The sequence below is a fragment of the Agelaius phoeniceus genome, chromosome 1 (genome assembly GCF_051311805.1).
Source record: "Agelaius phoeniceus isolate bAgePho1 chromosome 1, bAgePho1.hap1, whole genome shotgun sequence".
NCBI classification, from domain to species: domain Eukaryota; kingdom Metazoa; phylum Chordata; class Aves; order Passeriformes; family Icteridae; genus Agelaius; species Agelaius phoeniceus.
Window position 1 is genome coordinate 4,924,378 of NC_135265.1, and position 284,008 is coordinate 5,208,385.

Consider the following 284,008-nt stretch of genomic DNA (forward strand, 5'->3'; position numbering starts at 1 on the left):
GCATGAAATGTTTTTCACATAAAGCCTCCTGTCCACAAAAAATCAACCTTGTGGTTGAGAGCTTGGGTTTAACTTTTGGGATGAGGAGGAAATCCTCAAATCCCAGACTCAATATATGGAATATTTCTAGGATCCACTCCAGCACAAAAGGTAGGTGGCAGCAGCAGGCACTGTATTTTAAAAGGAAAGGGTGAGTCCTGCACTTGAAGACAAAATACTCAATGCCCATCCTGGAGGAGAGGGTTCAGGGCATGAAAACCCAAGAGCAGGGAGCCACTCTCCATGCACTGCCACCCCTCAAACACTTGGAAATTCTGCAACACCCCTTCTTGAGGGCTTGGGAAGTTGCTCCATGGAGGGGTCAGAGCAAATAGATGCCCCCCAGTCCTCTCTGAGCAGCATTTGTGTCCATCCACCTGCTTGGACACAGCTGCCTGGAGAGGGATTTCAGATCTTCCAAAGCAAAGGCTGAAGGCTGCGTGTGACACACAGAGGAAGCAGCTTGCAGCAGCCAGCAGTGTCAATCAAGCAAAAAGAACAGGTTTAAACTCATATTTCTTCAAAGGCTGGGTGTGACTTACACTGAGATTGAGTTGTGTGGATGATTTTTTTTTTTCATGGTAGTCATAACATGCACTTTCATAGCTGAATGTAAATTTCCACAGCGCCTCTGTTCCATGACTCACCTTCTCTGCCCAAACAGAGGGAAAAACATCTCCAAAACTGACAGAGTGAAAGTGAAGAGGGTCTGATTTCTGGGTAGGTTGTTCAGGAAATGTCATTGGAGGGCATTTTTCTGTGAAGCTTTTTCACATGTGGGTCGTGCTTGGAACTTATGTCAACCCAACCAAACTGAGCTGTGTTTGCAAGGTGACTCTGTCACACTGCTGAAAAGTGTGAAGCTGGAAGCCCTGGAGAATCACCCTGCTTATCTGCAGGCAGGCTCAGTTTAAACTTTCTCAGGTGAGGTCAGAACTATTCCAGAATATTTATGGGTTCATCTGGCACCTGAATATCGTGGAAAATGGCACAAGAAATAATATCCTTGTGGCATTTGCAGCTGAGAGTGCAGGAAAGCAAAAAATCGCAATGGACATCCTGTGTTTCCATCTCACCTCCCCAGGAACTTCAGAAAAAACCTTGAGACTTTCCTTGGAAAGAACCAAGATTGTCCACCCTGCAAGTGGTTTTTCTTGAGTAGAGAGTAAGGGACAAAAGCAGGAATGAGAGAGCATGGCCCAGACATGGATATAGGTATGTGTCTCCAGAGTGTCCTGCTCTTTGTCCCCACTGATAATAGGATTTTGTTCCTTGAGAATATGACTCTATTTCTCTAATCTGTCTCTTGATTTGAAAGATAACCAATCTACAGGGGTGTAGCCCACTATAATCACTGGATTTTGGCTGCCTTTTTGATTGGTATTTTGTACTATTTACTGTACTCTTGCCAGGAGCTTTTCAGGAATATTTGTGCTCCTGCAGCTGAAAGGGGGATCATGTATGAGCAGCCATCAGGCCCCAGTTTCTCTGTATTTCTCCCCACATGGAGCTGGATTTTAGGTGCCAGAAATCAAAGGAAGGATTGAGTGATTTACTGCAAGTGGGATCTCTCCCATTTGCCACGCAGTTATCTGCACGCACCAAGTGGAAACCTCCAGTTTTTCCTTTACATCTGTCACGAGGGGGAAGAAATCACTGAAACAATCAAAACCTGGCTGTTTACACATGTTTTGTTTTACAAATGGACTTGTATAGAAAGTTGCAGGGCTTCTGCACAGACAGCTCCCATAAATCTCTTATCACAAAAGCCATATGTCCTCATTTCCTCATCGGCGGTGAAACACAAGCGGTGGCGCTCTGATAATTAGGAAGCGGGAGGTAAAGCACTCAGCATCCAGCAGGACTAAAGTGGATGTGGGTGAAGGTTGCAAAACACAAAGCAGAGCAGTTTGGGTTCAAGTTGTGCCACTCATCTGCACAACTTTCCATTGCGCGCCCGTCGCTCGCCTGTTTACAAACCAGTTCCTCCACGGAGGGGACACTGGGAGCACTGGGATGTGGGAATCCATGAAATCAAAGAGCTTTGAGAAAGCTGCAAAAGGCAAACCTCAAAACCAGCAAAACTGTAATTAGAGCTATGCAGCTGCCATAAAATAAGTCAGCAAAAAAATGATGTAAAAAATAAAAAAGTAAAGACAAATAGAACGATGGTCTGTGTATTAGTGCTTGTCTAAAATAACTCCTTAAGCTGCAAAAAAGTATATCTAATGAAATATTAAGAAGTTTTAAGCTTAATAACAGAGCTCTGTGCATTGTGTTTTAAGGCTTACAAACAAGTATTGTATTCAAAATAAGCAAACATTGTTTTAACCAAAAGTACGTGTGCTTATAGTGATTAAATAGAACTACTGTCAATATGCTTTTGCTTTGTGTGATTAGTCAAAAAAGTTTTAAAATAAGTTGTTACATTAAGTTCTTAGTCTACTACCTAGAATGTGAACTAATAGCATCTTCCCATCATCATAACCATGTAATGAAACTGATGCTAAAAAAAAAAACCTCAAAAGCTCAAAGCACGTTCCTAGCAATCCTGTCGTGTTGACAATTTGTACACAGCCCCCAGCCAGCAATTCTGGGGGGCTCTGAGGGTCACTGGTCCTCCCCACTCGGTTTGCTCTGAGCTGGCAGCCTGCTTGCTGGCCTTTGCTGGGCAGAAATCCTTCCCTTGTAAAGGACTCCAGGTCAGAGCTCAAAAGGCAATGAAATGACCTGGTTCCATTTCAGTCCCTTTGGTGGGACCTCCAGACAGGTAGAGGGGAAGAAAAGCACTCACTGATGGCCCTGGAAAAATCTTTCTTAGATGGGGGATGCCCTGTTCCTTGCATGGACCAAATACCATTTCATCTGGGAAGAAGGAGCAGAAAGTTCCCAGAGGACCACTCAGATTTTTTTGGCTTCTCCCTGACCAAAAACTCAAGATGACTGTGATGTACCTGTGGCCCTTGTTAGCACTGGTAAAACAAGCCAGTGTCCCTCACTTGCTTTTAACTTCACCCACAAATTTCCATAAAGCCACTCTGAGATGGATAAAAATTAACTGAGAGTGTAGAATTAGCACAGCTGCTGTTATGGCATGTCTGGGTCCTTCCAAACTTTTTTTTTCCCCCTCAAAAAAGAGACATTTCATAAATTTCAGATCAGCCAGCAATGCCCTTTTGCCCAGCTTGGTGTGCTTTGTGTAAGGGGTATTTATTTAATCCATCTGAAACTACATGAGAAAGGAGAGAAATATCCCGGTGGCGAGATAAGATGATTATCTTCCTGGCAAACAATAGGAACGTGGTCAAAATTAAAAATAATTTGATTGCAAATAGGAAGCCTAGTAAAGCAGCAGGACTAGAGGAAACATGACTAATTTTTTTTTTAGCTCGTCTGAACTCACAGAGCAGAGCTTTGCAAGAGCCATAACTTTGAAATATAGATCTGTAGAAAACCCATGGGGGGAGGATGGCAACAGTCCAGCTGCAGTAGTACAATAGGCAAGTTCATGCAGCTGGTAGATCCAACCCAAATGGCTAAATAGCAACAGACAAAAGCTATTTTAGGTGTAGTTTGGTGGGGACTACAGTAAATATGAGCTGGGGAGGAGTGGAGAAAGTGAAGGCTTTTTTTTCAAGTCATTTTTATTTGTTTCCATTCCTTTGCCATTCTCCTTGGCCAAACCATAATGCCAGTGTCACCTGCAGGAGCTAAGCTCTCCATAGTGACCCTGCAGGCCAGTGCTTCACATCCCTGGTGATGTTGGTTCTTCCCATCTCCAGCAAAGAGCTTCATGTTCTGCAGGGCAAGGAGAATATGGCTGCATCCCCTGATCCCCTTGGGGTTTGTCTCCAAGAGAAAATTCCAATAGATGTGACACCTTAAAATGGCATTTCCTTCTAATAAAGATTACGCTGCAAAAGTGTTTATGTGATTCCCAGAATTATTGTCTGCTGAGCTACTGCCTCCTTTAAACAAAACTCAACATGGACCCTCTGTCCAGGGGGGTGTGAAGAAGGAAAGGGTGTGTAGGACAGCTGATCCTCAGCACCCATGGCAGGACTGTAACCTCTCCCTCTGTCCCTGGCAGTGCCCATGTCTGCTGTAGACATCCCACTGAGCTGGGCAGACACAGCTGCAGTCCTTGTCCTTGTGTCACAGCCTGTGTGTCTGAAATTGCCTGGTGACTCTTGATTTTTAGCCCAGTGGACAGGAAGTTTTGGATGTTTTTAAATATCTAAGATGATTTGACTGTAACACTCTCTCTATATATATTATTTCTTAGAATTTTCTGTGCTTTTAATAGCACCATTAGGGCTGGGTGTCTGATCTGAAGGCAGTCACCACTCAAACTGCCCCATGCAATGGGGAAGTGATGTTATGTCCATTTTACAGCAGAAGAAATTCTGCTGTAGGCAGAGGGTTGAAATGATCCCTTCCAAGAACACAGGGAGAAGCACAGAGCAGAACACAACACAGACATCATGTTCCTAGGTCTAGTTGTGACCACAAAACCACAGCTGCTTTTCTTTTTTTTTCCACTTTAAAAGCCTCTTGAACAGAGATTTTTTTGGTTTTTTTTTTTTTTTGTCAGCTGAGGGTTGAAGTAAATCCTTGGTTAGCTCTGTTGAATTCCATCAGCCAAGGATGTGAGTACAGTCCACTGATACTAAGCTACTTCAGCTGCAGTGGTGCATGTCTGATCCTTTGCCTGGGTGGTTATTTTTTTTTCTAGTATTTTGAGGATATAATAAAAGCCAGGTGAGAGTGTGTTGCAAACCCGTGTGCCAGCCATAAGCAGCAGCTGACACCAGAGACTAAACAGTGTTGAAGCCACTTGGCAAAGCTTCCACAGGTCCAGTAATTGTAGGTGGATGAGAGCTTGCAGAGGGTCATTGGGTTCCTGATGGAGGAAACACTGCTGAAAGGCAGAAGAGGAAATGACAGATTTAATGAGTAGTGGTCACAAGCTGAACTACAAAGAGAAGTCAGTGTCTATGTTTTCCTACAAGGACGTTCACAGCAGAACCAAGGCCAGACAGTCCCTGCACTGTCTCTGATGGCAAGACCCCTCCAAACCAGAATGACAAATGGCATCAGGGAAAAGCCTCTGACCTGTAGAAAGAGAGGCTGCATTTCTGCAGGCAGAGAACTGAACCCTTGGAGCAGGGCAATGTCCTTCTGCTTCCACCAGGGAAGAGAGTGCCAAGCCTTTTGCAATCAAAACATCAAAGCATTGTCTCTGGAAGGAAATTGGCATTGAAAGCAGGTTGTCACTGTTACTAATGGTTCAAAAAGCTGAAAGATAGATCTAGGTGCAGTATCAGACATGCATGAAAAGAGAGAAGTGTTTGGTGGATAGGATTTATCATGCTACTCAAAGTGTGCTTGTCAAAGTTAAAGAGCCGTTAGAGCACATGCTTGGATGCAACAGGGCTGGTAACAGAATCTCTGGTCTGTCCCTGAGCAGAGCTGCACTCTGTGTTGATCCTAGAGTTTTTATGCTTTTATGAAAACAGCTAATGATGACATGATTCAAGATTCTGTGAAGGGCTCAGAGGGAGAATCAGTAAAACATCAAATAACGATGTCAGACTTTTCATGCGTGACCAGCTAAATGCAAAAGCGTCGTTCTCACAGAGACTTGAAAGGATCAACAGTTGGGATTTGCTTACAAAATGAAAAAGGAAAATTTTCGGGCCAATTTGTGCTTTTGACAGGTGAAACACCATCTGAATTAAGATGGTGGATGCACATTGTGAATGAAATTGGCACAGGTGCTTGTGAACATGGGAGGGGAGGGAAGGAGAGGAAAGGAAAAGAGAAATGTCACAAACCTGGTTATATTTCTGAGATATTTCTGTATTTGTTCAGCAAAAGCCATAAAAGGTGACCTTACTGCAGGGGTGATGAGGTTCAATGCTCTGACTGTGTTATCCAGGACGGGTATGACAGGAGGTTCTGACTGTCACACTCAACACCAGGAATAAACAAGAGACCATAAATGGCTTTAATGAGTGATAAAGGACACCCAAAGAAGCCAGAGGAAAAGGATTGCTGGATGATTATTAACTTGGAAGTTGGGGTCTGTCCATTACCTGTTATCCCAGGGGGTTTTCTCTGAGAAACAAAGAGCTCACATGCAGCTGTTCACATTGATATCCAATTCTTCTATTACAGGTCCCCTGTGTAACTTTGTTAAAGCTCAGAGACTTTCTCCCAAGTCCCATGAATTGCCTAACCTCAGGACTCCAGGAAAGGAGCTGGTTCTTGGAGATTGCTCAGAAGAGCAAAAATGGCAGTGGACAGCTTGTTCCCTCCATATTGGCATAGAGATTGCTGGTATTGCAAGCAAGCAATGCCTCCCTGCTTCCCAGAGGGAGAATGGAAAGCTGGAACACCATCCTGGAGTAAAGAGACAGGTGTCAGTGGGGGGAAAAAAAAAAGCCTTTGTTCTCATTGACTGTGTTCATCTGAATGGAAAATCCAGGCAAGGAGACTGGCAGGCCTGCAGCTCACAATGCCAGGTCTCCTGGTTTCTAATTTTAGAGCAAAGTACTCCTGCCCACATTGCCTTTTTCCCAAACACCCCTGTTACACTTATTTTCAGAGGATGATTTCATAAGGTCTCACAGAAGCAGGGACTAGGCAGATGTACTTGCAGAATCTGAAGAGAAGAAAGTGTGTAAGTAAAAAAAAAAACCTATCCTTTTTCTCAGGGTAGAATCCAGAGTGGATGTGATCAGCACTGTTTAAGGAAGCACTGGCTTGAGTGTGCAGCAAGATTTGTACTCTTCTACAAGACTGCAAAAGAAATAAAACAAAAGAAAAGAAAGAAAAGAAAAAGAAATAAAAGAAATAAAACAAATCTCCACCCTTGTGACAGAAAGGGTATGCTGTTGAGCATAAATCTGGGTTCTGGGCCTGAGCAAACTGCCCATCCCTTATGGACATCTGTTTTTCCTGCCCACTCTTGCTGCCTGGATCACCCCATCCAACAGCTGTGTGGGTGCAGAGTCTGTTGTGCTGCTCTTGCTGCCAGTGTTGAGCACCTCACACCTTTTCTATCTAACACAAACAGAAAGCTGGCAGAGAGCTAAACCCACTTTTCTTTCCCCACTGTCACATCAAGAGTTTCAAATCTTCTCTCAGTGTTATGTTGCAGAGGTGTGTGTTTAGTGGAAACCAGCCTTCCTTGCCAATGGGAAATACCCCCTTTGCAGGCAGCAGGGCATCCCTGTTTTTTGCACACCCTTTTGATGAGGCTCCTGGCCTTGCAGAGCACGTGGGTGGCTGTCTCACAGCTCTGAGTAAGCTGCAAGAGGATGTCAGCACTGCCAGACTTGGCCCAGCTTAATGTCAACCAAGACACTGTGGGGGAAGCCTGACTGCAAACAAAAGCAAAGCCAACTGCACTGTTTGTCCTCGTCCAAATGAAGGCAAAGGCAAACAGGGAAGATTTATAAACTGTGTTTTTTTCATTATTTCTAATATGATAAAGAGACATGTTGTCTTCTAAGCATTGCAGCCCGACAGCAGTGTTTTCCTTGGGCATGAGCCAAAGTTTTGGCTCCTCTTTTCTTTTACCAACCATGAGCCCTCTGGGATGAGTCACTGGTTCTCAATGGGCTGCAGCTGCTGAGCCAGGAAAAGGAGCCCTCGGTGCAAGAGCAGGGATCAGGAGATGATGTGTCATGTGGGTTACACAGGGAACCACATCACTTCCCACAGCCAGGCTGCATGCAGAGCACCACCAGGCCTGGAGGAGATGGACATGGAGCCAGGACTCCCCAGGACCCACTGGGGTTTGGGTACCACATTTAATCTCTGGTCAGCTGGTCAGAGTCTGTGTGGCTTCACCAAAAACTCCACTTCAGCAATTCAGGTACTTAAATGAGCTGCAGCAACTCATTGCTGTAAACCTGGATCCTGAATCATCACCAGCTCCTTGCTGTTAACCCCTTCTCCATTTCTCTCCCATCCCAGGACTATCAGGGGAGCTACACAAGGGAAACAGGTGATTGGAGACCTCATAAACCAAGCATTTCATAGAATCATAGAATCATTGAAGCTGGAAAAGACCTCAAGTCCAGCCATTAACCAGCACTGCCACAAAGCTGTGTCCCTAAGGACGGTGACTCCACTGCTTCCTTGGGCAGGCAGTTCCTGTGCTTGGTTTCCTCTTATGAGAGTAGCTGAATGAAAAAATAAAAAACTATCCTGAGGGACAATTCAGTGAGTAAGGGATATGTGACCACTGGTGCCCAATGTCAGCTGAGGGAAGCCATAGGATGAGGCAAAACCTTTTCACTCCAGCCACTTTTGTCAGTGCTGAGAACCAAGTACAATAAATATTGCTAACCTACAGCTCGCCTTTTGTCTGGTGGCAAGCTCACTCCTGTGGCCATCACATCACAGAGGTGGCATTTAAAGGATCAACACTGTCAGAGCAGGCTGAGGCTCAGTGTCACCGACCTTGGCTCAGGGTCACTGTCACCGTGGCTGAGCCTCAGCACGGCGGGGTCGAGTGGTTCCCTGATGCTGTTGTGTGAAAGATAATGTGAGAAATGCCAATCACTTGTTTTTAAAATTATAAAAGTTTAATAGTAATCAAATGGTTATAAAAATAGTAATATAATTAGCGTAATAATAATTTGGACAATTTGAATTAGGACAATATGGGACAACAGAAACAAAGAGTTACAGATGTCTGGGTACCTTTTTCTGGGCAGCATAAGGGTCCAAAAAAGGACCCAGGTTAACAGAGGGTTTTTAAGGGTTGCATATTCATACACCTCGTACATGATGCATAAATTCCATTCAAACACAGGATTCTGTCTGGTCATTTTCAACTTCTTCCTCTCAATCTTAACAGCACCTTCGAGGCAAGAAGTTCATTTCTTCTGATAAGAGGGCAATAAACGCTTTTTCTCTGAAAAATTCAGGTGTCCTGTGGCTGCTATCTCGCTGCGAGTTTTTTCTTTAAAAAAAAGCATCCTACATAGCATAGCTTCTATTTTAACATTTTTTTTATAACCTAAAAAAATAGGTTATTTTTTTGTAATAAGTAATAATGTATTAATTCTCTTAAGTAGTGTGTTAAATATTAACACACTACTTAAGAGAATTACCACACTACTTAGGACAATTAATACATTATTACTTTCTAACTCAACACATATAATATTCGTTTTAATATTTGCGAAAAGCCAGTCATAAGATGGCTTTTTCACAGATAAAGAGATTCAAAAAGAAAAAAGAGGTTAAAACCCCCCCCCCCCCACCCAGCAATAAGAGCGACCAGCCGGGGCAGGCATATATATATATATAAAAAATACCTATATTTTTTATATATATATATATATATATATATATATCATATAGCTATGATTTTTATATATATATATCATAGCTATATGATATATATAATATATATAATATATTATATATAACATATATTATATATATCATATATATCATATATATTACGATATATACATATATATATGAATATATATATATATGTGAATATATATGGAAATATGTATTCACATACATATTTTCATATATATGTGAAAATACATGTGCTGAGCACAGGGACCGAGGGAAGCGAGCTCGCCGCGGCCGCGCTGCCCTGCAGGGATGCGGGACGGGACGCGCCCGTTCCTCGGGATGCGCTGGGGGCGGACACGGGGATGCGGAGCAGGACGGCTCCTCCCCGGCGGGGCGGGATGAGGGGCCGGGCGGAGGGGCACGGAGCCGGCCCGGGTGAGGAGGGAGAGGCCGCACGGAGGGACCATGTCGGGGACAGCGGGCACGGCCATCTGCCTGCTGCGCTGCGACCTGCGCGCCCACGACAACCAGGTAGGGAGCGCCGGGGTTTCTGTAGCGCCAGTCCCGGTGTTTCGGGCAGGATGGGCAGGGATTGTCCCGCATCCCGCCCCGGCAGCTCTCACGGCCCGCTCTGTGTTTGCAGGTGCTGCACTGGGCTCAGCAGAACGCAGATTTTGTGCTTCCGCTCTACTGCTTCGACCCGCGGCACTACCTGGGCACCCACTGCTACAGCTGGCCCAAGACGGGGCCCCACAGGCTCAGGTTTTTGCTGGAAAGTGTGAAGGATCTGAGGGAAACTCTAAAGAAAAAAGGAAGGTAGTTGAGAAAGCACCGTGCAAATACCACGTACATTTCTCTTCTCCTATTCTAATTCAACACATACATACCTGTGCTGTGACTCGGATCATGTGCTCTGGGCTCGGGTGGTGGCTGATTTCAGAGCTATTTCAGAGAGCCACAGCCCTTCTGTTAGGTACAGCAGGGTCCCGTGTGTAGCCCCTGCTGTGGTCACCTGCAGGGGGACAAAGAGCCATCCGGGCTCTGTGCCACGTGGGTTTGGCTTTCTCAGGTACCCCTGAGGTGATGAGTGTCAGCCCTGAGTGCTTTGCCCAGAGTGCTGAGAGTGGGAAACACAAACAGCAGAATTTTGAGATGAGGGCAGTTACAGTAGCCACTGTGGCCAGGAGCCTTTCCTTGTCCCTGGGGAGCTTTCCCTGGGAGTTGGCTTGAGACAGACCAGCATGGAGCCTGGCTTCTGAGAATGGGGAGTTACATTTTCTTATGCCCTATCCTGCTAAACTCAGGCTCTAGACTCGGATATCCTTGTTTATGATGCCTTTAGAACCATAGTTGGGGTAGACCAGGGCCTGAAGAATCCACTACCAGATAATATCTGGCTTTGCAGAGCAAAATATCATGGAGTCATAGAATAGTTTGGGTTGGAAGGGAACTTTAAGGGCTGTCCAGTCCAATCCCCCTGCACTGAGCAGGGGACATCTTCAACCAGATCAGGTTCAGAGCCCTGTTCAGTCTTACCTTGAATATTTCCAAGGATGGGACAACTTCTCTGAGAAACTTGGACAAGGTGGATCAGCCAGCCCTTGAATCTCTTTAGTGTGTGAGGATAAACAGATTCACTTTTAGGTAACAGCCTGGCTTTGTGCCCAGTCATCCTTTCTGAGGCATCCAGAGTGGCAGAAATGTGTTTGACACAAACAAAGCCCCAGAGGCTTACAAACTCTGTTCAGGGGCTCCTAAAAAATGCAGGCTGGTCAAATCCTGTCTGTCTGCCCCCACACACTGTTTGTGCTCCATAGAAAACTGGGACACGAGTGCCTGCCTGGGCTGGGATGATGGCCTCTTGTGCACATAAATAACAATAACATCAAACCTACTTCAGGCCAGTATTTTGTATTTTAGTACCCTGGTTGTGAGGAAGGGGAAGCCGGAAGATGTGGTCTGTGATCTGATTACTCAGCTGGGCTCTGTCACTGCTGTGGTTTTCCATGAAGAGGTAAGGGAAATACTCCAGTGACACAGTTAAAAGATAAAATCATGCTCTGAAGGTTTCTTCCACGACCAAGTGGTGATGCAGATCCTGTGTGTTTCTTGGCTGTGGTGTTGTTAACCTTGGGTAGTTCCTGGGATGGGGATTCCCTGAGTGGGAGTCCTCGATGGGGCAGAGGGAGGAAGGTAACGTGGAGAAGCATGAGGAGGGCGAGACCAGGGACCAGGGTCTTTGTGCACGTGGGAGCTGCATTAGTGCAGCCCTGGCCTCACTCTTTTGTTCTCCCTAGGCCACTCAGGAGGAGCTGGATGTGGAGAAGGGGCTGTGCCAGGTGTGTGGGCAGCATGGGGTGAAGGTTCAGACGTTTTGGGGCTCCACGCTGTATCACCGGGATGACCTTCCCTTCAGGCCTATTGACAGGTGGGCTGCTCTGTGCTATCACCCCTCACTGTCCCTTGTGTTTCTCACTCTGGAGGGCTCCCAGTCCTCTGGTCCCCCAGGGAAAGGATCTATTAGTCCATCTATTTCTGTTTTTATGGAGCAGTGCTGTTGTGCTCAGGCACACAAAGGGGAAGCAGCACATTCAGCCCTCTGCACCTGTAGGATGTATGCTTCTGTATGCATGAAAGGTGTGTGACCATTCATTAAGGGGCTGGAAAAGACCTCTAAGATCATCAGATCAAACCATTAACTAAGCCAACCCCACCAGTAAACCATATCCTTCAATGCCACATTTGCACATCTTTTAAATCCTCCAGGGACAGTGACTTCACCACTTCCCTGGACAGCTTGTTCCAGCCTCACCACCCTTTCTGTGGTCAGGAAAACTTTAGGAAAAGTTTCTGTGAAGAAACTTTTCCTAATATCCAATCTAAACTTCACCTGAAGCAACTTTATAGAACCAATAAATGGTTTGGGTTGGAAGGAACCTAAGAGATGATTGACTTCCAGCCCCTCCTCGATGTGTGTGTACTCTTCACTGCTCCCTCAGTAGTCACCTGAAGTGTGGTTGATGGAGTTGAGTGATTCATGGTATTCTGTAGAAAATACATGTAATAAGGGCAGGCAAGTCAGGCCATGAAAATGCCTGTTTTTCTCCTTTGAGGCACCAGGAGGATGTAGATTTTTACACTGACATCAGCTGTGTTAATCAGAAGTTAGGTGAGATATATCTGGCTCTCATGGATTTCCCCCCCAGGGCACACCTTAAATTGAAAAGGCACAATTTGCATCAGAAGCAGAAAGAAATGGGTGACTGTTATCCCCGGGGGCCTCTGCCCCTGTTGTGCCTGGCAGTGTTCAAGGGGGGCATCACAAAGGTGAGAGGACAGCCTGGAATGCTGCTCCTGCTCCCGAGGAGGGGCTGTGTGGTGTGGGGAGGGGCCGGGGCAGTGACCTGGCTGCTCCCATCTCTGCAGGTTGCCTGATGTCTACACCCACTTCAGAAAAGCGCTGGAATCCGGGGCCAGGGTCCGGCCAACCCTGCGGATGCCGGATCTGCTGAAGCCCCTGGCTCCAGGGCTGCAAGAAGGGAGCATCCCTACAATGGAGGATTTCGGGCAGAAGGGTGAGGAAACTTAATTTGGAAGTTGTTCTATTGAAATCCTGATTAGATTCTGTTCTTTAAAATATCCTGCTTCGGTCTGTTTTGAAAAATGTGGTTTATAAAGTGAATAATTTCCTGCTGCTGCAGATTCCCAGATGTTCAGCCAGGCTGAATCAGGTACCTAAACCAAACATCTTGCAGTGCATATTATACCCTGTCACAGAAAAAATATCTTTTTGTAAAAATGCAGAGGCAACTAGTCCCTGAGAGATACATGAAATGTAGTCCCTAAGGATGATTGGATTATCATGGCCCTTTCAGCCTGGGAGGTGCTGTAGAAGCATCTGTCTTTAGTTGCAGGAATGGGCAGATATTTGTCTTCAAATTAAAAGAGAGTAGGTTTAGATTAGATGTGAGGAAGAAATTCTTCCTTCTGAGGGTGGTGAGGCCCTGGCACAGGTTCCCAGAGAATCTGTGGAAGTGCCATCCCTGGAAGGGTTCAAGGCCAGGCTGAACAGGGCTTGGAGCACCCTGGGATAGTGGAAGGTGTCCCTGTCCATGGCAGGAGGCTGGATCTGATCTTCAATGACCCTTCCAACCCAAACCATTCTGTGATTCTGTGATATGTCTCTTGCTGAGAACCAAAACACAGAGGCAGTGGTTGCCCTTCAAACTGTCTCAGTTCACCCACTCTGCAAACACAGGTGAAATCCCTGTGTGGGAATTTCCTACCCTGCACATGGGTAGAAAACATCCTTAGTGATTTTTAATATGTTTGATATGACCTTATTTTAAAGGAAAACCACACAATCTTTTATGCCCTCAAAGCAGACATCCCCACTGCTGAGCATCCCTAGATTTTAAGCTCCCTGCCTTTGAGATGCTTTCCCAGAGGGTAACAAGGTGTTGGTGTTTTCTGTGGCAGATCCTGTGACTGATCCCAGAACAGCCTTCCCCTGCAGTGGAGGAGAGACCCAGGCTTTAATGAGGCTGCAATATTATTTTTGGGACACGGTAACTCTTACATTTCCTTGCCTACATCCTCCCCCTTGTACACATGGCTGTGCAAGTGGGTGAGGCTGCAATTTCACTTCCTAATAATATTTCCTTAGCTCCCATATAAAACTTGACAAAGGAGGGAATTAGCATTATTTCAGTTTTTCAGAGAGACAAACAAGACCAAAAAGGAGTCATCTGAGAGTGGGGAATGTAACCAAAAACTTAGGAACCTAGTTTACTGGCCATCTCTCTGAAGTATTTTTTTCCATTCACTTCTGGGACTTGGGACAAAATCTTTTAGCTGCTTTACCTTGATTTACTCCTTCTATGCTCATGTTCCACATCATCAGCAATGTAGTTCCTCTGTTTTGGAGGAGTGAAAAGTGGCCTGAAGGGCTGGAATTGCAACTGGGGTGAGGAACAGCTGACCCAAGTTCTGCCTGCAGTTATAAATAGTAGGAGGTTTCTGGTTTGAAATCTTGCAGCCAATCATGACAGCTACTATTTGTTTCCTTGCTTTGGTGGAGTGGAGCTCCTGCTGACTGCATTTTGTCAGACAGTTTTTGAACTTCTTTCTGGTCTAGTTTGAGGAACTGTCTTGAATTTGCCATGTCTGAATTCAAAGGTAGACATGTTGATTTCCAGCAGCATCAGACCCAAGCAGTTTTCTGGATAAAGGTGGGAGAACCTCTCTAGCTGAGATGGGTTGAAAGTGTGGTGTGGGACAGCCCCCAGGACATCCTTTCAGCTGTGTTTCCCAAATTCCTGCATTCCTTTGCTTTTGGGGAGCATTGTCCTGGTTTGACCCCATAAAGCATCTCAGCCCCACAGCAGCTGCTCCCTCAGTTCCTGCCAGTGAGATGGAGGAGAGATTCAGAAGGATTAAAGTGAGAAAAGTCACGTGTTGAGTTAAAGACCGTTTAATAGGGAAAGCAAAAGCTGTGTGCACAGGCAAAACAAGGTAAGGGTTCATTTCATTCTTCCCACCACTGGGCAGGTGTTCAGCCATCCCCAGGAAAGCAGGGCTCCATCACAGTTACTTGGGAAGACAAATGGCATCACTCCAAACATCCTAACTTCCAGCTTTATATGCTGAGCATGACATCATATGGTCTAGAATAGCCCTTGGGTCAGCTGGGGTTGGCTGTCCCAGCTGTGTCCTCTTCCAAATCCTTGTGCACCCCCAGCCTACTCAGGGTGGGGTGGTGAGAGAAGCAGAAAAGGCCTTGAGGCTGTGGGAGCTCTGCTCAGCAGAAAGGAAAACATTGGTGTGCTCTCTGCACTGTTTTCAGCACAAATCCAAAACAACCCCAGATTAGCTGCAATGGAGAAAATTAACTCCATCCCAACCAAAATGAGTACAAGTGTGGGTAGCTTTTACTCTTGGTCAAGCATTAATGTAATCAGAGCTGGAAAACCTGTTCCTTCTTTTTTTTGTAATGCAAATATTGAGCTACAACAGCCCTTTAGCAATTATAACCTGTGCAGTGAAGGTGATCAAGGAGAGGTTAGTCTTCCCTGTGTCCTCTGCATTGTCCATGGAATGCTCAGAACATGGAAGATCTGCCTCCTGCTGTAAATGTGAAACACAGAAACAACAGTGGTCAGGGTTCCTGCAGCTGAGTGCTGGGGGCTGTCACATATGGAGGGGTTTCATAGTTGGTTTGTAAGTAAAGTTGAGTTAATAGAAGAAATAACAATTGATGATTTTTGAGTGTATCTATAGCAAAGAAGAAGACAAGGTTGTTAGCATGAGACTAGACTAGAAAAGATACATAAAAATTTTTGTAAGCTAGAGTACATGTATAAGTAGATGTGTATACGTGGTTTATTAAATTTTTGTAAAACTTTTACTAATTATATTAACACTAATTGTTTTGCACCAGTAAATATAATAAATTATTGCAATGTAGTTAATGACTTAAAATTACACTTTATTAAGAGTATATAAGGTAGAAAACACAAAAAATAAAAACTTTATTTTAACACTAACAGTCACACTGGTTCTAGAACCCCCAAACAAGCAGCCACAAGGCTCCCAGTTCTACTGGTGCTTTTCAGTGGGTTTCTGATCCAGAATCACATGGGGATGGGCAGGGAGCAGCACAGCCAGGTGCCCAGTGCTGGTGGATAGAAAGGTGCTGTAGGCTGAAGCAGGGAGCACGGCTTGTGGCACACCCCCAGAGCTGTAATGAAGATTGCTGGCCTGATTCCTGCCTGTGTGCTGGGGGCAGGATTTGGCAGCTGTGCAATCCTTGCAGGCAGCCATGAGAGGGAGCCCAGCCCTGCCAGATTGCTCTGGCTGCAGAAGGAAAGAACATTTACAAGCAGGTTGCTTGTAAAGTATTGAAATCTTTTGTTCTTTTGCTCTCACAGAATCTGGTTGCTTCTTACAAGGAGACTCGGAATGGGCTGGTGGGAATGGATTACTCCACAAAATTCGCACCGTGGTAAAGATTTTTGTTGAGACTGGGAAAGCCTTTTCTGTTTCCATCCCAAACAGATGTTACCTGTCTGCTGAGCGCTGCTGGGCATGGGTAGGGGTCTAGGTGTGGTTCCTTTGGTCCTTTTTATGGTGCTAGAGCAGCTCTGAGGCTGCAGTTCCCTGGAGCTGCTGCAGTGAGGCAGAACTGTGCTGGGAGCACAGCGTGGACAGGGAGCAGGAGGGACTCACCATTTGCCTTTGGCTTGGTGCTGCTTTGTGTGGGAAAGGAAAGGCAGGGAGGCAGCACAGCTTCAGCCTAATTCTGGTTTCCTGAATAGTTTGGGGCAGGTCACCCCACCTCTCTGCCATTCTGCAGGGTGAAGAGACACTTCTGGTTATTCCTGTAGGAAAGGATCTTTTGTGTGGGTAAATATTTGATTTTTAATTAGGGACTTTAGTCCCTGGTGCTGGAAGAGGCAGAGTTAATTCCAGACTGGAATTGAAGCAGCAGCAGAGCCCAGTTCAGCCTAAACTGAGAGCATCTGGATTCTCCCAACAGAATTGCAATGAGAACCAAATTTCAGAGGCTGTTACAGGTTGGGATTTTGTTTCCAGCGAGCTTTGTGCTGTGATGGTTGCAGTGGATGGCTCCATCTGGTGGCACTTTGGGATCCCAGGACTGCTGGCTCTGTGGAATTTTGTTATTTGTGGCCTCCACTTGAGTTTTTCCAAGCTGGCCATTTGCTCAGAGCAAACAGTTCTGATCTGCCTGCCCCAAAATGTTCCTCTGTCACATAATCAAAATCAGAACAGTTCAGGTTGCAGCCAGTCATTCCCATCTCATGCTGGCCTTTAGAGCTGGTCAGCAATTAAGGGAAAACTCTTCAAAGTCTTTCTTTCTGTTTTCCACAATTGATTAGAACATCCAGTGTTTCCACAAGCTGTAGTGGAAATGGCAGTAAAATGCATTTCTAGGAAAAGCAAGGTAAAAGCTGTTCTTGATCACCCTGTATGATGGGGTTGGAGTGTGCAAGTTCTTTCCTGCCTTGCAACAGCTCTGATTTGGAACAAATGGAAGAAGCCCAGTGGGTTGAAATGCCAGAGGAGGGTTTGATTCCCTAGTTTTCCTGCCAGGGCTCAGGTTTGCAGCAGTCACTTAACCTTCTGTGGTTGCTCAAATGAGCCACTGAGGTTCTGCAGGAAAAGGAGCCCTGGGCATAGGGAAGTTTGTGGTAAAAGGGCAGGTAGAACATGTGATGCAGGGTTGAAATTTGAGATTCTTTTCTGGGTGTGTCATTGGGTTTGTTAAATCATTAGACAAAACTTGTCAAACTTGAGTAAAATGATTTATCTCCATAGCTTGAAATGATTTATCTCCATAGCTTGGAGACTCCTGTAACAGTCATACTCCAGGAAGGAGAGGATCTTTGTGACCGCGGTCACAAGGGTTTTCAGGATGAAGAAGAGATGAGAATGTTGACTCCATGATCAGAAGGCTTGATTTATTATTTTATGATATATGTTACATTAAGACTATAATAAAAAGAAATAGAAAGGAAAAGGTTTCTTCAGAAGCTAGCTAAGCTAAGAATAGACAAGAATGAATAACAAAGATCTGTGTCTCAGACAGAGCAAGAGCCAGCTCTGCCATGAGTGGTCAGGAAATCCCAACATCCACAGGAGACCAATCACAGGTCTACCTGTTGCATTCCACAGCAGCAGATAACCATTGTTTACTTTTGGTTGCTGAAACTGCAGCTTCTCACAAAGAAAAATCCTAAGAAAGGATTTTTCATGAAAGATGTCTGCGACAGATCTTGATTCTTGGAAGGGAATTCTCTCTCTTGAAGAGTTGCAGGAAGTTACAACTTGACTAAAGCCATTTAGGAAATCGGGGCAGCACTGCAAGCTGAAGAAAATTTTTAGACAACAACTTTAGACACAAAACTGCCCCTCTCCTCCCTCTGAGCTGACATCAAGCTGTCAGTCCTGTGTGGCATTCAGACATCATTCCTCTGCTTTCAGGCTGGCACTGGGCTGCATCTCACCTCGATACATCTATGAGCAGATCCAGAAGTATGAGAGAGAGAGAACAGCAAATCAGAGCACATACTGGTATGTCTTTGCACCATCAGCAAGCCTCATTTTCTCTGAAAAGGAACCTGGTATTTCATGCACAGGAGAGTGATTTGTTAACTCTCTTTGTAATGAATGTTTGTTTTTCCTCTGCCTGCTGGCTGGTTCCTCTGGGTTGCACTGCAGTTCTCTTTCAGTACAGATTTATTAGTCTATCTTCAACACCCAGGGGCTTTAGGCACTTTGTAAGTAAAGATTATGAATGCCAGTTGTCATTATTATTGCTGGGAAATCTTGGCTCATGATTTTTGAAAACAATCTCAGCAAATCAGCACCATCCATCTCTGTGTTCTTATGGGCTAAATGAGAAGGAGGAATAGTTTACAAATAAAAGCCAAAGGGTTTCTCAGACTGAGGATATGAGCCCAGAGGTCTCAGTGACTGTGTGACTCATTCAAATCTCATGGTGTTTGAAGGTCCCATGGCCACAAGTCCAGCAAGTGGCCCTGTGTTTGCTCAGCTACCTGGCCATGACCACCAAATCAGAGCAGGGGGAAGAGGGCACTGGGAACTGGGTTTAATGCACCCCATCCTATAGTAGAGGAAATGTATTTAAATATCTGTCTAGAGGCTTTGCCCCAGAGGTCCTGGTTGCCCTTGATGGGCTGCAGCTGTGACCAATGGAGATAACTGGGATAAAAGAGGGCGGGTTGGCTAGTCAGGGAGAGCCTTGGAGGAGCCCTGACTTGAGAGAGAACAGCATGCAGAAGGAGTCAGTGAAGATCTGCAGCCATGAGAATGCACCAAAGAGGTATGGACTTTAGAAGTCTGAGAATATCATTATAGGACTCTAGAGAAATAGAACAACAACACCATCCTGTCACCCATGCTCTTCCTCACCTCTCTGTTTATCCATCCCTGTGCTGGCCTTGAACTTGTTCAGCTCTGCCCAGACACTGTGAATCAGAACCTGGAGCTCTGGTAGAGAAACAGGGTCATGGTAGAGCCTGGCCTAACACTAGACCTGGATGGGAAAAATCCCAAACCATAATATCTGTGCAAACTCTAGAACTAAATATTCATTTTGGTTTGTTACATTTGCAACATGTCAAACAGCACAGTGGTTGGTGAAGAACAGGCAGAACACTGCCAACCTTTCTGGCCACAATGCTCAGTTTCATTAAAATTCAAATTGACAGATAAAATATCAACACCCATGACGTGTGTATTTTTTGGTTTTTTTTTACTTCAAAGGCAGTTCAGAGAGGAAAGATTTCAATAGATGAACATACTCCTGTTTTCCATCTTACAGTCAGCCTGCCTGCTTGCAGCTGGCATGCCATGGTGATTTTAGCATTTTAAAGTGTTCAGTAATTACAAAAATGAAGCTGTCAAGCTCCCAGGAAGTCATTTGTATAATGAAGTCATAGTGGCTGCACGTTGAACCTCAGTGTTATGACACTGTTTTTTAGGATTTGGACAGTGTCCTGTTCAGGTTGGACATTAGGAGGAATTTCTTGTCTGAAAGGATGATTAGATTTGGGAGTGGATTTCCCAGGGAGGTGGTGGAGTCACTGTCCCTGAAGGTATTTAAGGAAAGACTGGACTTGGTGCCATGGTCTGGTTGACACCATGGTGTTTGGTCAGAGATGGGCCTGGATGGTCTCAGAGGTCTTTTCCACCCTAACTGATTCCCTAATTCTGTGATTCTGTTCTGTAACCAGATTATCCAGAAGGATCTTGTCAGCCTAAAAATCAGCTGAGCAGAGAGCTTCCCATATGGCATAGGGCTGAAGCAGGTTTCTGAGGCTGATGTGCCATCATTTTATAAGAAGCTCTTTTTATATAAAAGATGTTATATAAAACTGTCCTTTTTTTCCATGGGCCTAGCACCTGATCTAATGGGCTTGAGCACTGTAAACCAGTTTTGAAAGGTGTCCTAGAGTCCCTTGCCAAGGTAATTGCTTAAATCAACACAAAAAGATCAACACAAAGCTCTCAGGAATGTGCTGATGTGCTCGTTCCTGTGGAAGTGTGAAGCTCAATCAGGCCCTCGCCCTGCTCTGGGGAGAATTACACCCCAGCAGGGATGGAGGAGGAACATGTTTCCTGAAACTCTGCTCCTGCACCTGAGCTAAGGAAAGCTTCCCAAGTGATTCATGCAGAGTTTGTTTTCCCTGTAAGCCAGGCAAGCAGGCTTGGATAAAGATCTGGTGTCACCGGGAAGATCCCTGAAATCCCTCGTGTTGCCACATTTCTCTTCACAGAGAAAAGTAAGGCACAATTCTTCCAAGAATATTTCTGGGTTTCACATTCTCTGAACCTCAGAGAAAAGAAAAACACAATTCTTATCTCATTTGCTGTGCCTGTGTTGTGCCAAAACAGAATGCAATATGGAGATTGTTTACCCACACTGATGGTGTTTTGTTCCTTGGCCTATCAGGGCCAGGTGTGTGTGTGTGGGTCGGGACTGTCGGTGACAGTCACGAGATTCTGTGCAGTGTGAGCAGAGTTGAGTGCTTGGCAGGTTCAGTTTAGATGTAATATAGTGTAATATAATATAGAACAATATAGTACAATAAAGTAATTAATTAGCCTTCTGATAAGATGGAGTCCTCCTCATCGTTTCTCCCTACCACAGGGGTCGTCCTGTTACGATACCCTCATTGTGAACAAACCTCACAGTGTTAATGGTGGGTTGTATGGAAGCAAAATCCTTGTTCAGTTATCATATCTGAGCCACAGTGAAATAATGAGATGGCTTTGTGTTTCAGGGTCCTGTTTGAACTGCTGTGGAGGGATTACTTTCGGTTTGTGGCCCTGAAGTATGGCAGAAGGATTTTCTCATTAAGAGGTGTGTATGCATCACCACATTTAGGGGGGAAAGGTACTCTCTTAACCACAGGGAAAGTAAGAGAAGAGGCTGTTTGTAGCATTCACATTCTCTGAAAAAATCCCTTTGCCCAGGATTTTTCTCCTGGGAAGCTGAGAAGCCTCAGAGAAAAGGAAAACAATTCTTATCTCATTTGCTTCTCCTGTGTTGTGCTCATGTGGAATGTGTTTGGAGGTTGTTCACCCACAGGTGATTGTTCCATTGGATTCTGGTGGGAGTTGTTTTGACTCTCTGGCCAATTTGGGCTAAACTGTGTTGAGACTCTGGAAAGAGTCAGGAGTTTTCATTATTATCTTTTAACCTTCTGTAAGTATCTTTTCTGTATCCTTTAGTATAGTTAGTATAGCATTCTTTAATATAATATAGTATTATAGAATAATAAATTAGCCTTCTGAGAACATGGAGTCAGATTCATCATTCCTGCCTTCGTTGGGGCATTCCCAACAAATACAGTAACTGTTGGCATTAAGTTGTACAAATGTTCTTCTCATGGTGCTTGTGTCACCACCCTGGGATGCTGCTGGGAGCTCTCTGTTAGCACAGAAATGCCTCAGCACCACGGTGCTGGACACTGATCCCCAAATCTGATTAGGTGCAGGGAGTATTATTGACAGTATTATTTTCTGTGGGAAACAGCAGCACAAGGAGAGTGAAGATGCTGTTTCCAGAGACATTCCACCTTTCAGCAGAATCCAGGCTTCAGGCTTGCCTGAGTCCTCCAGAGGACCTGGGACAGAGCAGGAACTGACCCAGAAGAGTGAATCCCAAGAAACCAGATACTGCACCACATAGAAATCAGAATAAGATCTGGCTCCAGCCCCAGTGACAGGAGTGTGCATGTGAAATGGGATCTGAGCACTCAGTGCAACAACAATACCCAGTCCATGTGTCAGGAGACCCTGCAGGTGATGCCTGTGCTGGGTGAGCTGCTCTGCAGGGGATGCAGCACTGGCTTAGGTGCTCCAGGGCAGCCTGCCTGGCATCCAGCTGTGGCTGCAGAGGGACACGTCTCCCTCAGGGTCTGTGTCACATCTGCCAGGCCTGTGTGGCTGTTCTGATGGCATTGGGTGCCAGTGGTGGGCCTGATCAGGAATGTCTGTAGCTAGAGCTGTGTTGTCCCTGCTGCCTCTGCTCCATTGCACAGAAGGCTGTAATTGCCACTGCATCCTGCAAACATGAAATTTCCCCCCTCATCTGTTCCTATCCCATTTGCAGGGGCAAAGTGTTACCTGAGGCTTCTGCCAGGTAATTCTAGGTTTAGTACCTACTGCAGAAACAGATTTCACATTAACTTTGTCCTGGAGTAAAGCTGAAAAAGAAAATACCAGCATAAGCCAGAGCACATCTCTACTTGTGAGGTCTGAGTCATTTTTAATTAAAAAGGGGAAAAAAAAGCAAACATCAGCAAAACAAATAAACAGTGTCCATTAGGGCTTGAGCACCCTCTGTGTGCAAAAGACACCCCTTTGCAACACTTAAGGGGAGGAATGGATCATCTCTAAACCTGTGCAGGTTTGTTTGTGATGGCACAGACAGGCTGTGCTTCACCCTCACTCCTTGTGTCAGCCAAGCTCCCCTGGCTGTGTTGTGGTCTGAGTAACTGCCTGTGTCAGTATTTCTTCATCAGCAGGTCATTATTTTCCTCCACAGGGCTTCAAAGTAAAGAGATCCCCTGGAAAAAGGACCTTCAGCTCTTCAGCTGTTGGAAAGGTCAGTAGGAGCCACAGGTTTGGCTGGCTGTGTTTTGTTCTCCAGCTGTCTGTTGGGGCTCACGGTGCCCTAACCCTGACTCAGGTCTCTGTAGGGGAGCTGCCAGCATGGTCAGGGCTGGCATTTAAACTGGCATCACCAGGGTATGAATGTGTGTGGCCTCCCTTCCCAGACTGAGCAGCCCACAGGGTTACCCTGCTTTGTGAGGTGCACTGCAGGTAGATTTTCCTGCCCAGGAGGGAGTGTTTGTGACCTGCTGGCCCCTTGTGTTTAGTCACACAGAGGCTGACCAGCCCTTCTTATCAATATTAGATTGCCATGCCTTCTATGTTTGGTTCTGTTTGCTTTTGGTTACAAGGTTAAAACAGATTTAGACTTAAATCTAAATCATCTTTTTAAATCCCACAGCCTTTTCTTGAGCTGGTACAACTTTGTTGTTGTAACATGAATAGCAAGCATAATATCTCAAAACTTGGAGGGACAAACAGATGAAAGTATTAGAATCAGTGCAGGATACACCTCTGGATCTTTTCTCGTGTTAATGCCACGTGTACCCATTTACACACAGGATCAAATAAATCATTCAGGCACAGTAAACCTTTTCCTTAACAACAGACAAACTCTGCTTTTCAGTACTAACCCTGGGGGATTTGTCCACTACATCCCTCTGTTAGTCAAGAATCTTTCTGTTCTTGGCCCATCTCATTATTGTCTGCGTATTTATTTTACTCTGCAAAATTTCCTGCAACTCACCTGATTGTTTTTCCAGCCTGAGATTTTTCTGTACTTTCTTTTTTTCTTCTTGCCAAAACTTCTCCCCAGCTTCATTTTCAGTATGATATCCAATTTAATTTCCAGTGGATCTTAGTGGCTTCACTCCAGCTAAACCACACTGAAATCTCTCCCTGCTGCTGTGCGCTGGCACTGTCTTGGAAATGGCTGTGAATACATGAGCACAGGCTGGTTTATGAGTGCCCAAAAGCATCATGGTACCCCAGTGCTGTGTTTTGTCTCTGCAGAGGGCAAAACTGGGGTTCCTTTTGTGGATGCCAACATGAGGGAGCTGAGTGCCACGGGCTTCATGTCGAACAGAGGGCGGCAGAACGTCGCCAGCTTCCTCACCAAGGACCTGGGGCTGGACTGGAGGATGGGGGCAGAATGGTTTGAATACCTGCTGGTAAGACTGAGCCCTTGCTGTGCCTGGAGTTTAATGACAGGCAGGAGGACAACCCTGACTTGTAAGAAAGGGTACAGGTGATGATCAGTAATTTTCAAGCTGATACAAGACTCTGTTGATACTTTTTGCAGGGTGTGAGCTTCCCAAAACTTTCAAACATGAATTATGCTAACAATGCTCTGATTTGCTCACCCCAGAGGCTGATGAAGAGGAGGGCAGCCCAGAAATAGAACACAAAAAGAAGTGTGTGCTGGCACAGTGTCTGTGCATTGGTGGCTGTGGACTGGAAGCCAGCTAGACAAGCACAGGCAAGCAGGGACAATGGCTGGATCAGCTTCCACAGAGCTCCACCCTGGCTGGAGGCATCCTTCTTCATTCTGGGCTGTTACAGGTCTCCCTGCCAACTGGAGCACCAGCTCCTCTCATATATCAATCAGCAGCTGTGTGAGCTCAGTTAAATAGCTGGGTCACTTTTCTGCCCTCAGTCCCCATGGATTCTCATGGTACTGACTGAAAAAGGCCAAATATTCACATCAGCCTCACATTAAAGGTCTTATCTGTGGGATACAGGAGGCAACTGGCAATCAGAAAACTTTCCACTCACTCAGAGTGCTGGATGGGCAGAGAAAGCCCAGTTGCCTTGCCAACATCTGCAGTTAAAAGAGATTTTTTTGTGAATGTAATTTTTTTTAAACTTCCTTGGAGCTGGGCTCTGACATGGCTTTGGCTGCAGGAGGAAAATCTGGGTGCTCTCCCATGCCAATGCTGTGAGCAGCAGTGGGCTTGGACAACAACACAGTGCAGGACTTCAGGATCCTCCAGAAAGGGGTTTGGGAGCTCCATGCTGTGATGTTTTTCCAGATAAAAGCAAGAGCCTTCCACAAGTATGTCCTATTGCACAGATGAGGAAGACCTGGAAGGTCTCACACTAGAAAGATGCTGCTCTATTATTACATTTATTCCTAAGGACATGAATTCCAGCCTTGCTGAAGCAGAATTTATCCCACTGCACTGACCCTTTCACCAAGGGAAACCCCAGGTGCTGGTGGCCACTGTAGGTTGGTGTGGCACAGGCTGATCCTTGTGCCCTTTGGTCCCATCTTGTGTCACACAACTCTGGTGGCATCCCCAGAGCAGCACACAGGAGACATCAGCTTGCTGGGGAACACATGGCTGTAGAAGGGTAGAGGCCAGTACAGAACTAAAACTGGTCTCACTTGCCTCTAAAAAAAAAGGAAAGCAATGCCTGTTTTATCTCCAATACTGCCAGCAAAGGCCCACCAAATGTTTGTGTGTGCCATCCACACCAGACAGGTAGGGAAACTGAGGCACAAGGTCTCTGCAACCTGCTGGAGCCAGGGGAAAGGCCAGAGACCACTGGTGTCCTGAACTGAGAATATCTCAGCTCTGACTTCAGTGATTTCATTCCCAGGGTCAGGCCCCAAGGAAAGGCAGAGAAACAAACAGAAGAGAATGCCAGGAAGGGGCAAGGCTGAGGGGGAAATGAGCCTGCCTCCTCCAGGCCCCCTTGGATTTGCCCTCACCTCCCACACATGCTTTCCTGCATGTTAAACACAATCAGGCCTCCAATGGCATCTTTCTTCCCTCCTTATCTCACCAGCTGGAGGAAGTGAGCTGGGAAGGGGAAGCCTGGTGTATAGGGAGCAGATCTGGCTGCTGCTCACCCTGACCCCAGCACTCGCTGGTTCTGCAGAGAAAGGGCAGCTTGACAGAGCCCATTCCCCGGGCCTTCTGTCATCCTGGAGCATTGAGCTCCTCTCTCCAAGGAGTGGCTGAGATCTTGGAAACATCTCGCTGTGGCCTGGTTACTGCTGTGGCTGCAGTAAAGGGATAAGAGAACAGCACTGAACCAGCTCTGTGTCACAGCTGCTGCTTTTGCAGCACAGACACCCCTGGTAATGCTCAGAGATCCCAAACCCTCCTTGCTATCACTTCCACTCCCCTCCTGAGCAGGGTTTGAATTGTCCTACAACTGGAAAACTTCTGGTGTTGGATTTAAGCCACCCTGCCCAGCTGAAGAGCACTCAGATGGGATCATCTTCTGCTCTCAATTGTGCTTGTTTCAAAAGCCCTGCTCCATTTTATATAAGCATCCTTGAGAGTTTTTATTGTTTAGAGAAGGAATAACTTGACAATGGGAAAAAACTGCAGCGTTTGTATTGTTTGCATCCTCATATAAACTGTGTAGTTTGTCTGCACAGTCTGAGTTAGACTTCTCTCCAAACTGCCTAGTAGGATCAGCAGAGATGATTTGGCAATGTGTGGTGTCTGGGTAACTGGTCAGAAAAAATTTTTTCTCATATTTGAATACTTTATTTTGGAATATGAGCAGTCAAATGCTATGGCTGCTTTGAAGTCTGCCAAATTGTGGCAGAAAGAGAAGGATTTTCCTTTAAAAGGAAGTATACTGGGAAAGACTTTGATTGGACTTTTATCTGTTTTCTGACCTAAGGATCATGATCTGAAGTAGTCTGGGAAGCTGATCCCAGGCTAAAAAGCAGCCATGCAGGTCCTTTCCTGAGCCAGATGCCTGTACCAGCATGGGGGAGCTCTGACCAACCCAGTCTGGCTGGAGTGAATCCCATTCAAGGAAATGTCCCCCTGAGCTAAAGAATGGATGGGAAGATTGACCAAGGGCTAGCCCAGCTCTTCTGACAGTTTTCTCCCTCTGTTCTCAAGGTGGATTATGATGTTTGCAGCAATTATGGCAACTGGTTATACAGCGCTGGCATTGGCAACGACCCACGGGAGAACAGGAAGTTTAACATGATTAAACAAGGCCTGGATTACGATGGGAATGTAAGTCTTGTGTGGCTGCTTTACAGGGGTGAGTGCAGGCAAGGACATGTGGTGTTTTAGGGAGCAGAGGAGATCAATGTGCTGGGTGGATACAAAACCAGTTCTTGTGTCTCCTGGCCAGCAGTCAGGCAGATTCCTCGGTGTGTTCAGGGCAATGTAATTTAACAACCTGCTGCTGTCCCCAGGGATGTCCCCACACCCTCCCTGGTCACTGTGTTAAGTGTTTCATCACTATTTCTTCTGAGTCACAGCCTTATCCTATCAGAACATCACACAGATGCTTCCCTGAGCAGGGAGCAGCTTCTTGGAGAACTCAGGAGTTACCTGAGAGACAGAACCATTCCTTGAGAGGTGCTGAAGAGTAGATTAAACCTGTGACTCCTCAAACTATCCTCTCTGAAATTGCAGATAAATTGCCCTTTTCTATGGTATTCACATGTCCTCTGAACGGAGAGAGATTTAGCTTTCTCAGGATTTTCCTGAGAGAAGCAGAGAAAAGAATGTTAAAAATAATTCTTATCTCATTTGCTACTCCTGTGTTTGTGCCCATGGAGTGGGCACAAACTGGCAGGATTTAACAAGAATGGAGATTGTTTACCTGAGGTGATTGCTTGATTGGATTCTGGTGATGGTTGTTTGGATTCATTGACCAATTGAATCCGTGTGTGTGTTGGGACTCTTGGGCAGAGAGTCACAGGTTTTCCATTTAGTTAGTGATAGTTCTTGTTAGTGGGATACAGTGTAATATAGTTTTAGTATAATAAAGTAATTAATTAGCCTTTTGTCTTGGTTTGGAAAGACAGGAGTCTGTTCAGGAAGGCAGGAACCTCCCCTGAAATGGAGAATGTAAACCCTCCCCACCCCTCTGAATTGTAATGAATTTTAAATTAAGGGGCTCTCAGGCAAAAAATATGGGAGCAGGAAATAACCGTTCTTTAATAGGGAAGAAAAATAAAAGGATAAAATAAACAATGCTGTAAACTAGAACAACACTGACAGAGTCAGAACCCAACCTGACACCCTGTGGGTCAGGCTGTTGGCAGCAGTCCCATTGGAATTGTGGCTCAGCCCTCCTGCAGTGTCAGGGGTGGCTCTGCTGGAGCAGGGATCCTGTAGAAAGGTGCAGTCTCTTCCTCTGAAGATCCAGGGGAAGAAGAGGCAGCTGCTGTTCCTCTGGGAAATCCAGTGGAGAAGCTGTGCTGGTGTTCCAGAATCTCCAGATTATATCCAGGTAGGAATGCTTGGCTTCTCCCTCTGGGCTCACATCTCCCAATGGGATGCTGTAGTTCTTATCAGCCATGCAGGGACATTCAATGGCTGTTATCAGCAGGTGTCCCCTCCTGAGGAAGGAGTGATTGTGATCACTCAGAAATAGATAAGGCAAACTGCCCACCTGACAAAAGACAGCTGCCATACAGATGGTGATAGAATACATCTTGCCTTGCAACCTGGAACACCTTCTAATATCATGAAGTTCTACATCTCATTCTTCCTGCCCATTGGGTATTGTAGCACTGATACTTTCCATGTGCTTAGCCAGTATTCACAAACTGCATTCCCTGTTTCCACACTGTTCCTTAGCTTCGTGTCAGGCTATGCCGTTGCCTTTTGGCACTGTAGCTGGCAGGATTTAACAAGAAATCAGAAATTGGTCCTAGTAGAGTTAATAGGAGGGATTCAGGAGCACAAGAGTGTGCAGCTGAGCTAGCCATCCTATTTTCCTTCAGTCACAGGAAACTTCTTGGGGGTGACTTCATTTCAGGATGTCCTAAACAGGACAGATGAAGAGTGCTGAAAATGCACCTCTGCCTCCCTCCTGTGCCTGCAGTGTGAGCATGGGAGAAGAGCTCCAGCATCCAGGTCTCTCTTTAGGCACTAATTCTGGGTGGAGGATTTAGTAAATGGGGCTAACCCTGGAAATCTGGCTCCTCTCTTTCCCATTGAGAAAGAGCCTTGCTGGGAAGCACTTAGAGATTGTCACTGAATGGATCCTGTCCTGTTGGTTCTGTTTGCAGGGGGATTATGTCAGGCTGTGGGTGCCAGAACTGCAGGGCATAAAGGGAGCAGACATCCACACCCCCTGGGCACTGAGCAGTGCTGCTCTCTCCCAGGCAGGAGTAACTCTGGGTGAGACCTACCCACAGCCAGTGGTGACAGCCCCAGAGTGGAGCCGACACATCCACCAGAGGCCTGTGAGTACTGGGAGGGCTGGGATGGGGTGGGAGGGCCAGGGGCTGCTCTGCATCAGTCTCTGTGAGTTCTGCTCTTCTTTCTCAGGTGTAAAGGGAAAAAAGTTCTTTTAATGCCAGCTCACATTACATCGCAGCAGGGACCATGCAGCCAGGATTATTTAGCTCTCTGTCCTACCCACTGTGGTGAAGTTTTTCTTAATATCCAACATGTACCTTCCCAGTCTCAGGCTATGTCAGGGAAGGTATAGGTTGGATATTAGGAAGAAATTTTTCACCAAAAGAATAATAAAGTACTGGAATGCTCTTCCCAGGGAGGTGGTAGAGTCACCATCTCTGGATGTGTTTAAAAAAAGACTGGACATGGCACTTGGTGCTATAGTCTAGCTGAGGTGTTAGGGCATAGGTTGGACTCGATCTTAGATGTCTCTTCCAACCTCGTTATTCTGTGATTCTGTGATGTAAATTTTTGCTGCTTCCCTGTCCCTTGTATAGTCAGCAGGGCTTAGCCACAGCATGTCCTTCTGAGCATCCTTCCATGCCCTGGCAGCCCCTCCAGAGGGATGGGGTTTCTCCAGGACCTCCACTGGTGTGACCACCCCCCCAATACAGGTGGACAGAAGAGAAACAACCCAGTTTCTCTGGGTTGTTCTGTCCTTTCTGTTCTCTGTCCTTTCTGCTCAGGAGGTGGAAGTACAAACAACCAACTTCCTGCTTGAGTGCATCCAAACTGGAGTCAGCAAGACCTGTAAATATAGGGACTGTTCCTTGCACTTTGATTTTTGAGTGTATCTTCCCTTTAAAATGGGGGCAGAATGAGTTCTTGATCCTGCAGCATGTCAAGGCTTTCATCTGCTGGCTGGGATGCTGTTCTTGGAGGAGGTGGGCATGGAAGGAAATGGATGTAACCAATGGTTGTGTATCATAAGAGTGTTCAGCATTTTGCCTTTCCCCCATGCATCTACCCTGCCTCCTCCTGAGTGAGGATACTTTGTGGAGGCTCAGAGTTAGGTACTGCACCAAGTCAGTGAAGAATGAAGCATGCCCCCATTTCAGGTTTTAATCCCAAGGTGCAGTACCAAATTTTTAGGCCAGATTCCTTTGCCATGAGCGGAAAGTTTTGTGGAAGCAAAGCCTTCTGCTTCACCCATGCTGTTGAAGAGCCTGGATTAGTAACCTCCTGGGACGAGAGAAAGGATTCTGCAGGAGCACTTGGTGAGACACCAGTTTGAGGCAGTGATGAAACTTGAAGCCAAAGAGCTTCTCCATCAGGCAAAAGTTCAATTTTGATGAACTTTCCCAGCTCCCCGTACCAGAAACCGTGGTTTCATAAATCCCAGCCTAGAGCAATACCTGTCAGGCCTTCCTGCCTTTTTGAGTGAACTTGGGAGGCAGAAGTTCCATGTGCACGTTCTCCTGGATGTCAGCACTGCTTTGTGACCAAATCCACTCTGCAGCATCAGTAAATCTCTCGCTGTTCCTTGTCATTTGCCACAGGGAGGAAGTCCCCATCCCAGGGGCAAGAGGGGACCAGCACAGCACAAGGACAGAGGGATAGATTTTTACTTCTCTCGCAAGAAGGATGCTTGCTGAAGGCTGAAGGAGTGCTCAGCAGGAGGTTTTGCTGCTGAGGGTGCCTGGATAATGGTTAATCACCTTGAACAAGCCAAAGATACAGGTTTGGCATGGTAAAATAACATGGGATCTGCCTGTCTGGTGTTCCCAGGGACACTCACTGGATGTGGGTATTTGGAGGTTGTGTATTAGCACCTCTCCTTACTATCTGGAGCCAGTGGTTTATGTGGCAGGTGTTTTCAGTCAGAACTGAAACTTCTTATGCTTATTTTTCATTTCTTAAAGTTTTAAACCCACCAATCATTGTGCAATTAAAAGTTTTGCTACTGGAATATTTTATCTTCCTCATTTCCACAGAGCTCCACAGATAGAGACTGCAGAGGATGTTCTTTTACTGTGTCTCCTGCAGTATTTTGGAGAAGCACTGTGTTCATCCTGAAAATTTCCTTACCTGTTGGTTTGGTACCATCCTGGAAGCTGAAAAATGTTTAGTTCATAGCCAAGAGTTGTGTTTTGTACTCAGCATCAAAAACAGTTTAAAATGGACTCCTAACCAGTTTTAGGATTTTATTTTTATGCAGAATGTTGTACTTGCTGGAAGAGTTTGGGAATTTGGAGATGGCCATATTTGTGCTGTCATGGAGCATTGTTATCTGAGGGGAGCCCAGATCTGAACATTTTGACAACCAAAGATGGGACGTGGTTTTGGATTTATTGCTACTAGAGATCCACTGGGCCTGTTCTGTAAAGAATAACTGCAATACTGTAAAATCTCTAAATGTTCTGGGTTGATAGATTCAGGTCTGGGTGAGAAATAAACAGACATTTAATACATGAGCAAGTTGTTGTGCCAAAAGCAGAAAAACCAAGTGATTTTGAACATAAGCCCTGTCAGGGCCACATTAAGAATTCTACCATTTGTTGTATTGGGGGCCTGGGCAGGAGGGCAGGAATGTAGCCAGGGTGGTTTGGGGTGGAATAGTGTGAAACAGCTTTAGTGACAGCATTGTTCTCTCTGGCATAAGTGTCTCCTGACACACAGCACAGATCCCTGTCCAGGCCACTCCAGAGGGCAGGGCACTATGTTTGGACAAAGCCCAGCAGGAGAACCACATGATCAGTTTTCTGGAAAAGTCCTCTGAGATCATCGAGCCCAACTTGTGACCCAACATCACCATCTCAACTGAGTGCCACATCCAGTCTTTCCTTTAACAGCTCCGGGGATGGTGATTCCACCACGTCTCTGGGGAAGCCCATTCCAATGTAATCATCCTTTCTGTGAAAAAATTCTTCCTCATGTCCAACCTAAACTTACCCAGCACAGTTTAAGACTCTGTCATCCTGCCCTATCATTTATTGCCCGGCAGAAGAGGCTGGTCCACACCTGCCTACAACCTCCTGTCCGGAGGAAGTTTTAGAGGGTGATAATGTATCCCCTGTATCCCCTGGCTTCCTTTTCTCCGGATTAAACACCCCCAGCTCCCTCGGCCAGTCCGTATAGGATGTGTGTGTGCTTCAGACCATTCCCCAGGTCCATTCCCTTCTCTTGACCCGCTCCACTCCCTGAATGCCCTTCCTGACTTGAGCCCAGAGCCGGGCACAGCACTCGAGGTGCGGAGCACAGAGGAACCATCACTGCCCTGCTCCTGCTCCCACACCGTCCCGAGGCCGACCCGTCCGGCCCAGCACCGTGAGGGCGGCCGGGCAGAGAGGGCCCCGCACCGTGAGGGAGGGAGGGATGGAGGGCGGGCAGAGAGAGAGAGCCCCGCACCGTGAGGGAGGGAGGGATGGAGGGCGGGCAGAGAGAGCCCCGCACCGTGAGGGAGGGATGGAGGGCGGGCAGAGAGAGAGAGCCCCGCACCGGGAGGGAGGGAGGGATGGAGGGCGGGCAGAGAGAGCCCCGCACCGTGAGGGAGGGATGGAGGGCGGGCAGAGAGAGAGAGCCCCGCACCGGGAGGGAGGGAGGGATGGAGGGCGGGCAGAGAGAGCCCCGCACCGGGAGGGAGACCGGGAGGGCGGGCAGAGGGAGAGAGGGCCCCGCACCGTGAGGGAGGGAGGGAGGGCGGGCAGAGAGAGAGAGAGAGCCCGCGGGGGCGGTGGAGAGGCGGGGCGAGCCGGGAAGCGAAAGTGCCGGGAAGGGGAAGTTGGGAGCGCGGCACGGCCATGGCCACGTCCCCGTCGGACCCCGCTGCCAGCCCCAGCCCCGTTGCCAGTCCCGTCCCGCCGCTGGACCCGCACGCCGTGCCCATGGTAGCGCTGAACTACGGCGTGCGCCGCCGCCTCGGCCTCTACCTCAACCCGCGGGCGGCCGCGGCCGCGGACTGGACGGCGCTGGCGGAGGCGCTGGGCTGCAGCTTCCTGGAGATCCGGCGGCTCGAGGGGCTGCCCGACCCCACGGCCACGCTGCTGGAGGAATGGCCGGGACGCTGCCCCGGCGGGGCCACCGTGGGGCAGCTCCTCGATGTGCTGCGCCGCTTGGGTCGCGACGATGTCCTGACGGACCTGGCCGGCAGCGTGGGTGAGGAGCTGGGAACGGGGGCATAGCCCGGGGAATCCCGGAGAGCCCGGGGAATCCCGGAGCCCGCCCTCCTTGATGCCTCGGGAGGGAGGGGATGCTGTTCGTGTTGGTCTTTCTGTTCGTATTGGTCCTTGCTCTTTGCGTTGGTCTTTCCTGTTTGTGTCGCTCTTTGCTGCTCTGGCCGCGGAGGTGAGGTTAAGAAAAGCAAAAGAGAAGAAAAGCCCTTTCCAGATTATGGAGTGACATCCTGTTTGCTGTCGGATGCTCCGGAGGCCGGAGCACCTGTGCCATGGAGACAGGCTGAGAGAGCCGGGGATGTTCAGCCTGAGCCAGAGGAGGCCCCGGGGAGACCTGAGCGCCCCTTCCAGCACCTAAAGGGGGCTTATAAAAGCGGAGAGAGGGACTTGTTGCATGGATGGTGATAGGATAAGGGAGAATGGTTTTAAACTAAAAGAAGAGAGATTTAAATTAGGTATTAGATTAGCTGTTGAAAGAATTTCTTTCCTGTGAGGGTGGTGAGGCCCTGGCACAGGGTGCCCAGAGCAGCTGTGGCTGCCCCTGGGTCCCTGGAAGTGCCCAAGGCCAGGTTGGACAGGGCTTGGAGCAGCCTGGGACAGTGGGAGGTGTCCCTGCCCATGGCAGGGTTGGGATGAGATGACCTGTGAGGTCCTGTGCAACCCAAACCATTCTGTGATTCACAGAAGTCTCCCCTGTCTTCCAGGAGAGATGTGTGCTGTGTTTCTGCTAACCATGAGCCCTACAAAGTAACCTGGAGCCCTGGCTTATCCCAAACCTTCAATTCAAAAGTTTCTGTGTGTCAAAAGATGCTCTTAGCCAGGTTAGCCAGGAGACAGTGTGAAAATTAGGATGTGTGGATATAGTGTGATAGGAAGGTGTTTCTTGAGGGAGGTGAGGGATGTGTGGAACTGGACAATGTCAGGGAAAAAAATTCCATGCAAACTGAAAAAAATTGAGGCAGGTCAATGAGAAGAATGAAGGCCCTTGTGCTGTTTTGATAACTTCTTCTTTTTGGGATCTTTGTATTCTTTGTGGTCAGAGAAATTCAGAGGGAACCCAGCTGTCACCAGAAGGGGAAATTTTTTGCCACAGGATTTCCAAAGCCAGAGAATTCCCTGAAGGGCCTGTGTTGTATAATAGAGCTTACTGAGTTAGCAAGGAGGAAGTAATAAATCTCACTTCCTGTTACTCATGGAGGTAAAGGAAGATGTAGAAATCCATCTCTGTAGAGAGCCTGACCGAGAAGTGATGGAGGGCTTCCCTTTGGTCCTGTTGTTCTTCCTACTTTAGATCACAGTCTGAAGGCCAGGTTTTGGGAAAGACAAAAGAATCAGTGTAGTTTTTGATCTGCTTATCAGAGAATTCCTGAAATCTGGGGGAGCTCCCAGCTGTGCAGAAGATCTGGGGCTTCACAAAAACCTTGGGATCACCCAGGCTGGTTCTGGCTGGTAAGAGACAGATGAATTCTTGGAAGAGGGGCCCACTAAGGGCTGTTCAACAAAAATACTCTCTGTGGCTCAGGAAATTCCTTAACTGTGAATAGTCCAAAAGAGAGATTATAGAAATAGATTTGTAGATTATACCTAAAAGATAGATTTTAGGGAAATACATACATATATATATTAGGGAAATATCTCTGTAAGCTTATTTTATTCTTATGTTCCCCCCTGGACACCTGGTTTAGTGCAGTGCTTGAGACAGGATGAGGCTTGGGGCTGGTGAACCATCAGCCTGAGCAGTGTGACTGTTCCTCTTTTATGATTTTTGGCTGAGAACTGCACTGAGAGCCTGTGACCTGTTGCTGGTGATGAGAGCTCTTGCAGAAGGAAAGGAAAGGAAAGGAAAGGAAAGGAAAGGAAAGGAAAGGAAAGGAAAGGAAAGGAAAGGAAAGGAAAGGAAAGGAAAGGAAAGGAAAGGAAAGGAAAGGAAAGGAAAAGGAAAAAGGAAAAGGTTTCATGTACTCTTGTGCACAGTATTTCCTGATGCCAGGGACATCTTTGTGTACCACTGGAACTTCTTCAGTGGGATCCAGCTCAGGATCAGAAAATACCACTGTTGATGTCCCAGCAGCTCTGCCCTAACTCTGATCTTCCTCAGCTGTTTATTTCTCTGTAGAATCATCTTCGGGGAGGTGAAGCTTTTTACTTCGATACATTTTTGCTCTTTCCTGTTGAAACTCAATGATTTTTGTTTCTTCCCTAACCTGTTACAAAAGTGCTACTTTCCTGCCTGGCAGTTACTGGGTCTATTTTCTCTGTGTTCTCATCATGCTACTGATTTTGTGCTTTAGATTTCATGTTTCTATTGTTTTTGTTTTTTTTCCCCAATTCCTCAGGAATTTGTTTGACTGCCAGAGGAATGTAAAGCCTTGTTAGGTGCTTGGTGGAGTTTCACTTTATGGTCCCAAAGTCATCCCTGATCCTTGTTCACTCTCATTAACCTGTACAATCAGCTGCTCTTTCCAGCTGGGGACTGATCCATGCCAAATCAGAGGCAAGGAGAGAAGACTTGGAGCAAATCCACTGAAAATGAACATTTCTTTACTGAGCACTATGCAATGCTGTTAAATAATTGTCTCTTCTTGCCTATTCAGCAGTATTTTGGATTGTGAAACTGGCTCCCAAGGGAATCAAGGCACACTTAAGGTGGTGACTGTGTGCCAGTCCTTCTTCTGAGACTGCTGAACCTGTTGGCAACTTCCAAGTGACTTTAATCATGATTTCAAAGATACTGATTTAGCTGACACACCTCACCAACAGGCAGCTGGCAGAGAGGTGGGATCTGAGTGATGGCTTTAGTGAGGAAAGATGTGAAATCTGAACCTTGTGGCTGGTAAAGGGTGTGGCTGATTCTTCCCTCTGCAGGACTGGGGAGGCTGAGGGGAGGAGAAAGGCAGATTGGGCATGCCTCAGCCTCAGGGAAAGCTTTGATCAGATGTGAGCCTTATTAGATTGGAGATAATCCAGTAGCAAGATGCAAAGCTGAGATAGAAGCAGGGGGTGGGGGCTCAGGCTGGGGCTCCTGCAGATCTGCTTGTGCCAGGAGGACTCACTGGGCTCCCACCAGCATCCTGCACTTCCAAGGGATCCTTTACTCTGCTCCTGCACCAGTCACCTGTGCCAGCTGATCAGTACTGATTATCACTTGTTGGGGTTTTTTTTAAATCTTAAGTAAAGGCAAAGTCTCTAGGGAGTTTCATCTTTTTCATAATACCTGTTTTCAAATCTCCTTTTACTTTCAGTTCTGTAATTTTACAGAGTAGCAGGGGCTGCAGAGTTTCTTGTTGGTTCTCCAAAGGCTTCACATTTAGATGTATGATTTATTTTTAAACCAAGTCTGTTTATAATAGATCTGTGCCCACCACTGTCCTGACTGGGAAGTTCACAGCAGTGACTGTGACAGGTCTTTGCCCTTCAGGGTGGGTTTCATGTCTACTCTGCTTGGAATAAGAGCATCCCTGTTGCTGTTGCACAACATAAAAGCTGCTTCAGGGGCTCCTTAAAGTTTTACCTGGTCCTGCTGTATGTGGTGAGTGTGGATAGTCATTGTCACCTGCAGGTGTCCTGGCTGGCAAAGGCTGGGGTGTGAATCTGCTCTTGTGTGTCTGCAGAGAGTTGCTAAGGTCAGAAAAGGCCTACAGGGTCATTAACCCAGCACTGCCAAGGCCACCTCTAAGCCCTGTCCCCAAGGGCCACATCTACACATCTCTTAGAGCCCTCCAGGGATGCTGGCTCCACCATTGCCCTGGGCAGCCTGTTCCAGTGCCTGACCACCTTCCAGTGAAGAATTGTTCCCTAATATCCAATCTAAACCTCCCCTGGTGCAACTTGAGGCCATTTTGTCTTGGCTTATGGTTTTTTATGTGGGCAGAAAGACTGACACCATGAAAACATCCCCAGCTATTTTGTGATTTCAAATAGTCCAAAATACAGAACAATGAGAGCAGATAGCAGAGTTGGGACCTGCTCTGCACCTTAGTCCTGATATTAAAGGTGTACTGGGACATAGTAGAGCTAAGAGGAGGAGGAAGAATAAAACAACTAAAAGAAAGTACTTCTTAAAATATCAGGAGTGATTTTCAGGAATTAATTGCCAGAGGAGGTGGTGGAGGCAGCATCAAGACATTGAGAAAGAGGTGAGAGAAATCCTGCATACTGAAAAAGCCAGACAGGGGATTTCCCTCTAGCATCCCTGATCCATGAAATAGCTATTCCTGTTTTAATGAACTCCAGCAGTGTAAACCCATGTCACAGGAGCCTCTTGCCCTGGCTGTGTGTTTTTGCAGAGGAGGACTGTAAGAAGTACTTGCAGAGGAAGCAGGAAGAGGCCAACCAGCCCGTCCAAGTGCCAGCAGTGGACAGCAGTGTGCCAAAGACATCAGAACTGATGGGCATCACCACCAGGGATGATCCATATGGTAAGAGCCCCTGCTTCCACTGCTGCCTCACACCTCCTTTTGCAATCACCTTCCCCATGGGAAGTGCAGAAAACCTGCTTGCTTTCATAGTTCCCACAGGTTTTCATACCCCTGGCCAGAATGGTTTCTTCACTTTTCTTGTTTCTTAGAGCAGAGAGGGGAAGCTTCAGAAACACTTCACACAGGAGCAGGCTGGCACAGAGCCACTGGACACACATGGGAGGGGGTTTCACAGAAATATGTCCCTTAGCCCAGCCTGGCCCAGAGCAGCAGCTGCTGAAAGATCAAGGGGTTGGAGCCTGGGGGAAGGGTGTCAGAGGTGATTTCCCTGCCCTGTCTTTGGCAGGTGGAACCACCTTGAATGAAAAGGAAATGGGTTTGAAGTAGGTGTGCAGTGGGTGGAGAGAGGAAATGGGTTCTTTGTGTGTGCATTGTTGTGTGTGCAGCCCTGCATGTGCAGCCAGGTGTGTGCACATGTGTATGCTGGCCACCTTTGCTGCATGTGTGGACATCAGTAACCATCCCCAGACTGATATTCTGGTGGATGTACATGGGCACAAATCAATATTCTGGTGTTTGTACATGGCAGCTTTGCCTGATGTGACCCCCAAGTCAGTGCTGTGCCCCTGCAGCAGTACCCTCAGTTTGACTGACCTGGCAGACATTCCCCTTCTGCTTCACTGGTTGCTTCTTGGGCTGAACATGCCTGCTGGGTTGATACTTTCCTCAGCAGCTTTTAGAGCCTGACCTATTTTTTCACTGTGGTAGGCTTTAACTGGCATAAAAAAATTGAATATATCTGTAGTGACATTGATATGGAAAAAAATAACACAGTTGGAAACTGTCCAGCAGTATTAAGGCACTTAATTATGAGAAACATTGCCCTTAAAATGCAGCACTTTAATATTTGGATTACTGCTAAATAAACAAGAGCTGCCAGCCATTAATGTAATTGGAAAACAGGCCCATTAGGATATGATTGCAGGTACCCAGGTTTGACATCTTAGCCATAAAAATGACAGGTTCCAAATTTCAAGGCTCACCCTGCAGCTCCATGGACAGCAGATGGCAGGACATTGCTGAATGCTGTTTTGGTTGGGAAGTTTGAATCTTTGTGACCTGAACTAAGAAAAAAGGACCCAGAGGCACAAGGATATTACAGATGTGAACCTCTCAGTGAAATCCCAGAGTGTCAGAGTGAAATCCCAGAGTGTCAGGGCTCTGAGTTGCATCCCCTGGGTACTCTGCTCCCTCCAGCTCCACCCAGACTCCCTGTAGCTGGATGTTACTGCCTCCTCAGATTTTGCCTGTCTGCCCCTCAGCTCCTTTCCCTGACCCTTGCCAGGCAATCTGGGTGTGTGTGAACAGCCTGGCCAGTGAAAGCAGCCAGGGCACTGATGAGTGTTACCTCCTGCCAGCCCTGGTAAGGGCAGGAGTCTGGGCTGAAGGGCAGCTCATCTAATAAAAGGCTAAATTACCTTTGCAAGTTTGGCCAGAGCTTTTCTGTCAGACTCCTGATTCTCTGAGTTAAAGTCTGTGGGAGCTCTTCAAAGTTCACTACAGGAGTGAACTTCATTTATAGTAGAAGATGACAGCTACATTTTTTAATGGTTTCAGGGAGTGGAACAGAGATATTTGATGCCTTCATCTGCTACTGTCAGAAAGACCTCCAGTTTGTCCAGGAGATGATCAGGGAGCTGGAGCAAACAGAGTTCAAACTGAAGCTCTGTGTATTTGATCGGGATGTCTTGCCAGGAGCCTGTGTGTATTCCATCAGTGGAGAACTTATAGAGAGGAGGTAAGTGAACCATGGCTGTTGGGGCCAGCTGTGAGTGTAGTGGAACATCACATTCATTTTACAGTGATGTCTGCAGCGTGGTGCCAGTGAAACAGCAAAAATCCACAAGAACATCTTAATGGGCTTTGCTTTATGCTCTTGGCTCAGGAAGGAGGACTCAGGCTTTCCCCAGTGTGTCCCTTCATTCATGAGGGAGGTGCCACTGTGGTGATGCTACTTTTGTTCAATTGCTTTTCTTTGCCTTGTGTATCATATATAGATACAGGATCACATAAAGGTTGCACAGACAGTCTGGACTTCACTGTTTCCTCATTTTTTGGTACGTGAGTGTGTATCTGTAATCAGGTTTTTCTGTGTAGTATCACTGTGTGTGTCTGTCAGTGGTTCCTGCTCTGCAGTTAATTCCTGCTGGAACACAGCCAGGTCCTTCTCTACTGGAGCAATTCAGAGCAGTGGTTTCTGCTCTGTTGGTGGGAATGCTTCTGTTTGTGGGAATGAAAACCATCTCATTTGACATTTTATTTGTTTTCTCCCCTGCTTAATCTCCAGGTGTCGGAGGATGGTGGTTGTAGTTTCAGATGATTACCTGGAAAGCGAGGAATGTGATTTCCAGACCAAATTTGCTCTCAGTCTTTCCCCAGGTAAGATCACAGAAATATCCCATTTACAATTGCATATTATCCTTTTTATTACAGTGACATCTAAACCTTCAGCTGAGGTCGGTGGGCACTGTTCCACTGGAACTAACAGGGGCTTCATAATTTGGTTGTGCAGGGAGGGGTTTGGGCTGGGTCCCTTGCCCTGCTCTTGACCTTCCTCACGTGGCTGCAGGCAAAAAGCTGCCTGTGCTGCACTGCTCCAGCTGTCAGTGGGATAATGCTGCTTGCTCCAGAAATGTCAGAGCTGCATGTCAGGCTTGGGAAGGGCTTCCAGATCCACAGGAAAATTTGCTGCTCAGGAGACAAGTAGTATAATAAATCCAGGATGTGAGTAAAGCTGGGAATTAGGTGATAGGTAATGAACACGCAGATTTCAAGCCCTGGGTGGGGCTCTGAGTAACCTGGTCTAGAAGGTGTCCCTGCCCATAGCAGGGGGGTTAGAACTGGATGATCTTCAGGGTCTCGTCTAACCCAACTCATTCCATTTTATGATTCTTGCAGGGGTCCTTGAGTATTGTGGATAGGTAAACAAAATATGGAATGAATGTTCAACTTAGGTTGGGAAATCTTTTACATATTTTGTTCTGAATTGAAAAGCCACCAATTTACTTCTGCCAAGTCTGTTGTGATTGCTCTTTTCTAGCCAGTAGTTGTTCTCCAGTTGTTGTGTTGCTGGGGAGTAAGTGCAGCCCAGTCTAATAGTATGGAGGATATGTAGAAAATATCCTAATAGTGTGAAGGATATGTAAAAAATATCCTAATAGTATAGAGGATATGTAGAAAATATCCTAACAGTATGGAGGATATGTGGAAGAGTATCTGGATATAAAGTCTCTTTTCTAGATGAGGCATCTGACATGATATTATAAAGGACACGCCAGAGGTTAGACTGGAAGCTGGTGGCAGAGACAGGAATTCACTTCATCTTCCTTGACACACTAATTTCACATGATATTAGTTAATCCATTGAACACTCCCAGGACTTTGCATCAGCCCCCAGTCATCAAGATATGCAGAAAAGTCCTTTTAGTTCTTCACCAGTTTTTTGTGGGCCTCACACCTTCCATTAGAGCAAGAAAAGAAGTTCCATCTGTATGGAATGACCTGAGCTCTGCCAGTGAGAACATGGGTGGAAGTACAGCCTTAGAGAAGTCACAGCATTACCTGCTTGTGTGGGATGTTAGTGATGCACAGAAGGGTTTGGTGGCAGGCACTGGGAGCTCCATGAATTACTCCAGCATCTGCTGCAGTTATAAAATCTTGGTTATTTGCCTCATCCCTGTCTCAGTGTCATCACTTGTGGTGGGCACAGTGCAGGTGGCACGTGTCCCTGGGGAGAGCTACAAGGGGAGAAACTCCTCTGTAGAAGAGCTGCTCCTTCAAGCAGCAGCAGTCACAGGGAGGGTGCTCTCACCTAGTGGTGTATCAAAACCAGCAGTCCATGTTAGCAGGGGGATTCCTTGGGAAACATCTGCAGCCTGAGTAAATCAGGGCTCAGAGTCTTGCTCTCCAGAGTGAGAGCTGGTTGCAGTATAATCACATGATGCCCAGGCAGGTAAAAATGTGGGTGTTAGAATGGTGGGTGCTTCTGCCTATTTCTTGTCCCCAACAAACCTCTTCTGGTAAAAAGCAAGCTGAGTTAACATTCAGGCAATGCAGTCAAACCCCCACTCAACACTCACCACACATGGCTCAGCAATAGAGGCAAGAAAGGCTCTTTTGCAAGGTTTTATTTCAGCAGAGTCTCATGCAGCTGAAGGGGAACCCAGCAAGAAAGAGGAAGAACCAGGTGGAGCAGGCAGCTTAAGAAGGGGAAGGGGTGGGAGGCAGAGCTAAGGGCTGGGCAGAGGGGACTGGCCTCCAGGGGAAGGGAGGTGGCCACCAGGGCTGCTAAGCCAGGGAGGGGACAGGGGAGGGAGAAGCCAGGGGAAGTTGTGACATGGAAGTCCATGGGGGATTCTGTTTTCCCCCCAGGAGGGCTAACTCTATGGTAAATAGTTACTGATGTTTCCAGGGCCAGGGACTGGGGGATTGACCAAGAGGAGAGGGTTCATGGGACACTGCATTCAGGAGCAAAGCTGGATTTTGTGATGTGCCTGCTGTGGTGGGGAGGGAATGGATGTGGGCTCTGCCTGTGGCTCTCTCTGTGTGACCCTCTCTGTGTCACCTCCCTTTCAGGTGCTCGTCACAAACGGCTGATTCCAGTCAAGTACAAATCCATGAAGAACGAGTTTCCGAGTATCTTACGGTTCATTACCATTTGTGACTACACCAATCCTTGCACCAAAAAATGGTTCTGGACCAGACTGGCAAAATCCCTCATGCTGCCCTGATGCAAAGTCCTGAGACCTGGGTGCTCTTGTAACCTGTCCTGGTTATGCATTTGGACCAGAGGTGTGCTTGACACGGGATCTTCCACCACTTCAGAACCTGGATCCTTGCTTGGAGCCTGTGGCTGGGAACAAAGAACTCTCTCCAGCACTTCTTCACAACTCTGAAGGGAAATAAAACAACTGTGTGCCTGTTCCAGGCTAAGTCAGTGAGCAGCAGCATCCAGCATTTGTGGAGTAAGCACTTTCACTAAAAATACTGAAAATACACATCTAAAGAGTGTCTGATACAGGAAGACTCTGTTGTAAGAATTAGCAAGACCTCAGAGCCTCAAACTGCAGGTTTTGTCAATGTTTTAAAACTACAGTAACATCGAGGCTTATGGGAGTTCTACCATGTTGGACAGGGCTGTCTCTATTCAGGTCACATTTGATTCTGTGACCTTATACCAGCATTTCATATTCCCAGATATTACTAAATTTTTATTTTCTCCTTCAGGAGAAATTCAGTCTTAAAATACATCTTTTCAGTGACAGTCTTACTACACAAAGCAGGGGCTGCTGTTGCTCATTGACTTGACCAAGGTCTGCACCTCAGTGGGTCCAGACCTCAAATTCTTTCACGTTTAAAGGCCTTCAAAAACACAGCAGCTTTTGGGATGCCTCAAAGGCATGGGGCTGAACACTGAATAAGGAGTGTATTAAATTGACATTTGGGCTGTTTAAAATATGGAAGTGAATGTTACATTACTAGGAAAGAGCCTAATTTGATTAACTGCCACAATAATTACTGTATTTCTGTGACTAAGGCTCAGAGCAATGTCGAGACTGCTCTGCTTGTTAGACTTGGCCTTGAATCCTGCCTGTGGCTAGTGGATCTCATCAGTGCTCCAGGGTGGAGGTCAGGAGTTCTGCCCAAAGGAGTGTTTAAAGCAATCCATTGGTGTATTAAACAGGTTTACAGTAAATATTGACTTTTTAAATTGGGGAAGAGGGGAATCTTCCTTATGTGTCTGCAGTTGCTTGAACTCTGCCCCTTTGTTCTTTACCTCAGCCACTGACTAATGTTGATTTTACAGCTTAATGTTTTACTAGTTTACATTTTTAAGGTTGCATTTGGATGTGATTTTATTTTTTCAATTTTAACTTTGTTTTAAAGCATTACCAGGGCTGAGACAGAAATGGGCTCCTGCCCCCTCCCTCACACTCCCTGTCAGTCAGTGAATGATCCCTTAGCAGGGATGCTGCCAAATCCTGTCCAGGTGCTGCTGCTGGTTCCTCCCAGCTGACAGCAGCAGCCCTTGAGCATGGTGAAGCTCATTCATGCACATCATGTTGGCAGCAGGAACCATTTTTGGATAGACCCAGGAGCTGGGTGTTTCTTCTACAAAAGTAACTGCTGCCATCGTGCCAAGGTGACATTTGCACCTTCCTGTCTTGCTAGAACAGGTGAGAAGTCTGTGGGCACGGAAGGAGGAAAGTTAAGCTGATGAGGGGTTTCTGAGTGAATGCTGTTGCCCTGGGGCCTCTCCTGCAGAAGTGGAGACAGCTGCTTGCCTCTGGCTTTCTGCATAATCGTTAAATGTTAATTACAGAAGAGGTTCAGGAGGCTGCTTGATCCCCGGGGGCTCAGTGAATTCTCATACTCTGGAGAGCCTATAAACATCAATTATGGGTCATTACTCGCAGGACCGAACCAGATTCCTCCTGCCTGGAGAGCTGGAAGGGCTCGGGTGGCTCGTTCAGGGGGAGCCGAGGCACAGGAGCCCGTGCTGGACGCTAGAGGGAGGCCATGGCCCACGCTGCTCCCTGCGAGGGAATGCGGGGGTGTGGTGTTTGTGAGGTGCCCAGGACCAGGGGAGAGATGAGGAATCTGCCCCCATGTTCTCAGAAGGCTGATTGATTATTTTATGATATTATATTATATTAAAGAATGCTATACTAAAACTATACTAAAGAAATAGAGAAAGGATACATCAGAAGGTTTCACAAGAACAATAATAAAAACCTGTGACTGACTCAGAGAGTCCAAAACAGCTGGTGGTGATTGGTCACTAAGTTAAAACAATTCACATGGAACCAATCAATGATGCACCTGTTGGTAAACGATTTCCAGACCATATTCCAAAGCAATCAGGTAATTCTTGTTTTCATTCTTTTCTGAGGCTTCTCAGCTTCTCAAGAGAAAAATCCTGGGCAAAGAGGATTTTTCAGAAAATATGGTGGTTGACATGGCTGGGATGGGGAGACATGGCTGGGATGGGCCAGCAGGACACTGATATGGAAAAACCACAAGTGGGTTCTCCTCCCCTTCCCCTTGCTCCCCCTTCTGAGCAAGATATACCAAAACCAGTGAGAATTTTGGCAGCTTGAACCTCATGCGGTGTCTTCAGAGTCCTGATGGTTTGGGACTTGGTGTGCTGCATGTGAGGGGAAAATAACAGCAGGAAAAGTGATGATGTTTGTAATAAATGGTTTGGTGATCACCCAGCAAGGAAAGTGCTGGTTCTGGAAGGGAAAGCAAACAGAGGAGCTGAATTTCTAAATTTTTTGAGTTCAAATAGATAAATGCCATATTCCAGTTAGTGGTGAAAGATTTTGGGATCTTGTCAGCACCCTGCTTGTGGTGCCCTGGCTTTTCTCCCTGCTTGGCTTGGATGCTGGGAAGGTCTTACTGTTATGGGGCTGTTGCTTTATTACAAGTTACTATTTATGTTACAGGCTAAAATAATTATTTTGGGGCAAAGTGAGGTAACAGCCCTAAAACATAAAATATGCTTTAAATATGTATCCTCTTCTATGTAAACCCCAGAGTTTATGCACTTCTGACACTTTCATATCTGCATTGTCACAATAACTTCAAGTGTGACATTGTGAATGATACAAAATGTAGTTGTTGTGAACCTTTTGCCCATTTCAGTGGCATTTGGGGTGTTCCTCCCCTCTTTCATGTTCAGTGGAAGGTCAAAATTTTTGAACACCTTTAAAAAAGGGATTTTTAAAATTGTGATGTTACAGGGTTTATTTTATTTTGTCTTTGTCCCTCACTGAAATTGTTCTTAGTTGAATCTTTTAGAGCCAAATCATTTATTTTTATATACAGACATATATATATATATTTATAATCATTTTGTGTCTTGATACAAAGGGGGAAAGCATCTGTCTCTATAGGCATTCTGAAAATAGACAATATTTCTGTTTTTCTCCTCAAAAATCCAAACTTTTGCTACTTGTGAAAACATTTTAAAATAAAGAATGAAAACCCAGCAGGCTGAATCTGCTTTGTGAGCATCAAAGAACAAAACTGTGTCTGAAAATGAAGTTTAAGTGAGGAATATATGAGTTCTTGATTTTCTTTTCATATTTTGGCTAAGTAACTTCATCAGAGGGGGTGATTGGCTGTACCTGGGAGAGAGACAAATAGAGTTATGTCATGCCAGGAGGAAAATGTATCAAGGAATTGTATTTCAGACATGTGGTTCCTCTCCAGGTCTCATTTTTTGTTTTGTGAGCTGTGTTGCCATCCTGGATTTTTTCCTCCCTCGTGCCCCTCAGGCTGGAGGGGATGGAGCCAGGGCTCTGTTGGGATGCTGCTCCTGCTCACACCCAAGGGATTCTGCCAGTTTTATTTCCTTTGGCTTGCAGTCAGTCCAAGGCAGGGAAGTAACTCAGACCCCCAGCAGCTGTCAGGCCAAGGCCCTGCCACAGGAAAAGAAGGATCACTGCATCGTGGAAGTGTTGGTTGGAAGGAATTCCTGGAGGTCGAGGCCGAGCTGCTTTTCCCCGTGGGAGGGGCCACACCCTAAGCCACTTGCAGGGCCATGTTCCCTACAGAGCATCTGAAGCTGTGTCTCTGCTATGGCTGCTATGAACACATGGACAGCGGTATGGAAAACATCCCTGCATGGATTATTCTAGATGGAAGCTGCTGGCAAGAGCAGCCTGCCAGGAGGGTCCCATTCCCTGGAAGTGCTGGTATCCCATCCCTCCCAGTGCAGCTTCACACACTGCCCTGTTCTGGCCTTTGGAGCAGTTAATGGTTCCTGCCTGTATTTGAGCCTGAGCTCTGATTCAGGGGGGTTTGAAGGGTCCAGCAGTAGCTCTTTCCCAGCTGTCATTCCCCTTGTGCTGAAGAAATATTCCCAGTCCTCTGTTTTACTTTGGTGGAAGAATGTTGGTGCCATTTCCTCATTTACTGGAGGACAGCATTTACCTGGTGAAACTGCTGCAGAATGTTCTCAGCTTCAGGAAGAAAGGCTGAGAGGTCAAATATTGACCTCGATGGATCAAATTGCATCCTTCATTTTCACCAATGTGGCAGCAGTTGTGTTACTGTGGGGGAGGCACTGCTTGGCCCAGAGGGCACATTTACAGGAATAAAATTAGCATAGGGAAGAAAGAGTAATTATGCATAAAAAATAGCTGGGAAAATGTTGCTTGAGCATCCTGGAAACAGATTTTAATAAGGCAATAAAAAACAAACCCCACAAGGTTCACACTGCTGGGAAACATTCTCATAGAATGTATTAAAAAGAGCACCTCTCTCACACCATTTGGGGCTTTACAACATGTGCTGTGTACAAATATTTCGTTCAAGGTAATTTTCTCTAGGTGTTACAACCATTTTCGTATCCCCACTAGGACTTTGAGATGACTTTGAACCCAACCCAACCTCTTGATCAGCACTATCAAGCCCAGCCCTGGAAAAACTTGTTTATTTTGCAACAAAATCTGCAGTCAGGGGACTGAATAGTGTTGTATTCACTCTGGGGCTATGCTATGCTGTGAAAGGTTAATTAATTGAAGCTGTGTTTAAATCTTAAGCAGTTCCAAAGTCTGATTTACTAACAATGCATTTTCTGTTCTGCAGCAGAACCCAGCTGAGCAGTGCCTTTTCCTCACCCTGCTCCCACTGATACAGCTGCTCATGCCATGGCAGAGGCTGGGGCTGTGCTTGCCCATTCTGATCCTTCTATCTCAGCTGGGTAGATGGTTTCCACAAAGGCAGGGGATGCATCCCTGCAGTTCAGAGCATGAAGGCTGTATCAGCTGCTCATGGAGTTTCTCACAGCCAGTGGAGGGGTTTTGATTCCCATTTCCCCAATTCCTAGTCTTGCTGAGGGTGGGTTTTGGTGGGGCTGGACTGGACGGGCAGAATGAACTGTACTGTCCATGAAACACTTCACTGTGGCTCCCTACAAAAGGTTGCTTGGAACTTTTTCCTCCTCCTGTTTCCACACACTTTCCCAGTGCCTTGGAGAGCAGGACAACGTGCAGTGTGTCCAGCTGAGCCCAAGGACAGCACAGCTGTTCCATCCTGTGATTCCAAGCCTCCCCTTCCCAGGAAACAGGGAGAACCCCCAGTGAGGAGGCAGGTGGCAGATGGCTGGGAGCACAGAGGCACTGGGAGGAACATGCCAGCATTTCCTTAACATCCAAACCATCCCTGAGCAGCCAGATTTTGCACAGCTCTCAGTCCTTCCATGCCTTCCCACAAGGAAAGAGTGCAGCAGTGTCTGGCTGGCTGCCAGCCTCCAGGGAAAGATGCACTGGGTCCTGCTGGCTCCTCAGGGGAGTGGCTGCTTATCCACCTGTGCCCAGAAAGCAGCAGGACTCTGCAGAGGAGGCAGTAAGGGACATGATGCAGGGCCACGAGGAGAACCCTTGCTTCAAGCCCAGTAAGAACATGGAGGCTCCATGTTACCAATCTTCTGTGGTTTCTTAATGAAATCAAAGTCATGAGGTGATAAAATAGGTTTTTATCCACTGTTTAGGGTGCTAGTCAGGAATTCATGGGGAATGTGTTCCGGCAAATGTGGGGTTACCATGAAGTGAACTTTGACAAAGTTTTTGCAGCATTTTTCTGGCTCTGATCTTCAGCTGTGTCAGCAGAATGAGATGTATGAGCTGCAAGACCTGAGGTGTTTAACTGTTCATGTGCCATTTCTGAGGCTGTTGCCTCAGAAACAAATACCACTCAGAGGGGAAAAACTGGGAAAGCAAACCTAGAGTTCCACATGCTTTTCCCTGTCCTACTGGGGCCATGGCAGACCCTGCAGTCAGCTTTACAGCAACATTTTCAAAAGTATTTAGAAATCTGGGTGACAGATTTAAAACTACTGAATCATGGAAGATTTAGTGTTTGATTTTTGGTAGCACTTAACAGAGACCCACCCAGTGAAATATACAGGGAAAGAGATTTCAAGTGCTTTGAACCAAGGAATAAATTGGACATTGGCCTTAAAATATCAGTCTCAGTATCTCTAAGACCTTGCACAGGTATGTAAAGACCATAATTTTTCAATATCATTAAAGGCCTTTTGAGATCTTTAGAAAGGCAAATAAGAGAAGCATCACATTTTTTACTTTAAATCTATTAAGTCTTAAAATTATTATTCCCTGCTTTTCCTTACAGTTATTCTCTAGACTCCTTGGTGCCTTCACCTCTGCTAGCACTGCACCTGGCATCTGCTCAGCTGTGTTGTGTTTTTGAGCATCAGGAGTGGAAGCTTTTCAGCTTCCCTCTCAGAATCTCGCCTCATCAGCATGCTGCTCTTGGCAGACGGGCTTGTCTTCAGCTCCAAGACATGCATATTGATCAGTCATTTCCTTTTGTTACCTTGCATCCTGCCATCGATTTGAATTGTTCCCTACTGAAGAGGAAGCATTCAGTACACGTACAATTACCAAGGACAACATTTTTGCTTTCCACACCTTTTGCTGAGAGCTCCTCCAGAGCTGTGGATCTCTCTCCCTCTCAGCAAGCAACAATCTGCACAAATCATGCAGCAGTCAATTTGTGTCTATTAAATAAATTTCTGACTCTCTGTGACAGCTTTCCCTGCTGCATGATTTCACACTTCAGCAGTTTGTTTCTGAGGTGCCACGTGGGTTTTTTTCTTTTTTGAAGGGGTGGTGGTGATAATCCATTTTGTTTGCAGATACCTTCTTCATGTCTTCCTAGATCCTATTTCCTGCTTCTGTCCTTAAGGGACTTGTACAACTTCAAATGACTCCCAGTGAGTCTCCTCTCGTGGCTCCTCCTCAGCATACAGGGCTGTTCCTGGGCTGTTCCCTGGAGTTTCCTGCTGCTGAAGTGGAACAGCTTCTCCAAGACAAAGCTGCAGCTTGGTCCTGTACCTCCCACTGCTGTGGTGCAAAATACCAAAGCTGGGAACTGCTGTGATTCATTAATTCCTCTCCTTCTTCTTTCTAAGATGCCTTCTTAGATTGTTCCCATCTTTTAAAAACATTCCTGCACTCTCAGAGGATTTTCATTACAAATATTTCCTGAAGGCCCTGTGTGGAAGGACCTTGGTGCCCTCCCACTGTCTCTCTAATTCTAGGTTTTCCTTTAGATACACAAAAAGGATCCTATTTTTAGCAGCTAGCAGTCAATGGCACAGGAATTCATGAGTAGGGAGGAAAGGATGTGAACTATCCAAATATATTTTTTTTCAAATGAGATCTCTTTACATTCCTATCACCACAGTAATAAGCCATGAGTCACTGTTACACTGAACTATTAGACCATTATTGTAAACTCATGTCACTAGAATCTGCTAATGTGAATCATAAACCTTGCCTGCCCTCTGCTTTGCTGGGTTCCAGAAGATATTGGCCATTTATAAGGATAAGAACAGTATTCCCTCACAAATTTTATTCCCAGATGGCAAGAAATGAATGAAATCTTATTCAATCCTATCTTTCTCTTCCTAGTGTTTCTCTTCTCATTGCCTTTTAAGAGAACTCCTCTTACTTCACTGTAACATCACAAAAGAAGTTTTATTTGATTTCTTCAAAGTTTGCCAGCTGTAAATTGAGTCCAAACACTCCCAGCTGAGAGAATATTCATGCTGTACCACCTGGGAGCACCTCCAAAAATTGCTTTCTGTGCTCAGTCCTGCCATGGCCAGCCCTCCCTGCCACTTGCTGTTGCAGCAGACAAGTCCCATGTGTCCCTGGGTACTTCAATCTCCTTCTGAGGGTCTGTCAGGGGTTATGAGCAGACTGAGTTTGTTCTAGAAGAGTTTTGTTGAACAATAAAATGTCAAAATGGTCTTAAATACACACAGTGTATTGAAGTCCTTGGCCACCCTTCATCAGCTAGCTGCAGAAGAGTCAGGCCAGATGTATCCACTTGTCCATCAGGGTCTGGCTGCTTCCACCAGGCTCATTTTACACTTTCAAGAACCAGGGAAAAAGCTCTGAAACACATTCTCATCCCTGTCCTGGTCAGCTGCTTAGAAAATGCTTTATGATGGAGATTTACCCTCCACAGAAGAGGCTGGTGGGAAAACCTTTCTGTCCTCAGAAGCTGTGACTTTCCCAGGGTGAAAAGAGGTACAGGCATGTGAAGTGTCTTTCATTGGCTCCTGTAAAGACAAAGAGGTATTAAGACAGCATTATTGTAAACCAGAGCAGAGCAAGGGCTGATTATTAAATGGTGGTTCAGGTATGTGCTAATCAAGATCTTGTTATAATTATTTCTCAAGCCCAGCATTGATTTTTATATTAGATTGGAAGGAGGCAGCAAAGCTTTTATTTGTTACAGAGAGGGTTAAATGGCTTTCAATTTATATACTAAAAAAATCATAAACTTAGAAGAAACGTGTAAGAAGAGAAATCTTGGAGATTTTTGGAGATAAACTCTTTTCTTGTTTCCTGAAGCTTAAAATCTGGGGGTTATTTTCAGTGAAGGAAGTTAGAGAGCAGCACAGAGTTTCTGTTGAGAGGCAGGCTGCTGGGATGAGAAGTGTGTTTGCAGAGTGAAAGCTGGTTTCAGTAAACACCCTGTGAGAACCAGAATTCACCTGTTAAAACTGGGCCTTCAGCTACTTGACTTCAAAGTGACCTCAGAGCTGAATTTCAAATGGCTCAGTGATGGGGTGGAGATACAGGGTAGCACACGGGATCACTTAGGAAAACCTGCTGGTGTGGTTTAGACTGGAATTTAGCTTGTGGTTTGAAAACAACTGTTATTAAAAGCTTGCTCCAGTTGGAGGGTTTGAAATCATTGCTCCTTCCTCCACTGCAGGGTCTTCACATCATTTCTCCAAAGCAAAGCTGCCAGGAGAAAGCCCTGGAGATCAAGTGCAGTGCCTACCTTTGTTTGTTGGAGAGGAAACTGCCTTGTATTTAGTTAAGTAATCAGCTGCAGTTTGATAGAGTGAGGTCCCTTCAATAAACCTGGAAGTGTTTCCATGAAGAGAGAACAGCAGGCAAATTCTGCAGTGGAACAAGGTCAGGAATTCTGCTCGAGGACATGGGCTTGCCCAGCTCTGAAGGCAATAAAACAGGCATTGATGGGCTTCCCTCAGCCCAGGCCTGTACCAGGCAGCTCCACAGGCACATTTAGTGCCATTGTTTGCACCAGCCCTGGGAGCCACTGCACTTACACACAGAGGTTTATGGTGCCTTAAAGAGCCTTAAACCATAAACATGGCAACAAATGCCACGGCCCTGAACACAGCTGAACTGTGGCAGCAAATGTCTCTGCATGGCTGTGGTGAAAGAGCAACTCTGGCTTCAACTCTAACAAAGGAGAAAATTATATATCTGAGGCTACATGACCAGACAGATGAAATCTGCAGGGCATCGATACACAAACTGGAGTTTAAATTAGTTTTCTGTGACCCAACTGTAAACGAAGTTAGTTTATGTTCCCAGTTGTGATGATGATCACAGAATTATAAAATAGTTTGGGTTGGAAGGGACCTTTAAAGGCCATCCAGCCCAACCCCTCTGCAATGACCAGGGACCCATCCAACCTGACCTTTAATATTTGCAAGAATGGGGCATCACCACCTCTCTGGGCAACCTGTGCCAGTGCCTCACCATCTTTATGATAAAAAACTCTTCTGATATCTCATCTAAACTGACAGTCCTTCAGTTTGAAGTCATTGCCCCTTGTCCTACTGCAACAGGCCCTGCTAAAAAGTTTGTTCCTTTTTTCTTACAGCAGAAGTGCTCCAGCCCCTTTGTGGTCTCCTCTGGATTTGCTCCAACAGCTCCACATCTTCCCTGTGCTGGGACCCTGGAGCTGGATGCAGCTCTGCAGGTGGGCTCTCACCAGACGGGAGTAGAGGGGCAGAATCACCTCCCTTGCCCTGCTGAGAAAACCCATCAAGGACCCTTCCAGGTATTGAAGGTAGCAATGTCTGTGTGCTGAGCATCAAAAACCAACCTGGGCATTAAACATCATTTTTTCAATATTACATGGATGGAAAAACCAAGCTAGGAGCTGGACAGTGCCAGTAAGTTTCACTGAAACAATCAGTAATTGGCCCAGAAAGGCAGGAAACCATGTGCCTGATGAGAAGGGGAGCATTTTGTGTGAGCATGCATTGTGTGCCTGGTGTGCCAAGGCTTTGGCAGTGCAACACCAGCCCCAGGATATCAGTGAAATGCAGGAGCCAGGAGAAAGCCTCCATTCTGCTGCAGAATCGATGGAGGAGGAGCGCCCTGCCTGCCCTGATCTGTGGTGTTTTACTGGAAGTCAAAAAATGCAGGAAACCCAGCTCTGGAATTTTTTTTTTTTTCTCAGGGATTTTTTTTTTTTTCCTCAGGCTGCAGCCTTCCCACCTGAACGACATCTGAAGTTTTTCCACTTCTCAGTCTCCCCTAAAGCCTGGTCCAGAGCGGAAGTGGATACACCAGGAAGCTGCTTTTCCACTTCATATTTCCACTAAAATTTCTTGTTATTACAAAAGAGCACTTGATTCAGCAGCACCACTTCACAGCTCTTTTATAAATAGAGGCATTGCCTCTGCCCTGAGGAGCTCACAGCCTACACGAGACAGGCAAAATTCAGAAAATCAGGAAAAAGGGGATGAGCAGAAGGGATGAAAGAGGAGAAGGTGCTGCTTGGAAGTCTGAAGCTGGCTAAGGAATAAAAGCTTTGTGGAATGCAGCTCCATGTTTTCATCCCTCAGCAGACTCAGTTTGGAACAACCCACTAAATGAATGAGTGCAACAGCAACCCCTGACTTTTGAGAGACTCAAAATGCTGAGTTCATTAAAAAAAAAAAAAAAAATTGCAAAATTTATGAGACCTGGAGTCTATGACTGAATGAGAGATCTGGGTTTAAAAATATGAAAATGCATTTTTCATGGCAGAGCTGGAAAACTAAAATGTAGCACTCATCTCTCTATGCTCACGTGGCCACTAGTGGTCTTGCCAGTGAACATTTTAAATTTTAATTTTGATCAAAGCCTGTGGTTATTCTTAAAGAACAAGGCACATTGTGGACCTAATCCTACCCCAGTGGTCTAAAGCAGTAAGAGTTTTAGCATTGCTTTCAGGGAGAGGATTTTCAGCCCAGAATAAGAGAATCCAAAAGATGGTTCTGAATTTAAAAGCATGTGGTAAAATTAAGTGTATAAGCCTCTTTTTGTAGTTGGTGCCTGGCTCAGATCCATTTTTAACATGCTGTTAGCTATCAGAAATACGACACTGGCTACCCGGGTGCCTGCTCTGGGGTAAAACCTGTTTTTAATTGCTATATAAACTCATTTTATAACACGGTTAAAAGATCACAGAGACGGTTCCGAGCAGTAATTAAGGCATATTTAGCAAATATTAAAAATGGCTCAGCAGGGGAATGTTTAACACAGACAAGCAGGAAAACAAACAGCTTTTCAGTTGGAGGTTCTGCCTTATGACAGAGCTGTGGAGTGCCTGTACAGCAGTGAGCGAGATGGGGCTGTGGGGCTTTTGTAGAACACAAAAAAAGAGTAAAGGAATGAGCTGGTGTCCTGCATTAGAGCACGAGTGAAAGCACTGTGGTCAGACCATGCCTTTGGCAGTGGCCCTCCACAAAGCCTGGTTCACCAGAGGCATCTCAGGAATTTGCCCTAATAAACTAAAAATACATGTAACTGATGTTCTTTGACCCACAGAAGGGCCTGACATCCAGCCACAAGAACAGTGACCAGCAAAGGATGAAACCTGATACTCGGATTCCAAGTCGGTTCTCCTGATGGTTACAGTCCTGCATTGCAATAGTAAGATGCTGTTTTATCTCTTTTCATGCGAGAAAATAAAAATAATTCGCAAACTATAAACAATTTAAATGTATATATATTAGAGAGCGACATCAGCCTTTGTGAGTGCATGATGCCTTGTATTCCTCACTCTTTTAAATTTCAATTTCTTTTCCTCAATGACCACCAGATGTACTCCTGAGTGCATCCAGACAAAAAAAACTCCGGGTGTGGAGCCTTAAACCGCAGGATGAGCGTGCAGGACACCTCCATGAGGATGTTGGACATATCCACGAACGCTGGAACTGCGGCGTGGAGCGGAGAATTGCCCATCCTCGGGGGCTGCGAGCATACCAGGGCCCCTGATCCCTCACACCCACACGCTATTTTTAAACACGGAATGCGCATCCTTCGAGCGCCCGGGCCGGGCCCCGCTCCTGCCGTGAGGGGATCCGGAGCCTGCGGGCAGGAGCGGGGCCCGGCCCCTCGGGCACAGGGACCCGGGAAACGCCAGCACATGATTGATAACCGCTCTACCAATAGGAGCAGCGGATCCGGCAGCGGCCAGCCAATCGTTACCCTCATTGGTCTTAAGCCGGCACCCGTTCCCGCCCTATGCCTGAGGGCGGGGACGATGCTCGCCGCCGCCATCTTGTGTGTGGCATCCCCGCCCTTTCCTTAGGGGCTCCTCCTCCGTCCTTCGCCTTGGAGTCCTCCCTTACCGGCCCGTCCCTTGAGGCCGGTGGGGATAACCGAGAAAACCGTGGCGTAGTCGCCTTCTGGTGGCGGGCGGGATGTTGCCACGCCACGCTCAAGATGGCGTCGGGCGGCGCCCCGCCGTGGCGGGCGGGGCGCACGCGGGTGACGTTAGCGCTCCGGGCATGGGCAGGTGCAGGAGGTGGCGGTGGCCGGAGTTGGGCCGGCGGTAGCGGCGGGAGAGGAGGAGGCGGAGGAGGAGGGGGCTCGGACTCGGCCGTGCTTCGGGGACAGCCGGGACACCGCAGCGCCTCCTCTCCGCTCCCTCGCCCCTCGGGGACGCTCCCCCTCGCGGCGCGGAGGGCGGCGGGCGCGGCGCGGCCATGGCCGAGGAGCCCAGCGCGCTGCCCTGGTCCATCAACAAGGATGACTACGAGCTGCAGGAGGTCATCGGTGAGCGGTCACTGGGGTTTGTGGGGGTGCAGGGTGCCCCTCGGATGTGGGGGTGCGAGTCCGCTGAGGGAAGGGGGGGTCCGATCCCCTTCAGCTGAGGGGGATCCTGTCACACACCGCGCAAAGGAGTGGGACTGTGTGGCTTCCCCCTCCCTCAGCCATGTGAGGCTGTGAGAGAGTCCGTCCCCCCACACTGAGCTGTGTGAAGGTCTGGCGGGCCCCTCAGCTGGGGGGGGCGTCTGTCCCCCCTGTCTGAGGGGTGTGAGGGTCTGGGGTGCCCCTCAGCTGGAGGGGTCCCGTCGCACAGACCCCGTCACGGACTGGGACGGTGTGACCGCCCCCCCTCCAGCCACGTATGTAGGGAGGATGTGAGAGGCTCTGTCCCCCCGCCTTGCGGGGGACTCTGAGGGGCGTGAGGGTCTGTGGGACCCCTCTGCTGAGGCTGCTGCCCCTCCTCGTCCGTGTGTGCGGCCCACAGAAGGGGATGTGGGTCTGCCCCATCCCAGACGGGGATTGTGGTGGTGGCGGGGACGCTCCCCTGGCAGGGGGCTCCTCCCTGGCCTCTGCCCGCTCCTCTGGGCAGGATCTGGGTCCCCTCGGATCCTCGGACAGGATCCGCTTTGGGCGGCTTTGCTTCCCACCACGGTGCGGTCTGGGATGTGCTGGGGGTGAGGTTCGCTCAGCGGGAGTGAACTCCGGGGCTGGCGTGGACTGTCTCCTCCTAGGGCACCCCGGTTCATTTTGGGGCCATCGCACCTCTCTGCAGTTTCGGAGCCCCGCGCTGCTTTGGTCCCTGCACGGAGGGTTTGGTAGAGCCGCCCAGCGAGCCTTTTACCCTGGGATTTCGCCGCTGCCGTGCGTTTTCATTCATTGTCCTCAGCTCGAGGCCCCAGTCCTTGCTCTCTCCATTAAATGATTTTTTTTTTCCTTCTTCACTCTCTCTTGGCGTTAAGCTGCCCAGTTACCAAAGGCCTCCCGCTGTACTGATTTATTGGCTGTCTCGACCATTTTGTTGGGGTGTGTTTGAGGGATATATTGCTCTAGGGCGAGTGTGTGACACATAAGAGGTGGTGCCACAGGTGACTCTAAGGTCGGTGCCTCCCGTCTCGCCCTCCGGAGACTCGGAATGAAGCAGGAGAGTGGCAGGGCAGGCTCCCGGCCAAAGGATTTTAGGAACGAGGTTAATTCTTTGAGTAATCTTTGTGGAGTGCTTTAATTTGAAGTTTCTGGATGACGTAGCACTGTCATGCCCAGGCTTTCCATCTCTGCCTCGTGGGGAGGCTTGTTTTCTGTTGAGGGTTGGAGAGTTTGTGAAAATGCTGTTTTAAGAGATTAAATTCTTAGCATTGTTTAAAAGTAGGAAAGAACTAAAGCTGTGGAGTGGGGGAAATCCTTCTGGAAATCCCTTTTACTCTGTGGGATCAGGCTTTGTCCTCTCCCTTTGCTCAGAGGCAGCAGCAGTGCTTTAGGAAGGAGACCAAGGGAAGATGTAATCCTACAGACCAACCCTTTAAATCTCCTCTGGAAAACGTGCCCTGGGGAGGAGGATGTTCAGCCTCCCTGAGGAGCAGGAGATACAGGTGTGGGGAGGAAGGGGGAGAACATGCCACCAGTTTCCTGGGGAAAGAGAACTGAATTTCTCATAGGAAATACTTCCTTTTCTTTTGAGAGCCTGTGTGAAGGGGTGTTTTGTGGTGGCAAAAAGCAAGGATTTGGACCTGACTAATCAAGGGTAGGAGCAAATGCCTCTTTGTAGCTGGGGAGCGGGTGGGATGGAACAAAAGGGAATGTAAATACACTTCTGCTCTTGGGAGAACTTGCTGCTGGAGATGCACATCCCACAGCCTCAGGGTACTGGGAGACACAGAGAGATGTGTTGTCTCCTGTTAACTGACAGAACTCGGGGAGAAATCTGGAAAAAAGTGTTGAATTTCTTCTGTATCTTCCCTGTCCCTCTGCAGGCTGAGTTTCTGGATGTCGCCTGCTGACTGAAAGGTTGTGTTGGCATTTTGGCATGTGATGGAGCGTACACTGAGATGTGTATATTGCAAACATATGGTTTCTCTTTTTAACTTTCCTGTCCCCTGCCCCCCCTTTGCTCCTTTCAAACACTGCTGTGTCTGCCAGCGGCCTGGATGGAGATGTGACGCAAGTTTCCTAGCACGTATATGATTTGTGGGACAGAATGTCACTGTGTTAACTGAGCTGGACTGCCTTGCCTCCTGCTTCATGTCTCCTGTAAACCTCAAGGGTTTTTTGGTTGGGTTTTTTTTTTTTTTTTTTTGAGCTCTCTTTATAACTGAAGAGCTGTAAAGGTTCTTCAGCACTGAACAAAGAGACGTTCTGATGTGGAAAGAGATGAACCTTGTAGCGGTGCTTTTAAAGGATTTAACTCGTTTCCTGATGAAAAAAAACCAACATTAGTCTTAAAATTTAGAGTAAACTTTGAGATTACCAGCTCAGCTGTTTTTTCACATGGAATAATGGAAATCCATTTGCAGTCCAGTTCTTTAATTTGTACTATTTTTGCCTGAAAATAGCCATATGTGGCTTTTATTGGATGTGGATGGTTCCATAGCACCCAAGTGCAGGAATAGAAAAAGCAAGTTTCCTACCTGCAAAGAGAACCTGTACTGGAAAACTGCTCCCCTGATTCTGGCTAATACTATATATAAATAAAAAAGGATTACTCAGCACTGGGGATGACTCATGCCATTATAAAGGTGTGGATTAATATCCTTGTTGATTATGCTTGGTTAGTGTTAATAACTGCTGAGTAGCCTCCTTAGGCTTAAATAACTTCTGCTATATACTGAATCAAGGAACTTTGATCAGAGGAGAATCTGATTTCATTTTACAAAAGGATAAAATGCAGGTGGGGTAGAGGAAGTAATTTAAAAAGCATTTCAGTGAAATGTACCCCCAGAGTAGCGAGAGTTCTGCAGGTGAACAGGGCCTCTGGAGATGCTGCAGTTTTTATCTAAAAAGCAGAATCTAGTCTGTGCCGTGCTTGTGAAGGTGGTTGGTCTTCTGAGCGTGGATTGCATATAAATTACTGCAGTCTTCTTTTTGAAGCCTGAAAAAAATTCGACCTCATGCTGCTTGTGCTGATCAGATACTCACACATTCAGGTTCCCCTGGATCTCACAATTCCTCTTGGAAATGCTGGTAGCAGGAGTGAAGTTGGTTGGAACTGGGTCATTCTCGTTTTGCTACTTTTTTGGAAAGATTAGAGCCGTGCTGACTGTGGCTGTTTGATTTAGGAGCATCCCCTCTGCTGCGAACAGCCCATGCCAGAAACAGGAGATAAATTAGTGGTGGGAGTGCTCCCAGGCTCTGCTCCTGTGCCCTCTCTCCCCTGACAGATTCCTTTGCAGCGATGAGGACAGTGCAGGCTGCAGGAACAGATGTGGTGGGAGTTTCTTATCCCATCAGAAATCAAGGCTAAATTGAAAATTGAAGTCACCATTTTAGGAATGATTAGTTTTTTTAATGACTGTGGTTCAAGTAGCTTTGGAGTTGGGTTTTGCATGTGATAATGTTGATCTTTTGGGGCTGACAATTAGATTTCTATCTGTGTTTATCCCAGCCCTATGTGGGAGAACTTTTTTTTGTGGGTAGAGAGGAACTTCTTAGAATTAAGGTGTCTGCTCTCCCAAATTTTATCAAGATGTCCATGCTCCTCTGTCTGGTGCTTGTGTAGGAGTCTTGAGCAGAGAAATCACAGCTGTTGAAAAAGAGCAGCCTGGAGGTGCTGGCCAGGAGCAGTCAGGGTCTTTGGATGTAAAAATCAGGCTGGAATGGGAGGCTCTTGTCCAATGATAACTTCAGGGCTTGGGTTTTTTTGGTTTTTTTTTTTTTTTGGAGTGTGGTGTTCATTGCTAGCTGTGGTGCCTGTGCTGGCTGCAGCCAGTTTCACACGCCTGATATTTAAAACCCATTCAAGAAAAATGTTACACTGTACAAAATAGAACTGCCTGAGCTCTAAATGGAGTGTTTAGGATTCAGTCTTGGTGCCATATGTTTTGTTTTAGCATTTCCTCATGGATTCCCACTCCTCCCCCCCAGCTTTGCTGAGCAAAATTGATTCCTATACTGTATTCCCAGTACTCAGTCTTCAAATGAATTAACCAGCCTTTCTTTGTGTGCTCATTTTTTCCACATGAAGTTGGTGGAAAAGCCTTAATTTAATGTAACATTTAACATAATATAAAACAACTAACTTTGGACAATTGTAGATAAGTTAAAAAATGAGTGGTCATTCATAGTACTTGGTCTGCTTGGGAATTGAAGTGGGAGATGCTCAGTACCAGTTTTCCTGGTGCTTGGATGTAGACAAATATATCTTGTGTGATCCTGAGTGCAACAGAATAGCCAAGCTACTCCTGCATCCAGGCTACCTTTCCTCTGGATACTTGACACATCTCATCTCTTTAAGACCTTTGGTACCATTGCCCTGCTGCAATTAGAGCTGAGCTAAGTCACTTTTCACCTCTGGGGAAGTGGAAGCAAAAGGTGTTTGGTTGTGCACGTGCCTTTTTTTAGTGCCCCTGTTGTCTGTGTCCTGATAGAAAGGAGGATAAAATGCACAAGGCAGCAAAATGAGGGCTTACAAAGCCAAGCAGTGATGAAGGAGGCTGGCTGGGAAGAATATGTGGTTGTTAGCCTTGCCTGCTTGGAGGGGAGAGCAGAGACTGATCCTGCTGCTTTCAGCTATTCTGGGGGGTATTAAGGAAGAAAACAACACGCAGGGTGTTTCACGTGGAAGAGTTCACACTTTCCTGGGCTTGGTTTCTATGTAGCAGTTGCTTCCAGTACTGTTAGGTACCTGGACCCATTAATGTTTAACACTTCCATTTCTCAAGAATCCATCCAAATAGCTCCAGTTTAATGCAAATTTCTTGGCTGGTGCTGGGGAGTGTGGCTGTGCTGTGCTCCTGAGCACACCTGAGGGAGGGGTGGACATGCTGCCTGACAAATGCATGCCTAGGAGGCTTCTTGCTTCTGCAGCTGATGAAATCTTGAAGAGAATCAACTCTTGCCCAGAACGTTTGTCTATTTAAACTTGGCAGCATCTCTTTTCTTTCTGAGTGTGAGCAGCATGCCCACTAAGGCAGAGTCTGGAGATGTAATCTTTTAATAAAAGATGGAGCTCTTTAAAATGATGGCAATAACACTTATTGCTAATTGTATTAGTGCGTTGCAACAAACTGTGTCTTGGTCAGATTTTCTTGGAAGATTTCCCCAAAAATGGACAATATCCATCATAAATCTCTGCAGCCATAAATTTAGCTGTGGACATGCTAATGGAGTGCTTGTAAATTTGGTGTTATTAAACTTTCTTAATAGGGAGAGACAGACTTGAGGGCTTTGTGGGTGTAAAAGAATAGCTGTTGGAGCAGTGGAATTTGGCATTGCAAAATCTTTGAAATATCAGGATGCTGGGGCTTTCCAGACAAGTTCAGCCTATTATCCTGCCTTCCCTTTAGAATCAAACAACTGAGATGCAGATATGAAGGACTTGGCTCTCCAAGTTGCTGCAGTTTCCTGTGACTTCACCTAAGGGAGTTGAGCCTGACGTTTGTAAAAACCACGTGGAACTCGGTCCCTCTTCCTGGCAGGCCCATGGGAAAGCCTTGGAGACAGGGCTAGGTCCCTGGCTGACAGGCAGGCCAGGCTCTTAACTGAGCTCATGGCTCCTGGTGTGTGAGAAGAGATGGGCTACCTCTGGTAGGAAACAATGCACATACTAATGAAGGGAGCCAGACTGTGAGCAAAATCCAACTTGTCTGGCTTGAGTAAGGCAAGATCACTTCAGCAAGTGGTGTAACTGCAGCTGAGTGGCAGCAGGGATACAGGTGCCTGAGTGGCACCGAGTGAGAATTTCTTGTGTCCCTCGTGTGCGTGACATAAATGAAGGGACTGCCCTTAGTGTGGGGTTCTGTCAGCCCTAAGTTTGATGCCTTAACTTGTCTGAGCATGTTGTTTGCCTTGAAACACTGCTCATGAGTGGGGTTTTCATGTTAATCAGCACAGCCTGCATATTTCTTGGTTTTAACTATATTAGGTGGTCCTGTCACACTGTAAAAGCAGGTAGAGATTTGTGGTGATACAAATGCACAAATGAAAAATCCAGTACTTCTTTTCACAACTGCTCAACAGCTGCAACAACCAGCAAAGTTTTTTTTCCAAGTCCTTTCACCACTCCCTGAGGTTCTTAAAGACTATTATTTCCTGGTGTGCACCACTGCACACAGAATTCTTGTTTAATGTGATTTTTCTTGTAATGAAGAGAAATTCCATCCTGGAAAAAGTATTTGGTTATGTATCAACCTCCATCAAACTGGAGTCTAATGTGCCTTTCCAGGATTTCTGAGACCACTTTGGTTCTACACACTGCTAAGTCTGCAGGGGATGATTCTCTTCCACTCCTAAAGGCTTCAAGATCCCATCTGTGAATGAAGTGCAGAATAAATTCAGAGCACTGATTCACTTTCTCACCAAATTACCATATTAGGCAAATCTTCCTTTCACCTCCCATCCCTTACAGTTTTATACAGCTTGTGCTGCATGCTTGTGAAACGACACCTTCAAAGTCTGATAACTCAGTCAAATTAAAATGCATTTGTGAGGGAATACAAAAAAGTTTTTCTGAATGAGGTTTTAATTTTTTGCCAGATTTCAATTTTCTGCTCCAACTGCCTTGTCTTGAGAGTTTGGGGCGAGGGAGAGAAACAAAATTAGTGTTTTCTTTCATTTCACTGTTCCATGCTAGGCTGACTTTATAGCATTCTCCCAGTGGATATTTCCTTTGGGCAGGAAATGAGCCTATGTAAATTCATTCTGGAAAGAAAAGGTACAAGCAGCTGTTAAAGAATAGTGTGAATTGAAATCCTTCAGTGATCATCTCTTACTGTAGTAAACTCTCCTTGGGTTTTGCCAGAGTTTTACTGTTTTATAGTCATGAATGGTAATTTAAGGACAAACTTTACTCTTATTGCTAGCACCTTGCTATTAATAAACCTGTGTGGGAGGATGCTGTTTCCACTTCATCCATCCACAGAGTTGAATTAAGTTAAAACTGCAGAGTGAAAATTTGACCTTGAGTACCCACCTCACTTCTGGTGAGATCTGAGTGAGCACGTGGCTTGTCCAGTGGAATCCTCTGCTGGCTTGTTGTGTGGAAGAATTGAAGCTGGCTTTTGCCTTAGAGCAGAGCTAATTGACAAATTTTACAGTTCATTACAGGGGAGGGTGTTGTCAGGTAGGAAAATGTCTAAAAAAACTCTGTGTGAATGTGGAATTGTGTTGAGGTACTTGTGGCAGGGTGTGAGATTATTGCATCTTGGGGCAGTTCAACATATGTTTTGTAAAACTAATGGTTTACTAAATATTGGATGAAAGCTCCATAATTACTGTTGGACAGGTTGTGCATTTTCAATTTTGATTCTCTCTGAGCTAGGCTCTTGTTCATTTTCACTCTTCAGGGGATTTTAAGTCCATTTCCTTAAGTTCTGGGGTTCATTCCAGCTTTTCTGAAAAGGAAGCCTTGAAAACAGTGCAGAGGCTATTGGAAAATGATGGTGTTTGAAAAGTGAGAGAGCACAATAATGGCTGGGGGATGAGAGCACTTACAGAATATTTTTCTTAGCAAAATTCTGGGCTCGGCTGTGCTCTGAGCTGATACCTGTTGAGGTAAGTGGGGCACTGAAACTGCAGCTGGGAATTTCAGGCTGTCTCCAGCTTCAGGCAGGCAACACAGTACTAGGTTATCTGGATGTCTTGAAAATTCATCAATTCAAGACCATGTTCTTGTTGTGGAGTAAACACCTTTCCTGCAAAATCCACGGAGATGCATTTAATGATGTCAATTTTTAGAGCAAAAGCAGAAAGCTCCTGTCACTTGGCTGAGACACAGCTAGTGAGGACTCCCAGGGTGGTGGAGTTCAGTCCCCTGCTCTGGCTGATGCCAAACTGTATAATCCCTATACGGAATTAATGAATGCTTGTGCTGGAAATGGCACATGGGGGAATTACTGACACACGTCCTATTAAACACTCAAACCTCCCTGTGACCCTGTCACTGCTGGGTGAAACAGCTGCTTAATGGATTCCCCACGACAGTGGGAAGTAACAATGCCTTGTCTTTCACAGCACGTGGCTGAGGCTTGGTGGTTTTCTTACCCTACTTGCTTTATGTTCAGGCTGTGTCTGCAAGGACAGTTCCCTCTGAAGGTGCAGGAAAGCCGAACCTTGGTATTTGTGCTGTCTCCAAACATTAAAGGTGTTGATACAAAAGTCTCCAGTTTGTGATTCCTCAAGATTTACCAGTGGAAATGGAGTTCTTTGGAAACTTGATGTGTTATGTCTTTAGTTCCTAGGCCACTTTGTGACCCTTTCTATTTCTCACCATGTGAAGTTGTCATAAAATCGTAGAGTCATGGGATCGTTCAGATTGGAAAAAACTTTTTCCATCATCAAGTCCAGTCAATTACCCTGCACCATTGTGGTCACCACTAAACCCTGTCCCCAGGTACCACATCCAGCGTTTTTTGAACACTCCCAGGCATGGTGATTCCACCACTTTCCTGGGCAGCCTGTTCCAATGCCTGACTGCCCTTTCAATGAAGGTGCTTTTCCTAATATCTGATATAACCCTCCCGTGGTGCAGCTTGAGGCCATTTCCTCTCACGCTCTCACTTGTTACCTGGGAGAAGAGACTGACTCCCACCTTGCTGCAGCCTCCTTTCAAGGAGTTCCAGAGGACAGTAAGGTTACCTCAGGAGCAGCAAGCAAGTTGAAAGGTGAAGCCATAAGTTCCATCTTTCATTAAAGTAAAAATAATCATTGAGGATGCCAATTGCTGTCTAATAAATAGCTTGGTATTAACAGCTAATAAATACCTTGGTATTGACTTGCAGCAAACTATACTTCACTGGAAAAAGCATCTTGAGCATGAACAGGTTTCCTGTTGAACAACTCACCAATGCATATCTTATTTGAACAGCTGAGAGGCCTGATGAACTGGCAAGCTCAGCTCAGTTATTTGTCCAGACCCTAAGGCTCAGGATAGTTCTCATTACTCTTGGTTAAAGAATGTAATTTTTAACTAGTGGGCTAATCTTTTGTGCTGAACGGACTAAGAGATGCAGAAAATCTTTACTAGATCAAGATATTTGCTGAAAAGAAAGGATAGTAGCCTTTGAGAGAGGGTATATCTGATACTTAAAAGCTTATTTACCTAAAATAACCACGGTACTATCAAACATCTGCACTGTAAGCAGGCAGATTGTTCTGTTAAGTGGAAACGTGGCCAAATAAAATATCCTCTACAGCTGACAATTACATTTGAGACAGAGTTCAGAGATAAAAATTGGGAGGGAAGAAAGGAGAACACTGGCTTGGCTACTGTACCAGTGCTGTGTTTTGAGCCTTGGTAATACCTGATGACAGCCAGCATGATATTTACATTGCTGCATATACCATAAAGGCAACTGACAGTGATTAAAAGGGAAGGATGAACTTTCTCCACTAAAGTTGCTGTGTTTGGAAATGAGATGTTTGAGCCTGCTTTCCATCGTGTAGAATTAGCACTGCATAGCTGCAGTGCCCTTTAAATTAGCCAGAGATGTTGGCACAAAATCAAATAAATATAATTGGTTTCAAACTAAAAATCTAATTTAGGCATGCTAATAGCATCTTAAGTAAATGTGGCAGGTCACGCAGGACTTGTGTAACTGGCCCTTGGAGCTTACTGTACTTACTGCCAGGGGGAGAATGGGCTCTGAGGTGTTCCCCAAATCACCTGGGTACCTTGGACAGCTGGAGGCTGTTTTATCAAAGGCATGATGGGAATGGCTGCTAGTCTGGACTTATCTGGGATATCCTGAGGGCTGTGGGGGTCAGGCACAGAGCCAAGAGCAGCACCCTCTGCCACCCTCTCTCCCGTGCTCTGGTGTTTGCAGTGGAAATTTTGGAGCAATGTCAGATGGGCTGAAGCTCCTCCCTGGCAATCCTCTCTGCTGATGCCTTCTGTGGCCAGTGGCTTTTGCCCTGCTCTTTGTTGTCCTTGCTGGTCCTGCTCTGGTTGCAGTCTGGTGCTGGGGGGCTGCAGCTCTCTCACAGGGAGGCAGTGGAAGGCTCGCCTTGGCTGCGTGTGCGCGGGCTGGTGCCTGCAGATGAGCTCAAACAGCAAAGTGACCCGGTGACAACTTTGTCACGTATCTTGCTGACATGCTTTGCATGGCCAACACTATTCCTCTCCCTGTGTTCCAGTCCTGGCCTGTTTTGTATTGACAGGCTGACCATTTTCTCTCCAAACCTGTCACTTCCCTGCTTAGTCTGTGAGGATTCTTAACCGGAATGTTTGCCGAAGGTGGGAAACAGACGACATTTTTCTGTGTTCAGGGCCTAAGAGATACTGAAAGATTTGTGAGAGAACAATGCAGTGTGGGGTGGGGTGAAGATTTCCATAAGACTCCCCTTCCTTTCTGCAGAAACCTTGGCATTGAGTCATTTAGATTACAGTACCTAACCTCTCTCCAGCTTAGAAATGAATGCCATTTATTTATTTATAGTTTAGAGTTCAGTGGGGCCATGGGGAGATGTACCTAGCTTGGGGTATTGCCCATCAGTTGCTGATGGCTCTGAAAATAATACTGGACTTCTTACAAGTGATTGGATTTGGGTTTATATTCCTTCCTCTGAGTCTGAGACGTGAATTAAAGACTTGGGCAACAGGTCTGCAGCATTGAGTGTTTCTGTATTGATGGACCACTGGAGGGGAAGCATGTTTTAACAAGTGCTGGCAGCGCTGTGTGATCTTTGCTGGCTTATCATCCTTCTCCACTGTACATGGAGCACTAGGAGTCTTGAGAAATACATTGTCTTACATGGGCAGAAACCTCTGAGCTCTGGACATGGTGTGTGGTTTTCAGTGGTATTCTCAACTGTGAGAGCCCTTGTCAAGATGGTGAATAACTCACTGTCAGCAAGTTTATGTGCTGTTCAAATGTTTTGGCTGTATTTCTAATTGGCCAGCAGACTTTCAGAATATGCTTCTCCTTATTCTCTGAAACTCTTTGAGCATGCTTGATTAATGCTGGAATATCAGTTGTCTGTTGGACACTGCAGATGCTGACATAAATTGAGCAAAGGCTCTCAATATTTGAGAAAGACATAATGGTGTCTTAATAACAGAAATCCCTTGTATTGTACTATTTGAAATCTTTGGCCTCACAACTTGCACAGAATCTCAAACTACTTGAGCTCTGGATGTACTGGAATAAATGACAGAGAGGTTTGCAAAGCTATACACCTGCAAATGAAACAAACAGGAACTCAGGAGTGAAAACTGCTTTTTCCTATTCCTCTTCCAGCTCTTCAGTAGAAGGTCTGTAGTCATCAGATGTGCTGGTGTGAAATGGAAGTCACTTGTATTTAAGTCTTAATTCTCTGCCTGGACTTGTTAGCTCCCCATCCTTGCCTTTCTCAGGTGTTGTCCAGCACATGCCCTGTGTCTCACTGTACCTGCAGCCACCTCTGGCTTGAGCCCAGCTGAGTGTTCCCTGCACTGGGCTGTGCTCAAGGTGAGCCTGAACCACACATGAACCTGCTGCGTGCACTGATGTGAGTTGGCTGGGCTGAAGGGCAGGGTGACATTTTGACATTGACCACACGGAAATGCAAAGTTTTAAAATGATTTATTTAAATCATGGTTGAGCTGTTGTTCCTAAAGCCTTTGCATCAGAAATATGAGGGTAGCCAGTGCCTTGTAAATGTGAGAGTTCAGCTCTTAAGCTGCCTGCAGGGCTGTAGCAGGCATGTAGTGCAGGTCCTCATATGTAGTGTGTACTTTTGCTGTGATATGTGGTCTGTGGGGATGGCTGGTTTTCCTCCATCCCCCATATTGGCTTTAAATTTGGCTCCCTCACAACTTTCCAGTTAAATCTGCTTTCACTTTCTGCCTTTGCCTATGCTTCTCTGATTTATTACTTTCCTGCACTGTATTAGCAAGTGTTTCTCTCCCTCTTCTCTACACAGTATCTCTCCATCTCTGCTGTTGGTCAAACACTGCCTGACTCGAGTTGAGAGAGGGTGCACCAAGTTAAACCTGGCCTCTTAGTACCTCTGCCAGGGTTTAAACTAGGCAATTGTACTGTGGATATGTCATCCTTCAGCTTGTAAAGAAATGTAAAGCCCTGGTTCTTCTCTCAATAGGCAATACTATTCTCAGTAAATTTGTATTGGGAATGAATCATGGAGAGGTGTCTGGGAGTGAGGGTGGCTGTGTTGGTGCAGCTCTGGGAGCTTCCTGGGGGTAGGTGCATGTCTGCACTCCCATGTTGCTGTGGCAGGGGAGCTGTGCTCACGCTTCGCTTTTGTAATGTTATTGCTCTGCTGCTGCTTCAGTTTACCACAGGCCTCCCAACCAGAGAACAAACCCAGCTGAATTCTCCCTTTCTGGTTTTGCTGCTGTTCCCAGTGTCTCTAACAGCAGTACCCAGAGCCAGCTTGCTGTTTGAGCTCACTCTGAGCAGTGCTAGAAGCACCCAAGTGATCCTCCTGCTGATTAGGGGCTTTAACTCCACTCCTAGAATTGTTAACACTCTTCCTGCAGTCCCATGCTCAGTAGATGATACTTTGCTGTGAAAGCATTTTCCTCCCCACAGGTAAGCAGACTTTTTGCCCCCTCTGTGGCAATACTAGGAGTATGTCAGAGTCCTGTTATGAATTCCCTTTGGTTTTATTAATGCTATTTGGAGCTGTTATTGTAGATGGTATCTTCCATTTTGTAGTAAGAATGTGGCATGTAGTGGGGAGATGGCTTGAAAAACATATTCAAGGACCATTAACATTGCATTACTTCACTCTTCCTGAATCGTGGGGTTTGTGCCAGCAAGAAAGACTTTGACATCCAATGGACTCTTGTTACCAAGTCCTGCTTGGGGAAAGGAGTATTCCCACCCCCTGCTGTGTTGGCTGGAAATTCGAGAGTAGGCTTTTTTTTTTTTTTTTTTTTTTTGCTAGCTTGTTGTTTTTAGAAGCAGTTAATTCTTTGCAAAAGGATTCTTCTCACATGAGGGGTATAAAATAGAGGCATCACTTTGCCTTCATAGGAAATGGACCAAACAATGCAAAATCGGTCTGAATTTGCAATCCAGTATTTAATTTCTGGTTTAATTAGATGTGTATTTGTGCTCTGTAAGAATGCATAAGAAGTTCTGTTCCCCATCTTGTAGCTTCTTGTTTTATTGCTGTATTGTCCTTGGAATGAGTAATCAGAGCAGGGCTCCCACAGCTCTTTGGCATGAGGCTCTCAAAGAGTTGAAGCGTCCAGAGATGGAGTGAGCCTGCAGAGACACGAATACCCAGCCTGGCTTGTAAAGCATGAGAGGTTTCCTGGGCTTTGGGGTACCTGGAAGCTGAAAGTCACTGCTTGGTCCAGAGCAGCCTTGCAGGGAAGTGTTTTGTGTGCATTGTTCATAAGAGAAAAACCCGGGGGCACAATTATAAACAGAGCCTGCGTCACAAGCGGCTTTCTGGCACCGCACTCCAGATAGTGGAGGATGGATTCCAGATCTCGCTTAAAAATAGAGAGGTCGTGTGTGTGCAGGGGAGGGTGGAGCTCTGGGCAGGGTTGTGTGGAGGTGTTCAGCTGAGCATTGCCCCGTGCTGAAGGAGACTTGGCAATGTGGCTTATGGGGCAGGTGGAGAGCAGGATTTCCCCAGCCTTAGAAGAGTTGTTGCTGTCCTCAGCTATCCAGTGGGAAGTTCTAGAGGAGATGAAGCTGAATTGTACAGAGGTGCATGGTGGAAGACCAAGGTTGGGAGAAAAACTGTGGGATCTGATCAGTTAGCAAGGGGGAAAAAAGTTTACCATGTGGGTGGCCAAACACAGAAACAGCCAAAGAGATTGTAGAAATATCTCTTGTTAAAGAAAATCCAAACTAGACTGATTACAATGCTGAGGAATCTGGTCTAAGCTGGGATTTGATCCTGCTTTCTGCAGGAGGATGGACTAGAAGTTCCTTCAAACCTAAAAGGTTTGTAATGTTCATTTGACCCTGGGAAAGTATATTTCCTCTACAGAAGGGATTTGATACTGCAGTAGGATAAGGACTGATGCTACAAGACTGTTATGGAACACATCCCCTGTTGATTGTAACAGCTTTGTGAGCAACTGAGTTGCAAAGAAGGGAAACTTTCACATCTCTGAGAGTGCCTGAAGTAAATTTAAAGCTGGGGCAACACTGTGTTGTGAGTCCTCCTACCATGTAACTACTTCAAAGTGCTGTTGCACGTGGTAGGAGAATCCTATCCCGGAGCCAGGATTTGATGCTCGTCTTGTGACCGTTTGGCAAGACTGTTCATTGCTTACGCACATCCCTCTGCCAAGAGGATCTCTGGCTTCAGTTCCATTTGCCTGGGAAGAGGCATCGGTGCAATTCATCCCAGTCTTACTGGGAGAGCTCAAATGTCCTTATGTGGCTGCAGAGATTCAGTTAAATTGGAGACAAAGTGTGTAGGGACGTGCTGTGTCCTCTGGTCAGTCCCCTGTCTTTCCACTCCTCCAATTAGCCTTGAAATAATTGGTTTCCATTAACTTCAGCTGAGATCTCAGCTGGTTTGTCTTTGTTTTCAAAAATGGAAGCTTCATGTAAATTGTGGAAGTGTAGAAGAGATGGTATCCAGGCTCCTTTGAAAGCTGATGCTGGGCCTTCATGGGGAGTTTGTCTCAACTGAAGGAGTTCAGGCCGGAGCTGTGGATGCTGAAGGTACAGGGACCATGGATGCAGGGATCTAGAGGAGATAACCTGGAAAATCAGGCTTCAGTAACAGAGTGCTTGGGGACTTTTTTATTTGGGTTATTTTAGTCCTTTCAGAGGTTGGTTTTATTTCAGAAAGAGCCATTTAATCGTAGAAACATGAAAGAAGCAGGGGTTAGAAAGGGTATGTTTTCCTCTTAAGGCGGTGTTTTCTAAAGTAGGTCGTGACCCTCTTATGCAGGAATTTTGCAGCTGCTATCATAAGGGTTGGAACTATATCTGAGAGCCTTACAGAGGCAAAAGCAGGGGGTATTAAGCAGATCTTAATACCCATTTGGGGTCTCCTTCCTCCTCATCATCCTTCAACAAAATGATCTCCTGCTTTTCAGGAATAAAGCAGCAAGCGTTTGGCTGTGCCCGGTTTTCATTGTTTTGCTAAGCCGTTATGTTGGGAGAGATTAACCAGGGAGCAAATTTTCTCCGAAAGAGGCTGAGAGAGGCGGAGGGAAGAGCTTCAGCGCTGGCCTTGATCAGAGTGCCTGAGGTGGGGAGTGAGTGGGAGCCCAGCACAGGAACATTAATTAACCCTGTCCTGCCCACGGCATCGGGACTGCAGTTGGCTCTGATTGCAGCAGATCTGTGACTGCTGGGAGAGTTGGTTTGTCCAAGTTGTGCTACCCTGGCACAAACTTCCCTTGGGGTTTTTCCTGTCCATAGCAGCCCAGGAAATCTCTTCTCTTCCCGCCATTGCCCGCATATTTGTTACCTGCTCCTAAACTTTACATAACTTCCTCAATGAGCTTTTCTTTTTCTCTCTGTTGGTGTCATCTCTTCCTCTGCTTGTTTTCACTTAGCAGTGTATTCAGCATCCTTGCTGCAGCTTCTCTCCTTCTCTTGCCACCCTGGCATTTTACAAACAAACCGTGTGGCTGCAAAGCCTGAAGTGGCCACGTTGCCATGTTTTCTGAACTCTCCAAAGAAGCATGGAAACCCGTCTTTGTTTGGTCCCAGAAGCTGCTGCTGCCACCAAAGAGCAGCTTGCTTGTGGCACATCGTGCTGCAGCTTGGCTTAATCCCCGCTTGATACGCTTTTGAGATTTCATTGTTTCTCTATAATTAGTGCTACAGAGGAGCTGAAAGAAATGACGAATTAGCGGGAGAGGGGGGAGTGGGGAGAGCAGGTGGTGATCGAACTAAAGAGAGCTGCCAGAAAAGTAGGAGCAGCAGGGAATTAAATGGGAGGAGTCTCGAGTTCAGATGATTCCCTGCCATGTGCCCAGAAGGATTTAGTTTGGGATTTCATTACTGTTCAAATAATGCCATACACTCATAACAGATCGGGTCCCTGTAGGCTGGGGCATTGTCCAGCACTTAGGGAAAAGCAGTTTCTGCCCTGAAGTCCTAGTGAGCATTGATCCCCTGGACTCGAGGACTGGAAAGGAGCTGTAGCTTGAGTGGTCCTGCTTTTAATTAGGCTGCATCTATTGTTTCTGGTAGTAACATCCTAAAAGAATAAAACACAAAGCTATTCTTTGTGTGGTGACTTCTTTAAATCCCTGCACTTCATCTTGTGAAGGACTTTGTTCACAGTAATGATGTTGCATCTGGATTGCAAGAAGCACCTCTGCCAGTTGTGCTTGCACGGACTAGGTTTAACTGGCACAGAAATCCTGGGATGTCATGCTGTGGGGGGAAGCAGGAGTATGCTGACACTATTGAGTGTCTGAGATATCCAGAAAGAGTCTTTGAACACTGTGCTTATGGGGACAGGTAGCTTTAGAGGTATAAATATATACTGAGAATCCAGCTGGGGAGTGAAAAGGGCTGTGTGACAAGACACCCTGAGGTGCAGAGTCATATATTCCTCCAGCATCTGGCTTGTATTTTCAGCCTCTATTACTATGCACTAAGACATCCAAAGAAAAATATCATAATACTGGCACTTTGAATGTGTCAGCAGCAACATTTCTTCTGGGATCTACCTCTTTCCAAAGAACGGATACAGTGTTTGTTTTTTGTTCTGACTTCCCAAAGGATATTGCTGTAGGGAGACCAGCAATGCTAGGAAGTGCAAACTCACTTCTGCCTTATGTCACCACTTCTGTGTGTGTTGCTCTCTTTGTCTTGAGCCCTTGTGTTTTCCTTTTCCCCCATCGAAGAAGCAGCAGAAACAAACGCAGAGAAGCGGTTACTGGGTGAAGAGGAGTAGGTCAGGGCCACCCAGGATTCCCAGCGAGTGGGAATTAATTTATGCTGGCACTGCTGCTTTCATGCTGCATTCCTGCACCTGCTGGGCACAGTGACTACAGGGAGTGCATATGGAGGTTTGTTTTTGGGGTGTTTGTCCTGTGCTTAATGTTGTGTATTTCAGCCCTGCTCCTGGCAGTCTAACCAAACTCTGCTGTCAAAACCTCCCCTCCTTGCTCTTTCTGAGCACTTTCTGTTAAATGTCTGCATAGACCTCTCCATCATCTGTTATTTGCTCTAGAACCTGCTTACAGCACTCAAACTTTGTTTTCAAAGCCCCTTGTAAATATTCTTGTTGTTATTGCTGTCCTTTTCCTAATAACTTTGTTTTGCCTTGTGCTGTGAATAGTCTCTGAAAAACAATGTGTGTGCAAGTAATAAATGGCCTCAGTCCTGAACTTCTTAAAAACCCATTTGCTTTGGGAAATAATAAAGCTTTAGCAAAATTAGCATTCTGTGTTCTGCACACTTGTGACATTAAAATGTAAACTCCTGAGTACAGGCAGTCCTGGCAAGCTGATGCTGATGTCCAGGGTGCACTGGCCATGCCATATAAAGTGAAGTCAAAGTCCTGTAGCTCCCACTGTAGCAGGTGCTGGTTGAAGATTAGAGGAGCAGAGTCCCACAGTTCAGGGCTTTTCAGTTTATTTCAGTGTCACTCTGAATGGAGCAGTTTTCCTCTGTCTTTAAGGGCTGAGTTTCAAGCTTTTTCCCTCACCTGGAACTTGGTGTGAGAAGACTTTTGATGGTGATTGTAGGGATCTTCAGCAGCCTTTGTTTGAAAATGAAAGTTTTTGCTCCCAGTTTATGTGAATGTACGAGAAAAAAAATCACAAACCTTGCAAAAAAAAAGTACTTTACCTGAATTGCAGAATCTGGAAGTAGTTTTTATAGTGTTAAAATTTGGCAAATCTGCTAAAATAAGTGTATTACACCAAAATGCAGAATAGCTGTTTTCATTGCTATTTATTTTTATTAACATTTTTTAGGTATTTGCAATACGAACATTTGAGCTATATTCCACATTTCTACCCCAATTTTATTACTGTTTATTTACTCCTTTCCAGTGAAGTGTGTAAATGTGGGGAACCATGAAGATGGTAGAAAGTAAAACAACAAAGTGTCCTATTGACAAGAGGTGAATGTTGCAACAGCTTCTGGAAGCCAACAAAAAGGAACTTATCATCAAATAGATTTTAAATCTCACTATTGCAAAGCCCCTTGCACGTCAAAGGATATGATGGTGCTGGGTACTTTAAATCCAGAACTCCCTACTTGTAGCAGTTTGAAGGGCTGTGTGTTAAAATGTGGTATTTTTTCCCTATTGGAATTTAAATTTTCTGGGGCTGTGGTTTTCAACCCAGAAACTGAGGCACTGTGAGAGCTGGAGCTGAACCTACTTGAATGAAACCCACCTCGTGTCTTTGCATAAAATGAGGAGAGATGAGAACAGCAGTTAGTGCATAAAAATACTTGAAAAATCTCATTAGTGTCGGTAGCAAAGAGTGGCTTGTTTTGGCACTTGGGGTGAACACATCAGGTTAGAAGTCTGTGTGACCTCAGTGACATACCTTTTAAAAGTACAAGAGTAGAATCAGTCTTTTGTAGCTGGAGTCTGGGGAGGGTTTTTGGTCTGCAGAGCTGTAATGATCCCTGCAAGGGATCATAAAGATCCACTTGTTTTCCTTCAGTTTGCCCAGCACTTGGATGTGGTGGCTGAGCCAGCCCAGGGAGCTGCACAGTGGGGAGTGCCTGGAGTGCTTTCCCTGGGTTTTCACCTGGCTCTGCTGTCTTTGCTAGCTGGCACTCAGAGTTGTGTTGCCTGGCCTCCCTCCCTTCCTGCTGAAGTCCATCAAGTGTTGGTAACTCTGTGTTTTCCCCGCAGGGAGTGGAGCCACTGCCGTGGTCCAGGCAGCTTTCTGCGCTCCGAAGAAGGAGAAGGTGGCCATTAAACGGATCAATCTTGAGAAGTGTCAGACGAGCATGGATGAACTCCTGGTATGCAATCAGAACTGTCTGGGGGGTTGTGTTTCAGTCATTTCTGAGAGATCTCTTTGCCAAGTGCCTTAAAACCTTTCTTGAAGTGAGGTGGAGGTGAGGGAACTCGACTGACTTCATTAGAGGGAGCTCAGTTGTCCTGGTTATGGGACATGGTACTTAAAATGTTAAAAAGATCAACTGTTGCAAAACTTCAGACTGTTTGTTTAGAGCTCAGCACTTTGTCTAATCCCTTTGTTTTGAACTGAGTTAATGTGCAAGTGTGAAGCTCTGCTGTACCCACAAGAGCCCTGAAGTTTGGGGGGGATCCAGAGAACATACTTTCAGAACATTTAAAATTGAAGGAAATGGCTTTGCTTTCTTTTCCTTTCCTGCGGTTCTTTACATTTTTTCCCATTCACCTGTAAAGAGAAAAACTGAATGAATTAGCTGTTGTTCCTAATCTCTTTCTGGTACTGATGCCAGCTAAAGGGATCACTGACATATTGCAGGCTGCCATATGGAAATCCCCATAATTCTGAGTTCAGGAAAGGAGACAGAGTCCTTTGGAGCTGCAGTGCTGTAATTTTCTGCTGCTCTGTGTCTCCTTTCTCAAGGTTGTCTCAATGAAAAACTGAATTTTGCAGTAGCTGTGGTAACTGAAATTTCCCTTTTCTCATCTGGCTCCTGTGTTGATGGGTTTGGTTTTCTTCTCTCTGTGTGTGAGCTGGTGCCTCTGTAGTGCAGTGGTTCTCTCATTCACCTCACATCTGGAAGGTCCCTGAATTTAAACAAGGCAGACACAGACATTGCTGTGACCATTGAGGTATCTCCACTAGAATGAGAGAGCTCTCTGGGGCAAAATTTTCCACAGTAAATACTGGCATTATGGAGATGAGGCCTGGTACCATCTTTTCTTCTGAAGCACCTCTCTAGGATTTTTATAATCCTGCCTTGTCTTTCTGACCCCCCTCAACAGCTGCTGTAGTTTACCTCAGGCATTTGTTTTGGTGCTTACAATTAAAAGGTAGAACAGAAACAGAATTTGGGAATCCTGCTACCTCTGCATTTGTACAATCTTCAGCAAATCACCTGAACCACAGTTCCAGTTTCCATCTAGTATCTAATGGTATTTTTGTTGTTATGGGCATGTGCAAATCTGCCCTGGTTAAGAGGAAAGGCCCCATTCAGGCTGCCAGTGCTCCTGAGGAGGGTTGCGTGTGGGCCTGTGTTCAAATCCTCTTATGGCTCATGCTAGTGTAGGAGTTCAAGATCTCTTCTCACAGTTGGTCTTTTTGTCCTTACACCAACCCTTGGTATCCTTTTCAAGCCTTTTGTGTGGCTTGCCCATACTACCCTGCCTCAGTGGTGTTCCTGACTGCATTGTCAGGATGTAGTAATTGAGACTGGGATTCTTTGAGTAATTGCCAATTCTGACTAAAAACATTAGCTTCAGAAAGAGACACTGCAGAGACTTGATGTGTAATTTTAGATAAGTACTTCTAATTGCACATTTTAAGTCTCTGGCTGACCCATTCCTCACAATGATTTTTCCTGTTATGGGTGGGTCTGCAATGTATTGCTGTTGTCAGCTCTCCAGAGCTTCCACTTTTGTGACTGGATCTGGTGTGGGTCCTTCTCTGGCTTAAGTGTGCAGCTCTGAGTGTTCTTGAATTTAAAAGTCATGGAGGGGTGGAGGGGCACAAAGATGGTTCTGAGCTGTGGCAGCTTCCAGGAGCAGGGATTGCTGAGGTAGTTGTGTTGTGTGAAAAAGTGTTTTCCCTGGGTTTGTTCTGAATTTGTCAGTCTCTTGGATCACCAGTGTTGTTTCTCAGTGCAAGAGCCAAAAGAATGGAGGTTTCTGATTTCCCAGCTCTATGTGCTTTACTTCTTTTTATCTTGTTTCCCTATCTGCTTCTACCCTAAAATAAATATTCTCAGGTTTTGCAGTCTTGTAGTCTCCCTTCATGGCAGTTTTCCCAATTAGTTTTATTAACTTTTCTGAGCACCAAAACTTCATATTGAAGGATTGTGCATTCCCCACAAAAAACCTCCAGGTTACAGTTGTTTCAAGAAGCAAATACAAAGAGAAATATGATCAGTTCACACTGGGGTATGTTATGCCCCTACCTTGCTTTCTCCTCTCCCCCAGTGCAGTTAAAATCACAAACTGGGGCTTTCCTAGGGCTTCTGTTGCTGGGAAGGCATTTGGGCCCAGCAGTCAGCTTATGGTGAACTCTGCTTTGCTGCCTGGGATCAGGAGAATGCTGACATTGGGTTACAGCACTGCCCACTCACTGGGCACTGTGATAGCAAAGGGAAAGTTGTGCTTAAAATATTTTATAATTATTTTTCTACAGTGCCTCACACTCTTAGATTTCTCTGTTGAAGCTTCCTTATTCCCAGAAGCTGCCTAGCCAAGAGGGTAGAACAGTCTCACATTGCTTGGGAGAGGGTAGGGAGACCAGCAAACCATACTGCCATCCTTAAAAAGGTGATTTGGTTCTTGTACACCCCTTTTACTGTCTGTGCTGCTTATGGTTTGCACTTGGAGTTCTTGGGATGGAGGAGAAGAGAAAGAGCCACTTACTCTGCATTTTCCACTCCAAATTAACCTATCACCAGCTGGATGGATGGGTGGCCTTGAGCTTTCTTTAAGCCTAGCAGGTGTCCCAAGGCCAGGAAATCTGGGATCACATCCTTGCTTTGGAGATGCTGTGCTTAGAGTAAGTGCTATGACTTGGCTCATTAAAGGTATTGATCTTGATCCTTTTATCTCATATACATTTGAGCCGTGTGGGTGGTCAGGAATAATCTGCACACTTTGCATATACTGTGTGACATTCCAGGTTAATGCACTAATTTATTTATTGCTGCTATGGGCTATGGAAAATGCAGGAAGGGCCAGCTTTGTTGAATCATGGGCAGGCCAAGTCAAGGGCATTCAGCTCTTCAGCTGAAGTGCTAATTGCTGTAAAGAATACAGACAGCAGAGTAATGCTGTGCAGAGATGTGCCTCCTTCTAACCCAGCTACTGAGTTAGGTGATGTTTGTCAGGAATTTATTTCCATGCCTCATTTTTATCTTTTTCCCTGTACATTTTCGAATGCTCACAGATCTTTCCTAGCCTGCCTGTGGGATTCAGCTGACAGAGAAGTACAATGTAGTTTATGGGGATTCTTGCTCAGGGGTGTGACTGGGTGTGGAGTGCAGGGAGAGCTGGTCAAATATAGTGTTGTCTACAAATGGTCTTACTTTTTGATTTATTGCTGAAGTTCCACTTTTCATTTGTCTTGCAACCCACAGTAGTTAACAACCACACTGGTGTGGGTTTGCAAACAGTCTGCTTGCTCATGTGTTGTATTTCACAGCTGCACACCATTCAGAGCTGTGTGTTTTGCTCTCTTTTCCATTGTGGGATGCTGGTTGCCAATCCTTGAAACAGTGGTGTAACATCTGCCTCACAATAACCATGCTTCCAACCTTTTTTCTTGTGTGTTTTCTTGTTTTAAAGAATTACTGATCTAAAAGGCCTTAAATCCCCCCTCTGTCCTACAAACTCTACTTCATTTTCATGTAATTGAAGCTGAGTTTTCTTTCATCCAGATGGAGACTTTTTTCTCCATGAGTAGCAGATGACGTGGGTTGTCAGCTTAGCAGTTACCAGGAATGTTGAACAGCAGAGAGGGAAACATAAGCTATGGGATATTTCACATTGGGCTTTCCCAGCCAGGGGGAAATGCTGCCTGTTTATTCCCTAAGATGATTCAACAGGAGACAGGCTCAGGAAAGAGCATGGGAGATGTGGTGTTACTGTTCCTAGAAAGATTGCAAATTCTTCTGACTGATTGCCCTGGGCCTGACAGGCTGCACACAAGGGGTGAAGGTGCCACTCTGTCAGTGCTATGGCCAGAGGGCAGGTAAGGAGGCTGAGGGAACAAATTGAACTGCAGTTCAACAGAAATGTCCTTTAGAATTTCATGGAAATAACCCAGGGGACTTGCTGCCAATAGCATGGAGATCAAACATTGCGTGAGATTAAATAAATCAACCTATAGTTGAGAAGGTTAAATTAGATAGGATTTAAAAAAGGGATTATGAACTCCCCTGGTTTAAATCATAAGCCAACTGTTAACTGCCCAGGCTTAGTCAGAAGTCTACCCTCTGGGCAGATAATTGTGTAACTGCTTTTTATAGGGTTTTTACACCTTCTTTTGAAGACTTGGACAGGATATTGAACTGCCTTTGATCTGATGGAGCACTTCCTACAAGTGGTTTAAGCAGACTATAAGGTTGTTGGGGACAAAGCAGCAGATTGCTGTGGAAGTAGTACAGATGTTTCATCCATGCCTGTCATCTGATGGGAATTGCCATTATAATTCCATTTCCAGGCCTGAGACCTTCATGCTTGCTCCAGGGAAAAGAAGTCCCCAAGTGTCAGTGCCAGGGAATCTGATAAATGACATGTGGTTTCTGCATGGTTATTTGATCTGCTGACTTACACGTTCCTCACATGTTGGGATTGCAGCTTAAGACTTAAATCTATGCTGGGTACAGCTTGGTTGTATTGTTTATCAAAGCAGCAACAACAGAAGTCTTAATTACTGGACTGGTTTAGGTTTTGTTTTGGTTTTGTTTTGGTTTTTTTTTTTTTTTTTTTTGTGTAAAGTTCACTATGAACATCAGAATTAATGGTGGGTGAAATCCTGAACATCCAATGTCTTCCTTCTCTTGGACTGGATGAGCATGAGATGATGCATGTAAAGAATTGCAGAGAGTTTGCAGCTGTCTGTGGGCACTAACCACACTGAAAGCATTGCTGAGCTGTAAGCACTGGGTATTGATCTGAACAGCTGTAAGGATCAGTGATAGGTTAGCTGGGGGTGTGGGTAAAACTGCCTTGCTTGTATCTGTGAGAGGAGGCAGCCACTCACCCATCTGCTTTTTGGCTGAAACCAATTAAAAATGGCCATGGAGGAATTGCTGCAACACAACAGTTCAGGAACACCTGCTTCCTTCAGTACATTTTCACTCATGCTGAAGATTTTGAAAGAAGGAGTGACTGAATGAGGCTGAAGAGTAGCCATTAAAATGGACAACTGCTGAATGACTTGCCATGGCACTATTTTGTTCCCATCACTGAAGATTACTTAATTGATGAACTGGGTTTATCCCTTTCAGAATTGTTTCTTTTCCACTGTTGTTCTAGGGCTAATCTAACCCCTCTTTACTCATGCCAGTTTAGCTCCTGTAGCCACTTAAGGCAAGGAGTTGGACTGGATAATCCAAGGAGTGGGAGCTGAACCAGAATCTCTGATTTTGTGCTTTTCCCTCATTTCTTAAAAAATGTCTCTTGAGTTAATTTTGATAGAAGAACATGTTTGGGTTTGTTTTTTATTTTTAGTCATGTTGCCACCTCAAAAGGCAAATGAATTATTATTGTCAGTTTTACAACCTTTTAGCTAAACTGTTAAAATTTCTCTTGGAGCAGAATGTGAATGGTTATGGCTGCCTATAGGACTGGAGCTTGAAATCCTGCTTTAAAAGGATGAAGAGCAGCTTTAATGCCTTATCTCCCAGCTGAAATCTCATGGTATAAGATCTTTGCCAGCCATAGTTGAAGCATTGGTGTTTTCAAGGGGTGATCACATCTGACCTGCTTTCATTTCTGCTCCAGCTGTGCTTTCCCTCCCCATTTCTCCTGTGGCTGTGATTCCCCTCAAACAGGGTAGCCACTCTGGCAGCTCTCTGGACTCCTCTGAAGTTGCAAGTAGCCACATGAAAGCACTCTGCTGCTCTGCTATCTCTCTAGAGTTCATGTCAACATGTAGGAAGTAAAACTAAATAAAGCATAATTTTTATCCTGGTATTTGAGAGCAAGTGCCTCTGAAGCAAGCCTCAGGGGCAGATAAACACAGAGTAAAAGGTGGTGATGTGAAAAGAAAATACCATTAAGAAACTTGAGCTGGTAGCTAAAACACAGCCTTACCTGCTCCTATTAATTCAAACTTCAATTGTGTGTCACTGGGCAAATAAACCCTCATCCAAAAGAGCTGATCTCCAGAAGTATGTCTGACTTACAGGAGACTAATAGGTTGCTTATGATTCTAGATTATACTTCACTGCACTTTTATGACTGTTTTGCAAGCTTTGAAATGTTTCTTTTATTGCCTGTAGAGGTACTGAAAACATTTGTCAGAACTCTTAATGGAAGCCATGGAGGCATTTAGAGCTAATCCCAGTCTATTTGCTTTTGGTATTTGACAATCCAGATATTTTTAATATCTCGCCCAGGGTGAGCATGTAACCATTTCCAAACCATTGCCTGTGTCTAGACTTGTTTTTGTCGGGAATTCATTCTCCATAGCTGAGCAGAAAGCAGAGGAATTGATGGGAATTGGCAGGAAGGCTGTCTCTCATCACTGGAGCCATGGACTGTGAGGGGTGCTGGGTGGAAGGGCTGCTTATCACCCACTGCATCTGTGGATGGCTTGGGGGTCTGTATCAAGTGACCCATGGCTGTTGGCAGAGGGGGAATAGAGGAACCCAAATAAATTATTACAGAGGCGTGGAAATCACTGAGATTTTTATTTGCAGTCTTCCAATATAGTTTTGATGCTGGGAAAAATATGGGAAGCACAGTTGTAACTCTCTTATCTGGGGCTAGCAATCTTATCAGGGAGGTGGGAAGAGGAAACCTTTACCTGCTGTGACTTTGTTGTGTTTGAAGAGCAGCAAACTCTCCCAAAAGCTTTGGGAATAGTATTAAAGCTGAGCTTGCTACACACAAAATGGCTGTTTTGCTGCATTTTATCCCTTCCTACTCTGCTTTTGAACAGAGCTGCCCAGTTGTGCTTGAGTGGGATCCCTGCTTTAGCTCCAGCCCTTCAGCCCCTGCATTGGTGCTGCTGTAGCAGGCTGTGGGTGGATGATAGAATTGGCTTGGGTCAGTTATGCCAGGTTTGGGAATAGTATTAAAGCTGAGCTTGCTACACAAAAATGGCTCTTTTGCTGCATTTTATCCCTTCCTACTCTGCTTTTGAGCAGAGCTGCCCAGTTGTGCTTGAGTGGGATCCCTGCTTTAGCTCCAGCCCTTCAGCCCCTGCATTGGTGCTGCTGCATCAGGCTGTGGGTGGATGATAGAATTGGCTTGGGTTCAGTTATGCCAGGAAGCATTTGAACCACAGAGCTCCTGTGATTTGCCACTATCACTTTAAACAGTTGTATGGGTTGAGCTTTCAGGATGTTGGTACCCTCTTTGGGGGATAGCAGGAACCAAGCTTTGATGTAGCCAGTGTGAGATTAGCCTGGAAAACTGCTGAAAATGAAATGGGGGTTTGGGGGTGGGAGGGAAAGTCTGCATGGGTGCTGCTCCTTCTGATTGGTAATAATGTAAAAACACTGAAAATCGTGGGCTGTGATGCAATTAATTATTCAGAGCTGTGCTACACTGTGAGAGAAATGGATTAATCTGCCTGTGTTATACATCCACTGGCTGACAGAGGTGTTTATTTGCACAGATCAGGCTTGTGATTATTTATTTTCCCTCTGTATGCTTTGGTGCACATGACAGACTTCAGCTACTTTTTTCAGCTGTGTTTCCCAGCCCAGGGAGCAGATTATGGTAGTGAATGAGAGAGGAAGTTCTTAGAAAATAATAATAAAATGTCAACTGTCATCAAATGCCTGAAAATTTCTGTAGTATGGGGCTACTCAAATGACAAAAGTCTAATCTAGGTCTAGGATCTTAAGTAAACTTGGTCCAGACTTTGTCTCATTGGCTCCTGTACTCCAGTAGCATGCACAAATATATATTAAATATGCAATGTTTGTGTACATTTCTCATATTACTCTCTTGATCTCCCAGGGAACTGCTTCAAAATATTTTGTACAGTTTAGTTGAGAAAATACAAAGCCAGCTCCTCTAGATACTTTCTGAGAGTGGTGGATTTGGGGCAGGTCTGGCTGATGGGATGGATTACCAGTCCTTGCTTGCTCCTTTCCACCTTGGTTTCCTCTGGTGCCATTTGATCTTGTGTAGTATATTTTAATTGTCAGAGAGAGAACTACAGAGAACCACAGAAAACTCCAAAGCTGCTGATTTATTTCCTTTGTGAAAAATTACTTGACACAAGTGAAAGTTTGCAAGGAAGGGAGCTGGAGCTGTCAGAGTAAGCAAAATATATTGTTTTAGGCTGTATTTATTTTCACAGAGTGTTTTTTAGTCAAGAGTATGCTACATGGAGATGAATAGCTTATTCCTCTTCAAATATCCTTTCCTGTTTAGAAGGATTCTTCTTTAATCTGCTTGTTAAGTTTCCTGGAAAGTTGGTGCCTCTCCTGGGGAAGCAGAAAGAGGAACCAATTGCTTTGGATTCCTCAAAGGCACCTACTCCCTGAAAAGCAGTGCTAAGTGGATAAATCAACATAAGCCTGTTCCTTTGGAGCTGTGATTGCCAGCTCAGGCCTTGCCAAGGGGAAGCAGTGGCTTTACTCTGAGCTCAGCCACAAGCACAGCTTTGTGCAGGAGCAGGAGGAGAATGTGCTGCATTTCTGGGGTGTCCTGGGCACGAGTGAGTTCTTCTCAGAGCTCTTTCTTGTCCTTCAGTCCCAGGGAAGTCTTGTGCTTAGAGGGAGGGATGGATCAGGGGTGAAGGGCCTTGCTCTCCTCCTCCTGTGTGTCCTGTGGAGGAAGGCTGCAGTTGAGAGCAGAAGTTCAGGCTGTGAGAGGATGAGTGTCTGGGGTGGGTACAATTTGTCAGGTTGGGGGACTTGGCTGAAGCACAAAGGCTCAGCTGGGTGCGGTGCAGGGTGCCAGGCTTGGCTCAGGGGATGGCTTTTGTCTATGGACAGCCAAGAAACTGTGAGTCTTTCTGTCCAAAGTGGTGATTTGTGCTTGCATAATGAAATCAGTCAATGTTTTCTGTGGTGTTGTTCCCTCCATAACCTGGAAAACCTCAGCTCTGAACCCATAACCAAAACTTAAGACTAAGCACAGTCAAAACTCAAAACAATTTAACATCTGAACATATTTCATATTGTCCTGGACTGGTAGTAGCTACTGACTTTCTAATCTCCAAGTGATCTCTCTCTTCTTCCAGTGTGACAAAGGATACAGCTGTCCTTTGTGCCTTCACCCTAACTGAGCTAAGCCATCTGCTTTCCTGCTGGGAAGAAACTTTAGGAATAAGAGGCCTTTTTTCCCCAGAGGCCAATATTTCCCTTTCTCATCCAAATGATAGTCTTCAACAGATTAAGCATCTGTTGCATAATGTTTTACTGAAAGGAGAAGTCAGCATGAACTTCCTAGGTCACAAACCAGAGTGAATTTTTGGGAACATTCTGTTGTAGCTGTGTGCAGGTATTTTGATTGCCACTATTTTGATGTCCTTGCCATGGGTTTTTTGGTTAACTTTTTCTTCCTCTATACAGACAGGAAGAACACCCTAAAATACCTTTTGGCTCTAGTATGGTGCAGCCTGAGTGTTTTAGAGTATTTCTGGATTTTCTACATTTACCTTCTAGGTATCCTTTTTCTTTGCACCCTTGCTGTGTCTTGAGGAAGATAACTTCTGTGCCTGAGGTGTAATTATCACTGTGTCCAACTGCTAATGTTTTATTTTTCTCTACAGAAAGAAATTCAAGCCATGAGTCAGTGCCATCACCCCAACATTGTATCTTACTACACGTCGTTTGTGGTGAAAGATGAGCTTTGGCTGGTGATGAAGTTACTTAGTGGAGGTGAGTGGTCCAATTGCTTTACCCTAAAGGCAGCATAAAAACCTGTCCTCCCTCCTTCCCCTCTCCCTTCTTTACCTCTCAAGGTTCCCACCCATGCATTAAGAATTGCAGAATTGTTTAGGTTGGAAAAGGTCTCTAGGATCAGAAAGTCTATTGATTACCCCAGCACTTCCAAGTTTACCACTACAACCCTGTCCCCAGGTGTCACATCCACGTCTTTTAAACACCTGTGGGGACTGGTGACTCCACCACCTCCCAGACAGCCTGTTCCAATGCTGAACAACCCTTTCCATGAAGAAATGTTCCCTAATATGCAATCCAAACCTCCCCTGGTGCAACTCAAGGCAGCTTCCTTTTGTCCTACTGCCTGTTCCTGGGAGCAGAGCTTGACCTCCACCTGGCTGTCCCCTCCTGTCAGGAGTTGTGCAGAGCCACAAGGTCCCCTCTGATCCCCCTTTTCTCCAGGCTGAGCCCCTTTCCAACTCCCTCAGCCTCTCCTGGTGCTCCAGACCCTTCCCCATCTCTGTTCCCTTCTCTGGGCACCCTCCAGCCCCTCAACATCTTTCTTGTCATGGGGGGCCCAAAAGTGACTCCAGGATTTGAGGTGTGGCCTCAGCAGTGCTGAGTAGAGGGGACAATCCCTGCCCTGGCCCTGCTGCCACCCTATTGCTGACCCAGGCCAGGTGCCATTGGCCTTCTTGCTCATCTGGCCACACTCTGGCTCATGTTCAGCCACTGTCACCAGCACCCCCAGGTCCTTCCCACCAGGCATCCTTCCAGCCATTCTGTATGAATAATATTTGATGGCAACCCATTCAGCTCAGAAATGGCTTCTCATGTTATGTCCATCAATAGTAACACCTAACTGGCTTTTGAAAATCACTGCCTGGTTAACACAGAGCCAGGGAAACCTCCCTCTTCTGGATTTACTCTCTCAGACACTGGAGAAACAACTTTTTTTGAGAGAGTGAGTTTGAAAATTTTTGTATCAGTAATGTTTTATTTGAAGTCATAATATTTTCCAGGATCCCTGTTTAATTTACAGTTGACAAGAAATGGACTCAAGTTCTGGATGTTAACACAAAGTGCTGTTGCTAAATCCTGGGCCTGTCTTTAGGAAGACTTCATTTTCCTGGCACTGCAGCAAACAGAAATTGAAAACTGAAAAAAAAAAAGCCCTATTTTCTTACTTTAGAAAAAAATCCAACCTGGCTTCTCTGTTCTTGGCTTAATTTTGTGGACTGTAAAATGCCAGGAGATGATGTGGAAAAATCTGGCTAAACCTGTTTGCATTTTGCACAAGAGCTCAACAATGACCATAAAACATGTCTCTTTGAAGGTGTTCTTTAGAGAATTTTAGCAGTTCTCTTGGAAGAAATCAAACTCCATGCCAGCTTTAAGTCTGTCTTAAAGGGTTTTTAATGTCTCATGTGCTCATGTGTCACTAAGCAATACCCTCTGCTTTCTTAGAGGGACATGTAACAGGTCATTAAAGATGTGGTGACTGTGTGTGTGTGGAAAAGAATCCCCTGCCAGCTTGGAGCAGGCAGTGTTGCTGTGTGTATAGAAGGAGTATCTATGGGAAAGTTTCCACAACATGGGGAAATGGCATTTCAGGGGTGCTGGAGAGGCAGCAGCAATGGCTTTGGCCTTTTCCAGGAGTACACAACCTCTTTGAAGAAAATGCACAGCTGCCTCCATCACTTCACAGCAGTTTTCTGTCACAATCAGGCTCATTCTTGAACCTCCAAATGTTGTCTCTGTTTGTTCTCAATTTTATGTGGGTTTTTTTGGTTTTTTTTTTGTGTAAAGCTGGGGAGAAGTCAGAGCATCATTATCAAGGCAACACAGATGTAATGACTACACTGGAAAAATTCTGGAAAAATAATTATTACTTCAGAACCAGCCTCTTGCTGGTGTGAATGATGACCTGCTTCTCATTTAATATTCCCTTTGAATGGGCTTTTATGTTCTTCAGCCTGATAATTGACCCTTGTGCAGCTCTGGCATTTAGTGGGGGACTTGCAGTAAAGGAGTGCTAGGAAACTTCCCTGCTTCTTACTCTGTTACATATATTGAAGAGTAGGGTCACTCAGTAGAAGACAGACCAGTAAGAGTGTAATTCTTCCCTCTCCCCAACATTTCTGTGAGTCAGTGTAACATCTTCTCACTTAAGAGGAATCATTTGAAGGCTGGAGGAATTGCTAAAATAAATAGAAAGCCTTGGAGAATGACCTTTCACTTTCTAAGCAGGAGGATACCTTGTGAGGTATTTTTCAGCTGTTTTCTTCTATGTACCTTTCACTTCATACTTTTTTATATCTGTGCTTCAGGAATCTCAGCTCTCATAGGCAGATTCTACAGCACAGTCTTAAGGATGGGGGAAGAAACTTGTGATTGGAGCTTTCTGACTGAAGAGCTTTTTCATTCACTTTTAATGAGCCTATTTTCAGTTGGTCTTAGGCTGAGTGATTTATGTAACAAGAGACACTTCTAAAACTGCCTCTCATTCCTTCGAGCTTAGTTCTTATCAGTAATAAAGTGGCTCGTTTTGCAGTCATCTGTCATCCAGTGGGAAAAATAATGATCTGGGTTTCTCAACAGGAAAAACCTTTGAGCTGGTTTTTAAACCAGAAAACAAAAGCAAAGAAAAAGCCCCCCAAAACAAAACCAAAACCAAACAAGCAAACACAAGACTGCACCAAAACAGACCCAAAACAGAGCATAGCCTAACACTTTCCTTTTGTTTAGCTGTTTAAAAAAATTTGTACATCCCAATAAGTACATAAGAAATACATTCTAATGTCCATTCTGTATTTTGATCATGGCTTTTGTTCATGATAATTTATTCTGGGTAAAGTTCAGAATTTTACTGCCTCTTTTCTGTCAGTGTGTGCTGGTGTGTGATTTCAGGCTGAAACTAGTTTTAATTTCAGCCTCCAAACACTGATCTTATTAATTTGACAAACAGCCCACAAGACAGCCCAATCTGTAATGCAAGCTTTTTTTGTTGTTGCTGTAAGTGTAATTTAATTTATTTTCTGGCTGCAGTCTTTTGTTAAAATCCCAACCTGGTCATACATGCAAGTGTTTTAGAAATGTCTTTAAGGGAAAATACTCTAAATCCACAAATTGCTGTTGTCTAACAGTGCCTGGCTCCTCTGACAGCCAGAGGGTGCACTCAAAGGTCCTTAATTACCTGACTGACACTGTCACTGAAACAGAACTATTTGTCTCCCCAAGTGCTCTGTTGATGGGAGATTTCTATATTTGAAAGTTGTCAGCAGCCAGGAGGTAGCACTGGGGAGCTGATGAGCATCAGAGCCCAGCCAGGCTGGTGGGAGCCACTGCTCAGAGCCCTCTGAGCTGGCAGCCCTGAGCCCAAAGCAGGTGTGGAGTTGCTGATGGCAGAAACGTGGCTGTGATGAGATGCAGCTGGTAGAGACAAGGGCTGCTGCTGTGTGCAGTTACTGTGTGCAGCCTCTTTCAGCTCTGGTGATGTGTCTGTGTCAGGTTTGTCAAGTGCCTGCTCTTTCTGTTCCCTTCATTAGAAGCTGCAGAGCCTTTTCTCTAATGCTGGAAGTTCTGTAGGGTTCTAAGCTTAGCAGCATGAACTCGACACCCCAGCCTTTGAGTCCAGTGTTACTCCAGACTAAAATCCAATGGCTATTTCTAGACAGCTGCTGACCTGCTCTTTGCCTCCCTGGCATTCTCCTGTCATGAATTTTACTCGTGCCTTTTTAAAGCCTGCTGAAGCCCAGTCCTGCTCTCAAACTCCTCCTGTGGCTTTTTAGTAGGAAGAGGAGCAGCTGTGCTTTTGTCCTTGTGCTTTTACTGATTGTGACCTGCTTGCTCTTCTAAATTCTCCCTGCTTTTAGCAAGAGCTCTCATTTCACAGGTGACCCATGGCTGTGGATAACTCTATAAAACAGTTGCTCCTATGAAACAGCCGGCCCTGGTGACTTGCTGCATCACAAAACAATTTTTTCTGTCCTAGCCTGCAGCAGATGAAACCTCCAAAATATTTTTAAACTGTGCAAATCCTTTAAATACTGAAACATTTCCAGGCAGGGCTCTTGGATATTCTGCCCTCTTGAAGGCTCCTGATGAAATCTGCTAAGGAGATTGCTGCATTGAAATAGTTAAACCTTTTATTTTCCAAAAGTTTTTAAGATTAGCTAATCAACTTCTTACTTCAGGCTTTGATCTGAAGTTCAGAATGCCAGACCAAAAGAGGTAGGCAAATCTTAGTTCTCTACCAGGGAGTTAGGACATCTTGTTCTGCTTCTGCTGTGTTAATCTCTGATCTGGCTCCTCCTAATTCCAATGGAGAGTTATGATCAAAGCATAAACCACAGGTCCTTAGAAATCTTTGTGTTTATGTTGAATTATGTTCTTAGGAGAGAGATATGCTATTTTTAATTTGTCTGGAGGGATTTTGATTTCATTTGTAGAAGCACAACTTAATTTCAAACAGTTAAGGATGGGATAAGTCAGAAGCAGGGGATGGCAGGGATTGTACATGATTGCAGAATGCAATGTGTGTAGGTACATTGCCACTCCTAACTGTAATAAGAAAAGCATGAAAAATTAGTTTGTCTTCAGATTTTCTCCTATAAATGTCTTGATCACAACAGCAATAGGCTGTTTTGCTCCCTTTATTGTATTAGCTTGTTTTCTGCCTTAATCTTTCCATATTTCTTCTGCATCCATGCACATGCCCTGGGGGGGAAGGAGGCAAGAAGTGGATGTTTCCTTAGCTTTCTCTCTGAGGAGGTTTAACCAGGGTTAATGTCTTTTCCTTTGTTTTGTGTAACTTGTTTCCTTTACTTTGTTACTCTCTGGCTATATCTGTATTCCTCGGTCCCAGAAGTACTGAATCCAAACAGTTCTTCCTTCTTATTCATTTTCTTCATCTGTTTGCCAGAGACTGACAAGGTGCAGATTTAATTCTTGGCTCTAATGACAGCCAGGCTCACTGAAACCACTGGCTAATGCTGAGATGTCTTGAAAGAAGCAGCAGTGAATCTGCCAACTCCCCCTTCTCAAAGGTTCAGCCTGTTCAGCATCAGTGTTTGTCAGGTTTGGGGCAGATTTTGGTTCTCACAAAGTTGTGTGGTGATTCCCCAGCACTGTTTCCCAGCCTGTTTGTGCCAGGCCTCTAAATGGCCAATCAATGCAGGTATTGTTACCTGCTTTTTTTGTTGTTGTTGTTTTTTCCAGGTTGGAAGTTAGAGAATTAAATTTTCCCATTCTGCTTCCCAGACAAAGTTAAATGAGGAGTTTTCTTTGCATTTAACTTAAAGTGTATCTTGGTTCTGTCACTTAAGTTATATTATAACATGCAAGATACGGTTCCCATAGCAACCAGCTCTGCTGTACATTTTTTTGTTCCTCTGGGGGCATGTAAAATTCCAGCTGGAATATTCCTGCATTCATCTATAATCTTGTTCCAAACAAGCTTTCCTTTCTGCTCAGGTTTTCATGCCCTGCTCTGCTTCAGAGTGCAGTGTGCTGAAGCCCTAAGCAGTGTCACTGATGAGTGTGGATGTTTTCTTCCTCTGCTGAGGAGCAACGTCAGAAACAGGCTTCCTAAATGCCATTCCACAGGCCTGCTGGTGTAGGTGAGGTCAAGGAATCGTGCTCTGCATTTGGAACAGGAAGCCTCAGTGTTTGTGGTGGTTTGCTGTTGAAAGTGAATCAGTGGAACAATTAGGACTTCTTGCCCCGAGGGTGTGATTACACAGAAGTTGTCTTCAGCAGCAAAGCTGGTGTAAGGAGTTCCGGGCTCTTTGGTCTCCACCCTGCCTGGAAAACTGGATTTCCAGTTACTGACTGCAGTGATCCCATTTTATAGGATGGCTTTGTAAGTGATGCAGGGGCACAACAGTGAGGTGCATGAACCCTGGAACTTTAATCTCATTTTGTCACCATAGGTAACCTGGTATCTTTGTTAAATCACACAATTCATGGTGTTGACAGAGTCAGTTTTACTGGATATGTGTGGGGTGCAAGTCAGGACTGCTTTTGCTGGGACCCAGGACTGTCCATTGCAAGTGAGCTGCCTGGTGTCAATATTCAAAACCTGAATATCCTTCTCTTACCAGTAGTTACAGGTTGGGCTCTCTCAGCTGAGGGTAAGTCTGTGTATTGGTTCCTCTCACTCGTGCTGTCCTTAGGAGCTACAGCATTAGCAGCTTTTGGAGCAAACTGGGAACTTGTGAGTTTGGGCAGAAAACCACTGCCCTCTCAAGTGCTGTACAGTGTGCACTGAGAGCTTACTCTTCACTAAGGAGGTGCATTTCCATGAGCATTGGTGTCAGAGTACACTGAGACACTGGGATGATGAATGACAAGTCATGCTAAATGCTTTATCAGATTGCACAGTATCTCTGTAGGCTTCCTGTTGATGTGCTGCACAGTGTAGATTTGATGGGCAGGAATTTGTTTTAGCTGCATTTTTTCCATATCAATCACTAAATGTTGTCTGCTTTCCTTTGTCTTCTGTTGGGCTTTGAGATCAGTTGCTCATCACCAGCTTTCTTTAAACATCCTTGTTAATGACAGCATTATTTATATTTATGGTTAGACTCTAGTTCTGACCCTTTTCTCTGTGTCTTGTTTTGTCTTTTCTTGGTATGTGGCCCTTCTGGGCTTGGAAGAGCTTTCCAGTCAGCCTCAGCCAAACTTAATTTCTTTTTTATATCTTTCTCTGACTTAGGATTCATCTTCCTGTACTTTGGGTCCGTACTTGCTACTTGTGAATTTTTAATGAGAAAAATAATGAGGGAATTGTAGTAATCAAACCTAATACCATGTATAATACACCAGAGTGCTTCATAGCATTATCTAAAATAGAGGTTTTATTTTAGGGAGGAGTCAAAGATACTTTTTTCTTTTCTGGAGACATTGTAGTGGATTTGTTTTCTCCTTGAAAATCTTGTAACTGTTAATACAGAGCAAGATACCTCATTTCCAGTGTGACCCTCATCCTCTGGCCACTAGGTTCTGTCTAAAAGTGAGATTGAGGAGTTTGCACATGGAGCACAAATCCATAGTGAAACTGCATTTAAGCAGAGATCCAGCTGAGTTTGGATGTGCTCTCTCTTCCCCAGTTACTCCTGAACTGGTTTGAAGCTGGCTCAGAAGCTGGCAGTCTGTGCAGTCGTGCTGGTGTTTCCCAGCAGTGTGGTCAGTTTGTTAAGCACATCCTCTGGTGTGGTTAAGGCCCTGGTTCCAGTTCAGCTGGATTAGTTTCCAGTTAATTTTAGCAGTTATTGTATTGCTGGATTGGGAACAGGCCACTGTGCAGAACAGTCATTTCCCCCTTCAGATTCTGATTCCCTCATCTCTTAGTCCAGTAGAATGGAGGTGGTGTGGGATTTTGTCTGTATCCTGGGGCAGTGGAGGCTTTACCCTGGTGAGTGTGTCACACACTAACTGAGACCTCTGGTATCAAATTTGCATGGAATTGCTCAGCCTCATGCTGCTGCCAATCCTGGCCTTCCTGCAGGAGGTGTTTTCCTTGACAGTGAAATTCCCTTGACTTCTTTCAAAGCAGCTCCTGCCTTGGCTGTGGGTTTCTCTTTGGGGATTTGGTTATTCTCTTGCTCCATGCCAGGCTTCCTGAGGCAGAATGCTGGAACATTCCATGGAGCAGTGCTGGGAAATGCAGCTTGGCTTTGTTCTGTGTATTCCCTGGTGCTGTGCTTAATGAAGTTGCAGTTGAGTTGTGAGTCAGAACCAACTCCCAAACTTATTGATTTGTGAGTTGGAAAAATCATAGTTTCATGGTGCTGTGGTGCCAGTGGCCAAACCCTGAGCAGACAAAGGGGGATGATCCTAAGAACACTTTTTCCAGCAGAAGGGTGGCTCTTGGATTGCTTCTCAGCTGTTTCCTATGGTGGGCATTTTGCTGATCCCTTTTTTTTGCTGTTCTTCTTTCTGCAGAGGACTGGCAAATTCCCCCACTTCTATGAACATCTCAATGTGAAAGTGGTTTTAAAATAAATGTGCTTTAAAAGTGTCAGGCAGGACTGGGAGCAGATATAGCCTGGGTGTGAATCAGCCTTTTCACAACCAGGGCTGGCTCTGTGCATGCCCTCTTGTCTGTCTACCCTCCACCCCCCTTTCAGGGTTAAATACAACCTCTGACTTGGCTAAATAGAGGATTTTTTGACCAAATGAATTTGAGCACCATATGATCTGCCTCCTCATGTTCCCTGAGCCCTTTGCAGGAGAAGGGAAATGTTTGTGAACCAAGTCTGCTAACGGAGTCGTGGGTGGAAAGAGGACAAAACGAGTACGTGAAGAACCACATATTTTCACTGGACTTCTAAAACAAGTGACAGTTTGTTCTCCAGATTAAGGCACATTTCAGAGGAAAAACCTGAACAGTGGATGTGGAGGGGCTTCTTGTTGGGATATTTTTGATGTCACAGAAATTTTTGTCCAGAATAAGAAGCCTCAAAGTTTGTAAGCACATACTCTTTAAATGTGAAAATATGATAGGCTGAAGGCCAGGTGAGTCCTTATGACACACAACAGAAGATGCTTTTCTCAGAACATAAAGGTGAGATTTCAGTGAAGGGGTCTATCTCCAACATCTGAGATCTTAGCTGTCTTCAGTAAAGATATTCTTGCTTGGATGCAGGAAGTCCAACATATGTCAAAACAACCTGAGTTACATCTGGGTGGAACCTTTGGGTAAGACCCATGTCAAAACTCACTAAACATAAGAGTGTTTCTCTGCTTGGGTGGGGTAAGGGGAGGCTGAACACTGAGTATGTTTGCATAAAATGTTGGGGCAATGTTATGTAACTTCATTTCTGTATTTTTTTTCATTTTCCTCTGGGTTTTTTTTCTGTTTTCGTTGTTAGAGTCTTCTGTGTTAAGATTGTGTCATCATTGTGTGCAAATATCTTGAGCTAGACAAAGATTTTTTGGTAAGAGGAAGCTGAAGGTGCTGTTCAGGGCAACCAATTTATCTCTCAATTGATTTCCACTGGGTTTACTGATGTTTTGGTGTCCAGGTGAAGTTGGTGCCAGGGGGCCAGAGAAGATGGAAAGTGAGAAACAGTAGCTCTGCTGGCTGCAGCAAGCTTTTAGATGAGCTCAGCATTTACTGCTTTGCACCAGCTAAAGGACACTGTGCACCCATGTAATTGTTTCCTGGGCAGTTTGAATTGTGCAAAATGAGCCTTTCCACATGGTGTTTGTATTCAAACCTTGCAGCTTCTGCTTTCGTAGGAGAGTCCAAAAGGAAAACACTCTTCTAAGTGAAAACTGATCTGCACAATTGTTTTAGCCTAGAAATTCAATTTGGATAGTTAATAAAATAAATGTTTAAGAGGAAGGGGTTTTTTTCTACCTGAACCTGAAGTTTGAGAAGAAAATCAAACTAAAAACCTCTTTTGTATTTTTCACTTGCTTCAGGAACTTACAAGGTGAAACTTCTAATTCTCCCATGAGCCAAATTTCTGAGAGTTTCTGTTCTTCAGATCCAAAAATAATTTTCTCTTACTTTTTTGATTGTGAGTTAAGAAGAATTAACTTCTCTAAAATTTTCTAAAACTGACGCCAGCTTTTCTAAACTAGCTGAGTTAGTACTGAGATGTTCTTTCCCTGTAAGTTTCCTGTTCAAAGACAAACAAAGCTACAATTTATGTTCTCCAGTTGTGCCTGCTTTTCTCATTCTTTAAGAACTTCCCAGTACTGCTGACATTGCTTTGTGCCCATAGCTGTAAAACCCCTACTAGTCCCTATCCAGCCATTAAACCATAGAAACCCAAGTTTGAAGGGGCTACATGGCACAGGCTTTGGAAAAGAGGCTTAGCCATGCCATGCTGGAGCAATAAAGAGTTCTGAGAAGTAGCTCCAGTTCAGCTGCAAATACAAAGAGGGCAGTAGGCAGTGCCTGTGAGAAGCTGGGCCTTGCACAAGAGGCCTGGTGCGAGTCACTGGTTCCGTTTATTCCTGGGTGCAGTTTGAAGAAGTGGTTTGCTCTCTAAAGCCTGGTTTGTCATGGAAGATGATGTAATTCACACCATGCTTGGGAGAGAGACTAAACATGCTTCTAGGGAAGGATCTGAGCTATTCCAGTTTTGTACACAGTGAAGAAGGGACTTATTGTCAGAACTCAGCCTCATTTCTTCTCTAGTTAATGATTTCCACTTTTTTTTTTTTTCCTGTTAGGGTTGTACCAGCCCTTAACAGATGAGATTTTTCCTGATATTCCTCTGCACAGAATTTGTAGGAGCTGAAAGTGCCTAATTTTATCAAGCTTGTTACTTGCAGCTTGAGTCCTGGCAGCCCCCTGCTTTTTCCATTTTCCCCTTCAGCTTCTCCAGTACTCAGCACTAAGCCAGCTGTAGCATCAGTATCTACTTAAAAACCTTCCAAGTGTCATGTGTGTGTACATTTTACATTTTGGCTTGTTCAAATAACTTCTCAGTTGCTTGTGTTCACAGGGGTTTTACAGCCCCCCTTGAGGCTCTGCCCCCAGGGGTGCATTGTTGCCTCTGCTTTCCTGCAGCAAAAGCTTCACCTTCCGACTCTGATCCTGACCATCATCAGTGAATTTCTTGTATATTAAACGATGATAAATTACACTTAACTGGGAATCAGTTCTTCTAGTTTAAACTAAGGTGTTTAACTCTTCTCTAGGCTCTGTTTTGGATATTATCAAGCACATTGTGGCCAAAGGAGAACACAAGACTGGTGTCCTGGATGAAGCTTGTATAGCCACAATCCTTAAGGAGGTGCTGGAGGGACTGGACTACCTGCATAAAAATGGGCAAATCCACAGGTATTTCATGTTTTTCTCATGTCATAAAATGTTATTGAAACAGAGTAGCTGAGCACAGAGTCCCACCCCATAACTTGCTGAGGGCATAAAGAGGGAAAAGTAAAGGTAGGAGCTTTATTAAAATGCAGAATTCAGATGTTTGTATTCCATATGCTATGTCTATATTTAATGACTAGGCCAAATTTGGGTAAATTTTGGGGTGTTGAAAGTTCTAATATAGGGGATCTTTTTCTAAATGTCAACATTCAGCTGCAAAGTGTAGTTGATGGAAAGCTGGAAAACTTCCACTGGCTTTGTTTCTTGCAGAGCTACAAATTACCAAAAGCACTTTGTAGGCAGAGTTGAGCAATTTAATAAAAAGTCCTTCCAGCTCTGATTCTTTTTTTTTTTGAGGTTAACTGTAAGATCAACATAATGAAATTTGAATTTGAGTAATTTTATTAAAAAAAAAAGAAAGGAAATAAAAATAATGGAAAAACTTCTTCTGCAGGCAAAGCTCAGTTAACTAATGGCCTGTGATCTGACAGATCACTGAAATTCATGGGTTTCTATGCTGGTATTTGTCTGGGATGTGTTTTTAAATCACATTTTCCTCTTGCCTGGTGTCAAGGTGTGGTGTAGTTCAGTAGGAGAAGATGCTAAGTTGGTCTGTTCTGTGTTAAAAAGACTGAGATTTGCAATCCTAAATATGTGCTGAAAATAGAATATACTGCTTGTGGGTAATATACACAATCCCAGCCACAGACTGCTACTGGAGCAGCCTCTTCTTTCTTGGGAATTTTGTGAGCTTGGCTCTCCTCTGGTACAATGCCATTTTAAACATTGCTGCTGCTATGCTGGAGTAAGTTTCTGTCCTCTTATAGCTGCACAAGAAGAGGTAATTTTTTTGCCAAAATGTTATTTTAATTAGAAAATACAAGAAGTATTCATAGTTTCAATCAAACTGACTGACTTTTGTAGGTTATTTTGGATTAAAAGGAAAGAAACAGTTGGAAATGATTCAGGTGGAATTCTTCTCCCTGAAAGACGTCTCAAATTTTGGTTTCCAGTCTCAACTAAAATTCTGGTTTAACAAGAATCATTATCTTCATTGGAGACAGTTTTGATTTCATAGCTGGTTGCTTGTTGCTTAACTTTGTTTTTTGAGATAAGACTTGAGGCAGCTCTGGGAATTTAGAGTAAAGCAATAAACCAACTTATTTGCCAATTACATGGCAGTAAGTTTTCACTTTGCCATAAGTAATTGACAGAACTGTGTTCATCTGTGACCTGCAGTAGGTTTGCTTGGCTGATTCAGTTATCTTCTGGTCTAGTGAAATTGAAATATATATGTTAAAGCAGTAGAAACCTGTAAAATCTCAGTTTCTTGGAAGACACTGCATAATGTTTCATGTATTGAAGAGAGGTGGTTCTCCATTTGGCTGGCTGGAGTGGAAAAGCAAAACTAGTAAATGTGGTAAAGATTAGAGATAAAAATTTATGTGTGTGGTGTGGGGTTTTTTTTTACTGTACTCAGCAAAAATACCGTGTTCACAAAATTCAAACTACTGGTCTGAAGAAAATATGATTCATATTGAATCATTTGGAAGTGAACTGGATCAAACCTGCTGTGACCATTCTCATCCTGTTCATCGAAGCATTTTGCCCAAACTTCAGCAAAGAAATCAGAGCTGTGTCATTGCTGCAGCTTAAGGTTGTGGTTATGCATCAGCCCCTCTGCATGTGTTTCATTCCTATATTTTGGGGCTGCTCCAAAAACTGTGTAATATTTTATCACAGAAAAGGATTTGGATTATCTCATTGTGCTGGGCACAGCAGTCTGGGGAATTTGGAGAAGTGGGATACAGAAAGAATGTTGTGTGGTTTCCTACCTGTGATGCAAAGCTGTTTGGGCTGTTGGCAGAAGGCAAGCTGTCATGCCTTTGAGGGATGAAACATGTTTCCTTAATGGAGTTCATCATGCTGTGTTCCATTTTATCCAGATGTGTGTGTGCTCCTGAGGCAAACACAGTTTCAAGTTGTAGTGCAGCTGGGACCTTTCCTCAACTGTAGGAATATCTGTATGGTTTTCCCATTTTGCTTCATGCTAGGGGTCATAATACTGGCCATGCCTGATGGGAAAGGCAGGTGGAAATCTTGCAGCCATGCCTGGGATGCTCTCAGAGGAAGTGTTTAAAATAACTGAACTTTGGTCCCCTGGGTCAGCTTAAAGTATCTGGCTCTAAAGGAAAGCACATCAAGTGGTGGCTGAACTGCAGATATTGTATTGTAGTGTGGGGCAGCTGTACTTGGGGTGAACATTAGGCCAGAGCAGGATCAGCTGTGAAGGGTCAAAATTGAAGGGCTTTAGTTAAGACCTGGAACAGCCAGCCCAAAGCAAGCAGCTATCCAGCAGAAAAAATGTTCAGCTGGTTACACTAAATCTCCAAAGTCTGCTTATATTACGCCTTGGAGAAAACAACTTGATAAAATTAGAGACACAGCATGAGTGGATGACTGTAATTAGCACATCTGAAGTTGGACAGGCAGGCCAGTGGCACAGCCCAAACCATGAATATTGGGTCCCAAATGTAATTTTGTGGGCACTGGAGACCAGAAGTGGGGCTGTAAATCACCATTGAGATCAGAGAACATATTTCTGTCAGTGGAGCTGCTCAATACTTTTAAATTATGCATAATCTTAAATGGGTAAATGAAGTTAACACGTGAAAAACTGGCTTAATGAAATTTTGCTGCTGCTGAATCTCGCTCTGCCTACGCCCGCCTTGAACTTAATGCCACTTCCAATTAAGGTTTGGGGAGCTGTCTTGGTGTGGAAGTGCAAATCCCTGCTTTGGACAGGAGAGGAGTTTGTCAGTATTCTCTAGAGGAGATTAGAAAGCCAAATATCTAGTGAAGGCTTAGATTATAAATTTTTCTTGTTTACTTTCCTAATTAACAGCCAGAGCGAGTCTGAAACTTGAATAGACACCATTGTTCAGGAATAAATGCTGAAGTCTCCCACATTGCCCAAAGTGATGTTTTTTTTTTTTCTGCTTTCATCTTGCAAGGGCTGATGGGCAGTGTCTGAGTGTCTGAGGCCTTATGGCAAAGACAAAGGAGAAGACAAAATCAGTTTTATTTTCATGAACACTCTATACCACAGCAACAATTGATTACAAACGGTCCCCATCTTCTTCCAAAATCACCAGTGGCAGCCTTATCTGGGAGTTGGCAGCTCCCTGCCTTCCCTGCCCTGTCCCTGTCCCCTCTCTGGTGCCAGCTGCTACTGTCCCTGTTGTGGTTCCTGCGGTGATCCCAAGGAGGATCTGCAATGCCAGTGATCCGGCTCATGTTCAGTGAGTGAAGTGCCTGGGCAGCAGCCAGAGCTCTGGGGACAGAGGGCCACACTGGGAAGCCCTGGGTGAGGCTGTCCTGCAGGAATCTGCTCGGGCACATTTCTCTATGGAAGTCATACAAGACTGACAGTGCTGTCAGGGGTCGTTGCCAGGCTAATCTGGGCTGGGTGACACTCAGGGTATGTTGTACCTCTTCCCCATTTAGACTCTGAGTCCTCTGTGTATTTGGGGATTAGCAGGAGTTTGATGAATGACTTAGAAATAAAACTAAAGCAAAACCAACCCAAGAGGTTTTATTGCTTAAAAAGATTTATTGGAGGGAACTTCAAGGCTTTCTTTTTCAGGTGGTGCTGCGTATGGCAGGCTGACAAATGAATCATGCTGATTAACTGTTACAAGGTCTCTCTGTCTTTCTCCCTATTTTTATCTCTGAGCTTATCTTCTGTTCATGATTAGCTGTTGTGTAACTGAATATTTTAGTTAGTCCAGGTGAAATAATACACTGCTTAAATATAACCAGATTCTCCTATTGCAGCACAATAAATGTGATACTGCCCTGTTTTTCTGTAAAAACAAAAAAAGCCTGGGAAGTGGTTTAGAGTTGCATGCACTTGAACTATTGGCATGGCAGCATTCCAGCTATTAGTTTGTTTGCTGCTCCACTTATTACAGAGTGAGAGGAGCAGCAACATGTTTTATATGCTGAGTTAGATCAGCCTGTGCTGCCACACAAAATGTTTGGGGTGGTTTTGGTGTCTTTTCAAAATCAGAATGTGAGCAGCAGGGTGCTGGGACAGCTGTTTGAATGTAGCTTTGAAGAGACCCTGGAAACTATTCTTGCTGTGCTTTTATGCCAGATAGGTTAATTTTATTTTTTTGGGGGGACCTTAGGATGATTTTGACAGGGAATCAAAGTTTAATTCTTTGCCTCTTTACCCATACTGAGAGTAAATAACTTCTGAAAAATGGGCATCTATCTACCTGCACATACACATCACCAATACTTGCATGTGGGATTTTTGCAGGAGCTCACCTCCAGTTGCAAGTTTTTGATTTAAGATGAAGGAGCTGTTGGATGTATTTTGGCAGAACTTGGCTGTCCTACAGGATTCAAGTTTAATTTTCATGTAGCTGATTAATGCATTGATAGCCATGCTGGCAGGTATTGTGGTTAAACTGGATTTAAACTGGATTCCAGTGAGCCTCTGAAATAGTGTACCTTCATGTTTCTGTAGAATACTGGGGGAGAACTTCAAGCCCTCCTCTCTGCAGTGCTGTGATCTTGCTTTGGGGAGTGTGTTTTGGGAGTGAACTTTGGTAGGGGAGGATTGAGGAATGGATAACAAAGCAGAGCCTTTCCACCTCCACTTTCCAGTTTGATTTTCAGTCAGGACACCAGTAATTTGAAAGCTGGCTATTGCTTAGCTGTGGGAAGTGCAATTTTTTATTCAGAGAGATGTACTTTGTTCTCTTCTCTCTTATAGTATGGGATGGGTAGAAATATCCTTTAGAGCTGGTAGTTAATAGAAATTCTAGAGCTTTAATTTGTAAATAGCTCAAAAGCCAGAAGAATAGAAATGTTATCTTGTGTGTCTCAGTAGGAAGGAGGACAAGAGGCTGCTCTAGACTGAGCTAGGTGATTTGTTCCCCAAATAAACACCTTGCTGTGCAGTGTCAAGGGCCCAAGGACACTGAACCCCCAGTCTCTGTACAGTCAGACTGGGGTTTGTTGTGGTGGTTTGGCAAAGCAGCATGCTTTCCTGGTGGCTGTTTCTTCCACTGCATCATGCAGAAATTCATTGTTTAAAAAAAAAGAAACTTCCCTGTGGTTACGGAGAGATAACACAAACCAGATGTAATCCCAAAGCTGCAGACAGCCAGAAACAATAACTCCTGTGGAGACAGTTTGCCTCAAAGTGAATAAAGACACTCTTTGCTCTGAAGACTAAAAACCTGGGATTTCAACCTCTGATGGTAAAATCTCATTGCTGCAGAAATCACAGGAGTGCTGGGGGCCCTGCAGCAGCTCCAGGTGATGCCCCAGCTCTTGGGAACTCCCTGCAGCACAGGGGTGCAGGTGGGCTCCAGGGTGATGCCTGAAGGTGTGGCTGCTGCAGGCAGGTGTTTGTCCCTCTGTCCTTTCCCTCACACCCAGGAGCTACCTGTGAACTTTGTCACTGGCTGTTCTGCAGTTACTCAAAGTAACTTTGGGTTAGTCCAAAGGAAAACCCAACTGTTTTATAGAACAACTCTTTTATCAAAGGTAGGCCTTTTATAAAAGAGAGAGGAGTTTTTAGGTTTTTCTCTCTGCTTTGCTACATGGAGGTGAGAAGCAGGAAAAATATGATTAAGAGTGGGAAAATAGAGGTTGGGTGATCTCCTAAAGGTTCTACAGCAGTGACAGGTTTTGGTCAGTGATCCATGACTGACTTGTACACTCAGGTAATGGTGGTTTCTAGCAATTCTCAAGTTGTCAGGAGTATTTGAATTTGATGTGTTTTCAGGGGGAATAATCATTCACTGTCTACAGCATTAAATGTATTGAGTGAAAATGGAACAAACTCTGAGCTTGTTACTCTGAAGAAAGCCAGTGCCATTCACACATGTACAACACAGTTTGTGACATCTTTCTCATGTCACTGCCTTTATCTGGTGTAGATTGCTGAGACTAGGTCACCCAATATAGGCTCTTGCAGCATCTCTCCAGCAGCAGAATAATTGTTTAAATTGTCTTGTTCATCTGTTCTGCTGTGATGATACATGATGTGAATAGAACTCACTTCAAAATGAGAACTTTGGAAATTGTTCCCTGGTTTGGTGCACCAGAATTTCTGGCCTTCATAGATCCTAAAAGCTGCATATGTAGAGGTGCTTTAAACATTTATTCAGACCACTGCAGTCTTTTCATTCATGTCTTATGCTAAAGCAGGAGAAAAGGGCCACTTGCTAAATTTGTGTGGTAACATATTAAACACACTTGAAAATATTACAAGGCTGCATCAGAAAATATTTTTTTAATATTTACTAGATTGAATTATATCTTGCCTTGTGGAGTTCTAATAAAACTTTGATATTAAAAAGTTAAGTGAATACTTTCAAAAACAAGAGTTAGACAAAATCCATACACATTTAGGACAGCAAACAAAGAATTGCCACAGAGAAATCCATCCCTTCGTGGTAGCCTGGAAAGCATCACCAAGTGAGACTGGGAGTGCAGTGAGGACTTGTTTCCCTTGTACAGATACCTGATTTTATAACTGCTTTCTCCATTTTATGGGGATAACTGGATGAAATAGAGATCCTTCTTCCTATGCTGGTCATGCTTAAAACTGTCACCTTACAGAGTTTGGAGAAGGAAGTCTTTTTGACAGGTTTCTTGTGAGTCCTGGCTGTCCTGCCTTTCTCCTCTTGGGTCATGTTGCAGACATGGCTGAGCAGGAGCTGTGGGTGGCTTTGTAGATGGGAACAGCTCCTGGCTGCATGGGGAATGCCTTGGACCTTGTGTGTATAGAGACAGACTCACTGCTCCTCCAGAACAGGATGCTGATTGCCTTTGGGAAATGGAGACCTTTTTCAGCTCCCCTATGTCAATTTTTTTGGGGCCTAATTTGATCCAAATTGGTTGTGTATTTGCCAGAATGCTGGTCATCTTTCCATCATGGCAGGGAGCTGTGTGAATCACTGACATTCCTGTTCCTTCTGCTACCTGATGCAGTTTGTACTCAAACTGGGGTGATGTACATGTGGTAATTTTTTGGAAATTCCTATTTGTGAATGCATTAGGAACATATTCTGATGTGGCATTCACATTCTCTGAAAAAATCCCTTTGCCCAGAATTTTTCTCCTGGGAAGCTGAGAAGCCTCAGAGAAAAGGAAAACAATTCTTATCTCATTTGCTTCTCTTGGGTTGTGTTCATGTGGAATGTGTTTGGAGATTGTTTACCCACAGGTGATTGTTTCATTGGATTCTGCTGGGAGTTGTTTTCACTCATTGGCCAATCAGGGCCAAACTGTGTTGGGACTCTGGAAAGAGTCAGGAGTTTTCATTATTATCTTTTTAGCCTTCTGTAAGTATCTTTTCTGTATTCTTTAGTATAGTATAGTATTTTTTAATATAATATAGTATAATAAAGTAATAAATTAGCCTTCTGAGAACATGGAGTCAGATTCATCATTCTCTCCCCTCACTGGTGGACCTGCATTTATAATATTCTGGCATGCAGGAGATCCTGCAGCATGGTGGTGTCACTGGTGTTGCCACGTGAAGCAAACCCATCTCCTTTCACATGAATGAATTTGGCATGAAATACTGAAATATGACCATGTTATAACTTGATGATTTCCCTCTGTTACCAATGACTAAAGCAGGGTGTCCCAAAAATATCTGGGCCTCCAGGGGCAGGAAGAGACCTTGTGACTCCACAGCTCACTCTGTGTGTTGCTTTTCTTGCAGCAGGTGTTCAAGGGTCTTTGTGCCTTGTCCCCACTGCAGTCCTTAGGAAGCAGGTCAGGAAATGGACAGGCTGAATAAATGCATTTTTGGAAGCAGTCCTGTTACATTTTTAGCTGCTGTTCAACATATGAAAGCTTGATTTTAAAGTCTGCTGGGCAGAGACCTTTCCTTATACAAGAGAAAGAAACGGAAGTTCTGACAGAATGGGGGAAACTTTAAAAGTGGTAAATGAAGTTGGAGATGGAGCTTCTCTCTTGCAGTAACTGCTGAAGGTTGTTAGAAGCGTGGGTTGTTTGGCAAATCCTCCTTGCCATGAGCTGATGTCACAGCAGTGATGTGCTTTGGGGCAAATGTGTGAAGCAAAGGCCTCATTTGCAGGAGGAAGTGGGGCTGTGAATATTGATATGGTTAGATCATCTCCATGTTGGGAGGCAGGCCTAGGTCCAGTGCTTGTAGCATTGTTTTCTGGCTGAAGGAGCTGATGTGTCTGAAAACTGTTTAAGGGTTTGGATTTAGCTGGAGCAACTTGCACCACACTGATGTGCACTTGAGGTTCCTTGAGCACTGCTGCTGGACTGGAGGCTTGGCCATGGCTGGAGGTGGAGTCCAAGGCAGGCAGGAGCCATCCTTGAACCACACCTCCCTTTAATCCTCTGTTAGGCTTGAACCACGTGGGAAGAGAAGGAATTAATGAGAGCACCAAAGCATCAGAGACAAAGCTGGCACAGGAATGAGAAGTGTGAGCTGGACATCATTTGCTGAGATAAAGGAAAATTGCAGGCGCTGCGATAACGGTGCCTGTGTGACAGACAGGGACACAGTGAGGGATGTGACACACTGCTGCCTGTCTCACTTCATAACAGAGGCTTGCACCGAGTTAGCCCAGGGTCTGCAGCTCTTTCTGTACTGCCTCAGCATCTTCCCAGACCCTGGAGCTATTCAGACAAACCAAGATGACAGTGAATTTCAGGCAGATCTCCTGCAGCTTTCTTTAGTGAGTTGTCCCTTGTCTTGTCCCTTGTCTGAGCTGCCAGAGCGACTTGACCTAAAAGAAATCAAATTTGAGTCATGGTTTCTTGGGCCCCAAACCCTCTACTTAAAGCAGCAGTCCACTTCTGCAGCACTGGAGGGCAGAAAATCAAGAGGGGTTGTACCTAGTGAGTGCATTGTGGAGCCTCTGAAAGATATTTTATGTTTTCACAATGAAGTACAATGGGAGATTAATTTCTCATGCAGCCCTTACTGTGGTTTCTGTTTGCCTATGCCAGGTGACAGGATGGAGTTATCTCTCCCAAGAGGTTGTCAGTGCACTCAGAGTGATCTGCCTGGATCTTCTGGGTAGGGTAGGGAGAAAACAAGTACTTGCTGTACTCTTAAAGCTCTCTGTGATGGAAGCTGACAGTCCATTCCAGTGGGCTTTGGCTTCACGTGGCTCTGTTTGCAAAGCCACAGTCTGTCAGTCACTTCTGCATTTCAAAGCTTTGCTTCAGACTTCTTAAAAAAGGAAAAAGGTTTTAAAGTTCCTGGTAACATTGGATTATTCATCTAAGTTTCTCCAGCCATTAAAATGATAATTCCAAAGCCTTTAATTATTCCCATGAAGGTGTAGCTTCAAAAATGCTTCCACTGTTGTGAGTTGAGGAGTTAATTGTGAGTTGCCCTGTGCTGCTGGCTCAGCTCCTGTGTGGAGGCCGTGGTCTTTTACCACAGCCCAGCAGCTGCCAGAGCAGCTCAGAGAAGAGGGAAGCTGCAGTTGCTGTGCTTGCCTGATCCTGGGCAATAAAACATGTCACTGGGCTGGTCCCCTGCTGGAATTTATGGCAGCCTGGCTGCTGCTGCTGGGCCTGGCTGCCAGTGGCCACGAGGACCTGCTGAGAGGGCTGTGGATGAGCAGGGATGGAGCAAGCTGTGGACTTGGCCCTCTCTTCCCTCCTCTTATGCTGGGCTCAGCAGGGAGTATGGAACTGCTCTGCCAGCTCTCTGCCATTGGAAAACCTTCAAGCTCTGGGAGATGTTTCAGAGGCTGGCTCTGCAGTTCAGCACAGCACCGTAACAGGCAGCAATTGCACCTCACCCAAGAGTTTGGGACTTTAGGTTCAACGCTGTGGCATGAAAATGTTAGTGCACACAGCTTTTCTGAGCAGGAACAGGGACATGCTCATGTATAGCACTTCCAATACAATTGCCTTGAATGCCTTCTCCTATGCTGTACTGAACGTGCTGACATTTGAGGGGGTAAAAATACTGATCTGCCTGCATGCTGCAAGCCTAGTTTACATTTTACAGCTCTAAATGTAAAGCTCTTGCCTGTCACCAGCTTTTTATATCTTGGCTTATAAGGCAAAGGGAAGAGGTGACACAGGTGACAGCATCTTATTGAAGGGAGAAGAATGTTTGATGCACTCATTTGGTGTAAAATGTCACAGATTGCCTCATGTTTAACTGTATGTAGAGATACTGTCCTGGAAGTATTTTACAAATTACTCAGAACAATGTCAACTCCAGCAATTGGTTGCATTCAGCATAAATATTTTGAGTTATTCATTACCATTAAAAGAAAATAGTAATTGTTGCATCTTGCACCTTCTCTTTTTTTAAATGAAACTTGGCAGGACCAACCACTCCTTCCTCGTGCCAAATTATGCACTATAGAGTTCAGTCCATGAAAATTTATTGTTGCAGTTGATGTAAATTGCATCTAATGGGCAAATGACTCACGGCTGTGCTTACAGCCAGCTTTGTGCTCTGAAGGCACATGCCAGCAGGTTGGAAGCACAGGCAGAGTAAACAGGGCTTATCTGTTTCCCCTCTCCTGTGACAGTTTTCTTCTCCCTGCTGGGCTGCAGAGCTCCTGGGGTGACACTCTTTGCTCAGGTCCCTTCTGTTGTGGTTGCAGTGGCTGTAACAACCACCATGGGGTTAGGCCAAGGATTGAGGGCTACAGATGAGGGTGGATCTGAGCATTTAGCAGGATTTTAAGGACTCTTTATCACAGCCACCAGGATATAGTTCATGTAGTTTCCCTGTGCCCCACTGAAAAATTAATTGAAGGCAGTGTGGGAACACATCACTTAAAACTCAGGAGCATTATCTCATTGCCTTCCTGTGCTCCCAAATCTCCTATAGCTGGAGTTCTGCTGTAATTTTGTTGTTGGGATGAGATTTGTTCATACAGCACCTCATGCCTGGGGCCCAGCCCCATGCTGGAGGCATTAATGTGATGTAACTCTTGTCTGGTCAAACTGGGAAGCTAAACCAGTTTGGAATGCAGATGAAGAAGGGTTTCTGCCCTCCTGTGAAACCTTTCAAGGCTGATGTGGAGAATACAGCTCTGCACTGGAGCGAGTCCAAGCCTCTCTTCCCACTCTGGTTGTGAAGTACAAGGTAAATAAAAACATAGTCCTTATTTTGTGGAAAGACTCTTGAAGGCTTTAGAAGAGAGGAAGATGAAGCTGTGGAGCAGGAGTGTCCAGAAGTATTGTAGCATTTGTTAAGCTATTGACAAGAAAGTTTACTCTAGCCTTCTGTAACTTCATTTAAAATGTGATATAATTATTGTTTATGCTAAAGCTGCTTCCTGTTTCCACTGTAACAATTATGCCAGAGGCACACAGTTTATTCCCAGTATACCAGCCCAGGATATGGTCATTACCACATTATTGGGAAGTGCCTTCAAATTGTTACACTTGGCAATAACTATATCCTGGAGTAACAAACTTCTCACCATTCAGCTCACAAGTTTATAAGCATCTCCTGATGCAAACAAACAGGAAAGCACTGATCATCTTTCCTCTGCCCTATTGCTTCAAATGCACTTAATTTTAAATGTGATTTTAGAGGACAACCTGGTTCAAAGATGCTGCTACTACACCAGTGTATGCTAAAAGGAAGGGGTGAGTGCTCACCCAGTGTTAAGGCTGCTCTGTGTTCACCTGATGCTGCTGCAGTGCTGTTACACTGGGGTAGGGATGGGAAAGCTGGAAATTGCTTCTGTGGAACAGTGACCCCCCAGACACCTTGCTGCCCCAAGAGTTTTGCTGCTCTGGGGTGGAGTGTGCCAGGCTGGGGTGAGTGATGGCCTTTGCAGAGGGTGGTCACTGTGAGGAAGTGCCACATGAAGTGGTGATCTAATTCTGTGGTTTGACTTGGGTACTTGGCAATGGCTGTTTTGACCTCTTGGATTTCATATTGTGGCCATAACTTGTTTTAATTTCTTGAACCAGCTTTAAGCATCATGTTTACTGACTTTTGTTTCCAATGAGAAAATATGTAAATTTTAATTAATCTAAGCTGAAGTTAAAAAGAAAGCAAGCCTCTTGATTTGAGGGGGTTAAGGGCCTGGAGTCCTTTGGCTTATTTTTTCTATGGGATTCAATCTGAGTGCTTGTTTTGCTACTTCATGCACTCCAAGCCTGTCCAGCTTCTCTGCTGTGATGGGATGGTTTGGTGATGGGGAATGCCTGCTGGTTTCTGGCTGCTGATGCTACACCAGTGAAACCTGCCTGAGTTGTTTTGGATTATGAACTGTGTGATAGTTGAGACATCATCCTTAGTTTTCCTTAAAATCTTCCCTGGCACTTCCTTAATGCTGAGTGTGGTCTGTTGTGGGGGCTTGGTGAGCCACATGTGCAGCTCTTCCAGAGGGGAAATTTGGAAAGGCTGCACAATACTGCATGGCCCAGCTTGCTGGGGAAATGCTCCAGCATCCTGAGCTGCCTTGGAGTACAGATGGAAAAGGAAATTACTCTTACTCCAGTAAGAGAATTAATAACTTCAACAGGCAACCTCATGCATCCTATTCCTTTCCCCATGACCTGGAACTGGCAGGGCCTCGTGCATCCTGGCTGTCACAGGAGAATCAGCTGTGGGTAAACATTTCCAGTAGGATTGGAGAGTTTCCTGAACACCCTGTGTTCCCTCTGAATTAGTGCTGGTGTGCAGGGGGATTCCTGGAGGTGGCTGTGCCTGTGCCAAGCACATTTCACACCCTGTGAGCCAGCTCCTCAGCTAGGACACAGCAGGCTTTGGTGCTGTGCTCTCTGTGTGCTCCTGGGGCTGGATCCCAAAGGCATCTTCTACCTAAATATTGGCAGGGAGCTTTGCCATTCCCCCTTCTTATGGACCATGAGCAGTTTGTGGGAGTGCAGGGCTCAGTCAGGTTTCTATCTCTGGTGGCAATTAGCTCAACAGCACCAATTATATTGGATTTGGTCAATGGATGCTAAGGGGGGTAGTGTAGCCACCTGCTTAATTCTGCATTTAATCCCTTCAGGTCCTTCATGTATTTAAGAGCATCCACTGATGCTGTGTTGTCTGCAATGGCTACCAGGTGCTGGTTGCAGGAAGAAAAGAAAAATCATGCTTCTGGAAGGGAAAGTCAGCTTTTTGAGGCTATCAGATCTGTATGAAACTCTGAAGTTGTGACACATCTTCATTATTAAAGCAAATAAGAATTTTTCCTGTACTTGTTCTCACACCTGTGCTTCAAATTGGGGTTAAGCTCCAGGATAGGCATTGCTAGCAAGAGGTGTATATTTGGCATGACTTGAAATACCAGTTTGAAGGCTAAAGGTGCTGTCAGCTGCAGTTTGCTCATCATCTTTAGTGGGACTGTCTTATGGACAGTTTTTTTCTGCTGTGGGAAAAGCCTTGCCATGCCACTGTCCTAGACTGGATATTGGGAAGAGTCTGACAAATGCTAGTGCTGGAGAGGATGTGTTTAAAATTATCCTGGCCTGTAACTGGCAGTGGCCCAGCCTCCTCTTCAGAATAGCAAAGCCAGGAAGGAGGAGATTTCCAGGGCCTGACTGGGGCTCTTTGGCCAGGCCATCACACCAGTTCTGTTCTCATGATGCACTAGGGAGAAGAGGAAAAAAATAGCTTTGGACTTCTTTCTGTATGTGAAAGGATTTGGAATATTTGCCAAAGGCAGTGGAGGGAGAATCTGCTTGTTTTGGGGTTGTTTTCCTCTTTTTGCTCCTGTTCCATGTGGGTTCCTGGGCAGTGCAAGCTTAGCAGCCTGTGCTGATGAACAGGGGTGTCAGCTGTGAAGTGCTTCTCTTGGCTTGGCATGTGGAGCAGCCTGTGAAAATAAAGTGGAAAACTTCAAAGTGTTTGCAGTGAAAGCAGTGTTCCCCTCAAGAATGGAGAAGTGTTGCTGTTAACCTGAAAACCAGAGCTTTTGGCTAGAAAGAGGAAAGTACAAAATATTCATAGCACATGCTGGATGTTCTTGTGTGTTTGTTCATTAAAAGAAAAAAAAAAAAAAGATAACAAGGAGACTTCTTTTCACTGACCAGGCTCATTAAGCCAGAAGCAAACAACATTTTTCTGCTCTCTGGATTTTCACCAGTGTATGGGGCTAAACTGATATCCTGAGGAAGCACAAGAACTTCTGCAGGGCTGGAGAGCAGTGAGATGTGGGGCTGAGTGAGAACCAGATCAACTCACTGTCTCTTGGATTCTCTCCTCCTAAAGGGGTACATGAGTATCTGACCAGTGCTAGGTTCACTTTGCACCTTTTTAGCTAATTCTAAGAACCTGGGACAAACCCCTTTCCTTGCACTTTTGAGGGTACCTTCTGCAAAGTTTTAATTTTTCTTTTCTGTATGTAGTACCTAAAACATAAATTATATAAATGCTACTTAGTGTCTGTCTACTGAAGTTACAATGACGTCCTTATTTCTGCATGATTTGAGACAAGAAATACTCATATAAGAAACAGAGGATAAGAAATAATTACCTTTTAATGTATTTTTGTTGGTTGAAGTAAAGATTTAATGACTTCCACTTATTGTTGCTTTATCTTTCTACAGGGATGTGAAAGCAGGAAATATTCTTCTTGGAGAAGATGGCTCAGTGCAAATTGCAGGTAACTTCCCTGGTAGCTTTGAGTAAACTTTAGGCATAACTGCATATCCAAGGAAATAGTTTAATGATCAAGGAGAGAAACCTGCATAAAAATGTTAGCTTCTAAAAGCCCCACAAAGTTCATAAAACAAACAAAAAACCCCAACAATAAACAAATCATGAATGAAAACAAAAAGCCAACCCAGAGTTCATTACCTCTTCTTATCTTAAAATCCTATTTCTTGGAATAATGACAATCAGCAGATATAAATCATTTGATTGTGAAGTCCTCAGAATCAATAGATCAGATAAAGTTCTTGGCATAAGCTAGTCAGATTTTGGCATCAGCAGGTTTGTAGGCTTGGAAGTGGAGAGCACAGACCTCACTGATTTATCATTGACATGTGAGGTGGTTTTCCACAGGTCTCTGGTGAAGGGTGGACAGATCCATCAGAAGGAAATGGGCATATCTGATGGTAAAAGTCATTTAAGGAAAGATCAGCTGGTCAAACTGCTCCTGTGGATGCTCCCTGCTCTGCTTCAGTTGAGCTGGATGGCAGAGAGGGTGTTAAAGTGGCTGCCCTGGCCCAGCCCAAACTAGGGTGAGCTGGAAGTCTTGGGAGCAGTCATGCAGAGCAAAACTGTTCAGACAGTTGCTTTAGCTAATACGCATGTGCCTGGAGATGTCTGCTGCAGTCACTGCTGACATGAGCTGCAGCAGCAGAGCTGCTGGAAACAGTGCTGGGTGGGGGCAGGCCATGTGGAAAAGGGTACTGTGTGGAGTGTTTTGTCCCCTGATCCTTTCCTGATATTTTATTTCCTACAGACTTCACCCTTCTTTTCAGAAATCAAGACTTATGCCCCATCCCTGAAAACATTCAAAATTGAGTGGGGCTCTGAGCAACCTGTTGTGGTTGAAGGTGTCACTGCCCATGGTAGGGGGTTGGACAAGATGACCATTAAAGGTCCCTTCCAACCCAAACTATTCTGTGGTTTTGATTATTATTATTACAGACTATTAAGTAAGCCAAGATTTTTGGAGAGTACATTTAGAACCTGTGATATTTATTTTTCCTTCTCTTCCCAGTGTGCTGTTTTCCTATCCTGAGTACATTTTTTCTCCGCTTCTCCTTTCCCCAGTACTGTGTTCTTCCCATGGATCTTGTAGTGCCTTTCCCATGGATCTTGTAGTGCCTTTCCAGTCCTAGTGCCACCTCTGGCTGGGGAGCAGAGCTCTGTCCCCTCCTGCCAGCTTGGCAAACATCCCTGTACATGTGAAACATTTTCAATCCCATATTTATTTGGGAACAGCCATATCTGTGTCTGAGCAGGTCTCTTCTTTAGTGCCCTGTCCTGCTGGTAGTCCCAGCAGTGGTCAGGCCAGTGTGGTGGGAGTTTAGGGACAAGGCAGTGACAGTTGTGTGGGGGAGAAGTGCCTGTAGCATTGTTTATTCCTTTGGAATATCTAGGCTTGGCTTTGCATCTTGGAATGAAAGGTGCAGATTTTCCACCAGGAAGCAGAACATGTTGCAATGCAGTTTTTTCTAGGTAGCTCTCCTCTCTGCAGAGGACAATAAGCCCTTTTACAGGACATAATACCTATTTCTGTTTAAAAACCTGAAGTGTCTTTGTGTTCTTTTTTAAATCTCCTGGTTTCCTTAATGCCTGCAGTTACATTTCTAATGAGGTGTAAATAATTCAGTTACGTGGCAGCTGATGGAAGGTAGGGAGTGGCTTCCAAAATGCTCAAAGGAGCAGACTTTATGCAGTGAAATCCTACATTTTTTCCATGATAGGACCAAGATATAACATGTTGGATGTGTAATTGCACAAGCTTTTGATGCTGTTTTGTGAGAGGCTGCAAAAAGCTGTAACTCTGAATGTTTCTGCCAGCCTAGAGAGAGCTGCTTGTGTTTCTCTTCCACAGGGCTGTCAGGGCTTGCCTTTTTTGTATTAAGGCTCACTATCAATAGGTATTCCTGTATTTTTTTTGCTGAGCAATTTTCAGTTGATAAATAGATTTAAGGTTGCCTGGTCTTAGCTCTGTGCATTTCAGAGGATTTATTTTGCCTGTGATTGTACATGTTCCCTAGACTGAACTACTCGTGGTTTATATGTGCAACACCTCAATGATGAAATTCATCTCTCTGCATATCCTGTGAAAGCAGCACTCAGAGATGTGCAAAGTTCCTCTTTACAAATTCTTTCTCTGAACATGCAGAAGGACCAACCCTGCCACCTTTCATCAGCCACAGCAGGGCCACTAAACCAAGGTCAGAGGGTTCACTGCAGTGGCAGGAAGCACTTCAGTTTCTGTGGAGGCAGCTGATGACTTGAAAGAAATGAAAATAAATGAATGAATAATAGAGAAGAGCCTGACCTGGTCATAACATGAGATTTTGTTTCTGTGGGAATTTCTGACACTTAAGCTTCCTTGCCTCCTGACCCAGGATGAAGTAGCAGAATTTCTGGGGAATTTTTTGAGGAGGAAAAAATGCTGGAAGCAAACCAATCCAAATAAAATGAGATTTGTTTCAGCGAGATCAAAGCACTTGCTTTTGACAATAATATTAATGCATATTATGAATAATTCTGTTGATTGTTGAGTGCTTCAATTATGGGCTGGTTGACATCACTTCGTTCCCATGAAACAAACGCTCTTGAGTTTCTCTGGAAAGTTACACCACGAGATAAAAAACAAAAGATTGATCAGCTGTGGAATGTAGCCTGAGGGCTGGAGTGAATGGGGCACCTCCCTGCAAGGAGCTGGTTTGGTAGACATGAAAAATTTAAATCATGTAGCAAGGAAGAAAGACTTCCATTCTTTTCTAATGACTCCTTCCCTTCTGCCACTCCTCTATCCAAACTGCCTGTGAACAGTTGTTAAGAAGGTCTTATTCAATCTTTGGCTTTTGTGACCTTGTGTTCCTGTGCATTTCCTCCTGCTTGACACAATTCCTGTTCCTTGTCCCCGATGAAATGTAATTCTCAAATGTAAATGAGGAATGTACATCTCAATCTGGAGATCCTTTGAGGGGAAAAAAGCAAAGGTGCATTTGAGATTGAGTGGTGGAAACATCGCTGCAGGACTGTACCTCCACAACGTGTCAGTGAATTTAACTGCTTGAAACATTCACTCTGTGGAATTTATGGCAGTAATTTTGCTGCACTGTTACACAGTTCTAACCAGTGAAAATTAAAGCCTCTTTTGTGAATTTTGGGCTGTGCAATTCTGCTAAGGCTGAACAGAAAAAGCAACTTGATAATGGTGTGTCAGACATTTCTCAGGTTCTGTTTGTAACCCTGAATTGGTGTTTGTGCATATGGGGAAAGCCACTGTGGGAGCACTGTGAGTTGAGGTTGCTGCAGGTAAAGAGATGGAGAGATCTGTGAGCTCGGGGGCATCTGCTTGAAGTGGGAATTCTAAAAATTCCTCTAATAGCTTGCACAAATTTCCCAGCTTGAAACTCCTCCCCAAGTCTTATTTTTACTCATGACTCTTATTTTTAACTGTGTCGCTCCTTTGGCTTTCAAAAAGTGCATCCACTGACCCAAGGAGAAAATTGCCTTTAAGAGATCCAGCTGACCAGTGAGATCTAAAGTGAGGCAGTTTGCTTCTATCTTAACATTTCCCTTTTTTTCCCCAAGGGCACTTGGGCTTGTGGCTTGGCACCGAGTTTTTGGAGCCTGTTACAATTCACAGTGTCACTTTCTCAGTTTGAAGTGTTCTCCTTCACACTGGATTAATCTGCCTTCTGGAGAGAGCAGGACTCTTTCCCAGATACCATTGTTCTGGGCTGTGCTGACAGTGGTTGCAATGTAAATGGAGATAGCCACGTTCTTTTGTGTTCCAGCCTCTCCATGGCAATTACTTCATTTCTTTTAATCAGAGCATAAAACCTCTTTGCTCTGGCATTTATCAGCTCCCTGGAGTCTAAAAGTGCACGGATAAAAACACTCTGTCAACATAAAACTGCATCGGCATCAGTATTGATGCATAAACCAGGAGATGGCTTCTCACAGTAAGCAAGGCTTTGCATTTGTCAGTTTATTTAATTATGCAGGAGCTATAAATTACTGTGAAATGAAGTGAATATCTTGATTGACTGGGAAGGGATGGGAGAGGTTGAGGAGAAATTCTCTCAGAGTGCATGAGACTTGCTCAATATGAGCCACGCTTCAGCCATGGCATGATGTGGGCATCCTACTGAGACTGAAATCAGGCTATATCTTTGTTTTCCCCTGATTTTACCCACTGGGATATTAAATAATGCTGTCACCCACCCCTCTGAGATTGAATGTGATGGTACAAGTGTCTGCTGAAGGCTGAGAGGCACACATCCCTCCATGTGTGGAATTTTTTGGTTCTGGAGATAATAACAGAATCTCTTCAGGATTTAAACCCAGAAATTCTCAACGTGCACTCCCGAGAGGTGCCCGCAGTGTCAGCCATGGCCTGGGCAGGCCGTGTTGCCAAGCAGTTGAAGTAGATTGAGATTTCACTAAGTTGTTCAGGACTTGCTAATTGATCCTGGGCAAATTGCCTAACCCCTCTCTCTTTATCTATTTATAAAACGGGGATAGTTAAGGCCAGGCAAAACTTGTGTAACTGAATTTGTGTAACTTTCCACAAATCCATGCCAGCTTGTCACCGGTTCGCTGTGTTCCTGACTGCTCTTAATTCATGGCACTAAAATAGTGCTCTACATAAACATAGAGCTATGATGCAGGCAGTGTCATTCCCCACTTTCCCTTAGGAAACTCTAACTTTGGGAGATTAAATTGCCTGAACAAGGGGCAAGGCACAAATCTAACTTGGGAGGGGAGTGTTGATTGAAGGGTTCACTCAAGGAGCCTGTGTTGTATCATGAACACCTTGGAGCCTCTTCTGCCTTTCAAAAAAAGGGCCAAAAGTATTTTTCTCTATGATTGGTGGAGACCTCTAGGGCCTTTCCTGCAGCAGAGAGTTGTGAAATAACTTTTTCTTTGTGTCACTGGTACTATCTGTGTTTCCTGAAGAGATGTTGCACTGTTTGATTGTTGAAACCACTTGTGAATGTCTCCGAGGGCAGTGGGTGGCGTCACCCAGCCTGGGATTTGTCATCCTGAAGTTACTTTGTGAAGCAGGAGGACAAGTGTGCATTTACAGATCCAATACCACTGTGCATCAATCTAGACTTTAAAAGGAAAGAAGCCTTTGATTCTTGTTCTCCAGTAATCTTCCTTTTATCTGGTGTCCTACCATCTGCTGCGTTCTCAGCACAAAATTGCTATTTATCACTGCCTTCCTCTTCTTGCTGCCAGGTTCATTCATCTTCAGTGCTCTAAAAGCTTTAAGGTTTGCAGGAAAGCACTCAGTACAACTGCAGATATTTTCTGATGGTGAACAACTGAACAAGAAGGAAGATGACCAGTGAAAATAACATCTAGTGCTGTCTTCTGAAATGCTTTTTGTTTAAAGACAACTCAAAGTGATTTTGATGTCAAGATTGAATTATTCTGTTTTTCTGCCCCTGTTGAAGTTGAAAACTGCTTTAGAGTCTGATTCAAGCACACCAATCTCTGTAGGAGCCCCTCTGATATCAGCTGATTTTCGTCCTGGATCTTAGTGCACATTCTTCCTTTCTTTCCCTTCTATGTACCTTGTAGTAGCAGGTACTTGGGCTTTTTAGGATTAAGGTAGTGTTACAGCATCAGAGGGCCAAGGAGAGATTATTTTTAACAGCTGACTTCTAGATTTGGATGAAACAATCTAGAATATGGTAGAAATGTGTCTTCCTGAGACACACATGTGCAGTGGTGCCTGTTGTGGTGTGGTCCTGCCACAGCACTCTTATGTTGCTGAGTTGTTTGTACTGGGTCTTCCTTTTCAATTTCTGCATTTCCAGAGTGGCCAGAGTAGTTTTTAAGTTTGACAATTTGGGTACCATAGTGCCAGGAATTGTTGCCTCGTGCTTTTTCAAACACTACTCTGCAACTTCAATGCCACTGTAGAGTGTCCTGTAGGATATGTGGTTTACACACATTTCTGCTGGAAGAGACAAAATTGGCCATATTTTGTGCAGAGCCTGCATCAGCAGAATTGAATTCTCATCCTGGATTGGTTTTGCTGTGATATGAAAGTCTGGAAATATACATTTTTATGGGTATTTTTTTTTTAGCAATCTTTGGTTTAAATGACTGAAGCAGCTCCAACAGATGAATCTTTTCTACATTGCTTCAGAAAAATGAAAAAGAAAAAGAAACCCCACCACTTCCATCCAGACACCCTGGAGACTGTTATTTGCTGTCAGATTGCTGGAAGCCTGCAGTTTTTGGGCTCCTTTGGGATAGCTGACAGTCGGTGGATCCCCAGCAGTGGTGGTTGCTGGTATTGCAAGCCAGCTCCAAGCGTTCCCAATTCCTCCCTGTCTCTGGTGATTCAGCCCTTGCCAGTTATCACCTTAGTGAGCCAATGTAAACCACCAGCTGCCAAGGAAGAGTACAAATGTGTACACACTTCAGAGCTATCCTGAATTTCATGGATTTCCCCATTTTCTGGAGTTCAATTCATTTGCAATAACCTAGTTGTGTTTTAACCTTTCTGGGGGCAGAGAGACTGAGGCACAGATGGTCCCAACTGCTCAGAAGAAGGAATTTAACCTGAACTTGTGGTTGGAGTTGTGTTTTATTGCTTTCCAGATATTTCCTGAGAGCAAGCACATTCTTATCTGAATAGCTGGGGCTTGGATAAAGTTAGTAAGATGACATTTGAGAAGATGGTCCCAAAGTCATTCCTTACAGGGGAGTAGCACAGGCTGTTTGAGCCTGTTTTAACCCACTGGAAATGAGGGAAATTAATTGGGAAAACATTAAATAAATCAACCATGTAATGAAATAAACTTTAATTCCATTTAAGCTTTCTTCAGATGGCAGATATAAGGGCCTGATTTCCATCTGGAATTTATAAACCCTGGTTTGATGTGAGATGTGGTGAATACTGTGTGAAGGACTTGTGTTTTTACTGCTGGAATGCTTTTGCTTTGAATGGCATTTCCTTTCCCCTCAAAATGACTGCATGGAAACTTGAGGTAAGATAATATGTGCAAGTTCAAATACAGCACATCACAATAAAATGCTGATGGCACTTGGACAAGTTTCTGTTAGTATTATCTTATTTAAAAGAACTTCTGATTGCTCTTGTGTTTAGAACAATAGATCTTGGGAGACTTCCTGTAATGAGCAGGGAAAGGCAGTTTTACTCTGAATCTTTTAGGGAGCTCCTGCAGTTTCTGAGAAAAGCAAAAATAGTGAGTGCTCACATGGAAGATGTCAAAGCAAAAATCACTTATGCAAAAAGTGGGTTTCCAGAAGATTCAGATTGCAGTACTGATGGGGACAGTGATCCATCTAGGAGTGCTAAAACTCCAAGCATAGCAGGAAGCCAAAATGCCTTTGGGAACAGGAAAAAAAACAGGTCAGCACATCTGGAAGAGCTGAATCCTAATGATAGGCTTTTGTTAGTGCTTATTTTAGCCCTGTGATTTCTATGCAGCTTTATTTAATGTCACCTTGCAGTTACCCATGTCTAGTACTTCAGTGGGCACTAAGTTCCTCTCCTGGAAGTCTCTGTTGAAGTGAGCTGGAAGCTTTCAGCATCTTCTGAGTGATAATTTCAGAGGTGTTTCTCAAATATTGAAATTCTAATGAGAAGTGACTCACTGCACTGCTGGTGTGATGCAGAGGGAACTTGGGACAGTCCTCATATGGATACCATGATTTATACATTGTAAGGAGGGATCTTATCTTGCAGTTAATTCTCCAATTTAACATCCTTAAGCCACGGAGTAACTCTGGCTCCTTGGGCCACAGAGGCAAAGGCTTTTACATTTTGCATTGTCAACAGAGTTTCAAGAATTTTCAAACCAGTTGTGATCAATAACATCCTGCTTTTATGTTAAATAGCCCTGGAATTTCAGAGATGTGCCCTCCAAGTCTGTCATCAATCTCAAAAATGGCATCTGAGATTTTGATTGCTTGTACTGTGTTTAAAAAAAAAGTGTGTGGATAAAGTTATGGAGAATTGAGTTATATATTGAGTTACAGGCCCATTGCAGGGCTGTAATTCAGCAATACATAAATAGTGTGGTTTGGAGCAGTTCTGTGTTAACAGTTTCTCTGTCACTTGATTTTTTATTTTTTTTTTCCTCCAAACAAAGTGCCATCCTCTCTTGAATGACTTGGTTGCCAGATCTTTGGTAATGCTCTTCTCTGAACAAACATACTTTATTCTCTCCCTGTATGCTGCTGCTGGTAACAGATTCTGTTTTCCATGCCATTCTTAATTGCATAAAACATGAGGTCACAGCATAGTTTTCACATAAAAGAGTGATTTGTTCCAAGAAATGCAATTACCAGTGAGCACAAAGGGCATCCATCAGCATCCTGGTTTGTGAAAGGTGTTTCAGGTGGGGTGATGCTGTGCAGGGTGTGAATCAGTGTCTGTGAGGCTTCCCTGGGATGCTCAGGCTGGTTTCTGGCACGTTCAGTATCATCTGTCTGAGGTCCTGTTAAAGCACTGAGCATTTCAGCCATGGAGGAATAAAAACATGTTCTGGTAAAAAATCCAGAATAAAGGGCTGATACCTCAGTTAGAACAGTTAAATGCTTTCAAGGGACTTTTTCTGCACCCAGCTGGATTGCTGTGGATGTTGCAGGATGCTGCTCGAGGGTCAGTGCAGTTGTGTGTGTATGCAAATGTAAATCCAGCTCTGGCTGGCAGGGCAGGTTTGTACAGCAGCAGGGCTGCTGGGGGACTGTGGGCAGGCTCTAATGTGACCAGTGGGCTGTAATGGAAAGTGGAATTTTCCTCTCTGCCAGCCAGGGCTGAAAGCTCTGCTGTCCCCAGGAATTGAATGGTGAACTGCTGAATGGCAGTTCATGTACCAGCACTCAGAGCTAACTGTTGATCATTCCTCCTTTATTAGGAAACCCCTCATGCATGACTGCATGGTCTGGTACTTAATGGGTGGCTGGGAATATGAGGGGAAAGAAGGGACAGCCCTTCAGTTTGCTCAGGATGTGTTCTTAATAAATTCTGCTTTTGTTTTCTTTGCAGACTTTGGTGTTAGTGCATTCCTGGCCACGGGTGGTGACATTACCAGGAATAAAGTCAGGAAAACCTTTGTGGGCACACCTTGCTGGATGGCACCAGAAGTTATGGAACAGGTGAATTGTTTTTCCCAGTGTCCTGTGAGCTGATCTGCACCTGGAATTCCCTGTTATCAGCAATGACTATGTTTATTTCTAACTAAGATGATAATTTGACATCCTTAAGGGTTCTCTTAAATACAGGATTTTCTTTGACTTGCCTATTGCAGCCAGACTCTTCCTGGGGAATGTTGAGTGTTCAGTAGATTTTTGCCCCATTGCTTCTCTTCAGGCTCCTGCCTAAGGTGAGGATGAGACAGCTCAGTTGTTGCATAAAGAAGATAAACCTGCCCCTCCCTTTTGCATGCATGTGAGGTAGAATATAAATAGTTTCACACATGGTAAATATGCCATGCACAGCTCAGTAACATGCTCTTCTTCATCTGCAAACATACAATTTGGGGTAGTTAGTTGTCACATGTCACAGTGGGGAGTTAATTCAGTATAATAACATGCATTTGACTTCATTCAGGTTTTTAACTTCTCTTGGCTTGTGAGTATCTAAATGCTGAGGAATGCTTGCATCTCCCCCTTCTTCCTCTGCTCTTTTGGCTCACTAAAAGATGTCATATTTCTTCCCCTTGCATGGAGAAATTCCACTTTTTGTCCTCCACTGCTTCTAGACTAAACTACAGAAGCTTTGTCTGTGTGACTTCTGGTGAAGGACACCTGGAAACTTTGTTTAATATAGAATTGCTGCCTATTTCTGAGCAAGATTCACAGAGAAAATTACACCACAGTCTTAGCAAGGCATTTGCAGTAGCTATTGATGGTATTGATGTTCACTGCCATAAACATTCTGAAAATTATCCCTCATGCCCTTAAGATGAGTTTGACAGAGGCCTGGGTTTCTGACAGGTGTGCTAAGCAGAAATATAACTGGCTATAAATGGGTTTCCATTTTTTTTTAATATTTAAGGATTTGTTTTAATAAAGTGAATCCACCTTGATACATTTCTCCTTGTTGTTGTTTCCAGTAAAATATTTTGAAGCTTGGGAGGATCTTAAATAAGACCCCCATGCATACCTGTACCTAAAAATCAAATGCAGCTAAACACAAATGCATTAAAGTGCATTTTTTCCAATATCCAAAACTCCCTGAGGAATGGAGATAATTTTGGAGTACCTTAAATATATTATTGATGAAAAGCTTGTTCAGTGTTTGGCCTTTTCAGTGGCTCCCCATGGTGGGACTGAGGGGCCAGTGCATTCCAGCACTGCTGCAGCCTCCTCAGAGTGCAGGACTAACAGGGCAGGACAAAGCCACACTTCCCAAGTCAGGGTTGTCTTTGCAAACTTAATTCTGAACTGCTTCACTGTCATATTCTTCTGGATTTTTTTTTGTTAATGCTAAGTTAAAAGTAAATAAAAATAGAGTATTTGGTGTTTCTGAAGCTAGATCAGAGCTGTCCCTTGCTTTTCTGCCCTGTGTGTTGTGCCCAGGCCTCAGCAGCCTGGCCAGGATCTAATGGTGCTGCTCCAGGCTCTTTGCAGCTGCAGTCCCCAGGATAAAAGGGGAAAATGCCTTAAAGAGGGAGCTAAAAATGGGAAATGAAGGTGTCAGTGACAAAGTGAGGGGTAGTTCCCCAGAAATGTGTTTCCAAAGGAGGAGGTAAATTTTTTACAGAGTGCAGTGCCTGCACCAAGGCTGTGCACATGTAACCAGTTCCAAATATCAAATTAAAGCAGTATTTTAATGGGATGCTGATGATGCTGGTGTGAAATCCTTCAGTGTCCATGAGATGATCTTGCTGCCTTCCAGCAGGTGTCACTCTGAGCCACTGGATCCAGCCGGGAAGAGGGACAGAGGGCTTGCTCTAAGTTAGCCTTTGACACGTAGATATTATTCACCAATTCCATCTGGTTTACTTCAGCACCATTAAATTCCTTCAGAATGTTAATATTTGATTGCTCAACATTGTCTTTTAATGTATGGTCACTCGGTGGATTTATGGCAAAAAAGAAGTTGATGAGAAAAATAAATGTTGGGGATATAAACTAACTGCAGGGTGGTGACTAATGTATTGGACAGATGTCAAGATGAACTACTGCAGACAGTTTTGAGCTTTTTAGCCCTCACTTGCAAGCAGGATTATGTGAAATAATGAAAAAAAAACCCCTCACACTAAACTGTTAAAATCCTGTCAGGAAATGGAGAGATGTACAGTGTATTGGTGTGCTGCAAGAATAAATGAAAGATGGAGCCAAGAAATGCTCAAAAGTTATTTTCCAAACCTAAAAATAGTGTGAGAAGACAAAAAAACGCCACCTTTACAGTGTATTTCTTCTTGTCCTGTGCTCTTTTAAATGTTACTAGATATCTGCTTGTTTATTTAACTGACTTGAAATCTGTTCAAAGTCATGGCATCCATAAACTGAGGCACTTCAAGAAACATTTCAGACTTTTAGGGCTCATGAAAATTGTGCTTACAGAGTGGAAGAAATCAGTGCAAGATGTAAATTCCTGTCTCTATAACAAGTTTCAGTCCAGCTCTAGTATTACATGACAAATAGTACAGGAGGGGTTTTTGTTAGTTTGCCAAGATTCAAGATCATCTTTAAGGTAGCTTGGGGAATGCTTTTGGCTACATCACAAGGAGTGTCTTTCTGAAGCTTGTTAAGTTAGCTGAGCACAGTACCCTGTTAGCTCTGCTCTGATCCAATTTTCATTTTTCCATAGTGTAGTTAGAAGAAACACAAACCATCCTAAGCAACCAAAATGCTTTGATTTTCAGAGCTGCTCTTGAAGTTAGTACATAATGTCTCTCCCCTGCAGCGGAGAAAGCAAGTGCCAAAATATTACCTAATGATAATGAGGAAGTAACTGCTTTGGCATATGAAATATTTTTTCCTGTGCAGGAGGGGAAGTAAATGCTATAAATTTTCCTGAACAAGCCTGTGTTTAATGTCAAGTGCAGAAGCTACTGATAATTAGTGGAGGGAAACATTAGTCTGCAGGCAGGAACGAGGGGCTTTTACTGGGCTGGTGTGTTGTGAAGTTCCAGGATGGGGCATATTTGCAGTCAGGCTGATTAAAAGTGTAGTGAGCTGGGTGTCCCAAGGGGTAGCAACCCATCTATTAACTATGAGAGTTTTATTGCACTGGGTAATGATTCTCTGTGTCTGTCTGTAGAAGTTAGAGCCTGGGTTAGCCCAGTGCTCCTTTATGTTCTGCAGTGGAGTTTATGGCAGAGCAGTCCTGGTTGTACAGTGCACAGCCATGATTTTCATCAGACTGTGACTTCTAAAACACCTCCTGGAAGGCATGAGGAGCTGGGGGAGAGAAGGAGAAAGTGTTGTTTCCATCTCTGTAGTGCTGGTCTTTCCAAATTCATGGGGAAAGGGTGTGTGAAAGGACAGCAAGTGGCACATGATAACATCCTCTAATATTTTTCAGGTCAGAGGATATGATTTCAAGGCAGACATCTGGAGCTTTGGGATCACTGCTATTGAACTGGCCACAGGAGCAGCTCCTTACCATAAATACCCTCCGATGAAGGTGAGCAGATCTCCAGATATTTGTGGAAGATAAGGGATCAGTGTGTTCTGAGGATGTTTTCAAGAATTTGGCTAGCATGTTGCACAGAAGAGTTTGTCCTCTCAATTTAGCACATTGCATAGAAGAATTTGTCCTTTCAACCTGCACTTGTGGATCATGATGTTCTGGGATGTATCGAGTCACTTTTTAAAAATACGCCCCTTCATCAGCATTATCTGAACCTGCAGTTTTTATTTAGATCCTGAGTCTCACCATTCTTAAGGAAAGTGATTTGTATTTTAAACCTCTGAAGTCAGCAGATGTTTTTAGGGTTATAAATAATGATCCAGAATGCCTTATGGGCACCCAGTGACACTTGGCCGGCCATTTTTCCTCTTGCACTGACAATCCTAGAGAATGCCTGTCAGACATTCTCTTGATACCTCTCCTGTTACCAGTTATCTGAAAGAATGTTTAATTTTGTTTAACACTGACAAACCTGTCAATCACTGATCCAGTTCAAAGTACCACATCAGTATGAAACTGTTGTATTGTTAACAATGGTATTTTATTAAGGTTGAAATGAAAGAAATGTTCTTATTTAAACCATGGCACACCAAAATTCTTTTTCAAATATCTTGAACCTTAGATCACCTTATAAGTTTGGCTAACTTTCTGTTTTGTGACTCTTGGACCAGGAGCTGCTTCTAGCATGCTGCTCATCTCCTTTGTGCCTCTGATGAGGCTTTGTCTCAATCACAAAACTTTAAGCCCATTTGGCCCATCCTCTTGAAGGCCAGCTGGGTTCCCCTCCTGGGATGTGTGGTCCTTGGGATCAAACATGAGCATGTGGAGACCTGTTCTACCCCCAGGGCTCGTGGTTAGAGCAGTGACCTGGGATATGAGGCCTGTGGGTGTCAAGTCCCTCCATTGTTGGCAATGCAACAGTGTTGTTTCACACAGGCAGATAGTGATAGGACAAAGGGGAGTGGCTGTAAACTGAAAGAGGAGACATTTAGATTATATGTGAGAAAAGAATTCTTTACTGTGAGGGTGGTTAGGCACTGGAATGAGTTGAGAAGCTGTGGATGCACCATCCCTGGAGGTGTTCAAGGCTAGGCTGGGTGGGTATTGGAGCAGCCTGGGCTAGTGGAAGGTGTCCCTGTGCATGGCAGAGGGATTGGAATTAAATGAGCTTTAAGGTCCCTTCCAACCCAAACCATTCAGTGACACTGTGGGCAAACTCCCATTTTTTCAGTCTCACCTGCTGAAGTGCTGTGGGAGTTGGGTGTCACTTCTTCAGGGGCTGGGTGCATCCCCTCCCACACCACAATCACAATGGCATTTGGAAATCCAGCTACTCCTCACTCAGAACAGGCACATCCAGGCCAAATTGGTGCATAGGTTTAACTCTTGCAGAAAAGAATTACTTTTAAGAATTGTCATCTACATGCAGGGACTGTTGAGAGGCTGAGTGGTTCAGAAATGCCATTAAATTTCCTACAACATCAGTGGCTGTGGCAGAGCAGAGAGCAGTTCAGGGGAAAGTGCTGCTGGTTTAGGTGCTACTGGTTTTATTGATATTTCCTTCTGGGCTGTGATTATTGGTAGCATTTTACAGCAGCTCCTGCAAATTTTACTTCAGTTTATTGTGGTTTGAATGCACAGGATGAAGCTTTGAATACCAACATCACCTATTTAGTATCTACAGCACCTACTTAGTGCTGTCATATGCTAGATAGAATTGAATTCCCAGTTCTGTGAGGTTTGGGTTGCAGTCATGCAGTCTGCAAGAAGCCTTCTCTATTTTATTTATTGAATATAATTTTATTGCACTGCAGATTAATTTTGTTATGCAGCAAAATTACTCATGCATTAAGTGACCCTTCAAGGAGTGGGGAAGAAAGCAGGGAGTTCTGTCATGGGCTGTGTAATTTCAGCTAGATTGATGGGCTTTTGCTGCCCTAAGCAATGTAGCTGTTGAAAGCTATTTAAATGTGCTATGTGCTGTTTCCTCTTCTAAAAATAGATATTCATCTGTATGTAGGTGACAAGTGGAAATGGAAATGAGTAATTTTCTTCTTTCCTTCAGAATATTTAAGTGATGTGAGGGAAAGAACCAGTTTGCCTTGATAGCTGCTTGTGTGAGGAATGTCTTCACCTGCTGTCACGTTGGTACATGGAAGTGAACTCATGTATCTTTTTATGTTGCCCCTCTGTCTTTAATTTGATTTCTAGCTGAGAAATACCTCAGGGAGGTACATTGAATCAAAAGCTTTGCCCAACTGCTCATCCTGAATGAGGAAAACTGGTAGAAGTTCTGCTCTGCTTGCACTTTTAATCCCACAAAACAGACCTGAAAAGACATTCCAGCCTTGTGTTTGGCCCACAGACTGCAGTGTGGGCCAAGAGATGGGATGGGAAGCAGTAACTTAAATTGTGGTTCTTTGTTGTTAACACATCCTTGTTGACTCAGATGCTTGATAAAAGTGCTTGTCTAAAATACATTTTCCCCAAGATGTGTCTCTGACAAAACCCAAGAAAGATCTCATTGCCAATAGCAATAATTATTTCAGGTTTTAATGCTGACACTACAAAATGATCCTCCATCTTTGGAAACTGGTGTGCAAGATAAGGAGATGCTGAAGAAATATGGGAAATCATTTAGGAAGATGATTTCATCGTGCCTACAAAAAGACCCAGAAAAAAGGTAAGAATGGATCACACCAAAATAAATTAAAATAAACAAGCAAACAAAAAACCCCCTAACTCACAAACATCATTATGGTCCCTATTTTTTGAAGTTGAAGTACTCTGTGCCCCTCCAACCTTTCAGTGACAAGGAACACAGCAATCTTGCTGTGTGGCAACAAATTCTCTGTCCTTATTTTTATGGATAAATGTCTGGCACTGTGCCTGGCCAGGGCACACATTTTCCATTTGGGTTAATGAGAGTGCATCCCAGTCCACTGCCTGGGTAGGGCCATTCTCCCTTGGCCACCTCCAGCAGGTGACTTCAGTTCATGTTTTGTTCCCAATCAAAACTGCTTTGTGTTTACAAATCAGAAATTACAGGTTGGGCAACGTGTGTTTACTTCCAAAACTACATAAATAAACTTTTTAAAATTTAGCAGTGCAGAGAAGGCTTTCAGTGTAGTTTTGACTTGTTTAATTATATGTAATATTTGGTTTGGATGGGAAATCAGGAAAAAACACTGACAAATTTTACCAACATGTTTTCATCAATACAGATTGCTTAAGTGACCTGATGACACTTTCAGCCTTCCTTGAACAGTATCTTGACTACTCAGTGACGTAGGAAATATTACCAAGGGGATGCTGTGTGTGCTGTGCCATTTTTTTAATACCTCTTAGGTTGTTTTTTTTTTTCCTCCTCAGTAAGCAGACTTAATTTTGGAAAGGAAAAAGTGCTTTCATAAAATAATAATAATGAAGACATTTTTCAGTTCCCTCTTGTGTCAGATCCAGGAACACAGGCTTCTCACGCACTGTGCAATGAGTCTCTCTCTTCTAACAAGCTTTACACTTGAAATGCATAATGAATCCACTGGAGTGCTTGATAAAAGTTGATAGCTGGGTTTTTTTTTTTTCCTAGCATGACATTTTTTCACCTTTCTAAAGCATATCCTATCCTTGCAGGTTAGGATGTGTGCTGGTCAGGTTATACATAATCACTGAATTGTGGCACAGCCCTGCTCTCCTCAAGCACTTCTGACAGCCACTGGCATTGTCCTGACTGTGGGAGCAGGAGGTTGGCATATTGCATGGGAAGAGAATTTAGTGCAACTGCTTTTTCATTATTTTAGGGGCTCCCTTGCTCTGAGGTGGATGCCTTTTGTTGGAGCACTCTGTGATGAAATAAACCCTGTGATAAATGGCCTTTGCAAGTCACTGATTAAACTCTGTTACTATTTAAGCACTGTTTGCAGTGTGGAAAATGCTGTAAGCTGCCACTTTCTCATGTAGGCTTGAGTCTTTAGCAAATTCCTCCTAAACCAACTAAGGGATGGATGTCTCTCCAGTATTTATTCTGAAGTCTGACTTAAAGGGGAAAATAGTTTATACTTGTTCATGTTCTTTTAGACCAAGATTGATCATCCTGACTGTGTTTAATAGAACTAATTACACACATTTAATCAGGTATCTCTGAAATAACTGTTACTTGCACAGGGTGAGTACTGCACTCCAGTGATGATTCTGTGATTTCCATTTTGAGGAAATTTTTTCTGTGATTCTGTTGTTATCTAAGAGTCTCAAGTTCAGCATCAAAATGGGAGCAAATTCTCCCCACCAGTCTCAAGTTATTCATTGCTTTTGAACAGAATAAACCTTGTTCAGAATACACTGAGTAATTTAAAAGATTGCTGGTGTAAAATTTACTTCGAATACATTGATTTTAGGGGAATTATACAGGAGAAGCTGATGCCCTCACGAGATGCCAACAAGCTGCAGCAGCCTGGAAGACCGTTGGGTTGAAAGGGAGCATTTATAATTGTCTTTTCTACATCTGTTTTTATTGACAGACCAACAGCAGCAGAACTCCTAAGACACAAATTTTTCACAAAAGCAAAGGTAAGAAAACACTTTCTAAACTGATCTGTGCAGAGGCTGTGGAAAGGACTTTTCAGAAGCACGATAGGTGTGGGTGACAGCTTTACTGGCAGGAGTGTGGGCTCTTTCACTTGGAGCCAGCAGAGCTGAGTGAGTTGAATGGGTCATTGTGAAGGAGCAGAATAAAATCCCCCTTCTGTATCTCCTGTGTATGCTGTTGTTAACAGAAATTATCTAGGAATTCTTGAGCATTGAAATGTCTTTCAGTGCCTTTTGGGTTTGTTCTTCCTTTGTAATGGTGCCATTCTGGCTGCCTGTCCAGCCACAAAGGTCTCTGCTGCAGTGAGTGTGACTTAGATCTTAGTAAACTCTCCAATCAGTCTGTGTGTGAGGGGCTGAATGAGACCCACTGTGCAAGAGCTACCTAAAGATATTTCACCCTGTGTTGCCTTATGGAAAGTGAAGATCCTGTGATACAAACCAGTGGGAAACTCCCATTTCTAGCCTTGGAGAGAAGTGCCAGCAAGCATTATGTAATTACTGCCTGGGGATTAGTGCATCTGCAACGTGCAGGGTCTTACTGAGGGAGACAGACAGCAGTAGCACAGGGCAGGATTTGCATTTCCATGAGCATGGGGAATGTTTTCTGTTTGCTTAATTTTTTTTGGGATCAAAGTGCGCAGGATTTATACAGAATACAGATTAAACTGTCAAAAAGAGACTGCATACTTGGCATAGCACAGCAGCATCACCAATTAATCAGAGTAGTTTTCAACTCCGAGATTAAGATGCTTAAATGGATTTGGCCACACCAGGTATCTGTACAGGAGCTGGATGCCCTGTTAAAGCTGACAGGAATCTTTACAGGTGCACCCCAGGGAGAGTTGCACTTCCTCTTCATGAGGAGAAGCACAGGGGCAAGTGCTGATCTCTTTGGTGACCAGTGACAGGACCCGAGGGAATGGCCTGAAGCTGTGTCAGGGGATGTTTTGTTTGGATACTGGGGAAAGGTTCTTTCCCCAGAGGATGGTGGGACACTGAACAGCCCCCCTAGGAAATGGCCACAATCTCAAGGCTGCCAGAGCTCCAGGAGCATTTGGACAACACTCTCAGGAGGGGTTGTTGGGGTGTCTGTGAAGGGCCAGGAGTTGGAGTCAATCCTTGTGGGTCCCTTCTGACTCCAGGTATTGTGTGATTTTATAATTTTATGAGCCACGGAAATCTGGAGGGTGATCCAGTTGATGAAATGCAGAAGTTTGCTTTAGGGCAGGTTTAATTGATGTCTGGGCTCTTGACAGTATTAACTGGGGTTTCACTGTCTGTAGTGGGATTTTAGGCAGCTGATTAGTCTGCATCTGTATGCTGGATGCACACTTGGTGTCCAAAGTGACAGGATGGTTTACACATTGCTGACCTTTCTCCATTTGGTTCTGCAAGTTCTGGTTCATGTTACACTTCATTGTGTGTTAAATCTCCTTCTTGCTTTCATTAAGCTGCTGGAGACATATTAGCATGGGTGGTGATAGAAAATTAACATTATTGTAAATGAGGCACTGCTTAACCAGCCAGCATTTGGAGTGCAAACCTGTGCCAGTTCACACTTGGGGTTAAATTACTGTCACACATCAGCCACTGCCAAACTGACAGCTGGAGCTTGAGGGCTGAAGAGTGCAGCTTCTATACATCTATATTGAGTCATATATTTAAATACCATCTAGGTTATGTAAAAGTGTGGTTTGATAATGCTGGGAGCCATTTATCAGGAATGACAGTGTGTCTTGAGACTCTCCATCCTGCCTGGGGGAGTTCTGGGAGCTCTGTGTGGGCAGGGACAGCAGAGCTTTCCAACTGCACCAGTGTGGTATGGAATACCCAGCCAAATGCCAGAGTGCTGGCCTGCACTGCCCTGCTTCCCCTGCTGCCACAAGTTTGGCCCCACACTTCAGCAATGAGAAAATTGTATTCTCAGGAGCCCACATTGGCCACTCTGGAGCAGCTTGCTGAAGAGGAAATGTAATGCAATAAAGCATCACAGCAGTTCCCCAGTATTCAGTCTCTTGTGATCACTGCATTTACTTCCTCTCTAAACATAAATGCTGTACATTTTTTCAGCCACTTTAAATCTTGCTGTCCCAGTTTCTGTTTGCTCCAGCACAGAGGGATTCCTACATCCCAACCTGTCTGAGGTTTGCCTTTGACAGTTGGACAGGCATAAATTTAGGAGTAAGATAAAGCAAAGAGGTTGAATCCAGGTGGTGTAGTAGCTGCAAGTGGAAGAATGCCAAGTGCCTCAGCAGGGTACCAGATACTGCAGTATAATATGTATATTTCCAAATAAATCAGAATAATATCCAGCTCCTCAGTTGTTAATTCCATGTCACTTTGCATAAGGAGAGTGCCACTGTTAACTGAAAAGGTATTTGAGATGAAACATCACATACTGCAGCCCAAAGTAGGGGAGTTGTTAATATCCTTGGGGGAGTAGGATGAAACATGTAAACCACTTCCTGCTAGAAACAGCTTAACAGTTACTTTATCAGAGACAGTGAAGGCATCAAAGGACATTTTCAGCAATGCAAATGCTTGGTATTTTTTTCTTTGCAGAATAAAGAGTTTTTACAAGAGAAGATGTTGCAGAGAGCCCCAACAATCACTGAACGATCCAAAAAGGTACTGAAAACCTCTTGGGCTCTTGCTGTTACAATTGTACTATCTTTTGTGCTTGTATTCACATTTTAATAATAACTACTCCAGTACAGCTTTTTCTAGGTAGAACTATTAGAGTTTCAATAAAATAATCAGGTGATGGAACCTGAAGATGTTTTGTGCTATTTCTTCTAAAATCAACTGTAGAAACTGCTTGAGATGTAAATTCTGTGTTCTTGTGCTGGGCAGGTCCGGAGAGTCCCAGGCTCCAGTGGGCGTCTTCATAAGACTGAAGATGGTGGCTGGGAATGGAGTGATGATGAGCTTGATGAGGAAAGTGAGGAAGGCAGAGCAGCAATTTCACAGCTCAGGGTGGGTCCTCAAACTCCACTGTCTGTTTTGTTGTCCAATTGTGGTAGGTCTAAAAATATTTGGGGAGCACATACCTTAAGCATGATACACAGCAAGCTGTAATCCCTTCCCTCGAGTTGGGAACTGAAGCAAAGAAAGCAGACTGAAGGTTGAAGAAATTGTATTGATCTTTTCTGTCATTGTGGTGGGGCACAGCTGGTCTCATTCAGGAATGTTCAGTATAATTGGAAATGTTAATTCAGACAGCCTGCTCCCAGCTCAGCATACTAATACACTGCAGCTAGGATGCTCACTTTAAGGGTGCTGACTGCTTGAGATGCTTTCTTCTGGAAGTGTCAGGAGAGGTTTTATCCTACTGCCCTCTCCAGGATGGAGCTGAAATCAATAGGGGCTGTTCTTATGGCTGATTCCTGAAACATGCAGGGCCTGGTTCTGCCACCCCAGTTACACTGGAATCCATTAATCCTGGTAGAAAACCTCACAGCATCCCTGAACTCACAGGAGGGATTAGTCTTGTGCTTGAAAATCCTCAAGAAAACACCACTTTCCCCTCTCCCAACACATGTAATTAGCCACCAACAACTCAGAGGAACAATGCATGATGATCAGCTGAAAGATTACAATGAATTTTCAGGTTGTCTTCCCCCAGCAGCCACCTGTGTGGGTTTTGACTATAATGGTTTGCCTGGTCTCTTTTCACTACAGCAGGTGGCTGGAAGTGGACTGTGTTTTAATCATCCTGTAATTGAATTAGTGAGACAGTGGAGGATTTTTAGAGGAAGCTTTTCAGTGTGAAAGGGGTAAAAGCAGTATTGGTTTGAAGCATTTATCCCTTTACAACTTCTCATTTCTCTTTCATTAGTCTGGCATCTGTTGCTGTTCTGAATAGACACTTGAATATTAAATGCAAGATTTTGCATCTTTTCAGCATCTTCTGAAATGCTTGGAGTTTTTAAAAGCCATTTGATACAGTAAATGCATTATTTGTGACAGCAACTCTTGTGACTTCTTAAAGAGCTTATTGTGTCCAGCTTTGTATTGTACATGATCAAGGAAAATCTCTTGGTACCAGGTAGCTACTACTGAAATTCTTTGATGAATAAGCTATAAAATATGAGCTGAATTCTTCTAAATTCCTTTTGTATGCTAGAATACCATCAAATTTTAGAAGGCAACATTGTAAAAGAGTCTAATTCTTTTCCAGAGATTATTTAGAACTTGTTGTATCTTGTCTCAAAGCTCAGGCTGCCATGACTTAACACTGTTTACTTTGTTTTGAACAGTACTTACTTGTTTCATTCCTCCTAGGCAGGAAAAAGCAGATTGACACACATGTTTACAAGCTCCTTTTCAAGAGGAGTTTTCTTGATGCTTTGATATATTTTCCTTGTACTGCTGCCTGTCCTGATCCACTCTCATTTGGGCTGTGCTTGGCCCTTACTTGTAGGTCTTCCATTCGGCAAACCTTTAGGAAGGTTTAGTGTAGGTGGTCTTGATTCAGTCACCTCCCTGTAGATGTGAATTATCATTTTGGAGGCACCCCATGTGTAACACAGCACTCTGGGACACCTGCCTGTTCCAGGATGTCAGGAAGGGCACTGTGGAACCTCAGGCCTCTCTGCATGTCTGCCTGGGTACTTGAATTTGATTCCTTTTCAAGCAATCCTAAGACTTGTATCCAAACTGCCAATTTTTTGCCATGAATACAGTGGTGTTATTGAGGATTAGTGTTTATCTTGTGTTTTTGGTCATATTTCAAACTCTTGGTATAAATTCTGCCTGTCTGTAAATCCCTCTGCAATTTTAACCAAGTTGTTGGGTAAAATAACTTGTGTTAACTAGGTGGCACCTTTTCTTCCTGCCCCTTGCAGTGGAGGTGGAGTAGAGGATTTTTAAAGGTCCTTTCCAACCCAAAACAATTTGTGATTCTGTCTGTACCTGCATTTTACTGCAGTAAAAGGAGGCCCTGCAGATTGACTTAATGTGCCAAAATACTGAAGTATTAATCTGCATAAAATCATCTACAAAAATGGAAAGTGTTGATATTTTTTACTTGTTTCCACTTCACAGAAAAAATAGGGTGAATTTAATATGTGCAAACATATATTTTACAAGTCTCTTCCTAGGACTGCACCTAAAGCAGGCAAATATTTATTATACCCAAAGCCAAAAATATCTCCTCAATTCACTGAATATGGTGACTTGCTGGGTCAACATTACTTTTTGGATATAAAGACCTTCTGAACTTCCTCTCTGCATTTAAAATCTCGAATTTAAATTAAAGCAGTTGTGCTCTGTGGGCTTTTAAATTGTGCACTTTCTGCTACCCGATAAATCTGTGCAGTGGTGAGTTGTGTGGTCACATTTCACTGCTTACTCACTTCATCTTTGATTACACAAGCAAAAAATAGTTAGAACTAGTCCCCAAAGTCATCCTATTTGTGCCTTAGGTAAATGTTTTTTAATGTTTGTCCTGTTTTCTTTCCGTCCATGTGTTTAATAAAATAATAAAATTGTTAAGGTTGGAAAAGACTTCCAGGATTGTTGAGTCCCAGTGGTAGCCCAGAGCCACTGTGCTCACCACTGACCCTGTTTCCAAGGGCCACCTCTTCATATTTTCTGAGCACCTCCAGAGGTGGTCATCCTACCACTTTACTGAAAGGGTGCCCAGGGAAGAAATCTTTCCTAATATCCAGTCCAAACCTTCCCTGCTGCAACTTGAAGCCATTTCTTCTTTTACTTGTTACCTGAGAAAAAGCCTGATCCCCACCTGGCTGCATCCTCCTGTCAGAGAATTGTGGAGAGTGAGAAGGTCCCCCCTGAGCTTCTTTCCTCGAGGCTGAGCCCCCCCCCCCACCTCTGTCAGCTGCTCTTTGGGCTCCAGGGCCATTCCCAGCTCTGTTGCCCTTCTCTGGACTTGTTCCAGCCCTTCTATGTCCTTCTGGTAGTGAGGGGCCCAAAGCTGAACACAGCACTCAGGGTGCCTCAGCAGTGCTGAGTACAAGGGACAGTCCCTGCCCTGCTCCTGCTGGCCAGATTGTTCCTGATCCAGGTGCCATTGGCCTTCTTGGCCACCTGGGCACTTGCTGGCTCATACTCAGCTGGCTCTCACCACTTCTGTTGGTCATTTATCTGGATCAGTTGTCAGCTGAGGGGCAGGGCCAGTGTTTCCATACTCATCTGCACAGTGCTTAGCACACAGATCTTTTCTTTTATGTAATTCCTTGAGGTATCCAGGTACTCTTGGATATGAGCTTTGTTCCTGGAAGAGCACTGCAGCAATGTGGAGCAGGGCTGTTTCTCTGGGAGCAATGCCATGTTTTTCATCCCACCTGGTAACTGTCAAGTGAAGGCTGAGCACACTGAGATGGATTTCAGGCTTTACCTTTCTGGCTGTGTGACTTTTTCCCTGACACTGCCTACACACAGTCATGCTGAGGGAACTGTTCCTTCTCCCCCTGTTCAGAGGCATTTTTGAAACTTGCTGTTCTGAGAGTAAGATTTCTTAACTTTTTCTCACAAGAAGCCTTTGAGTCATATGTTACAAATTGCTTTGATCTGCACTCATTAGGGTAGTGGCCTCTCTTAGTGGAGAAATTCTCTCAGAGTAGGGACCTGATGAGCCTTAATGTTCTGCTGTCCTGCTTGTATTATCCAAACAGCAACCTGTTGGACCATTATGTAGAGAAGGAACAGGGTTTTTTCATTCCCAGCATGGACCAAACCATCCCACCCATCTCCACGAACTGGACTTGTTGGAAGTCAAAGTTGCAGGCTCTCCTAATTGCAGGGCTTTCCAGGAATACTTGGCAATCTCCCCTGCTATGTGAAACAGCTGGTGCAGTGCTATCTTTGTTTTACTGATAAGCAAGAGCTGGTCACGTTGCTTTGCCTGCACTTTCCCCGTTGTTCCCTGGTCTCTTCATTTCACTGCTGAGTGTGCACCCACCTGTCAGTTCTCTGCTTTCTCTCACAAAAAGCACAGCAGATGCAGGGTCCAAGGCAGGGGGAGCAGGCCAGGGATTTCCTTCTAAAAAACAGCACAAGCAAGGCTGATTCCTCCCTCCCACCCTGTAAAGGTTCTGTATGTTTTAAGCAAGTTGGTTTGGAAACTACCTCCCTAAGTAAGTGAAGGGAACTTGTTTTCTAGCAGAATTCTGCCAGGCAGATCTGTGTTTATCTTTTTCTGCCAGACTTGAGTAGCTTAAAATAGATTTTCCCATCTTGATGCTTAAGTAATTTGATCCAGTCTGAGTGATCTTCAAGAGTCCTGGATTTTGCTAATGAGTAACAGTGATAGCAACTTAGGGTACTGTGTGCCACTGTGGAAATAATGACTGCAGGGTCTGAAATGTGGCTGTGTTTCTGAGTGGTACAATGTGACAACAAATTGTCTGGTGAGCCTTTTATCATGCATCTTAATACACATTTGTAACTTCAAACAATTAGGTAGGTTTCTCATGTTCAGTATAGTTCTGACAAGTCCTCCTAGTCAGTAAGCTTCACTGTGGTCTAGGCAATGACATATTTTTCTCTGTTTTTTAGTCTCCCAGAGTGAAAGAACCTGTACAGAACTCCGAGGTAAGTTATAATTGCAAATGGCTTCTTGAAAAGATGACTCCTAATTATTGCTGTTGTTTCAAGGAACATGCTTTATTAACCTTTGAAAGCAATATTGTGTGAAGTAGAAGCCAGTGTCTAGCTGAGCTCTCTTTGAAGAGCTCCCTATAAAAGGAATCCTTGGCTGTGTAGTGCCAAGAGCTCTTCTTGAGGTAAGTTTGTTGTGTGTCTTGTCAGCTTGCTGTGGCAAAAGTCTGTTTGTTTCAAGGTAATTAATTGGTCACAGTAATAATCTGAGCAAAACAAGTATCTTCTCATTTCCTCCTTAAAAAAAACCCCTCCAAACTGCATAAACCCAATAGAACACAACTTTAGGATGTCTGGTTTGTATTGTCTAATTCTGTGGTTTGGAACCTGTGCTCAGAACTGTGAAAGAATTCTGTAGTAGTATTTGATAGCAAACACAGCTTCAGTTGCAATTTATCATCTTTCTTCAGTTCTGAACTGTTTCTTACATTAGGAATATTGCTATGTCTCATCTTTCAGTGATGGGGACAGCTTATCTGCCAGAGACTGTGCAGTGTCTGTCTTTTCCCTACCTGTGTTGAAAGATAAACAGAGCTGTCTCTTAGAAATTAGTCTTGGGTTGAGCTGTCCTGTTCTTCCTTTATTTGTTTCTAAGAAGTGTTTATAAAGGGAGATTATGAGAAGACTACAGTTGTGGCACTGTAATTTGACATAAATTCTAAATTAAAAAAAAAAAAGCTGAAAACCAGAATCCCTTTGGGATGAATTTTCCCATTGGAAGTCTCTTGTCCAGGTTTCCAGCATTGAAAGTGATTTATATTTCCTACAACCTGCCAGAGTAAGCTGGAGGGCACACTGAAGTGCCATCAAGCTGACAGTTCTTTGGCTTCTGTGCCAAAATTGGTTTCTCTGTACCGAATAACAAGAGGTAAAAAAGAGATTAAATTTCCATTTAGCTCATTTTCCCCACCCTCCAATTAATTTCATATGGATTTGTTTTTGTTTGCTTGGTTGGGTTTGTTTTTTGCAAGAGACTTAAGTCCAATCCTAAATCTTCTCTAGTGTGATTTGAAGAGCTCTAAATTCACTTTCCATTGACACTCAGATTACTCTGACATTTGCTTGGTGAAAGGCTCAGTTGTCAGTAGTTATCTCACTGCTTTGCTGGGCTTGTTTCTGAAAGGGACTACAAGTCAAAGCAGGGCTCCTCTGCTCTGAGGGCATGGCTACTTGAAAATACCAGTAGGACTCAAAGCTCAGGAAAGAGGGAGACTGAAGGATAGGGTGCTCTCATCCCAGCTGGATATATCTGTGTACATGCAGCCTTGCCACAGGGTGTAATTTTTGTCCAAGATCTGCAACCATGCTGGTATCTTGGTTTACTGGCGAGTAGAACTTGCAAATGTCAGGACAGAATGGGGTCTCTGGACATGAGGATGCATTAAACCCCTGAACACCAACTTGGGATCAGCATTAATGTCCTGGAAGCCTTAGCACTGAACTTCTCCACAAGCACTTCTGGGAAAGCTGGTGCTTGAATCAGAACTCTTGAGTTCCTTTTCTCACTAAAGCTCCTTTTTACTTGCAGCTGTTTCCATCAGCTGAGCCTCCAGGTCCTTCACTCAATGCTCCAGCACAGGCACCTACTGAACTACCTCAGGCTGCAGGACAAGCACCTGCACAACCTCCAACTGCTGTACCTCCACCCAGCCAGGCTCCTCCAGCAGCCCCAGCCCCAGCAGCAGCAGCCCCAGCAGCAGCCCAGGTAAGAGCAGACACCCCTCCTGCCAGCTTTCAGGTTTGCCCTTGGCTGTTCAATTCCAGATTTGCCAGAACAATCTGAAACAGTGGAAGTTTGACATATTATTGGCAACATTAAAATGGCTTTGATACTTAAATCAAGCCCCTTCACATCTCTTTTAAAAGGCCAGTATTTAATCCTTGAATTTTATGCAGCAGTTGAAACATCAGCAGCAGTGAAGGCTGGAGCAGTGTTGGTGTCAGTGACACCTGGGACATGCACTAATAGAATATCTGACACTAGTGCCCAATATCTTATTTATTGGTAGCTTGTCCTAAGCTGAACTTCATGAACTTGTGTCAGTGTGTTCTTCTCTATAGCTCTTAGTGTCAATGTGCTCTTTTTTATAGCTCTACATAGGTTCTTCCTCACTGCTCTGTGTCAGTGTGTTCTTTTTTGTGGCTCTCCTCTGGTTCTTGTTCCTCACTGGTTACTGTTTTGCAGAGCTCTGGGCTTCTCCATGAACCCTTGTTTGTTTTCACTGACCTGGTGGTTTTCAGCTTGAACAGAAACCAGGTTGTGATCAGAAGCCCTGAGCTGCACTGCTGGGCCAAAAGCACCTTGGAGTAAAAAGCCTGTTTTAAACAAAGTGTTATTTTCCTTTTCTCTTGTGAAAAAACAAGTGGTCTAGATGAAAAAAACTTGGTCGAGACTTCTATGCTTAAATTATCAGCCTGGTGTTGTGTCTGTCTTGTTCCTGCAGGTGTAAAACCCTTGCCTCAGCATGGGCAGTGCAGGTGACTGACCCCTCTCCATTTTATTTGGGTTTTTGTGGTGGAGATTGAATAGCACTTAGCTCTGTACTGGAAATATCACAAGTGCTGTAACAAGTGCAAGGCAACTCCTCGATCCTCCCTACTGGATATCTGCTGCTAACCAATATGAAATGATTTGATTACATGTTGCAATAGTTACAGAAGTAATTTAGAATTGAATTAGCAGCTATAAAATTGCTGCTAGACACTCTCAAAGCCATTGAATTTATGGAAAAAAAAGGTAACTGACAGTACATGCTAATCTGCCAATTCAATTTTTTCCTGATACAGTTGTATCAGGTTTGTAAATCAGATGTTTGGGGCAGGGATTAAAACACAGGAGGTCTCGAAGCTGTCATGAATATCCAAAACCCTTAAGTTTTAATGTAAAGCAAGTGATGTTTTTATATTTAGCACTTCTGAAGTCTCCTGCCATATTGGCATTTCTCAAAGTTGTGCAGCTTTTACTCTTTCCAAGGCAATTGCAGAGAGCCTCCAGTTTAAGTATGGAGTTTTCCTGGTTCATTGATCTGTTATCTTTCTCATTGCAGTGCCATGATTCCAATGATGAGTCAAACTCTTAGTTGTATCAACTCTACAGTTGATCAAGGTTATCTCTAGTTTTAAAACCAGAGCAAGATATTGTTAACCTGCCTTAAAATGATGTAATCCTATTGCAGGCCCCACCTACAGCCCCTGCTGCAGCTCCGGTACAGGAAGATGTGAGAGTCCCCATCAACCTTGTATTAAGGTTAAGGTAAGGACACAAAACTGTTCTGTTAACATCAGCCTTTGTAGAGAGCCCCACTGGCACTCTCCTGTGCCTTTAATTAACAGGGTGGTGGTTAAGTGTGTGTCAGCTTGGATTTCATCTGCTCTTCTGAAACTGAGACCTGGAAAAGCAATTTATCACATCCACTTTGGTTTGGCAAAACCTGTATTGAAAGAGGTTTTGATATTTGTGTAAGCATTGCTAAACTCTCATGGAGTGGGAAAGAGGAACTAGCTGAGTTCCCTAAAAGGATTCAGGGATCCAGGGGTTCTGGCCTTGTGCTGGTCCAGGTTAATCTTCATGCACAAAATCAGACTTCAGCCAGTTCTGAGAGTCAAGAGCTTTTACCCAGCTCAGGGAGTGAATTCTGGTCTGTGTCACTGGAAACAGGCAGAAAAAAGAATCTTTCTATGCTCATTACACACACTGCTGTTTCTCATTAAAAGAACCTGCCTCTCATCTCTGGAGGCATCCTGGTTGTTGGTAGGCATTGGAGTGGGGATTCTGAGCATCACTTCCATAATGTGTGTGCATCTGCAACCTGTGAGCACTTCCCTCCTCTGAAATGTGCTCCAAGGATATCTCTGCTGAGGGATCTCAGTTGTTGAGACAGTGGAACAGCATGGTCTTGTAGCAGAGAGGTGGCACTCACCTATCCTGGGCTGCCCCAGGCTCTGTCAGGCTGGGAGGCCCCAGAGCTGCTTCCACACGCACAGCAGAGTGCTGAGTTCCTGCCCTTGAGGGGGTAGAATGCAATGAATTCACAGGCTGATTATTCAATGACAGCACTCTCTTTTGGCCACCTGTCATGCCATGAAATGGTCTCTTTTATATAAAATTCTCTTCTTTCCACAGGAATTCAAATAAAGAGCTCCATGATATTCGGTTTGAATTCACCCCAGGGAAAGGTGAGCTGGTGGGAAATTCCAGTGTGTGAAGGGGAAGTTTTGTGTTTGGTGTTGTGCTGTTGTGTGAGTGTCTGTCCACAGTGCCTTCCTAAAGGCTTGCTGTGGTTGGGCTTGGAGCACTGCTGTAAAACTCATGGATTTGGCTAAATTGCAGCCCTTCAGTGAATTCACAGCACCTGGTGTGCACTCTGATATCTGTCTTTTGAAAAGGGCACTTCTGCTGTTTGGATTGTACAAGCTCCTTTAGGTTTCCGTGTGGTGCCTTCACCAGCTGGACAATTTCTGCTCTGTAATGATGGCTCTTGGGTTTTTCCCCCAACAGATACTGCAGATGGTGTGTCTCAGGAGCTCATTTCAGCAGGTCTTGTTGATGGCAGAGATCTGGTAATAGGTAATTACAAATTATTTTTTTTCTGCTCTAACCATTTCAGTCATTTTTTGCATGTTAAAAATGACCTGATTAGTGGGTGATAGGGAAATTTCCACTGGCCTTGTCTCTACCCCAGTGGCCCTGCACAACTGCTGTCAATTCTGGTGACAGTTCTGTGCCAACATGTAGGCAACCCCCAGTTCACAAGAAGATGATTTACTTGGTAACATTGTGAAGCAAATGTTCCTTGTAATGCAGAATGAAGTCTAATTGATGCATAAGCCAAATCACTATCATCTGACAGAGATGCATCATCAAACTGCTGCACAAGCCTGTCCTGCTCACAGGTCCTGTGCAAGAGAGCTCTGGGACTGGAATTAGCCAGGCTTTTTGGGTTTAAGTAGGGCTGGGGAAGGAAGTGTGAGTTGCACGTGCCCTGGGGCAGCAGCACGAGTTGTATGGGGGACCAGCTGCCTCAAACAGCAGTTTGCTAAATAAATGTATCCTCCTGTGCAGCAGGTGGGACTTTTAAACTGTCAGCACTGCCTGTGTATTCCAACTGCAGCAAGCAAAGCTGCTCCTTGTACACAGGAACAGCTGCTAGTGCAAAATTACCTGGATTTCCAGGTGCAGTTGGGCATTTATTACTATTGATCTCATCACATCCTGGGAAAAATAACTACCTCTGAAAGAGTAATGTGGTAACAATAACAGCATTTTCACAGTTCAAAGCTTTAGGTTTCAGTAGACTGAGGCTAATTGAGACCTAAACCTTTCATTATCAGTGTAAAAATTCAAAGCTTCTCAAGTAATAGAAAGAGGACTAATGAGTTTGGGATGTTTTTCTCCAGCCTGTCCTAATATTTGCCCATTTTCTTTGTGTCTGTGTGATTTCAGTTGCAGCTAATTTGCAGAAAATTGTGGAAGAGCCCCAGGCAAACAGATCCATCACTTTCAGACTGGTATTTATTCCTGTTCCCTAATTGATCCAGTTGTCCCTTGCAAGGAGAAGGCATTGCATGTAGATGTTTACTGCAGGCATCTGATGTATGCACTCTAAATCCTCCCTTCTTTCCCAAAGCTTCTCACTGGTTGTGTAACTGTAGGCTCTGCAGGCTTCCTGCTTGTATTGTCTGAGCAGCACCTGGGATAAATAAGCATGAGATAATGTGCTAATTAATATATGTAAATGTTGCAGAGGGGTATTTTTGGGGCTTGGAATGTGCACCTGCAGAAATATTTCAAGGCAGGTGGATGGGCCAAGAATTGCCACAGACTCCTTTTTTGGAGGAAGAGAATGAGGGAGGGTCCAGATACATTGTTCCTGAGGGGGAAATGGGGAAATGAAGAAGAAAAAAGGAAAATAAGTGTGGTGGGCCAAAGAAAAGAGCCAAAACTGGGAGTAGAGCAGGTGAATCTTTCAGAGGTGGTGAAATCCAGGGGGAGTTAGAGTGGCAAAGCGAAGGCTTAACCAGGTTATTGGGAGTGAAGCATTAAGTGCTCTTATTTACTCTTCCTGTAAGGAGTGTTCACTTGTTTTACCCCAGTTATTGCAGATATAATGTCTAGTTGGAGCAGATATTGGCAAAACTTCATTCCCAGCCCTTCATACTTTAAAAAAAAAAAAAGGCAAAAAATACAAAAGCACTCAATTTTAACTTTGGGTAGTGCAAGCTGCTGGATACAGTGCAAAGCTGTCCTGTGGCTGCTTCCTGCCCCCAGCCTGTCTGATACACTTGCTTGTGGTTTCTGCTGGAAGGTAGAGCATGTGTGTTGCTATTTGGATCTCTCTTCCCTGTTTCAGGCATCTGGTGTCGATGGCTCCGAAATTCCGGATGATGGCAAACTTATAGGATTTGCACAGCTCAGCATCAGCTAAACATTGGTCCCAGGAGATGTTTCCCAACAGAGAACCCACATGTGCATATTCGTAATGCTTCTGTTAGCCTAAAAAAAAAAACCACTACTGCCAAAGAATTGAACTACAGCCCCCTTCCTAGAAGCTTTAACATTTTCCTTAATAGGATCACAAACCTTCCTGAAATTACCGATGACGTTTACACCTTTTGTAAACAACTCTCATGTTTTTGTATCTGTCATCTCAAACATGCAGACCCAACACGTCATTGCCTGCATGTTCATTTTATTATTGCCTTACTTTAAAGAAAAATACTACTGAGTACGAAGCAGGGGGTTCCACTGCTCTGATGATCTTGCCTAAGTGTTTGCTTACATGTGGTTTCATTTTTTTTTCACTTGCTGTTTTTGCACAAGTTTTAATACTGAACGGATTTTTTTCTTTATTTTGGTTCTTTACCTGCTTCTCCTTCTATCTGAAACACCAATGTACGTGTTGTTTGGGTCACCTGGAGTGCTGAGAAATCTGCTTCTCTTTGGCTGTGTGTTTTAAAACTGCTGGTTTGAGTGCTTGCACCTGAGAAAGCAAGCAGAGTCTTAACCCACAGGAGGGAGAGCTTCTCTCCCTTTTGTTTGTGTTTTGGAGAAGTTCCTTGACTTTGAGGTGTTAGAAGTCAGCTTCCCTACGTAAACTGCCTTAATTTTTTTCTTTTTTCTTTATCATTTTGGTTCTCTCCACATGAGTGCCAGGCATGGCATGAGGGCTGAACCTTTTAATTTACATTCAGCAGTCCTTCCTGCTGCTTTCATTCTGCATCTTAGGCGTAGTCTGTTCTTGAAGCAGACCAGGGAGGCATTGCTGCCTGGAAACTGGTCTTTCAGATGATGAACACAATATCCATGGTCACAGGGAGAGGAGATCTATGTCACTCTGCCTTTGAAACAGATGCACTTCCAAGTGTCCCTGAAACCCAGTTTGGTCATGCCTGGCTGGCCTGCCAGCTGTGTTCCCCAGTCCTTTGCAAGCTGGTACCCGTGGAACCATCCCTGTCGTGTTTTACAGCAATAAAGAATCACCAGTAGAGTGGCTGTACTGGGCAAAAGCGGGCGCTGGGTTTGTCCCTCCTGCTCTCAATCCCTTGGGTCGTCGGGCTGCACCTCAGCCCAAGCCTCCACGTTTGATCAGGATGTCACTGCACCCCTGTCACACACGTATTTAGCTTTTCTTTCCATGTGGTGTTGAAGTTGAGTTTCTACATGAATAATATAAATTATGCTCTGAGTTTGATAAGAGACACTTGTAATGCAATATGTGAATAATAAATGGTGTTGACTTTTTTTTTTCCTACTGTTTCACAGTTGGCCTTTGTAACTGCTCTTGGCTCTGGAGTGTTTTCTACACAGAAGTTGTAAGTCTGTAATTTAACATGCAGATGGAAACGAGCTTTGTTTCCATCAGACACAAACAATGCAGAAACAGAGCGGAATGACTAGGTTCAATTAGGACTTTTGTTCTGTTTCTTTTTTTTCTTTTTTTTTTTGTATTTTTTTTTTTAATTTCCAAGTCTTCAGATGAACAATCTGTATTTATATCTTGTTCTCTATGAGCAGCTGTGGAAGCTTCCTGAATTGTGCATGTTCTTTTTTTACCGCCCCTGTTGCTTGTAGCCTCTGGGTGGATATTGGGTGTGTCCCCATGGGCTGTTTGCAGCCCCATGGCTGGTGAGTGTGAAGGGGAGGGGGAGGAAGATGAGAATTTGGGAGTGAGATCATCCTGGGGTGCTGAGCCCAGGAAGCAAGTGCCCAATAGCAGGGAGTTGGTGGTGGCTGGGTTGGCAGGTGTGTGTTGGCACCATTCCCTGTTGCCTGACACAAAGCACTCCCTACAGTGTCCCCCATTGAGCTTGTTGGCTTGGGAAGAGCAGGCTGGCACCTTGATTTTCCCATCACCCTGTGCTCAGTGTGGATGTGTTGGGAGCCTTTAGGATACACAGACAAGGTAGTTGTGGTACAGTATTATTTTCCCTCTGCCTGCATGCCCTGGGGACCTCCTCATTCATTTGTGTACTGGTGCTGAGGAAGGTTAGGACTCAAACTGCTCAAATGGAACAATGCAGCATCTATTTATTGTTATTCCCCATTTTCCCAAAGCCAGGACTTAGAGAGCTTGAGCTCACGCTAACCCAAGGTTCCGTAGTTCTTTAATGGAGAAAATAAACGAGGAAGAAGCTGATGGGTTTTGCTCTATGGATCTCCAGATCTTTTGGGTAGGGATCCAGAATATTTACTTGGGCTATTACAGTGCTAGACAACTGTCTTTTCTGATGTTGTTCCAGTAAGTGCCAATGCTGTTCATAATTGTTTTCCAGTGTCATTAAGAATTTGGTTTTTGTGCAAATTTCTGATCTGAACCTGGAAGCAGGTGGTAATTTTAAGTTAGTTCCTACTTTTAAGGACAATGCTCTGTTAATGAAAACGGATCCTCTTCACAACTTTGGTGTATTGTAGATTATAATGAAAGATGTAAAATAGTCAGGCTTTTTTTCCTTTTTTGGACTTTGTATTTTACTGCATGTGTCTAATTTTTAATCAATAAAGAACAAATTGTCCATTGCCAGGTGTGTGATGTGTGGTTTGCTTGTCACTGGGTTGGTTGGTTTGTCTGAGTGATGTCTGCAACCCCTGGGGCGTTTGTTTGGTGTGATGGGAGGTTTGACAGCCCCAGGAAAACTCTGTAGGGAAAGGGAGATCAAGTCCAGGCTGGATGGGGCTCTGAGTAATGTGGTCTGGTGGGAGGTGTCCCTGCCCATGGCAGGAATGGAACTGGATTAATTTTAAGGTGCCTTCCCACCCAAACCATTCCACGAATGCATCTCTGCAGGAGCTGTGTGCAGAAATGGAGCCAGGAGGGCGCTCAGGATGGTGCCCTGAGAGCTTGTGTGTAGCCAAGAGGTTTGCTCCAATCTCTGCATGCCCTGTGCAACTGGGAATGAGCTTCCCATGTCCAGGAATGCCTCAGGATGACACAGGCCAGTGTGAAAGTGGGAGGATTTGTACCTTGACAAGTGGTGAGAGCATGAACTGCACTCCCTCCTCTCCACAATAATTGTTCTTAGTGGGTGCCCTGGTCAGCCCCAGTGGGGCATCCATGGTGTTTTCCAGCATGCTTTACAATGCCCTTCTCATGGATCTGTGGGCAGCAGGAGTATCCAGGTGGCTTTTGGGCACCTCATGGACATCTCAAAGGGGCCCCAGGCAAATGCTTTACCTACATGAGGGATGGGCTGAGCAATGCTAGATTTGTGTTCTCGATGATCATTTTAGGCATTTTGGACTCAAGCACCGTTGCCCTGTGTCAAATTTCTCCATCCCTTTACCCTTTCCCCAAGTCCTTTCTGCATTTAGCTCCCAGCAGCTGCAGGGTGGCCCAGAACTGGTGGAAAGGGGGGACATCCTGTGCCTGGCTTGTGTTGCACAGGGAAGCTGCAAAAGATGAAGGGAATGGCAGCACCATCCCCTGGACTCACAATGAACTGGCTGCCTTTCCTCCTCTCTGGTTCTACCCATCCATTAACATAATTGCCTTTACTCCTCCGGGCTGTTCCCAGCTCTGCATCACTCTGGTCTCATGTTGGCCCCTCTGAACCTGGCTTTCCTGAGTGGTTCAAATGCAATTGCAGCTGTTATAGTCACTGTGGAGAAGAGTCTGTTCCCTGTCCATGCCACCTGGCCCTGGCACAGGAGCTGGCCCAGGTTCCCTGAAGCAGGGGGTCCTTCTGCTCCAGCCAGCACTGGATGTTTGTGGGTGGCACAGGGATGATTAATATATTACATGGTGTGCTTCCAGTGGCTGCCTATAACTGCAGAGCTTATCTGAGGTTTAAACATTAATTCCAGACCTCTGGGAAGTCTGTCCCAGCACTGTCCTGTCCCAGACACAGCCACCAATGTCAGGTGTCGGGGAAGTTTTGAAAGCAGTTGGTGATTTTGGGCGATTCCAGAAATGCCTGGTGCTGCTCTCTGTGATCCCCTGCCTCAGTGTGGCTTTCCACCAGTTTTGCCAGCTTTTCATGGTGGTGGAAGTGCCTCACCACTGTGACACCAGCTGGATCCTCGCCGTGGGCCCCAACCTGACGCAGGAAGAGCAGCTGAACCTCACCCTGCCCCGGGGCCCCGACGGGCACTTTGAGCAGTGCTCCATGTTCTCCCCGGTGGACTGGGACCTGGATTCCATCCTGGCCTATGGACTGAACCACACTGAGAAGTGCAGCAGTGGCTGGGTGTACCCCTCAGAGCAGCCACCGTCCCTGCTGACCGAGGTCTGTACCTGCTGCTGGATCTGCTGGGCTGTGGAAGGGAGGGATGGGGCACCCAAATGGCCACAGCTCCCCCAGAGCTGGTGCCTGGCCATGGTGCAGTTGGGATTTACAGCAGGTGTGGGCTGGGGACCTTGGCTTCACCATACAGGTCCCAGGTGGGGTCCTGGAGAGGGTGCAGGCTGTGACAGAGGTGCCAGTGGGGAGATGAATCACTCCTGGAGGGACCTCCTGCCCCTGGGATTCCCCATCCCTCTGCATCCAGGGGGTAACCTTTCCAATTTAATATCATGGAATGGTTTGGCTCAGAAGGGTCCTTTAAAAGTCATCTAGTCTAACCCCCAACATCACAATTGTTAGCTGAGAAATATGCTAAATTAAGATAAAGGAGAGTAGGTTTAGATTAAATGTTAGGAAGAAATTCTTCACTGTTAGGGTGGTAAAGCCCTAGCACAGGTTGCCCAGAGAAGCTGTGGCTGTCCCATCCCTGCAAATGTTCAAGGCCAGGTTGGATGGGGCTCTGATCTATCTGATCTAGTGTAAGGTGCCCTGCCCATGGCAAGAGAGTTCAAATTAGATGATCTTTATTGTCCCTTCCAACCCAAACCATTTTATGGTTCTATGATCCTTCCTATGTCACTCCTTCCATTGATGCCCTCTGGGTGCTGGCAATTGCAGGACATCTCTTTAACAGAAACTGCTTGTCCTAGGAATCAGCATTGCATCTTTTCTCCTCTGGGAGCTCAGGTGGTTGGCAGGAAGCAAGCTGCTGCTTCTGTCCCCAGGCCCACCTAAAACCAAATTTGCTGACCAGGAGGCTCCCCTGGTTGGCTGGGCTGGACGAGGGGGACTCCTGCAGGTCCCAGTGCATGGGAGAGGGACCCCACTGAGTGTCCCAAGGGCTTGTCCCACCTCTGCCTTGTGTGCCCTGTGCATACTGTGGGGATTCACATCCTTGGAAGGGGGGATACCAAAGCATCTCTTTCTCCTTTCTCCAGTTTGACCTGGTGTGTGACAGGAAGGACCTCAATGACATTGCCCAGGCCATCTACATGGCAGGGCTGCTCCTGGGATCCATGATCTTTGGGCCTCTCAGTGACAGGTGAGGAGCCACAAGCCCCTGCCCAGGGTCTGTGCAAAGCCAGCACAGCACAGACCAGGTGGTGTGAGCCTGTCTGGACTGTGCACCCTGTGCATTTTGTTACCACTTCTCACTGCAGGGACCCTGGCCAAAGTCCTCGAGTCCCATGAGGACATGGCCACACAGGGAAGGGAGAGGAGAGAGACACAGCATGTGTGCACAGTGCTTCCCTTGTCACCCCACAGTCTACTCTGAGCCTTCTCAGGGTGATAAAAATCACTGTCTAACCTGCTGGGCTCCTTGCCATCTCCATGGGGTCTCTCCAGACACCGATTGTGTCTTCCCTGTTTCTCCCCAGGATCGGCCGCCGCCCGGTTGTTCTGATCTCCGTCTTCCTCCAGGGCGTGTTTGGCCTGGGAATTGCCATTGTGCCCCATTTCTATGTGTACATGGCCTTCAGGTGTGTGGTGGGGGCCTCCGTGTCAGGGATCACCATGACATTACTGGCCTTAGGTGAGTAGGATGCTCTTGCCCTGGGGCATCTCAAGATGTACTAGATAAGTTTTAAAGGAAATCAAAATATCTGTGTTTGACTAGAAAAACGCCGTGGCGAGGACAGGTCTTGATCTTCACTGTCCTTTGGTACTTTGGCAACTTCTCAGTCCTCAGTCAGAGCCTTGGGGAGCATCCCTCTCCAGCCAGTGCTCAGAGGAGGGCAGGGGGAGAGTGTCCCAGAACAGGAGGTCAGCCTAATCGTCACCTCCAGAACAATTCTTCTCCAGGGAAACACCTGTTTGCCTCAGGGGAAATAATTTGGATGCCTGTGAGCCTTCCTTCTTTCTTTCAGCTACAGAATGGATCGGTGTCTCCTCCCGGCCCAATGCAGTGCTCACTTCTCACTGCTGCTTTGCCATCGGGCAGATGATTTTGGCTGGTTTGAGTTATGGGATTCGTAACTGGAGGCTGCTGGAAATTGCAGGATCTGTTCCTATATTTGCCTTTTTCTTCTGCATGGGGTAAGTAGGATGTGGACAGAGCTCCTGCAGATGTGACAGCAGTGTGAAGGTGTGAGTGAGGAGGAGGCAGCAGCTCAGAACCAAGCTGGGTCTTTCCCGTTGGAGTGCAGGTGCTGGAGGAGCTGCTGCAGAGCTCAGCACATCTCCCTGGGTACTGCACTGCTGACAGCAGCAGCTGCTCTGCTTCAGGTCTCCAAATGTGGCCTCTGGAGCCTAAATTTAGGGTGGTTAGACCCATTGATCTCATGGGCCTTTCACTTTAGAGCTGGACTTGATGATCCTTGTGGGTTCCTTCCAAGGCTGAAGGTTCTGTGGTTCTGGGATCTGATCCTGTGGTGATTCCAAGGCTTGCTGGACATGGTCCCAGAGAGAGGGGCTGTGGGGGAGCTCAGCAGGACACAGCAGCATGTGCTGGCCTCCTCTCCTGGCAGGGTGCTCCCAGAGTCAGCTCGCTGGCTGGTGACCAAGGGCAGAATCGAGGAAGCCAAGAAGGTGCTGCAGAAGGCGGCAGCCACCAACAAGCGCAGCCTCCCACCAGAGCTCCTGGAGCAGGTACTGGGGGGTCCTGGCCTCAGACACTGCCCTGGGCCTGGCAGCAGCCCTGGAGCTCAGCTCATGCCAGAAACATCTCTGCATTCCCACTGGGGCTGGCCATGGGCTGGGGGGGACTCCAGCTCCAGCTGAGTTCCACAGGGACGAGGCCAGGGAAGAGGCCCAGCCTCTGCTGAGGCTCAGCCTGGAGCTTTCTGGGGTCCCCCTGGGGCTGTGGGAAGGGCTGCAATGCTTCCCTGGCTTTTCTCCTCTGAGGATTCCAGGAGTGTGACTGATCAGCACAGAGTCTCTCTCTTTAGTCTCTGGCTTTCCAGGCAGAAATGCCTGAAGGGGAGTTCCCTCCTTGCCCACCCCAAAGTTCCTCCATTGGGCCAATGTTCATCCTGAGGAACCTCTCATCTCAGTCACCATCCCCTGTGCTGGGCACCCTGAGGGCAGTGGGGCTGCCCTCCCTGTCAGAGCACTGCCCCACTGAGGCTTCCCATGGTCTGCAGGTGGAAAAGGAGCTGGACATGGGTTTCCTTTTCCTGCTCTGACTCTTTGTCTTTCTGTGTTTTGAAGTTGAAGCCTGAGAAAGAGGTCAAGTCTGGAAGTTTCCTGGATCTCTTTCGGAAGAAGCACCTGCGGAAGGTGACTTTAATCATGTCATGTGCCTGGTAAGACATTCCCTGGTCCATTCTTCCCAAACTTCTAGGTGAAAGGAGTGAAGGGATTGAATTAGTCAATAAGAAATTCGTCATATGGCTTTTGAGTGTTATTTGATAGATGTTTCTGCTTCTGGCTGTTTAAGATGCTTTGTGGGAAAGGTTACAGCATTTCCAGCTTTGGCAGGCCTGTGGTATTCCTCTGGTTTTACATCTCCTGTGAAATGCTGTGGCTTGGTCAAAATGTTGTCATTGGAGATCAGTGCTGCATTTCCTCATGGCTGACACCTGCTCAGTGCCACCCTGCCTGGCTTTCAGGTTTGTGAACAGCTTTGTCTACTATGGGCTGAGTCTGAACGTGACAAATTTTGGCCTGGACATCTACCTGACTCAGCTGGCCTTTGGAGCAGTGGAAATCCCAGCCCGTTTTGCTTGTATCTTCACCCTGCAGAGGTTCGGGAGGAGGAAAACGCAGGCTGTTCTCCTGGTGCTGAGTGGCTTGGTGTGTCTGATCATCACTGGCATCCCTGAAGGTGAATGACCTCATCCCACATGGAGAGGACATCCTCTGGGAGGGAGGCACAGTGCTCCAACCTTTCCCTTGCTGTTCTGTCCTCCCAGCCAGGGTGGTTCAGATCCCTCAGGGCCTCAGCTGACCCTGGCCACACAGGCCTGGCTGAACCCACAGGGCCCAAACCAAAACTTTTCTTGTTGATATCAATAGCAGAGGGCAGAGCTGAGCCCAGTGGCCCCCTTGTCAACAGAGCTGTGCTCTGGGAAAATTAACCCCTGGGGAGGTGAGATGATGGGTGCAGAGTGCAGTGAAAGTGGCTGCCAGGCCAGAGCAGCCTGGCCCATGCTCAGACAGTCAGAGGCCATGGCTCCCTGCAGGTGACACAGTTGTCCCTGCAATCCCCAGTCGCCACCCATGAGTGGTGCTGAGCCCTCCCTCATCCCACAGCAGCCATCTCTCCTCCTCCCCTCAGACCAGCCCGTGGCAACCACCATCCTGGCCACCATGGGCAAGTTTGCTGCCTCAGCCTCCTTCTCCACCTCCTACGTCTACGCTGCCGAGCTCTTCCCCACGGTCGTCAGGTGAGCTCTCCCCACACTTTGCAGTGACCAGCAGTGATGGTAGCGGGGCAGGAGTTGTCCCCATGGCTCATCCCCGTGGTGGCCTGGGTGTGCTGACCCCTGCCCACAGCTCCCTCTGTCCCGCAGGCAGACGGGCGTGGGGCTGTGCTCCGTGTCGGCGCGGGTGGCCGGGATCCTGGCCCCGCTGGTCCGGCTGCTGGGCCAGCACCACCGGGCCATCCCCATGGCCATCTTTGGCAGTGCCCCCGTGCTGGGGGGGCTGCTCTGCATCCTGCTGCCCGAGACCTGCGGCACCGACCTGGCAGATGACACAGGGGACGGCCACCCTCCAGCTCAGGTGGGTCCTGGTGCTGCCTCTGGGGTGGGGGATGTGGGCAGCCAGCGCTGGGGGAGCCCCTGGGATGTGCTGGGAGTTTCCTTAGGAGTTACAGACGTGGGAGGGAATGGAATGCATGTGGAAGTCATCCATTCCTGCATGTGGAAGTCATCCATGTTGCTATAGGACATGAAACAACATGACACACACACCGCTGCTCTCAAGGTGAAGAAAAAGGGAAGTTTATTTTCAGACTCCAACATTTACAGTTTTCCAAAAGTGACAGAGGATTGGAGGGTGACAGTGCCACCTCTCCAATGACACTGGACAAACCAATAGTCCATCAAATTTCTCCTCCTCCACAAAAGAATGCAAAACAATAAGTTATTTATGTAAGGTGTTTGAGAAAGTTCATTACAAGAATGTAAACATCGGAAGGCTTAGAAAATCTTAAAAAATCAGGGTGACACATCCCTTCATTCCTGTCCATGGGATACAACAGCCAGTGCTCAGCTTTCCTCCCTCTGCCCTCCTCAGGGAAGCACTGGTGCCTTGCAGCCCCATCCTCTGGCTTTCACCCTCTCATAGCTCCCAGCCCTCATTCCCCATGGGACCAGCTGGAATTGCACCGCAATACTTCTGTTGTTGTGCTGGGAGAAGGGTGTCCACAGGAACAGTCAGGAGTGGGATCCAAGTTGCTGAAGGCTGCTTGTCTCAGGGACAGCTGCCATCAGCTCATTGCACACCTTTCCTTGCTTTTACACCCTTTTCCCTTTCACCAGGTCTGCGAAAATGCCACCAGCAGCTCTCACAACGGGCAGGTGAAAGGAAAAGGTGCTGGCCAAGACAATGAGAGCACGAAGACCACGTACTTCTAGCTGGCTCTGCAGGTGGCTGTGGATAAAGGCAGCCCAGTGCTGTGTGGGCACTGAGGACAGGCAGGGTCTCTCCTCCACAGGACACCACCTTTGCTTGGGCCAATTCTTGGGTTTCCTTGTCTTTTTTGCCTTCCTGCATCTCCCTCTGTAGCTTGTCCTCAGGCACTGCAGGCTGTTGCTGGTGTCCAGCAGTGCTCTCACCAGAGAAAATTAGGTGCTTTTTACTTGAGGGGAAAAAGGAAAGAAATCAAGAATTAGAATGGAGACACTTCCTCTTCCTTTTTCCTGTTATGTCTCCAGGAAGGTGAGACTGTAAACTTTGTCCAGTGAGACACCCACTAGAGCATTGAATAAACTTGCAAGAGAGAACTGGGCTCACTAACAGGAGAGCTGGAGCAGATGCAGCACTGAAAATAATCTCACACTTGCAAGGAGTGATTTATCATGACTGTCTAGCAAGATCATCCTGTTCTCTCATAAAAACACTCCTTTTTATTTTTTTTTTTAATTTGAGATATTCAGCTGAGAAAAAAAAATAGTGATGGGAGAAACAGCATGCAGGGAGCAAGGATGTCTAACAGGCAGCAGAAGTTTCCCTTCAGTGCTGGTGGCTTTGAATTGATGCCTGTCATGATGCTTTGGGCATGGAAAATGGTACTGTTGGGCTGCAGTGTGGGACCAAATTGATCTGTCCATTCCAGGAAACTGAGGGATGTCGTGGCAGTTGGTCTCCTAGAAAAAAGTACAAATTTTTCTGGGAAATGTCAAGTCTTTTCTACTCTGTTCTAATCTATTCCCTTTTTGCTGGATCCATTTTGTATTTAAAAGATTTAGGACTGCTTTTGTCTTATACTGTGAAGAAAAAAAGTGGTTTTCCTATGCTTCCTTTCATATTGTCTCAGGCCCCTCAATCCATCTTCCTTTTCCCACTGGATGGGTACAGAAGAAGCCTGGGAGCTGCACATGGTGGTTCTTCCTCTTTGACTGTACAGCTCAAAGGGTTTTTTCTGGTAGTGTCAAGAAATGTTAAACCACAGTATTTCTTCTCTCCATTGTCATGCCTACATGTTTTCCATGGACCAAAGTACCTCGTGGATGTTCAGTTTGATCAAGACAGAGTTTTGGATAAAATCAGTGCCATGTGACATTGTCCTGCCAGGAGGGACTGGCTGTGGTGCAGTTTTCTCTCTGGCACTGCTTTTCAGAGGATTTCAGAGCTGTGGTGCTCATCTTCAGTACCCTGAGAACAAAGGAGTTCAGTCCTTTGTCCTTTCCTTGGAAAAGGCTGGGGAGTGCCTCCTTCAGGCTTTTCTGGAAAACAAGGCATTGAGGGTAAAGGCTGAGGGGAGAGCTTGGAGCCAAATGTACAGTTATTGGAGGAACCACTTTGGAAATTGTACTCTGAGACTCTCTGCTTTAGCTCATTTCATAAATAAAGGCATCCAAGCACAGCTGATGTACTTCTGCTTCCAGCTCATTTGTGCCTCCAGTGGGCTGAAGATCCATTTCATGGAATCTTGGAGTGGTTTGGGTGGGAAGGGACCTTAAAGATCATCTCGTTCCAATCCCTCCTTGCCACATGCAGGGACACCCTCCACTATCCCAGGCTGCTCCAAGCCACATCCAGCCTGGCCTTGGGCACTTCCAGGGATGGGGCAGTGTCCTGGTTTAGGGCAAATTTGGGACGAAACTTCCAAATGGGTCCCTCTAGAAAGCAGATCCAAGTGGCCTCTCCCACAACTGGTTCAGGAAAAGATTTCCTTGGAGAAAAGTGGAAAAAACCTGTTTTTTTAACAAGTAAAGTATTCACAAGCACAAAAAATGAATAATTTTAAACAATAAAACCTCCTGCTGTTCTGAAGAGATGGCAAATTCAGAAAGTCCTTGTCGTGGGGGGTAACTTGGTTCACTCAGTCTCTTATCAGTCCCTCCTGTGCTGGAAATGCCACATCCTGGGCCCCAGTGAGCCACAGGTGTGAGCTCCCAGTGCTCTTCTGGGTTTTCAGTCCAGAGAAGGGCAGAAGAGCTCCAAGAAAAAGAAAAACCACAGCCTGAGGAACATTTCTGCCTCAGCTAGCTAAAAACTAACTAAAAGCAAAGGAGAGCTGTGGTCATGTTCGCAGGGCGAGGGAAGAGATGAGAATCTTGACTCCATGTTTCAGAAGGCTGATTGATTATTTTATGATATATATTATATTAAAAGAAAATTATATACTAAAACTATACTAAAAGAATAAAGGATTTCATCAAAAGGCTTGAAAGGAATAGAAAGGAGTGAATAACAAAAGCTCCTGACTCTCAGAGAGTCCGAGCCAGCTGACTGTGATTGGCCATTAATTAGAAACAACCAACATCGACCAATCCCAGATGCACCTGTTGCATTCCACAGCAGCAGATAATAATTGTTTACATTTTGTTTCTGAGGCCTCTCAGCTTCTCAGGAGAAAAATCCTAGCAAAAGGATTTTTCATAAAATATGTCCATGACAGAGAGCTCTCTCCCACTGTCCATGCTGCAGACAACACAGTCCAGAAGGATGTGGGGGAGCAAGTGCAATTTCTGATAACAAACTGTGCTCTTCTTCTCCTCCCCTTTTCTCTCTGAACAAGTCTAAAGGTGCAGAACCTAATATCCAGCATAAACAGAACAGACAACTGGGGATACAAGCATCATAAAGCCACCCTAGGACAGGCAACCACAGCTTCTCTGGGCACCCTGTGCCAGGGCATCACCACCCTCACAGGGAAGAATTTCTTTCTAACATCTAATCTACATCTCCCCTCTGTCAGTTTTAAGCCATTCCACCTTGTCCTGCCACTCCATTCTCTTGTCCCAGGTCCCTCTCCAGCTCTCCTGGAGCCCCTTTAGGCAATGAAAGGGGCTCTGAGGTCTCTCCCTGGGGCCTTCTCTTCTTCAGGAAGAACAATCCAAACTTTCTTCATAGGAGAGGTTCTTCAATCCCCCTAATCATCTTTGTGGCCTCCTCTGGACTCACTCCAACAGCTCTGTATTGTATTTTATCTGCTCTTCTCTGGATCACTGAATCTTGTGAGTTTGAATACCCCTGCACTTGAAGAGCACCTGAACAGCTTGACTCACGTTTTGCCCAGCTCAGCACAAGTGGGAGGATGTCCAATGTTTTTGCAGTGCCTCAATGTCACTCCTAGCCAGCCCATACGTGGCCTTGCACTGTAATGAGCAGAGGTGACAGCACAAAGTGGAGCCAGGGGTGCTGGAACAGCATGTGGGAATGCAAACATAAACCTGTGGGAATGCAAATACACTTCTGCATGCACACAGTGGGGAGTTCTGGGCTCTCATGATTGTGAGGCCATGGGCAAAGGGTAAAATGGGACCTAAGGAAAAACCAAGGCAAAGAGGATGATTCCATATTGAGGGAAGGGAGCCAAAAAGTCAACAAGGTGATGAGGACAAAATGGGGGTAGACAGGTTTATCTGGGAAGAGGAGGTTTTCTCATTTTAGAGACAAATTTAGGAGAAAATGCTCTGGAATGAGTGTTTCTGCTAAAGAAAAAGGCTTCAGCAATTCCTTTTCCTGTCAATGAGAAAATGGATACCAGTGGGTGAAAGTAAAAAAAAAACCCAACTGTTTATTGACAAAGTGCCCACATGGCAAAGGAAAAAAATTGAATAAATGCTAGATATTGAGCCATCAGAACCTTACCCCCAACACACACACAAACACACATGCACATACCCCACAGCAGAACAAAAAAACCCAGAATGCCAGGGAAAGAAACAAACAGACCAGCTGTGTGGCAGGGGGAACAAAATGGTACCAGCTTTTTTGTCTCAGGAAAATAAAAATAGCTCATGCAGCAGCCTGGGCAAAACAGATGGGAACCTGTGGAATCTCTGACATTGGTCTCCTCCTCACAGCAAATGAAGCTGGTGGATTTTGGTGTCTTTTTTCTTGTTGGTTCAATTTTTCCTGAGGTCTCGGGCCAGGCAGAGCAGCTCCTGCCTGATTGGCTCCTGGCAATTGTCAGATCTTAGGCCAAAACCAAGGTGAATAATTAAAGAATAAAACCCAAAAAGTCACCAAAGGATTGCTGCTGCAGTCCCTTCAGGCCAGGAAAAGGGGAAAAAAACTTTCTTGCTTAAACTAACAATAAACCAACCTAGCCAAGCAACTGTCCTGGGGTGATTTTATGATGATGCTCTATTTCCTGTCTGTTTTATGCCCAGAAATGGCATAAAACATTGTAGCTTTAAGATGTATCTGGGGGGAGGATCAGGAGCCTGGGAGCCCCGGTGAGGGCTTTGTTCAAAGACTGTCTTGGTTGGAACAGACAGGTGTCTGCTGAGGAAGGCAGGAGCCTCCCTTGAAATGGAAAATGTAAACACCCTCCCTCTGAATTATTATACTCTTGAAATTAAGGGGCTCTCAGGCAAAGAGATGGGAGTAGGAATAACAGCTCTTTACTAGGAAAATAAAAATAAAAATGCAGTAATAGAAAACAACCCACTGCCAGAGTCAGAGCAGTCCCTGTCCCCTGTGCGTCAGGGGGTGGCACAGCCCCATCCCATGGGGGCTCAGCCCTCCTGCAGTGCCAGCTGTGGCTCTGCTGGAGCAGGGATCCTGCACAAGGGGGGAGTTTTCCTCTGCAGCTCCAGGGCTGCTGCAGATGGGCCTGGGCTCCCTCTGGCCATGCAGGGCAGCAGAAGCTGCTCCTCTGGCAATGCACTGGGCAAAGGCTGCTGGGCTGGGCCAGGCTCAGATTGGATCCAGGGAGGAATGCTTGGCTCCTCCCCTGGGCGGAGCATCTCCCCATGGGATGATGGGATTGGATCAGCCCTGCAGGGACACTCAGTGGCCATGGACAGCAGAGATCTCCTGGAGGGAGGATTGGCTGGGGGAGAGAGAAAGAAAAAACTGCCCCATGGACAGCAGAGAACTGCCCCAGCTCTGACAGATGGCAAATAGAATGCATGCCCCAGCCAGATCTTGCATTGTGATTTAAGTCTCACTCCCAGACCTGCTCAGTGCCCTGCCGTGGTCATTGGCAGCTACTTTGTTGCTTAACTAACCTTTTTTTTTTTTTTTTTTGGTAGCTTAAGCAGCAAGAAGTTCATTTTTTTCTTTCCCCACCTTTTCCCCTGATCTGCCACATCAATCCTCCAGGTTTTTTTTTTCTTGAACTCTTTTGGCTTGGGTTTTGGTCTGAAATCAGACAATCAGTGAGATGGACCAGGACCTGCAGGGGACTGGTGGGAGCTGTTCTGAGCTGAGACCTCAGAAAAAAAAGCTGAACCAACAAGACAAAGGACACCAAAATCCACCAACTTCATCTGCTGTGAGGAGGAGACCAATGCCAGAGGTTCAGCAGGTTCCCATCTGGCTGCTACATTAACTCTTTTGTTGTTTCCCCTTCCCTGAGACAAAGGGGACACTGCCATTTTTGCCCTCCCAGCCTGCTTATTTCTTCTCTGGGCATTTTGAGGTTTTTTTGTTGGTTACAGGGTAAGGTTCTGAAAATAAATATCTAGCATTTATTCAATCTTTTTCTGTGCCCTGTGGGAACCTTGATTTGTTAATAAACATTTTTTTTTTTTTTTCACTTTCACCAACTGGTATTCATTTCTCTCATTGGCAAAAGGCATTGCTGAAGCCCTTCTCTGCAGGAACATTAATTCCAAGGTGTTTTCTCCTAAATTTGTCTCTAAACCAAGACAGCAGCAAAGTGACATCCAGTCTGCACTGCACCCAGCACACCCTGGATGAGTCTTTGAACAAAGCCCATGCAGGAGCCCCCAGGGCCCACAGCCATCCCCCAGACCAACCTTAAAGTACAGGAGCCATTTCTGAATGTAAAGGAGATGATCAGGAGTGGAGTATCATCATAAAATCACCCCCAGACACAGAAGCAGGGCCAAAACAGCTCCTGTTGTCAGAGGAGCCCCACAGGGACCACTGAGATAATCAGCACATTTTCAGTGTCAGTGACACCAACAAACTGTGCTGAAATCCTGGCTGTGGGACAGAAGTGTCAGCATCCTGGATCTTTCCCTTTACCTAGAGGACATCACCCTCTCCTTTCACCTGACCCCATGCTGGGAAGCCCCAGGTGCATGAGAAGAGCAAACCTTGCAAAAAGGGACCCAGCAGGGAATGGCTGAGGAGGTGAGGAGATGAGCATTGAAGCTGCTCTCCTGACTGTGCAAGAAGCCATGGAATCATTGGTTCATTTAGGGTGGAAAAGACCTCTAAGACCACTGGCTCCAGCCATCATCCCAGATCCACCATGAAAGCAGATCCCTAAATGACACACCTGTGTGTCTTTAGATACCCCCAAGGATGGTGACTCCACCAGAGGCCTGGAAAGCCTGTTCCAGTCTTGGGCAACCCTGTGGGGAAGAAATTTTCCCTATTATCCAATTTAAACCTCCTGTGGTGCAACTTGGGACCATTTCCACTTGTCCTGTTATTTGTTACTTGGGAGAAGAGACTGACCCCCTCCTGGCTGCATCCTCCTGTCAGGGATTTGAAAAGAGTGAGAAGGTCCCCCCTGAGCCTCCTTTTCTCCAGGCTGAGCTGCCCCAGCTCCCTCAGTGGCTCCAGGTGCTCCAGCCCCTTCCCCAGTTCCTTTCCCTCTAGTGCCAAAGCCCAGATCTTGCAAACTCCTGATCCCATCTCCAGTCATGGCCAAGTTCCACATGACTGGGGTGGTTTGTGCACCAAAGCCAAAGCAAAAAATGAATATCAGCTCCAGGCACATCTGGCCTGGACTTGGGGCACCCCAGCCCTCAAAACACCATTTACTAGAGCACAAAGAGGCTGGAAACCAAAGGGTGCAGCAAATCTGAGTGAGCAGCCTTCTCCTTCTTTGAGAGTAGTCATGTGCTTGAGGAGATGGATTCATCAGAGGGCACTGAAATACATCCTCTGCTGGCAAAAAAATTAGCAGAGGACAGGAGCCCACCCTTCTCTTCCTTTTGCATGACTCTAGATGACACTAAAATGTCATGACTGAGCTGGCAGCAGCCAACTAAAGGTCACTGTGAAAGGCTCACCATGACTGAGGAAAACTGCCCAAATGCCCGCACAATTTGGCATCAAATTGCAGCATTCCCATGCAATTCAGAAAACTTCTACAGCTGCTAGTAGAGAAAATAAATGCAGATTGTTCATTGGAAGACTTTGAAAAAAGAAAAAAGTCCTTATTGAACTCAGCCACTCTGCTTTAACACTCTGTTTTTGCATTGTTTGTGTCTGATGCAAACAAAGCTTGTTTCCATCTGCATGTTAAATTACAGACTTACAACTTCTGTGTAGAAAACACTCCAGAGCCAAGAGCAGTTACAAAGGCCAACTGTGAAACAGTAGGAAAAAAAAAAGTCAACACCATTTATTATTCACATATTGCATTACAAGTGTCTCTTATCAAACTCAGAGCATAATTTATATTATTCATGTAGAAACTCAACTTCAACACCACATGGAAAGAAAAGCTAAATAAGAAAAGCTGTGTGTGACAGCCACTCTACAGGTGATTTGTTGCATTTGGGTAAAACCTTACAAAAGAAAAAGACCTTGTAAAATCATAGTTCAGGCCTACTGCTTCTGCTGGGTACAGCTAACAGCTGGCCTGACAGGTCTCTCTGAGAATCAGCCTGGCAGCCTTTACCTGTGAGAACCATCTGACACCTGTGAAAATAAGAAGTCTGAACTCATGAGAATCAGTGAAGAAAAAAAGGAAACATCTGTAAAGAAGTAAGCCTTTATCATGCATGGACATGAGCAACAACAAACCAATGAAGTGAGTTGCAATAAGTTACTAACCAATTAGAATTAAACAAGATGCCTTTAGAAAACCATATGAATATGAGCTGTGAAGGTTAAGGATTCGCTATGGTGGATGAAGAAACATGTGTCTTTACTGCAACAGTGATTCTTTATTGCTGTAAAACACGACAGGGATGGTTCCACGGGTACCAGCTTGCAAAGGACTGGGGAACACAGCTGGCAGGCCAGCCAGGCATGACCAAACTGGGTTTCAGGGACACTTGGAAGTGCATCTGTTTCAAAGGCAGAGTGACATAGATCTCCTCTCCCTGTGACCATGGATATTGTGTTCATCATCTGAAAGACCAGTTTCCAGGCAGCAATGCCTCCCTGGTCTGCTTCAAGAATGATGGACTCAGACTAGACTGTTAGTGGTGCCTGTCCAGTCATTTCTTGCTCTCTGAGCATCTGCAGATGTCCTTCTCCAAGTCTCTGTCATCATCTCTGGTGTCTCAGAGAGAGACTTCAGTTTTCTGTTCCTGAAGATAAGAAGGAAAGATGAGAAGATGAGACTGTATTCATCCCTGATTCTGAAAATTACCTTGCCTTAAATATGCTGTTTGGGTATTTTTTTTCCCTTAAATTCAGAGTTCCCTGTACCCACCTCATCTAGTGGTTGTTGGTTGCCTGTGTCATCTGCCAGGTCAATGCCGCGGGTCTCGGGCAGCAGGATGCAGAACAGGGCCACCAGCACAGGGATGCTCCCAAAGATGGCTTTGGGGATGGCCCGGTGGTACTGGGCCAGGGGAATGATGAGCGGGGCCAGGATCCCGGCCACCCTCGCCATGGTCGAGCACAGCCCCACGCCCGTCTGCCTGCGGGACAGAGGGGCACAGGGAGGGCAGGGGTGTTGGGGAAGATGAAACAGGAAAGCCTTATAAATATGATTGCCTGGCAAAAGATTTTGAGAATATGGAAACTATAAGTGAGATTGAAATGAAAGCAAGCTTTGAGATCCCTTAGTTATTGAACAACTGGAAAACAATGGTGTGGCTGGCTGAAGGTGATCCCCTTTTGATGAAACAACACCCTCTGCTTGCAGACAGGCCCAAGGGTCAGAGCAGACCCTACCAGCTTGGCAGAAGGGGTCCAAAGAGGAGTTTATAGGGTTTAAAATGTAACACAGGATGGTAATATAATGATTCTTATAGGCTGTATGAAAATGCTACAGTATTTGTATCTTGGACTAGATTGGTTAGTGAGAATTAGAATATTCAGCACAGAAGATTTATGGCATTGTAACGGGAACCTCTCTCTCTTACCCTTTTACTCTCTTACCCTCTCATCCTCTCTCCCCCTCTCTTCTCTCAGTCCTGCTCTGAGCTGTGTCTGGCAGCTCCCAGCAGGGCCCTGCACCCAGGCCCTTTGCAATAAACCCCAAGTTCCACGACCTGGCCTCAGAGATCTCTCATCTCCATCCATCCTGACCGTCCTACCCCCTGACGCTCCTACAAGGGGTCAAAACTCCTGCACTGAATGTGGCTCTGTGGCCACCTCCAGCCATGGCAGAAGGAAGCTCTGATGTGTGGGGACAGCTCACCTGAGGATGGTGGGGAAGAGCTCAGCGGCGTAGACGTAGGAGGTGGAGAAAGCGGCTGTGGCTGTGAACTTGCCAATGATGGCCAGGACAGTGATTACCACAGGCTGGTCTGAGGGGAAGAGGAAACACAACCAATGTAACCTGCAGGGGATGGTTCACTTGAAGAACTTTTCAAGTGGGACTTCTTGGGACAGCCCTTTCTAATAGACTTACTAAGCAAAGTTACCATCTAAGCCATTGGAAATGATCCCCAGCATACCCTTACCTGGAAAATACCCTCTGGTAAAGAGGACCCAGATTTCTCCTGAGGCCTTGGGCATTTTCTAGATGTGCAATTGAAGTGAGCTGCTGAGCCAGCACAGGTGTTTGGGGAGTGCTTAGTTGCAAATGCCATGTCCCTGACCTGGAAAGCATTGGGAAGTCCCACTGTTACCTGCAGTCTCACTCACAGCCCTGGCACAGTAGGTAGGGTGGGGTATGGACTGGGGCACAAACTGATGCAAACTGATGAGGGGGAGTGGGCATTTGCCTTTTCTCTTCATCTAAGAAAGGGAGACATGGTAGCTTTTAAAGCACTTCTGCTGTAGCTTTCTGCCAGGGGGTGGTGGTGTCTTAGTGGGTGGGTGGTGGGCAATGGACACTGCCTGCCAAGGGCCAGGAGCTGTGGGAGAACCAGCACAGCCCTGAGGGAGAAGGAATCCAAGGTGAGGAGAAGCCAGAATGCTGGGGATGAAGCAGCCTGGGGGCTGTGACAGAGGGAGCAGCTGAGCCTGTGGAAGTGAGCGTGGGTCTGGCAGGGTGGGAGGATGGCTCTGAGCAAGGGTAGGGATGTGCAGGGCACTGCTCAGCTCTGCTGACAGGCTGGGAAGGTTCACCTTCAGGGATGCCAGTGAGGATGAGGCATATCAGGCCAGCCAGCAGCAGGAGAATGCCCTGCACTTTCTTCCTCCCAAACCACTCCAGCAGGAAAATGCAGGAAATTCGAGCTGGAAGCTCCACTGCCCCAAAGGCCAGCTGTGTCAGGTAGATGTCCAGACCAAAATCTGTCACGCTGAGGCTCAGCCCATAGTAGACAATGCTGTCTGCAAACCTGAGATTCAAGTAAAGCAGAATAGAACATGTCACCAGATGTTTTCTGGGGGTTTATAACCCAAAATTAGAAAGGTTAGAACGCATGCAAATTACTTAAATTCCCAGCAATCTCTGTTTTGGTTCTAGTCAGCACCTTTGAAAGTTGTGTGGGACATAGTTGCAGGAGATAAAGCAGAATGGATCCCCACATGGTCAGCAGATTCTAGACTGAACCCAAAGCTTCTAGATAAGCACAAAACTCCTCCAGGGCCCAGGGATTGCCAAAGCTGGAATTACTCAAGCCTTTCTAACACAACCCACAGTATCATGGATAATCATCTTCTTCCCATGCCCAGACATGGTAAATCTGGTCCAGTATGTGGAGGTAGAATGACAGCAGGTCAAGACATTCACATGTGTATTACCAGAAAAATCACATTAGTGTACAGTTCTTGTCAACCATCAATGTCTTCTCTTTCACTAGTAGTTTTAACAAAGGGGACGAGGGTATATCTTACCAGACACATGACATGATTAAAGTCACCTTCCGCAGGTTCTTTGTCCTGAAGAGATCCAGGAAACTTCCAGACGTGACCTCTTTCTCAGGCTTCAACTTCAAAACACAGAAAGACAAAGAGTCAGAGCAGGAAAAGGAAACCCATGTGCAGCTCCTTTTCCACCTGCAGACCATGGGAAGCCTCAGTGGGGCAGGTCTGTGACCCCAGTGCTCTGGCAGGGAGGGCAGCCCCACTGCCCTCTGGGTGCCCAGCACAGGGGATGGTGACTGAGAGGTTCCTCAGGATGAACATTGGCCCAATGGAGGAACTTTGGGGTGGGCAAGGAGGGAACTCCCCTTCAGGCATTTCTGCCTGGAAATCCAGAGACTAAAGAGAGAGACTCTGTGCTCATCAGTCACACTCCTGGAATCCTCAGAGGAGAAAAGCCAGGGAAGCATTTCAGCCCTTCCCACAGCCCCAGGGGGACCCCAGAAAGCTCCAGGCTGAGCCTCAGCAGAGGCTGGGCTTCTTCCCTGACCTCGTCCCTGTGGAACTCAGCTGGAGCTGGAGTCCCCCCCAGCCCATGGCCAGCCCCAGTGGGAATGCAGAGATGTTTCTGGCATGAGCTGAGCTCCAGGGGCTGCTGCCAGGCCCAGGGCAGTGTCTGAGGCCAGGACCCCCCAGTACCTGCTCCAGGAGCTCTGGTGGGAGGCTGCGCTTGTTGGTGGCTGCCGCCTTCTGCAGCACCTTCTTGGCTTCCTCGATTCTGCCCTTGGTCACCAGCCAGCGAGCTGACTCTGGGAGCACCCTGCCAGGAGAGGAGGCCAGCACATGCTGCTGTGTCCTGCTGAGCTCCCCCACAGCCCCTGTCTCTGGGACCATGTCCAGCAAGCCTTGGAATCACCACAGGATCAGATCCCAGAACCACAGAACCTTCAGCCTTGGAAGGGACCCACAAGGATCATCAAGCCCAATTCTAAAGTGAAAGGCCCATGGGATCAATGGGTCTAAGTACCCTAAATTTAGGCTCCAGAGGCCACATTTGGAGACCTGAAGCAGAGCAGCTGCTGCTGTCAGCAGTGCAGTGCCCAGGGAGATGTGCTGAGCTCTGCAGCAGCTCCTCCAGCACCTGCACTCCAACGGGAAAGACCCAGCTTGGTTCTGAGCTGCTGCCTCCTCCTCACTCACACCTTCACATCAGGGCTGTGTTTTCAGAATTCAGAACATCCCTCTGGCTCTCCTGGATTGCCAAGACCCCTGCCAGAGGTCTCAGAGACCCTGGCACAGAGCCTAAGATGCCTGTGACTTTGATTATGACCCATGGAGCAAGTTACCAACCTTATATGAAGATCTGCAAACCACAAAAGACAAAAGTAGAATAATAATTAGTTTGTCACGGGTTGGATAAACAGATTTTTGTGGTTTTTAGAATGGGGGTTCAGGGAGCAAGATGGAGGAATCTGAGCATGTCCAGCCTTTCTCCTTCTTCTTCTTGGCCTCCATCTTCTGCTGTGGTGTTGGCACTTTTAGATTGGTTTAGAGTAGAAGCTCACTGTCTAACACAGGTGATAGGTATTGGAAAGTAATTGTAAACATTGTACACATAGTTTTTAGTATAAAAAGATAACACAGCCCCGGGGGCAGACAGAGTGCCTCTGTCTGACCTGCTGGACAGACCTCTGCAGGCCAGGAGAAAGAATTTTATAGATAAGAAACAATAAACAACCTTGAGACTGAGAACTGAAGAGCTCTGACTCTTTCAACCGCCGTGCGGGGAAAAGAGACTTTCCAACACATCTCGGGGTCACTGTGAAAGGCTAAAGCCCCGGGATTGTGTCTTCCAGAAGCTCTACACTTCTCCTTACCAGATGTAGAAGAAAAGGGCAAACATAGGAGCAGATCCTGCAATCTCCAGCAGCCTCCAGTGGCGAATCCCATAACTCAAACCAGCCACTGACATCTGCCCGATGGCAAAAGCCGTGTGAGTGACGAGCAGCGCCTTTGTCCGGTGGGAGACACCAACCCATTCTGTAGCTAAGAGGAAAAACAAAGGTTCAGGCTCTGTTTTGGGCTCTCTTTTGCTATTGTGTCTTGTGAGGCCAAGTCTGCTCCCTCAGGGCAAGGGCGTCCCACTCACCCAGGGACACGACTGCAATCATAATTCCTGACACGGCAGCTCCCACGACACACCTGAAGGCCATGAACACATAGAAGTGGGGCACAAAGGCAGTTGCCAGGCCAAACACGCCCTGCAGGAGGATGCAGATGAGAAAGACTGGCCGCCTGCCTATCCTGTGGAAGGAGAGGGAAGACCCAGTCAGTACCTGGAGAGACCCCAGGGGGAGAGGGAAGAGCACAGGAGGGATGCAAAGTGATTTGGGAACCAGAGGAGATTTAACATCCATGTGAACATAGCTCCTCTTTACAGCCCAAGAAACAATGTGCAGAAAAATCAGTGTCTCCAGTGTTGACCCATCATGGTTCTGGCAAAGCCTGAGACACCAGCAGGGGCTAAACTTGTGATTTGTGAGGAACCCCCCCACAAGCTGTATCTGCCTCTCTTTCCAACCCTCAGACATTTCCAGACCTCTCAGGGGGGCCCAGATGCCCAATCTCAGGCAAGGGGATTGCATCCTGTGAAGGTTCAGTGCATGCACAGTCTGCCCCCTGATCTGGGCTGTCCCTGGGTGCTGGGCAGTGTCTCTGGGAAGGAGCTGTGTTTCCTCACCTGTCACTTAGCATCCCAAAGATCAGGGCTCCAATGAGAAGCCCAGCCATGTAGATGGACTGGGAGACGTCATTCAGGACCGCCCTGTCACACACCAGGTCAAACTGCAGGAAGGAAAAGACAGAAGCTGTTGGTTTTGACAGGCTCCAGCTGCTCTCTGGGCTTGGGCAGCCTTTCTGGTTGGTGGTGGATGCAGGATTTGGGTGCCTGAGCACTTGCTCCAGCCCCTGGGAGCAGAGAAGCCCTCAGGAAGGCTTGAGCCCTTCATGGTGAGCACTTAGGGCACAAATCAGTGGTGGGGCTGGTGCCCATCTGCTGGGTGCTGGCATCTGCAGGATTCCCCTGCAGCCCAAAGGTCCCTGAGGGAGCATTCTGGCTGTGAGCTTTTATTTCAAGTGTGGCCTTGGGGTGAGAGCTGTATCAGCTTTCTTGTCTGGCTGAAAAGGCAGGGCAGGGTGGAAAGAGGAGGAGAGCAGTGCTTTTTCCTGATAAAGGAGGAATGGCAAGGGATGCAGCTGCTGACACCTGCAGGGAAGCCTTGTCTGAAATGGACTTGGTGCTCCAGGGACACCAAGGAGCTTTTGCAAATGCCAGAGGCTGGACTTTCTCCTGTGTCCTAGCTCCATGGAAGGTACTTGTGAGAAAGTGCTGGAGCTGGTGGGTAGGAGAGGAGGGAGGAGGACTGAGGGAAAGTGAGAAAGGAGAAAAGGTCCATAGAGGCAGAATCACAGAATCATGGAATCATTTAGGTTGGGAAAGACCTCCAAGAACATCAAATACAACCTTTGACAGACCACTACCATGTAAACTAGAAAGGTGGGAGATGAGGCACAATGGAGAAATTGAGGCTGCTGATAAACAAGGCTTTTGCTCAACTGCAAGGCCCTGGCATGTCTTGTTGCAGCTCTGAAGGTTCCTGGAGGCCCAAGAAATATCAATATTACTTGGAAGGTGAATGTCTTTCACAGAGGAGATGGTGTGAGTAGAAGCAGGCAGAAGAACAGGGGGTACTGTGGCAGGGATGGCCAAAAGATCCCTCCAGGCAGATCCATCATGAAGTCAAAGGTCTGGATAGTGGAAAGGGGATGGATGGTGGGCAGAAGATGTGCTGGACTCACACCCCCACAGTGCCTGCCTGTGCTCTCCCCAGACATCTTCACCATGGCCTTGATGCAACGAGCTCCCAGGGATTCCATCTGTGTGATGGAGGCAAAACCCTGCAGTGAATCTCAGCCTGACTGCAGCACAGCTGGCACTGGCTGGCCAAAGCACAGGCCAGGATATTCCACCCCCTCCCAGAAACAATGACAGAAGGCAATGAGGCTTGTGGTCATGGTTAATATTGGCCTATTGCAATTCTCTTGTTTTGTACCCAGGTGAAATGTCAACAAAAGTGCCCAACATTAAACTGAAAATGGATCCCCGGAATCTGCAGATCCAGACATTTACAGTGGAGACATTACTGGAACCACTGATATAATATGATTCAGGTATTTTAGAGTTGCAGAAAGTAAGCTGGAGAACCATAGAGGGAAGGGAATAAGGCTGAAGAATTTGTGACTAAAGAAAGCTGGAGAACCACAGAGGGAAGGGAAGAACGCTGAAGAATTTTTGACTAAAGAAAACGGGATAACTATAGAGGGAAGTGAATAAGGCTTTTGACTTTTGACTAGAGACATTATTTTGAAAGTCAGAGCCACAGCTCTTCTGCAGCACAGCTGTCACTGGCTGAGCAAAGCACAGGCCAGGATATTCCCATCCCTCCCTTCCACAGCCCAGCAGATCCAGCAGCAGGTACAGACCTCGGTCAGCAGGGACGGTGGCTGATCTGAGGGGTACACCCAGCCACTGCTGCACTTCTCAGTGTGGTTCAGTCCATAGGCCAGGATGGAATCCAGGTCCCAGTCCACCGGGGAGAACATGGAGCACTGCTCAAAGTGCCCGTCGGGGCCCCGGGGCAGGGTGAGGTTCAGCTGCTCTTCCTGCGTCAGGTTGGGGCCGACGGCGAGGATCCAGCTGGTGTCACAGTGGTGAGGCACTTCCACCACCATGAACACTTGGCCAACCATTTGGAAAGGGTTGAGAAGTAGTGGCAGGGAGAGGAGCAGGATCAGCAGTTTCTGATAGAGCCCAAACTCCCCCAGAGCCCTTAAAAGATCCCCAAACTCAGCCATGGCGAGCACCTCTGTGGCCAGGCTGCGCCGGTGCCTGTGGCTTAAATAGGCAAATATTAATGTTTAAACTGTGTGAGCACTAAAGCCCTAATCCAGTGTGATAAAATGAGCACCTGCACTGGCACAGCAGTCCATTCTGATGATACAGTGCAGTGCTCCAGGCTGCACTTTGTCACCAGCCATTCCCTCCCTGCTCTAGAGAACAGATCAAAGGTGCCAGAGCACTGTCACTCTTGGGGATGGTACAGTGACATCTTGTCCTTCTCCAGCCTGACAAGTGTCACAAGGCCTCCTGAAGGCGGCTGTGCTGCAGCTCAAGGTTTGTGTCTGAGGCATGAAGCTGGGATTCTACAAATGAGGGTCAATTTTGCTGGGGGTGGGGATGCACGCAGAGTAAATTTGCTGCTCCCATTAATGGTTTAATGACTACAGAGAGCATCCTGGAGACAGAGATATGTGAGAGAATATGGAAGAGAAGCAGAAGAACACTTCCCCTCTGGGGCAGAATATATGTCTGGTAGTCCAATAGACTTGCTCTTGACAGCTGTGTCCCAAGCTCTCTGTTTTCATTTGTAGAAACACTGGTTAGTCATAAAAGTAGATCTAAACTACAGGTTCTTGGGATAATCCTAAAATAGATGTGGCTTAGAGAGTACCCTCAGGGAAAAGAGCAGGTTACACCCAGAGACATTCAGAGCACACAGGATTTGGGAAATGACACCAGCTTGGCTTTGCCTGAGGTTCTGATGTCACTTGAAAAGCAGATTGACCTGGTTTCTGCTGCACATCTGAGCTGCTTCCTGGCTGGACTCCCTGAGTGGCTTGTGTCTTTATTCCTGACAAACTGGCTAGCTGGATTGCCCTCAGTGTGTGACATTTTCTGTGTCATTTGGCAAAAGTTGGTTTTACCAGAGCCCCTGGCTGCTTTTTGCAGAGCCATGAGCACATCAGTAACCTGCTCATTTCCAATCTGCTCTCCAGTGCTTTGTCTTTCACTCTCAGTGCCCATGGTATATCTGAGCCCCCAGCAAAGTCACTCCTGGGTCACACAACCTGGATTGGTGTTTCAGGAGTGGGAATAGCTCTGTTGTGCTTATGAGAGTCAGTAAAGGAGAAGAATATTGGATTTTAAAGCATCACCCCTAAGCTGGAGTGGGAGAGTGAGATCCCACTGGTTTGTGCTGGTCAGAGTAAAGGAAGAGAGGAGTAAATGTTACTCAAAGTTGTGTAAAATCACACCAGTGCTGTGCATTTATCATCTGCACACACCACCCAGCCAAACATCACTCAGCTCTGCGTCCACATCCTTGGATGAGTGGACTTGCTGCTATTCAGAGACATTCCCTGAGCAGGAGGCTGAGCTACATGACTTCCAGAGATTCCTTTTGCCCTAAAAACATCTCTGGCCTTTTGGTGGGATGATTGGCCAAGGAGATCTGCTCTGGCAGAGACATTTTGTCCCTGTCCTCTTGTTCTCTGCAACAAGCTCAAGTCTTCAGGCTCAGCCTGTTGTGTGTGCTCATGTTGTCCCCTCCCATTCCTCCTTTTGGCACTGGTGAGGCAGGGAGATTGTTGGGGTATATTTTATTTTATTTTATTTTATTTTATTTTATTTTATTTTATTTTATTTTATTTTATTTTTTATTTTATTTTTTTATTTTATTCATTTCATTTCATTTAATTTCATTTCATTTTGTTCATTTTATTTCATTTTGTTCTATTTTAAAAATTAATCAATTTAACACCTCTATTTTTTTTTTTTTTTTTACAGACAGCTGATTAAAACATGTGAACTGATGTGCTTTATGGCCCTTTTGAGCGTGCACGTGTTCATGCTTTGACCCTCTGGTGTTTCTCTTGAGCTTGTTTATCATGAGTATAATTGTTAACTCCTATAGCATTTATGTTATGTAATATTTATGCAAAGGGCACTCAGGGAGGAGCAGAGTGCAGGGGCACAGGGAGAGCAGATTTAGCAATGTCCCCACACCCCAAGACTTCAAGACATCAGGGTTCATTTCCCTCCCCTGCCCCCTTCTGACCTTGGCAAACTCATTTCACTTTTCTTTGCTTATCATTGTACACCTGATTTGAAGAATCACTTTTGCTCCCATATCAGCAAACTTGTGCTGTTTTTAAAAGATTAAAAATCCCACACAGCTCTCCCTCTGTTTTTTTTTTTCTTTCACCTATATGAAGAACTCCTTCTCTGAAAGATCATAATTTAACATCTCCAAGTCTTCAGAAGACAGACTGTCATAATCATCTTTGTCTCCTGATGTTTTTCTGCTCCTGTTCATTTTTTCAGAAGCCTCCCGGTCAGTTTTGGTGGAATCAACATGAAAATGATCTTGGACACCCTGATTAGAGGTTTCAGAAGCACAGCTGCTGAACATGTGTGTTGAGGGACAATTGCCATCCTGTGCAGGGAGATGCTTTTTTGTGGAGCCTTCAGCACTGAGCCCCATCCCAAACATTTCTTCTGCTGCCTTTGGAGCCTGGCGTTGTGGATCCACGTGCAGCAGGAGTTCACAGCCCTGAATCCCTTCCAGGTCTCTCACATTAATCTCATCCTGCCCATCAAGAAGGGAGAGGCTGGAGGTGTCCCAGAGCTCTAGTGAAGTGTTTGTTTCTGATGAGATTTCCTGGAAAAAATCAAAAGGATTTGGATCAAAGAAAGGTGGAGTTTCTGCCTCTGAGCTTTGCAAATCTGAATTTGGAGTTTCATTTGCTACACTGGGGAAATCTTGTTGTCCAGAAAACAACAAGTTACTGCCCCCCAGAAAATCCATGTTGCCAAACTGAAGCTCAGCATCCTTGGGTAACTCTTCTGAATTGCCTGATGAAAAAAATATCCCATCCTGTGCCCCTGTGTCCTGGACACCCAAGCCCAAGAGGTTCTGGGTTCCTGGCAGATGAGCATCATGGTGATTCCCTTCCCTGGTGAGTTTTTTGCTGTTGTCAGCTGCAGGCACAAGACACAATTCCTCCAGAATCTGCAGAGGGTTTGTTCCATGGTTTGAGCTTCCTGCAGATTCTTTCTGACTCTTCTGTGCTGGCATGAGAGGGGGCCAAGAGCTGTCGTGCTGCTGCCAAACCTGACTATTTAAAGACTCTTGGTCATGAATGTCGAGTTCAGTTCTCTCAGGTTTATCATCATGTGACATGGGAGCTGACAAGAGGACATCAGCCTCCTTGCCCTCAGCAGAGCCTGAGGATCCTCCAGAGCCCTCCTGGGTGTGTTTAGGGAACACCTCCACCTTTCCAGGCTGTGGCAGCTGATCATTCCTGGAGGCATTTTGCTTTGCTTGGCTGGAGGAGCTGAGGAGCCCCTGGGCCTTTTCTGCCCTGCCATCAATATTTGCTGGTTCTGAGGATCCTGCAGGTTTTTCTGGTGGACTCTGCTTCTTCTCTGAGGAGTGACCAAACAAAGTGGCCAGGGCTGATTGGGGTTTTGTGGGTTTCCTCTGGGTTGTTGTTTCTTTCCTGGGAGTTCTGCCTTTGTCTTCAGAGCCAAAAAGGGTAATGAAGGGGTTTTTCCCAAGCCTGACACCTTTACCTGGTGTCTCTCTACAGGCTTGGCTGCTTCTGGCCTCCTTGCTCTGGGCTCCAGCCTGTGACACAGGCCCAGTGCTTTCCCCTGGAAGTTTCAGATCCACTTTTTCTTCACCTACTGGATGGGCTCTGCATTTGTCCAAGGATACATTTGGTTTGGAATATTCTGATGTCTTGTCTGGTTGCTCAGAAATGTGCAAGGTGTTTTCACCAAGAACTTCCCTGGATTCCTTTGACTTGGGCTTGTTGACTTCATCATGTGAGGGGCAAGGGGCACAAGTTCCTTTCAGAGGTGTGTCTGTTGATATTAGAAAATCCTTGTCAGGTGATTTGGTATCATGTCTCAAAATACCCTCATGGGTGTCACTTTTCAGTGGGCCACACGTGTCCTTGGATTCTGTTTCCTGTAAAGAGGACACTTTGTGATCATCTGTCCTGTCTGGACAACCAGCTGAAGAGACTCTGCTCTTTTCAGCTTCATTTTCCTGAGATGTATGCTCAGGACTGGGCTTTTCCAGAGAAGCTGACATAGTTACTGGCTTCTCTTCTTTTGTCTTCTCAAATTCTGCCCCTTTGCTCTCAATTCCAGGCAAATCACTTCTGCTGGATGGCTGCAGAGCTTCCCCCAAAGTTAATGGCATCTGTTTGCCAGGGAATTCTCTGGTGTTTCCCTTTGATTTCTTATTTAACATTTCAGAGATCTCAGGTGACACACCTGGCCCTTCTGGCTCCAGGGAACCAGGAGATACAGAAGAGGTCCTCAGAACTCCAGAGGGGGAATGGGCTTCTTCAGCTTCATCTTCAGGGGAATCAACATCCTCAGCTGTACATTTTAGCTCTGTATTTGTGGTGTTTCTGGTTTTGGGCTCTCCTGGTACATGAGTGGCCTGTGTGCTGTTCATTCCCTCTCCAAGGTGATGCTTGGTCCCCGCAGTACCTGGGGTGGCTGTGGTCGGCTCAGGTTTGTCATCTGTGATTGTGCCTCCTTCACTGGGTGTGCTCAGTGAGCCACAGACCTTGTTTTGTGTCCCTGGCACCTCTGTGGCAGCCAGAGTGCAGCCCCCTGTGCCCCCCAGGTACATCCTGGGGCTGGGTTTAGTGCTTTGGTGTGTGGGGTGGGGAGCAAGTGAGGCACCAGGCAGGGCTTCCACAGGCTCCAGGATGGGAGGCAGGGAGGCACAGGCAGGTCCTGTCTTCAGCTGGGCTTGGCCCTGCTGGATTGCAGCCACTCTCTGGGACACCTTCCCACCCTGCTGCCCTTCAGGCACATCCCCATCCCCAGTGTCTCCAGGGCCTCTCTGCGCTCTGTCCTTGGGCCAGGAACACCCCTGCTCTCTTTGCTTGGTGTAGGTGATTCCAGGTAAGAATCTTCCCTTCTCCACTGCTCCCTCCTGACCCCTGAGCACCATCCTGCCTGCAGCCTGGTAGGTTTGCAGGCTCAGTGCAGGCTTTTTCCAGGAACACACTCCATTTCCAGCTTTCCCACCTAGAGCCAAGGCTGGTTCTGAAGGTGGCCAGACTGTTCTGAGCTTGTTCCCTGTGAGGGCAGCCCTGCTGTTCCTGTGCTCAGCCAGTTGCAGGTCACACTGTGCATTGAAGGATGTGGGTTTCTCTCTTGTTTCAATCTTTTTGGCCCTGTTACACCAGTCCTGGGGCTGTGGTCCATGCTGAACCTGGTGGTGCTCCAACCTTTCCATCTCACCTCTGCTTCCAGCCCCAGCCATCAGCTTGTAGTGGACTTGGCAGTAAAACACCCCGTGGAGGGCAGCATAGTTTTGCAAGCTGGAAAACACAGATTGGCACAGCTGTCAGTGGCTGTGAGGGAGGGGAGCTGTGGCACTGATGGACAGGCTTTCAGCAAAGCCATTTCTCACTGGGGAAGGGAGGGAGGGGGTTGAAGAAAGAAACCTTTCAAAAGTAGTGCTGGCTTTCACAGAATATGTTTGATTTTTCTTTCAGACACCAAAACAACGTGAAAAATTAAACATTTCCTTGCAATACCTCTGGGGGCTGTAGCCCAGGTTGTGTGCAATCCCCTTCTCATTTACAAGCCAGGCTACACACCAGCACTTCATCTCTGCCCCTGTATGCACAGAGTGAACCTTATGGGTAAAAGTGCCCGGGGCTCCCATGATACAACTGCAGGATGGGAGGAAGGGTCTGCAGAGCTGGGGGCAGCAGGATTTCAAGCAGCCTCACAGGAGTGGCTGTCTCAGCCACTGAGAAGCTAAAACAAGTCAGCTTTGTGCCCTGGGGATAGGGAAGCCAATTGTCCTGAGCTGCATGGCAAAGAGAAGTGAATGTTTCTCTATATTTGACTTTTGTAGGATTCCATGTGGAGTACTTCATCCAGTTTTGGGCTCCTCACAGCAAAAAAAAAAAAAGACATTGCTGTACTGGAAGGAATCCAGCAAAAAGCCACTAAAGTGGTGAGGGACCTGTGTGACCTGAGGAGAGGCTGAGAGCTGGGTTAGCCAGGAGAAGGTTAGGAGGGAAAAACTCATGGGTGTGTGTGTCTATTTTGTGGGAGGTTATAGAAAAGACAGGGTTGAAGTGTTCTTAGAGGGGGCAGTGACAGGAGACAATGGGAACAAGTTGTGACACAGGGGATTGTGATGAGATGCAAGAAAAGCCGTTTTCACTGGTGTTCAGATGTTCAAAGGGGGCCCCAACTGAGATTGTGTAACCTCCAGCTTTGAAGCCATTTACACCTCTCCTGGCCATGTTCCTGAGCTCCTGCCTTCCTTGGGCCTGGGAAGACTGGGTGGAAGCTTCCAGAGGTGCCTTCCAACCTGCCTGGCTTGATGTAAAGCTTGGGAACGTGATTTGGTGCTGGACAGTGCTGGGTAAATGGTTGGATATAGTAGAGGAAATGTATTGTATTTAAATATCTGTATACAGGCTTTGCCCCAGAGGTCCTGGTTGCCCTTGATGGGCTGCAGCTGTGACCAATGGAGATAACTGGGATAAAAGGGGGTGGGTTAGCCAGTCAGGGAGAGCCTTGGAGGAGCCCTGACCTGAGAGAGAACAACATGCAGAAGGAGTCTGTGAAGATCTACAGCCATGAGAATACACCAAAGAGGTATGGACTTTAGAAATCTGATAATATCATTATGGGACTCTAGAGAAATACTAGAACAGTTGGACTCAATGATCTTAGAGGCCTTTTCCAACCTTAATGATTTTATGAACATAGGAGGCACCCAAATGACTCCTCCAACTACATCTTCTGTCAGTATTCCCAAATTGTGAACATTTATTGTAGTTCCAGCTCACCCTTGCACCACCAGCCATGCAGATTCCCAATCCAGAGGTGTCTGCAGGCTTGAGGTGGGCACACTTCAGCCTCCATCAGTAGAGAGGCTGATGGAATCAGGGAAACTGCCTGGCCCTTTTCCTCATTTCCTGAGTCCTGCTCTGTCAGAATTACCCTTGGACAAATTTGATGGGAACTTCCTGGGCATCCCTTAGCAATAAATGCTCTGACCACTCACCTCAGCTTCCTCCCGCAGACGCGGCAGCAGAAACACGAGCGGTGCACACAGAGCTTGTCAGTGCCCACACGCTCCATGGGGTAGACAGGCTTCAGGCAGGAGGCACACATTTCTTTCAGCATGGGCTGAGGAAGGAGAGACTGAGGTTAAATAACTGAATCATGACCAGCTGGAAGTGCATCTGCAAGGTAATTTACTGAATCTCCTGCTTGTGTCGTGTTTTCTTGTTGTTCTCTTGGGGATCTGTTGGGAGAGTTGAGATTCCTGTCTGACTCAAATTGCCTGTCGTCTTGGATGGGTCAGTGTTGATTTTCAGTCAGAACAGAACCTTGCATCTCTGATGAGAAAAAGTATGTTCATTTGATTGAGAGTAAATGATTCATTCAGTTGAATTATTTAAAAACCTTGAGTGAGGTGAGAAATGTTGCTCTGACTCAAAAACTCCTGGAATCACTGGTATCTCATGGCTGCTCACACAGACATGGTCCAAGCCCTGGAAAGGCAGCTCATTTCAGTGTAAACCTTCAACAGCTCCATGGATCTGGTGGTTTACTCCCCTGTGTTTACTCTCTGGATTGTGTTGTGTGCCACAGCCTGATTCCCCAAATACGTCTTTATGTGAGAAGCCCAGAGAATCTCTCTGAAACTCATTTCCAGCACCAGCCACAGTAGTGGAGAGAGAAAGAGGGGAAAAAAAAATCTTGGCTATCAGCACAGCTGTAGAAATAGCTCCATCATGGTGAAGTGAGCCAGAGCAGGCAGGTGGCAGTGAGGATGTCTCTGTGCACCCCTCACTGTGGGACAAAGCAGAGGCTCAGCTGGTGGGTTAATCTGAAATTCCAAAACCCCAGAAGGAACACAGCTGGGCCCAGCCCAACTCTGACAGATCAATGCTCTAAGTACTGATATTGTATTTGCAGGGAGTGTCCTGACGAAGGCAGGAATGATGAATCTGACTCCATGTCCTCAGAAGGCTAATTTATTACTTTATAATACTATATTATATTAAAGAATACTATACTAAACTATACTAAAGGATACAGAAAGGATACTTACAGAATGCTAAAAAGATAATAATGAAAACTTGTGACTCTTTCCAGAGTCCTGACACAGCTTGGCCTTGATTGGCCAAAGAGTGAAAACAACTCACAGCAGAATCCAATGAAACAATCACCTGTGGGTAAACAATCTCCAAACACATTCCACATGTGAGCACAACACAGGAGAAGCAAATGAGATAAGAATTGTTTTCCTTTTCTCTGAGGCTTCTCAGCTTCCCAGGAGAAAAAGCTTGGGTGAAGGGGTTTTATCAGAGAATGTGAATGCCACAGACTGACACTCCCTTACATTGGGACAACTCTGCCTCTTTGTAGGGAGTTTATTTGCCCCAGTTTTGCTGGGGCTCTCTGATTCCTCTTTCCCCCCCCGCCCCCCATATGTTCCTACCCTGGTTTGCAGGATTTTCAGCTCAGAGAAAAGGCAAGTTCACTTTCTGCCCTCATGTGGAGTGGCTGATGGCCAGATTTGAGCTGTGACCAGAGTAAACAAGTTGGCATCCAGAGAAGCTGTGGGTGCCCCTTCCCTGGAAATGTTCAAGGCCAGATTGGATGGACCCTGAGCAACCTGATCCACTGGAAAGTGTCCCTGCCCATGGCAGGGCTTTGAAATTAGACAATCTTTAAGGTGCCTTCCAACCCAAAACATTCTCTGGCTCTGTGTTTCTATGAAACAGGAAAGATGTTTCTGTATCTCAGGAGATGAGTGGACATTAACAAAAATAAGACAGGGAACAAAACCTTGTCTTTTACTTGCAACAGACACCTGGAGATCCAATTTTTAACTTCTTCACTTTTTAACTTCCATTTGTCTGAACATACCATTAAGGCCAAATCATCTTTATTTTCCTGTGACAGCACTTTCAAGAAGATGAGTTTAACATCTTGAGGTTTCTTTCTTCCTTCTAGAAGGAAACAGGTAAACAAAATCCCTGTCTTTCCTTCAGTCTGAAATGATCCCAGCTCTTCCAGTCTGCTCTTCCAGTCCTTTGCAGAGAGCAGACCATAGGTGTGTAAGTGAATACAGAAGTAATGGGTGTCTAAACTCCCACTATTCTCAGTGCAGGCCCAGTTAAGGGAATCTAAAGATTCTAAAGAATCTAAAACATCTACCCTGAAACAGGCCCATGTAGTTGTACAAAACAGATCTGCTTGCAAGGTGAATTTCACCAATGTGACTGCAGAACTTCCTGTGCTGGTGATGAGCTCTCACCCAGCACAAGGATCTGTGCCCTGGCAGAGAAGAGCAACTTAACATGTCTGTGTTATGTAAGAAAAAATATGCTTTGCTTTAATCATGAGCAAAGAAGGAAGCAGAGCTGTTTAGCAAACAAGCAGGATCTCTCCTCTGAACTGGGAATGGATGTCTGAACTCCTGGAGTGTCTTTCCAAAGTGGGGTAACCTTTTATAGGGGATACTGGTCTCTTTCACAGGGGGATTTATTTTCAATGGTCCTTGTCTGACACGTGGCAAACACTCCTGCTCTTCAGAGGGGTACTTGTCAATGGTCTGGAAGATAGAGGGGTGATTAGAGGCAATTGAATGGCACTGTGGGAAAGGAAATTATCCTAAGGCTTCTGTGGAAAGCATTTACAGGGTGTTCCTGGAAGGCTCTTCCAGCACACTGCTGATTACTGCAGTGCTGAAAGTTACAGCTGGATTATGGCTTATCAGTTGTTGCCTTTTTTTCCCTTGTGTGAATTAAAACCTTTATATAGCAGTGGAGGTCAGCCTGAAAATGCCTGTGTTATTGATAAGGGGAGAAGCTGGGGAAGGGTCAGGAGCACAGGGCTTGTGAGGAGCAGCTGAGGGAGCTGGGGAGGCTCAAGGGGCACCTTCTCACCCTCTTCAGCTCCCTGACAGGAGTGTGCAGCCTGGTGGGGGGTGTCTCTTCTCCCAAGTAGAAAGTGATAGGACTAAAGGAAAATGGCCTCAAGTTGTGCCAGGGGAGGTTTAGATTGGGTGTTGGAAGATATTTCCTCACAGAAAGGTTTGTTAGGCATCAGAACAGGCTGTGCAGGGCAGTGGTGGAGCCACCATGCCTGGAGGGATTGGAAAGGTGTAGATGTGGCACCTGGGGACAGGATTTAGTGGCACATTAAATGGTTGGACTCCATGGTCTCAGGGAGCTTTCCCAGCCTTAATGATTCTGTGATTCCATGGTGAGCAGGAATCCTTCAGGCTGAAGGCTGAGTGCTCTCAGGGAGGCCAGTGACTGACAGAGCTGGGAAGGGCAGTGCCTTTGGTGGGCATTTCAAATGAAGCCTGTTTCCTGTCCACTGCTGCAAAAGAGCCAAACCTGGAGCTGAACTTGTCCTCTGACCCCTCAAGGAGGTACAGTTCTGACAATACCAACTGTCCTCTGCCCCCTGGTCCAGATAACTCTCCCATCCTGCTTGCTTTTGAAAATATCTGCTGTGTGAGAATGCAGAGACCCACCAGGGCAAAGAACAGTGAACAATGTCATGTCTTGTACCCCAAAATCACAGAAAATCTGTGACAGCTCATTTGGGATCTGAAAGTTTGTATGTGCTCTGCTGGTTTATTATTGCAAAGTCTGAAGTGCAGGGAATGTGAACTGATCCTCCAGCTTATGTTTGAGTTTTAAATCTTTGCATTTGTTTTTTCTCTTCAGCTCTTTCAGTGTCTCAAGGAGCCATGTATGGTGCTGAAATAATGCAGCATCTGTCTCCTCATCATATTTCAGTTCCTAGCTGATGGAAATACCATGAAAGAAACATGTCTTAAATTATTTTAGCCTCATAAATGGCTCTTTGAGACATTTAGAAATCCTGTAAAACCAGAAACACAAACAATAGGATTGGCATTTTTAAGCAGTGGTAGTGCAGGATATCTGGATTTATTTGAGTTTATGTGGAGTAATTTTCATTACCCAAATAACCTGTTTGCAGCTTACTAAAATTGCTCCACAGCTGTCCTTCAAGAGAAATGAAACAAATGAGTGATGGAAGCTGAGATGGAAACAAACAGGAAGAAGAAAGGAGTGTTGAAAAAAGATGATCTCCAGATAACTAAGTCTCCCTTATTTTTACAACTGGTCCTACTAAAGGAATTAGGAAGGTCTAAGTAGTTATTGTTTTCTGATTGCCTGAAAATAGATCTGCTCAGTTTATTATGATCTGCTCTTCCAGCTCAGCCTTCAGTGTGGAACTGAAAATGATGTCCCTGTTCTTCTTTTGGCATGTCTTTCAAATTCACAGGGTTCTAGGTGTAAATCCTTGCATTCTGGTATGCATAGCCTCTTTTCTGGGGAGGAAGCAGAACTCCAATGTGATCTGGAGCACCTCAAACAAGGTGTTCATAATGCAAGATGACAGCTGCTATTTAAAACCTAACTATGGGCTTAGAGATGTGGAGTGGGAGACTCTGAACTGTCCCTTCCTCTCCAGTGTTCTGCTCCTAATCCATTACTGTGGGCTCTTTTTCCTCAGAGGAAAACAGACAAACATTAACTGTAACAATTTATTTTTTTAAATGAGATTAGTGTCTGATTCTCAGATAAACTGGTGGACTGAGGGACGAGGTGTCTGACTGTAGATCAGTCAGAAGAGCTCCAGTCAGACCCAGAGGCTGGCAGTCTAAGTCTGAGCCAGGCTGTGGGACACAGCTCCACAGCCTCACTTGGAGTCCTGTGGGCAGTTTTGGTCGCTACAATACAAGAAGGACATGAAACTATTAGAGAATGTCCAAAGGAGGGCAACAAAGAAGGTGAAGGGCCTTGAGGAGAAGCTGTGTGAGGAGCAGCTGAGGACACTTGTCACAGACCTCTTTTATGAAAAATCTTTTCCTTAGGATTTTTCCTCCCGAGAAGCTGAGAGGCCTCAGGAACAAAATGTAACCAATGATTATCTGCTGCTGTGGAATGCAACAGGTGCATCTGGGATTGGTCTCATGTGGTTGTTTCTAATTAATGGCAAATCACAGTCTGGCTGTCCGGACTGTCTTGGTCAGTCACAAGCCTTTGTTATCATTCTTTCTTTTTCTATTCTTAGCCAGCCTTCTGATGAAATCCTTTCTTCTATTCTTTTAGTATAGTTTTAATATAATATGTATCATAAAATAATAAATCAAGCCTTCTGAAACATGGAGTCAGCGTTCTCATCTCTTCCCTCATCCTGGGACTCCTGTGAACACCACCACAGACACTTGGTCAGTTCAGCCTGGAGCAGAAGAGACTGAAGGGAGACTTCATTGCAGTTATAACTTCCTTGTGATGAGGAGGGGCAGACACTGATCTCCCCTCTGTGTGACCAGTGACAGGAACTGAGGGAATGGCCTGAAATTGCATCAGGGGAGATTTATGTTGGATGCCAGGAAAATGTTCTTTCCCCAGATTTATCTTGGATGTCAGGAAAAGGTTCTTTCCCTGTTTCCAGTTGGGCACTGGAACAGGTGCCCAGGGAAATGATCACAGCACCAGCCTGAGCTCGAGAAGTGTTTGGACAATGCTCTCACTACATGATGGGGTTTTTGGAGATTTCTTGTGCAGGGTCTGAAGCTGGACTCAGTGGTCCTTGAGGATCCCCTCCAACTCAGGGTATGCTGTCATTCTGTGAGAAACAATCTGGTCCCTCCGTGGGCTCCTCACTTTCCCCCACACCTGGAGAGAACTGCTTGCCACCTTCCCACCCCTGAGCTCAGTGTGGGGTGAGTTGAGGCACAGCAGTGAGGAAGAGCTGCTTCTCCTCATAAGGCTGGTGGGGGTCCAACACCTCAGCTGCCTTCTCCATGGGGGAAAGGGATACACACAAGTGTCCAGACCTTTCCTGGTGTACCCATCCTACCCAGAGTCCTGGACTGGGGGGGTCTGTATCACCCTGGACTCATTTTTCAGATCAGAGTATGAACACTCTTTGCTGCAGGGCTGATGATCCACACACAGCATAAAGCAGATGTACAACAAATCCCTTCAGTGACTCAGAGTGCTCTCAATATGTGATTCAAACTGGTCCATTAAGAGATGATTTCCAGGTATTTTCAGAAGAAAGAAGCACTGAACAAAAGAAACTCAACCAGACCAAAGTATTTTTAGAGGTAAAGTTTACCGTCAGAACGCAGCAATAGAAGTTAAAAAAAAACCACAAAAGATCTAAAATCTTGTGTTGAGAATGTACAAAACAAAGTCACAATAAGAAAAATTCCTTTACAAAGCCTCAAAATGAATTTAAACAGTAAACATGTAGGAAAGCATGGAAAATCTAAACTAAAGGGTTTGTGTATACTGAATAATAAATTACAATTCTAGAAATAAAGAAAAGAAAGCAGTTACCATTCTGACTCAAGAATCATTTATAGCATCTTTCTTTGGGGGAATGGCATTGATAGTATCTGTAGGTCTTAGCTTTACAATTTCCAGTATCATCAAACACTTTCCAGGAACTGAAAAACAAACTGATAAATAACTCCCCCAAGTCCAAGAGTGACAACAACTCAATATTTTTTTTCCTTTTCTTATTGTCTAAGAGAAAACCTATCCAACCCACCCATCAATATGAGCTTGTGTGTATATATATGTGTGTGTGTGTGTGGAGGATGCCCTTCTTAGAAAAAGAAGGTACCATAAAGGTGTTTGTTTGCCAGTGACCAGATTGATTGTTCTTTAATTGATCCTTCCTTCTGCAGTAGTTCAGAGAAGCCCGATCCAACACCTCCAACCACCCCCACCAAACATTCTAGGGGGAAGTACCCTAAGGTGCCCATGGATGGATTTTCTCCTTGTGCTTCTAACAGTGCCAGGACTCTGGGTTGTGGTGCAGCACCAAGTCTGTTGGGTTGGCCAGGTGAGGGCTGTTCTCCAGTGTCAAGGCAGGCTGCACTTGTCCTGTCTGTGTGCAAACACCAAGATGATGACCCTGAGAAGTCCTTAGGGTGCAGGTAAATCCCTATATGTAATGTGGATAAAACAGGAGAAATGTTTATCGTGGCCTTTCTCTTTTGTCTTATACAGTTCTCTCTTGTTCTGCAGAATCTCCTATTTCTTTGGCTTGGAGTTGCCAAAGGTGACAAAGACCACTCCTGGCTCCTGAAAACTCCCATTGGTGTGGAAGTCTTCACCTGGGCTCTTCAAGTACCTGTGAAACACAGGTGAGGCAGAGACCTCATACTGGGGGTGAGACCCCACATCCCGCGTGGAGGACGTTTGTGTCTCGGATTGCTTGGTGACTGTGGTGGAGGAAGTGATGATTTTGTTTCCAAACTGGTCCATTTCCTCATACTGCTCCATGACAGTCCGGGTGGCTCCGTAGAGCTTGGACCCGTCAGGCCCTGTCTGCAGCTCCAAGATGCTTTTCTGCCTCCGTGGATTTTGTGGGCTGGGGGTGTTCAGGGAGCGGTATTCTGAAAAGCTGCCTTTCATCCCACAGTGGCAGCTGTCCTTGGAGGTGTCCAGAGAACCCTTCTCTTTGTCACTGGTTGGATGGCTGGCGTTGCCAAGTGTGTGCTGTTTCATGGAGCTCAGCCCAGCTTTTGTTTGGACAGGGTCTGATCTCTTCTCTGAGGGTTTCGTGTCGTGCCCAGCAGATCCTGCTGAGGGGTGGTTATAGGAGCTGAAGCTGTTCTGAGCAGAAGCCTCCCTCTTTCCTGGAGAGTCAAGGCAGTCTGGCGAGGGGCCATCCCGGGGGGGATGTGCTGTCCTGGGTGATTCTGCTGGTTTCCTGGCAGCAGACTCAATGGAGATGTAGGAAGGTGAGGAGGGAGAGCTGACTCGGGACTGAACGAGGCGGGGGACCTCCAGCTCTGCCCTGGCTGCCTCTGTCTTTTCTGCCACCTTTGCACTTTCCACAGATGCTGCTTCCCCTGTCTCCAGCGTGACTTCCTCTTGCCTGGCTTTGCTTGAAACAATGCTGATCTTACGGATATTGCTGCTGCTCACGGAGCTTTGGGTGCTCCCCAGAGACTCCTTGAACAGCCCTGAGAGCCCAGCAATGTCTGACTCAGACTTGAGATTGGAAACGGAATAAATCGCTTTCTTGATGGCCTCCTCGATGTCCTGGATGCGGGCGAGTGTCTGCTCCTTCAGGTGCAGAATCTCAGCACTTGCTCGCTCCAGGTCCTCAAAAACCAGATCCACTGAGGAGACACTGTCAGCGTCCCCCTTTGCCCCAGCCTTGTCCTGGTGCTTGGCCTTCTGCTGCACAACCCACTCAGGGACCTTCTCAAAGAAGCTCTTGAGAGCTTTCACATCCACTTTGCTTGTCTCCTCCTCAAACTCCCTCACTCGGGTCAAGATCTCTTGCAGCTGCTCCTGTCTCCTGAGGTTCTCAAAGATCTCCATAGCCTCCTTGACATTGCCTTTCATGATCTCCTCCTTGTGTACTGACAACCTTTTCCGACGCTCATCTTCTGTTTCTCTCTTTGTTTTTTCTCTCATAACAACCACTGGCTTCTCCTGGGCCGGTGTCTCTGCCTCCCTGTCAGGACATTTCAGTTGCCTGCTGTTTCCCTGCTGGTGCTCCTCAAAGGAGGAGTTCATTGACTGCTGATGGAAGGACATTGAATGAGACGTTTGCCTCCTCTCATGCACCTGCTGCACGACTCTCTGACTATCCCACGATCCATAAGAATTAGACACACTTTCCCTTTCCACCTTGGATGAGGCATTTTGTGCAGCGCCATCTCCTCTTTTTGGAGGGCTGTTGTGACCCACAGGGGAGGTGCTTGGCTCAGTTTGTCCCGGCACATCCTGTGCCTGTGCTCTGCCAGGGCAGGCTGGAGATGACAGAGAGGAGCACCCCTTCTCCTCTCGGCACAGCTCTGTCTGCCTTTGAGCCACCTCGCCTGGGCATCTCCTTGGAGCAGCTGCTTTATCACTCACCATTCCCTGCTTGGCTTCAAAACCAACCACTCCATTTTTCATTGGCTTTGAGGTCTTAGCACTGTCTGGTTCTACTTTTCCTTGTCCTGCTTTGCTGGCCTTGTACCTTTCTTCTGCTATTTGGAGAGGGGTTTTGGCAGTGTATTTTGGCATCTTTCTCTCAGGGTTTATACCCTGAACTGTGACAGACTTCTTCACAGATGTCTCTGAATTGCAGCATTTTGTTTGAACCTCCTCATAGCCTGATTGTTCATGAACTTCCATGCAGCTTAATCCCAGCTCTGTGGGGGAAGGCCTTGGCTTATTGATATCCCTCAGGCCTGAGGGTTTTGGAGGCAGGGGTGGAGGAATGGGTTTTGTTGATCTGCTTGTGCTGTAATTTGCAGAGGCAGAATGAGGCTCATGTAAGAGGTGCTCAGGTTTTGGAGGGGGAACAGGTTTTTTCTTGGGTGAGACAGTAGTTTCTGGTTTTGGAGGAGTCCTGGGCTTCTCTGCAGGACTCTGGTCACTGGGTTTACAGGACAGAGAAGGGAGAGAAGGAAGAGGGGTCTGGAGTAGTGCAGAACATCCTGGGGCTTCATCTTTGCTGGTGGGTAATGGAAGGGCACCTTCTCTTGCTGCTTTAGTTGAGGGTGGGCAATGCTCTGCTTTCATCACAGCAACTGAGGGAGGAGGAGGAAAGTCATTATCAGCCTGTGACCCTGAAGCCACTACAGCAGTCTCCTTACTAGCGAGTTGAGTCTCATTTTTCTTTTTACACACAGAATAGGACTGCCCTGCATTTCTGTATATCATAGCAGCTTTAAAATCCCCTCTGGAGACATTAACATTAGACTTTTCCAGCGACTGAAGTGTGGCTTTTAAATTACCTCGGACAACATCCTCCTTTTCTACCAGGCGCTGTTCTGTGGCGGCACTTTGCAGTGCTCTGATAGCTGTCTGCACATCCCCTCTGACACCAACATCTCTTTCTTCTTGCTCTGATTGCTCTTTGTAATCAGACTCAACACAAGGGTTTACATAGGTTTTCACGGGTGTGGCAGTATAAAGGCCATCCTTAATGCTAAAATCTCTACTGGGCACAACTTGGATTTCCTGGCTCAATAGTTGTCGTCCCTGTACTTCCTCAGAAGCACTGACCTTTTTGTGTGATGCTATGCTCTTCTGGGACATGCTTGTGTGGGTCTTGGATGCCTCCTGGACTCTAGTGGTGGTGGTCCTGGTGGCAGTGCTGCTGCTCTCCTGCTTGGTGGATGAGGAGTCCTGCTGGTGTACGGTCGATTGAAGGGTCGTGGTCCCCTGTGAGCTGACTGTCTGCTGCCTGCAGGCTGTGTGGACCTCCTCCCTGTTCCTCTGGAACTTGCTCTGAACGTGGTGCTGAATGTTTTTTGCTTCTGCTGTTGCCAGCCTCAGGCTTTGCATTGCAGCCTGGAGATCAGCCCCCAGAGCCTTTTCTTCTGTCTGAGTCTGGCTGGCTTCGCCAGGCACCACACTCTGCTGTTTGCCATCCACTTCTGCCCTCTGAGCTGTCACTTGTGTTGGAAATGTGCCTTGTATCATAGATCTTGGCTCCTTCAAATGGGCAGTGGTGGCTTCTTCTTTCTCTGCCTTCTTGCTGGCATCTGCAACCCTTTGGATTGACTTTGTAGTCACCTTAAGCCCTCCGGACAGAACTTCTTCCTTTCCCATCGCTGTGGGCAGGGGCTTCCCAAGACATTGCACAGTGGTGCCTGCCACACCTGCTGCATGCACAGCCTCTCTCTCTAACACACCCTCTCTGCCCACGCTTTCACATACAAATCCCTTTTTTGCTCCCTCCATAGCCCCTGGCTCGCCTCCTGCAATTACTTTCTCCATTTGTTCTTTATTTGTCAAGACATGTATGTTAGCCCCCTGCACAACCCGCGGGCCGCTCTCATCTGCCGCCTCCTCCTCTGCTTGGGAAGAGATGAGGGATTGTATCTCTGACTCCTGCTGGAGATTCTTCAGATAGCTGAGGTCTCCCTTCTCAATGCAGCTCGCAAAAAGTTGGACATTTCCCTTCTCGTTGTCCTCACGCTTGATGGTGGCTGCTGCTTTCTGCTCCTGAGAAGAAGCCAACAAGTTCCCAATTGTTGACTTCACATCCCCCTTGACGACTTTCTGCTGGACAGAATGGAACTGGAGGGAGTAGAGAGTCATCTTCAGTGATCCTGACTTTGTCTCTTGTAGGACCATCCCCTTTTTGATGGAAGCATCTTGACTGAGGAGACCCTGCAAGGCCTTGGCTACATCTCCACTCAAGTCCTCTTTGCCTTTAACAGCTTCACTCTGGTCCAGCAGTTGCAATGGGCTTACTTTGATCTTGCCCTCTCTGTCCTCCTCCACCAGCATGCTCTGTGCTTCCACATTGGTCCTGTGCAGGAGCTGCAGCATAATCCTTTGCAAGTGGCCTCCCACAATCTCCTCTTTCAGGATCTCTGGAGCTCCTGGGCTGCTGAGCTGGTACTTCACCATCTTCACACTCTCCATATCATTAGCTTCAATGAGGATTCCATCATGCTGGATAGCCTGGCATGTGCAGAGAGTCTCTAAAGTCTCCTTCATGGTTCTTTCTTTCTGTTCTATTTCTATGCTACCTTCAGAAGCACCAAATTTATCTAGGGGCGTGCTCTCAAAGAGCCACGTTGTGCTTTTCACATCTGCACGAGGGATCTCTTCTTGGGCCCCAGCACTGGCCGTCACCTCTGTGTCCTTAAGGGTGTCCATGGGCTGGGTTTCAAACAACCAGGTGCAGCGTTTTACATCCCCTTTCTGGCTGTCCTCTCTCTGCACTGTGCTCATCGATGAGCTTCTCTCTGCATCCCCGTACAGGGAGTCCACGGGATGGTTCTCAAAGAGCCAAGTGGATGTCCTCACATCACCCCGCTGCACATCACTGACGCTCACCATCCTCACGTACTTCTTCTGGCCCACTTGCTGGGACTCAAAGAGCTGCTTGTTGGACTGAACGTCTCCCTTCTGCACATCATCCACTGTTCTGGGCACAGACAGCTTTCCCCCTGAGAAGGAGTCAAGAGGCTCTGTCTCAAACCTCCACCGTGCAGTCTGGACATCTCCCTTCTTGATGTCCTCTTGGGTGACAGCCCTAATCACAAACACCTCTTCTTCCTTCTTGATCTGATCCAGGGGCTTAGTTTCAAACAACCACCGGGCGCCTTTCATGTCACCTTTCATGATTTCTTCTTTCTGCACTGAAGTGACCTCATGGTATCCCCCCTCTTTGTCCTGGATAGCGTATAAAGGTTGGCTTTCAAAGAGCATTGTGCAGGACTTGACGTTTGCTTTGCTCATGGTGTCTTTCTGGATCTTCTGGAGTTCTGTCTCATCCACTTTGTCATGGATTTGGTCAAGGGAATAGGTCTCAAATACAAACCTTTTCCCCCCAACGTCTCCCCCCTTGGCATCCTTTTCAGGAGGAATTTCCTGGATGCCCTCAGAGTTGTCCTTCAGGGTGTCCATGGGGTAGTTCTCAAAGAGCCACGTGAACTTGTGCACAGACCCAGCTTCAATTGTTCCAGCATCCTTCTGGGATTTTGGCTTGGTGGCTGTGTCCAAGGGCTTGGCTTCAAAGAACTCTTTCACTCTGGACACTTCCCCAGACTGGAACTCCACACGGCTGGAATACCGCATGGTTTTTTTCCTGTCAGCTTCACTGACAGCACTGCTGCCCAAGGGTTCAGTCTCAAACAGGTGCCGGACAGTTTTGACATCCACTCCTTGCAATTCCTCCTGACTGTAGGCCTTGCTGACTTGCAAATACTGCTCCTCCTGGCCTTTCAGGGAGTCCAGGGGCTGAGTCTCAAACATCCATGTGTAGGACTTCACGTCGGCTTGGGGCACACTGCCATCCTCCTCCTGCTTCCTCTCAGCCTTCTCGTACAGGGTGTGCATGGGCTGGGTCTCAAACAGCCACCGGCAGGTCTTCACATCCCCCTTCTGGGAGATCTCCCTCTTCACCGAGGGATGCTTCTCCCCTTCCGTGGCTTGGAGATGAATGACATCCATGGGCTGAGTTTCAAAGAGCCACTTGGCTGTCCTGACATCACCAGCCACCACCTCTTGCTTTGTGATCCCCCGTATTATATCCACTTTCTTGATGCTTTCATCAAACTGGTCCAGGGGCCTGGTTTCAAACATCCACTTGTAGTTCTTGACGTCACCGCTGATGATCTGCTCTCTGCTTACAGAGGTGACTTCGTGGAAATTGCCAAAGCTATCCTTGATGGCATACAGGGGTGTTGTCTCAAACAGGATTTGGTTGGCTTTGACGTTGCCAGCTGGAATCTTCTCCTCCTCTTCTTTGGTGGCGGGCTCAGCATCAGCCTGCTTAATGCTGTCTAAGGGAAGAGTCTCAAACAGGGTCTTGAAAGATTTCACATCCCCTTTCACTACCTCTTCCATGCTGGTGGCTGGAATTTCTTCCTCAAATGCCTTGGAGATACTCCCAAGGGGACAGGTCTCAAAGACATGTTTTCTTTGCTTCACATCTCCCTTCTCCTCTGCTGAAAGCTCTACTTTCTTCAAACGTCCCACCTCAAAATTGTCTTTCAGGGTTTCCATTGGCTGCGTTTCGAAGAGCCAGAGTGTAGACTTCACATCACCTCCAATGACTTGTTCTTTGGCTACAACACTTTCTGAAGCTTCTCCTTTCAGGGAGTCAAGAGTCTGGGTCTCAAAGAGCAATCGCTGTTTAGTGACATCCGCCCCTGTGACAAAATCTGTCGAAGCCTGGAAGTCCTGTTCCTCAACTGTGATTTCTCTGATGGCATCCAGAGGCTGAGTTTCAAATATCCACCTTGCTCCACTGACATCTGGCCTTCCAATTTCTTCCAGTGAAATCCCACGGATTATCTGCACTTTGGAAGTGTCCTTGTTGATGGTATCCAGGGGCTGGGTCTCAAAGAGCCAGCGAGCTGTCCGGACCGCATTGGTCTGAATTTCTTCTCGGCAAACTGACTTGATTTCATGGATAGTCCCACTTTTGTCTCTGATGGCACAGAGGGGCTCTGTTTGGAAGAGCCTGACAGTCTTCTTGACATCGCCTTTCAGCTCCTGGATTTCTGACTTGAGTTGTAGGATGCTCTTCTCCTCCACTGAGGAGCAGCGTCCTATGGCATCCAAGGACTGTGCTTCAAAGAGCTGTTTCGCCCCTTTCACATCACCTCCCTGGACAGGCTCCTTGAGAACTGCCTCCTGCACCTCAGTTTCATCTGAATACAGTTTATTTAATGCGTCCAGTGGTTGGGTTTCAAAGAGCCACCGGGCAGTGCGGACATCCCCTCTGGCAAGGTCTGTTTCCAACACCTTGGCTGATGTTGACAGGTTGTATCCATTTATGGACTGGCTTTCAAACCTCAGGGAAGTGCTTTTCACATCCCCACTGGGAATGATCTCTTCTTCTGTCAGCTTCTTCGTGGCTTGATGGTCCCCAATGGAGTCAAGTGCCCAGTTCTCAAAAATCCAGCGCATGGACTGAACCTCTCCCGGGAGAACTTTATCCAGGTTCACGGAGGCCTGTGCATTGGGATCCTCGGCGTTAAGCATTTCTGCCAGGTCCTCAGTCACAGCTTCTTCCAGGTTCTTCCTGAGCTCGGGGTGCATGTGCCTGTAGAGCCTCTTCAGCTCGTTCACCTGGCGCTGCTGGTAGAACTTGGAGAAGGCTTGCTTTGGGGGAGGCACAGGGAGGGCATTGAGATCCTGAGCCCCTGGAGCGACGACCTGGACTGAGCCAACGGCTGGAGGGGGAGGCAAGTCATCTTCCATTTTCTGGATGGCAACTTTAGATGATTTCTGAGCCTCTGACATCTTTGGGGAAACAGTTTTAAACGTCAGCATCACTTCTCACCCCCCCATCCCCGTGGCTGTTAATGGAGTGAATAGGGCAAAGGGAAAAGCCAACAGGAGAAATCCATGCTCCCAGTTAGCTCCATACCTTTGGTTCAGTAGCACACAGCACTCCAAAACATCACATCACTGCACACGTGCCCGGCTTGGTGTTAGCCCTGGTTCCACAGCAAAGCGAGGTCTCTAATCCAGGTGAGGTGGTTAGTCTATAATTCCCAGGATTTAGCCCAGCTAGAGCACAACAAAGGTGCCCAATTTGGGCTATGTAACCAAGAGAGAGTGACCACAAGAAGGATAAGGCTGACTTTTCTAAGTCAGGGAAAAGTTAACTTCTCCCTCCTGCTGGCCAGTGTCCAGAATTGCTGTGTCCCCGGCTGAGGATCTGCAGGGAACAAAAGATCTGGGTCCAGGAGAAAGTCAGGGAGCTATTTGTGAAGAGGTCTCAGGAGGAAAATGGGGAGAAGGAACCAAAGTGCCAAACTGAGCTGATGAGGTTGGCTGGTGAGGTAATATGATGAGCTTTTTTTGGTAGCACTGTGGGGTGCCCCTCCTCACTGCTCAGGAGGGAGGGCTTGGGGAATGATGTTCATCTCATTAATGATTTCTTCTGTTGCGCTCAGAAGTGTGCCCCATTTCCACAAGAGTAGATGCACATTTACACAGTTGGAGACTTAAATAAAGCTCTTCTGACTTGCAGACTTGCACAGGCACGAGGCTAACTAAGGTTTGCTGGAATCAGCAGGCCTCATGATTTATGCTGCCTGAGGAGTAAAAGCAAGGCTGAGGGACCAGAGGATGGGGTAACACCTATAGCTGGGGGCCAGGAAAGTTAGACCTGTTTATACTCAGTCAGACTGAGCTCATCTCAGATTCACAGCAGTGTTGGTACAGAAGTGAACAGAGTGGGCTGTGCTTGTCCAGTTTCCCTCTGAGCCTCCATTCCTGCAATTTTTCTCCTCAGTTTGTGCATCCTGAGCACCAAACACTGAACTGAATACCTGCAACCTGCACTGCCTGGGCATTTATCCACAGGGAAGGTAGCTGAAGCCTTTAATCATTGTCTAAAAGAGACAGCAATCCTGGTGGCTTTCCTTTCAGTAAACAGATCTGCTGACCCTTGGCATGCCTGTGCAGTTACGTCTGCAGAGTTATGCCTGGAATATTATTAGTTGTTGCTCAAAGCAATGGTGCACAGTGTTATTTCACTCTGTTACACACAGATTGTTCTGGCTAAAAATAAGTTTTGAACATTAGTAAAAGAAACCCACACTCAGAACACCAAAATCAGCATATTTTGCAGCAAGTGAAAAAATGCAAATCTTTTGCATGAGCCAATGTACTTGGAATGCACTTTTCAAAATAAGGGGTTTGTCTGTTGTTTTTTTTTTTTTTTAAAGCTGTGAAGAACTTCTCAATGTGGGGAAGGGCAGCTGAGCAGCTGATAGCTATATTCAGTATGTAAGTGCTCCTGGCTGCCTTGTGTGGGTATTTAGATCACACTCACAGGCCACAAATATTTGGTTAGATAACAGTGCTTATCTTAAACATTTCCTACCTTGCTTTTTTTCTCTCTGTGGGGAGAGTGAATGGAGTTGTCCTTCACAGTACTCTGGAAAAGATATGAGGAGAAATGCCATTAAACTACACAGCAAGACACATCTGCATGTATATTTTTATATACTTATGTGTAATAATGTGTATATCAATTACAGAGAACTGAAAACCATGCAGGTGTGATTTTCTCCTTTGGTTCATTGGCAGTTCTGTACAGCTGAGAAAGCAGTCTTATTCCATGTTGATCATATATATGTTTCCTAATGTCTCAGCCAACAAGCAAAACCCCAAAGATATTTTTTTTTAAGTTAGGGGAAAAACAAAGCTAGCACTGATTTCTCCAGTTTGATTTAGCCTTTATTTTTCCTTATACTTAAATATTTTTAAAAATGAAACTGACCTACATTTGTAATTGCATTAGAATTGAGTAATTTATTGCTTTGAAATTTTAAAAAAAATTCTTGGTTGTCTAACCAGCTGTAATTTTCTAAATTGGGTCTCCACTTATTTATTTTCAACTGATTCTGCTTCATCTGGACCTTTCCCTGATAACACTCAAGAGACTGCATCTCTGAACAGGGGCCCCATAAAAGGTTCAGAGTGTGGGGAAACCTGAATGTGCCAGCAGGAAGGGTCCAGATATGAAACCCCATCCCATGTCACTCCTGGATCACCAGTGGAACTGGGAAAATGGGAAAACTATGCCTCATAACCCTTATAACCTGTATTATCCTGTGGCCCAATGATCAGCCTGGAGTAGGGGATTAAATCCCTGGATCCCAGACTAAGGGATATAAACAGAGAAGCACAGGTTGCACTGCAAAGTTATGCTTGAATGTGGTGTATATATATATATATATATATATATATATATGTGTGTGTGTGTGTGTGTGTGTCTGTGGCATTTACATTCTCTGATAAAATCCCTTTGCCCAGGATTTTTCTCCTGGGAAGCTGAGAATCCTCAGAGAAAAAGAAAACAATTCTTATCTCATTTGCTTCTCCTCTGTTTTGCCCATGTGGAATGTGTTTGGAGATTGTTTACCCACAGGTGATTGTTTCATTAAATTCTGGTGTGAGTTTTTTTAACTCATTGGCCAATTAGGGCCAAGCTGTGTCAGGACTCTGGAAAGAGTCAGGAGTTTTCATTATCTTTTTAGCATTAAGTATCCTTTCTGTATTCTTTAGTATAATATAGTTTAGTATTCTATAATATAAATATAATTAATTAATAAATTAGCCTTCTAAAAGCATAAAATCAAATTCATCATTCCTGCCTTCGTCAGGACATTCCCACCAAATACAATATGTGTATTGTACATATGTGCAATAAATATGTATAAATAAATAAATAACCAGTACAGAGCAACCCATATGTGTCCATGCTATCCCCATTCCCATATGTATTGTACATACATGGAGGTTATTTCCCCCTCCATGGTTGTGTGTGCATATAAATGTGCAAATAAAGGGGCAATCTTATTATGAGTAAACTGTACGGGCTAGTGGATGTAGGGCTGTGTGTGTGTGTGCTTCGTGTGTGGAATTTAATAAGTATGCAATATATGCATGTGTTTGTACACATTTATCTTACATTTCCAAGCAGCAAGGGGAAAATAGTCACTTTTGAGAAACCAAACGTAGTGTTTCTTCAGATTTACAAAAGCAGACAGGTTCTCTGTCACCCTCTGACAGCCACTTGCTGGAGGGGACATTGCTGGGATGCCGCTGGTGGCGGGGCGGGGAGGACCCGGTCCTTACCGGCTGTGCGGGGCTGGTGCTGGCAGCAGCAGCTGTCTGCGAGAGATACAGAGCCGACAGCTCCTTCACAGAGAGTGTAGAGCACCTCCCTCGTCCGTGCTGAAGTGTGAGGCTGGTGCTGCCTGATGGGTCTAAAAGCGACCGTGCCCGATCATCTGAAACAGGGACAGAGGTGTGCGGTGAGCCACGGGCAGGAGGGCAGGGCCGGCAGCTTCCCACGGGCTCTGCTGGGCTCCTGGCCCTGCACACCGAGGCACCCCACTGCCCCCGCCCTGGTCCCCAAAACTTGACATCACACCCTTTCTGTTCAGGGAAAAAACATGGACATTCCTGTTGCGGTGTGATTTCCTGTTTCACCTATCCCAACCCCCTCAGGTGTGCCAACCTTTCCCACCCCCCTTTTGCCCTCCTGCCTAAGAGCTGTCCATCAATCTTAACATTCCAGCAAGGGCATCGTGTGGTTGGCAGAAGCTCAAAAGATGCCCCTCAGGTCTAGGCTCATTGGCCTGTCCTAGCATCTACATCCCTTGAGCCTTCCCCTGCTCACACCTGGTTGGCCCTCACCTGTCCCTTCCCCTCCCCCTGTCCCTGGGGCTTAAAAGGACACGAGACCATGCGGCCTGGAGTTCTGTCGTGAACTGTTACCACATTCAGAGGCCTACCACGCTGAAATAAAACTCTGGATTAAGACTCTACGATAGAACCCGCTCCTTTTCTCTTCACTGTCACCTGAACCTTTTCCATCAGAGGTAAACTGAGTTCCTACTCTGCCTGGATTTGTTCCAAGTGCCCAACTGCAGCACCCAGCTGGCCAAAGCTATCTCTGGGGTGAAAACACCGCAGCTGCAGCCTTTCGTCCAGCAGCGAGGGCTAGACGAAGCCAAGCACGACATACCCGGAAACATTGGGATTAATATTCTATACATTCCCATCTCCTTGGTGGCTGAGGTGGGTGGTTGAGCCTGGATGAGAGTGACACTTTGGCAGTGACCTGATGGCCCCATTCCTGCTTCCCTGGGCAAGGCCATCACCAAACACGAGCCAGTCAGAGGACATGGAGGAGCTACACACATCCAACTTGAGGAATTTCAACTTTTTTTGCTCCGTGGCCACACCACTTTCCTATGGGTGTGCCTCACAAGCAATTACATCCACTTCTCTTTGCCTCTCCCCTGGGAGCTCGCTTCAGGAGAGATTAAAAGGGTGAGACCTGCCACAGTATGTACCAGAGAGCCCTTGGTAGAGCCTTCAAACCCTGCTCTGAATTTAGAGATCTGATATTTTGAGCTGCACCAGCTTCCATGGGGTCCCCCCTTTGAAAACTGGGCTCTTTCAGTTTTCAAAGAAAGAAGCAACTCCAAAATGTAGCCAAGAACTTTTGTTTTGCATTAATCTGCCAGGTGTGAGGATGGTTATCTCCACCTCCATCACAGACATACACAATATATAGAACTTTACACCTCTAGGGTGCCTCTCAGCCCTCCAGGTTAGTCAGGGCTGTAATTTCTCTGTTCCCACTGTACAAACACCAGAAGGTTCTCCCGTTCTCTGCAGGGCTTGTGCTGCTGCATTTGGATTTAGTGAGGTATTTGCAATGCTTTTGCTTTGAACAATGGGCTCTCTCTCCACAAATCCAGCTATTGCACAGGCAGGAAAGGGCTGATGTACTTTTTAATATGTGCACACTAGAAGCACTGCAGCCATTCCAGCATTCTTTGCCCTAAAACCTCAGCCCCCAAATCACGAGAATTGAAAACAACAAACATAATGACTCTTCTTCTTTGTGTTCTGAATTTTCAGGTTTTTCTCTAAAAAATTGAAAGAAACTTACTCTGTTTTTATTTTAATTTGATAGGAAGCAACTCCATGCACTAAAAATGTGCTTCAAACGAAATACTAGTTCCTATAAGCACAAACATGCACCAAAAAGCCGTGATGATAAGAGCAGAGGGACCTCAGTGAGTTGTCAGACCCTGCCAGCTGTGCTGCTGGAAGGTCCCAAACCTCAAGATTTCTGTTGTCCTTTATTCCAGCTGCTCCTGCAGGTGTGTAGGCTTTTTGATGCAGAACCAAGGCTGGATACATGGGGAATCAGTGGGATGCAATACAGATTTAGCTGCTGGAGGTCACTAGGACAACAGGGGAGGAAACAGAAGGTATTTCCTTAATGTTTTGTTTTTCCTAAATCTCCATCTAAATATGGCACCTCTCTCCCTGATTTCTGCTGTCCACAGCTTAAACACTGAGTCAAAGGGAATTATCTGTCTACAGCCACTGCAGACAGTGGCAAGGCTGGGGCAGAGCTGGTGCATCCTGAGATAGGCTGTGAGTTTGCAACCACCCTCTGGCTGCACCATTTTCCCCCAGTCTGCTCAAGACACCCCAAACTGTGACTATATCCTGGATTTTTGAGATGAACAGCATCCAGGAAATCATAGAATGGTTTGTGTTGGAAGGAACTTTGGAGAACATCTCATTCCAGCCCCCCTGCCATGGGCAGGGATGCCACTCACTAAATCAGGTTGCTCTGAGCCCTGTCCAAGTGGCCTTGAACACTTCCAGGAATGGGACATCCATAACTTCTTTGGGCAACTCATTTTCACTACCCTCACAGTAAAGAATTTTTTCCTGATTTCTAATTTCAATCTCCCCTCTTTTAGTCTAAAACTGTTCCCCTTTGTCCTAGGGACTCAGGAGGGTCCTTGCAGCAGGTACTGAACTAACTTCAGAAACCTTTGGGGAATCTGAAATCCCTTTTTGAGGAATTTCAAAAATCTTGTCTGGGAATGTCTTTCTTTTATCCTACATTGCTGAATTACCTACTGAAAAGGCAAAAAGGAGTCCAATCAGTCTGACAAGCAGCAAATTTCTTCTTTGCATGGTAATGGGATTTGGCTAAGTCCTGCAGTGAGAGCAATGGGGAGAACTGGGCACAGTGAGCCTTCAAAGTAGAAAGGAAACCAAGCACACATTTTCAGCCTTTCTGGCTGGGAAAATGAACACAAGCCCTTGGCTGTCCTGAAAACCACATCTAGGAGGTGGGAACGCCTCATGGCAAGGCAGGGTTGACAGAATTGCTCCTGTGCTTGACCATTTTGGTGAGAAGAGCTTAGCAAAAGCATCCCTGTGTCCATGAGCTGGGCTGGTGGTGTTTACTGGTCTCCTCCCACCCCAGGCTATGGGCATTACTGCTGAGATGATATAATTTGTACTGACCTATAGGCCTGTAGGTTCACATACTGCACAAAGAAAAGCAACATGCCCCTCCAGCCATGAACAAATAGTGCAGCTGAAGGAAGATTTGCAGTTCAGGCAGAGGGAAATAGCACAGTGTCAGTGGTGCCCGTTCCTTCACCCCTTAGCTTGGATGGATGATAAGCCACAGGGCTTGTTTTAATGACAGATATAATTAGATACAAGGCTTTTGTTAAAGGCATCCCCTTATTGCTTCCTTTTTTTCCTTTTTGTTTTCTTCTTCCCTTCTAATTTTTTTTTTTTTTTTTAATGCACAGGCTGTGCACAGCCCTGTGTTTGCTTATCACTTCTCACAAAGCCTCCTGCCTTGGAGAAGGGCTGCTCCAAACCTTCTGTGCTGGCTCTGCGCTTGCACAAAAATCTGGTCTCTGCCTGACGAAACAGGCTGCTGCCTCCCTCTAAATCGCTAATTATAGATAAGAGCAACAGAAGAACAACAGTTCGTTCTGCTAATGAGGGGGCTGATCTGTCACATGTGCCCGGACAGTGACATTTGAGCAGCACCGAGGACACGCCAGGAGCTGGGAGCAAGGTGTGGCTCCACGGCATCCCCTGGGAGGGAGCGGGGAGCTCCCCGGCCGGAGATGCTGAAGCACAGCTAAAGGTCACTATGCACTCAGGCTTAGGGTGATATTTGCTGTGTTTGAGGTGGAAGCCAGTGTTGGGGAAGATGAAATAGGAAAGCCTTATAAATATGATTGTCTGGCAAAAGATTTTGAGAATATGGAAACTATAAGCAAGATTGAAATGAAATCAAGCTTTGAGATCCCTCAGTTACTGAACAACAGGAAAACAATGGTGTGGCCAGCTGAAGGTGATCCCCTTTTGATGAAACAACACCCTCTGCTTGCAGACAGGTCACAGGGTCAGAGCAGACCCTGCTAGCTTGGCAGAAGGGGTCCAAAGAGGAGTTTTTAGGGTTTAAAATGTAACACAGCATGGTAATGTAATGATTCTTATAGGCTGTATGTAAATGCTTTAGGATTTGTATCTTGGACTAGATTGGTTAGTGAGAATTAGAATATTCAGCACAGAAGAAGATTTATGGTATTGTAATGGGAACCTCGCTCTCTCATCCTCTTTACCACTCTCTTTATCTCTCTCTCCCTCTCTCAGCCTGCTCTGAGCTGTGTCTGGCAGCTCCCAGCAGGGCCCTGCACCCAGGCCCTTTGCAATAAACCCCAAGTTCCATGACCTGGCTTCAGAGATCTTTCATCTCCGTCCATCCTGACCATCCTACCCCCTGACACTCCTACAAGCCAGCTCTGAAACCAGGGCTGGGCTCCCCATTTCTGCCTCGCTGAGCAAAGGGCTCCGCTGGCGCGCTCGGCATCCGCCCCGGCACTGAGCGATGCATCCCGCGCCGCGCTGATTGACCGCGCCACTGCGGCCCCAGGGGTGTTAAACACGATACCTCAGGCATTAAAGCATCCCCTGTGAGCTAAAATAGGAGGAAAAGATCTCCTGAAGCCCCCCTCCTCCTGTCCCACACGGCGGCTGGCACCGTGGCCGACGGCGCTGCTGTCCAAATGAAGGATACAGGGAATGCTCTTCCCTGCTGGCGTTTGTCGGCGAAATGTCCTTCGTGTCACTGTCTGGCGCCGGATGAATCTGCACATTTTGTGTCAGGGGCTGCAATGTTTGCATGCCCATAAGGAGCAGCTGTTGGGCTTCTTGAGCTCTTCCCATGCCCTATGTGCAGGTTGGGCTTGGTTTACAGCCTCTCTGCCCTGTAAGTCACACCCCAGGCAGGCAGGGAGGAAACTTGCAACAGGGAAAAATAATTCCTTGTATTCCTTTGTACTCACTGATATTTCTAATCACAGGGGGAGTAGGCAAGGCAATGGGGAGAAAAGATTCATAAATTTATCTGAAAGTTCACTCACTTCCTCTCCAATTATTGCCCATAAATCACTCAACTGCTTTGTCTCCTGCTGGAGATAATATTGCAGGTCTCTTGAACCAGAATCATCTTACACCTGGCAGCCAACTCCTAACAAGTGGAAAACAAATCACCAACAAAACCTCTGCCCCCTCCCTCCCCTGAGAAAACCCCATCTCAGCAGTAACAGGGTAGCTCTGTCTCACTCTACTTTCTATTTAAACCACTTTATCCAATGAACAAACAACGCTACCCACCTGTTGGTGTCCACCACCTCTGCTGCTGGCACTCCTTCACAGCCCGGCTCCCACCACCAACCCCAGTGAGCTACCGAGCGCCTGAGTCACCTATTAAAAAAGGAAGCTGCAAGCTCAGCACCAGTCTCCTGGGTCGCCTGGCCAACCACATGTCATCAGCTGTGCTCCCAAAATCAGCCACCCTGAGCAAACACAGCTGCTAAGCAAAGCCCTTTCTGCCGCCGCCGCGCGCGCCCCACGGCACTGTGGGAGCTGGGCTTGTGTAACGGGGCCTGGGAGCAGATGGGGGCTTGCACAGGGCTTGTAGAAATCAGAGGGAAAGGGATGGGCCTCTGGGGCAAGCTCTGCCTGGGTTCTGTCCCTTTTCATTGCTCACTGATGGGAGCAGTGCTGCAGAGAGCGTCTCCTCCTGAATCCAGCATCCTCCACCCTCTGCACAGTGTCTGCTGATTTGTTGCTCTGCAGGTCAATTTTGGGTTTGCCTTGCTGGCTGCTGGGCCTGGCCTGTCCTGTGCCATGGAGCACAGATGTGCTGTGGTCACATGCCTTGGCTATGCCATGCCTCCAGTACCACGAGATATTTGGTGCATCCCATGGTGCAGGACCCAACCCCAATTCTCAGAGGCCAGTAGGAGCAAAGGGACTCCTGTCCTGGAGCTCCTCAGCACTGGGGCAGTCAGGGCAGAAAAACAAGTGATTTCCTCAGATTGTGAAAGCAACTTTCTATTCCTAGAGGATGGAGGTGAACTGACAAGGAAGTGCTGCTTTGTGGCTGTCTGGGCTGGTTGTTTCCTGGGAATTTGGGGCTGGTATTCCCCCCTGCCTGGGATCAGCCATGGGTTACCCCCATCAGACAGTTACTACCAGCTCAGCCTCCTGAGCCAGGAGTGTGTGACACCCCTGTGTGACTGGACATGTCCCCAGTGCCACGTGCTTGTCCCTGCTGTTCATACCAGTGAAACATTAGCACCTCACTGACCTGTCCCAAAGCTGGAAGCACATCCCTGCAGATGGGGACCCCATTTCTGAGTGCCTCTGCCCTTGGAGGTGGCAGCTGCATGTGCAGAATCACATCTGTCCCATCCTCCTCACAGTTTTTCTCCCCAGAGAATCAATTTCCTGACCAAAGTGACTCCTAAATACCAGCACAGCTCCATGGCTGGGCTGGGGGAATTTGCACAGATGGGTGAGCACCCATAAAAGCTGGCTGAAAAACCAGTGCTGCTGCTTAATCCAGGAGCCAGGCAGCCCATTGGGGGTGCTCAGGCAGCAGGGAAAGGTTTAGATCTCTGCCCTAACCCCTCTGCCAGCAGCCCTGGTCCACAGGAAAGCTCTGCCAGAGGGGACACATTCTGAGGGAGGTGTGGGAAGCAGGGCAGGCTCCCTGCTGCCCCAGTTTGGAGGCTGCTGAAAAGGTGAGTGGGGTTCTGGGATGCTTCAGTGATGGGTGGGCAGGGAAGGGTAGTTCTGGGACAGAAAGGATTTGGGTAGGAGAGAATCTCTATCTGTTCCTCATTGCCCTCATGACCCATTCATGAGGCTTTAGAGAATGTTAAAATAGCATCTGTTTTATTCTGAAGGAAGGGGGGAAAAATGGTGGGACAAAGGTGCAACAGGGAGCATGGATGGGATTTTAGAATCTAGCAAAGACTGAGGAAAAGTCATACTCTAAAACACTCTGCTCACCCTCACGGGTGCTGCCCCCTGTGACCACACTTTGTTCTCTTTTCAAAGCACAGTACTTTCTCTCATTTTCAGTCCTACAAAGGACTGTGAGTGTTTGAAATTCAAGCTTTTTCTTTCTGCCGTGGATCGGCCCATTCTGTGGCAGAGTGGCCATTGTAAACATGTTCTTTTGACATAGAATTCATGTGCTTTTTTACTGGTTTGGTCCAAGAGTACCTGTTATAACTATACATTCTAGGATTGACCTTCAAAAGTAAATTACTGAGATTTCCTCATGCTCACCTACCAACTCAGATATAAGAACAGCACTGATTGCAGCTGGATGATTAATAAAAATCATACAACCTAACAAGGCTTTTTTTTTCCTGATTCCAAACTTTCATGAGCACACCTTGCCCTTTCAAATAAATTTGTCCAGCATCACTTACAATAGATCCCTGATTTGGAGGTGGGGAGCCCTGCTGGTATAGAACATAAATGTAATGACTAACACATATCAAATAAATAGCAATTATTCCCTTTTGAAAGGGTTTAAGAGAGATTTTGCCCTGTCTGCAAGCCATATCTTGCAATTATTATGGGAGCTCTGGTACACAGAGTTAATAGGTGATTTCTGGGGTGGGAAATGGGCTGAAAAGAAAAGCGCCAGAAACAGAGGAAGGTGCTAGACAAAGAGGTAAAATAAAATAATGGAACTAAAGACCAGCTGTGTTGAAGAGGAAATAAGATTAAAATTATCATTTCATGCTTTTAGGCATTGTCCACTAATTATGGTAAAATAATTAATGCTTTGCACACGTGTAAAGTTGCATTTGCACATCTGAGAGGGTGGAAGGGGGTGAAGGAAAAAAAACATTTGTTGAGGAACATCTTGTTTCCTGCCCTTGATTTTCAAAATCAGATCTCTTTGCAATTTTCAGCACCTCCAAACTGAAGGTTCATGATCTTTGTTCACTTCTGAAAATGTTTTTGGCTCTTTGGTATCAGCTGGAATGTCCTTTACAGGAGCAGCATCGTGACCCCCCAGGTAATTTAGAGAGCTTCTGAGAAGAGCTGGGAAAATTTAGCCTCAGGCAGAGCTGAGTCTCTGCCCCAAGGCAGCTCGGGGCTATTTCTGGGCTTTGCAAAAATCCAGGAATGTGGAGGACTCTATTCTGGGCACCAAAAAAATGCCAAGAAGCTCTGCTGAGAGACAGCTGCGAGTGGCATTGCTGCCTGGGGATGTGGCCTTCCCGCGTGGGCCAACTGCTGCGGGCTTGTCCTTCCTGAGGGAGGGACCCAGCATCACCCAAGGCTCGGTACCAAGGTGGGTGCAGCCCCAACCATGCCCTGGGCATCGCCTCCTTCTCTGTGTCCCTCTGCTGTCACAGCCATAGTTTATGAAAAATCCTTTCATTAGGATCTTTTCTCCTGAGAAGCTTCAGCTTCTCCATGTTTTGCTGCTTTGGAATGTGATTTGGAGGATTGTTTAACCAGCTTGTGAAATTGTTTTTCCTTGATGACCAATGACAGCCACCTGTGTCGAGGCTGTGAGCAGTCACAGGATTTTATTATCATTCCATTCTTTCTATTCCTTGCTAGCCTTCTGATGAAATAATTTTCTCTCTATTCTTTTAGTATAGTTTTAGTATATAATTGTCTTTTAATCTAATATATATCACAAAATAATAAATCATCCTTCTGAAACATGGATTCAAGATTCTCATCTCTTCCCTCGTCCTGGGACCCCTGCGAACACCACCTCACTCTGAGTCAATAAAGGGTTAATCAAGGCCCAGGGGGTGTTTAGTGACTGTCCCCTGTGTGTCACTGCCCCTGACACATCGCGGGTCACGCCCTGCTCGTTCTGGCACCCTCCAGTGACTTTATCTGCTATTCACAGAGGGGTTTTTCACTGCACCGGTGACAAACACCCCTGCTCCATTTTCCCACTTCTCTGTCTCCTCTATCCCATCATCAGCACTGGTGTGGAGGGGCTTGCCATGCAAGCAAAGCTGAGTTAATAGGAGAAATAACAACTGATGATCTTCCAGCGTATGCATAGCAAAGGAGAAAAGGCTGTTAGCATAGAAATAGATTAGAAAAGATACATGAAAATTTTTGTAAGCTAGACTACGTGCATAAGTAGATGTATAGATTAAATAGTAGATAAGTAGATGTGTAGATTAATAAGTAGATGCTTTATTAAATTTCTGTAAAACTTTTACTAATTATATTGAAGCTAATTGCTTTGCACCAATAAATATAAGTTATTGTGAAGTAGTTAATAACTTAAGATCACGCTCTTTGTTAAGAGTGTGATCTTAAGTTATTATATGTTATTATATAATATAAAATATAATATAAAATATAAATATAAAATATAAATGTAATATATAATATAAAATATATTATAATAAATATATAAAATATAATATGATAAAATATAAATATAAAATTAGAATATAATATAAATTTATTATATAATATAAGTAGATGTGTAGATTAAATAGTAGATAAGTAGATGCGTAGATGAATAAGTAGATGCTTTATTAAATTTCTGTAAAACTTACTGATTATATTGAAGCTAATTGCTTTGCACCAATAAATATAAGTTATTGTGAAGTAGTTAATAACTTAAGATCACGCTCTTTGTTAAGAGTGTGATCTTAAGTTATTATATGTTATTATATAATATAAAATATAATATAAAATATAAATGTAAAATATATTATAATAAATATATAAAATATAATATAATAAAATATAATATAATAAAATATAAATATAAAAATATAATATAATATAAATTTATTATATAATATAAGTAGATGTGTAGATTAAATAGTAGATAAGTAGATGCGTAGATGAATAAGTAGATGCCTTATTAAATTTCTGTAAAACTTTTACTGATTATATTGACTCTAATTGCTTTGCACCAATAAATATGTTATTATGAAGTAGTTAATAACTTAAGATCATGCTCTTTGTCAAGAGCATGATCTGAAGTTATTATATAATATAATGTATTTTATAATATAAAATAGGAATATAAAATATAAAATATAAAATATATAATATATAATATATAATATATTATATAAAGATATAATATAATATAATATAATATCATATAATATAAGTAGATGTGTAGATTAAATAGTAGACAAGGACATGTGTAGATGAATAAGTAGATGCTTTATTAAATTTCTGTAAAACTTTTACTGATTATATTGAAGCTAATTGCTTTGCACCAATAAATATAATAAGTTATTGTGAAGTAGTTAATAACTTAAGATCACGCTCTTTGTTAAGAGTGTGAACTTAAGTTATTATATAATATAATGTATTTTATAATATAAAATATGAATATAAAATATAAAATATAATATAATAAAATTAAAAATAAAATATAATATAAAGATAATATAATATAATATAATATAATATAATATAATATAATATAATATAATATAATATAATATAATATAAGTAGATGTGTAGATTAAATAGTAGATAAGGAGATGTGTAGACAAATAAGTAGATGCTTTATTAAATATTAAATTTCTGTAAAACGTTTACTGATTATATTGAAGCTAATTGCTTTGCACCAATAAATATAATAAGTTATTGTGATGTAGTTAATAACTTAAGATCATGCTCTTTGTTAAGAGTATATAAGCTGCAGAACAAAAGAAACTTTTTCTTCGTAGACCCTGATCATGTGTGTGTATATCATGTCCAACCCAACATTAACACACGACTTTTATCCCTAACCCCTCTCCCAGGATCTGTTCCCTCTGCACTGCAGCACCTCAGCCCCTCCAGCCCAGGATGACCATCCATGACAGCAGCTCCCCTCCCTCTAAAGCCCCTTCCCCAGGAAAAGCAGCTCCCAGCTCCCGCTGGAACAGCCTCAGCCTGGGGAGAGGGCTTCTTGGCATGCCACAAATACCAGACCTTTTAAGGGAAGCCCTCTCTCACCCCTCTGGAAAGATCCCCTGGGAATGTGTGTGCAGGCATCCGTGAGCATCCCCAGCCCCACGTCCTGCCTGGGATGCAGGGCCCGGCTGGGGTCAGGCTCCTGCTGCATCTCCCAGCATTTCTCTGCCATGCCATGGTGTTTACGTGGGGGCATGGCAGGGATGCCACGTGCCCTGAGGAGCTGCAGGGCCCTGCTTTGCCTTTCTATTCCTGTCCTGGTGTTTCCATGCTGCTGTCAGCTCTGCATTGCTGGTAGCCAAGAAAGCTTCATGCTGTTTTGGATGAAAGAGTCACACCCCAAACCAGTTGGGCAGTATCTTTTAAAGAGAAAACCCCAAACCCACTTGTAGCTACTGAGATTCTCAGGAATTTCCATTTGGTTCTGAGTGAGGCAAATTGCCAGTGGGAATATGGAAGAGGAGAGAAATGGTTGGCTTGAAAGTGTAAGACACCAGTAAGGCAGAGTACTTCAAGGAAAGATTCCTATTACTCTCTTCAGAGCCAGTCCTGGGACTTTCACCAGTGCTAAAGAGGGATTTTCTCCCTTTTTGTAACAGGTTTTGGGCATCCTTGCCTGGTTTTCCCCCAAAAGGAAGCTTTTGTATCCTGTAAAATACTGAGTCTATTCAAGGGCTGAAAACAGCCTTTGCAAGATGTTCCTACAGATTTCCACCCATGCTGAATCCTTTAATTGCCACTAGTGAATAATTTACCACTTTACCTGAACTAGAGTATGGATTTTTTATATTTTGCCTCTTCTCACAAGGTGATATCTCTACCTGAGGCATAGGGAAAGGAAGAAAACACCACCTTTCATTCCCTAAATCCATTTTTTCTAACAAAAGTCTGAAGGTACTTCATGTTTTGTAGGTTGTTTTTTGTTTTTTGGTTTGGTTTTTTTTGTTTTTTTTTTGATACAAAGATTGGAGACCTGGAGGGAACTGGGGAAAGCTACAGAATTTCTGTTCTTTTCACAGCCTTCAGCTGGACATGAATCTCAGAAGGAAATATTGGCCACTGACAAATGCATGAGCTGAAAATAATAAAATAATGCTGTTTTCAGCTGAGGTGAGGCCCTTCCCATGGTGACTGAGGGGCATCCCCAGGGCTGGACCTGAAGTCCTGGCTCTCCTGGTGACCACGGGACAGCCCCTAGAGCCAGAGGCAGATGGATAATCAGGTGGGAGACACCCCTGTGCACACACAGGGGCACATTTCTGCTCCACCTTAGAGTGACACAGGTTTTTGGAGTGTCCTTCCACACATGTGAGCACAAACAGGGAGTGGGGTAAGGCCACATTAATGCTGCTGACCCCACAGGCTCCTGAAGCCCTTTGTTTGGCTTAGGGTCACAAATACATTTTTCAACCCTCTCTGGAGACAGGGATTGAAGAAAGAGGGAAAGAAATTCCCTCCTTAACTAATCCTCCCTGTCTCCTGTTCCCCAGAGATGGAAAATGAAGCAAAGCTCATTTCCTTCTGAACAGTCCACACTTTGCTGCCTACCCATTACCAGTCCTGAATAGGATTTGGGTCTGGAAGTGTCCCCTTCACCCCCAGCATCTGGATCCCATACAGATTCTTTCTTCTATTTGTGCTCAAGGTGATCATAAATAATAATATTTTTTTTGGGGAGACAGTAGACACTAAGATCTGTCCCCATGAATTTAAGCTTCAAAGCTGAGATTTTCAGTATTTTAAGAAAATTTTTCAGTATTTATAAGAAAAGCACACAGTTACAATGCTTTGTGTCTGTCTAGAACGCACCCAGGTGCCCTAAACCATGGTCATGAACCAAACCAAAGCCACCCTACGTGGAGCACACCTGCAGCACAGAGCAGGATTTACCAGGATCCAGGCCAGCAGAATAAAATCCAGGCTTTCCATGAGCTCCAACACTGCTTTCATAGCATGAAGCACTAAGCATCCTCCTTTGCCCTGCATTTTAGGATCAGTCTAAGGTTCATATTCATGCAACACTTCACCCCTTTCTAATCTACCCCACAATTACTTACAGGGAGGTCTCTGTAGTCCCAACAGCTGAGTCGTGTCTCAGACAGCCCCAGTGGAAAATCTGTGTGCAGCCCAGGGCCAGGCAGCCCTTTGTGTATCCCAAAAGGAGCCCTGCTCCACACCCCACACCCTCAGTCCTGTTCACTGCCTCCCAGTGGTCTCTGGCAGCTGGTTTTATCTCAGGGTGCTGGGCTATGTTGAGAGGATGAACTACTTGGGCTATTTTTAGGGAACAGTGAAATGGCTCTTCCACCAGGCTGAGTCAATCATGAGTCCCAGCAATTCTGAGCAGGGGCTGGGAAAGGCTGGGGCCCTGGCTTATTTTCAGAATTTATTCATTCAAAATACCCCTGGTGTAACCTGGTAGGGGATGGGGATGCAGCCAGGCAGTGCTGCAATGGGGGAGAGGCATTTCCCTGACTCACTGTCATGTCCTCAGGCTGTGAGCCTCACAGCCAGGCCCCCCTGCCACCTCTGGCCACAGCCAAAGTTGGAAGAGAAATGCTGGGAAGGTGAGAGGTATTACCTACAATTTCTGCTTCCCTATTTCCTCATCAGTTCCAGTCTTTTAGAAGCAAGAAAAAAAAAAAAATCAAAAAATTCTTTGGGAAAGTGACTAAAGAAGGACAGCTACTCTACCTGCTTTATGGCAAGCTGGGAATTGCTCCTGTCACTGCAGCAATGTGGGGTCACAGGTGGCTGCTCTGGGAAGTGTTTGGAGAAGGATAATAATAATAAAAGCACCCAAACCTGGAGGACTCTCAGTGCCCTCAAAGTTCAGCTGGACAAAGGCTATTATTTTCATGTTAATGGTGAGTAAAACTGCGTGCCAGAGCTGGTGATGCTGCCTGGCCAAGCCAAGTCACAAATACAAACATAACCAAAGGCTCTGGGGGTGGTTTTCAGAGCCCAGCTCTAGCAGGCTGGGATACAATCTGACTGATGTACCCAGTAATATTGAACCAGGCCCTGCTGTTCTCTCCTTGGTTTGCTTTTCTGACACCTTTAGAGAGTTTATGTTTGAAAACACCACCCCATGGCAATGGAAGATGTGGGTTGGCTGTGCCACTAGCACAAGTCCCCATCACCTGAGATAAAACACTCCGTGCTCTTTGTTGCAAAGGGCCAAGCAACTGAAGCTGATTTTGCAGTTTCTCAGAATCCCAGAGTGGTTTGGGTTGGCAGGGACATTAAAAACCATCCAGTTCCCAACCCCCTGCCTGGACAGAGACACCTTCCACTAGACCACGTCGCTCAAGGCCCCATCCAATCTGGCCATGAGCACTTCCAGGGATGGGGGCATCTACAACTTCTCTGGGCAGCCCATTTCAATGCCTCACTACCCCCTGAATAAAGGCTTTTTTTCCCTAACATCTAATCTAAATCTCTCCTCTTTTAGTTTTAAATAATCCCCCCTTGTCCTCTCACTACATCCCCACATAAAAGGTTCCTTTCCCTCATTTATAAGCCCTCTTTAAGCACTGAGAGGTTTAAGTTTTTTCATGCACTTCTCCTGAGTAGTTCTGCTGGACTTTTTCCTTTGCCAGGGGTGCTTGGAGGGGCTGCTGCCCCTCTCTTTTCCCTGTGGGTCTGCAGGTATCAGGAGAGGACACCACACATCAGCCAGGCTTCAGCTCAGCATGAGGTGTGGTTTCCTTGCCAACATCACGTGGCATCGCCTCCATCACAACCTGTCCAGCTGCAGATGAACATCTGTTTTCATGAGGCTCCTGGAAGGGCCCAGCTCCTCTCTGCCATGGCCCAGTTTCTTTAACAATCCTGCAGGGCCATGAGCTGCTATTCTCCTCTGTCTGTGTCACACCCAGTGCCTCTGGAGATCATCACCCCTCCTTCTGATGTGGTCTCTGCATTCTTTGTTGGTTCCCTCCATAAATGAGGGTCAGAAAAGGAGCTGCCAGGAGGGTGATAGCAGGTCCTGGATGGCCAGCCAGGTGGTGGGGCAGAGGGCTGGGGATGGCAGGGGCTGTCAGCAAGCACACACCTGCTCAGGTGGCACCAAGGGGGTGGCAGTGGTGCCTGCAAACACAGCAGTACACTGGGAGCTGAGATATCTTATTTATTCCATGTGCATGGAGGGACACAAATGCAGGAGGCCAAGGGCAGAGTAAACCAGCTCAGTCAGCAGATGGCAGTCGGTATTTGTGTGTCATGGGCTGCCTGTGCCTGGCAGGAGCACACAGGGAGGGGGTGTGTGTGTATTTGTGTGGAGTTTTGCTCTCATCTGTGTGTTGTGTCTGCACACGAGGCTGGCTGTCACACTCCTGCTGTCCCTCTCCATCCCTGGGTGAAGGACCTGCTCTGCTGTGGGCTGTGACCTCCATGTGTGTCCCCTCAGTGCCCCTGCAGTCCTGAGAGATCTGAGCTACCTGGCAGCTCTGCACAGCTCCTGGGGAAAGGGTTTTGTCATCCTGTCTGAAAGACAGCAACTAATTAGAAGGCAGGAAATGAGAAAAAATAAATCACAGAGGCAGTGGGGTGTTCTGAGAGGCACAGAGTGTGTGAGGGGAGAGATGAGCAGCCCCAGGGGCGGGAGCAGAGGGCAGCCCTGAGCCCTTGGCTGCCATGGGGTGGCTCTTGCTGGAAGCCCAGGGGAGAGGGCAGGAGGGTCTCAGCAAGGGAAAGGCCCTTCAGGTTAGACTGAGTGAAAGCAGAGACTGGGGCTTGCAGGAAAAGCCAATTAGGAGGCACAAGCCTGTCTGCTTTGACTGCTGGCAGATCTCAGCCGGGCTGAGCAGCAGAGGCTGATCCCCCCCCTGCCCTCCAGGAATCCCTGTGTGCTCCCATGGCAGCCTCCCCAAAAATGCCTGTGATCCCAGCTCCCCTGATCGGTCACAGGGGCTGGGAGAGGTGACAGGGGATGGGTGGCACGTCCTGCTGCTCCTTCTTTCTGTGATGTGAGGTGCTTGAGTCGGGTCACAAGATGGATCTCGTGCTTAAACACCCCAAATTTCCCTCCTGCCCGAGTGGCAGAGGCACAAAGCAGTGAGGGCTGGACAGACTGGCCACTTACATGAGCCCTGACATTCATCTCCTGCTTCTCATGCCCATGAAAAGCAACTGCTGGAAGGGAAATGAGCTTTTAAGGATTATTTTGACTGTACGAGCCTCTACCATGGCAAGTGCCGGAGCTTCCTTGGACTCCGGCGTAAGCACAGCCTTTTATCTTAAATCAGCATTTCTCCCCCGCCTTTCAGGGAGCATTTCAGACCTTTCCAGTTCACTGGCCATGTTCTCCCGAGCCCATCTGCCGAGCAGCACGGTGCAGAGGGCGGAATGAAGGCTGCAGAGCCCCGGGTCAGTCACCGCGACAGGGAGGGCGGCTCTGCCCCAGCGCCGGGGCTGGGACGCGGAGCCCCGAGCATCCTTGAGGAGCCCGGAGCATCCTTACGGGGCCCTGAGCATCCTTGAGGAGCCCGGAGCATCCTTGAGGAGCCCCGAGCATCCTTGAGGAGCCCGGAGCATCCTTGAGAAGCCCCGAGCATCCTTGAGGAGCCCGGAGCATCCTTGAGGAGCCCGGGTTTGGGATGGAGGGGAGTCGGTGCCGCTGTCGCTAGATGGCACCGCACCCCCTCGTAGAGAACGAGCGGGGCTGCAGCCAGCAGGGGATGGAGCCTCCCCGTTTGAGAGCTGGGGTTGTTTAGCCTGGAGAAGAGAAGGCTTGGAGGCGGCCTGTCGGAATTCAGGGCATCCCTCTGGCTCTCCTGGATTGCCAAGACCCCTGCCAGGGGGCTCAAAGATGCTTGTACAGAGCCCAAGGTGCCTGTGGGTTTGATTATGACCCATGGAGCAAATTACCAACCTTATATGAAGATCTGCAAGCCACAAAAGTATAAGTAGAATACTAATTAGTTTATCATGGGGTGAAAAAATAGATTTTTTTGGGTTTTTAGAATGGGGGTTCAGGAGGCAAGATGGAGGGATTTGGGCGTGTCCAGCCTTTCTCCTTCTTCTTCTTGGCCTCCATCTTCTGCTGTGATGGTGGCACTTTGAGATTAGTTTAGAGTAGAAGCTCACTGTCTAACATAGGTGATAGGTATTGGAAAGTAATTGTAAATAATGTACACATAATTTTTAGTATAAAAAAGATAATACTGCCCTGAGGGCATCAGAGTGCCTCTGTCTGACCTGCTGGATGGACCTTGTCAGTCCAGAGAAAGAATTTTATAGATAAGAAACAATAAACAACGGTGAGACCGAGAACTGAAGAGTTCTGACTCCTTCTTTGACTGCTGGGCTGGGAAAAGAGACTTTCTAATGTTTCTTGGGGTCACTCTGACCAGCTAAAGTCCTGAGGGTGACCTTATTGCTCTCTACACCTTCCTGAAGGGAGGTTGCAGACAGGTGGGGTTGGTCTCTTCCACCGGGCAGCACTGACAGAACCAGAGGACAGAGTCTCAAGCTACATCAGGGAAGGTATTGGTTGGATATTAGGAAAAAAAAATTCACAAAAAAATAATAAAGTACTGGAATGCTCTTCCCAGGGAGGTGGTAGAGTCACCATGTCTGGATGTGTTTAAAAAAAGACTGGACATGGCACTTGGTGCTATAGTCTGGTTGAGGTGTTAGGGCATAGGTTGGACTCGATGATCTCAGAGGTCTCTTCCAACCTCATTATTCTGTGATTCTGTGATTCTGTGATTCTGTGATTCTGTCAAGCAAACCCTTGAACCAAACCCGAGTGTCCCTGCCTGCAGGATGGGGGACACCACTGTTTCCTGCCCTCTCCTTCACCTCCTCTCCTTGCTTTGAAAATTCCCCTCGTGTAGAGGTTGAAATGAATAGAATAGAATAGAATAGAATAGAATAGAATAGAATAGAATAGAATAGAATAGAATAGAATAGAAATGGGGAGGAGGGGCTTGCAGGTGGGTTTGAGGCTGCCTGGATGCTCTGTAATTTGTAGTCACCTCAGGCTCCTGTTTCATCTTTGCTCTGCACTGAGGGAACACCTCCGTGTGCCCTTCAGCTGAAGCCCTGGATAGTGGAGCAGTGTTAATACACACACACACACAAACCTGTGTGCAGATCCCTCTCCTCTCTTCCTTGGCCACGATTGCCTCTCTCTAATTGCCAAAATCCATCTAGAAGTTGTTGATTTTTAAATCCAGAGTACTCAGAAGACTCCACCTGCAATAAATTAGCTGGTGCCTTCTCCTTTTGAATGTTAAAGGACTCAAGCTTTCAACTATTTCCCTTTGGGAAAAATGGTTCCTTGATTTGCTGTATTCCTTCCTAGGAAGAATTTTGTTCTGCTGTGTAAGTCTTCCAGTGCTCAGTTTAATCCCATTATTGCAGACTACAGCCACTTGGACTTCTTTAATCAGTGACTTGGTGACGTCCTTGGTGGCAGCTTCCTCCAGATCATCTGATATCACCAGTGTGACCAGGGGCACACAGCCCAGCTGGTTTGGCTGCCTGGGAATGTATTTTCTAAGGGGTGTAAAAGCCATCCCCTAGAGCAATGCTCAGTCCTGCAGCAGTGTCTCAGGTGTGACTGTGCTGTGCCTGGAAAGAGATGCAGCCACTGGTGCTTTGACTTTTTGTGCAGTTATTCAGCTCCCCACTGATGTGTGTTTGCTGATAAACCCAACTCCAGTCAGCAGAGCTGTCTTGAGCACTGCCAAGCTGTTGCCCTCCATATCAGACACCCCAGCCCCTGAGAACTGTGCTTAGCTTGTGCTATTGTGTGGCTTCAAACTTGACACTGCTTTCCCCATCCCAAGTTGGGGATGTCCCCTCGTGTTCCAGGTTGCAAGGCAAGATGTATTCTATTACCAACTCTATGGCAGCTGTCTTTTGTCACGTGGGCAGTTTGCCTTATCTCTTCCACAATCACTTCTCCCTCAGGAGGGGACACCTGCTGATAACAGCCATTGAATGTCCCTGCATGGCTGATAAGAACTACAGCATCCCATTGGGAGATGTGAGCCCAGAGGGAGGAGCCAAGCATTCCTACCTGGATATAATCCAGAGATTCTGGAACACCAGCACAGCTTCTCCACTGGATTCCCCAGAGGAACAGCAGCTGCCTCTTCTTCCACTGGATCTTCAGAGGAAGAGACTGCACCTTTCTACAGGATCCCTGCTCCAGCAGAGCCACCCCTGACACTGCAGGAGGGCTGAGCCACAATTCCAATGGGACTGCTGCCAACACCCTGACCCACAGGGTGTCAGGCTGGGTTCTGACTCTGTCAGGGTTGTTCTAGTGCACTGCATTGTTTATTTTATCCTTTTACTTTCTTCCCTATTAAAGATCTATTATTCCTGCTCTCATATCTTTGCCTGAGAGCCCCTTATTTTAAAATTTATAGCAATTCAGAGGGGTGGGGAGGGTTTACATTCTCCATTTCAGGGGAGGCTCCTGCCTTCCTTACCAGACACCTGTCTTTCCAAACCAAGACACCTCCTCACCCCTCAGGAAGGGCAGTGGGGCTGTCCCTGTGGGGGATGAGGAGGATCCCATTGAAGATCTGCCCTGGTCACTGCTGGGGCTCATGGAGCACCAACATCTCTCTGTCTCCATGGGAATGACAGAGCACAGCACAGGTACAGCCTTGGATGTGTCTGGTCCCTGAGAGATTTGGGACAGCTGGCTCCTGGACTTTTTTAGGAAGCATTACAGCTCCTGTCTCAAAGCAAATCCAGCACCCACCTCAGCGGGAGCTGTGGCATTCCCAGCTCCCTGGATGGAATTGCCTCCCCAGAAGGACCTCACACAAAGCCCTTCCAATGAAGCCATGGCTATTACAAGGCCTTTGAGTCAGGGGTTGGGGCGTGGTGTAAGGCTCTAAGATAGGCCATGATTCACCCCTGGCCAGCCAGGGAAAAGACATTCCTGGTGCTGGAAAAGGCACACAAAACTGTGACAGCGTTGAGCTAGATAGACTGGTGACATCATGTGCTCTGATACTAAAAAAAAATCCCAGCAATGCTGTGGAAACCCAGCAATGCTGTGGAAAACATCATTTTTGTGCTCCTCTAAGAGACTTCTTTTCCCATGCAGCTGGGTAATTAAATACAGGGTCTCAAATCCAGGCAGTGTGTGATCCTTTTCCCCCTTCTTGTGTGAAAGGCAAGAAATAAATGGAAAAAAAAAAAAAAAGAACAAATCCTAAATACTTGGTTTAAGGGGACCCTGGATTCCTGATCCAGGGCCAAAAATCCTGGGATGGTCCAGTGGTCTCTAATCCAGTCATTATGGGATTTTTTGGAGAACGTTTTTTTTTCAGCACCAAGTCAAACAAAAAAGTTTGGTAAAATTCTATTCTTTCCCATGCAAAGCTTGGATTTTTCACTCTTGACAAATGCCTCTTGCCTTGAAATATCCCTGACCTGCTTTAGTCCTGATGATATCATAACATTAGGGATCACTTACATGCCCTATCTTAAGCCAAGGATGACTCTCTCTGATACACCACTGCTGCCAAATTCAAAAAGGAGCCCAGCCAAGGCTCCTTAGTTAGGTACAAAGGAACCTCTCCCTCTTCCTCTCCTCAAGGCTGAGGTGCAGGGAGATATTACTCATCCCAAACTAAACATGGATGTATTTCTTCCTCGGTATTTAATAGCAGCTATTTTTAACTGCTGGGATAACAGCACAGGGAGAGCCAGCATGGCTCTGTGGACTCATCACTGGCCCAGATCCCGGCTGTGCTGGGATTTGCCAGCTCTGTGTGGTGGGACTGATCAGGGCTGCAGTCAAGGGCTTGTCTGCTCTCTGTGCTCCCTATCCTTGGCCACATTCCTGAGTGTCCAGCCCTGGCAGGACCCCCATGTCCCCAGGCAGCATCGCCTGCTCAGTGTCTGCTGTGGGGTTCTGTGGGAAACACAGCTCCGTGTAAGGACCAAGCAGAGCCTTCCCAGCTGCATCTATAGAGGTGGAAACAGGGTAGCAATGATGCCTGGAAACCAAAATAAATCCAACTCACAGCTTCTGCCCGTGGCTGAGTCATCAGCTGTATCCGGCACCGTGGAGATGATCCCCTGCCTGTCCCGGGACTGCTTCCCTTCCTGTGTGGGAGCAACAGCAGGGAAACAGGTAAATTCCCATAAATAGAGGAGAAGAACTGCACAAAGACCCAGTGAGGGGAAAGTGACAGCACCAGAGACTTTCCAGAGCCAAAGGTGGATTTTTTTTCCCTGCAGGACCCAGCCTTGGCTTTGCTCTGTTCTCTCCAAGGGCTGTGCTTCACAGTTTTTTGATGCTCCACCTCATTTCCAGAGCTAAGTGGTGGTGTTTTCCTTACCTGTTTTTGATTTCTGAGACAGGATTATCCATCCATTTCCCTTACCAGCTCCCACAATGATTTTTGTGCCTCAAACTCAGTAGTGATGGGAGCTGCCCTTTGCTGCTCTCCCAGTGAAGGACCAGTCCCTCGTGGGGGCTGATACCATACAGCAAAGAGATGAACAAGATAAATTCTGATAAGGTCTCATTCATAATTAATATTCCAGATGATATCAATATGGTTGATAGAGTTTCCCATGTTTTCTGGATGTAGGTCTCTCTCCAGGCTGCAGATTCCTACCAACTCCTTCCCTCCAGGAAGAGGATCACCACCAGGAACAGTTGGTTGAACATCTGACCCCTGCCCCTGGTGCCATCGAATCACCCAGGGGTTGGTGGCACTAGACATAAACATCTGCATGGAAACCTGTGCCTAGGGATTCACATCAGTGGGTGATGAAACACCACCAGAAAATCCAGGAATTACAAGGATAAAAAGTATTTCCAGAGCTTTTTGAAGAAGAGCACCTACTGACCTTTGCAGCAGACTCCTTCCCTGTGGTGGTGGCAGGACTCCATCGTGCCTTCCTCTGGATGCTCTGGAGAGGGGAAAGGAAGGCTGGGTCCCTGTGGGGTTTGCTCTCCAGGCTCAGGGGCTGGATTGTGGTCAGGATGCTGGTGTGATCAGCCTCCCTCTTCCTCACGGGGCCTTTGGGAGATGGTGCCTCCAGTGGAGCACAGGGTGAGCTCTTACAGGGTGGGGTGGTTTTAGGGGGGTCACAGCTGGTCAGGAGCCCTCTGAAATTCCTTGCTGGAGCACCAGTCTTAGGGATGGGAGCACGCTCCATGGGCTTGCTTGGGCACATATCACAGGGATGATTTTGAGGTAAGGCACAGTTTTTCCCCACTGGAGTGGCATTGTTCTGGGATGGATATCTTGCTTCCATGAACTAAAAAAACCCAAAACCAACAAAACCAAAATATCAAAACAGATTCTTATATAATTTCAATAATAAACCATGTGAATTTTTTCTTTCCTGCTCTTCTACCTCAAGCATCACATCTGTTGATTTTCTAACTTTGTGGAATGAAAGAGTATCCCCTCTACTTTCTATGGTCTCTGAAATAAATGTTAAGGACACAGTAGCTTGTTTTTGAAGTGCTGATGTTTCTGGCTTGCCTGTTTCTGGTGAACCCTCCTGACTTGTCCATGAACATGCAAGAAAGCCTTGGAGTCGAAAAAATATGGCCTGTGGTTGTCTCCTCTCTTGGATCATTGCTTTATTTCTATCTCCATCCTCCTATTCTATGAAAATGTGTTTCCAAACAGGAGAAAACCGCCCTCTCTATCATTTAATAAGAAATCTCCAGTTTCTTCTTAGAAACCTGGACCGAAAATAAAAATTTTCAGATTCTGCCTTTTGTTTAATTAGATGGAATTCATCTTTCTGTGGTCAGTAGGAATCAACCCCATTTTTAGCAGAAAAGCTGGATAAAGTCCAGAATATCTGGCTTCTGGTGTGTTATCTTTTTTGTTCCAGGTTGTAAGGGGCCCCTTATCACAAATCAGGGTCAAATGAGCAAACACAGAGCTGAGAACTGCAGGTTATGCCAGTGAGTTTGCAATCAAAATATGAGGAACACTGGCAGATGGGAGCTGTCCCTTTGCCATGATGTGAGAACAGTAGTCACAGCTTCTGGCTGGGGGGAATTCCATTTAAGATCCTGAACTGCAGACCCCTAAATGCAAAATCTACCCATAAATGCAAAATCTACCCATGAACTTGGTGTCAAAGTCCCATTACAGTAAAAAAACACCAAGAAAGTGCTAGAATGGTGCAGTAGAATGGCAGAAACGACACAAGCACCTAATTTGAGATGCAGAGGGCAACATCAATAAACCTCCAGCTGGTGGAGGAGGAGGGCAGAGATGCCCCAGAGTCGTCCCTGCCAGCCCAGTGTGGCTCTCTGGGTGCTTTCATGACTCCCAAGCCACCACTAAATCCTCTGCCAGGTCCTTCACTTCTTGATTGTCTTTGTTAACCTCTACCTCCACAATTTTTTCACTTCACAGCAACCTGAATATCATACATGAAATTTCCATCCTGGAGCATCCTATGTATGTCAGTCCCTCTGTACATACTAAGAGGCAATTGGGTCTGACATGTCCTGGGGTTTCTCAGAACAACACTGGTTATTGCAGAAAATGTTGGGTTTTTGTTTGTCTCTCATTGCCAAGAACTGCAGCTTTATGCTGTGAGGACAACCCACACCAAGAGCCCTGAGCCCTTGGCTCTCACCTTGGGATGTTCTTGCTTGCTCATGTTTTTTTCACCATTCAGGATGCGCTGGTACCTGCAGGGAAGACAGGAGATGGCACCTGAGTCCCTTTTCAGCCTGAGTATATTCTTGCATATTGTGGACAGGCTTGTTCTGCCTTCCCTTACCCTCTGGAAAATATCAAAGCCAACAGACTCCAAAGGGAAACTTGAAGAGTGACAGAGAGGTGAGAAATCTGCCAAAGAGGATTGGTTTTAGCTGAGGGCTGTACTGCCAGAGCGATTGTGAGCCCTCTCCTCCCAAGCTCCATGCAGAGGTGTCCCTGGAGCATCCATGTGCCCACTGGTGGGGGATGTGTAGGGGGTTTACATTGCCTGAATGAGGTGTATTATTGCACTTTGCTGATTTATAGCTTGGAGCTGAAGTCAGGCTTTCCAGGAGGTCAATTTATTCAGCTTTAACCTCATGTAAAGGGATTTATCAAGTCAGTACCTGACCTATTATAACACCAGTGGTGAGTGAGACCTTTGCAGAATAAACCACCTTCCTTCTCTTCTGTGCTCTGGGGAATGCACTCTCAGCTTTCTCCAAAGACCCTGTCAGAGAGATGGCTATTTGCAGTGGAAATGAACCAATTTTGGGATATTTGGAACTAAACTGTCCCGTGGGGAAGTTCAAGAGACAGACTTGACAGCTGCTCTGTCACTCTTACATGGAGGGAGATGTACTTGGGGTTCTGTTCCTAATCTTGTCTCGTGCTTGGCAGAGTTTGGGTCTGATCTCACTTATGGGCTGTAACAGGAACAGAAATCAGCCCTCAAGAGGCTTGGGCTGAAATGTGATTCTCCCTGGAGCCTTTTGGTAAGAGACAGTTGAGAGAAACCAGGAGGGGATGCAGTGCCCATACCCCTCTTTCCTCCCCACCAGCTCATCTCTCCAGCAATTGCTCCTTTCCCTTGTGGCACCTTACAAACTACCAAGATTAAAAACTTTAATTGTCCACCAGGGAATGCTCCAGGCCTCGGGGTCAAGGGCAAATTCCTCTGTGTCATTTTATTTAGTGAAGATTGCTGAGTGTGTCTGGGTTTTAAATCAGGATTTGTCTTCTAAGACACAATAATGCACTGGAAATATAAAACAGAGAGGAGCACTCGTGACAGAAAACACACACCTCTCACTTGAGACCTGACAATTTGGGGTGCTGTGCTTGGGAAAGATCTTATCTGAGTGAGGTTTGTTTGTTACAGAGATGGAGAGGGAGGGTCCCCCTTGGAACCCCTCAGATCTGAGGTGAACTTCAAGTACAGGTTAACCACCACCCACCTGGCCACCAGCTCTGAGACAGACACAGCTTTCCTCAGGAGAACTGCCCTGAGCTCTGGATTGCTCCTTGGAGAAGGGCACAGGGAGGGGAAGGACTGGGCTGGCCTCAGCCTCTCAGCTTTTTCCATGTTTTCTGTCTGCTGGCACTGAAACAAGAGAGCAAAGGTTGTGGTGCTGGATGGGAAGGCTCAGGGAAAAGAGGCCAAAAATTGGTGTGTCCATCTCCACCCAGGGCATCAGCAAAGGGCTGTGGAACAAATGCTGTCTTCATCTTCACCTGCATCTTCATCTGCAAACCTCATCACTGAAATGCAGTTTTGAAAAACAAAATGGGGTTAAAGCAGACACAAGTTAAATTAAATCACACTTAATGCAGGGAATTGGTCTTTTCTACTCTGTCTACCACTTATCTCATTCTCTTAGAGCCCCAAGTTCATCTCTATGACAGTGAGAGATGTGAAGGAAGAAAAGACGTGAAGAAAATTAGCTTTAAATAATTTAAAAGTTGCTTAATGTAATTTGCATATGCATCCTCAGTTAAAATTTTCTGATGTTTCCAGTGTCACACAGACCTGGACTAGCTCTGGATTCAGACAGTTACTGGAGATTTAAGTACCCCTTGGCCTCTTCTTCCAACAATGTTCTTGTTTTCCAGACTTCAAAAATGTGCAGCAGAAGTCTCAGGCATTGTATTTGCAGTGACTGATCTGACACTTGGAAGTACATTAGGTCATCTGGGGTTCATTTTCTGTATGTAGACAGAGCTCTGGGGACCTACAAGTTATATGTAATTGCTTTTTAATTACTGACACAGACATTTGAACTACAGGATTATGAAGTACTTGTATTTACATTTTGAAAGTATTTGTTCTAAAAGCCACGTTGCTTGTAAAATAAATGTTTCATCAGCAATTTCCATGGCTCTGGCCTGAATATTATTTATTCAGTGTCCAGTCATTGTCCAACCATGTTTGGGTGTCCACTTCCAGAGGCACTCAAAAGGGACAGATTTTTAGGGGGATAAGAATGTCATTCAGCAACTTGTGAATATCTGCTTCCTTTCTCATGCCTGTTAAGACATCTGAAATAAAGACCAGAGGGAGGGAAATACACCTCTCACTAGTTGCTTTAAAAATTTCTAATTTTTTTTTGTTTTTCTTTTTTTGTTTTCCAGGTCATTTCCCATGGTGAGAAGAGGCAGATCTGTCAGATCACAGGCTCCCACCTCCCACAGTTAAGGGGTTATTACCCATTTCTGTGGTGGTGTCTAACATTAAACAATTCCAGGTTAAGGGCCCACCAGGGATTTACTTTGTGGCAAAATGAGCCTGTTAGGGAGAATTATTCCCTATCCCTCCTTTCCCTTAAATACAGGCAGCAGATGAAAATACCCTTCTCAGCCCACCCTGAACAGTTCCCACAGCCAGCACAGCACCCCCCTCAATTGCTAAGGGTTTACAGGATTTTTCTGATATTAATTCATTCCATCTCCTGTGATCTGGGAGGGGTTTTTGTGTAAAATCACTTACATGCTAGAGCTCTTCCCTCTGCCTGAGATCTGCCATTTGATATTCTCCTTGGGGCACTCCAGCACCACGCTGCTGCCTCCTTCCTCTCCCCCTCCTGTGCACGAGAGGAGGCAAAGTCCCTTGGCAGAGCTGCAATTAAATATTAAAAGCTGATGTGCAAATGGGGATGGTGTTGAATTGGAGAGCTGAGGAGCGGAGGAGATGAAGCCTCCTCCCTCCTCCTGTCAGCTTTTTGCCAATTATTGAGGTCTGATTCCTCCCCATAAAATCACCAGGTAAGTTCAGACCTGGCTGGGCACCCACAGCCCAAAGCTGGAGTCTGATTTAGGTGGGAAGCTGCTGGAATCTGTGTCCCCACCTTGTCTCAGAGGGAGCTCCACAGTAATAAGGGGATTTTTTTAAATGGATGCTTCTGGCACAGGTCACACACCCACACTCCAAACCAGAGAATGTTTTCAGTTCAATTTGTGCTCCCCTGGGCTCATGGCTTTGCTGGGGAGGTTCTGCAGGAGCTGCAGGAGAGGGTTTCTCTCTGGGGTGTTAACAGCTCCAGGGAACACACTGCTCCTCCTGGCAAAAAGGAAAGGCAGGCCAGGGTCCAGATGAAATGAATTGAAATAATTCACCATTAGTGGAAACAGAGGGCAGGGCTGTCTGAGGAGATTTGATTTAGCCAAAATCTAAGTTTGATTAAAGTCAGAATCTGGCAAAAATAGCCTCCTCTTCCTCTCAAAAAGCACCTTGGCACAAAAAGAGCTGATTTTCACCTAACAATAACTGGGTTACTGCAAAGTTCTCCCTGGGATTTATTCTGCTCACGTTGGAAAGTTGACCAAGCAGCAAAGCCAATGCACAAATAAGAGCAAATCACTGTGTTGGTTTATAATGAACAAGAAAAGCTACATTTGACATCAAAAGTTGGAAGATAATTTACCCAGAAATGACTAAGCTAAGCAAGAAACCTTTGAGATGGGAAGCCAATGAGTCAGGGCAAGGCAGAGATCTGGATAAACAACTGGAGTGTCCCTGTCATTGCTGTATGAAATAATAGCTTGCACTTCTCCATCTGCTCTGATTCAGCTCTTACTGGAACAAACCTCCTTACTGAGCTTTTATTTCAGCATCTAAAACAGCTGAGAAGCATTAATGGTTTTAATTCTGTGTCCTGTGGGTAGACACAAGTTTGGTTCCACGAGGTGGACTCTGGTCGTGGTGTCAGTCGTGTTCCTTTCAGCAGCTCCTGGGACCAGCCTGGAGCTGAGCCCTGGCTTTGTACAAGCTCAGGTTTGTGCCAGGCATTCTCCCAGGGTTTCCCTGAACTAATGGACAATTTTTCTTGGAGGATTGTGCAGTATGCCCTGCATGGTGATGGGAAAATTCCAGTGCCTGTGGCAGCTGCTGGATTATCAAGAGACAAACCTGATGGAGGATGAAAGGATTTTAATTTTTTGTGGGCAATTCAAAGCTCTGGAGCTGGGATGCATCCTTGATAGTTATTTATTTTAGTGGATGAGGATTTGGCTGCCAGAATGAAACAATGAGCACTTCAGTCCTTCCAACAGTGAGTAATAGAGGCTGCTAAAAGGCTCATGAATTATTTTGGGGACTACTGCTCTCCAGCTCCTCTCTCCATAAAAGGGCTGCATGAAACAATTCCCTGCACAGCTCTGAGGCACCCTCACTAGATAAAGTGTGCTTTGGAACTGTTTTTGCCAGGATTACAGAGCCTCAGGCTGATTCCTCAGCTACTGTCTCTGCTGGGGGCTTTGCTGATCCCACAGAGATTTCAGCCTTCGCCATCAGCAGCACTCTGGGGTTGCTCTGCTGGCAAGGATCTGTGGGAAGATGGGAAGGAATTCCTGATGCTGAGATGTTACTAGGAAGAGGGGCCTGAATCACACTGATTTGCCTCCAGGTAGCAAATCAAGGCCATGGGGGAATAGTTAGAGGGTGGAGGGATGGATGCACCAGTCTCCAAAACAACTTTTCTTCCGACAACCAAGGAAGGGAAATAATCACTTGAAGACTTCTGGGGATTGTGTCTTGCTTTGTGAGAAGTTGGAAGAGAGGCATTGAAGAAACTGGAAGCTTTGCTGGGATGTGATTTTTGAGCTTCAGCAGTTCCCTCAGGTGGAGGACAAGGGGTAAGGAGGTGCTGTGAAGATCATTCAGCACCTCTGTGGTCCCCAAATTCTCTTTCCAGCAACCACTGACGTATCTGGGACACAGATTGTGTTCTGGATGCTCTGCTCCTGTTCTCCAAGGGAAGCAAACAGTTCAGCATTGGAAGGGCCTTTCCAGATGTCCTTAACTCTAATTAAGAACTGGTGGCTGAGATAGAAAGAGCAGCCAGCCTCAAATACCTCCTCTGTTTCCAGCAGAAAGGTGGGAACAACCACGTTACTGCTCTGTGTGTCTATCCTGATGACACCTGGACAGAAAAGGCAGCTGAGAGGTTTTAAGAATCCAAGCTTCCTTTGCACTCCTCTAGTGACAAACAGCCAAATCCCACCCTTTTCCCTCAAAAAATGGGAATTTCCCTGCAGAATATGAGCAGGGTGATAAAAGGCCTCCAGGCGCTCCCACAGGCAGCAGGTGATGCCACTTCCATGCTCCTCCTTTGGATCACACCTTTACCTGTTAGAACCACCCACCCTTCCTTGTCCTGTGAGTGCATCCCAGGACTCTTCCAGGGTAGGGGCTGGAGTTTTATTCCAGGCACTCTGAGGCCTCACTGCCTGCCCAGGACATCTCCTGACCCCTACACTAAGAACAGCAAACTCTGCTTTTTGGTTTCATGTAAAAGCCATAATGAGGGATGCAGGACCCCAGGCAGCTCTTCCAAATGCAGTTTATTGCATCCCAGGTGTTACAGCAGCCCAGGGTGTGGGTGACAGAGCCTGTGCCCACAGCTGCCAGCTCCAGCTGCAGGCAGCCCTGCAGACCCTTTGGTTTTGGTTACATTGCATTCTATACTTTTCTTTGTTGAGCATCTTAATACAGAAGAACCAATCTATACCTTAACTTTTACCTATAGCCTGTCATAACTACTGTAATTACCATATTCATGTTACTATTCTCCAATCACTAAAAGTTAGTACATTACAGTTTAAGCTAGAAGTTGTTTTTCAGTTTTCTTGCAATGGAAAATTCTGAGACCTTTTTTCTACTTGCAACATTTGCTAACTTGTTTGCCTGTGCTGTTTTTCTGCTTGGTAAAAACATCTTCTTGTTTGAGGTGGGTTTATCCTTTGCTCTAAGTCATAAAAGCCCCTTCTAACTAACACACCCTTTGCCTCCTTGGTTAGCCAGTAAGACTGGCTCAGCAATTCAAAACTTCAATATCAAATATCAATATCAAAAAACTTCAATATCAAAAATTCAATATCAAAACTTGCTTCCATCTCTATTACTTCATCAGACTCTGCATTCAAAAATCTTTCTGCCAAGCACACATATCTGTGAGACTTTCTTGTCAAACTTTCATCCTTCCCAACAGTTTTGTTTGCTGTAGTCAGATTCTCTGTGGGGAGCATCCAGGATGGAAGGGGAGCTTTGGTGCCTCATTCCCTGCTGGAGGGCTGAGCTCTCCAGCATGGACATGGACAGGGCTGGGCAGGGCTGCCTGCATCTCACCTGAAGCAGACACAGGGAATGCTGGCAGGGAACAGAGGCAGCTCACAGGGAACTTTGAACTGGGAGCTGCTAATGGTTAACACAGAACTATTTCTAGCTGTGTCAAACAGACTGACCTAAGCCCACAAGAGATTTGTGCTGACGAGACAGGGACAGCAGTTTACATAATCACCTCTACTTTTTTTTTCCTATTTTTTTTCTTTCTTTTTTTTTTTTACTTTTTTCTCCCTTAATTGTACAATGTTGTTTTGATAGCTGTATTCCCACTAAAAACCTGCGTGTTCCTCTTTCTTTCCTCCCCATGTGCCCAGCTCTGCTGCACACAGATTTGTACTCTGTTTTTCGGAGGAGTGTGAGTGGGGTGGTGGGGAGTGAGCAAGCATGAGAGAATAAATCAGTTTGGGTGTGAATAGAGATCTTCTATTTGTTACAAACAGATTGATGCATCAATGGTTTTCTGAAAAATACTGATTGTGATGTTTGTTTCCTCCAGATCTGATCCCCAACCAAGGAATTCACAGCAAACTAACGACAAGCAGTTGAGGGAAGAATCAGATTTTGCACTCCTCCCAGAACATTCTCCACATTTTTTGGGGGTGAGGAGAGCCATTTGCCTGTGTGGCCTCAGGGCTGGATATGTGACTGCACAGCCAGATTTTAATCCTGCAGCTGAAGGCCCTGTGCAGCTCCAGGGAGATGAAGCTCCCAGAGCCAATTCCTCTCCTTTGCTCTGCTGAGTGGGGCTCTGCACCAGCAGTTTCCTAAGGATGGCTGCATTAAGGGAGGAAAAAAATCCCTGCAAAGTCTCTGATATTGTTCACTCTCCCTGTCTCTGCCTTCTTCTTCTGGAGACTATCTGGATCCTCACACTCATTTCCATAATTATTGGTTTCGTGTTACGCAACCCAGAAAAAAAAAATTATCTATCAAATGCACATGTGGAACTAATGGGGCTTATTTGAAAAGGCCTGTCTTTGCATTTGCAGCTGGCACATTTCTTGGTCCATTTGAATGAGCTTCCACAGCCCTGGCACGTGCTGGGGAGGGACCCCACGTGTGCTCACCCCGTGCCCCCCGGGACTGTGGGGCTCCAGTTTCCACCCCAATATTTGTAGGAACACAAATTTCCTGTCTGTGGGAAGCACAGGGAAACTGCTGCAAGAGCCCTCATGAATGCACATTCCCTTTGAATATTCCCCGATTGCCAAGTTTTTCTTCTGATTTTCTTTCATGCGAGGTGGAAAGCTTGGATTTTTTGGGGGGTAACTTTGTAGCTGCTGGGTTTTGTGGTGGCAATTTCCCCTTCAAGAAGCCCCTGGCTTCCCCAAGGAAATGAAAAGATACAAAGTTTGATTTTTTTTGGACTTCATGCTCTCAAGTTCAGGTGGTGGTTGAGTTGCAGAGATGGCCAAGGATGTAGGGCTCGGGGTATGAGGGCATCCCAGGCCAACTCCAGCTCCTGTTTGGCCTCAGTAGGTGAAATGCAGCAAATCTTGGACTTCAGTGGAGCCAAGATGTGGCTCTCAGGACATCAGTGATAGATCCACTCACCACCACAGGGTGTGTGAAATAAAGTTCATTCTGTAAAAATGGAACTCTGAAAGTGAAGGCTTCTGGTGACCCTAGTTTAGTTTTAGTGTCTGGTTTTGAGAACAGCCCTGGCACAGCCTGTAGGACCTGACAGGGTTTGTGAGTAGATAACACCCTGAAATGCTGCCCAAATTTGACTGTCTCCTGTGTGGTGCACAGGACCAAGCTGTGGGACAGCAGCAGGTGTGTTTGGTGTCTGCTGGTTTTGGTGTCTGATGGTTTTGGTGTCTGATGGTTTTGGTGTTTGATGGTTTTGGTATTCGATGGTTTTGGTGTTTGATGGTTTTGGTGTCTGATGGTTTTGGTGTCTGCTGGTTTTGGTGTCTGATTGTTTTGGTGTCTGATGGTTTTGGTGTCTGCTGGTTTTGGTGTCTGATGGTTTTGGTGTTTGATGGTTTTGGTGTCTGATGGTTTTGGTGTCTGATGGTTTTGGTGTTTGATGGTTTTGGTGTCTGATGGTTTTGGTGTCTGCTGGTTTTGGTGTCTGATTGTTTTGGTGTCTGATGGTTTTGGTGTTTGATGGTTTTGGTGTCTGATGGTTTTGGTGTTTGATGGTTTTGGTGTTTGATGGTTTTGGTGTCTGATGGTTTTGGTGTCTGATGGTTTTGGTATTTGATGGTTTTGGTATTTGATGGCTTTGGTGTCTGATGGTTTTGGTGTCTGATGGTTTTGGTGTTTGATGGTTTTGGTATTTGATGGCTTTGGTGTCTGATGGTTTTGGTGTCTGATGGTTTTGGTGTTTGATGGTTTTGGTGTTTGATGGTTTTGGTATTCGATGGTTTTGATGTCTGATGGTTTTGGTATTTGATGGTTTTGGTGTTTGATGGCTTTGGTGTCTGATGGTTTTGGTGTTTGATGGTTTTGGTGTCTGATGGTTTTGGTGTTTGGTGGTTTTGGTGTTTGATGGTAGTGATATTTGATGGTTTGGTGTCTGATGGTTTTGGTATTCAATGGTTTTGGTGTCTGATGGTTTTGGTATTTGATGGTTTGGTGTCTGATGGTTTTGGTATTCAATGGTTTTGGTGTCTGATGGTTTTGGTATTTGATGGTTTGGTGTCTGATGGTTTTGGTATTCAATGGTTTTGGTGTCTGATGGTTTTGGTATTTGATGGTTTTGGTGTTTGATGGTTTTGATGGTGTGGGGCTGCACTCACAGAGCCTCCACCTCCCTGAGGAGCAGAGCTGGCCTTGAGCAGTACCTGATGATGTCTCTCCTTGTCACAGCAGAGCCTCCCCCTCTGAATGAAAGAGAATTAGAGAATCATTTAGGTTGGAAAAGACCTTGAGAGCAGCAAATCCAGCCACCAACCCAGAACTGCCAAGTCCATCACTAAAATGTTCTCCAGATGTCACATCTACACTCCTTTTAAATTGCTCCAGGGATGGTGACCCCACCACTTCCCAGGGCAGCCTGGGGTAATCCTGATTATCCTTTGGGTGAAGAAATTGTTCCAACCACAACCTCCCCAGGTGCAGCCTGAGGCCATTTCCTCTCATCCTCTCCCTGCACCTGAGAGAAGAGGCCAATCCCCACCTCTCTAGTGCTCCTTCCAGGCAGATGCAGGTCAGTCATCTCCACCATGGCCAGAGGCTGCACCTTGATGGGCTCCTCTCAGTGCTCACCACCTCTTGTGGTGCAACTTAACCCCAGGGGTGTGAGCTCCCCTTCTTAGAACATGAACTTAGAACTTAGAACATGACTCATCTCCCCAAAATGCTGCTGCTTAAACCCTGCTTTGGGTTTTAACCATCCTTTAAAGCCCAAAACTCATCCTCCCAGGTGGGTTCTGTGCCCACCCTCGTGGCTGTCTCCATCTGGGAGAGTCCTGAGCTGAATCCTCCCCTCCTGGATCCACTGACTGACCATGGATCTCCCATGCTGATGTTGGGAAGGGGAGCATCCCCACACAGCAGGATCCACTACTGCATCCATGTCTGTGGATCAATGTCCCAACACGACACAAAATGAACAAACCTCACATGCTGAGATGTCTAAGGCAAAAAAAAGGTGCATTTATTTCTGGATCTCGATATTTATAGAATTTTAAAAGTGACCACAGATTGGAGGATGAAATTGCTACCTTTCTAACCACACTGGTCAAACTAACAGTTCATCAATACTCTCTTCCTGCAGAAAGGAATGTAAAACAATCATTATTTACATGAAAAGTGCATGAGAAACTCCATTACAAAAATATAAACATCAGAAAACTTAGAAGAACTTTAAAAGAACAGGGCAACAGATCAACTCCCCACACTTTCCTGAGCTGCTCTCAAACTCAAATGGCTGTCCCCAAAATCCCCTTAATTTCTCCCATACCTTTCCATTGGTACAGATCACATCCCCTAAGTCTTCCCTCACTTATCACAGCAGGGAAACTGCCTGTCTATGTGGAAGTAAGGAAGGAAAGAAGGAAAGGAAGGAAGAACTAGAGCTACCTTTAATTTTGTATACAATAAGCCCACACAGTTAAAAGCTGGGTGACTCTCCTATGCTGGGTGCTCTGCTCATCCCAGGCACTGCTTTTTCTCAAGGGAAAACCTCATTTTTCAATCTTTAGTGTATAAACCATCATGCTCTGACTGCATGGGGCTTCAGTGTCCCTTCAGGCTGATCATGTTTTTATTTCACAGGCTTTTCCCTGTGAAAAGGGGCGGATTGCCTGTGATGGTTTTATGAAAGTGGTTGGAGGTGGATGTTCCTTCCACCCTCTTTCCCCTCAGCAAAATGAGAAACCACAGATTGTTCAGGCTTCAGCTTCTCATTGAAAAGTATCTTTTTTTATTTCCCCCCTGGGAAGCTCTGGAAATTAAAACCAGCAAAAATACATTTCTTGTGAGGAGGAAATATTTCCTGGCTGCCTCTAAGACACCATGGGGGCTCTGTGTGTGTGTGTCTGCAAACTGCACAGTGTGCATACCCTGTGCTTTTGTACTCTTTGGGCAAATATGGGGCAAAAACCACACAATATGAAGCTTATCCCTGTTTTGTTTAAGGGCCTGGAGCACACACACAGTGCCCTGATTGATGCTAAAGGAAGGGGAAAGGCAACAGCAGCCTCTCAGCATCCCTGGTAAACACGCCCTTGTGCACAGTTTGCAGTGTATTTTTGGGTTGTTTGAAAAGAGTGCAAAGGTTTGGTGCATTTTTTGCACTAGAAACTCTTGGCAGCCTCAACTCTTGTACCTGAAAATGCAGACTCAGAGGAAAGGGAGCAGCTCTGGGAGATCTGGCTGAGCGGCTGCTGCCTGCCAGCCCTGACCACGAGCCTTGCAGGAGGGAGGTGAGAAATCTGTGAAGATCTGCCTGGGGAATGTGAGTGATGGTGTATCTGGGAGAGAGGGAGCTGCTCCCCCCTCCAGGCTCAGCAGAGTGGGCTGGGAGCCCAGGAAGGAGCAGCTCAAGCCCTGCATCACTGCCCTGCTGCTGAAACCCCGGCAGCAAACGCGGCTCCCCTGGTCTCAGGAGGAGGGAAAATTGTGCTGCTCCATTGCTGCCAGCTGGGCTCTGCCCTGGTGCATCTGGAGCACAGGGGCTGTGTCAGCAGCCAGGGATGCTGGGGCACCTCCCCAGGGCCCAGCTCACAGCCCTGCTCCATCCTCACCTCCCTCCAGCTGGCCGGGGCACCTGGCAGCTGCCACTGCTCAGTTCCCTCCCTCCTGGTTAGGAAAGGGGTTTGGGCCAGGGGATGGGGAATGGGGCAAAATTGCATCAGTCCTTCATGTGGCAGCACTTCAAACTGCTCATGTTGGCCTAAAAATCAGCTTTTTTTTTTTTTTTTTTCCATCAAGCCTAATTTGATCTTCAAGATCAGGCATCAGATGGAGCTGTAAGGTTGAAAGGGGCAGATGTTTGGGTTTTTTGCAGTGGGCTGCAAGGGCTTGCAGATTATAGATGAACTGGGTGGGTATCAGTTTTATTTCACTTTAATGCCTGCAAGTCCTCACTGAGGAGCTGTATTCCTGAATCCTATGTAATTATCTTGAAGGTCTTCACATGCCAACCTTATGCAACTGTTAAGGAACAGATCTGGTTTCATATCTACATGAATCTTTGGAAAGATGCAAATAAGGATGGAACATTTGCATATCAAAGTAGGCTTCAAGTGAGATTTATTCAGCATTATTATTATTATTATTGTTATTATTAACAGTGGCATGCTTCTGCGAGTCTCTGGAAGGCAGAAAAGGTAAAAATAAGAGATTGCTTCCAGCTCTTCTTTTTTTCTGTAAATAGATTTCTGAAGCTTGAAACCACCCAGCCCATTAACTCAAAATACACAAAGTGCTCTCTGGCTACAGGAAATGGTGCACTGAGGGGTTTGGGGGCTGCCTTGTGCATCCCACAGCGGCCAAACACAGAGCCTGGGCATGTCCCCACCAGGAGAGAGTGTCTGCCTGCAGCCACGAGGGGACACATGGGGCAGTGTGCTGGCAGGCTGTGCAGCCTCTGCCCTGGAGCTTGCTGTGCTTCTGACAAGGCAAAAACCCTCTGGGCCATGTGGGCTGTTGGTGGAGAGGGGTCAGAGAGCCCAGAGCACACACAGCAGGGGGAGGGTTGGTGTTGGGGAAAATGAAATAGGAAAGCCTTATAAATACGATTGTCTGGCAAAAGATTTTGAGAATATAGAAACTATAAGTGAGATTGAAATGAAATCAAGCTTTGAGATACCTCAGTTACTGAACAACTGGAAAACAATGGTATGGCCAGCTGAAGGTGATCCCCTTTTGATGGAACAACACCCTCTGCTTGCAGACAGGCCCACGGGCCAGAACAGACCCTGCCAGCTTGGCAGAAGGGGCCCAAAGAGGAGTTTTTAGGGTTTAAAATGTAACACAGTATGGTAATGTAATGATTCTTATAGGCTGTATGTAAATGCTGTAGGATTTGTATCTTGTACTAGATTGGTTAGTGAGAATCAGAATATTCAACACAGAAGAAGATTTATGGTATTGTAATGGGAACTTCACTCTCTTACTCTTTTACTCTCTTATGCTTTTGCTCTCTTGCCTCTCTCACCCTCTCATCCTCTCTACCCTTCTCTCCCTCTCTCAGTCCTGCTCTGAGCTGTGTCTGGCAGCTCCCAGCAGGGCCCTGCACCCAGGCCCTTTGCAATAAACCCCAAGTTCCAAGCCCTGCCTTCAGAGATCTCTCATCTCCATCTGTCCCAACCACCCTACCCCCCGAGGCTCCTACAGGTTGGGTTTTCTTTCTGCTCAACCACATATTTCTGCTGTCAGCATGGGAAACTCAGAGTTACCTGTGGACAGAGGCTGTGAATAAGCCCCCAACTGCAGAGGCTCAAAGCCCTGGCTCATTCTCCCTTCTCCTTGCTTGTGACCTCTTTGCATTTCTGAGCTTTGTTTCTCTCTTTACAGCCCTGTTCCCTGTCTTGTCTTCATGCCTGCAGAGGCAAATACTCTAAACAGGGAGTTTGTCATGAGATTTGCACACGTTTTCCATAATCAGTGTTGGGTTGTTACAGTTTTTTCACCTCAAGGGACTGCTGTTCTCTGCTCCCCCTTCAGAGTGCCCATTGTTAAATAGCCAAGGGTGCCCCAAAGTGCATTTGGGAAGTTTGTCTGTTCAAGAAGGCAGACAATTGAAAATAGCAGGTTTTTGGGGGATATCAAAGTGTTGTTTCCAGGTAGGTCTTTTCCAAATAGATTTTTCACTGTGGGGGTTGTCCTGAACCACCTGCCCAGGGTTTCCCTCTGCCTTTGCATGGAGATCTGCACCCACCTGATGCATCTCACTGAGTGAGCACAGGGGACAGAGCCCAGCTCATGGCTCCTCCACTGATGCTCAGGAATCCTGCTTGCAAAGGGGTCCAGGGACAAGGCAGAGCCTGGCTCAGGGCCTTTCCCCTGCCCATCAGTGTTCCACACCTCCCTGCTCTCCCTGTACTTGAAGGAGCATTACACCAAGCAGAGAGTGGGGAGTGGGAGGTACCAGAGCAGCTTAGTTGGTTCAGGGCATAAAATCCTCCTTGGCAGATGCCCTGAGCCAGCCTCCCACCATATCCCACTCTGGGAAGGATTTAGAAGGCAAAAATACTCTGAAAACATAATTGTAGTTTATTTTTACATTCTGTGCAGTTTGTTTTCACAAATCCCCTCACTGCTGTCCCCCATCTGGCATTTTCCTGCCCACATTCTCTGCCTGAGTGTGGTGGGCTCCTCGCTGGCTGTCTTGATGTTGTGACAGAACCCATTTCCATTCTACCTCTGCACGTTTTTTTCCCACTACGTTGCCAGTAAGAGATGGAACTTTGCTTCCATCACACGGTGTCGCACTGGGGGCACTCCCTGTCCTCCACTTTCTGAACCTCAGGTAGCCAAGGTGTTTCTTGCCTCTGCAAAACCATCTGAAGAGAACCTGCACCCCCCTATTTTTTGAAAACGATCCCACGCAGCCTCCTCCAAGAGCACAAGAGGGCGCTTCCACCTCATTTTTTGGGAGCATTTCTCCAGCAGGATTTTCTCTTGCCTTCACCCCATCAGCTGTGGAAGGTTGGATGAAGGTCCTTGGAGCAGGGAACTTGTCCCTGTATTGTGTTTGCAAGGCCCTCAGCTGAGGGGAGCTCCATCCTTGCAGCATGCCCAGAGCCTCACACAGAGCAAATTAAATCATATTTATGTGTATGAAACAGGGATTGTTCCACTTCAGGATCTGGTGGATTTTCAGAGGATGTCTCAGAGGATCTCAGCATTGAGATGTGTCATTGGTTTTGATTATTCACTGTGAGAAACACAGACATGTCAGGGCATCATTGCTGGCATCCTCTCTGCCTGTAACAGAACTGACAGATCCAGGGGAAATTTGGTTTAAAAACAAGAGTTGGGAGCCTTTGAAAGGAGAGGGAATGGATTTTGTGCTCACAGCCCCACTGGGTGTGGCAGCAAAGGGTGAGCAGGGAGCACATCACACATCTGACATCCCCCCACCAAGGAGGAGGCAGAAGAGGTGAGAAATCTCCCCCAGAGGCTGGGGAACCTGCCTGAATCCCTTTAACCCAGGCCATTGCCTCCCCAGTGCTGTTTTCCTGAGAAGGTTGTCACCATGCTCAGGGATGGAGAGCACAGGACCCCCGAGCCCCACACACACCATGGCACTGGCACTGAAAGGAACTTTTTATTTGCTGCTGTGCCCAAGAGCTCCAGAGCTGGAGTCTGAACAAGAGCCTGAAAGCCCAGGCTGTGGCACAGGGGTTGCACACAGGCAGTCTCAGGATTCCCTTCCTGTGCTAGCTCACTCCTGGGGTCTGCTCTCCCTCCTCCATCATCCTTCAAGGCTGCTCCTAGAGAGTCACAGAGCTGAGGCACGTCCATGAAATAGGAATGCATCCCTCATTGCAGCCATGACTGCTGCAGCTGCACATAATTACTGGCTCATAAATAAAGCCTAATTAGCCAGCACCCAACTTTCCTTCTGCACCCTTGTCCCAACACTGGGAAAGCAGTTTTCCCTCCAGGTGTTTGGACTGGGATGTTTTTGCTACAGAGCTGGCAGAAAGGGACAAAGTGGCCTGGAGAAGGCACAGAGTGTGCTGCCAGACACATCTCCTCATACAACCTGCAGGAGAAAATCAGAGTGCTGGGGTATTTTCATCACAACAGCAGGGCTTTAGAATTTGCTGGGGCTGCATAATTTCCAGCATGTGGAGGTGGTGGGCTTTTGTGCTGGGTGACATTGGATGGTTTACTGCCTGGTATTAGTTTTTATTTAAAGACAATTGAATCCAGATACTTTTAAGATGCCTGTCTTTCAAAAACTGCTCTATGGGAGGAAAGGTCTTTCCTGCAAATCAGACCATTTTCTGATGTGTAGAGCTGTGCTCTGGAACAGGATGTTCCCCAAACACTAGTTACATGTTAAAGGGTTTTTTCAAGTGTTCTACTTTTAAAAAAAGCACACAAAGGCCATTAGGAGAAAAAGGAACTGAAAGTGCTTGGCACATTTGAAAATCAGAGTGCCTCTGTTTGGTTTTTCAAATATGGAGCTTGACACAGGCTCAGATTTCCAGAGCATCCATAGATCCTTGGGGCCAGAGGTGGTGAGGGGGCTTCTGAGCACCATTGCTGGGTTCTGAGGCTGTGTGTGTCTCTTGCAGCCAGCTACAAGTGACCCAAACAGAACATTCCTCTCTGCTGTCCCAGTGGACTCTCAGACTCATGGACTGCACTTAGAACCACCCTTGGGTGTCTTTAATGTGCATGCAAGGGTCCTGCAAAACCTAAAGCCTTCCACTGAGTAGCTGATCCTTTCTGAAAGAGGGTTGGACATCTGGGTGTGGGAAATCAATGTGTGAAGAGCTTTGTCAATAATTAGGCAAAAGCTGCCTGGGCAACCCTTCAGATGTGTCTCGTGCATGAGGTGTTGGTATTTAAAACTCCAGAATTCTCCATCAGCAGAGAAAAGTGGCAACATCTCCCTCTTTATATGCCTAATGCTACCTGTTGGAAGGATCTCCCCAAAGGTCTTGTCCATTTTTCCCTGGAGAAGTTGTCTGAACCCTCCTTCTTCCTCCTAAGCCTCCACAATTTCAAACCTTGACCTTCCTATCAGACAAGAGGAAGCTGAAGGATTTCATTAGGGGAACCTGCATCTATTTGTTTAGGTAAGGACCAGTTTCCTTCTGGGTTCTTTGAAGATCTACGCACCCCATTTTAGTGACTTCTCCAGGACTTGGCCCTGCAGTGTTTTCCTATTGTTTTTTCACATTTGTGAGTTGCCTTTTCCCACTGGGCTCCAGACTTGCACAGGAAAACCTCCCAGACCAGAGAGCACAGACCCAGGGAGCAGCGTTGCTCACCCTGACCCATTTTGCAGTGTTTCCACCCCTATCTGCTCACCCTCATTTCACAGCAGGGTGGAAGCATTTTGCTCCTCAGCTCTTGGCTCTTCCAACCTCTTACAACTCCCAAGGATGTGCTGCCAGGCTCAGCTGAGCACAGATGTGACAATGTACTGCAGATATTCCCCAATACTTCTTCACCATATAAGGGAACATCGTCCCTCCTAATGCTGGCTAACAGGGGTAGTGTGAATAACTTTGAGAATTAAGGATGAAATCTGGAGCCTTTCCCCGCTTCTGCTCACAGGCTTGTGGGCTGGAAAGGATTTACTCTCTGAAGGGCTGGTGAAATGGGCTGGCTCCTCACTGCTCAGCTCTCCAGGCTTGTTCCTGCAGTCTGTTGGCTGGGCTGAATGGATCTGGAGATCCAGCCTGGATGGAGTGCTCCAAACCAGGGCTAGAGAATACTGAGACAGCTTGCACACAAGATCTCACTGCATCCCCACTAAATAGGGCACTCAAGTCTTCAGGGCTGGATCCATCTGGCCCTTCACTGTCACTTAAGCAGAGCTTCCAGACACAGCTGCCAGGACACCCCTCTTCTGTGCCTGGTATGCCCAGAAAATCCAGACCTGCAAGGGACACGAGTTCAGTGCCTCTAAACCATCCTCAGCAGCTGGTCCCAGCCAGGGAAACCTTGTGGATGTAGGGAAAATGTGGGGAAGGTGCTCCTTCCTGTAGTCCTATTTCTGCCCTGGGAATTTGTGCAAGAGAGATTGTCACAGACATATTTTCTGAAAAATCTTTTTGCTAAGATCTTTCCTCTTGAGAACTGAGAAGCTTCAGCTTCTCCATGTTTTGCTGCTTTAGGATGTGATTTAGAGAATTATTTACCCAACATGTGAAATTGTTTTTACTTGATGACCAATGACAGCCACCTGTGTCAAAGCTGTGAGCAGTCACAAGATTTTATTATCATTCCTTTCCTTTCTACTCCTTTCAAGCCTTCTGATAGAATCATTTTCTTCTATTCTTTAGTATAGTTTTAATATATAATTTTCTTTTAATATAATATATATAATAAAATAATAAATCAACCTTCTGAAACATAGAGTCAAGATTCTTGTCTCTTCCCTCATCCTGAAACCCCTGCAAACACCACCACAAGGGATAAGCTGGGAGATGATTTAACAGCATCTTGGAAATGGGTGAGGTTCTGCCAGAACATGCAGAGCTGCTGCATCAATGAGAGAGGAGCCAGAGGTCTTGGGCACTGTGTCAGGATGGTACTTGGAAAGGCACTCCAAGGTGTTCCAGAGGGAGCAAAACTCTTTGGCACTGTGTTGGGATGACTGAAACAACCTCTGTTCCAAAGGGAGCAGAGCTCTTAGGAACTGTGTTGGGATGACTGAAACAACCTCTGAGATGTTCCAAAGGGAGCAGAACTCTGAGGAACTGTGTTGGGATGACTGAAACAACCTCTGGGGTGTTCCAAAGGGAGCAGAGCTCTCAGGAACTGTGTTGGGGTGACTGAAACAACCTCTGGATTGTTCCAAAGGGAGCAGAGCTCTGAGGAACTGTGTTGGGGTGACTGAAACAACCTCTGAGATGTTCCAAAGGGAGCAGAGCTCTCAGGAACTGTGTTGGGATGACTGAAACAACCTCTGGGGTGTTCCAAAGGGAGCAGAGCTCTCAGGAACTGTGTTGGGATGACTGAAACAACCTCTGGGGTGCCCCATGGCAGGTGGGAGGCTCAGCTGTGACTCGAGGGTGCTCCTGGTGCCAGGATATCAGCGGGGTGAAGGCTCAGCCCAGGGCACCTGGGTTCAAAGCCCTGTGACCCAGATTTATCCCTGAGGCTGGCCACGTGCCTGCTGTGTCCATGCTGCCCTGGTGTGGGCAATATTGCCAGCTCCTGGCTGAAGCTGGGCCACCCTCCTCTGGTTGTATTTTATGTCTGATTACTCTCCAGCCTTCTCTCCTTTGTCCTGTCAGTTCACTCCTGCTGGGAGCTGAACCTCTTTCCAAATGCCTGGCTGCTCTCCCAGAAGCAGCACAACACCATTGTAATGTGTAATTAGGCTGGAATTCTCCTCCCACCCCCTTTTTAATTTAAATTACACCAATCCCTGAGCATGCAAGAAGTTCTAAACCCAAAGAGAAGAGGCTCCTCACACCTTTTAGTATTTAGTATTTTACCTGAACACAGGAAAAATATCATCAATAATAAAGCCTAACACTGAAAGAGGATAAATTTTGGAAAGATGGAGCAGGGCAGTGCTCCTCTTGTGAGTGAGATGCTGCAAAAGCAGTGTTGAGTGAGTTTACCAAGGCCACCTGGCACAGGGAGAGTAAGAAGCATAAAAAAGTAGCACTTCCAAGGCCAGTCCTTATCCTCTGTCCCCTGGCCAACACCTAAATGACTCCAACATATGATCAGGGCTGCATCTTTCATGGACACTTATTCAAAGCAGAATGTAGCCAGACATCAGAACAATGCAAAATTCAGTGCAGCAGTGCCAGCCTGGACCTTGCCTGTAGTGCCCAAAGCCCAAGGAAAGCACTGAAGGATTTTCAGATGCTGCTTCAGACAAATCCCCAGACTCTTAAAGCTGCCCATCTCTGACAAACCCTTCCAGCAGCTGGGAAGTGGCAGCTGAGCCTGCAAGGCTGGTTCATTACTGCAGTCACCCCTTCTGAAAGCAGCAACTGCTCAAATTCATCAGGTGGTTTGACCTAATGTAGGATAGGCAGATCCCATCAGAGAGCCCAGGACATTTCCAATGCCCCACAGGAATAATTACTCTGCCTCTTTGGTGTCCAGCCTGCACAATTTAAATGTCCCACACCAATCTCTGACATCACAAGGACTCCAAGCTGCATCTGCAATGAAATCATAAAATCAGGGAATAGTTTGGGTGGGAAGGGACTTCAAACACCATCTAATTCCAGTCTCAGCCTATGGGCAGAGACACCTTGCACTACCCAAGGGTGCTCCAGCCCCATCTAACCCAGCCTTGGACACTTCCAGGGATGGGGCAGCCACAGCTTCTCTGGGCACCCTGTGCCAAAGCCTCCCCACCCTCATGGCAGAGCTCCTCAGTGTAGCTCCATGTGCTCCAGCTGATGATGTGACCCTGGAGACAGAGAGGACTTTAAAAGGGAAAAGGTATTTCTAGGAATTTCCCACTTTGGCTGCAGGTTTTAAGAGCATATAAATGCATGGAAAAAAATACAGATATAGGCAAAGATGCCTGGAAACTGCCAGGTCCCCCTGATTCCCATTGCCTTGGGTTGGCCCTATCCTCCACACTAAACCAAAACCAACATCCCCCCCAAAATGTGCTGGTTGGTTTAAACTTCACCAGAGCAGCTCTCCAGCTGCCTGGCATGGTTAGACTCCATCATGTTCAGTGTTAATCTAATCTGTATTAGCAGCAAGGCAAGTCACTGGGAAGATAAAGCCAAAGTGCTAAAGGTTAAGAGCCACATGAGAGGCTTGTGTGTGTTTCTGTAGCAGTGACAGATTTTGGATCACAGCTCCAACTCAGTGTCTGTCTGGAGAAGGTGATTCTTGAGCATCATCTGCTGGGAAGCACAGCTGAGATCCTCCTGAGTGCTGACCCCTGTCTGAGATGTTCACACATCCCAGCCCCCTCAGCAGACCCTGGTGCTCACCAGGGAGGTGGTGGTCACACCAGTGGGGACTGTCTGGGGACCTGGGGACTAACAATTTCCCCTTGGTGTCCCCTCTGCCAAAGATGTGAGTGTCTTGTGCTTCCTGTTTTAGGGTCATGCACAAGAAAGCCCAGATCTTCATCCTGATGAAGTTTGTCATCTCTATCAAACCTCAGAAAGTCTCAGTGCTTAGGAAATGTCACCTTTCCCCTCACTTAAATGATGTGCTGTCACTGTGGATTGGTACCAAACCCAGGGAAGGGCACAGTGAGAGTGGAAGGATCAGGGAGGGAAGTACAAGGTCGGTTCAGTCCTCCAAAAAGTTTCTCATCATCCAGAAAAGGAAGAAAAAAGAGAGTTTAGGAGGCTTGGTAACTTTTTGTAGCTCCCAGATGCTGCTTAGCAGCTCATGGCACTCAGTGACTTTCAGAAGTGCCTCACCTGGGACATCTGGACATCCCACAGCACAGCCTGGGTCTCTGCTCCAGCCAGTAGAACCTAAAACAGGACCTGATCCAAGTTCACCTTAGTCTGAGGATATCTTAATGCATCTCTGGATTTTAATTGTTTTGCTGTCTTTGAGAAGACTCTCACTGAAATCAGAGGCGTTGCCCTGCAGTGGTGTTTATTGCAGACTTGTGCTGGGTGCAGGTTGTACCTGGAGCATCCCTGTTGCAGTGTGTTGACCCTGACTGGATGCCAGACACTCATCCAAGCTGCTCTATCATTCTCCTTCTCAGCTGAACAAGCTGCTGTGGCTGGGCCTGGCAGCAAGGAACTATGGCTGGGAAGTCCTCAGCTGTGATGCACATTTTTGTCCCTTGCTGCAAACCAGACTGGTTTCTCAGTGTGCTTGAGTTATGCATCACTCACAGCCAGGCACAAAATGACACTGGACCTTTCCCAAGAATAAAATACTTATTTTTTAGTGAGAAGAAAGTGTTTTTGTCTAAATTCCTGTTCCATCAAGCACATCTGCTGAGCACTGAAGTCTTGAGCTGAAAAATGGGACTCAGGTCTCAGAAATCTTCTTCCCCAATGTATGAAGCAATTCTTTGTTGGGTCTGATCAGAGCAACGTGGGCATATTGGTGTCATGAATGGATCAGGGCCATGATATTGTTTTTTAGGGAGAGCTGGCTCTTAGTGGGACCTCTCTGTGCAGGCAGTGCCAGGAACAAGTCCCCAGAGGGAAGATAAAAATTCAGGACATTGAGGCACATGAAGGTGTCAGAGAAAAAATGTGAAGGTAGAAGACAGACAAAGCAAACCCCGCCCAATATGTGCTCCAGCTGGGTGAATTTAGGCACCTGTGTTTTATTTTTGAGCTACTGTAAGTGGTTTTGAAGTTAAAATGTGATTCTTTGGTTCTGAGAAGATGCTTATGACAATCTCCCTTCTTTTCAGCCTAAATAATTCTTAGGACTCTTGCTCAGCAGGCAGAGTATCAGAATATCTCAGAGATGTAGCACTAGATCGATTGAAATCCCTGCTATCTCCAGGAAAGCAAAAAAGAAATGGAAAGCCCTGCTCTGATTCTTTTTTTCCAAGCCATATCTGGGAATATTTTCTCTGTTACAGTTCCTGCTATAATATTTATAATCATGTCATAAATGGGGATGAGGATTTATTGCAGGGTGGCTGTACATCCTGATTTGGCTGGAGCTGCTTCCATGAGACCAAGGAACATTCCCACCATCCTGAAAATAACCCTTGGGGTTCTTGGTTTTAATCAGGACATGAACATTCTCCTGTATCTCTTGAGCTCACCCCTGGGAACCTTCCCATCACAGCAGAGCTCAGCCGTGGTGTTGGGTCCAGTTCTAGGCACATAACCTGATAAAGTGTGAGCCCCAGGTCCTGGTACCTGGTGTGGGTGTCATGGTCCATGTATCTCCACTTTTTAACACTTTTTCAATCTGTTATAAAACAATCTAAAAGGCCAAACCATTTTGAGGTGCCCATTTTGATTGTCACTTCTTGTTGGCTCTGCTCTGGAGAAACCACCCTTGATAGATGAGGCAATTACCTATTTCTTTTTTTTTTAATCTACATGGACCATGAAGTGGAGCAGAGAAAAGTGCTCCAGACAGGAGCAAAACTAATGGTTCTGTGTTTGATGGCTTAATGACAAAGTCAGCTCTCCCTAGCTGGGGTGACTGGCAGAGAAAATCTGCCTGTGCTGCTGCTGCTGAGGGGTGTGGGGGCACATCCCAGGGGTGTGTATGGCTGGGTACACCCTCACATGCACCTGCTGGAGTGACAGATGTCCTAAAGCCCTGCCAGCCCCACCAGAGCTGAGTCTGCTCCCAGCCACGGAGAATCCATCACCTTGCACGGGCAATTCTGCTGCCATTCATCAAGTGATATCTCAGCTGTGACTACTTGTCAGAGAAATTTTACTGAGGATGTTTTATCCCCTTACAACCTCCGGTGGACACCTTGATTTACAGCTTCCAGCTCTCAGCCCAGATAGAGGAGGGGATGCAGCCTGAGCAAGCTGGGGAAATGCTGCTGTCACCCACTCATGGGAAGGCAGCAAGGATTGCCTGCTTTCCTTTGTGCCTGGGACCATGGTGGCTCAGAAGTGCTGGACTGTAACAGGAGGAGAGAGGATTAGAGCTCTCTGCCTGTGCCTCATCCAGCAGGCACCTCCTGTGTTGGAACCCAGGGCATCCCTCTGGCTGTCCTGGATGGCTCCAGCCCCTGCCAGGGGGCTCAAAGACCTTGGCACAGAGCCCAAGACCCCTGTGCCTTTGATTTGGACCCATGGAAAAAATTACCAACCTTATATGAGGAATTACAAGCCACGAAAGTTTAAGTAGAATAATCGCTAGTCTGTCATGGGGTGAAAAGTAAATTTTTGGGGTTTTAGAATGGGGGCTTGGGGTCCCAAGATGGAGGAATTTGGGTGTGCCTTGTCTTTCTTCTTTCTTCTTCCTAGCCTCCATCTTCTGGGTGATGTTGGCACTTTTGGATTGGTTTAAGGTAGAAACTCACTGTCTAACACAGGTGATAGGTATTGGGAAGTAATTGTAAATATTGCACATGTAGTTTTTAGTATAAAAAGATAACACTGCCCTGAGGGCAACCAGTGTGCCTCAACCCAATCTGCCAGACAGACCTCGGTGGGTCAGGAGAAAGAATGTTATAGATAACAGCAAATAAAGAGCCTTGAGAACCAGAACAGAAGAATCCTGACTCCTTCTTTGACTGCTGGGCTGGGAAAAGAGGCTTGTGCATATCTCAGAGTCACTCTGAGCAGCAGAGATCCTGAGGCTCCTGCACATCAATCCTGGGCATGGCATTACAGCAATTTTCCCTGTGGGCTCTGGAAAAAGGCCCTGCTCCCTTTGCTGACCCCGTTCCCTGTCCTGTTCCTGCTGTGCCCTTTGGCAGAGGGTGAGTGGCTCTGGCTCTGACTCCTCCTCCTGCCTCGAGGCTGCAAGCACAGGGCAGAGCTGTTCCCTCTCTGCTTTCCCTGGGGGTGGATGTGGGCTCTGGCATCCCCACACATCCCTGTGCACAGACAGCAATGGGCTGGGGAGAGCAGCCCCACCACAGGCACCAAGAGCCTCTCTGTGCCTTTGCATATGGGCAAACCTCATCCAGCTCTGTCCCCTCTGGCTCTGGCACAGCTGATCCTACACATGCCTGTGACATTTCCTGGTTTATGCAGGGGCTGGAGCAGGCTGTGGGGATGTGGCTGGCCAGGGCAGGCAGGGAGGAGAACACCACCTGCACTCACAGTCCTCTGGGGCAGGTAGGAAGGAGATGATTTTCGGCCAAAGTATAGTAAATATTAATTCCTCATCTGCCAGCATGACTAGCACAGTGTTTGCAATCCTCTAAAACCATGAGGCAGATCCTGTGCTCCTGCTGGAGGCACAGGTCAAGCCCTTGTCAGCACCTCTGGGCACAGCCTGGCTCTGTGAGCACTCCTGTAGAGCTTGTGGTGAGCCAAAAGCCCCAGAGAGAGGCAGGACAGGTTCATTCAGCCCCAGGACAGGTATTGCCACTGTGCTGGCTGTCTTTGCACAGACCTGGCTGAGAGCTGTGAGTGAGACACTGTGACCCTCTGCCTGCAGAATCTGGGCTCTGCTGCACTTGGCTCAGCCCTGAAGGACTCCTGAGAGAGGGGCTAAGTCAGGGGGCAGCTGGAGAGGAGCTAACAGGAATGACCAGGTTGTAGTGATAATCAGCACAAACCACAGCAGGTATGCAGGGTATGGAGAGCAGGGCATTGATCATTGTTAAAAATCCCCATTCCTTTCTTTCCTTACCCAGGTGCAGGGTGTGAAGAAGAATTTCTTGGCTTGTGTTTGGGCCATCTCATTATTCAGGAATGACAGAGTGAGGCAAAGGGAGTGAGTTATGTTGGCCTTTGCAGACAAGTGGCAATAAAATAAGTTTATGGCACCGCCTCCTGTACCATCACATATTTATGTCCCATATTTATCTTGCTTTTTTAGCTGTTTGTGCTTGCTTGTCTTGCAAGGCCACCCCACCTCCATTCCCTGAGACCAGCAAAGGGATGAATTCTGACATTGCAGCTTGTGCTGGGCAGCACTGGAGCTCCCAGGCAAAAATTCTTCTGGCATCAGTAAGGGACAACTGAGCTTTATGCTGGCTCCCTGTAGGTGCAATGTGGGAAAGGGATTTTTAGAGAGTTCTTAGGGTCTGACAGAAGGCCTGCACAGTATGCATCCATATGTAAACTTTGAGACAAGAAACGCTGGTTTAGAAATGCTATGGAATAGGACAGATATTGTTGAGAGAGAAAGGGAGCTAGAAAAAAGCCAAGTGGCTCTGCAGGCCCTTGCTGGGGCTGAGCCCAGCCTCTCTCAGCAGTTTGGGACAGGACCTGCTCAGCAGCTGATGAGATCTGAAGCCATAATTGGTGCATCCCATGGGTCCCTGCTGTGGAAGGAAAGGATTAATTGAATATTTGTGCATCATTGTGTCCCCATGGCCAAGGACAGTTTGGTTCCTTGAGATCTGGCAGTACCAGAGTTTCTGCATCCTGTGGAAGGTCCAACACCCATGTGTCAAATCTGCTCAGAGGGAAAAGCACAGAGGGGAGAGGGCACAATTCTGTCATCTCTAAAGCCAACAATGAGATTTTGGCCATGTCCCCAGCCAGAGGGGTCAAATGCATGCTTTTCATTATAGATCCCAGCTCTGTTTCCCCCCCATTTCTCTGTTCCCTGGCTGGCCCTCCATGTGCAGCAGCAGCACAAAGACAGGAAAGCTCAGCCCTTTGTGGCATGTGACAGCAGCACACAGCCCCATCTGTCCCCTGGGGTGCCTGTGCAGTGTGACCCTGCCATTGTGCTCCAGCCCTGTCTGCAGGGCAGGGGGTTGGCTTTGCACAGGTGGATTACCATCTGTAAGATGCAAAGTTAAGGACACTCAATTCTGATAAACAGGGCTTTGGATTTCACTTCATGTGGGTGTAGCAATGACTCTTCTCCAAGTTGTCTCTGCTTCCCTTTTCTGAGTTATTGACATATATTTCCTTTTGCTGCCAGCTTTGATGGCTGCTGCTAACTCAGCCAGCACTCATCTCTCAACCCTGAATAATCAAGTGACTGGGACAGCTAACAGAAGGACAGTCTCCCTCTAGGACATGATGCTCCTGATGTTCAAATGTGCTCATGCACAACAAGCCTGAAAAGAGAGGACCAGGTGGGCAAAATGTATATGCTGGTACACTGGGATTTTAAACACATGATAACAAAATTTCTGCTGCAATATTAATCCTCATGACTGCCTGTTTCAGCCTTGATGCTCAGTGTGGTTCTGTTCTGTCCAATTCACCTGCATCCCCTCTCCAGCCCTCTGAATACAGAAGAGGCTGCAGGAGAGGCAGATTTGTGCTTTCCATGCCAGATTTGTCCTTTCCATGCCCTACACAGTGGTTCTAGACAAACAAAATAGTGCAGCCCCAGTTCCTCAGAGTTCTATCAAGAGGGAAATCCCATCCAACCTGCAAGGATAAGCCCCTGGACAGCAGGGATTTAGTAGAATTTTAATAGTGACTGCCTCACTCTATCACACCAACCCATCCTAAGTCTTGGGTCCTGCTACTTTTTACCAAAATGCTGAGTGATATATCCAGATAATTGGAAATCCTGTGGTATTTCCTTTGTGTTGTTACTGTGGCAGACTCAAGAAGTGTCACTGGATGCTTATCACAACCTTGCTCCTCCCTTGATGCTGTCTCTCATACTGGGCACTCCTGCCAGCCAGCTCCAGAAAGTCTGCCCTGAAAGAAGTCGTGGATGTGCCCAGGAGGACTTGCCTACACACAGCAAGTGTTTATGTGCCTGTAGAAGCCAAAATATTCCTTTTCCCACCGAGCACCCAGAGCACGGAGCCAGGCGGCCGCATCTACCTGGAGCTATGGAAATTTTGAACCTAAAATAATAATTTGATTGATTTGGGGAGGGTCTTAGGTCCTAAGTCTTAGGTCCTGCTACTTTTTACCAAAATGCTGAGTGATATATCCAGATAATTGGAAATCCTGTGGTATTTCCTTGGTGTTGTTACTGTGGCAGACTCAAGAAGTGTCACCGGATGCTTATCACAACCTTGCTCCTCCCTTGATGCTGTCTCTTGTATTTGGCACTCCTGCCAGTCAGATCCAGAAATTCTGCCTGAAAAAAGTTGTGGATGTGCCCAGGAGGACTTGCCTACACACAGCAAGTGTTTATGTGCCTGTAGAAGCCAAAATATTCCCTTTCCCACCGAGCACCCAGAGCATGGAGCCAGGCGGCCGCATCTACCTGGAGCTCTGGAAATTTTGAACATAAAAATATGATTTGATTGATTTGGGGTGGGAGAAAGAAACACAAAAGGCCTTAAGATTTCACTGATTTCTCCTGGGACTCTTTTCTGTACACAAAGTGTTTCCTGCTCTGTTCTTGGAAGCATTACCCTTGGCTGGGCCTGGCCTTTAAAACATTACCAGCTGTATGCAAAATAGAGTGCAAAGTGCCAAAAAGCCCCGCGGGCTATTTACATTTGGCTGGAGCTTGCTGTCTTGGCCAAGCTACAGAGATACTTTGTTCATCAGCCTTGCAAGGAAAGCAGCTACTTCAAGCTGTTTGGTGCTGTTTATACACAGAGTTACCATGGAAGTCCCCAGGCCCCACAGCTTTGCACACTCACATCTCCAGGGTGTGTTTTTCCAGGACCTGATTTGTGTCCCCTCTCCCTTGGCCAGGGTTTGGTAGGAAGTTCTGGGATGGGATGTGGGATGCAAACTGATTTATGTCTGTGGTGAAGGATTCCCTGGGTGTTGTGTAGGTCTTCTCTTGATGCAAGCAAGAGCAGGTGGAGCAATGGGATTACCAAGAACATTTTTCTAGGGTGAATTTGGGGAAAAGCAGCACTATCAAAAAAAATTTCATCACAAACTCTTGCAGCTGTATGGAAAGAATAACTTATAATTATATTGGGTTTTATGTTTACAATAAATAGACAAAAATTACCGAAATTGTGATAAGCAGCTGAGAGCAACCTGAATTACAAAAATACATAAAATCAAGGGAGGTCTACATGAATTTCTTCATAATAAAGATAATTTATAAATTATCTTTGTTATGAAGAAATAAAGATAACTTTAATATCTTTATTTTAAATTGTTGTGCCCATGTATCAGTGCATTTTAAATATTACATTGTAGGCTCTCTCAGAGCATTTATTATATTTTAAAAGCTCAATCTAGATGAAACCTCCATCTCATCAAAGTCAAAAGTATGCAGCAAGTGGCAAATCCCACAAAAATGGGCATAAGAATAGCTAGGGGTTTTTTGGGAGACTTCAGGGAAAAGGTAACAACCCTTGCAATATTTCTGGTTAAGATTATTCAGGTTCTCTTGAATCAGCTAATAAGGATGTGTCTTCCTTGACTTTTCTTTCTGCTATTATTTGTTACTTTGGCTGTTTTATTAAAAAGACTTCTCACAGCTGAACACTTGTCATTAATCACCTCTTGCTAGCCTGTCACAGGCACGCTGACTAATGGCATAGCTGGATTTGAGGGTATGGCTGGAGATCCTCTCCTGGCTGGCTCTAGGTATCCAGGTTTGGGGATTTTACATCTCTGCCCTGGTGAGCAGTGCTGGGGAAGACTGAAACATTGCTTCCTTGGCCTCATACCAAGGGCTAGGATTATCCTGTGTGCTTGATGGAGTAGTTTGAATTTGTCCTTCTGTAGTGCAAGGAACTGAGCTCTCAGAGAGTGCTCAGAGGGGAGTGGGGACACAAGATCCTCACAAGCTGATGGCAAAAATCCACTCCTCCCTGGGTCTGAGATCTGATCTCAGAGCCTGAGTGAGGTCAGTGGGGACTTTTCCCACTCATTTTTGCAGGGCAAGGGTGTTATAAATGTGTGGAAGGCTGAGCCAAAGTTTCCAGGCTGGCCAAAGTTTCCAAACCCAGTTGGCTGAAGTAGAGCCTGGACAGCACAGCTACACCTGTGCAATGAAGGTTCTCCTTCTGCTTTGGCTTTCAGACATCCTCACTCAGGAGCAGAAATGCTTGGGAAGCAAACCAGCAATGTGTCTGCTGTCTGTGCAATTGCTCTCTACCAAAGAGGAGTCAGCCAAGCCTGGAAGCCTGGAGTTCATTCTGCCTTGGCCAATACAATAGTTAATAATAATCCTGCAACACTTTCTCTCTTTTTTTTTTTTTTTTTTTTTTTTTTTTTGCAAATTAAGGGTGTATGAATGGCCTGGATAAAATTAGAAATCTCTTCCTGAAAGGCTGAGCTGAGTTTACAAAGTTATAATATCCCAGTGCAGCTCTCTGGAGGGTGAGTAGCTGATAACAAAGTGCAAAAGTGTGCCCTGGGTCAGAGGGTCCTCCCCAATGTGCTGGCTTCACGTCACAGCGGCTTTGAGGAGGTGGATGGGGTGATTCCTGATTTCACCTTCCTTTACTGCCAGGACAGGCAGCAGCTGTAGCAGGGAAGTGCCCTGTGGGGCATTAAGAGATGGGGGCTAATGGGGTTGGATGTGCATTGAGTGGGCCAGATCACAGGGGAGAAAAGGAATTCAGGTTTAAGAAGGAATTTGAGTTCCTTTGAATGTAATGCCCAGGCACCTGCTGGATAGGGAACTCCCTACGTGTGGACAGCCAGACAGAAAATTGGGAGGCTGTCCCTCATCCCATCTAGTAAGTACTGTGACTCCTCCCAGGGCCTTCTGCATGACCTTGATCCACTCTGGCCATTTATTCTTGAGGCTGCATGATGGAGTGGTGCCCATGTTTTGAGTGACCCTGGACCTGGCAGTCTTTATAAAAAAATGGTTTTTTCATAACTGTGAGACCCAGAGCTCCCAAGAGTCTCACCCATGAGAGAGGTGAAGAGCAAGAAGTTCTTTGTGAAACCTTGTAGGATTGACAGGGGTAGGATGGTCAGGATGGATGGAGATGAGAGATCTCTGCAGCCAGGCTGTGGAACTTGGGGTTTATTGCAAAGGGCCTGGGTGCAGGGCCCTGCTGGGAGCTGCCAGCCACAGCTGGAGCAGGCCCCAAAGAGGTGCCCCAAAGAGAGAGAGAGAAGAATAAAAGCAAGAGGGAAAGAGAAGCAAAGTTCCTGTTACAATGCCATAAATCTTCTTCTCTGCTGAATATTCTAATTCTCACCAACCAATCTAGTACAAGATACAAATCCTATAGCATTTCCATACAGCCTATAAGAATCACTACATTACCACACTGTGTTACATTTTAAACCCTAAAAACTCCTCTTTGGGCCCCTTCTGCCAAGCTGGCAGGGTCTGCTCTGACCCTTGGGCCTGTCTGCAAGCAGAGGGTGTTGTTTCATCAAAAGGGGATCACCTTCAGCTGGCCACACCATTGTTTTCCAGTTGTCCAGTAACTGAGGTATCTCAAAGCTTGATTTCCTTTCAATCTCGCTTATAGTCTATATTCTCAAGATCTTTTGCCAGGCAATCGTATTTATAAGGCTTTCCTGTTTCATCTTCCCCAACAAAACCCCACCTTTATTCCCATGTCCCCGTTGGGTGAGAGGTGTAAGGTCACAGCTGGGTATGGCTGAGCTGCTGTGACAGACCAGATGTCCCCTTCAGCTGGGTGCTCCCACATCATTCCCACCAGAGAGGCTGAAGACATGAGCTCAAACCAGCCTGGCTCAAGATGGACAACAGCTGGCAGCAGCTGCTTAAACCACTGTAATTCCCATTTGATGGTGCCACCACAGCTCTGGTGAACGTGGGCTCTGAGCCATTGACTACAAGCTTTATTTGGATTTTGCTGGTGTCTAAAATTAACCACTGAGGTCAACAGAGATGATGTGCACCAGCTCAGTATCAAGCCCAGCACTTTCTGCACAGTATTAACATTTAGATCCTCTCTGGAATGGATGGAGAAAGCACAAGTTACCTTCATAATGAGGTATTAATAAAAAATTCCCCAAACAACATATGTTTGATACCTAAAGATCTGTCTGCTGGTTTCAGAAGTCATTCTGAACCCTTGTACAACAGTGCAGTTAGCTGACACTGCAAACTTGTTATGTACCTGCTGGAACACAACAGCTCCTTTGAAGCAACTCAGATCTATTTTGTAATTATAGAATTAGGCCACATGCCATACTTGGAAGATTGTGCAAAGGGAAAACTCTCCATTTCAAAGTGACTGAGAGCTTTGGTGGCTACAGGTGTTTTTTTTCCAGCTGACCAGCAATTAAAAACTGTAGAACTCTTCAATATATCACTCTTTGGCTGAATTAAGCATGCCAGAAATCTCCAAAGGGGTTTGCAATGCACTGACAATAAAGAAATTTCCTGGGACCATGCAGAACTTGCTCTGCACACTGTCAAATATGATGGGATCTGGCACCTTTTTCTGCAGGAAAGCAGAAAAAACTGGTTAAGAATGTCTCAATCCAATTACATTGCTGTCAGGGTTTTTTTGCAGGTATTCCAGAATTATCACAGCTGGATTTCCCCCTTTCCTCACACTTTTATGTGTCTTCTTCTTTAGAGGGATGGAATGGTCCTGGCTAGGATGTGGCACCAGGCTGGTCATGACATCTCAGATTTGGAGTGTCTGGGGGCAGCTCTGCTCTATGTGCAGGATAATGAGGAGGAATTGCTGGGATGAAAATCAAGTTTGGTGGGCCCCAGCTGTGGTGAAACACAAGAGGAGAATGAGCTGGTTGTTGGTTTTGGTGGGGAGTTTAGACTGGCCTCCAAAATGGGACAAGGACCTCCAGAGCTCAGAGCCTGAGGTGGGATGTGCAGGTCACCTCTGGGGTAGGTTCAAGGTCTGCATTGGATTTGGTGCCCTCAGCCCTTTTGATGTGAAAGTCCATCCCAGAGTGTGACTCTTCTCATATAAAATGGGCACCAAAGCAGTAGAAAGTGGGGGGATCTTTGCAGGGATCTCTTTTTCCCCATTGTCTCCAGTGGGAGTCCTGTGTGGGGTGTTCAGAAAGACAAAATCAGCCCAGATGTCTTTCACTGGGTGACACCTGTCCCACCCTGGTTCCCAACTCATCAGCTGTAGGAGCCACTGAGGGAAACCAACACAACAGTGCCCCAACTTTTTCCCCTGTGAAGGATAAACTTGTCTTCATTTCCTAAGCAATCTGGGTTTGGGGAATGGCTGTGTTTCATAGCTGGGATCTACATCAAAATGTGATGGGGTTTGTGGGTCCCCAGGATGAAGGAAGAGATGAGAATCTTGACTCCATGTTTCAGAAGGCTGACTGATTATTTTATGATATATATTATATTAAAAGAAAATTATATACTAAAACTATACTGAAAGAATAGAAGAAAGGATTTCATCAGAAGGCTAGCAAAGAATGAATAATAAAATCTTGTGTCTGACCAGAGTCCTGACACAGCTGGACCTGTGGTTGGTCATCAAGTAGAAACAATCCACATGAGACCAATCAAAGATGCACCTGTTGGTAAACCATCTCCAGACCACATTCCACAGCCATCAGATAATTATTGTTTACATTTCTTTTCTGAGGCTTCTCGGCTTCTCAGGAGAAAAATCCTAGTGAAAGGATTTTCATAAAATATGTCAGTGACATCAAACCACTGCCCTTCTGGATATGTCACACCTGGTGTGAGGGACACACAGATTTTGAGCAAGACACCCTGACCCCCAGTGTCCTCCTTCAAGAGTCTTGGTTTGGGTGCAAAGGGACAGTGGTGTGTGGTTTGGAATTTGGAGTTAAAAGGAGTTAAGCTGTGGGATGTGTTTGTGGAAGGCTTTTGAGGATGTGCTGCAACAGAGCCTGGGACTCCCACAAAACCACATTCTTGTCCTCAGTCCCTGTATTTGAAGCCTGGCCCAAACTCTAAATGGAAGGGATTGTTTCTCTTGACATCAGTGCTCTGGTGGGATGAATCCTCAGCCTGGATGAAAGCTGAGCTGCCAGCCCAATTGTCATTCATCACACGGTGCAGAAATGTCATTTTTTAATGATCAGGCTTCCCTCTGGAGGCTGGGCTGCAGCGGTTCCTTGACTGAGTGTCTCAGAAGATGTGCTCCAAGGGGGGAGTGTCTCTGGTGGCATAAATCCTCATTTCCTCATTATCTGGGCATTAGTGGAAGCAGGTCACTTTCTGCACAGTACTTTTGAGAGTGTATTTGCATATAGATGCAGTGGGTCAGATTCTGGTGCTGGTTTAAATCCTGAATAAGTTCATTAACAATCATGCATTAAACCACACTATTTGTGAAGTCTGAACCTTTTGAACACAAAAGGACCATAGCCAGGGTCTTGCAAAACGGCAAACAAGTGCAAAAATACATCTGGGACCTTTTATAGAATATTTCAGCAAATTGTCCCCATTCAAGATTAATTTTTGCCTGTCTAAAGCTATGTTGTTTTTTTTTTTTAAAGCTTGTGCATGGACACAATATTTTCTGTTAAGCAAAGCTGTGCAAATTACTCATATGAACTAATGTGACCTGCCTAACAGCCTTGAATATAACATATATGTGTATATATATATATATAGATACAACCTTGAATATGACATTATATATATATAATGTCTATATATATATTTTATATATATATATAATGTCTATATATATATATTATATATATATATAGACATATATATATATATATACATATACATGCACACCTATATATGTGCACACATAGACTACACAAAAAAGATGTTAGCAAGGAGATAATACAGCATTTCCCACCCCCCCAAATCTGCTTTTTCCCTGCCAGATTTACTGAAGGATTTTCCTTGTTATCTCCTGCTGAACTGAGGACCTTGAAGATGAAGTCAAGCATGAGGTTTAACTGTAGCCAGTTTGGCAGCCCTAGAGGGGCCTTGAGTGCTTCTCTTTGAGTTGCTCCAAGATTTTATTCTGTGACATCAAGGAGAGTCCTGCAAAGGAGTAAAGGAGTTTGCCAGCCTGTTAACCTGGGGTACACAGAGGAAATAAAAAAAATTTCCCACTGTACCTGACTCTCTCCCTGTTACAGAAAATCTGTGCCACCCTTGAGTCCCTGAACCATGCAGAGCATCTCCAGGAGTCCTGAGGTCTGTGCTGCAGGACACCCCTATGGAGAGAAGCTACCAGAGGTCTAAAAGAGCTGAAATCTGACTAACCCCACACTGGAGGGAGAAGTAAATGTGAAAAAAGCTTTGGAACAGTGAACAGTGGCAGTAGCAAAATAAAAAAAAGTTTATGTTTTTCCCCCTTATCATTTTAAATCCCAAAATGATGGCATGGCCATGTATTTCATGGGGCTGTTGCTGTCCTTGAGAACTCTTTCAGCTCATGTGGGCAAAGGGCCTCTGGAAAAAGGGATTATTTATGTGGTATCACTGCAAGCATCCCATTTCCTTGGGAAGCTCTCTAAAAGGGTAAGGTTTCTTTTCTCTTTTTCTTTTCTCTTTTTTCTTTTTTCTTTTTTCTTTTTTCTTTTTTCTTTTTTCTTCTTTTTTCTTCTTTTTTCTTCTTTATTCTTCTTTTCTCTTTTTCCTTTTTTTTCCTTTTTTTCCCCTTTTTTTTCTTTATTCCTTTTTTATTTTTTATTTTTTTAAAGAAAACCTTCCTGCTCTTACCCCAGAGCCTGGATCCTTGCAAGCTGAGGACCAGAGTCCCTTTGCCATGTGTGTGGTGCCTTTGTGCTCTCCAGTATCACCTGTGTGTTTGGATACTGTCCTTGGGGAGGGATTTTCCATCCAATGAGGAGGATCCTCGGTTTCCCATTGTTTTGGTTTTTTTTCCTGCTCCACTGCTTTGATCAGCTGAGCTGTTTTTGAGACAAGGCTTGACCCCACACCAGGGATGTCTTGGCAGGGCCTGGCTGGGACCCAGCTGAGGATCAGAGAGCAGCCCTGGGCTCCCTCAGGACCCACCACGGGGACCTGCCAAGCAAACCTGAGCTCAGCAGAGAAATGGCCCATGGTATGGGCTTTACAGAGCTCCTGCCAGCTGAAACCCAGCCACGAAGCTGCTGCCTTCTTGTTTGCCCAACAGCCCCCCCAAAGCTGGAAAATTGCTGGAAATTTGCAATGCTTCATCTTCCACCCACTTGTGCTGTCAGTCTCCAGCCTGAGCACTCAAGGAGAGGCACAAGGGATTGGTTTCTGCAGGGCCAGGCAGTGACACAGGTTTAATTGAACCTAAGCAGCACTGAGACCATGGGATGGAGGTTTGTCTCTGGGCTGCTGAGCCCTGTGATTCTGGTGGGGCTGCATCCAGCTCAGTGCTGGGCAGAGCTGGGGGCTGCTGGGTTGCAGCAGCACATGGATCACAGGCTGCTGCTCACTCTGAGCACAGACCAAGCCTGGGCTCCCAGCACCACATTCCCACAATGCAGGAAGATCCTGATGCTTGGATGTAATAATTGTAAGAAATAATAATTATACTTATAAATTATTATAACTGATATATACTAGTACTGTTTATATATCAAGCATTATCCTAATAATTATTTTACAAATAATTATTTGATCTTTCACTAATTATTTGATTATTTGACTTCTGGACCCCCTGACCAATACAGGCTGAAGGCAGCCCTTGCCCAGGAAATAATTGCTCTCTACTCTGGAAGTCAAGAAGTGGAAAAACACAGGTTTATAGCAGCTTCAGAGATAACTACTGGATAGGCTTCCATGCAGAGATGGGAAGCTCCTCTCCATCCACAGTCTAGTGCCCTCAAGGGACTTTCCCTGCAGGATGTGGCTTAAATCTGTGTTGAGACAGCAGAGTCTTGCATCTATTCCATATTTCCATGCCAGGGCTGGTTTTCTCCAGCAATATCTCTGTGCTGAATAAGCCCTTGGCTGCTGTGATCTGCTCTTGGGTGACAGTGGCTGGGTTTGGCAGTCTGTGTTTCACCAGGATCACTCCATCTGTTTGGATCTGCTCTTTCCTGGTGAGAGTTTAATTTTCCTTGCCTTAAAAGGAGACAGCCTTCACCACTGATACATCTTCTCCCCTTGCTCCTCACTGCAGTTTTCATCAGCTGATGGCACATCTGTATTCCTGGGAAACTGAGCTGTCCTCAACATCCAATTCCTCTCTGTCTCCTGCTCTGCAGGCAGTGATGTGTCTCTGCCAATTTACTGAGGAATTAGCTGGGGATAAGGATCTGTGTACACTTTATACTTTGCTTCCCAACACCCACCACTAATAATGAGCATGTCCTTTATGACCTGAGCCTTGTTTTAAGTGAATGCAAAGTGTTGGCCCTTTCCTTGGTGATCCATAGCCCCTGCAGCCACACACTGTTATCTGGAAGCATTCCAAGTGTTTTGGAGCAATGCACTGGAGTACATCACAAATGAACCAGTTTTGCTTGTCTAAGTTCTGTCTCTGGGGATTTGGGAGGGATGGCAGGGGAGGAAAGGGATGAATATTTATAAGCTTTTAATCAAAGAAAGTGCTCTCTGTAAGCAGACAGGCTACTGTCTGTATCTGATCCAAGAGAGACATCAAGATCCCTGTTCTTTGCTGTGCTGCAGCTCGTGCCCCTCTGAGCTGAGCAAATGGGTTGTAAAGCACTCCAAGAGGTGCCTGTCTCTGTTTAGGTTTTGCTGCAGTTGGATTTTCCTGGCCACGTTCACCCGGGATTCTGCTGGAAAAAACAGTGTCTGGATGAGTGGAATGAACAGCAAAGTGCATGTGCCATGACCCTGAGAGAGGAGGTGCATTTTGGGGAAGTTTGCACACATTTGAGCAGCCTGGCCTGGTAGAAGGTGTCCCTGCCCATGGCAGGGGCTGAGAATGAGATGATCTTTAAGATGCCTTTTTTAAACCCAAAGCATTCTGTGATTCTGTGAGTCAGGCAATTTGTACACTGACTGTACATCCTGGGCATCTTGAATAACCCGTCCAGACCCCATCCTGGATACCCTGAGCAGGGAAAAATAACACCTCTCAAGCAGAAAGGAGAGAAGATGCAAAGCAGCAGAGAACTGGAGCTGTGGAGCAGAGCTGAGGTGGGAGTCAGGGTTTTATGGATAAAAAAAGCTCCTGGACTGTGTGTGACAGCCTCTGGTCCTGCAGCCTTAACCTGCTGGGAGTGGGATATCAAATCAGTGGGGATTCACCACCCCTTTGCATTGCACAGGGTCAAGGTAAAAGGTTTGTATCCTGCTGCTCCATTATGCAGGAATTCTATGCAGACCCACAAAGGGGGTTCAAAGGTGGACCCCAAAACTTGGTTCATGCTTGGGTGTGCCCACCTGAAGAGCTCTGTGTCATGAGAGGACAGGCACCAATGGGGAGCCCCAAATCTCGGAGAAAACATTCATAATCCTGCACTAAGGCAGGCACCAGGCCTCCACAATGGGCCATACTGTTAAATTGTCATCAAGCTCCTTGGCACAGCATCCTCCTCTCCCAGAGAGGGCCTGGGGACTCTTCAAGGGCTGGCATGGGGCAGGGACCAGCCCCAGCTGTCAGCATGGCTGAGGCCACCCTGGAGAGGGTTTGGAGAGGAGAAGAGGGCTTGGTTTGTAGGCCTGTGTTGTGCCATCTGGCTGCACAACTGCTCTTAGCCCCTTTTATTTACATGGTCTCCTTGTTCAGCAAAATCCTGACTGTGAAACTGAGGGACCGCATATCCCACCCCCATGGAAATGCAGCTTCCCAGCTAAAAACATCTGGTAGGAGCCCTGTGTTTGTGAGAGGCCAAACAGAAAATGCCATCAAACCATGCTGCAGGGATCAGACGAGATCAAGCCAAGGCTGGACCACCTCTGAGCAGTTTGGGGCTGAATTTTACCACCAGAGACCATTGCAGGACCAAAGTCTTGGGCATGGGCTGTTTTCTTCTGCTGCTGCCTCAGCATCTCACACAGCTCTCCAGGCAGACAGGGATGGGCACACCAATACTTCTGCTGCAGACCAGGAGCTGAGGGGTTAAATGACAGGGAATCTTTGGCACATCAGAGAAAAAAAAAAAATCTCCCAAATCCCAGGGCAGGTGTTAGCCAGAGATTTCTCTCACTTCTCAGCTGGAATGACTACCCCACCAATGTTCCAGCAGAGGACCTGGTGCAGGAGCACAGCTGCAGCTTTTTAGGCTGCCTCAGATGTGGACTGAGGGCTCTCTCTGCAGCAGGAGGTCCTGGGGGGTGGGAAGGGGCTGTGTGTGTGCTCTGAATACAAAAGAGGCAAATATTTTTCTTATTTCCCAAAGCCCACTTCTGTCAGCACTGGCTCTCCCACCTAGGAAGTGTCCATGCAGGAGGTCTTCTCCTGGCCAGAGCAGACTGGGGACACTGACAGGGCAAAGCCTCTGAACATCTGGTGTAAACAAAGTCAAGCCTCTGCTTCAGAAACAGCCACACAAAAGAGCCCAGGCACTTCAGTGACAATTCATGGAGCACAATTACACTGCCACTGATCACTGACTCCTTGGGGCGTGCATCAGGGCAGCTGCAGATGTCCTGCAAAGAGCAGCAGTGTGACAAGAGCATCATTGCAGAGCTGAGAAAGGCAGGGTCAGAAGTCTTGAGAGTGATCACAGGGAAGCAATAAAGAAAACCTCCAGATTTGCATCAGAGCAGTGGCAGGATTGTACCCAAATCCAGGGCAGGGGGAAATCACATCCTCGACACTAGGAGTGCAGTGAATGTCAAAGTAAATTTGTAATTAATGTTACACTCTAAAAAATAAAGCAGAACTTTCAGCATCTTTGTCTTGTGGGTTTGCCTAGAGATGCTGGAGTTTGGGATGGAGGTTTGGCAGCAGGCAGCATGGTGGGGTTTGAGATGCTGGAGGTTGGGATGAAGGTTTGGCAGCAGGCAGTGGTGGGGTTTGAGATGCTGGAGGTTGGGATGAAGGTTTGGCAGCAGGCAGTGGTGGGGTTTGAGATGCTGGAGGTTGGGATGAAGGTTTGGCAGCAGGCAGTGGTGGGGTTTGAGATGCTGGAGGTTGGGATGGAGGTTTGGCAGCAGGCAGTGGTGGGTTTTGGGATGCTGGAGTTTGGGATGAAGGTTTGGCAGCAGGCAGCATGGTGGGGTTTGAGATGCTGGAGTTTGGGATGGAGGTTTGGCAGCAGGCAGTGGTGGGTTTTGGGATGCTGGAGTTTGGGATGAAGGTTTGGCAGCAGGCAGCATGGTGGGGTTTGAGATGCTGGAGGTTGGGATGGAGGTTTGGCAGCAGGCAGTGGTGGGGTTTGAGATGCTGGAGGTTGGGATGGAGGTTTGGCAGCAGGCAGCATGGTGGGGTTTGAGATGCTGGAGGTTGGGATGAAGGTTTGGCAGCAGGCAGCATGGTGGGGTTTGAGATGCTGGAGGTTGGGATGAAGGTTTGGCAGCAGGCAGCATGGTGGGGTTTGAGATGCTGGAGTTTGGGATGGAGGTTTGGCAGCAGGCAGCATGGTGGGGTTTGAGATGCTGGAGGTTGGGATGGAGGTTTGGCAGCAGGCAGCATGGTGGGGTTTGAGATGCTGGAGTTTGGGATGAAGGTTTGGCAGCAGGCAGCATGGTGGGGTTTGAGATGCTGGAGGTTGGGATGAAGGTTTGGCAGCAGGCAGTGGTGGGGTTTGAGATGCTGGAGTTTGGGATGAAGGTTTGGCAGCAGGCAGTGGTGGGGTTTGAGATGCTGGAGGTTGGGATGAAGGTTTGGCAGCAGGCAGCATGGTGGGGTTTGAGATGCTGGAGGTTGGGATGAAGGTTTGGCAGCAGGCAGTGGTGGGGTTTGAGATGCTGGAGGTTGGGATGGAGGTTTGGCAGCAGGCAGTGGTGGGTTTTGGGATGCTGGAGGTTGGGATGGAGGTTTGGCAGCAGGCAGTGGTGGGGTTTGAGATGCTGGAGGTTGGGATGAAGGTTTGGCAGCAGGCAGCATGGTGGGTCCTGCTGGGACAGGCTGGAGGACACATCTCCCTTCTCCTCAAACAGCCCAAATGGATGGCTGGGGACTGCAACCAAGGGCCCATCAGCACCTTGCAGGAGACAGGATCAAGGTCCTGAGGCACCAAGGGCTGGTCCATCACCCCCCAGAGCCAGGCTGTCAGCTCAGCCTGAAGATATCCCAGAGCTCTGCTGTCCCTGGCTGTTTGAGGAGCCCCATGCTGTGTCAGACCATCCCTTCCCTGGCATTTCAGCCCTGCCTCAGCCTTCTCCTGCTGCCTTTTCCCCAAGCTGCTCCTCAGGGCAGCCTGGCTCCACAGCACCTTCTGCAGAGCCACAGCACAGCTCATCCATCTCCTGCCAGCCCTGCTGCCTGACAGCTCTGGCTAAACAGCAGCCTCCAGCCTCCTAACAAGGGCATAGGGAACCTGAGTTTTCTGGATCAGGGAAAAATGTCAGACCCTCCTGCCCTACCACCAGCCCTTTTTTTACTCCCATTTCTCTCCTTTTGCTGTTCCAGCGGGGCTCTTTGCTATGCTGCCAAGATACTGCTGTAGCAAAGAAATGGGAAAAAAATCTGGGTGTTACATGAACTGATGCCACTTTTGGAAGTTTCAGAAACAAAACTTCCCAGGGAATGAGGAGCTTTATCCTTTTAAGTTTTGGGATGGCTCTCTGTGGGGGGAGGTGGGAGTCATCACCATGGATGGAGCAGGGGTCACTCCTGTGATCAGCACAGCTCCTGTTCAATCCAGGTGCACATTCCCAAATGGATTTGTTTCCTGCCTTTGTGCTGGGATTGCTGGGGCTCATGCTTAGGGAGCCAGCAGAGCGTGCACAGTCGCGTTGGTGACACCAGGCACTGACACCTGCAAGTGCCCATCAGGGGAGAGATGGCTCTTGAGGGAGCCTGTGCCCTGAGAGGCTGGGGAAGGTCTGGATCAAAGCCTGGGGATGTGTGATAATCAGCCTTTTTGGGAGCTGTAATCCCACTGAAAGGAAGGCTTTTCCTCCCGTGCAGCTGGAGGGCTCAGGTGTGAAATGTCAGACATGGGTGCTAAGCAATTGAAGAGGGTGTTGTAAAACACGCTGGGGTTTTGCTGCTGCATTTCCTTTATGCCTCCTGTGTGCCTTGGTGTGGCTCAGGGGCCTTTTGTGACCTCACAGGCTCTGACATTTCTTAAAATGACATTCCTCTGACATTCTCTGCACCTTCTTGGTAAGGTTCTTTTGACTTCCAAATGTATCGGCCAAAAAGTTTTTGTACATGAATGTAAGCTTTCCTTGGCACTCCCTTGTGAAAAAAAAAAGTAAAAAAATTTTAAAAAAGTAAAAAAAAAAAAGTAAAAAAAAAAAAAGTAAATTTTGATGCAGTGTTTTACCTATTGCTTTATTCCTAAGAGGATGATTTTATAGAATCACAGAATACCAGGTTGGAAGGGAGTTAAATGTTGAGATGGTTCAACCTTTCTTAGTAAAAGCCCAGCTGAATCTTAAATGTGTCCAGCACTGGGGAATCCAACTCTTCCCTGGGGAGATTATTCCAATGGCTGATTGTTCTCATTGGAATGGGATGAATTGGTGATACAAAACCCGAGAATAAACCAAATCAAATGCTGTAAACCACTTCATTCCTCAGGGAACAACAATCCCTCCAAGTGACCCAGAGGCAGCAGCACATCCTCTGTCTGTGGAGGGCACAAGGACATTAGAAATGCAGGGCATGCACAGGCAGCAGGGCGTTAATTGTCCCCAGGGGATTTACAGACAATCCCCACGGTGAAGAAGAGGCATCAGATCAGCCAGGGAAGGGTGGAGGCAGGACACAGCCGGAGCTGGAGCAGGGTCACCCCTCCCTGTCCCATCAGAGACTGCTCTGTGCACTGTCTGGTATTAATCCCACCCAAGCACGCACAGGACAGCACTGGGCAGCCCCAAAAAAGCTTTTCTCTGGCCTGACCAGCAGCATTTCATCACTTGTCATCTACCCCTCTGCGAGTTCTCACGCTGTGTCACCGGCACAGCGGCTCGGCAGGGCAATGTTAATGAAAATCATCTATCAAGGCAGGGCAGGACTCAAGCTCTGGGGGTGAGACCGTGCTTCCAAGTGTGGGAGCTGCTGGGGGAAGCCTTGTTTTCACTGCAAGGCTCTTGTCCTCCTAGCTCACACCTGGATGGAGGGGACAGGACCTCCAAGCAGGAGGGTTTGGTGGTGGCGGGTTTAGGGTTGGACACTCACCTGTGTCCCAGCTGAAGGTGTGGGGAAAGGCTGTGTCCTCTTCTGCAAGGGCATGAGAGATGCCCTTCTGGCCTCATGAGCCTCTTCTGGCTCCTGCATGAGAGATTTGGCCTCCAGCTCCCTGCACTGCTCTATTTATCCCACAATAAATTCATCACTTGGAAATGCAAATGCAGCCCAGGGATGGTCTGAGATCTCCTCCATGAGGGGTGGTACCAGCAAGAATCCTCAGTCTCTGCTGGGAAGGGAAGGGTGGAGATGGCACAGAAAGAGCCAGGCACTGCAGCCCATGGCTTTTCTTGGTAGGGGATGGATTGGCACCCAGCAGTGAACTGACCCCAATCTGAGGTGACTGATCCCTTCTGCAGCACTGAACCCTCCTTGAAGGGGTCTCAAAGCTTTCTTTGGCTCATACAGTGCCATTCACACATCCTTTATTCAGGGAAATAAAGGTGTTCTTCATCCCTGTGGGGCCATATCTGCCTTCCTTCCGCCACATTTACACCTGGGCATTTCTTGCTGTCTCTCAGCAGGAGTGAGGTCCTGCAGCCCCTGCATCCCCTGAGAGCTTCTGGATGGACTCTGCTGGCTCTGCAACCTCCCAGACTGAGGTTCAGTCATGAGAACCCTGACTCTGCCCCAAATCCCGTGCTTAATTTAACAAAATGTGGTTGAAATCATGAAGACAAAGCCTTGCCAGCCCCTATACAGAAATCTCACCATGATAGTAAAGTTTCAGCAGATCTTGTCCATAGGGAAAATACTCCTCACCTCTCAGGCTGCACAATCTGCATTCTAAGGCTCCTCACCCAGAAGTGTCTGTGTTTTCAGTGCCACCTTGCAATAGCTTTAGGGAGGAAAGTTAAAAACCAGCCTTTTTAATCTTCTTCTTCTTTTTGTTCTGACAAGCAGTTGTGCTTTCCTGAATTCAAAGGGGGTTTTCAGGTAAAAATGAGAATTTTCTTAGAAAATGTCAGCTTTGGTAGAAATGTTTTAATACTTTTGAAAACAACAAGCTTAAAAACATAGGGTTTTTCCCTTCTCTCTCTTCCTCACTTTCTCCCAGAAACAGGTGGGCAGGGAGGGGGAGGAAGATAGAACATTTTCTGTTCTCTTTATCTCAAAAAAAAAAAAAAAAGAAAAGAAAAAAAAAAGAGAAATTAACATATTGCCAAGATTTTTTTTTGTTATTTTGTTCAGAGTGGATTTTTTTTTTCCCATGGAAAAAGACCATCTTTTTTAAACCAGCTTCAGTCGCTGTTTTTCTATAATTATACCCCAAAGTCTGGGAACTAGGGCAGAGGAGGCAGTGAGCAGAGAAGAGCACTACAGTGTAGACAACCCTTGTAGCAAGCACGCTGTGGGATTTTGCAACTGCCCTGTCTCAGCCATATGGGGCTTGTTCCAGGGTAACACTGCTTCTTTTCCTTTTAAACACCCATCGGGTTTTATGCCATTTTGCTGAAAGTTGTAAAGAAGGAAGGAAAAAGATCATGCAGCTGCCATTAGGATGAACTACCTAATTAGTGTGCAAAAGCACTTGCCTCCTGGAGGGAGGATGAATTCAGTGACCTGCGGCGGAGGGTGATTCATCTCTGCTCTGCTCTTGCATTTCCCCTCTCCTGACATGAATCACTTGTCCTGTGCAGGGAGGAGGGCAGAGCTCCTGCATCAGCCTGTGGGGCCAGCCTGAAGGACTCAGACCCAAACCATCATGAGCAGCCAGCCAGGTTCTCTCTTCCTTAGCAAAGAAGATGTTTATTCAGGTCTCGTGTGGGCTTTTTGCCTGGTGGAGAGAGTATCCCACCTTTCATGGGGCACCATGGAACGTCCCCAGAGCATTTGTCTCTCACCCACGAGGCTTCTCTGCTCCTTGCTGGTGCCTCTGGGCTTGTGTTGCTTCTTGTGCCTCCCTCCCCTCCCTGCCCACCTGCATTCATGAGCTGGTGGCAACCTCATGTCTTTGTGGTCTGCTGGTCAAATGGCCAAAACTGCTCAAGGGTTTTGGAAGTTTTTGGAAAAGCCATGTCTGAGATGTGCACAGACAGGTACTAGAGTCACAGAAACCTCACTCTCCCAGGGAACTGGACCAAAACTCTTCCTAAATTGCAATAAAGCCTCCAGAAAGGTCTCGGAGGTGTTTTTAATGCAGCGCTACCCCAAAATGACTTCCCAAAGCAGAAATTACAAGACAAATTGTCATCAGTGCCTTCTTCCACCCCATAAGGTTGGTGACAGGAGCAGAGGAATTCCCTGGCTCTTTGCAGCATTCAGCCCTTTCCCCTGGAGAAGGCTGATGTCCATGTCATTCTCCTAAACACAGGCAGTCTCTGGGCCATAAGTTTGACTCAGAAAAACCCCAACCTTCCTCCTCCACAGGACTGGTGTGAGCAGTGACCACTTTCCTCCACAACCTGTACAGAAAAGGGTGCTCAGACACTGCCTGAACCACACCAGGATATTTTAACCTCCTCCTGAGTGAGAAATGAACTCTTCACTGGAGTAGTGCAGGGTTTTACAGGGAAAGTCAAGGTCCTTTGCAGTTTGGTGGGGCTGGGTCTTGCTTGTATTCTGTCCATGTGGTGGATGTGGGCAGAAAATCTTGGGAAAACCTTTTAGGAAGCAACAAAGCTCACTACCTCACAAATCTCCATCTGTCCTCTCCTTCCTTTTCTGGACATGCAAACCCACAATCACTGGCTTGACCACAGGCCTTGATTCCAGGTCACACCTGGAATCCTGGTCAAACTTGTCTCAGCTCCTCTTGCTGAAAATATTTATCTGTTTGCAAATATTGCTGTTTCTGAGAAGATCCTGTTCTGCTGATGTGCAGTGCCTGTAGATTTGGCCATCATGGTAAAACTGGGCTGGTCTTCTACCTTAATCTTCTGCCTTTGTATCATGGGTGACCAAAAAAAAGGCACTTAGGAAGGACATGGGAATGCAATTAGTAGCTAAAACACACTCTGTCAGGGGAAAAATTTGAAATATGTCACCACCAGAGTTGGACAAAAAATTGCTGTTGTGTCTTTTGTTAATTTTCCTTTGTTCTTGTCAAAAAAATATTTATGGTAGAGAAAAATGACATACTTCTGAAACATCCAGATGGCTGTTTCTACAGCTACTAATTCAAACTTCTGAATGGACTTGGTCTTCACGCTCTAAGGAAGCAAAATTCCCTGTTGTTTAAAGGAATTTTTCATCTACCCTCTCATCTCCAGGAAAACTCCCTGGGCAAAACAAGGGTTTTTCTTCATTTTCCCACCGAGGCTGCTCCAGTTGTGTAAGAGCCTCAGCTCAAAGAATCATGGAATAATATCATAGAATCCTAGAGTGACTTGGGTTGGAAGGGACCTTAAAGACTAGTTCCAACCCTTTCACCATGGGCAAGGATGACAACCATTAAATCAGTTTGCCCAAGGCCACAACAAACCCAGCCTTAAACATTTCCAGGGATGGGTCATGTGTGTGGGAGCATTGACACTGTCCTGGACACCTGCATGGAGGGTGCTCAGCCACAGGGATGGGTGATGCTGTTTCATTTCACTGGACAGAGTCATATATTGGGACTGCAGAAAGATGAGTGCTTCCCTCCCCATGCCAATGACCCCAGTGAGAGGCTGAAACTATGGGGTCATTTACTGGAATTCCCAGGTCTGTAAGAGTTGAAATGAGGGATACAGGACCCCAGGCAGCTCTCCAAAATGCAGTTTATTCTACCTAAGAGGTTACACCCAGGGTGTGGGTGACAGAGCCTGTGCCCACAGCTGTCAGCTCCAGCTGCAGGCAGCCCTGCAGACCCTTTGGTTTTGGTTACAATGCATTCTACACTTTTCTTTGCTGAGCATCTTAATACAGTAGAACCAATCTATACCTTAATTATTATCTATAGCCTGTCATAACTACTATAATTACCATATTCATGTTACTATTCTCCAATCACTAAAAGTTAGTACAGTACAGTTTAAGCTAGAAATTGTTTTTCAGTTTTCTTGCAGTGGAAAATTCGGAGACCTTTTTTCTACTTGCCACATTTGCTGACTTGTTTGCCTGTGCTGTCTTTGTGCTTGGTAAAAACATCTTCCTGTTTGAGGTGGGTTTATCCTTTGCTCTAAGCCATAAAAACCCCTTCTAACTAACACACCCTTTGCCTCCTTGGTTAGCCAGTAAGACTGGCTCAGCAATTCTTCTATATCAAAACCTGCTTCCATCTCTATTCCTTCATCAGACTCTACATTTAAAAATCTTTCTGCTAAGCACACATATCTGTGAGACATTCTTGTCAAACTTTCATCCTTCCCAATACAGGTCTTTCTTGATGAGGTTTCTTATTTGTTAACAACTTCCCTGGTTAAACACTGACATTTCCATTTTTCTGTCTGTAAAGCAGGTTTGAGTTCAGCCTTGGGGTGCAAGGAAGGAGAGAGGACTCCAGGCTTTGACCTGCAGGCAGTGGTGAGTGACGGGGACAGTGACTCGGGGAGGCAGCCAGTGTTCATTGTGAAACCACCCCCCAAAACTGCCCACCTCCAACCTGCCTGGCTCTGACCAGACAGCCCTTAAGTGCTCCAGATGGGGCCCTGCCAGCACAGCAGGCTCAGCTTGGCCAGCCTTGGCCTGCCCCTTTCTTCTGGCTCAGCCAACCTTGCCGAGCAGCCATTGCTTCCCTCGAACATCAAAGGTCTTCATTAAACCCTGTCAGTCACAGGCTGTGTTCCCTGGTGGGCATCCATGTGTGACAAGGAGCACCAGGGGATCCCCAGCCTGCTTTGGAGGAGGGGACCATTCATGTCATGCCACTTCCAATTTAGGATGTGCTCTTGGATGAGCTCGTACCAAGCCTGTGAGGCAGGTGCTGCAGCTGCAGGATCCCTGCGCTGCCAAGAGGGAGCTGCTGGATGGAACAGCCCCCACGTGGGAAAAGGCAGCCTTTCCCCCCTAGCCTGGTGGCACATCCCCAGATGGGGAAGTGGTCTTCAGCCTCTGTCAGCTCCACTCACATCAGTCATGTCTCGTTGGGTGCTCTGACGGATGGGAACGGGCAGGACCCATCGCAAGCGCTCCCCGTCAGCCCGGGGCTGCATCCACAGAGGTCTCACTTCAGGAGGTCACGTGCTGTGCTCCCTCCTGCACAGAGCCACAGGAGGTTTGTCTTCCTCTCAGGAAGGCTCCCTGGATAATGTAGGACGTTCCCAGACAGCTGATTGCTGCATCAGCTGGCACAAGGCATGAAGGAATGGTTGTGGTGACCACCCCTCCCTCTCTTTGTGTTTCGGGACTGAGATCCAGCCTAGAGGCTTTGCAGTGCTGGTGGGCAGCAAAAGCTGTGTCTACTGTAAGCTCCAAAGCAGTTTTTTGTCCCTCAGTGTGTGGCACAGAGGACCCCTCTATATCCCATTAACAAAACTGATTCCTGTAGAAGCTGCTATTTCCAGAGCCCAGGAAAGGCTGTGAGTACAGAGAAGGTTTTGAGCAGGTTAAGGACAGTGTCTCCACAAGGACATATCACCCACATGGCAGTGGGCTGTGGTGTCATGGGGAGAGCTGAGTATGGGTTCTGGATGCCTGGGCTGCTCTCTGAGATGAAACTGAAGATGGGTTTCCTCACTTGTGTGTTTAATTAAGAAAGATGCACTCTTCCCATAAAATGTCCTTTCCATTCAAACACACTCCTTGCAACAGGTCTGTGGTGCCAGATGCTGATTTAATACCTGTGCAGGAGAATCCTGACCTTACTGCAGGTCTCTTTTTTCTCCCTTGCTGGAGGAAATGCTTGCAAGTAATGTACCATGTTACAGCCACAATAATGTTTAATGGTTGTGTCCTGTGACTGAGGTTAATGACTAGTTAGGCAAGCTTTTACACTGAGGAATAAAAAATTGTATTAAATAAAGCTGGCAAGGAGCAGGGAAGAGGGTAATGACAGATTCTGGCAGTTGCCTACCCCAACCTTCAGTCCCAAGGAGGTGGATGTTGTAAAAGCCAACCCAGCAAACCCTTCTCAGGGCATTGACTTTGCTAAATCTTTGGGAGGGTGAACAAGATAGGTAGCTCTGAGCTGCAGATGGCTGAGAATCCTCTGCTGCTGGATATATTTCTTTGGTACCCCACAAACTCACACAAGTTCCCAGAGCCCTACCTTAAGCCTGGTGCAGCAAGCCAAGCCACTCCAAATGCCTCACAGTGATGCTGGCCCAGCCATCCTCAGAGGGTCACTCTGTCTCCTCCCTCTGTGCCTTCTGCAGCTCTTGATGAGCTCAGGTCTCCTTTGAAGGGTCACACAAACTTAATTGAAAGGCTCACCTGTGTCTGTGATCACTGATGCTGGGCCCCAGGAAGAGACTGGGTCTCTTTGCTGGCTCCAGACCAGCCCTGCACCAGGGGGTTTTTGTTAAGCCTCACCCTCCTTATGGTCTCCTTTCCCAGCTGAACTTCCAGCCTTCTGTAGCCAGACTCCATTTATCTGTCTGTGGTTGCATGCTTGCCTCCCCCCTGCTCCCTTTTTTTTTTTTTTTTTACAGTTGTTACTAAAAGGTTTTTTTTTTTCTCCCTCCTTTCTTCTTAATGATTTGCTGCATAAAATAAAAGGGCCCTGCTGTGCCTGTACTGGTGATAAATGAGAGCCAAGGGAGAAGCCAGGGCTGGTGGGTGGCCCAGGTCTCTCCTTTCCCAAGCTCTGAGCTGTGCCCAGTGTGCCAGCTGTGGGGCACTGCCCTCCCAGCTGCTGCCAGATGTGGCAACCACTCCATCACTGCCTGCTCTGCCCCCTGGCAGGCACAGGGTTGGTCTCCAGAGTGGGAAGAAAGGGCTGAGAAAGGGAGAAGCCATCTCTGCTCTGTTGTGGGCTTGCTGCCTGGGCACAGCTGCCTGAGCGCTGGCTCCTGAGGCAGGTCCAAATCAAGGGGGTGCTGAGATTTGGTTCCAGCTGGCAGCTTAATACCCCACAGCTGCTTGCTCACATTCCCCACTGCTGGTGGGGGGAGAAGAATTGGAGCAAAACCAGGTGAAATCCATGTGTTGGTATAAGACTGGTTAATAATTGAAACAAAATAAAACGTGACAACAATAAAATATAATAATTATAATCATAGTGAAAAGGCAGACAACAAAAAGAGAGAGAGAAATAAAACCCAAGAAAGACAAATCGTGCACAACACAAATTCCCACCACCCAGTGCCTGGTGCCAGCCTGACCCTGAGCAGCAATCAGGGTCCCCCAGCCAGCTGCCCCCAGTTTATGCACTGAGCAGGATGTTCTGTGGCATGGAATGTCCCTCTGGTCCATTCAGGAATTCAGGTCAGTGTTCTGGCCATGCTCCTCCCCAGCTTCTTGTGCACCTCCTCACTGGCAGAGGATGAGCCACTGGGCAGTCTGTGATTTAGGGTGAGCACAGCTTAGCAACAACCAAAACATCATTGTATTATCAAAGTCATTCTCATCCTAAATCAAAACCACAGCCCTATACCAGCTACTAGGAAGAAAATTAAGAATCTGTATGCAGCACTGTCTGGTCTGAGCCCTTTGCAATGCTCCACAGAGCCCTGCTGAAGGCCAGGGATGTGCCTGACCTAGACATGACATTAAAACCTTGTGGGGACAGAGGCAGGAGGGCAGACTGAGGATGGGAAGTCCTGGCCAGTTGATCAATGCTCTGTACCCTCTTCCAGAGGGTCTGAATCCAGTGTCCATTCCTGTCACACGTGTCCTGGTGACTGTGTGTGACTCACCAGGTGAGTGCACTCTGTCCTGCTCAGCACTGCCTGTGATGTCCCACAAGGGCAGCTGTTGGGAAGGATGAAAGTTTGACAAAAAAGTCTCACAGATTTGTGTGCTTGGCAGAAAGATTCTTGGATGTAGAGTCTGATGAAGGAAAAGAGATGGAAGCAGGTTTTGATATAGAAGAAAAGAATTGCTGAGCCAGTCTTAGTGGATAACCAAGGAGGCAAAGGGTGAGTGAGTTAGAAGGGGTTTTTATGGCTTAGAGCAAAGGATAAACCCACCCCAAACAAGAAGATGTTTTTACCAAGCAGAAAGACACCACAGGCAAACAAGGCAGCAAATGTTGCAAGTAGAAAAAATGTCTCAGAATTTTCCACTGCAAGAAAACTGAAAAACAACTTCTAGCTTAAACTGTAATGTACTAACTTTTAGTGATTGGAGAATATTAACACGAATATAGTAATTATAGTAGTTATGATAAGCTATAGATAATAGTTAAGGTATAAATTGGTTCTTCTGTATGAAGATGCTCAGCAAAGGAAAGTATAGAATGCATTGTAACCAAAACCAAAGGGTCTGCAGGGCTGCCTGCAGCTGGAGCTGGCAGCTGTGGGCACAGGCTCTGTCACCCACACCCTGGGCTGCTGTAACATCTGGGATGCAATAAACTGCATTTGGAAGAGCTGCCTGGGGTCCCACATCCCTCATTTCGGCTCCTACAGGCCACTCCAGGGTTAGCAGGATAAATGTTATCAACCCTAAAAGTGCTATAAACACCACTGCCTGCCTTTGCCTTGGAGCAGCTGAGCCTCAGAGCCTCTCCTGAAAGTCACCTGAAAGGTAAAACCTCTTTCTTCATGAGCATCTCATGTGTGTCAGCACTGGACAGAGCTGAAATAGTCCTTGTGCATCCAGCCTGTGATCAAGATGCTCTGATATTTCCAGTGCACCATTCAGTTTAAGCTAAAATACAAAACCTGAGGGGGGAAAAAAACCACCCCAAACACGCAAAGCGTGACATGCAACCTCATCTCCTTCCTGTGAGGCTTTTGTGTGATGAGCCTCCAAGGGGGAAATTAGGGTCTAGATAAGGCTGCCTCGCTGGTATTCAGAGAGCAGAGTGGTTTCTCTGCTCACAGTGGCATCTCGTCTGTCTTTGGGATATTTTTATTGCTGCTGCTTGTAACTTGGACACACATTGTGTGTAGTCTGCAGGATAAAAATAGCTGCAGTGCCTATTTCTGTCAGAGCAGAGCACACCAAACCTTTGTTTACCACTTGCCTTTGATTTAAATTTAGCAGGGAGCCGAGCACTCGAAAGCAGAGGGAAGCTGTGTGCCTTGAAATCCACCCAGCTAATTGTGGCTGATTTTAGCTCACTCTCTGCACAATGCTGCACTGGAGAGGTGGGTGTGGGTGTGTGATCCCACACAGGTGCAAGAGGAAAGAAGAAAGGGATTGGGCCAGTGCAGGCTGTCACTAAAGCTGTCACCCTTGGGAGGATCTGCCTGCACAAAGTGAGTGTCCCAAAGCTGCCAGCTGGGTTTAGGGAGAGCACTGAGCCCCCAGCATCATCCCCATCCCTCAGATGGAGTGGTGGGAGTGTGTGCTGCAGGGCTGCTTGTTTTGGTGGATGTGAGGTTACATTGTGAGCTTTCAGAGAGCAGTAGGAAAGGAATGTTCCTCTCTTTTTTCAATCCCCACCTCCTGGAGCCTTGAGATTTTCGAGGACTATCTGTTTCCTTGCTTTGTGCAATATATATTTTAAGAAAACTCACAGCTTTGCTCTCTGTGGGAGAAGCCTGAAAATACAACTCCAAAGGTTTGAAAATCAGTCGCAAATGAAGGAATCAAATACAAATCTTGGGTTTTTATCCTATGTTCCCCTGAAATCAAACCCCACGTGATCATGACCCCTTGGCCTCTCCCTCAAGGTCTGGCAGGGATGACATGAAAAGAAATAACTTTTCTTGGCAGAAAAGGGAATTGAAAGGAATAGTTTCTGGTGGATGAACCTGCAAGATATAACATCCCTGCCTCAGTTTCCCAAACTTCAGAGTGGACAGACTGTCTCCTTCCCAAAGGGTCCTACAATTACCCTGACATGAGGGAGTTGTTTCCAGCTCTGGAATTCATAATTCATGTCCTTATCTCCATCATTTCTTACCCCACAGAGGAGGTGCTAAGGTTGTCATAGCCCCTTGGTGAGGGGCTGTGGGCATATAGAGAGAAAGTAGACACTCAGCAGCAATTAAATCAGCTAGGAAGGTGATTTATATCATGGCATTCCCAATGCCACTCACATCCATTTGCTTTTATAAACCTCCCAGGGCTCCCACCCAAGCCCCAGCATGACAAAACACCCCAGCTGATGCCAGGAACTGTGTGTGACTGTGCCTGTCTCTGGCAGGAGCTCTGCAGCACTGTTTGGCTAATTCCCACCTGCTCAGGTCAATGACAGCCCCTTGTTAAAGACAGACAGCTATTTTCAGTGTCTGCCACTCTCATATATAAAATATATTGAAATTGAAGCCAGGTGCTTGGCTAAGGTGAATCAGCACAGGCTGGTTTGCTTCAGTGGGCAGACACTCATTTACACCACTGGAAGATCTAGCCCATTTCCTCTAAAATATCTTATTTTAGGGGAGCTTTGATGCACTTGTGGTGTTTATTTTTTTTTAAATTTCTTGATTTATTGATAGCAGGACTATATTTACTTGAATCCATGATACTCTCACATCAGAAATAACTCTGCATATCCTCAGAGTTGTTTCAGAGAAGCAAATAAACTTTTAAAGCTGTTTCAATGAATCTTTTCAATTTGACATGATATTGGCATCACATCCAGTTCCTGTGTGAAACTGTGAACTTTAAAAACATGCCTGTTTAGAAGACACATTGGAGGATGATGCTCACCCATGGTACAGCACACTTGGTTGAGACCAAGGAGGCCTTTATAGATTTCATTTTCTATCATTTTCATGCCTGCATCTTCCAGTTTGTGTGTCTGTATGGGTTTAGTTGCTCGGTTTGCTTTTATTTTCTGGTCTTCACCCACCCAGCTGAAGCTCAAAAATCAGAGGTGCAAACATCTTGAAATGGCAATATTTAAATTTGGGGGTTATTTTCCCAGTTAAGCAGTGTTTTTATGTGCTGAGAGGCAAAACACCTTGGTAACTCTTGGGTTTTGTGTGGCTGAAATGGCTCCCCAGGTATTAAAGAGTCTTTTTTCTCAGCCCTGCGCTCGAAGAAGTCGAGATTCCTCAGCTCTGGTTTTCAAGGCTGTTTATTTTCTCTTATCTATTACATTCTTTTCTCCAACCTGCTGAGATCTGTCTGGCAGATTGGGTTGAGGCCCTCTGACCACCCTTGGCGTGGTGTTGGCTTTTTATACTAAAACCTACATGTACTTTATTTACAATAATTTTCTAATACCTATCACCTATGTTAGACAGTCTGTCACTATCCTAAACCAATCCAGAAGTGTCACCATCACAGCAGAAGATGGAGGACAAGAAGGAGAAGAAGGACAGGACATGCCCAGATTCCTCCATCTTGCCTCTTGAACCCCCATTCTAAAACCCCCAAAATTCTACTTTTTCACCCTGTGACAAATTAACTATCATTCTACTCAAACCCTTGTGGCTTGTAAATCTTCACACAAAGTTGGTAATTGTTTCCATGGGTTAAAATCAAAGGCACAGGTGTTTTTGACTCCGTGCCAAGGTCTCTGAGCCCCTTGCCAGGGTCTTGAGTCCTCCAGGGCAGCCAGAGGGATGTCCTGGGCTCGGACAGGTAACAGCAACACATCCACTCAGGAGAAGCTATTCCTTGTTTTCTGGCACAAAGAGATCCAGCTGCATCCCTCTCTGCCATCCAGAGCACATCACCCCACGGAAAGCACAAATAACTTCATCTCAATGAGGGAATCGAAGATGTCCCTTGTACTTCCAAACCTGGCAGGATGGGGAAAAAACCCACTGGGCTTTTGGCTAAATATTGTTTTTTCAGGGCAGCTGCAGGCAGCTGGCTGTGGTTCATCCCTGAGTGCTGCCCATCCATCACCTGCACTGGGTGTTATTAACGAGGATGCGAGCGTGCAGTGGCAGCACCGACAGCCTGGAAGGGGCTGCCCCGTCCCCGGCAGAGGCTGTGGAGAGGCCGTCTGTGTTCCAGCTGCCATCCCCTCCTCTGCCAGGGCCCCCTGCCCCGCCGCCTCCCGGCACATCTGCTCTGCCAGTCTCAGTTTTCTGTGGTTGAGACGATCCCTGAGGTGTTAGAAAGTCTTTTTCTTTCCCAGCCCCGCGACTGAAGAAGAAGTTGAGATTCCTCAGTTCTGCTTTTCAAGGTTGTTTATTTTCTGTTATCTATGACATTCTTTCTCTGACCTGCTGAGATCTGTCCAGCAGGTTGGGTTGAGGCACACTGCCCACCCTTGGGGGTGTTGGCTTTTTATACTAAGAACTACGTGTACTTATTTTACAATAATTTTCCAATACCTATCACCTATGTTAGACAGTCTGTCTCTACTCTAAACCAATTGAAAAGTGTCACCATCACAGCATAAGATGGAGGACAAGAAGAAGAAGGACAGGACATGCCCAAGATTCCTCCATCTTGCCTCTTGAACCCCCATTCTAAAACCCCAAAATTCTATTTTTTCACCCCGTGACAAATAAACTATCATTCTACTCAAACTCCTGTGGCTTGTAAATCTTCACACAAAGTTGGTAATTGTTTCCATGGGCTAAAATCAAAGGTGTTTTTGACTCTGTGCCAAGGTCTCTGAGCCCCCTGTTAGGGGCTTGAATCACCCAGGGCAGCCAGAGCAATGTCCTGGGTCCCAACACGCCGGCACTGTGCTCCCATTGCTGGGCTTTCGGCGGTGCCTCCTGCTTTGAGCTGATTGTTAAAGGACTGGGAGGTTCTCAAGGGGTGGAGGGGCTCTTCTGGTGGGTTGGGAATGAAAGGAAAGTTTCCCTGAAGTAACCATCTTTTTCTTGAAGTTAATGATTTCTATTTGGAGGTTCCAGCAGACACACCACTACCTACACTACCTCGTACAGAGCCAATTAACAGCCAGCAACACTGCCTCAGGTGGCAGAGAACCAATCCCTGCTGAAGGAACCTTCTCCTGACTCAGTTTCCTGATAAACTGTGATAAGAACACCCTGCATCCCTCCTGCCAGCTCTAAGACACTCCAAGAAATCTGTTGGGACATTGGGAACTCAGAATTGTTTCCATTTTGAAAAATTGTCTTATGAGTGCTTTTGATTTTTCTGTAATTTTGTGTTGATTCAGTTGATCCTTCAGAGAAGCTTTCTTAATAATATAAAAAATGGGGAATTGTGGAGACCCTGGGGGGGCATTCCCTGGTCTAGGGAGACACAAGAAGCTTCCCTCAAAAAGCTGTTAGACCCCATTGGCTCCTTCCCCTGTTCCTAGGTTCTCAAGGGGTGTAGGGGCTCTTCTGGTGGGTTGGGTGGGTCCTGGGCAACAATAAAGACAGAGGGTGTCTAGGAATAACATCCTAGGAAATGCATGCATGAAGTTTAGGAGAGGCATGAAGGCGTGAAGTCACCTGCTTGGTGAGGCTGAAGGACTTTGAGAGCAAACCTGGTGTGGAATAAATCCTGTAGCAGCATTGCACAAGCCCTTGTGAGCCACTGAACACCAGGCAGAGCAGATCTGCACCTCACCTGTAAGAGCTGTAATGAGGGATGCAGGACCTCAGGCAGCTCTTCCAAATGCAGTTTATTGCATCCCAGATGTGACAGCAGCCCAGGGGCATGGGCGACAGAGCCTGTGCCCACAGCTGCCAGCTCCAGCTGCAGACAAGCCTGGAGACCCTTTAATTTTGGTTACAATGCATTCTATACTTTCCTTTGCTGAGCATCTTAATACAGAAGAACCAATCCCTACCTTAACTATTATCTATTGCCTATCATATGTCGCTATAGGACATGACATAAAACAACACGGACACACAACTCTCTAAGGTAAAAAAGAAAGCGTTTCATTTCTGACTTTAACATTTATAGATTTCTAAAAGTGGCAGTGGGTTGGAGGGTGACAGTGCCACCTCTGCAATGACACTGGACAAATTAACAGTCCATCAAATTTTTTCTCTCCTATAAAAGAATGTAAAACAATAATTTATTTACATAAAGTGCGTGAGAAAGTTTGTTATAAGAATATAAACATCAGAAGGCTCAGAAAAACTTGAAAAAAGAGGGCAACAATCATAACTACTATAATTACTATATTAATGTTATTAGTCTCCAATCACTAAAAGTTAGTACATTACAGTTTAAGCTAGAAGTTGTTTTTCAGTTTTCTTGCAGTGGAAAATTCGGAGACCTTTTTTCTACTTGCAACATTGGCAGGCTTGTTTGCCTGTGCTGTCTTTCTGCTTGGTAAAAACATCTTGTTTGAGGTGGGTTTATCCTTTGCTCTAAGCCATAAAAACCCCTTCTAACTAACACACCCTTTGCCTTCTTAATTATCCACTAAGACTGGCTCAGCTCAATTTACATATCTATTATTCTTCTATATCAAAACTTGCTTCCATCTCTATCCCTTCTTCATGTTGTACATTCAAAAATCTTTCTGCCAAGCACACATATCTGTGAGACTTTCTTGTCAAACTTTCATCCTTCCCAACACTCACCAGCAGCATCTCTGGAGAACAGCATCTCAGCTCTCATAAAAGTGGTGGCAGAGGAGATTTGGTTGGGGTAGCACCTGCAGGTGAAACATGAGACTTTTAGCTTTGCAGGGGTTGGTGGAGCAAGATTTTCTGTTCTTTTTGAGTGTTTGGAGGAGAAGCATCCTGCCTTTCTTCATTGGTGCCAGGGGCAGGCATCCAAAAGGGTATTTTGGGGTGTAGTGGTACCAATCCACCACTAAAAGGTGGATCCTGCTTCCATGCAGAAAAGAAGTCAGGCTCAAAGAAGCATCATTAAAAACCTGGGTGGGCAAAGAGTGATGCTGGGCTGCCACTGACAGAGCTGCATCTTCTGAGATCATTCCCCAGACAAAGCTGGCAGGTGAGACTGCTGAAGAGCAGGACAAAGACCTGGAATATCCCCTGTCCTTCTTGAGGGAAGGAAGCCCAGTGGCACTGGGCCAAGTGAGGAATTAAAGGAGCTCTTCCCTCTCAAGACAAATTTAATGTAATGAAAATAGAGATTTAAGAGAAATATTGCAGGCAGAACCCAAAGTAAATGACTTCAGAAAGGGTCTAATGAGACCGGCACTCTCTTCCTTGCCACTTCAATAAGATAAGAAGATTTCAGCTCATGATAGGCCAAGGGTCAACTCAGGAGTTAATGCAGATTTTGAAACAGAAGCCAGGAGTCCTGCAAATTGAAATCCATCCTCTCTAGTCCCACATTGTAGCAGAGCAATTTACTGGTGGATGCATCTTCAGCAAAACCTACTTGTTAATGCTTGGTTCACAGACAAAGTATCAATGGAGAAGGGGAAATGAAAAGCTTTTTTGTCCCCAATGCAGACACCATAAAATTAAAACTCTTTGATTGCACGCCTTAATGGAAATGCAATAAGTAAAGGGCTGTGCTAGATGGGCCATCCATATCCCTCCCCACCCTATTCACTGTCATTCTGAAAAATGCACTGAGAAAAAGCTCCTGATGTGCTGAGAAATATTTCTCAATTGTCCTGATCCCTTGAGCCTTCCCCACCACCACCAGACACTGGCAGGGGTGTATCAGTTTGGAAAGACAGGAGTCTGCTAAGGAAGGCAGGAGCCTCCCCTGAAATGGAAACTGCAAACCCCCTCCCTCCAAATTGTTATAAATTTTCAATTAGGGGGCTCTCAGGCAAAAATATAGGAGCAGGAATAACAGTTTGTTATTAGGGAAGAAAATAAAAGGATAAAATAAAGAACACAGTAAACCAAAACAACACTGACAGAGTCAGAACCCAGCCTGACACCCTGTGGGTCAGGGTGTTGGCAGCAGTCCCATTGGAATTGTGGCTGCAGCCCTCCTGCAGTGTCAGGGGTGGTTCTGTTGGAGCAGGGATCCTGTAGAAAAGGGTGCAGTCTCTTCCTCTGAAGATCCAGTGGGAGAGGCAGCTGCTGTTCCTCTGGGAAATCCAGTGGAGAAGTTGCTCTGCTGTCCCAAAATCTCAGATTGGATCCGGGTAGGAATGCTTGGCTCCTCCCCTGGGTGGAGCATCTCCCCATGGGATGCTGGGATTGGATCAGCCCTGCAGGGACACTCAGTGGCCATGGACAGCAGAGATCTCCTGGAGGGAGGATTGGCTGTGGGAGAGATAAAGAAATAAAACTGCCCAATGAACAGAGGATAACTGCCCCAGCTCTGACAGATGGTGATAGAATACACATTGTCTTGCAGTCTGGGACAGGGGGTCTGTCCTTGGGGACATGAGGACAGACAATTGTATATCTGCTTCCAGTTAAGGCTTCCTGCTGGATTACTCCATGACATGTGAACTTACAGACAAATGCATTTGTGAAGCAGCTCAGGACCAGACACAGCTCTGGGTGATGCTGAGGGCTGGCAGGAATCTGACCCCTGTATCTGTACCCCTAACCCTGGTACAGGCCAGCCAGAGAGGAAATGTGGTTGCAATCTGTAGGAGCTGTTGAATTGAATTTGGGGAACCGATGGACGAGTGCCAATTTCCACTCTGAGGCAAAACCAGACGTTTAATCTGAACTAGTGATCATGCTCATAGTTTGGCAGAACAGCCATATCTGTAAATGCCCAGCATCTGTAAATCTACTGCTTTTGATGTCAAAGGGTTTTCATGTGTTTTGTAAAGTAAAATATTGACTGAATTATGACCTACTGGAACCTTCTCTGATGACTGCTGTGCGCTGGCAGGCGATAAAAAGGGTGGCTGAGCTTTTTTTGCTCAAGTTTGGTTCCAGCAGATATAAAAGAAGCAATTGAATTAATTGGCTATAGAATGAGGTTCAGAGGTTGTTTAGAGGGAACTGTGAGATGAGTTGCTGCATTAAGGCTTTTTTTTCAATGCACCCAGTACAGGTAAACCTACAATTTTCCACAAGTGTTTCAACAACACCGGGCTGACATAAACATTGCAGAGGTTGTGGCCTTTAACCTCATGCACATGAGCCAAAGATTTCTTACAACTCAGCTCATTTAACCAGCCTTTTCTTGGTTTTCCAGCTCTTTCTCTTCCTTCACAGCTGTTCAATGTCATATCTGAAATGCTCTTACAAGAAAGACCTTCCCAAACCTTAATAAATGCAGCTTTTTCTGCACTATCCACAATACATCAACCTGTCCCTGCTGCAAAGTGTGAGTGCAGGGCTGTCCCCAGCCCAAGTGGCAGCACTTTAGTAGGGTGCAAATGGTTTTGTGATGGAAAGGCACCAGGGAATGCTGAGTTAGAGTGACTGGCTCAGGAAGAATAGCTCTGAAGGCTGAACTCTCCTCCCTGGTGGATGGAGAAGTTTTCTTTGAAGGACAGGCCTGACCCTTGGGTTGGCTGTGCTGGTGTTACCAGGCCCAGTTCAGATGCCAGTACTGCTGGCTAGGAGTTTTCTGAACAGCCCTTTTTTCATTAGGAAATGATCATTTTCAAAGCCAAAGCTTTGGCTCCCAAGTCCAACTGGCTTTGGGAACAGAGTTGGAATTAAAGCTGGAGGAAAAGGCTCATCCCTTTCCCTTCTTGTGGTGTGATAACTGGGTCAGTGCTGAAAGCAGTCTCCTCTCCAGTCACAGATGCTGGGATCAAACCTCCTCTCTGTCTTGCTCAGAGCAGTGATTTGAAAATCAGCCTTCACTCCCCTCATCAGAACTCCCTTAGTGTGTAACTGTCTGGGTCATTCTGGGTTTTGCCAGAAAATGTAAAAATCCATGAGTCTCTTGAAATGCTGGGTGGGAAAATCTTTCAAATCTCTTAACCCTTCTCAGAAGAGGAAAAAACATCTTAAACATCTGGGATGGGATTTTTTTATTGTTATTATTTCAAGCCAAGATAAGGCATGACATTATATTTAATGCTGATTGACCGGAGAAGAAAATTGGTTGCTTAGAGTGTAATGCAAAAAAATTCTAACAATGCATGAGAAATCCTGTAATAACAGACCTACTTGAGAATTTGAGTGGCATGAAATGTGAAGTGTACTGTTACTTTAATTGTATTTTTATGCAGACATACTCAATTCCTATTAGTGGCAGAGTTGTGTTTGCATTTGGCCAGAGGCAAAGAATTACTAGTGGACAGTTTAATCAGGATGAAAGAAGGAAAATAAAATTAATGTAGCATGTGCTGGGCTCAGACATTTGTGTTGGAAGAATTTTCACATCTGTATTGTGTGAAGCTTGGTCCTGTTTATTTTAAAAACCTGAAAATGAGGGTTGAATGATTTCACACTGGAGTTATGATTGCCAGTCATTTAGTTCAAGGGTTGAGGTTAGTAAATGAATAATTCCAGTTTGCCAGAAGTCTTTGTTGGTAGTCAGTGGTTAAAAATCAAGGGCTGAAGATGTTGCTGCTTTGCTCCTGTGTGAATCCACCCGTCCATTATTTATAGAATTACTGCTTTGAAGCCAAATGTAGAGGGGGATCCTGCTGGGCTGGAGAGCCCATAAATACCTGCAGCTATTTAGCAAATGCCCTGAAATATTTCATAACTCCATAGAACACAGCAGAAAGGGGAATCAACTTGCCCATGTCCTGCCAGTGGGTGGCCAGTGCCTGATCTGGGAGTCCCAAAACAGGGCTGACAGGACCAGAAATTTGCAGCTGTGTGGTTGCAGCCCATTGAGATGAAGCAGAAGGTGATTCCTCCTGTCCTCAGACAGGCCCCTGAGGTGGAAGTGCCAGTGAGGTGCCCCACAGTGGTGCTGCTTCTCTGTAAGCAGAGATTATGAAGACTATGAGGACAGGAGGAAAATTCTGAAAGAGTTTCTGAAGACAGTCTGAAAATTCTTCTTTCCAGGTTTTTGAAGCAGGTAAAGGTGGTTCCCACCATGCCTCCTGATACCCCAGCCAAAATAAATCCCAGCATTTTTAGATTGGCTCTGCCTGTGCTACTCAGCCACCCAGACCTTCAGGTAACATCATCTGCAGTGACATTGACAACACTGTCAGTGCAGTGTTTTCTGAAAAAACAAAATTACCTGGAAAAAAATCTATTAAAGGAAAAACTGGAGAAAGCTTTTCTGCCAAGTGGTAGAATTTGTGTTTATATTTCTGTCAGCTCTGGCTTCCCTAAAAGAATCTTGCCCTTACGTGATCAATCAGAGAAGAGGAATTTTCTTTACTTGGCCTTCATTTATTTTACCATTTAATGCTGAGCCTGTTTAGTCAGGAAGGACTTGCTTCCAGACTGCACAGTCAATGAACGATTCATCTTGTCCAAGAGCAAATTAAGCAAAGTGAATAATTAAATGGAAGCACTCAACCAATATTTCTCAGAGCTCTCCTAAACAATTCCCCACAGTCTCCTTGCATCCTCACTTCCAGACAGCTTCGACCCCTCTATTCAGGAGCACCATGTCCAACACCCAGTCCAGCCCAGGCCAACACTGGCCAAAGGTTATTTCCAGTTATTTCCATCTGGGTGGTCACTGGGCAAGGCTTGGTGGTCTCGCTCCTGTTCCAACGGGAAAATGATCGGGACCACAAACCTCCCTCTCCATCCTGGCAGGATTAATGAGGCCTCCTTGCTGGGAATGGGGTTGGGATTGATTGGGCAGAGTGAATGAGGTTGCCAGAGGAGATGGCTCTTGTGGGAGAGAGGGTTCCTCATGTCAGTCCTGCCCTTCAGGGACACACAGGGCTGTCGCTGTCATATTTTCTGAAAAATCCCTTTGCCAGGATTTCTTCTCCTGGGAGGCTGAGAAGCCCCAGAGAAAAATGAAAACAATAATTATCTGATTTGCTTCTCCTGCGTTTCGCTGCTCTGGAATGTAGCTTAGAGCTAGTTTATCCAACATGTGAATTGTTTTTACTTAGTGATCAATCACGGTCAGGCTGTGTCGGGACTCTGGAAGAAGCCACAAGTTTTTCATTAGTATTTTGTTAAACTTTCTGTAAGTATACTTTCTCTAGTCTTTATAATAGTTTTAATATAGCATTCTATAATAAATATAATATAATATAACATAATATAATATAATATAATATAATATAATATAATATAATATAATAATAAATTAACTTTCTAAGAACATAAAGTCAGGTTAATCATTTCCTTCCTGCCACAGGGGACCCTGAAAATACCACACAGGGCTGTGGGCCTGGCAGGCTGCCCATGGGAGCAGGGAGGGGAATGCCAAATGAGGATTTCCAGCCAACTGACTGCATCAGGAGCCTTCAGACAAGGATGCTCAGGCCTTTCCAGGTGAGTGTGGGGAGGGATGGGTTGTGCTGTGCTGGCTGGGAGGTGCAGAGGGTGTTGGTGTTCACTGAGGGCAAGCTGAGTAACAATGGGAGTCTGACCTCTCCCAGTGGAATTTCTTGATGGAATTGGCAGGCTAAACAAGGAGCATAGGTTTCTGCAGGCATGAAGAGCCACCTCCTTCCTCACCATTTCCTTCAAACTACCCATCTTGGCAGGGCAGAGCACAAAGAGTTTAATTAAAAAGTCCTCAGTCAAAGAACTCCCAAATCCACTTACCATGGAGGCAGCAAAAGCCAAAGACCCAGCTGGGGTCTGAGATGAAAAGAGCTGAGGCCACCTGGCTTGTGACATCACCTGAGGCCACCACCATGGTGGCCTAGGGCAGAACATGATGATATGGTTGCTTGGTGACCTTGAAGGTATTTTGAGAGGTGAAGGGGACCCTGACAGTGATTGTTGATTTAGTTTTTAGGAAGATTTTGGAAAATAAAGACAGCGGGTAAAAGATGAAGGGGAGGAGAACTTTGTTAATCACTCAATACATGCTGTGCTTCTGTGCTATAGTGTTGCTAGAGTGGGTTGGGAATTTTCCAGAAAAATCTATTTTCTGTAGAAAATTATGATGGTCATGAACCGATTTTCATGAGATTTAGAAACATTTATCCATAGAATCATTTAGGTTGGAAAAGACTTTTAAGAACATTGAGCCCAACTACAAATTTATGCAATCTTGGAAATTATTTTAGGGACAGGCAGGACCTTGCTAGATCTGCATATCACTGAGCAGGTTATAATTTTTCCAAAACTTCAGTGCCAAGGGATGTGGAAATCCCAGCATCAAGTCATGGTTTCAAAAGGACATTTGAATGCAAAATGAAGCACCTCCAGCAGGCAGTTTAAGAGGCAGGGCCACTTCAGGACAACCAAAAGCCACCCTGGTCCATTCACCATTTGCCCTGGAGATATCAGCAACAGGGACTTGAGCCCCAGCATCCCAGAGTGGGGCAGAAGCAACCTGTCACTGTGCTGGGATAATTTCATTTCCATCTTAAAGAGTGGAAGTTCTGGGCTTTGTCTCACTGAAGAATGGGGAACCTTTGGAAATAATAAAAAGTTTTAATGGGACCCAGAAACCTTTTCCTGCCAAGCCCTAATTTCCACCACATTATAACAAGCATCTCTGAGGATAGCAAAATGGGGGAAATCTTGGTTTTCCCATAATGCTGCTGCTGCTGTTGGGCCAGCAATTTTTCACCACTGTGGATGCCACTGCCACACAATTCCTTAGCTGAAAGGGGCCCAACAGAGTGAACAATATCCCAGTTGGGAAGATAAGCTGCAAGACATTATCCAGAGAGATATAAATTGTAGTAATCTATTTGTTCTCTTGCCCATGGGGTCCTCGTAGTAAGCAGGGAGTGCTGGGAAGCGGGTGAGTTCTGACACATCATTTCTCATTGTTCCCAAGGGAGGGTGAGCAATCCCAGTGCTGGCAAGCCAGACAGGCAGTAAATGTTTCCTGGAATACAAACAGAGCAGGAGCCAGTACATAAAGGCTGCAGAATCACTGTCAAAATGTAATCAGATGGAAAAAAGAAAGCAAAAGCAGAGACCAAGACATGGATGTGACAGCCCGGAGAGGGTGAGGGAGGAATGTAATGAGAGCCTGTGAGAAGGTGAAATTCACTCCTTAAAGTATTTGAGGAACTTCTTTAATGGGAACACACAGGGACAGGCAGAAGAGCTTTCTGATGCAAATCAGAGGTGAATCTCTGCTAAGGACTCACTCCATTAAATCTGAAGATACTCTGTCACCATGATACTTTCTGAAAAGTCCTCTTTGCCCAGGATTTTCTTCTGGGAAGCTGACAAGCCTCAGAGAGGAATGAAAACAAGAATTATCTGATTGCTGCTCCTGTGTTTGCTGCTTTGGAATGTGGCTTGGACATTGTTTACCAACAGGTGAATGTTTGATTGGTTCCATGTGAATTGTTTTTAATTAATGACCAATCACCATCAGCTGTGTTGGACTCTGAGGAGTCAGTCATGAGCTTTCATTATCATTCTTTTCTAGCCTTCTGATGGATCCTTTCTCTTTCTTTAGTATAGTGTTAGTATAGCATGATATGATATGATATGAAATGATATAATATAATATGATATGATATAATATAATGTAATGTAATATAATATAATATGTTATGATGTAATATAATATAATATGTTATGATATAATATAATATAATATAATATAATATAATATAATATAATATAATATAATATAATATAATATAATATAATATAATATAATATAATATAATATAATATAATATAATATAATATAATATAATATAATATAATATTATAATCAGCCTTCTGAGAACATGGAGTCAGATTCTCATCTCTCACTTTGTCCTGGGGACCCTCACAAACACCACAATACTCTGCACCTTTGTGCCCTTTTGCTACAATCTCCTGCTTCCAGGGGAAGGTTATTCATCCCAAAGCACCAGTAGGAGCCAGGGAGGTTAGGCTGGAATGGAGCCATGTTCCAGCCTTGCTTCCAAGTTGCTGGACTTGCCCGTTTCCAGGTGCTGACAGCTTTTCATGGAGAGGCACTGGAAGCTGGCAGCCCTGGAGCTGACCCCGTGGTCACACCGTGGTCCTGGGTGCCAGTCCCTGCCTGAGAGAAGCACTGACATCTCACCCCAGTGCCTGGCAGCATCTCAAGCCACCTCCTAAATGTGCAGAGGGGGACTTTGGACAACTTATGGAGGCAGCAGGATGCCTGCAAGGACATTGACAGCCTGCACAACACCCTTCAAATGGGTTAAAAAATCAGTATATTCCTAAGATATACCAATTCTGTCCCCCTAAGAGAGAGGACAGAAGGCACCAGCGGGGTTCAAGGTGGCAGATGAACCCAGAGAGATGGAAGTGAGAGGGAAGGAGGCACCTGGAGCTGCCAGCTTGCACCCTCTCAGCCAGGCCTGTGCTGCTCAGCTGTTTCACTGCCTTGCCTCCCTCCTGCCCAGCCACCCCTGCAGTTCTGCTTCCCTGCCCCAGCACCACTCCAAACAGGCATCTGCCGGGTGCATTTTGCATCTTGACTGACTTCTGCCAGAGCCTGAGGTGGGGAAACTTGTTCTCCAGCCCTCTGCTTGACTTTGTGCTTCCCTGTGGCAGCCAGCACAGCACCACTTTGTGCTGTGACCTTCCGAGGGACGAGGCAGGAAATATTTTCCTGGCTTAAATAAGGAATCTAAAAATCAATTTGTGGAGAGGTTGGAAAGCAATGAGCATACAAATTAACCAGTGTATGAGTAATACATTTGCATCTTGTGGATCCAGTTAACTTCAGAGCAGGCAAAATTTATGACCTACTGAACTCCAAGTATGAGGCTTAAAGAAATTACTGGGAGGAGAATTATTGGGTTGGATACTAGACATCATTCCAGCCTTCATTAATGTTTTCATGTGCTCTTGAAGGTTTCTCCCTAGCAGTACACATTACTGAGTTTGGGAAAAAAAAAAAAAAAAAAAACAGCCACTGAGATCACTTGGAAAACATTTTGCCTCCTTCCTCTCATTTCCCCAGGTTGCATTTTTATTCTGCACAGAAACCCAATGGTCAGACAAATTACTTTACAAGTGAGATTCTGATAACAGAAATAATGTCATAAGCCAAATGCTGATGATGTGCAGATACAATGTCAGGGGATAAAAATCTTTTCTGGGTGTGTGTGCATGGGTTTAGATAGATGGTTCTACTTTATGGGTGCATTTATGGCACTTTGTGACACTTGCTCTACAGTTGTGCTTGCATAGAGCCCAGGCAGAGCTCTGATTTGGTTCAGCCTGACTGTTGAGCTAATCCTGGTGGTTCTGTGAAAGGAGGGAAATTGCATGAAGCCATCAGGTCTCCAAGGTTTGGGCTTGTTTGAGATTTCACAGACCGTTGACAAATCCCTGTGAATAATTTTTATGACCCTGTCACTTGAGAATAGACACCTGTGGACACCAGCTCCATGGCTCAAAGAGCCTTCTTGGTGTCTAGGCCACAGGGGAATGGCCAGGTCCCACCAAGTGTCAGAGATCTGGGCTCCCCACCTCTTTTTCTCCTGGGGATGCTCTCATTCAGACAGCGAGGGAGCAGCTCCTTTTCTCAGCGGACAGTCCCAGTCTCTGAGGATCCCCAGGGAGGAGGAGATGGAAGAGGATACCTCTCTGTTGTCTTTCATCTGTGACAAATTAGCTGCTCTCCCTATGACAATGTTCCTGTGCCAGGAGGTGCAAAATGGGGAGGAAGCATCTTGAGGCAGGTGTGCATGTCCTGCTGGCTGCCCACACCCCTACAGCCCAGCCTGCACAGCCCCAGGGATGCTGAACCAGGGCTAACTGCAGGTGGGATGGCTTTAGGACACACTGCTGGCCTAACTCCTGTGAAGTGCTGTCACAACACCCTCACACTGAGGCTTTTCCTCTCTGGAGAGCTCTGTTGACACAGGTTGGGCCTGAAGGTTTTCTCTGTCTTGCATATTTTGAAAATGAGCTCAGACCTGTGCTACCCTGCCAGGGTAAAGGATACTTTCCTCCTGCAAATGCCATAATTTCCCTCCTGCTTTCCCATTTGAAGTGGTGGCATCCAGAGTGCAGGTTAAGTGCAGTTGTGATCCCCTGATCATCCAGATGTGAGGACACATTTCACCTCAGCACTGTGGCCTGGGGAAGGGGACATGGCACTCCCTGCCTCCTCCCAGCACACAGCTGGGGTCTGGATGGGGTGCAGAGCTGGACCAGGGCACTGGAGAGCAATTCCAGGCCACAAAGTGCCGTCTCTGATGGCTTTTCATCTGCCCTCAACAGCAGGGAAAATCATCAAAGGGAGAAAAATAAAGGGTTTTTAAAAACAAAGCCAAACAAAAATAGGTCCCAAGCTGTAAAATTTGTATCTGAGCTTCCTGGAAGCTCTGAGACTTTGGGTGGGGTTTTGTTATGTTGCTGTAGAGAAAATGCCACATGTAAATCTCCTACAACATGAAAGATCACGTTCCCTCGTGATCCAAATAGACAGGGACATATTCCTGGTGATGGTCCAAGCAGCTGCACCAGGGCAAGGATGCTTATGAAGGAGAGGATTGCTGGATATACATAACCTTGCCTGACTAACAGATTCCAGTCTTTTCAGTGAAGGGATTTTAGAATGAAAATTTGGAAGAAATACAAGGGAAATAACTACAAGTTCCAGAACAGGTCAAAAAAAAAGTAGTGCTGCACACTGGCTACAATCTGTGATAACACAGGAACATGATCAGTTCTTTGGAAATCCCCTTTCCATAGACTTTTAAAGGAACTGAGGGCAAGATGGTGAAAGCCCAAGAGGTTTTTCCTCCTGTGGAAGATGTTGGAGCTGTGGCCTCAGAGCAGGGTCTTGGTGTGAGGTCCCCAGGCTCTAAAAATGCCCAGCCCTGCCTGGGTGCCTGAGAAGCCTTTCTGGGTTTGCTCTGGTGAAGACTGTTTCCCACCATGGCCATATTTCACACAGCCCTCTGCCCCTCCCTGCCAGCTGCCTGTGTCCAACACAGTTGTGGCCTTGGGAAGATGAAGCCTTTGCTCACCGAGCAAATATATGGTACATCTGTGAGCTCAGAGATGTGAAACGCCTTTCTGGGAGGAACAATGATGTCCCACCCTGGAAAAGCCACAAAATCATGAGGGAGGGCCTTGGGGACAAGCTGCAAAGTCTTCTTGAAATGCACTTCAGCCACAGCTCTGCTCCCTGTGGTCTGACAGTGAGGGATGGCAGGAGCACATCTGCTCAGGTACAGCTCCTGCCTGGGCAGCAGGCACAGATTGCCCAGCTCAGAAACCCACCTGAGCTTTGTTTCTGGTGTGTTGCAAAGGAGAGGATGTGACATCCATCATTTTCAGAAGCAGCACTGCCACATGGAGTGCATTTGTGTGGCCAGATCCTGTGCACAGGATTACTGCTCAGCCAAGGAATTTCTTCCCTGTTGTGTCTCCGGGCGTTTAGACTGGGAGGTCTTTTCAGAATAAATGATCTTGCCATTTGTTTTCCATCCATGCTGTGCCCAGCACTATGGCACCAGGGCTGGAGGCAGCAGCCCTGTGTGGTTCCTGCTGCTGGGAGGAATGAGGAGAGTCTCTGCAGCTGGTACCTGACTTGCCCCA

At 46.1% G+C, this 284,008-nt stretch overlaps 6 protein-coding genes across 6 annotated transcripts; 4 read left to right on the forward strand and 2 right to left on the reverse strand.

Annotated features, from left to right (window-relative positions):
- The first annotated feature begins 9,774 nt into the window (after nucleotides 1-9,774).
- Nucleotides 9,775-31,621, forward strand: LOC129128966 (cryptochrome DASH-like). The gene is made up of 14 exons (XM_054646620.2): nucleotides 9,775-9,903; nucleotides 10,016-10,188; nucleotides 11,293-11,386; nucleotides 11,670-11,800; nucleotides 12,799-12,947; nucleotides 13,852-13,940; nucleotides 16,302-16,375; nucleotides 18,376-18,465; nucleotides 21,201-21,280; nucleotides 22,970-23,029; nucleotides 24,049-24,206; nucleotides 26,907-27,026; nucleotides 29,042-29,218; nucleotides 30,713-31,621. Exons 1-14 carry the CDS (start codon nucleotides 9,838-9,840, stop codon nucleotides 30,806-30,808), a joined length of 1,557 nt encoding a protein of 518 aa, XP_054502595.2. The 5' UTR covers nucleotides 9,775-9,837; the 3' UTR covers nucleotides 30,809-31,621.
- Nucleotides 31,622-32,881: 1,260 nt separating this feature from the next.
- Nucleotides 32,882-45,796, forward strand: MYD88 (MYD88 innate immune signal transduction adaptor). Its single transcript, XM_054646096.2, has 5 exons — nucleotides 32,882-33,308; nucleotides 37,612-37,743; nucleotides 39,361-39,541; nucleotides 40,091-40,182; nucleotides 42,379-45,796. The coding sequence occupies exons 1-5, from the start codon at nucleotides 32,954-32,956 to the stop codon at nucleotides 42,531-42,533; spliced, it is 915 nt and encodes a 304-aa protein (XP_054502071.1). The 5' UTR covers nucleotides 32,882-32,953; the 3' UTR covers nucleotides 42,534-45,796.
- A 9,579-nt stretch (nucleotides 45,797-55,375) lies between these two features.
- On the forward strand, nucleotides 55,376-143,767 carry OXSR1 (oxidative stress responsive kinase 1). The gene is made up of 18 exons (XM_054636721.2): nucleotides 55,376-55,664; nucleotides 74,565-74,677; nucleotides 84,289-84,397; nucleotides 95,063-95,204; nucleotides 109,812-109,867; nucleotides 118,943-119,052; nucleotides 122,432-122,533; nucleotides 125,089-125,222; nucleotides 127,057-127,105; nucleotides 129,689-129,754; nucleotides 129,980-130,102; nucleotides 134,648-134,683; nucleotides 136,278-136,454; nucleotides 137,926-138,002; nucleotides 138,873-138,925; nucleotides 139,248-139,316; nucleotides 140,193-140,257; nucleotides 141,100-143,767. The coding sequence occupies exons 1-18, from the start codon at nucleotides 55,595-55,597 to the stop codon at nucleotides 141,172-141,174; spliced, it is 1,626 nt and encodes a 541-aa protein (XP_054492696.1). The 5' UTR covers nucleotides 55,376-55,594; the 3' UTR covers nucleotides 141,175-143,767.
- A 1,332-nt stretch (nucleotides 143,768-145,099) lies between these two features.
- LOC129127482 (solute carrier family 22 member 13-like) lies at nucleotides 145,100-151,104 on the forward strand. The gene is made up of 10 exons (XM_054644112.2): nucleotides 145,100-145,471; nucleotides 146,467-146,570; nucleotides 146,908-147,062; nucleotides 147,397-147,565; nucleotides 147,997-148,117; nucleotides 148,679-148,773; nucleotides 149,080-149,294; nucleotides 149,748-149,856; nucleotides 149,983-150,193; nucleotides 150,955-151,104. Exons 1-10 carry the CDS (start codon nucleotides 145,100-145,102, stop codon nucleotides 151,048-151,050), a joined length of 1,647 nt encoding a protein of 548 aa, XP_054500087.2. The 3' UTR covers nucleotides 151,051-151,104.
- Nucleotides 151,105-158,695: 7,591 nt separating this feature from the next.
- On the reverse strand, nucleotides 158,696-166,867 carry LOC129127738 (solute carrier family 22 member 13-like). Its single transcript, XM_054644589.2, has 10 exons — nucleotides 166,496-166,867; nucleotides 164,694-164,797; nucleotides 164,103-164,257; nucleotides 163,831-163,999; nucleotides 162,653-162,773; nucleotides 161,987-162,081; nucleotides 161,273-161,487; nucleotides 160,398-160,506; nucleotides 159,462-159,672; nucleotides 158,696-158,719 (listed from the first exon to the last, which is right to left on the reverse strand). The coding sequence occupies exons 1-10, from the start codon at nucleotides 166,865-166,867 to the stop codon at nucleotides 158,696-158,698; spliced, it is 1,575 nt and encodes a 524-aa protein (XP_054500564.2).
- Nucleotides 166,868-180,964: 14,097 nt separating this feature from the next.
- On the reverse strand, nucleotides 180,965-217,048 carry XIRP1 (xin actin binding repeat containing 1). Its single transcript, XM_054646178.2, has 7 exons — nucleotides 216,915-217,048; nucleotides 215,612-215,666; nucleotides 213,848-214,261; nucleotides 213,013-213,094; nucleotides 192,008-192,162; nucleotides 190,248-190,301; nucleotides 180,965-188,653 (listed from the first exon to the last, which is right to left on the reverse strand). The coding sequence occupies exons 1-7, from the start codon at nucleotides 217,040-217,042 to the stop codon at nucleotides 180,965-180,967; spliced, it is 8,577 nt and encodes a 2,858-aa protein (XP_054502153.2). The 5' UTR covers nucleotides 217,043-217,048.
- Between the last annotated feature and the right edge of the window lie 66,960 nt (nucleotides 217,049-284,008).

What these genes read in the sequence shown, in the direction of transcription:
- OXSR1 (XM_054636721.2), top strand. Translation starts at nt 55,595, where the DNA reads ATGGCCGAGGAGCCCAGCGCGCTGCCCTGGTCCATCAACAAGGATGAC. An exon ending in TGGCTCAGTGCAAATTGCAG is followed by an intron (nt 109,868 to 118,942) that starts GTAACTTCCCTG and finishes TTTTCTTTGCAG; the next exon opens with ACTTTGGTGTTAGTGCATTC. An exon ending in TGAATTCACCCCAGGGAAAG is followed by an intron (nt 138,926 to 139,247) that starts GTGAGCTGGTGG and finishes TTCCCCCAACAG; the next exon opens with ATACTGCAGATGGTGTGTCT.
- MYD88 (XM_054646096.2), top strand. Translation starts at nt 32,954, where the DNA reads ATGGCCACGTCCCCGTCGGACCCCGCTGCCAGCCCCAGCCCCGTTGCC. An exon ending in GGACCTGGCCGGCAGCGTGG is followed by an intron (nt 33,309 to 37,611) that starts GTGAGGAGCTGG and finishes GTGTTTTTGCAG; the next exon opens with AGGAGGACTGTAAGAAGTAC. An exon ending in GGAGAACTTATAGAGAGGAG is followed by an intron (nt 39,542 to 40,090) that starts GTAAGTGAACCA and finishes CTTAATCTCCAG; the next exon opens with GTGTCGGAGGATGGTGGTTG.
- LOC129128966 (XM_054646620.2), top strand. Translation starts at nt 9,838, where the DNA reads ATGTCGGGGACAGCGGGCACGGCCATCTGCCTGCTGCGCTGCGACCTG. An exon ending in AAGGATTTTCTCATTAAGAG is followed by an intron (nt 21,281 to 22,969) that starts GTGTGTATGCAT and finishes TTTCCTCCACAG; the next exon opens with GGCTTCAAAGTAAAGAGATC. An exon ending in GCTCTTCAGCTGTTGGAAAG is followed by an intron (nt 23,030 to 24,048) that starts GTCAGTAGGAGC and finishes TTGTCTCTGCAG; the next exon opens with AGGGCAAAACTGGGGTTCCT.
- XIRP1 (XM_054646178.2), bottom strand. Translation starts at nt 217,042, where the DNA reads ATGGAAAAAGCTGAGAGGCTGAGGCCAGCCCAGTCCTTCCCCTCCCTG. An exon ending in GGAAGGAGTCTGCTGCAAAG is followed by an intron (nt 213,095 to 213,847) that starts GTCAGTAGGTGC and finishes GCTCCCACACAG; the next exon opens with GAAGGGAAGCAGTCCCGGGA. An exon ending in GCACCAGCCCCGCACAGCCG is followed by an intron (nt 190,302 to 192,007) that starts GTAAGGACCGGG and finishes TATCTTTTCCAG; the next exon opens with AGTACTGTGAAGGACAACTC.
- LOC129127482 (XM_054644112.2), top strand. Translation starts at nt 145,100, where the DNA reads ATGTCAGGTGTCGGGGAAGTTTTGAAAGCAGTTGGTGATTTTGGGCGA. An exon ending in CATGACATTACTGGCCTTAG is followed by an intron (nt 147,063 to 147,396) that starts GTGAGTAGGATG and finishes TCTTTCTTTCAG; the next exon opens with CTACAGAATGGATCGGTGTC. An exon ending in TTAATCATGTCATGTGCCTG is followed by an intron (nt 148,774 to 149,079) that starts GTAAGACATTCC and finishes CCTGGCTTTCAG; the next exon opens with GTTTGTGAACAGCTTTGTCT.
- LOC129127738 (XM_054644589.2), bottom strand. Translation starts at nt 166,867, where the DNA reads ATGGCTGAGTTTGGGGATCTTTTAAGGGCTCTGGGGGAGTTTGGGCTC. An exon ending in TTAATCATGTCATGTGTCTG is followed by an intron (nt 161,488 to 161,986) that starts GTAAGATATACC and finishes CTTGAATCTCAG; the next exon opens with GTTTGCAGACAGCATTGTCT. An exon ending in ACCAACAACCACTAGATGAG is followed by an intron (nt 158,720 to 159,461) that starts GTGGGTACAGGG and finishes TTATTTTCACAG; the next exon opens with GTGTCAGATGGTTCTCACAG.